Source organism: Anthonomus grandis, chromosome 17, assembly GCF_022605725.1.
Source record: "Anthonomus grandis grandis chromosome 17, icAntGran1.3, whole genome shotgun sequence".
Taxonomy (NCBI): Eukaryota; Metazoa; Arthropoda; class Insecta; order Coleoptera; family Curculionidae; genus Anthonomus; species Anthonomus grandis.
This window is the reverse complement of record NC_065562.1, coordinates 10,184,464-10,472,821: the sequence shown is the minus strand read 5'-3', so window position 1 is coordinate 10,472,821 and position 288,358 is coordinate 10,184,464. Positions and strand designations below refer to the sequence as shown.

The window sequence follows — 288,358 nt, the reverse complement described above, 5'->3', positions numbered from 1 at the left end:
AAGCTGCTATTTTTTGAAATTAAACCCTAGCAAAAGCATATTAGTTAGATACAATCTTCTTAAAAATAAAGGAAGTTCTACAGTTATTTAATTATTTAATGTTTTAATATTTCAATTGCTGTGCCATTTAAAAACTCAACAAAATATCTTAGGCATTTTTTTTCTACTATTTCGATATAAGGTAAATGCGTCTCTGCTATGGATGGGTAAAATTGACGACCGTATTCCAATATTGAACTGACATATGCTTTACAAAACATAAGGGCATTGAGGTCTGCTCCGCATTTATTGCAGGTAACTACCCTTATTAGCTTAAGAGTATTTTTAGTTTTTTTAACAAGATACTAAATATGATCTTACCAAAGAAGGTTCTTATCCAATAGAACTCCCAAATACTTTATTGTATTTCTATAAGGATTAGTTGAATGTCCATTTATTTTGATAAGATTGGGTAACGTAGTTTCTTTGCTGCGGGTAAAAGTACATATCTGAAAAAAAATATCCATAAAAGTCCGTAAAATGATTTTAAATTGCTTCTTTACGTACCGTATTGGTCAGATCGAAATGCTAGCCAATTTTAATAAATGCCTTAATTTTTAAATATAGGTTAATTTAAAAAAAAAATTATTTCCTAAACCCTAAAATCTCAATTATCATAAAACCTATTAAAGATTCAGGGATTCTTGAGAAGGCAAATTAAATAAGGTTATATATATATATTTATATAAATTTATTATAACTTTTTAAATATTATAAAACAATAACCTATACTTAATTAACATATTTTGATAATTGTTTACTATAATTTTACATACATGTTAAGAATTATTAAATTTATGAGCTATTGACGAAAAATGTTGTTTTTAATTTTCATTTAATTCGTTATCAAAAAAACCCCTAATTATGAGTCAATAAATGCTAAATTGTTTACACCAAAACACTTTAATGATTTTTGAATTATATAGACGTCATCTAACATAGTTAATTTATTTAGTCTAAATTATTAATTTATAATATACATTTTTTTGATTTAGTTGAGATATACATAATTTGTAGTTTATAATTTTATAACAATAATAATTCCTATTATTTTCGGAGAATTCAAGAAAAAAAAATTTGCCAAAAATTATTTTAAGATTAGTAAAGATTTTAAAATTTTAAGTTCAAAAAACAAATCTAGGTTCGTTTATTTTAGATTTGTAAATAAATGGAATTTATTAAACATTTAACTTAAAATAAATTAAGCTGCAAGTATATTGTGAGAAGTAATTTAAAAAAATACAATTTGTTTTCGTTAATACTTTTAATATTGCCGTTTATGTGCAACTCTCTATTATAGTAGTATTAAGTACTGTAGGTTTAATAACGCATAATTTAACTGGTTATGATATACATGTTTTTCAGAATTGTTAAGTTTCATTAACATTAAAAATCGAGATATTATGGACATATTTTTTTGTAAAGCCTTATTGTCAAGGTTATATGTCATTAAAAAATCGCACATAATTTTTTTAATAATTGATGTAAAAAGAACTATAACGCCATTAAATTTTACATTAATCGTCATTAGCACTGAGATAAAGAAACCAAAAATGTAAAACCGTGAAAATAAAACTGTAGCACTAAATATATATAATTTTTATAAAATATCTGTGTGTTTCTAATAATATAGTTTTAACAAATAAAAAATATATAAGTAAAGAAAATATATTTACAAAATATTGATTTTACAACGAATAATTATTTCATCTCTGCCTGTTTTATTTCTTCCTTTTCCCTCTCGTCTTTCATTCTTTCAGCTTCTTCTTGCAACTTCCTTTTTTTTCGTGGGGCCAAAATGTATGTTCTAACGTAAAAATCACTAAACAGCACAATCATGAACAGGTTTTGAGGAACAAACAGAAACAGTATTCCTTTGGGGTAGTCGCAATCTACCCATAAAAGCTGAACGTACATGTAAAATAAGAAGACAAACTGAAACTAAAATAAAATATATATTAATTAAAAAATACACGAGATTATTTGGAATTAAGATGTTTTAAGGAGGCAGGAAAGACCAAATTACCAGAGACAATATTTATTTCGATTTTAATTAGATTTTCCTAAATAGATGGTAAATTCATTTATATATTTATTGGCAGATTATGCAAGGATATTATTTTAAAAAAAAGTGTTAAAAGTGCTAGATTTGCCTTAAATAATAAACATTTTACAAATTGAAGGTATATTTAAAATTGAATTTCAAATGAAGCTGTTATTTAAAAGTAGAGACTTCTAAGATTTTTGGTATACTCCAAAGTATTAAAACATAATTTTAACTAGCTATTAATACGTGAGTACTATAAAAAATTAAATCTTTTATAACTCTTATTTATTAATTAACGGATAATATAAAATGCAAACAAATTAAATGATATAGATTCATAATTACAATCTATTTATTTTACTTATCATATGTATTGGTACTTTTTTATTGAAGAAAATAGAAATATCTAGAAATATAAAAAATAAATAAATAAGTCGTTTTGGATCAACTTTTAATGACAATCCGGATTTCACCTAAATCATAGCATTTCTACAACTCACTGATGATCTCGCACTATGTGGGTATAACCCTTTCGACCCCAATGGGACAAATAAATCCCAACATACATTTCATAACATCTGCTGGGCGCTATCTGTCCCGTTTTAAATGGAAATAGTCATTAGCGGGTATTTTAAGGTTTTAACAATTTTTCGACAGGCAGCGACACTCTTTTTGGAGGTCATTCTGATTGTAAACGCCGAAAAGCGAGCACGTTGTTGGTTTTTGACACTGTTTTTTTACAAATTTGATAGTTTTTGTGTGGTTTTTGAAACAATCTGTTTAGGTAAGTTCAGCATATATAATAGCAAAGTATTTTGATGGTTTTTTTGTTTTGGTTTTTTCGTTTTGGGTGTAATATTTGGCTATGGGATATATGTGTCCCAGAGGGTTTTCTGATAGGGTGATTTATATCCCAATGGTATTTTACAGTATGTCAAGAAAGGAGTTGACTAGGGCAGAGCTTCAACATCTTGCTGACAATTTAGAAAATTTGTGATCCAGAGAAGAGGTGCAATTCCCATATGAAGACGCTTCCTAGGAAGAAGACCCATTCCATAATAGTGAAGAGTCCGATGAGTTGTATTAGCCCTCGGATACTTCTGACGAAGATAGTGGCGACATTGAAAGTGATGCAAATGAGAACCTAACCCAACTCAACGACGGCGTTATTTCTGCTGAAAATTCGGATCAAGAGGCTGAAACTCCTGTTACAACTGGTAATATAATTTCGTCATTACCTACAAATACCTATGTCCCAAGACTTAGCATTCCAAATGAAAGTCAACGTATCATACATCCTTCAATTGCTGCAAATGCCTCCTAGCTGTACATATTCACTAAAAGTTGTCCTCGAAGTTTATTTACTTTTATTGCTGAGTCTACAGCGAGCTCAGTAACCAGCGAATCAAAATTTACAAAGAAAATAAAAAAAGCAGGCGACTTTCACTGATGCAGAGGAGATTATAATTACTATTGGCTGCACATTAGTTATGTGTTTCAATAAGGTGCCATTACTGGTCATCGCATCCATCTTTGAGAAATAGGGCCATCAAATCGGCCATATCCAAAAACAGGTGTTTGTTTTTACTATCCAAGCTTTATTTCAATAATCCAGTCAAACCAGAAGGGGCCAGTAAGATTTACTATGTACAAGAGTTTCTATCTTGCTTCAAATATACGTTTCAGAAATATCAATCCGACAGTACAAGTCAAAGTATTGACGAGAGCATGGTGGGCTTCAAAGGAAGATCTTCACTGAAACAATATATGCCACAAAAACCTGTGAAAAGAGGCATAAAATTATGGTCTAGATGTGATGCCAAAACAGGATATACATACGATGCAAATGTATAATGCGGCGAGAACGACGTTAAAAGGAGCGGAACTTTGGGCGAAACTGTTTTAAAAAAATTATGTGAAAATATACAAAATCCAAACATAGTTCTGGCCTTTGATCGATTTTTTACATCAGTCTTTTTGATGGATTCCCTCCAATACCCAGCTGTGGGAACAGCCATTATTACAAGAAAAGACATGACAAAAAAATTCATCGAAAAACGAAAAATGTCTAGGGGTGAATGCGAGTTTTTATCAAATTAAACAAACTCTATTGCGATTAAATGGCAAGATACAAAGCAGGTTATTCTTTTGAGTAACTGCCATACCCCTGATATGACCTGTGTCAAGAGAAAAGACAAGACTGGGCAGAGAGTTGACGTACCATGTCTCACTGCTATTGCATACTACAATGAAATCATGGGTGGTGTGGATCTGGCTGATCAAATGAGTGGTGTGAATGACTTTGGAAGAAAATCATGCAAATGGTGGAAAAAAGAATTTTATCGACTTTTGATGATTGCTGTTGTTAACAGCTGGGTAAAATATAATGACTTACCTTGTACCCAAAAAAAGATACCGTTACTGGAATTTTTATTTACCTATCAGAAGACCTAATCGAAGAAGGACAACAGCAAACTTTGAAGAAACAGTTGTGGAAGGCCATCAAAGAGATCAAAAGTAATGAAAAATATGGGCGATCGCCTTCCAATAGAAACATCGAAACGGCAAGGATGTGCTCGTTGTGCTCTTCAGAAAAAAAAACGTAGAACCACTACTATTTGGGCAATGTGCGATGTAGGGTTGTGCAAGCATTATTTTGCGCTTTATCATTCGTCCTAAAATACTTACCTTCGCGGGTTGTGTTTTTGTGAATGAAAAAAATAAAAATTTTGAAATACAAAAATGTATTTTTTTGGCCCCTAGGGATATTTATAAACCACCTAAAAATCCCGCTGGGATATATTTGTCCCACAATTTTTGCTCTCGCTGTATATATTTTTTGTATGTTTTTTGAAACTTAGTCTAATAATAGGTTAGAGAAGGTAAGTATAAACTATCAATAGTTCTTAATTATATTAAGAACCTTTTTAACACAGATTGGAGAGAGAACCAGATATATCTATCGCTTATTTACTTTGTATGATCATTAAAGGAATATAAGCTCAGATTAATATCAAAGCTTTCTAGGATTATGGATTTTTTCAAACCAGTTAAAGCAAGTTAAAAATTTAATGAGAAAAACCTAACATCTGTTGGTTGGTTACTGATAAACTAACTAAAATGGTTATCGTAATTACTGTTATTTTTCTTAAATTTGTCTAATATAAAAACTATTTTTGTGATGATATAAATTCATCAAAAGCCCTTAAAATAGGCAAAATAGTTTTTAAGAAGCAAAAACCCATTTATTTTTAAAATTTTTAGCATTTATTACTAAGTTTGCTTCATTTAAGCTTCAGAAAGACACCTTTTTGTATAAGATATACAAAAATGTCAGCTAAAACTGATGGTATTTACCTACCTTTGGAAGGAAATATTATTAATAATTGATATTAATTAAATTAAACGTGAGGATTTTGTGTCAAATATCCTAAAAAGTCTTCGAAATCTTGATAACAATAACATAATGCATGCTTTAGACTTCATTTATGAACAATTACCATTGCTAACAACTGCAAGGGCAAGATATAGAGATTCAAGTAGTACAATCTTTTTATGTTAGATTCTCTGTACTGTCAGTCCACCTTTATTTTTCTTCATCCTCAAACTATAATCAGTAATAATAATAAATATCTGAACGATCCGCATAAAGATGAAAAACATATGTTTTTAAGTTATGCTCAAAATGTATTTAGTTTGTTGAAGGATCATGACAGAGATTTGTGACACTGCTTTTTGATAAAATCCACATCAACCATTTACGCACTTTAATAAGCAGAATAATATTGTTGGTACAGCAGTTAATAATAATAACATTCTAACTTCTTTATTTAGCATTCAGCATGCTTTTTTAGCATTTGCCTTCATTATTTTAACTATCGGTTCTAGCTTTAAGAAAGTAGTTCACATAGCCCCTGTTTCAAAAATTAATTAAGAAATCCCCTATAATTTTATTAAAACCATTAAAGAAAATTTAGAGGAAATAGGTAATGCAGTTTTTTGCACAATAAGTGACAATAATACTGTTAACGGGAAAGGAATTTTTTAACAAAAGATTAACTTAGTATTGTTTAACCTCACCTGGTTTATAATGAATTTTATCTATTAAAAACTGTTTCTTTATTCAAATTAATTTTTAATATTAAATAAACATAAACTAGAATATGATATCCTAGCTATTCCTTACACCTATACTTGGGTTACCAAACAGATGGAGTGGTCATGTGATCGTTCTGCGCCGGAGGTGTGGCCTAGAGTCTCGATAATGTTCATGACTTGGGGTTTTATTTAATTTTATTAGTCGAGCGGCTTTAGATCGTTTTGGTTGAATTTTCTGCTATTCGAATATTTGAATCTTCGCAATATTGAAAAGTTGAGCTTGTGTTTATTTTTTTGTTAACAAATATTGGCTGACGCGCCACGTACACCCCCATTGTCATCCCCCAAGAAAAGAGTACGAAAACATTTGACCATTACTGAAAAGCAAGTGATTATGAACATATATAAAGATATACATATATAATAAAAGATAAAAGCTACTTAAGTAATTCTAAAAACCAGATTATGATCATAAAATTATATTTTATAATGGCCGGGTTCATCAGAAAAAAGCGCTCCCTAAGCGCTCGATTGTTGCTCAGGTATGATAATGTTTATTGGTCCTTACTATTATAGGCAAAACTGATGAACCTGGCCAATTACACCCTAAATGTTTGACCTGGCACGATTACTTAAAATGATTACCTATCACTTTTCGGTAAACCCCAACATATTAACATAACTTTGCATAACAAAATACTTAAAAAGGATTATTATATCATTACCTGGCACAATCACAAAATCGGTTTGGACCAATTTTAAAGGCGATCGTATTATATTTAAAAAAAACCTGCTTACAAAGCAAAGCTGTATGGTAAAATAATTGAAAATAAGTAGACATAATTCTCCTCGTCTAAATCTGCCAAGGTTGCATCTATGGGCAGTCCTATATTTCGCGCACATCATTTACTCCATCTATTCGGTAATCCGACTATAAGAGCATTATTTCCTTTACCTTGAGAGTGGACAAATGTCAAGCTTTCATTAAAGATCTTTAATTCTATTGTAGACGAAGCTTCAGGAAACTTTGGTACTCTTATACTACATTCTTAAGATACTGCTATTTATGTAATCATTATATCCATATAGTGGAAAATATTAAATGTAAAAGCCTCATTCAAAGGCAAACAACCTTGAATATTGAAAGGCTAGAACTAGCATTGCCGTAGAAATATGGAGTCTGTTTGCTTGCAACATCTCTGATGCAATGATGCCAAATGCTTATGTAGAAATGGCCAAAAAAAAACACAATTTATAATATCGTCAAAATTTGTCACTTATTTTGACAGGCGCAAAATAATACTATTCCTCTTTATTAAAATATAAAAAGATACTCTAAAAAGAAATTAGCATTCAAAGTTAAATTAATGTAAAAAACGTATAATAGGGAAAAAGGCAACAACATCGCAACGCCGTTCGTTCGCATTGTTGATTCCACCGACACAAGTAATCTTTACCAGTGACGTCGTCAAAAAATATTTACGTGATAAGTATTTATCATTTATAGATTAAGCTTTAAATTATAAACAATATTACCCTATATGAACTCTTTATGCGTTTTTTAACGTACTTCATTAGAGTAAAGGTTATCTAATAAAAAACAGTTTTATGAAAATTAAAAATTTTATAATTATTATAGATTTCTGAATAAGTTATTATTATTCTACGTTTATGATGACGGTTATCCCTTGATCTGATGTTATGACAATATCGGTATTTACAAAGATCGACTTAAATCGCTTTTTCCCACGGTGCGGCACCATCGGCACAAGTTTTTACAATATTAACAGTTCACAAAAACACTGAAATAACTTTTTTCTTTATCAGCCAAAAACGATGTGAATGTTACAAAGAATGTCATTTGTCAAGATGACTATTTGCAAGATGACATTAGCTTTTGCCTGCGGTGTTGCCTTTTCTCTTTTGAAAATGCGTGTAAACTTGACAACAGAGAATCAATGAATATGTTTGTAAACAAAATACCGTCTTTGCCCCTGTGCACATGGTCAAACAAAGTTGTTGTTTACTAATTCTAGCCTTTCAATGTTCTAACGCAATACATTTCAAGAACCTACTATAAGGAAACCAGTGACAAACTTCGAGTTAGGTCCTAAGATTGAGTTCTTAAAAAAATGGCGAGTTTGGTTTAATCCTTCAACCAGCAATTTTTTAAAGACTTGCACCCAACATACTCGAATTGCTTCAACTTATATCCTTCATGGGTTGCTTGAAATAACCGACTACTGTTTTGATAAGCTGGGATATGTTCTCTTAGTAACATTGTTAACAGACCTCCTTAAAGACAGAATTGGTAGATACAGGCAAACGCCAAGCGACCATTATCATGTCTGCAAATCAGTTATATGAGACAGAACAGAGGTTTAGAACACAAACCATATTAACATTTCAGTCTCGCAGCTTTAGCCCTATTTTGGTTTCAAGTTTTAGGAATTACCTGATTATGACCCATATAAAAATTGATCTCTTTATCGAAACTAAAAGTGCATTGCCTCAAATTGTAATAAATGATAATCAGTTTCAGAACATCAAAAGACGTGTTACCGCTAATTACCTATTTACGTAACTATTGCGGCTAAATAACGTTAGAAAACTAAAATGTGACAGCTGTAAACAAATATTGGTATATGTCAAGCAATTATTTATAAAGGTCTCTTATACCCCCCAAGATCAGGTTAAATATGTTATATCTGTGACTTACATAATCTTTAATAAGTTGATAAATGAATTTAATGACATATTTCTAGCAACAATTAATAAAAGATGTTGAATTAATCTTACTTTATTGTATTGAACAAAAATATGTCTCGAATTTCGATAAATACGTCAATCACAAGGGAGAGGACGTTTTAAAAATTACCCAATGAACAATTATTTGAATGAACAATTATTTGAATAGTTGAACAATTATTGCGCTTAAAGGCAAAACCCAATAAAAAGTCGATACCTTAATAAGGTAGACCTTTTCCCTTGTAATTCTTTATTTTATTAAATATAAATAAATATCCTGAATTTTGGCGCAGGGGTAGCCGAGTAGGAAGCCTGCATTTAATAATATATCTGATAGATATTGGACCAAAACTCAAATATAACTTTTTAGATAGGTCAAGAGGTCTATAATATTACTCATGTTCTTTAAAAAAAAAATAATTAGCGATAGTTTCTAATAATATAGGTCTCTCTACCACCATATACTAAAAAAGCTGAATAGCCCAAATGCGTGACGTCACACACCAAACGCTAATGCCTTATTATTCTTATTGGCTACATAGTCTAGCGAATAAATGCAAATATCTTAGCTTCATTATTGACTCTTAGTTGAGGTTTACCTTTTATGTCTCTTTTCTTACGCCATTGGTAACCTTCATCTATGATATATCCCAACGAAAGTGTTAGATACTGACTTAAAACTCTCTAATTTAGCCTATGCTGAAATTGTGATAAGAACATTCAAAATATGTTCCTGAGTTTTGCTTAAGATGTGCAAAAATTTGATCACATCCTAATACACCTAACGCGTATCTTCCTTACTTAAGAACATGATCAACCATAAACAAACTTTCTTTTCAAATGTTTGGAAAATATTCAAACAGGATAGTCATAGATGAGAAGCGTAGAAATAAGTAGTTTTTTTATATTTTTGATATAAACATAAATATGCATATCATGGTTTGATCACTATTAACAGTTTTTCATAAAAACATATTTTACTAATATGTTTAAATAATTTTTGTTAAAATCCACCCTTAATTATTTTAAATTTAGTTTGAAATTGGGATCTTTATAGCCTTGGTAACACACAGGATAAGTGTCAAAATGTCTGCTTTGGATATAGAAATCCAATTATATTTAGGGTTGAAAACTTGTTAGCTTTAAATGTTATTATATTCCTTAACCCTTTCAAATTATCTAATTCTTGTTTATGACTTATATGTATTCTTTTTGTAAAATATTACATATAACATGAAATTTCTATTTTGAATAAGTTAAATTTTTACCGTAGGACTGTTCATCTGAAAATATGATGGGCGTCAAAAAGCAAAACGCATTTTCAGAAATATTCTCTTTTTTTTAGTATTATAAAAAATAGCAATTTGGGTTGATATTCTCTCCCTAAATGCAAATTATCGTTTTCAAATAATATTTTTTATTAATTTAAAGTAATTTTTAATTTTGTTTTTTATTACTTTTTTGAAAATCTTAGTAGAATTTAATATGAGAGGGATTGGTCGATAACTATCCAAGGCTAATTTATCTTCCGTTTTAAAAAATAGCTTAAAGACACTTTTTTTAGATTGTTCTGCAGAACTGCATCACTTATAAAGTATGTAAGAGGTGTAGCTATTGGCTGTGAAATATCTTTCACAATATCTACTTTTATTTTGTCATAATCTGGAGCTTTGCCCAGTTATAGAGACGATTTGTTTTATGTTGGTGTTAACATAAATGAGTAATTTACTGCTTTAGATATTATATTAATAAAATATGTTAGATTATTTATATTCTTACTTAAATAATATTCTTCTATATTCCTACCAACATAGGATATTGGAATCCAATTATTATTTTCAGGGTGACAATGCAAAAAATCAGAATGATGTTTATATGTTTGACCTTAATTTATTTTGAAATCCTATCCTAATTTTGTTTTTATTATTAGGAAGACATAGAACATTTCCCTTTTATTTAAAACAAGACGTCCCTATTTTGATAAATAATAAAATAATGGTAAGCAAATTCCTTTAATTTTTAAGTTATGGTTTATAATGCCCTGAAGTACATAAAATCACTGTCGAAACTTTGGCTTAATATAGGGATATTTAATTAAATTTTTAGTTAATAATTATTAATCCTCTATTTTTTGTTAATGTTTTTTTTTCTTTCTAAAATATTACACGAATTAATATTCGTATACTATAGAATATCATTTTTGATAAGTCATATTTTTATTTCAAAAAACTAATAAATATAAATTTTCCTAAAAAAATGATAAGCATCAAAAAATGTTCCTATATTAAATATTTTTCCGTTCTTAGCCATATTTAAAAACAATTAAATATTTAAAAAGTGTATGCGTTATTTTTTGTTATTTTAAATTAAAAGAATAGGCTTTCTTGAAATTTGTTTACAGATTTTCAGCATATTAGGCAAAAACCATATATTCATTTTAAATGGCCTTCTAACTATGAATTCACCGAATTTCATTAGATTTTCAATTTTTGACCTCTATTACTCATTACAACAATGATTAAGGAAGTTGACATTCGATGAACTTTCGTAATTCAAGGAACAACCTACGTTGTTTCACAATATATTATCATTAATCAAAAACATGTTTTGTACTAAAAAGCACAAGGAAAAAGTAATATTAGATTCAAATGGCTTGTTTGCAATAATATTCTGATAAATATAATATAATCTAATTTGCCTTCTAAAATATTCAATTATATTTATTTCATAAATGCAAAAAAATTAGGATGATCTCTACAGCATTAATTTCTTACGCAAAAGCTTATAAGGTTTACATGTTTCACCTTTACTTATTTTAAAATCCAATGAGTTTTTTGTATTTAATATTAGGCAGGCATTGTACACCATAATTTTCCAATGTTTAAATCAAAACTTCTATCTTTATGAATATTAAAAAAAATAAAAAAACGTTGGGCGCCAAAAAATAGTTTTTTTCTGCATTAATTTTAATTTTTCACTGTTAAATAATTTTTTGCTCTAAAGCTATTGTTCAGTGTTTAAGAGATGGTCCCGCTTACAATTAACAAAAAATTAAAAAAAATTACAACATCTTAAATTTGAGGTAATGAGGTATTAGATATTTATATTTTTTTTTCACATTTTTATAGTATATGTTCAAACTATAACAAATCATATGTTCCAAATGAACTTGACGAGCAACAAAACGTAAGAATCTCTATAAAATGCGTACTGAAACATGACGTGTCTTACCAGTTGCGCTTGGGTAATAAACTTCTTCAACCACAATATTTTTCCATATTTACTATCAAGGGCCGTTAATAAATAATAGCTATACAAAATAGTATGTACAATACAGTTGGCAAAGCCTAGAAAATACGAGTGGCCACCACCTACAAATTTTGCACCATACCACCCTGTCATAACCATACCGAAATGGTGGTAGGTATGCAAGAAACTAATATGGGTCTGTTTCTTCCTTAAAACAAAAAACACCTAAAAAAAATTTGCTTTAAAAATATTTTTTTTATTGTTAATTATACTTACTGTGTCAATGAGGTCAGCCATTTTTAAAAGATAATATATATAACAATATTGCAAAAATTGTCTTCCCCAGTAGCTTTCTGAGTAGTCTATAGGGTTACATGTCCAGCTTATAAAATGGATGGCTCTAAGGCACTAAAAATAAAAATTGGAGCAACATTTATAGAATATAGTTTTGCATGTTTGCTTATACTTACGTTTAAGACTATAAAAGAGTTAGCTAAAATTTGAATAATGTTGTAAATAATCATTATACGTTTTAGATTGTATGGCGGACGCTTCTCCATGAGTGCTGGACCCCATTTAAATACGAATTTATACCATAGAAAGAGCACTATTGCTGTTGGTATAGGGGATTGAAGAAGGAAATAATCGTTCGCTCTAGGATCTGTTATATATGATAGAAATAAATAATACGTATTGTGGCATATTTCAGTTTGCGTTTACCTGATTTTTCATTTAAAATATAAAAGTAGCCGTCATACATAGTCTTTAGTAGGTAAGCCATTTTGCACGTTTGCACTTACTAACGCCACTAAAACTATCAAAAGTCATTGATTATGTTGTAGACAATTATTTAACCTGCATTAAGTGAAAAGAAATTCAGAAGTCACTGTTTTCCTTTCTACATTAGTGCGCAAACAAAGGTTATAAAACACATACCTTTGGCTATTGCATGAGTTTTTTGTTAAATATGGAGTAGAGGTAAGCCATATAATAAAAAAAGGAATAATTTGCTAATAATCATTTAGTTAATAAATATCTTTCATCAAATTAGGTAAACTGATTTTTTTTTCAGATTTTTGGGTAAATTTATTTGGGTAATTTAAAAGGTAAATATCCTGAGACAATGGTTTTCTTAATATTTTGGTAGATTCTTCTTTTTGGCGCAACCTAGGATTTATTGCCTTTTCTTCAATATCTCATTGATTTTCCTTGGCAGAGTCCACGAAATCTTTTAAATTGGTACTCCGTACTCCTTACTATTGAAATTTGGTGAATCTACTGTTGGCTACTGTTGGCATTCTGAGATAAGGATAAATAGAGGCATGCGACATTTCTATCTCTAATTTGACTATCTTCTTTTGTACATGTCTTAATTGTTCTTCAACTGTTGCCTCATAGTGAGTCGATCAAGCTCTCTTGTAATTATCAAATAATTTATAGAAATTGTAAATATTGTTTTTTTTAATGTCGGCCATACTCCTTCTACTTTTCCCTGTGTCTAATATCGTATCTTTTTCCTCCTTTTTATGATTTAGCTTTTGTTCAATAAGTGTTCTTTCAGAGTCTCTATCCGGTATTTTTGTAACCTCGCATCATTTTTCTGATCAGTTTTTTGTATAATATTATTACGGTAAAAATTTAATTTATAGGCATATAGTTAACAAAGTGATATATCAAGCCACGTACTATTAGGTCAAAGAGTACAATTTCCTTTTAATTAACATACAATAAAGCATTTTGCGTAAGTTATTTTACGTCTATATTAATTTGAATAAAGTGTTGTCATTTTTCTATTTTATAGTTTAAAAAGATTAAAGTTAAACCAATTGTTCCTCAGTAAAATGTAGGTCATTATCTTTAATTTAAAACTAAAATGGTAGCATTCCTTTCAACTAATAATGGGGTCATCTATAAGAAGAAGTTCAACTAAGAGCGCCCAAGGCTTCATAAATAATTTAACGAAGCTATTAAAGATGCAATCTATGGTATTTCAATAGTATAGAATAAATTTAGAAAAAAAGTTATTATGAATAAAAAATTCTGTATGATAGGGGCATATTCAAATGTACAGGGTATATTTATATTTTAATATAAATATTATTATTTTTATTAAACTGAAGCTATAAAATACTCTGTATTTGATATAATTTTGTTTTAAACCAATATAATGAAAATGTATCCTTTTATTTTATTAAGTTTAACCGGCTAATGTCATTTTATCATGGCCTACTATAAAAATTTAAAAAAAATCAAAATATTAGGTTAGGAAAGGATACATTTTCATTGAATTGGTTTAAAAAAAAATATCAAATACATATTATTTTATAGCTTCAGTTTATACAAAATCAATTTATTTGAAAATTCCATTGATATATCTTTCACTCTTGCACTCATGGATTTCTTATGGGAACTACTAGAAGGAATAATTGGACATGCAAGTGCGATACCTCATTTTAAAGGCAATTAAAAATACTTTATAAAAATGAGAAAATCCTATATGGGGCCTATAAGAAAAAATAAAGTTAATGATGATTGAAGAAAAACGAAACGTCGGCTTAATTTTTTTTTTGCGTCATGTTGTAAGACATAAAAAATGGCAATAAATAACTGTTTTTAGTTTTCCGATGTCTCTTTAAATAAAGTCGGTAGAAGGTAAAAACGATTTGGTCAATTTTCGATTTTGTTCGGATAACTCGGGAAGTATCCGAAATTTTAAAATTATTTAAACGTCATTTTATTAAGCTCCAAATTGCGCAACTTTGCCTTTATTTAACCGACCCTGTAACTCTTAGGCCGGTCGCACACTGCACGCGTTTTCGTACGAAGTTTATTCGTGCGAATACGTACATACACGCCCGAACGATCCCAACCTTTCAAGTATTATGACAGCGCGCAGACTGGATCCGAATTAATCGTACGTATCCGTACGTCTGGTTCCGACGTCCGAAGTCAATCCAAACTTGTTGGGATTTTTCGTGCGTTTATTACATTAATTAAATAAAATATATAGACATGGATGTAGAAAAACTAATTAACTTGGTTTACAATCACAAATATTTGTGGGATCAGAAAGATTCAGTTATCACTTACGAGATCTTCAGCGCAATGCATGGCTAGAAATATCAACAGAAATGAAGTGAATTTATAAGTAAATTTATTAATACGGCTATTAATAATTAACAGATAAATTAACAGTTTTAATGATTAAGTTAATTATATTAGTTTAGTTATTTATATTATAATTATTTCTTTAAGTGTTACGAGCAAAATAATTTTTAAGCGCATCCCTGATGTTGTGGGCTCTCCTGCAGTCATGAATCTGTTTTTAATTTTATTTTGTGGCAGTGAAACCTTCCTTATTAATTATAACGTTATGAAGTAAACATATATATTTTATTATGGCATCAGCACAATCGGGATTGACTTCAATTGCTGTTAATAATAATCTCCATTTGCTACTCGGAATACCAAAGGCATACTCAACAACTTGCCTTGCATTTGTTAAGCATTTGTGAAATATTTCTTCTTCCGGTCCCAAATTTCTTTGGGGATAGGGACGCATGAGATATGTCTTTAACGGGTAAGCTTCATCACTAACTAAGAAGTGAGAGCGCCATTTTCCAATTGTCTTGAGAGATTTGAATGAGAGAATATTCCACCCTCACTCTCTTTGCCATAGGCTCCCACATCTATAGTAATAAATCTGTAGTTTGTATCTACAATAGCTTGCAATACAATTGAGAAAAATGATTTATAATTACGAAATATTCTGCCAGAGTGCGCTGGCGCGTTTATCCGTATATGTTTACCGTCAATGCTCCCAGAACAATTAGGAAACCTCCATTTTGTCCAAAAATCATCAGATATATTAACCATATTTTCATTTGATGGAAACTTCATATGAATTTCGGAAAGATTTCCCCAAATAACGTTACAAGTTTCATGTATAATACAACCAACAGTATTGTCTGAAATTCTAAATGAATATCCAAGAGTCTTGAAAGATGAACCTGTCGCTGGGTACCTGTAATAAAAGATAAATTTTATTTTATATTTCAGTTGATGAGCTAAAAAAGAAATGGCGAGGTCTACGAGTTACTTTTGGGAAGGAGCTCAAAAAAGTCAGCAACAAAAAATCTGGTCAAGCAATTACTTCAGATCCCGATTCCAAATGGCCATATTTTCAGCTTCTGCTATTCCTTCGAAGTACAATGTGTAAAAGGGAGCTTAAAAGTAGCGTGCCAGACACTTGTAACAGTTCTGATGGATAAAATAGTTCAAATACAAGTAGCAGTTATATGCTTTCGCCGTCCCCCGGTCAATCTTCGGAACCAAGTAGCGAACAAATTCCAAAGAAAACTTGAAATGTCCAATTAGAAAAAAAAAATTAAAACACGTCAAGCAGATGAAATCGATACAAGGCTATTACATATTGAAGAGGAAAAGTTAAAGAGCTTTCAAGAGACTGCAAATGATCCTAATGCCCAAGTTCTAATGAGCCTTCTGCCGTTTCTAAAAGATATCCTTAATTATCGCAAATTAATGGTAAGATCAAAATTGCAACAAGTTCTTATAGACGAACAAAATGCTGTACCTCCTTTGGTAGTGCTTGATCAATCTAGTGACTCGATCCAGTTTAATGTTGATCTCAGTATGTCACAAAGTAATTCAGCACAAGGACTATCGCAAGAATATGTTTGTCCACAATTTTCAACAGGTGCTCTCCCTCAGTATGCAATTTAATCCAAACACCAGTAATTAATATAATATGTAAGTTATGTTTTGAATAAAGAAGTACCAATAAAAGAACTATATTTTACTTTCTTACCTTAAAGTTACAATCAATCGTTCTTCAGGTGATATTGTGTCGCGAAATAGCGCGAAATCGCGCTGTATTTAGTCACCTTAGGTCTGATAATGTTCAAAATATATTCAAAAGTTTTTTTCTTCATACGTGTATAACCATGATACAGTAATTAGTCATAATATGATGAAATTCACCGAATTCCTCTCTTTTCAAATATATTTCACGCACCCACTCGGTTCTTCGATAGTGACGACGTCTCCGCAGTCTCCGAATTAGAAGAGAATTATCTTGCAGGTTTCATTACGCTACAAATTCCAAACAAAACAAATAAAAAGTAAGAGGGTTTAATGAATACAATGTCACCGAAACACTGCTTAGCCCCTATCTTATTTGACGGAGAAAAACGTATTCAGTGTGCGCACTTAATTCGTACGACTAGCATCGTAGGTTTACGTACGATACAAATTCGTATCCAATGTGCGACCGGCCTTACAGTTTTCGAGATTCCAATGGTCACCCTCGAATTTGGAACATCCTGTAAATTGCGTTTTAAATAAACATAATAAGTTTCCAATATCAGATAGAAAAAGTAAAATAGATTGAAAAAAAATGTATTTTTTCTATTCTTCTTCGGACAAATGAAAATTTTGCAATTGTAGCATTATAGTCCTCAAATCTAAAGGGGACTACACAAAGCCTCGGTCTTAAAGACCTCTAACACACACAGTGAGTGTGAACTGAAAACATGTTGTGTCGTTTATAGCCCACTACAGACAGCAACTTCTTTCAATCACAGTTCTTATTTTATATGATAGCCATAATTATATTGAATGAAACGGCTTTCATGTAAATAACTTCATGCGGAAATTGCTACTTTTCTAAAAAGTATACCTCAAGAAAAATGTATTTCCTTGGCAATAAACTCCTTCAGATTATATCTTAAGTACATAACATATTAATTTTTTTGGTGTGACTGTTAAGTTCATTTACTCTATTTATATACTTTCCATTTTGTTTTTCTGCCTCATTATATAAATTATTTCTTCCAGTCGGATTCTATCTAATGCTTTTTAAAGATCCAAATATCACACAACTATCGGTTTGGTATGCTCTATTGCCTTCTCCAATAGTTATCGTAAGATAAATATTGTGTAGGTACTTCACCTGTTGATCTTTATTCCTGGGTTCCATATTATGCCATCAGTAATGAGTTAAATAATTAGAAATAAATTGAAGCATTCTATCCATATCTCTGGTTTTTTGTGGCATTTGTTTTGTATAATTTCAACTCCTTTCTTTTTCTTCATCTTATTATATTCCATACTTTCCTTAGTCCTATATATGAAGTACTTATTTCTACTGAGCATCTCTCCCTGTATGTTTGTTTCTTGATTTCGTTACTTTGTCTTTAACTTTTCGATAAATTCAATACTCTTCTGTTATTTTACTACTGAACTATTGTATGTATTTCTCTCGTCTGTTTTGACTACACTGTTTTTTGTCCTGTTACTTCAAATAAATAAGAGATATTGCTGACGCTTTTATCTAAGCAACAAAACTTACTGTGAGCCACTCCAGCTAATTTTAACTCTTTAGGATAACGATAGAGCCAAAATTTCTGATTCTCTCTTTCCGATATACAGAAATTAGAGCCCAACAACGAATCCACCTAAGATAAACCGTACGATAAAACGGAACGTTTATTTCTTTAAAATTATGTGTTACGTTAATCTAAAAAAAAACCTTATAAATAAACATAAAGCACTTGTTAAGTTAAATACAGGTTGATCAAAGTCCTGTTAGGCCTACAATCAACAAATGAAAGCTTAAGTTGTATATCTTCCAATGGTACTTGACCCCGAAATCACCAAATCTAGGATCCTAGAAAGTACCCGATGATCGGATGGCTTATACATAAAATGATGCAGCGGTACCTGTTATACTCACATGTGCTTTGGTATGCTTTGTTAATGATTTTCTATACCTTAAGAACTTATTTTACAGTTAATAAATTTCGAAGATTTAATAGGTCCGAAATACGAGAGAATGGTATTTTAATTTTGGTGAACTAGGACAGAGAAATTATCTTTTTTTTTTAAATTAATTATCCTAGGAAATGGGTTGAGGATTAAATTTAAATAAAAGTACTATATGTTTAGACGTTTATTATCAATTAAAAATAGATAATTTATTTAGGTCTGATACTTTACAAGTAGAGCATTAATTTTTTTAAATCATTTACTTGCACATATTGACTAATGCTCACCGGATATTAGCCAATTATATTACATATGATGTTCTTTGAATATAAGATCAGTTAGTATAAAATCTATAAGGATTTATGAAAGGTGGACAAATAAATAATTAAAGGATATATTTTCTATTACGTTCATTAATTTCAAGGAACCTGCTAAAAATGGAAATAATATGAGATTTTTTCTGTGTTGATTTCTAAATTATATCCAAAATATTCTACGCTTTTAGATGTAAATAGCTCTGCGTGCGGAGCTATTTATATCTGTGCCAAAGTCTTAGACATGTGTAATATTCTAGCTTCTCTGACGGTTAAACGGTATCTTTGCGAAAATATTGACTTACAGAGGATATTGCCTTACCGAGATCTACAAATTTTATTAGGAGTCTTAAAAAAAATATTTTTTTTTGGGAGAAAAATCAAAAAAAAACCTTAAGAAATTGATTTTTTTAAGTTTTTTCTGTGTGAAATTTTTATAGTGTAAAATTAAAAAAAAAAATATTTAAAATAATTAAACCTGCGTTCTTTCCGAATAAAACGGCGTATTAAGTTTAAAGCCGAATGTACACGTATCAAGTAGCTTGAGCAAGTTACTAAAGCAAGTAACTAAAAAATTATGTATTTCTATTTAGTTGTGTCTACACGCATTTTAGTAATTTGGTTTAGTTCTCGTTTTTAAATATGGCGGCAACAGATATTCGTGCCTCTGTGAAGAAATGTGTTTTGGATATATGTGGTGAAATATCAGATATAATTAGTAACTAAATTAGCAAAAATCATGAAAAGCGTTGTTGGGTACGAAATTGGCTGGGTCGGAGAGAAACTCATGGTGCTTCTTCTACTTTGCTGAGAGAACTTGCGAATGAAGATCTTTTGGAATATAGAAATTGTATGAGGATGACCAAAGAACCATTTGAAAATTTGCTAAATAAAATTTCCTCTAAAATTACTAAAAGTGATACCATAATGAGGGCTGCTATTCCACCCAGGATAAAATTAGAGATCACATTCGCTTATTTAGTGGCAGAAAAAAGTTACAGAACTTTGCAGAGATTATTTCGTGTGTCAAGGCCTGCAATTTCCAACTTTATACCTGAGGTATGCGATGCCATTTATGAAGCTCTTCAGGAATATATAAAGGTAAGTGGACTTAAAAGCAAACAATAATTCTTTACAATTTTTAAATATGGTTATATTTTTACGTACATACAATATATGAGCAACTTAACTTATATGTTGGTGAACGCTTGGCTTATGATATCTGCTTGAAAATAATTTTCGGCGGCATTATATTCATAATGGATTAAGCCGTCACTTGTGGTGTTGTCATATTCATTCGAAGATTGTAGAGGTGGAGAGGTGTAAGATGGAACAGTAGTGTGGGTGGTTTCTGATAAAGAAGAATAATTATTATTAGCCCGCAAGTCATGAAAATTAAACTTGGTAAGAATAGACTGGATTTGTTCTTGTGCTTGTATTGCTGAAATCGGTTGTAGCGCCATCAGCTGCGCAGCCACACTCTGACCAAAAATTACATATCATTTACATTTGTGGCAGGCTCCTGTGTTATGTTTCGCTAATTTTTTTAAGGTCCTTAACAACTAAAGACACTTGCTTCAATTTTGATAATGACCTAAGTTTTTTTGCAGGGTTAGTCGCATTATTATTATTATTATTATTATTATTATTATTATTATCGATTGTAATATTTTTATTCTGTATACTTTAGATTCCTGCGTCTGAAGAAGAATGGAAAGTTATTTAAAAAGGATTTCGACAAAGATGGAATTTTCCAAATTGTTACGGTGCAATTGACGGAAAACATTTTGCCATCCATGCACCAGCACACTGTGGAAGTGAATTTTTTAATTATAAAGGCACTAACAGCATTGTGTTGGCTAGCTGTAGTAGACGATAATTATTGTTTCCGTTATATAAATGTTGGATGCTCTGGAAGGCAGTCAGACGGGGGAGTGTTCCAACAATCTTCTATGTTTCAAGCGCAAGAGAACGGTTTATTACCAGCGGGCGAATTCATCGTAGGTGATGATGCATTCCTGCTGAAGCAATATTTGATGAAACCTTTTTTAAAAGTGGTGCTTTCAAAAGAGCAGAAAGTGTTCAATTACCGCCTCTTACGTGCAAAAAGAATCGTTGAGAATGGTTTTGGGATTATGGTTAGTAGGTTTCGCATTTTTGAAAAGCCCATAGCATGTTTACCAGAAGCTGTTGACAAAATTATCAAAACTTGTTGCGCATTACATAACTATTTGAGGATTACTTCAAGCAATAATTACACTCCGAGTGGATCTTTAGATGAAGAAGACCTAGACAGAGGTCAAATGCGATTTGGTTCCTGAAGAGATCTTAATGTCAGATTTTCTCCAATGGAGAAAGTACACAGCAATCACTCTGCAAAATCTGCAAGGAATATGAGGGATCAACTGTGTCAGTATTTTATGGGTAAAGGTGCTGTACCATGGCAGGAGATAATGATTTTTTGAATTATTTAAATATGTGTTTAATGTGAATATACTTACGTTACCAAAATTATCTTGGGTAGGTCTCGTTATTTTCTTTCCAAACACGTAGAAACGCATCAATTTCCTTGAACCAATTTACACTGGGGACATATCTGCAAATCCTGCTCCTGACTTCATAGAATCTTTTTTCTTTATTTTCTCCTGTGAATAAGTTGATCTTAAGGCCGCTATTTATTTTTGATTTCTCCTGCTCCAAACCCTTCGATTCCCATAGTTCCCTCAATCTCTTTGAATGCTGCATCATGTGCTTGTTTATTTTTATAATTCGCAGACCTTATGTCCCAAAAACGTGGTCTATCACGATACTCGTGTACGAATTTTAATTTTCCAAATTTTTTCTCTTTTTTTTACTAAATCGCCTACTTGCGCAAGTACTAAATCCAGTGGTTTACATGCTGGAAGGAGCTAAATTTAGCTGCTTAATTTAGTAACCTGCTTTAGCTACTTTACACGTGTAAAGTCCGCATAACGCTATCATTTATACGGTGAGCACTGTTTAGTTTAAAATACCCTTTTTAAAATTTCAACTTCTAATAACTTTTTAGTGGTGCCACCTAGAACCAAATGGCTAATAAATGATTTGTAGCCTGTAATAAAAATAATGTTTTCCAATATCAACTGTATTTCTAAATAAAACTGTTTTTGAGTTATAAATTTTTTAACAATTTTTCACTTTGCAAATTAATTGTGCGTACCCTGTATGTCAAACATGAACCAAAACCAATCGAGCCAGAATACGCCATTAATTTTACTATTCATAAGATATAGATTGGTGTATGATTCTGAAAATTTTATTTCTATATAGTGATGACACCCTTAGGTGGTACTGAGACTTCTTTCGGGGTAAATTTTACAAGCAAATATTAAAAAACCTTACTAATAATTTTTGCAGCAAAAATTGATCGTAGGTCTCCGGTAATTTAAAAGCTATGAATAACTAAATGAGTACTGTACCAGGTGACAGAAAAAAGGGAACACTCAATAACTTTTTTAATTTTTAATGGCACAATAGGTATATTATTGCATTTTGTGATCAACCGATTTAAAAACTAACGATATTAAATTATACGAAATAAAAATCTACATTTCAAAATTGGTTGTTTTTAATAACGCGATATTTAAAAAAATAAAGTAAATGCCAAAAATACTGGTTTGGACATTTTAAATAGGCGTGTAAAAGATTTAAGTCACAAAATGCAATGAAATCTATTTTTCCGTGATTACTTGATTGAAAATTAAAACATTCAATAAATTCATGGCAGCCTATTTTAAAGATTAAAAATTGTATTTTTTATGAGTTTAAAACAAAAAGTAGCATTACTGTTCTCAGAATATTATTTTCTATTGAAATACGTAATAATATAGTCTCGTTTAAATTAAGAAAGTTAGTCACTTCTGGTTGAATAGGAAGTGATGGAAAACAGCTAAATATGTCAAAATATGCTCTTATAACAAATCCATTAATATACCAAATTTCATTTGTTTATCTTAAAAAGTAAAATAATTATTAAGTGTTCCCTTTTTCCTGTGCCACCCGGTATAATTTTTCATAATAATATATTTCCAATAAAACACCCACTCATGAAAAAAATAATTTAAACTCAATTTAAAATTAAGTGCAAGAATGTTAAAAAACAATTATGCATTAAGCGACGAACTTTGATACGTTTTTAGTCTAAAAGCACACAACGCTAAAATAAATACAAAAAAAATAGGGTCAAGCTTTTTAAAATTTCATTAATAGCTTAGGAACAATGATTCTCAGTAAATCATTTCAATATGTATAATAATTTAAATACTTTTAAAATTTTTTGATGGTTTTCGGTGAGTATTTTTGGGCGGTATTTGATTTTATAGACCAAGAGATTTACCAGTTTTTATACAAGAAAGGTACTTAACACTGCTTTTTTATTAAAAAAAAAACAAAGAAATTATTCGTTAATATTTCAGATACAATAGCTTTAAAACAGTCAAACTAAAATTCTAGTTCTTTGTAAATTTTTGACAAAAAACTATCTTAATGATTTCTTAAATGAAATAGTCTTTGCAACCATATGTTATAACACCAACTAATTTAGTCATCTCTGCACAAGAAATTTCGCGATCTTCTCCAAGATATAAATTAGTATTTTTTAAATAGCACTATACCTTGATAGAATAGAATTAGAAGCAGATGAAAAGTGAAATTGTATTACTCATTAGTTAAACACCATCATCATATGAAAAAGAATAATAATAACAATAAATAAGAGGTTTCTAGATAATATTTTACTTTCTTTTTTCAATTCTGGATAATTGAACAGGTCGGTCTAAACACAGGAACTACATTTGTTTCAACCTTCTGCAATATCCCATTGATAGTGATTCAATCTGCTAAGCTCTTTTAGTCAGATAAAGAAACCAGCTTCTAACGCCAGATTATTACATTTATGAATATGATCAAAACAACTAGTTAATAACAATTTCAAAACCTTTAGCTATGAAAAAGAGAAAAAGGTATTTTCACTCCATTAATCATAATTGTTAAGAATTCTTAAGCCTTTGAAGCTTAATTTTAACGTTTAAGATCTTGAAAAAGGGCAGTTTTTTAATTTTTTTCTATGAGTTACAGTAAAATCTTATATTTAATTTGTTAAATCATTAATAAAAAATACGTACCTACTCTTATTAATGTTGCAGAAAAGAATAAGATTCGCCTTCACCAAGGCGTCAGGAAAGTAAGTCTCGCCAAAGCATCAGGTTGAATATAACATTATATTGTTCAAAAGAAAATGATTGATTAAAAAATTGCCTATTTTTAGGATTATTTCAAGAATACTCCCTATACACGAAAAAAAATATATAATTTTAAACCCCTAAGATAATTACAAATATAATGCTTTTTACTATATAATGAAAAAAAATTGTCTTGGCATATCGGTGTTTTCGCCGATTAAAAAAATATTAAATATACCAAAATAGTTGTTTTTCTTAGGCACTAGTGTGTAAAAAGCGAAATTTTATTAACCCTAGGAAGCGTGTAGAGTGAGTGTTTTAGGCACGGTCGTAGAAAAATGCCTTTTTTGCCTAGGGAAAAATTTATTTTATTTATCTGAAAGTTGCTTTTTAAAATTTGTTAGTAATTGATTTACCACCAATATAACAAGGCACTAAATCATAATTTTTTTAAAAAATCAACATTTAGAAATGAAAAAGTTTTATTTTAAACACTAGCATATTTTGTGTTTATTATCCTACAAATAATAAGGAACTTAAAAAAAATATACGGCATTTTTTACGGCAACGAATTTATAGTGTTCCCATTATCCAGAGCCAACCAATATATATACATAATCATAGTTTCATTAAAATTGCGAAAAAATTCAGAGAAAGTTTCCTTGCTTAGAAATAATAAAGAAAGTCCCTATAAACCTATGTCCGCAAATGCTTAATTTCTAAGATGGGTGTTAAAGTTTTATTTTTGTTTTTTCTTAATAATGCAGATATTTAAACGAAAATCGGCATCTGGGGGTTTTTGGATATGGTAAATTCAAATTTAATGTTACGAGGGTTCTCACTTGTAAAGGGCGCACTTTTTTACAAAAAAATAAATTTATCTATCATTTTCACGTAAAAAAGATATCTGGGTCAAAGTTAGGCTACTAGTAGTTACGCTACGAGACAGCGTTTTCGAGATTTTTGGAATTTAAATAATAAATGCATTAGATTTTAACGTTTTAGATTCAAGATATCATCAGCTTTAATTATGGAATCTGGAGTTTTTATTCACCATTCAATGCTGTTTTAAAACCTCAAGATAAATGTCAATATTTTATTAAGTTTTATTTTATATTTTTTTGGAACAAAATATTTTATATCAAGTGAAAACAAAATTACGAAAAAAAAATCATGAACACAAACAAAAATCATGAAAACAAACAAAATCTGAACCCCTAACTGCAATACAGGCCTCTATTCTACGACGCATCGATTGGCCAACTTGTTCAAAAATTCCGGGTGTGTGTTTAATTATTTCACAGGATCCAATAATGCAATTTCGTAATTCTTCTACAGTATCTACTGAGGTTGTATAAACCAAATGTTTAAGGTGATCCCGAAGTAAAAAGTCCAAGGAATTTAGATCTGGAGATCTGGAAGGCTAAGGTTCAGTTCATCCTCGGCCTATCCAACGATTCGGATATACTGTGTTCAAATATTCACGTGCAACTATACTGAAATGAGGTGGGGCTCCATCGTGCATGAAGTACATTTGCAATCTTAACTGCAATGGAACATTCTCCAAAAATATAAGCAATTCGTGTTTAAGGAAATGACGATAAACTTCTGCAGTAAGCCTCAATGATAAAAAGAATGGTTTGCAACAATTCCGACCCATACGTTAAGAGAAAATTGATGTTGATGACGGCCTTTTAAATTGCATGTGGATTCTCATCCGCCCATAGGTGATTATTGTGAAAGTTCATTATGGCTTCTCTGGAAAAATTTGCTTCATCCGTGAATAATATTTGTCTTAAAAACTGGGGGTTTTCGCAAATTTTTTGTTGCATCCAACAGCAAAAATTTAGTCTTAACGGAAAATCAGTAGATAATAGTGCTTGTATCCGCTGGATATGATAAGAGTATAGAAAGTTATTCTTTAAAATTCTAAAAACCGTAGAAGGACTTAAATTTAAGTTTAAAGCAATCTTTCTAGTGCGTGTTGCAGGATTTGCCTTAATTTCATGAAGCACATTTTCTTCTACTCGTGGAGTTGCTGTTGTGCGTGGTCTCATGTTACCAGTAGTTTGTTGTTGAAAACTTCCAGTGTCACAAAGGCGTTGATGGAGACAGTCAAATATCGTATGATGCGGGATAATACGATTAGGATATTTCTCCTCATCCTCGCTTGGCTGTTTATGAATTGCCGGTGGCCAAACCCTAGACAAAATGCATATCGTACATCTTACTATTTGTGTAAACCATTGCAAAAAATTAATAATTTAAAAATTATTAAACCCGTTCGGTATAATAGATAAATGGGTACTAAATGTATGTACGTTACAGGCCTTTATATATATATATATATATATATTTTTAGTATTTCTGTTGCCTTAAGGAATTTGTTATACACAACATTCCTTTTACATTTATTATTTAATTTTTTTTAAGGAATTTCACACAATTAAAAAAATACAACTATTGTGGCTTTTTAAATGTAATGCATTCATTATGTTAAGTCTAAATATCTCCAAAAGAATGGTTTGTAGCGACTTTGACCAAGATACTTTTTTTCGTAAAAATAATAGATAATTCTACTTTTTTATTAAAAAAAATAATTTAAGCAACCATAAAAAAGATATGACACTTTTAAAGCATAAAAAACCGTGTATGTAGTGCCTTGTATAAGTGCGAACCCTCGTAACATTAATTTACCATATCAAAAAACCCCCAGATGCCAATTTTCGTTCAAATATCTGCATAACTACCAAAATTGTTAAGAAAAAACAAAAATAAAAATAAAACTGTAACACCCTATATCTAAGAAATTAAGCATTTGCAGGCATAGATTTATAGGGACTTTTTTTATTATTTTTAAACAAGGAAACTCCCTCTGAATTTTTTCGCAATATTAATGAAACCTGTATATATATGTATAACACTATAAATTCGTTCTTATTCATCTCAAGTTTAACGAGAAATTACCTACATTTTCGAATTTTAAATAGGATACCCAAAATGTTCTTATGTTATATTTCGATAGAAATTTAGAGTTTAATCTTGTTCTCAAATATTCTTGGGTCAATTTCCTTTTTAATTTGGGTAAGAGTTTCTTTTGTTGAACGAGTTTCTATTTTATTTGATGGTATGTCTAGTTTTAAATTCGTTCTTTTTAATATTTTATTTTTAATATTTGTTATTTGGGAGCATTTTTGTATTCCAAATTCCACACATATGTTGTCATTGAATTTTTTGTATAAATTGTAATTGACCTTCTTGTTCATTATCATCTTTGCTGTTAGTTTCCTGTTTGCCTAAGCTGAATGTGGCTAGTGCAAGTATAAAGTGTGGCGGTGCTAGCGTTTTTCTTTGGCATATTATGCATATGATTTTAATGTTATTGATGCTTTCAGAGACTGTGATTAAATGAAGGTTGATTTCCTATTGTAAAATTAATTTTTGATATCATCGTTTTTGATGGTCTATGTAATTCAAAAGATTTCGTTAGCCAGCTATGAGATAGAATAGCGAAAGCTTTTCAATAGTCTATCCAGGCAAAGGACAGGTTTTTACAGCATTTTGATCCTGCTAAAAATCGTTTTTTTTTTCATACAAATATGTATACAGTTTTATTGTCGTAATACTAGTCACAACTTTGTACATAACATTGTACTTTGTACATATAGGTAGGGTGTGTGATAAGCCTATAGTTGTTTAATATCTCTGGTTTCTTGCTTCTTGATATGACGTAGGTTTGTCCTCTTGCAAACCAGTCAGAGTTTTCCTTTGTTCTTCTGATCATTATTAATTTTATTATTAGTTAAAAATGTTACCTCTATCCTTGCATACATTATATATACCAAAAGTTATGGTTTTTTTTTAATAAATGCTTACTTGCAATATCTTCTCAAATAAGTTCTTTTATTCTTTGGATATATATATTGTTTTCTTTTGAACTGGATATACCATTTATTATTACTTTGATTTTTGTATTTTTTATTTAACTAGTTTACTCTTTTTAATTAGTATGTAATTATTGTTGTAAAAATTATTATAAAAATTTTATAGTATTTTAATATTTATACAGTGGCAAATACAAAAGATATAAATGTACTACGAATTCTATTTATAAATGAAGACCACAGGGGAAAAACCTGTTAAGTCAAGAAATTTGTGAAATCGAAATGATAGGTTAAAAGGTATATTATCTATATACATGGCCATACAGAGAAATAACGTGACCAGTCACCAGTTTTAACAAGAATAAATATTGGTGTACTAGGAAAGAACGTGTTAAGTCCACGCGGTACAATGAAAAAACGTGTTAAGTCACTTTTGTCGTTATCTTGCGCGTATATAAATTAGTCGTTTGGCAGTCGTTGTTTATATCTTCGGCAAGTAAGGTTAACGATACCCGCGTAAAAAAGGTTTTGTTTGTTATTGCTGTTAGTGAAAAACAATACAATGGACAATAATAATTTAAGTGATTGTGAAGATCATGAGACAAAGCCAGTAAGCACAAAAAAGAGAAAATGTACGGGTCGGGTAAGAGATGCTACCAAGTTAATGAGGCATCAGTTACATGTAACTGGTGATGCCTGTCAATGCCGACGATACAAATGTTTTAAAAAGATAACTGCAGATGAAAGAATGGACATTGTACGAAAGTTTAATCTAATAAAAAGTTGGAATGATCAGACAGCCTATTTAACAGGTCTAATTTCTCTTTGTCCAGTGGCTCAGCGCCGACCTCGATTACCGGAATATGAGAGTGTTCTGAGAACTTCAACGTTTTATTACAAGGTACGTATAGTTCGTGAGAATGTAGCAGTTGAAGAGCGAGTTTTGTTTCTCTACATGGTTTAATAAGACGTAGAATACAAACCATACAAAAGAGTCTCCAGATGAGTGGAACTGCACCTATTAATAAACGCGGCAGACATTTGAATAGAAAACACAAACTAAGCGTTGAAACTAAAAACAAAATTTTAGAACACATTAAAAGTTTCAAGGCTAGATCAAGCCACTACAGTCTTAATAAAACTAAGAGAATTAATTAAATTCTGCCGAGTTAAATGTGAAAAAAATTTATGATATGTTTAAAGAAAAATTTCCTTAAGTTAAGGCTAGTTACGAAACTTACTGTTCCATATTTTGCAGCAAGTTTAATATATCCTTTGGATATTCCCGTAATGATACTTGTAGCTTCTGCGACCAATTAAAAGTACAGATTGATGCATGCCAAGAGGAAAAGGGCATTAAGGATTTGATGTTTCAACAAAAACTACATCTAGCGAAAGCCAAGGTATTCTACGCACGTAAAAAGCAGGCCAGGTTGAGTAGTCGAACAACGGCAGACACAGAAGCAATATGCATGGATTTCGGAAGAAATTTGCCGGCAGTTATCATTATTTTCATTTATTGTACACAAACTCTCAAATTCTGAAGTATTCTTCTATGCTTATCCTGAGACAGTAGGAAAAAAGGGCGCAAACGAAGTCTGCTCATTTTTATTTGATTATATTACCTTGAAGTTACCTGCTGAAGTTAGAAATTTACAGATATCCTGTGATGCGTGCTCCGGACAGAATAAGAACTTTCCAGTGTTCAAAGTAAGATAAGGCAAAATTACCAAGGAACATCCTCGCTTAGTTTTTCATCGAGATACTTACAATGGTCTTTGGAACTCGTCAGTTATTGTACCTCCAAGAAAAAAGAGAATCACTGGTCCGCCGCTACCCGACGGTCAGTTTTACCACCCACCAGTCGCAACTTTTGGTTAGTAGGCTCGTTTTGATTTTTGCAACAATTTAATTATAAGTGATTTTTTTTATACAGATGATACACCTATCCCTTTGGAAAAATACAAGGACCTGCAGAAGTTAAAAAAATTATGCACCCCAGAGAGTTAGCTTTTTTATTCTAATTTAAAACACAAGTAGAGACAACTCCTTGGCTTGGTGAGTTATGGTTGACTGTCACTAAATTACATGCCTAATTAATACTTTGTTTTTTACAGCTTTTTTCAGTTCATCCCATAAGAAACGAACCCAGAAGAGAAATTTTATTTTTTTTCTATTATAACAACCATTCTTTTATAAATACCTACATATAAATAAAATAATACATTATACTTTATGTTTAATAAATAGATAACAGAGTATAAATAATTATTTAAGCAAAATTTAAATTGATCAATCGCCACTGACTTAGCAGTTTGTTTCTTTCATTGTATAAGTATATACAATGAAAGAACGTGCTAAGTCAGTGACATAACACCTTTTTCCCCGGTATTCGGAGTTGTTTGAAACTTTGACACATTGTGGTGAAGTACCAGTTTGATATTATATTACAAAATGTCATTGAGGACATAGAGCAAGGTCATAGCTTTAATATGATGGCAAATAAATAACCATTTTGCAAGCTGTGTAATTATCGTAGCGTTTTTAACCTTAAAATTCGTTTCCTGTCAAAAAATAGAAAAATGACTTGGCACGTTTTTCCCCTGTGGTCTTCAAATTTTAACTATTAGTGAGATTTTAATACGTAACAAGCATGTAACTTAATGGGCTACCCATATATAATTTTTTTTTTTATATAAGTACCTATATTGATACTATTAATAAAAAAAATGAAACGTCTGCCAATAATAATCTAAATTTGACATTTCGAATTTAATTTAATAATGAATTTAATTAAAAATTTACCAAAATGTTTAAATAATAAAAAAAAAGGTTTAACTAGGATACCTAAAATAAAATTAAATTTTTATACAGATTCTAGAAATACAACAAACCTTTAATTTCCTTAAGAGAAATTAAAAGAGGAAAACACTTGAAATACACATGATGTCAAAATTCATAAAAATTAATAACCTTTTTTAGGATACTATATATTATGGCATGATAAACTATTACTAAAAACACCCAACAACTGCTATACATCTTAGGCTGCACAGACTAGCTCCTAGACTACAAAGGTGGTTATTGTAGTGTCATCATATTTTCATGTTAAAGTTCAAACTTGTTGCATATTCATTGAACCCAAGTTTTAATTTCTGGCACTAAACCTTCTAATTAATTTTTTAACAATACGTCTATAGTGAAAACAGAGTTATTTGTATCTTTTTTTTTGGAAGTTTTTATATATTTTAAAAGACTAGATAATAGTATTTCAGATAAATATATAGTTATATAGTTTTGCAGCAGTAGTTACTTCAATTGAAGGAATGGCGTTATTACTTAAAAGGTTTTACGAGGGATACTTTTGGTTAATGAGTGAAGTAGCTGGTAAGTATACTTCTTGTTGAATATGCAAAATATATTATGTAGAACATTAGGGTAATCTTTTGCGACTTTTTTAAAATTTTCATTTGATCGGACAAAGTCTTTTTTTCAGAATTAAATCATTTTAGAAAGTGCGTATGTGCGTTGCAGTATAATTTTTCACAAAATTCTTAGCTTTCTGCTCAATTACAGGATGTATTTTTTTTATATTGCAGCATGCAATACTATTATACGCTTAGAACTAACTTTTAAGATTTTTATACTTTGCAGAGAAATTAAGTAATTTACTAATGTTTTTAAAATTTTGCGAAAAAATTAAAAACAACGAATTATTTCATAAATAATATTTAGGCTTAACATCTACTAAAGATAATATTTTATTTAATTTGTAAGCAAAAAAAGCTCAGCTATAATAATCTACACAACTATTAAGACGTTTCGATTCTTTGTGCATTATCATCAGGCTAAAATAAACACATCAAGATAGTCTAGGCGATAAAGGTATTAAAAGACAAATATCGTCGCCGTCATATGAAAAGTGCCCAAGTCCAAAAAGGTAAATTTTACAGGAGAGAAAAAAACGTTAATTTTATATTTTTGGCTATAAATCCTTTGATACTTTTATTGGGTGGTTTAGATTTTCTCCTGTAGTGTAGTAATAAATAATTTTTTTCTATTTTTAATGGTACTATCGGAGTTTCACATGTTATTTCGTCATTTTGATTGGAGTTAGGCAGCTTACACTATTTATTTTGTGTCCCTATCTTTATACTATTTTTATTGTACATTTTAATTGAAACTTGATTAGATTAAAAATTAAATAGTGTTTTTTTATAGTAAATGATATTTACATAAAAAATATAGTGAATAAAATTAAAAAAAAAACTGAAAAAGGAATACAAAAACACGACTTAAATTTATAAAATATTTATTTAACAAATAAAAACCCTATTTTCAGAAGATAAGTGGGTAGCTAATCCTAATACATATAAATACGCAGAAAAACTTAAATTATATTAGCTTTATTCGTGTTTAAGTGAGTCGTAAAATGAATGATAGTCTTGCTTTATTGTTACCTTTAATTCTTGAAAATGCTCAAACTTGGTCTTTTTTATTTTTAGCTTATTTTGGTATAAACTTAGAATATCTTCCATGGGGATACATTGTACATTATTTTGATTTATTCTGACCGGTAAGGTTTCAAAAGTATGAGTATGTCGCAGCTTAAATTCAATTGATTCTTTACGGCTATATTTTAATGCTCTGATATCGCGAACTTCGGGATCCCCTTTTTTATGACCAGGGCGGAGTTTGCTTTAGACCAGAGAAATCTTTAAAATAATCATGGTGCAAATATTGCACCTCGTAAGGTTTTGGTAATTTTCTCGCAGATTTTGCATAAAAAACATAGTCTGCAAGTATGTTTAAAATCCTAGCAGATAATTTTCCTTCAATAGATGAGTGCATAGAATCACACTCCATTTGTGTATGACCTTTCTCTTAATATTTCTGAATGATGCAGATATCATTCTGAACTGGAAGATTTAAAAGTGCATTAGTCAAAATAACGTTGCGATTCTGTGCACCGCACCCATCACTATAAAGAATTATGTTTTTTTTATTATTAGCATCAAGAAAAGGACAAACCTTTGTATTTAGAAAACTGCAAATAATTGAAGCAAAACAATTTGCTTTGATCTCATCTTCCCTTTCATGCCATATAAAGCAAAATCCGTCCTTTGAATGCAAGTCAAAAATAGTAAAGTTATGAACAATTAACTTTGTTCTATAATATAAAGCAGAAACATTTGACTTGAAACTGAGTAGCACTGATTGCAGATCCATTGTAAAAACTCTATCACACAATCCTTTGTCCTTTTCTTTTTCAGCGCGGGAAGAAGCCCTTTTTCATAATATGCAGGTTATAGTCAGAAGTGTTCTTTGTTTCATAACTTACACATACATCACACTGATCCTTCTTCGGAGAAAACAGGGATAATTTCATTTCCTCAAATATATATTCGAACAATGTCATACTGGCAGGCTGAATGTTCTTATTTTTACACCAAAAGTCCTTGTATGTAGTATAAAGCTCTGATTTGTTTTTCCATTGAGGTTGCAAATAAAATTTGTCACTTGATTTGCGACAATAATGTGACTCTAATTTGGGTAGTGATTCTAAAAATTGTTTAATTGACAATTTCTTCTCAATACTTCTTCTGAGAAGTTCAGTAGATTCTTCAGCATTTTTTTTTCGGTTTTGTATTATATGGCTGTCATTATTGTTCTTCTCTGGAGAGCACATATCTTTCCGAACCCAAAAAGTAATAGTTCTTAGAGATATTCCTAAGTATTACAGAACATGGTTTTACAAACTCTAACCGTGTCGTTACTTGGTTTTGTAATTAAAAAAATAACTGCAGAATGTGCTTCTTCGGCTTTCATTTTCATTTTTTTCTGTTTCTTGCTCTTTTCGTCTCTATTGCGGTTGTTCTTCCTAATACGTAAACTTGTTTTTCTCTCCACGAAAAATTCCAGAATTTTTTAAGTATGCCGTTTCGTTCCTCTTTTTTAATTTTATAGCATTCAAAGACATTTTGTCGCCCTTTTGAGCAGGTACAGCGATCTTTAATTTTTCTTCCACTTATTTACCACAAATTTATTGTCTTTTCACCCCAAATACTTTTCTCCCTTTTCTCTTTTCTTCTTGTTGCTATTATACTCCCACTCGTTACTGTTGCTGAGTCTGTTTGACCTACATTTTCGTTTTTTATTTGTTACATTGATGCTACTACCTTCACTTTCTGATATGACTTCATCATGTTGGAAATTTTCTTCGAGCCCAATTTCAGACTCAACCAATTCCTGATCTGAACTTTCAATATCTATATTTTCTTGTCCTTGATCCGATTGTAAACTTAAAATATTACTTTGATTATTGTTATTACCACTTGAAAATGCATTTTCAGAATGTTCCGCTCCTTGTTTTTCGATTACCGTTACGTTATTTAAGCAATCTATGTTTATAAGTGCATCCAAATCTTCGGTGGTATTAAGATTTATAAGTTTCGTAATAAAATCTTCATTAGATAGGTTGGGATCAATATTCTTATCATTTATGGCTACTTTAGCTTGAAAGCACTCATTTTCTAAATTCTTTATGGCAATGGATAGTTCGGCATTATCGTGATTTTTAGCATTTTAGCATATCAAACTCGACGTTTTCAGGCTCATCACTTATGCTACTAGAATTTTTGGCTTGACTTTCATTAAGAACTTTGCCTAAAATTTTAAAGCTTCTTGAAGTTCGATTCATTCTAAAAAAGATAAAAAAACTTATGAAATTCTAGATTTTAAAGCACAAAAAAAACTATACTATCTGTTATAGTCAGTCTTTAGTTAATACAGAGAAGTTGTGTACTAATTTATAAACACGGATAAGTCTCAGTATCGCTGCTAAAACAGTTAAATGATTTTGTGTTGAATTACTATTCTAAAATAGTTAAACCATAATTTTACAACCAAATATCCTTTCTTGTAATTTTAACCCAATTTTTAACAGCACCTACTAAATCACAATTTTAATTTTTATAGACAAGCTTAAAATCTTATCAATCATTAATATTAAGCCCAAAGCTTAAAAAGCAAATTAAATAATTAAGATACATGACTAGCAATAATTACAATGAAAATGATTTAAGTTTTAAGTTTGGGACTTTTACGATAAGAGCTATATTAATTTATTGTATGAAATATGCGTAACTCCAATTTAATTTAATATGAAAAATGTCTAACTCCTCGCAAAAGTATACAGCATAAAACTAATAAGTTAACATAAGATAAAACTGAATTTAAATATTATTTTACATTTTTGTACTTACCTAAATTCTGTAGGAAAACAGTTTAATAATTATTTCTTAAAATGATTAAGTAATTTAAAAACAAACTGCGGAAACAACAAACACTGCAATCCACACGTCGATATAGCACGAAACGCATGGACTTACGCAAAATTCAAACTAAAATAAAAACCGCTGGGCTTAGGCACATTTGATTTGCTGCTGTGGCGGCTCCATCTATGAATGAAAACTCAAACTAATTACACCAAATTGTAGTTAATAAAATAATTCATTAGATGACGCTCAAATCTCAATTTCTGGAAAGTGTGGACTTACGCAATTTTCATATGACGGTGACGATATATGGAAATTTGGAAATACAGGGTGTCCCGAAATTATATCGCAACATTTTACCAGTCACATCTTTGTCTAAAAATATAGCAAAAATTTATTCAGGAATCTTGAAAAATGAATCATTTTCATGTTACAGGGTGTTTTATAATTCCTATTGAAAATGGTTTTTTGTTATAATTTTTCGAAATTTTTATCGTATACTACTTTTATTGTTACTAACTGATTTAATAACATTTTATGGTACAATGTATACAGGGTCGTTTAAAATTAGTGGTCAGCAAAGATAGATAGATAGAAAAAGAATGTCATTTTTTCTGGTTTACTTTTTAAATATTTGGATAGTAAAATTAAAAAGAACCAACATTTTTACATAAAAAAGGTACTTTTGTCTTATTTCGTTAGACGCCTCCGGTTTCAACAAATTTTTGTTTGTTTTGTTTCGTATTTTCAGTTTTTTTTTAGCTGGTAAGTTAATTGTTTCAATTTTTCTTAAGGTTGCAAAATATCTTATTTATATGAATCTGATTGTTTCAAAAACGGACGCTCCTATCGAAATAATACAAAAGCACCTTTTTTATGTTAAAATGGTTCTTTTTCACTATCCACATAATTAAACCAGAAGTAACCAGAAGTGATGACATATTTACCTTTGCTGACCACTAATCAACCCTGTCTACATTTTAGCATAAAATGTTATGAAATCAGCTAGTAAGAATAACAGTAGTATACGATAAAATTCTTGAAAAATTAAGGTCAAAATATCGAAAATATTAACAAAAAACCATCTTCAATAGGAATTATAACACACCCTGTAACATGAAAACAATTCACTTTTCAAGATTCCTGTATATGAAGTTTTTGTGTTATTTTTAGACAAAGATGCAGCTGGTAAAATATTGCGATGTAATTTCGGGACACCCTGTATAATGATTACTTGGAAAATTCTAAAATTAAACACAGCTGAATTATTTTAGAAATATTACCAAATATCAGTTCATCAGAAATGTATGGTAGTGTGAGGATTAATAATGTATAACAATTGAAAGAACTAAAACCATTGACTAAAAATCATATTTGTTTAAAAACATATCAAAACTCGAGCAAAGTTGTAAACGTCAGTAAGTGTGCTTGTATGTCATTCACCCTTAGTAGTAGTCCTATAATTACAATTTTAATGGTGAACAACTTCAAAGAGTACCCCAGAGGAATCTAGGAGTAATTTTTGACCCTACTCTTTCATTTTCTAAACACATTTTATCAAAAGTAGAAAATGCCTAAAAAATTTCTGGATTTATTGTTAGAACCACCAAGGAGCTAAGTATTGAGCTCGATCTTTTTGATTGCCAATCTTGATATATGGATCCATTATTTGGTCTTCCAAGTACAATATCTGGGTGGCAATGGTTCAAGGCGTGCAGAGAATGTTTGTAAAGTGCATGTATTTTTGGAAATTTGATATATATCCCCAGAGAATCTGTGACACTGATCATTTGTTGCAGGTGTTTGATAGTCTCTGGGTAAGAGAAGAATTAGAATATTTTTGTGCACTCTTTTCAAAATACTAAAAAACAAAATAGATTGTCCTAATATTCTTAGTCAATTAAACTTTCCTTTAAACAAAATTAACACTCGGCATCCATTAGTATTTTATCTGGCTTATACATGAACCAACTTTTATAAAAAAATTTTAATTTATAAACTTTAATATTTCCACTTATATGCTTCTGACATTGATTCAACTACTTTGAATCAGTTTAAAAAAATAATACTAAATAAACTGAAACAGAACTGATTTGTAAATCAGTGATGTGTTGTATATTTGTTATTACATTTTATTAGTGTGGCTAATTTCTGCGTTATTATGCGCACTATGTATTTGCTCAGTTTTATCTGTCTTATTACTATTTATCTTAGTACTTTTTATAGTATATAAAGTAAGTTAGTTTTTGTAAGTGGCTTTGTAGCTGTTGAAATTTTCGCGCTTCTTGTAAGATTTGCAAGAGAGACGTGTTAATCTTTAGCATCCTTAGGTCAACATCAATATTGTGATTTCATAGTGACTAAAAGAGAGTAAACGTATTATATATAGGTAAAGGTTCTGTTTCTCTTGCTGTACCAGTCTGTCTTTCTCTCATATATTCAGTCTCACCTTCTCACAACCTTTAAAGTGCTAGAATTTACAGCTTCTGCAATGTCGCGGATTCTTATAGTACTCGGTATCATACCAAAAGCACTATGAATATTTATGCCTATTGACTATATTTGTGCGTATAATAAATGAAACAAATTCTCACGACTTTTTTTAGAAGAATTTAAACCATTTATTAATTATCGTGTACAAAAAATAAATTATAATTATATAATATTATATATTGAAAATTTAAAGGACAAGGAGTTTAATTATTTTATCAAGCTTAGATAAAATAATTAAACAGAAAGTATAAATCATAGAAATTAAAAGAGACATTGATATTATAAGTCTCTTTGCTGATTGCAGCCATTTCAATAGTCCTATGGGTAGAACATTAGCGGTAAAACTATTTTGTAATTTCAGTATCACAGCCAAAGTTCCAACGATAGGACTATAATGTTGCTGATTGAATTTATGTCAGTGGTACTTAAAAACAGTATTTTATAATAAAATATTTAAATATATTAGAAAGAATAAAGGTGTAAGGAAATAGAGAACTGTACCTATGCTGCGAGACTCCAAAAAATTCTCAATAAAGACTTATATCGGGAAATAGGCAAGTTACCTCTTTCGTAGCGCTCATTTAGTGCATATCTTCAAAAAAGCACGGAGCTACTGCTTGCTAAAGATGCACCAAATAATACTACTGTTCTCTTATAATACATATAAAGCATTTTTTTAAAATAAAATAATGAATATTCAGAGTTAAATTAATGCAAAGAAGTATGATAGAAAAAGGGGCAGCAACATCGCAACACTGTACGATCGCGTTATTGAATCTACCGACACAAAGGATCTTTACCAGTGACGTCGTCAAAAAATATTTACATGATAAATATTTATTAGTAATAGATTATGCTTTAAATATACTAACTCATTAGACGTTTTATTTAACGTACTTCATTAGAGTTAAAGTACCTATTTAATAAAAAGCGTTTATATGGATATTAAATATTTTATAATTATTATAGCTTTGTTAATAATTTATGCTTTAAGATACAAATTCTTAACACGTGAATATGCCATTTTCCTGCCACGACAACAGAAAAACAAAAAAAAAATAGAAATATATAGAATATAGAAATATATAATAATATAAAAAAAATAATAGAAAGTAGTTTGAATTTAAAAATATTAAAGACTTGTATATCACACACATTTTATATTTAAGTTGTTTTTAGTTCCATTTCTATGATTTGCTATTCCACGTTTATGATGACGATTCTTCCTCGATATGATGTTATGACACTCGGTATTTACTTGTGAAAAGATCGGCCTGAATCGCTTGTTCCATAGTGCGGCACAAATTTTTACTACAGTAACAGTTCACAAAAACACTTAAAGAAAAAACATAGAATTTCACAAATCATTGAGCTTTTGCTTCCAGTATTGCAATTTCAACATTTTTGAAGCGGTTTTAAGAATAAAAATATTTTTTATTTTTTTTTGGTTTTTATACTTTATATACTTTTTTATACATTTGCTACTTTTTATTTTTAATTCGCTCTATAAAATACTATAGATAGAATAGTAAGTAAATTTATTAATAGAAATTTTGCCTTATCAATTAAAAAATAATATTTGGGGAACATTAAAGATGCGATTATAATGACCATAATGAAAGTCTAGGTATAATATTATTGAACTATGGCCTAACATTAAAACTAGGGCTCTCCAAAATCCTCAAAGATTTATTGTCATAATCCCGGCTAATGCTAAACCTATATGAGATATCGTTAAATATGCAATAAATATTCTTATATCACTTTGATGCCTACATTATTGCCATAGTCGCAATTAAAGCAATTACAACAATTGCAATATTAATTTAAACCCAATATTAACGAAATTTTTGATTACTCGTAACATCCTGTAGCCACCTAATTTTTATATTACCCTAGCTAAAATTATTGAACTACTGGATAATTAAAAAATAAGAAGACATGTGCAAGTCAAATGCAGTTATTGCAGGAACATGTTTAATATTCATAAAGTCAAATCTTTTTTATAAAAATTATTACAAAATTTAATTATTTATCATAAGTTTACCTTGACCAAACATTTATTATTAAATGCAAGTGACGGTGCATCTTATGAATTATAAATGTTCAATATTTATCATATTGTGTGGCGATGTCAATAAACTTGAGTGGATTTTATTGCAAGTTGGATACAACTAATATTTTAATCATTCATTGTAAAGTTTTATTTCAGAACTCACTATACGGCACCTCTATGATGATTTAAGTTTTAAATGTTGCCACAATAAACAATAGGTATAGCAAAAAAGCTTATACAAGGGTCGTTCAATATATCCTTAGATATAAGAGATTCAGATAGACATAGCGCTCGTAGCGTCGAAGAGTATGATATGAATAGATTCTTATGAGTTAGCAGCACTATTAACCAAAATGTTATGCATGGCTATTATACCAGTTGAGCGAAAAAATCAAAGAAACACGTCCACGTTTGAAAATAAAAATAAATCCTCTTATATCATGACTGACCTTCTATATCAGTTTCTATGGCCAAAATTACAGAATTGAAACTTTTGAAACGTTTTTACCATATTTGGCCTCCAGTGGCTTTTTTCTGTTTGCGAATTAGGAAAAATAGCTTGCCCGACAACGATTTACTTCAAATGAGGAGGATATTAATGAAACGAATGCTGAATTTGTAGGACTCACAAAATCCTATTTTTTGAAAGACATGAAAAATTTAGAAAAATGTATATAGTTGAAAATTTAAAAACCAACAAAAAAAACGCTTTAAGTTAGACTTGTTGAACGACCTTCGTATATAAAAAGGCAAAGGTAAAAGCGCCACTTGCCGTTCCTTTTCGCCTCTGATGTTGACATTTTAAATTATTTATGATATTGGGACTTCGGGGAATAGTTTTAACCCTTCAGTGGGATCTAAAGAGCTACACCGCTTAAAAACAGGTTAACCGATGAAAATAATTTTAACAACAGATGCCAAAGGGTGTTACAGAATATGTTCCAGTTCGCTACTTGTTTTACCCTTTACCCGCTGAAGATAAAATATTGAATATGCAAATATATAAAAAATAATGATTATGCAGAACGACTGAGAAAGCGAATTTTGAATAATGTTAAAGGGTTATTACTTAAAACTGAATGAACCGATAATTTTAAAATATAAACCAATTACTCTATTGATCGGTTTAATTTTATTTTATAAAATGTAAATACAGGGTGTCTTAAATTTGACCCTCAACATGAAGATCTCAGAATCTATAAGAGATACGAAGATGGTTAAATTAGAACAAAGTTGAGAATTTTTCAGCTTAACAATATACCGTTTAAAAAAATTTAAAATTCCAAATTGTTCCGAATATATTGGAAAAATCTGAAATTTTTAAAAATCAATTTTATTTTTTTCTAAGTTTATTTCTTATCCGATTTTAAAATAATTAGCAGTTTTGTATTGTTACTTTTTTCGAACTTAATGATGATGTTTTTAGATTTTTAATACGACATTTCGTCTTTTGCCAATCTCCATCAACTCTGTTTTTTCTTATAAGCGCTATATTGAATTACATTTTTTAAATCTGTGCAAAATAAAATTTTTAAGTATATATAACAAGTAATATTTATTTTTTTGGAAACTCAAATTTTTGGAACAAACTAAATTTGCCGCAGCTGGCTGTGATAAACTGATAAGAAAATATATAAATTCTCATTAATATCATATGTATTAAATATTTGTATATTTTGTTGGTAATACAGAAGTACAGGGTGACAGGAATTTTAATAATAATTTATGCGATTATGGCTTCTACGAATGAAGACAAGTGAGAAAAAGTCTACAAAAGTTTCTGAACATATTATTACCTTTCATACAAGTATTCAGAGACAACTTAAAAAAAGCCATTTAAAATTAATTTATTTCAAAAACTGCATATTTCTTATAGAATTTTTTTACAAATTGTGGCATTTTTAAAAGGAATAATAAATACAGTTGTAGACAAAATAATCTCCACAAATTTTAGGAAATTATTATAAAAAAAATAATTATGCAATAAATATTTTACAAAAAGTTATCATTTTCAGTTTTTAAAGATTTTTAAATTTTTAAAATAAATGTTAACATTTTCCAGATTTTTCAAATATTCTTATAATATTCCAGGCATTTAAAATAAACCAACATTTTATTCTCGGACCTTGGACTTTTAATAACACGTCTTCCGAGTACTTGAAATAATTTTTCGTTTAATTTTAGCTTCTTATAGTCTTAAGTTTTTGTATTTTTTTTAGTTTAAAATTTTTAGAATATTTTTTTAATTTCCCAAATTTATCAAACAATTTTTTATAATTCCAAATATCTGATATAAGGCTTCTATTTATTCCAAGATTTCGGAGTCATTTTTCACGTCTTTTAGGCGTTTTATTTTAAACTTTAAATTTTTAGGGTAAATTATTAGCGTTTTTCATTTTGTTTCTTAATTTAAAAAATTTTCGTATTTTTAGACTTTTCTAATAAGCTTTCCAGGTGTACAAAGTAGATTTTTAATTATTCCCGGCATTAAGATAAAGATAAAAAAGTTTTGTTTCATTTCAGGCATTTAGCAGTTTTGTTATTTTCCAGATCCTTGGAGTGAATTTATGCCTTTCAGACATGCAGCGTTATTTTGTACGTTTTCCAGATAACTGGATCAAAGTAGACTTATATTTCTATTTTATTTTAGACATTTGATAGAAATTTTTATACCTTCCAGATATTTCAATATTTTTTTTATTATTTTCCAGTAATTTTGCCTAATTTTCTGTCTTCCAGGCACTTAACGTAATTTTCTAAAATAAAATGAAAAATGAATTTGATGTTATTACCCAGAAAGCTTATAAAACATAAAAATTTACTCTAAATACCTTGAAAAAATTAAAAACATTTAAGTACTCGGAAGACAAGAAAAAGTAAAATAAAAACTTTGAGTGCCTGGAAAAGCTAGAAAATTATGTCAAATGCTTGTAAATAATAAAAAATGATTCCGAAAAATTGTAAAACTTTAACAACATTTAAAATTTATGAAAAATTAATAAAATTTGCTAAAAGAATAAATAAAATTTATGCATAAGTGTGATTTACCCTAAATGTTTGGACAGGTATTTATATATATCGAATTTTGGATTATTGGAACTCTTAACGATGATTCTTATTAACAGTTTTAAGATCCGATTTTAAAGACTATTCGGATAATATAATTCCTTAAAAATTAATATAAAGTTTTTTTTTTTGAGTGAATAGATATGGTATTGCATTGCTAGTATTTCTGTTTTATATTTATAACTCGTTACATTTATTGATAGTTTAAATATTGCTTGCTCAGTTTATGCACAGCCTACTATGGTAAATTGTTTTTTTTTCAAAAATCCAGGTCTTTGAAATTTAAAAAATATTACTTATACATCATTAAATAAGAAATTTTACAAGAATTTTAAAAATGTGAAAACCAAATATGGCGCCTATTAAAAAAAAACAAAAATGATGATAATTGGCAAAAGACGAAACGTCATATTAAAAATCTAAAAACACCATCATATAGCACAAAAAGAGTGGCAATGCAAATGTGTATATTTTTATAAAATCGGATATAAAATAGGCTCAGAAAAAAAAATCAATTTTTAAAATTGTCAAGCTTAAAAATTCTCAACTTTGCCTTAATTCAACTAATTACGTATATCTTATAGTTTCCAAGATCCCTATGTTGAGGGTCAAATTCGAAAAATCCTGAATAGCGAACCCTATAGTGAATATTAGTGATAAATGTTGATAGTGAAGAAGAATAGAAAAAAAATAGAAACTTGACTCTAATTTCACTTGATTTTTACTCTAAAAAAATTGTTTAAAATAAATATGAGAAGCATGTTACAGCAAGTTTAGACCTAAAAATTACGCACTTAATATTTTAAGTACAATTTCATTATTGTTTAACAGTTATTGAAATTAATTCTATCTGTTTACACAGAATTCTCTGAGCCATTTGATAAAGTTATTCCTGATTTTCCTATTGTCAAACTTTGGTTAATGATTGCCTTAAGTTGACCATTGCTTGGTTGGATCAAGTGGTTTCTAATAAGAAATTATAAACTACAATATTTTCAGTCTGATTTAAATACCATTACAAGGTTCCTATTTAAAAATAATAATAAGCATAACTTAATTGGATAGGATTCTTGGATATTTATCATTTTAGATCATTTTATGCCAAAATTCTGAATATAAAACTTTATGTTATATTTATTTTTAAGTAATGTTTTTAAGAGCTACGAGAAGAAAAAAAATTGTGTTTTTATATCCTGTATATCAAACTGGCTTTTTATAATTTCATTAGAATTTAGACGTATATTAAAAAAATCCACAATCTTATTATCTGATAAAAATAATATATAAAAGGAAGCAAAAATGTAATATATAGCACAAATTTATAAAACAATATTATAATAATTAACTTTTTTATGTAAATTGGAGGTACTAAGGATTCAATTTTAAACATAATTTCACTCTTAATAAACATACAATCTAGTATTATGTTAATGGCCTATTTAAAGGGTTGTTTTATTTTTTTTAATTCTTAAAGCTTAAAGCATTGAATTGGTTATTCTTTTATCTAATAGCGTTCTTTATAGGGTGTTTTATTACATTCTTACACAAAAATGTTGACCATAAGTAAAAACGTCCCAATTCTGAGTTATATTACATATTTTTATTTACATATTTTAGTTATTAATATTTGTTTAAATTAGAATTTAGTAAAGTTACTCCTTTATTATTTTATGAGGCATCAGCTTATAGAAACAAAAGTTTGGCTTAGTTTTTATTTAAAATTATATTAGTAAGTATCAAATAGGAAAAAAATATTTTGGAAATTAAATTGGCATTTTAAGAAGATGGAATACCACTATATTTATATCTGCTATTCAGATTTTAGTAATTTTTTTCTGGAAAGCAGACTAAAGTTCTTCTTCCTAACTTATGTAATCTTATTTACGTATTTAATGCATTTAATTTGATGCCAATGCAATTAGAAATATTAAACAAACATTTACCAATTTACTTTTTTAAACGCCGACTCATATTTTAAAATAAAATACAACTATTAAATCGGTGTCTTAAAATTTGTTTTTTCACGAAAAGCCTTAAATAGCTAAATAGCTTACAAAGACTCGAACCATTTTATTTTAAAAAATGTATACAGTATTTTGACAATAAGTTAAAGCAGTTTTCTTTAAGGCATTGGTTCAATTAATATATTATTTGAATTTGCCCCTTGAAAATACCTATGCACTTTTAGCTAGCAGAAGGACTCTTGCTAGCATCTAGGTTCTGTCCCCTACGATCATTCTTTGGATCTACTTATCTACTGTTAATTCTCTACTTACATAAGTGGGGCTATTATTACGTGACTTTGAGTGGAGAAAACAAAAATTTAATTACAGTTGGATAGAATGCAATGTCTTTTATGTATCACAGGATCTCTTATAGTAGCCGACTAGGGCTTTGGTGACTTAACGTCCTTCGAGTTGTAAACATTGTCAAGCAATTTAGGACTAGAAAAACTGCGAACAGGCTAGTTGAACCACATATGCCACTGCTAGTCTGCCAATGCTAAAATTGCAATAAAAATAGGACTATGCGCTCCTTTGAATGAAATGTGACTATAATGTACCTGCCACAGTAGACTATAAAGGCTTCGGAAAAGTACAACTCTAATAGGCCTGCTTTAGTAAATTGAAGAATTATCTGGTGCACAAAAAACTTTAAAATTTACGACAGAGCATGCTTTTGTGGTGGGACACCTTCACACAGCCCTTGAAATCTGCTTTAAAAGCAGAGCCACCATTGAGGTTAATACGGCCGAAGAGAATGTACAACCTGTACTATATCGTATCAGACAATTACTATTTCCCCGAAAAGAGGCAAAATCTGATTAGTTAAATACTGCGTTTAAAAATTTAGTTGTGATATCTTGGAATGTTTAAAGAATTACGATGTCTTGCATTGATTGTCTATTAGGTAGGGACGTCATTAATTTTTTTTTAATTATATAACCAAATACAGTTTATTCTAACTTTTGTTTTTTAAAACAGATTTAATTACTGCAAGTCTTTTAATTAATATGACACTCTACTTGGTCATCGTATTCCTAATGTAAATGTCATCAAACATTCTGAAGTTTTTACATACGCTTCTTGTCCCTAATATCATCATACCAAGATTTACTCATATTTTAAAATTAAATTAGTAAATTTTTGATATGCAAATAAATGCAATTGAAAATATTTTGTTTTTGTGTATTCTTCGGATTTAAATTCTCTAAATATTTACCACGTAATAAAACTCTCTGTTTCCGTGACAAAGTTCACTCAAAAAATCATTGGTTACATCACAAAGTGCGGTCGCAAAGCTATACTTGGAATGAAAATCAGATTGTTCTATAGAAATTATAAAATTATTTATTAAAAATAAATTGGGGCTTAATTAGAGGTGTTTTAATTATATAATTATTTTTTATTAGTTTTCATTCAAATTCAATTTTGTTGACATCAAGTTATTTATATTGGGTCTTTTGTCACATGGTTTGTCAGCTCTTCATCAAAAGTGTGATTTTTAAGAATGTTGGTAATTTGCTCTTTACTTTATTTGACAGAAACCTTTATAGCATCCAACATTTTGCGTAGAGATTATTATTGCTCAATTCAGACACATTACATAGTGAAGAAACTGCGTAACAAACTTAGTCAAACAGAAGCAGTACCAAATAAATTATTCAATAAGCGGCAACTTTTAAAGTTTTCGGTAGTGGCCCTTCACACCATTTATAGATAAAGCAGTTTAGCCAGAACTTTTACAACTGTCTTTACCAGAGTTTGGCAATCTGATGGTAACAACCTTTGGGAACCACAAAATTTGCATTGAAATTAATTTAAAAAGTGAAGAAAACTTAGTAAATTAAGAACTTAAACAATAATTCTTGAACTACTATCTGCAAATTTCATTTTGGCTCTGCTTTATATATTCCTAAATTTTAACATTCTTATTTCCAGATCCCAGAGCTAATGACTATTTCCTCATGAGCTCTCCGATACCCACCATTCTTATAATAATACTCTGGTTCAAGTTCATACTGCACTGGGGTCCAGATTACATGAAGAATCGGCAACCTTTTGACCTCAAAAAAATTATGATTATTTATAACGTTATACAGGTTATTTTAAACGTTTATATTGTATACTATGTAAGTATAATTTATAATTTTATAACATCCCATTAATTAAGATTTACAGGTATATCTAGCAAGAAACGTGATCAACTGGCGGTGTGGGGAAATTGATTATTCCAACAGTTACTGGGGTCGGAAATTTCTTTCTATAGCTCATCTGTACTATATGTTAAAAATTTTGGACTTAATAGATACGGTACTAATTTTAGTTTATTATTTACACGCAAATCTAACATTTTTTTACAGGTATTCTTTGTTTTAAGAAAAAAAACTTCTCATATAAGCTTTCTCCATACCTACCACCATTTTGGTATGGTAATATTGGCGTGGGTGGGTACGAAGTTCGTTGGGGGTGGCCACTCTTACTTCCTTGGTATGGCTAATGCTATAGTCCATACTATTTTGTATTGTTATTATTTACTTACCTCGTATGATAGTCGATATGGAAAGCTTATTTGGCTTAAGAAGTTCATTACTCAAGCCCAATTGGTAAGTCGGAATATTTTTTTAGTTTTAAAAATTGTTTTTTTTTTTTTTGTTTTTAGTTACAGTTTGCCTTTTTAATTCTTTCCTACGGACAACTGCTATTTCAGAACGACTGTAAATATCCGAAAATCGTATCGTTTTTCTTTGTGCCCCAAAACATTTTTATGATTATTTTGTTTGGGGACTTTTATGTTAGGAACTATATTTTAGAGCCGAGACGGAAAAAACGTCAAGCTGCTGCCAAAGAGATGGAGATTAGAAAAAACTACAATAAAAGTAAGAAGCATTTTATTTTAGAAAATTAATTTTATGTTAAAAATATCTTTTTCAGGTTTTTAATCAATAAAATGGAGTAAAATTAACTAAAACATACTAATAAGAGTTTTGTAATGTTTTGAAACAAACAATTATAAAAAAGATAAGTCGCCAAAAGTAGAATAACTTTCCAATAAGTCATATTTTAGCAACAAATGGTTTATAATAGGCCATATTGGCTAGTATAGAATTAACATTCATTAGTACCGCTCAGAATGCAAAATATTTAAATTTTTTAGTAAAAATTGAATTGTTTGTATCCACTTTGCCTGTTAGCCAAAGACTTTTATTTAATTTTTATTGTGTAATATACAAGCCAATGTATTTCTAAAACTAATTTTATACAACAAAAATTATCTTTTCGTTAAAAATAGGACTTTATCACACAACTGAGAGGCCTTACCGGACTAATATTCAGCCTTTTTTTAGCTTATTTGCAGATGTTGATGTCAATTTTGCTTAAGCATATAATGATTTCGATTTTAGGATTTTTATTTTATTAGTCAGATAGTACTATTATTTTATACTTAAAAAAATATTTAATACATCTTATGAACAAAAATGTGATTTTGTATTATTTTGTCCAAAATGACATTTGCACAGATTGCTTAAATACTTATTTATAATTATATATTTCTTTTGCTCTTCTTGAAAGCTTTAGGCGACTATTATTATAGACATAATTTGGCTATTTTATTGACAATAAATGCGAATTTTTGCCCAAATAAATTTAGATCAAACTATTAACTTAAGAAAAAAAATATAAATAATAACCTAGCTACAAAAATTATGCCACTTGAGAATAGTGCCTTCACTTGGTTAAGACCAACATAAATTGTTGTATTGTAATGGCATTAATGCTTTAAATTAGAACTTTTCAGAAAAATATGAAGACTTATGTTTTTCTCATTAAAAGCTTTTTTCTTCACAAAATTATTTAATAAATTATCGTACTTCGATAGTTATAGTGCAATTTTTTATAACAGAAATGTTTCAAGTTAATTTAGCTCAGTAATGTATGTAATAACTTTTCTTGTCATCTGTTGGATCTGTATTTATTTTCTCCATATTTTTTAACAGTTTATTTGTCCTCATAAGATTTATTTTTCGACCCTATACATCCACGTAATTTTTTTATTTATTTGGCGCAGTTTGGTTGATAAATGATTTTATTTATTAAAAAATATATTTTTTGTTTATTTTTAAATGTATATGCCCCGTGGGCGTACAAAGTAAAAATTTTGCACTTCACGTTGATCATAACGACTGTAAATGCTGATATTAGTGTATTGCTAAATCACTCTTAATTCCTTTCAAATATGATGCACAAAATAGACCATTTATTGAAACCATCAAAAAACGACCATTTATTATTAGTTTTGTGAAAAGAATATGGTTAACTAATGCCGGTTAACTAATGCTGGTTAACTAACTTTCTCCAAAGAAATGAAAACTGTTTTATTAAGATGTGCAATTGATCCTTATGTTTTTTGGAAGTAAAATCTACATATACAAGATTATTATGGATCTAGATCTTACCATCTATGATGTAAAAGGAAAATATTGAATCGAAATGTTTTCCCAATTATTCCTTGGTGATATACAGGGTGTCCGGAAAAAGGAGGCCAATCCACCGGCCACATATAGGGTGGACCAAAATAATGCGACTTTCGTTATGCCATTTTTTAATTGGGCGCTCGGTATATAATATACAGGGCATAAAATGAGAAATATAAAATCGTTTTTTTGATGTATGTCGACTGTTTCCTAAGATATTAAATTAAAACTTGCTGTGAGGGGGTTTTTTGGAATGAGAAATAGAAATTCGTTCACGGATTTGTTATACCTTGCAGAAGGCGCCACCTGCAGTATATTGCATGTGTTAAAAATACACTTTTTTGTACCCCTGTATAATAAAGTTCTAGTAAAAAATTCTAAAAAATTCTCTAAATTTTTTTAATTCATGTTTGTATTTGGTGTGTTTTCTTACAACTTATAAAACCATAATGGCTCATAGACCAAGAAATGTACCCTTTTCCTTACCCTTTTTGGTTTTGATGTTTGGTAAGTTTTAAATATAATTGTAAACAGTAAATACCTGTGAATTCTCAACTAGGAAAATGTTACTCTAATGCTAGTTTAGCTGCTAGCACTATGCCCAGACATTCCCAAACCGATTTCATCCCAAAAGAAAATATTTTTTAAATCTGATTAACCGCCTAAAGGAGACTGGAAGTTTTATCGAAAGACTGTTCAATCAGGATAAGAGGAAGAAATTTTAAGAATTGTCGAAGAATCACCAAACATTAGTACTTTTAATATTGGGAAAACCGAGACACATAATATTTTACGGAGTCAACAACTTTACCCATTTCATCTTCAAAAAGTACAGGGTCTTTTCCCGACGATCCCGAGGAACGACTTGGTTTTTGTAGATGGTTATGTGAAATTAATAATAGAAATGTGGATTTTATAAAAGCGATTCTGTTTACTGACGAAGCCACGTTTACGAGAAACGGCATGACAAATATCTATAACGCACACATATATGCTGAAGAGAAACCTGGGGCCATAGTTGAGACCCATCATCAAGTAAATTTTAAAGCCAATGTGTGGGCAGGTATTATGGATAACTTTCTTTTAGTACCTGTTATTGTACCAGGTAATTTGACTGGTGATTCATTTCTGTTTCTACAATACTGCGCGATGTGCTTGATGATTTGCCTCTAAATTTAACACAAAATCTTTGGTTTCAACTCGACGGTGCTCTGGCTCATTTTACTATAAATGGGATATAGGAACTATTTACATCAAGTATTTCTTAATCGCTGGATTGGTCGGGGTCGAGATTCCCCTGTTCCGTGGCCACCCCCTTCGCCCGACCTTACTCCTTTGAATTTTTCAGTCTAGGGATGTATGAAAGACTTTCTGTATATGGTTCTGATTTTAAACGAGAATCATTTAAAGGAAAGAATTATTGCAGCTAAAGAGCATTTCAAGTTGAAACCAAATATTTTTCAAAGCCTTAGATTTTCTTTAATAAAGAGGGCTCGTATGCGTATACAAATGAGTGGAGGTCACGTAAAACAAATAATTTAGGGTCATTATTATATGATTTTTATTATAATAAGTAATTTAGTATTAATTTAGAAAAAATTATGTACGTTTATTTTGTTAACTTCTTAAAATGTATCTAGATTTTAAAATTAAGATATCTGATAAACGGATTCTCAGGCCGACATTTACTAAGAATACTTTTTTTACAAGAAAAGATTGGATAATTAGATTTTTTTACTAAAACTTTATTATACAGGGGTACAAAAAAGTTTTGGTATTTTTAACACATGCAATATACCGCAGGTGGCGCCCTCTGCAAGGTATAGCGAATCCGTGAACGGAATTCAATTTCTCGTTCCAAAAAACCCCCTCACACCAAGTTTTAATTTAATATCTTATGAAACACTCGGCTTACTTCAAAAAAAGTATTTTATATTTCTCATTTTGACGCCCTGTACATTGAATACCGAACGCCCAATTAAAAAATGGCATAACGAGAGTCGCATTATTTTGGTACGCCCTATATGTGGCCGGTAGATTGGCCTTTTTCCGGCCTTTTTCCGGACACCCTGTATATAAAATCAATTGTTAACTAAAATTTGCATAAGAAGATGAACACGTATTTTATTTATTTATAATAGAACCATGCAATAGTAAGTACATAGCTATACTAACAATCCATTTAGTTCTATTTTAATCCTTTGAGAGTTAACTATTACCTTTCTTTAAAAGCAATAGCTATGCTAGTTCCAACTGCAGATATATATGAACCATATAAACCAGCGTTCTTAGAAAATAGTATTATTTAGTATTTTTTTATGCATAACTTAAGTGGATATGATTCCTTGTATAATATAAGAATAGTTAATTAAGAGAGCTACTATCTAGAAATATACATTTAATTATTTAAGTAACTAATTACTTCTATATGAAGTAAAAAATGCAAGCCGATATGCTTAAAAAATCTAGAAAAAGCATTGGATACACACACTATGAGCAAATTTCTACTCTATCCAAAACTAATGTCTGTTTTTTTTATCTTTGTTGGCAGGCAACAAGTAGGCAAATAATGAAGTGACATCTTTTTCATGTTTAATAAGCCCATTAAAAAAAAAACCCTTATCTTTAGCCATTGAAAGAAGTTTCTGTTTTATAACTTTTTACTTCATACAACCATTGAATGAGATTCCCAATTATTAAAATTCCTACTCGATCTCTTTGCTACATCCCTAGCAATACAAGTCCTTATCTTGAATAGAAATTTCCCTTTTTAAAATTGTGCATTACGCTTTCCAAGTTTCATTTTTTAGAGTTTAGCAGAACTGAGAGTTTCGTGCTTGACGCTTTAAGCACTTAGCAGATATTGAAAACAGAAGGGAAGTTTGTTATGGGCTTTTGTTTAGGGGACATTTGTAGGTTACGAGTAAGGAGTGCTCGACTGGCTAAAAAAATTAAGGTTCTCGTTTTAATTAAAAACTGCTTTAAATTATTTGGATTTTAAGGTTCTGTTTTTTTTACTTATTAAATACTTATTGTAATTCAGCCCACACAATTGATTTTATGAGTTCGTGTCGTAGCTCATCCTTGCCTGATGGTTGTAAAATTTTGGTCAGGTGCCAAAATGAGGAACCACTCGTGGGTTTTACGATTTAATTTAAAAGGTAAAGCCTTGAGCAGTGTCGTGACCTTTATTTTTTTTTGTATAAGGATACACTAAAAAAATATATTATGTCATTTTATATTAAGAGAAATAATTAATTGATGTTTTTCCAATACTTTAAAATAATGCATAAGATAGTTGAAATTTAAAATACTTTAAAAAGAGAATAAAATATTTTATTTATTTTATGCTTAAAAATCTATTTTTTTTTCGTTATTTAAAAGAAAAACATTTTTTTTAATGATGAAAAAAAACGACTTATGCGACACTAAAAAATATTTTAAGCTGGGTTTATTCAAAATATAAAATTGTGATAATAAAAGAACATATAAATTTAGTACAGTCTCTTAAAAATTCAATTAAAAAATTGTTTGGTAGTATACGAGTACATAGCCTCGGACCGTATACAAGTTGTGTTTTGTATCTCTTTTTAATCGGTTTAAAAATCCATCAACATTCCTTATTCTCTACTAATTAAGCGTTACTTTTATAAATAGTACGAAGCCAAATGCTATATATTTCCAAGAACTTTTTAAATTGTATTGATCCACCTCTATTAATATCCTTTAATAGCTAAAGGGTAATTTTTAAAATAGTATAAATAGCGACTATACGAGGCCGGAGGTACGTATCAGAAAAAATTTCTTTTACTTAAATAAAAACCTTATGACATCATATTAATTACGCAATTATAACACAATTATTACGCATATGCATACTAAACAAAAAAAAACGTTAGACTACTAGAAGCAATTACTTACACCATTTATTTTGATTTAACATTTAAAAGTCGCGCCAATATTATACTAGAGCTACTAATCAATTGGTAAACCAGTGTTCTGCAACATTCGCAAATTTTCTGCGTCTGTCCCGAGATGTCGCGAGATATGTTCGCCGTTAGCTTAATCCTTGTCGCATCTTGTAGAAAACGGATGATTTCAATATGTCGAAAAACAGGTGGCAACTTTTAAGATTGTTACAGTAATATAAATGTGTAGGTAATAGTAATAGTAGATAAAATAATTGTGTAGTAATAGGATAGATAATAGTTAATAAATAATATCTTAAAATAGTAGTAAATTGTAGTAATAGTAATAGATAATAGTAGTGGTAATGTAGAACAGCCATCTTAGACGGGAATTTCTTAATGTCTTCGTTGTTTATCAATTATTTTTACTGATAAATTTGCAAAAAAATCACAGTGGGTATAACTTAAAAAATATATGGGAATGTAAATGGCCATGAGTATATTAATGGAAAATATCGCTTATGCGGAAGAGTTATAAAAACCTGCATTTTCCAGAAACGAAATTTGAAGTATTAAGAAAACTTTAAATATTTGATATTTATTTAAATAGTGGTCGTTCCTAAACCAAACGTAGTGCATTTACTCCGGTACAAAAAGTTATTCTTAACGCAAAAATCTTATTGTACTATATGGTCTCAAATATAAAAAAAATGTAACTCTATTTAATAAATTAAAATTTACTTTAATTCAATATATTTATTATATTTAGAGACGACTACATAAGATAATAGCCTGGTTGATTCAACTTAAAACTAAAAATATAATAACAGTTTAGCCCCAATATTAACACAATATTCGATAAGAAATGATTTGTTGCATATTTGATTGATATTGGGTACCCAACTGACCGTAACCTAAAAAAGACAGAAAGGGAAAATGTCAAAATATTATAAACTGTCAAAAAAAATTGGAAAAAACGTATAAACTAAAAAATATATTTACCATCCCAGTAATTATTTAGTACAATTTTAAAAATTGTAAATAATTATTCTACGAAGCCAAGGGCTATATATTTGCTAGAACATTTTAAATTGTGTTGATCCACGCTAATAATATCTTTTTATAGATGAAGGCTTATTTTAAACATTTAAGGTAATTTTTAAAATTGTATAAATAGCGCTTTATCCTCGTCGCATCTTTGGGTTTAGGAAAAGGATGATTTCAATATGTCGAAAAACAGGTGGTGTATTAGCAACTGTTACGATCGTTACAGTAATATCAATGTGTAGGTAGCAGCAGGGGTAGTGTAAGCTATGTTGGATGTACATTTTCTGATAATGTCGTTGTTAATTAATTATTTATACAATATTTATAACGAATTAAAAAATATATAGGAATGTAGCTAGTACATGAAAGAAAGAAAGAAGAAAGAAAATGTGCTATATTACGTAACACAACAAAATCTTGTGTACAAGCATCCTAAAAACTAAAAACTTCCAAATTCACTTTAAATTTCAAATTTCAAACAAGCATAACATCTAAAACACTTTACCATAAAATTTACGCACATTACCAAAATTAATTATAACAAAACAGAATGAAAAAAAACCTCTTTTTGATAAATTTGATTAAAAAATAAGTAAAGCTGTCAATAAAACAGAATTTAGAGAAATTAAATTATTTAATAGGAAACAAAACTAAAATACTAAATTGATGTCAGAGCACAGGTCAAAAGGTATCCAGATACAGGCATCCAGATACTGTAACTCTTTAGGTACGATTAGACAGATAGGATTCCAGCCATTGCAATGCCACACCTCTAAAGCCATAATTATCGAGCTTAGATAGCAGTATTCCATGATGTACAGAATCAAATGCCTTGCATAAATCGCAAAACACTGCCGCCGCGGACTCTCCAGAATTTAAGGATACATAAACACTCTTCAAAAAGCCGAAAACAGCGTCATGAGTTCCTTTTTCCCGTTTGAAATCCAAACTGATTTGCAGATAAAATGCAATTATGCTGCAAAAAAGACAAAATTCTGATTTTTGCAAGTTTTTCAACTATCTTGGAGAGGGTAGATAATATAGAAATTGGACGGAAATTACAAGGCTCACTCAAATCTCCACCCTTATAAAGAGGGATAACCACTGCCTCTTTCAAACATGCTGGAAAGATGCCATTATGAAAGGAATTGTTTATGGCAGAAGCTAAGGCTTTCAATGCTGAGTCAGGCAAAAGGAGTAGTAATTTTGATGATATTCCATCAGCTCCAGCTGATTTATGTTTTTTTAAGCTTTAATTGCATCTTTAACGCCAGTAAGGCTAACAGGATAAAAGAAAAAAGAATTTTGGACTGACACTTGTTGAATATAATGCAAAGGATCAATATTAGTATTCACATCCTTGAGCAATATATGAGAAATATTACAGTAATAATCATTTAAACTATTTGGTCTTACTTCTGGTTCTGAAACTTTCTTGTGAGAATGCCTGAATCATTTATAATTGACCAACATTCTCTCTACCGATTTGAGGACACATTCAAGCGGTCACTATAATATTTAACCTTTGCTGCTTTTATCGTCTTTCTGTATAGACTACGATATTTCTGATAATAAAGAATAATGTTTGCATTAGTTGTATACTTGCACAACTTAGCCAAAAAACGGAGGTTTTTAGCTGAAGTTCTGAGGCCTGCTGTGATCCATGGTTTTCTATTTTTCATTTTAAGCCTCTTTTTAGGAAAACACTGATTGATCTTGTTACATAGCACATGAAATAACATAGTAAACGGGTCAGGAGCCATTTCAACTGCACTCCAATTAACCAAAGCTGTAGTAGAAGAAAAAACATTAAAATTTCTCTGCTGAAAATTCTTCCTATATAATGAGATGAAGGAAATACAGTGTTGCATGGAATCCTAGCGAGAATGGCTTTATGGTCAGAAATACCAGTACTCTACATGACACATCATTTAAATTTGTACACAAATAATCAATAGTAGTTGCAGATGAGGATGTTATACGTGTGGGTGAAAGAACATGCATCTTCAAGTCATAAGATTCCAATATACTTAAAAGGGATGTATGATATGATGGCAAGCTTACATCAGTGAAGTTAATATTAAAGTCACCAGCCAATATAACTATGGAGTGTAGAGACAATTGGGATAATAGAGAATCAAGTTTGTCCAGGAACATACCAATATCTCCTGTGGGTGGTCTATAAACACAAAGAACATATAAATTAAATCGCTTACAAAAACAAAGGGAGAATTCAAAAACCTTCTCCAACAGAAAGCTATCATACCTATTAATTTTACAGAAAAAAGCTTCAATTGTTTGTTTAACTAAAATAGCTGTTCCTCCATGTATGGAGTACTGCCGACAAAAAATTGATATAGGAATATAATCAGATATTAAGAAACATTCGTTAGGCTTTAACCAGTGCTCAGTTAGTAATACAATATCAGGAAAATCACATGAATCAAGTAAAAGATGAAGCTCGTCCATTTTATTTCTGAGAGACTGTATATTTAAAATAAAACTACTGAAACTTTTCGCATGCTTATTTTCAATGTTATTTATAGAATGTGAGTGAGCTTCATCTTCTGTGTATTTATCTATAAAAAAAGAATCCCTATCACAGTCAGTATCTAGAAGTCCAGGTTGATTACTTGTTTTTATTGTGGACACATTTTTCGATGAAATGCTACTTTTGAAATGTTTTAAAATATGGGTATACAGTAATGATGCCAAATCTGATCCAAAGTTGCTGGCATGATTAGACTCTAAAATTCTATTTAGATTAATATTATTTGCGTGAAATATTCTATAGAGAGCCTTATTGCTATTATAAATGACATTATGGTTTGGATACATGTCAGGGTATCATCATCACTAAACTATTGCTATGTAAATGTATAACATTTTTTAAAATATCAAATGATGAGCAAATACCATTTAACATTTAAATCAACATATCATTTTCTCTAAATTCCTTAACCATAGATGATGCAGTACATGAGTACATTAATGGAAGATATCGTTCAATGCGAAGGAACAGAGATATCTCAAAAAACTACTTTTTTCAGAAATGAAATTTGAAATAATAAGAAACATTAAAGATTTGATATTTATTTAAATAATGGTCGTATGACAACTAAATGTGATACATTTCCTGCAGTAGGGAAAATTATTTTTAATGCAAAAACTTATAAACAAAATATATTATACCATATAGTTTTAAATAATAAGTTAATATAACTTTCTTTAACAACATTTATATGTCTTTTCGTATTGTTTGTTATTGGTTATAGAATCGCTATATAGCAATAACAATAATAATAATAATAATAATAATAATAATAATAATAATAATAATAATAATATTATTAATAATTATATTGTTATTAATACTAATAGAATTTCAAACAAATTAAAATATTAGAAGAAAAGCACTCGAAAGCATAACAAGCGAAAGCGAAAACATCAAATCGCAGATAGACATTTTGAACTTCCTTAACGCTTGAGAGTATATGCCAAAAGATTCAACTGATGCAAAGAAGCATACCAAAGGAGAATTTACAATAGAACCATCAGTCAAAGTCAACGAAATTTCTATTGGCCTCAGCATAAACCAAACCGACAGGTGTTATATCAAATACCCCACAACTCATGCAATCAAGGAGATTATGGGTTACAATTGCAATATGGGGAGATATAAGGGAGAATACATCCTAACACAAATCATTAGCCAATTGGACGATTAAAAATAAGATAAAATGAACATAAGATACCGATAATGACGTCCTACAAAGTCACCATTACAGAACTCGATCAGGTATTAACGTTTATCTTCAACTGGAAAGCTGCTAGTCCAGACAAGATTCAAAACTTTTGGTACAGAGAACTTACCAAATAAAACTAAAACTTTTAATTATTTTAACCAAACTAAAAGATGTCCCCACAAAATCCTGCAGCTTACCTATGTCAGGCATCACGTACGCAAGACCCGTCAAAATATAGATCCATCAGCTGCTTACCGACACCATGTAAGATATAAACGGTAATTTATGTAACAAAATATATAAACAAATGATATACCATTATCTCCTGGCAGAGGAGTAAAAGGGTGAAGGAAGAAAGTTTAAGGATGTAAGAAAAAACTGATCATAGATAATATAATAACAACCATATAATCAGAACTAAATAATACACTAACAACTTTTATACAGCTTTAATTGACTACCAAAAGGCATTTGATACTGTTGATCATTCTTGGCTTATATATTGCCCATCTATGTACAAAATAAATTCATGTATAATAGAGCTCTTAAAAGCAATAATGGAGCAGTGGGAAAACCAACTAACCATTTGAAAGAGAGACAATGCAGGAGCTAGAGTGATAATCATGAGCGGCATTTTTCAGCGTTCTGTATTGTCGTTAATCTCTTAAATTAATGAATGTATTGACCTCTGTCTCCTCATATACATGGATATTATTAAAGTATTTTCGCTAACACAAAACGGTCTAAAGAAACTAATAAGATGTATCGAAAACTTTTGTAATGACACAAAGATGAAGTGTTGACAAATGCAGAACTAACAGCATTTGGAATGGAAACTGATATGATATAGAAGGCCGTCAGTTGACAATAAAATCAGTCATGAAACACTCTCGCACATGCAAAAAGACGATTTAAAGAATTACCTTTGCTAAACTTTGCTCAGTCACTGGGAAGACAAGAATGTGATGTAGATAAATAAATCAAGAAGCTGAAAGAAAAACAGAAACAGCAAACATATAGCACTCTTAAAACTAAGCTTTCAGTAGTAAATACGGAGTTTTAATTACTACATACGCAATCACTGTCGCTTATAGCTTTGGAGAGGTACACTAGAGTTCTAAGACTAAAACAGAATAATAAAAGTTAGGAAAACATCATCTAAAAATTGATTTTATCATGAAGCTAAGTTAAAAGGGACATAGTGGACATGCGAATCAGGCAAAAGACCGCTCGAAAATATGCGTCAAATAAATACTTTCATGATCAGGCTACAGACTCCGTCCTACACTGGTAATTATTAACCTTGGCCGAATCAACACTGATAAAACAGTAATATAACAGGAGACTTACGCGGTCATTACTCCGACTTACTTGATAATACTAACCTTCCAATGCCTCTATAGGATGTCTTAATTGATATAAAATCTTTTTGGACACTGAAGTTTTCCTATACGCCATTTAGGATCAGGTTATTCTAACTTTATCATACTTAAACTACGTAATAAAAGATCAGAGCATAACAACTTAAACGGACAGGATAGTTCAGCATAATAGCCTCGATATTGTCTTGTTAAATAAAACCGAAAAACGAAATATTCCTAATAGACATGGTCGTCCCAGCTCCTGCTAACACGCTTAAAAAATAAGCAAAAAAAAAAAGAAACATACTTACCTTTATGCCAAAATCTCATAAGGATTTGGTGAGTAAAGAGAATACTTATTATATCACTTGTTATCGGCATAACCAGAGAAATCCCTAAAGAAATGAAGGATCGCTTGAAAAGTTTTAACCTTTCAAAAACACAGGATTTCAACGCAGGATGCTTAGAGTTAGCACCAACTGTGACAGTTCATAAGGAGATTTCTATTGATAAAAAGTTAATTGAAAATAAGAATAAGTTTAAGAATAGTTCCTTGGGGGACACCAGCCTCAAATATTTATAAATTGCTTATTGTGGTGTTAATTTTTGTATATTATGAGCGATCTAATTAGTAGATTGTGAAAATCCTCTCACTCCGTAATGCTTATAGATATTAAGAAGCTTTTTATGAGGTACTGTGTCGAATGCAATGTGTCGAAAGACTAATAGGACGGTAGTTCTCAAGTTTATTCGTAGGTCTTGATTTATGTGTTTTTATACACATGTTTTAAAATGAGATAAAATAATCTCAGTTTAAAATACCAAGTTAATAATGCCTGTTAGAGGCGATGTAATAGTAGTATGACATGCTTTTAATAGGTTAGCAGATACTCTATATTTTTCTAGTGAACAATTGCTTTTTAAATAGGAAGTATGGTTAATAATTTCAGCTTTTGCCACCGGGCTTAGAAACATCGAGTAATTTAGACTGATTGGTAGCTGAAAAGCATATATAAAAAAACTGAGCCTAGTTAGTGTATCAAAGTTATGCTCTGTATGCATATACAATAATCTAAGTTTTCCAAAATTTTTTTTATAACTGAGATACATGCCTCGAGAATCTTAGATCTGAATTGATGAAAAACCTAAAGTTATGCAAGTGTCTATTGGGCTCAACGGAAAGCCATTTAGAGTCAAACGCTAATAATTCCAAATAGTTTTTTTAGATTTAATAGACTACGTTAATTGAGTTTTATTTTAATTAAGGACGATTCTATGCACTGTGGAAACATTATGTATGCTTTGCAAATCAGTGTTTATATACTTATATGCTAAAGAAATATAAAGCTTGAAAGAGTAATAGATAGAAATTTAAAATGTTGCAGATAATGAGAAAAGTCTGCTGCATATATGTAAAAAATAGAAGAGGAGTGTGACCCAGCATACTGTTCTAAGGTATACTTCGACTGACTATTTTTACGGAGTTTAGGCTATTTTATACAATAATATTTTTTTTTATTAATCAGATAGATTTGAGGAATCGTAGAAAGACGATAATCTTTTAACTTAGTTAACAAGAATTGATCTATATTATCGAAAGCTTTACTTAAATCCAGAATAAGGCAAGTTTGGTTTACGTCCTCAGCCTTTAAAATATTATCAAATACCTGAAGAAGGGCTGTATTACTAGACTGTAATTCCTGCAAAAGCCAGATTGATAACCGGGTAAAATATTATTCCTACAAAAAAAAAATAAATAAGTTATTTAGCTATAACCTTTTTAAGAATTTTAAAGTGTACTAGTAGAATACTAATTAATCGAAAATCGTTTGGTTTTGAAGGAGTGGACTTTTTTGGTATTGAGACCATAAAAGGACGTTTTTAGTCAGGAAGTGTACCTGTATTAAGACAATGTTTAGTTAGAATGATAATATGACCTAGTAAAAGAAGCATCTTTAGATCCTTATCACATCCTATTGAGTTTGATTTAAAAGCAAATATCTTATCTACTACTTCTGAGACATGAAAAAAATTAAATAAATAGTTGTCATGAAAGTTTTGTTGTTATAATATACAGGGTGTAAATAAATAGATGCGAAAAAATTTAGAGGCTGATATTTGGCTAAATTTTAAGAAAAAAACTCTTTATGAACGTATGTCCTAAAAGTCCTTACTTTTGGGTACCGGGTAGTAAAAATTGAAGAAAAATATATGGTTTTTTACAATACCTATGAAACCTCTGTAGATATTTAAGTAATGTTTGGTATGCATTTTCCATGCATCAAAAGGCATTGTCGGAGGCTCACTAATTTTTTTTTAATTTATATCAGTGAAGTTCGTGTTAAGGTTTAAAGTATTAAAATTTAAAGGATTATTGGTTGATTGTCAGTTCTTGCCTCCTTTAAAGTAGAAACTTTTTTATCCAATTTTTATACATTTTATCAAAATGGCAAATTATTCAAATGCAGAAATGACCGATATGCATTTTGTTTATGATCTTGCTAATGAAAATTCATTGCAAGCATCCAGAATGTATGTTGAAATGTACCCTCAACGAATCATACATTATTTGCATGCCTTCATCAAAGACTATGAGAAACTGGAACTTTTGAACCAAGAAAGCATGATTGTGGTCGTCAACGCGATATGAGAACATCGGAATTGAAAGAAGCAGTACTTAATTTAATTGAACAACCTGACATCAGTACTAATAAAATTGGTCTGCAGCTACATGTCAATGATATGACGGTATGGACTATTTTAAAGGATCAGTTATTATATCCATATCATATACAACGAATCCAGATTTTCCTAGGCATCTTGCATTTTCTCGTTGGATGTTAGAAGTCATTGAGCAAAACTCTCAGTTTTTAAACCAGATTCTGTTTACCGACGAAACTAATTTTTCCAGAGAGGCAATCATTAACTACCATAATAACCACATTTGGACAGATGAAAACCCCCATGCACAGCAATTTTCTTTAAATGTATGGGTTGGAATCATTGGAGACCACCTTATTGACCCACATTTTCTACTACAGAGATTGAATGCGAAAACACTGTTTTCTCCAAGACATACCTTTAGGAGTTCTTGAGGGGGTACCCCTAGATGTTAGAAGAATAATGTTGTTTATGCCCGATGGAGCTCCTGCCCATCTTAGTTTATTAGCACGTCGTTATTTAAACGAAACATATCCAAATCGTTGGATAGGCTGACGCGGTCCTCATTTTGTTATATCTCGGTCATCCGATATGAATCCACTAGATTTTACCACACCGGGTCATTTAAAAACTTTGGTGTACAAGATTCCTGTACTGGATATTGATGACTCGAGAAATCGAATCATTAATTCTTGTGTCGTAATTCAAAATTCTCCTGGAATTTTTATCGGATTCGTAGACGAATGCGGCGACGTATAGACTCTTGCATAATGGCAGAGGGTGGTCATTTTCAAATTTTTTTTATAATTATTTAATTTCTGTTTCTTTCATTTGGTTTAAAATAAAACTTAGAATCCCATCTAAATAATAATAATAAACACGTAATTCATTAAGATAGATGAATTTTATTTTTTTTATCGAATACGCAACCTCGGACAAAAGAAAATTAAGAGATCAAATTTACTCAGAAATAAACCAGGAATTACAAAAAAAAATAAAAAAAAAAGTGGTGTGCCATATTTTTCATCAAAAATATTTAATTTAAACCTTACACGAACGTCACTGGTACAAATAAAAAAAATAGTGATCCTCAGAAAATGCCTTTTGATGCATAGAAAGTGTATACCAAATTTTATTAAAATATCTACAGGGGTTTTTTGGATATTAAAAAAAAAAAACTTATATTTTTCTTCAATCTTTACCACCTAGTATCTAAAATGTATCACCTAGTATCTAAAACGCCTTTTAGGACATACGTTCATATAAAGTTTTTTTCTTAAAATTTACCGAAAAATCAGCCTCTGAATTTTTTTGCATCTATTTATTTACACCCTGTACATTAACAAAAGTAGTGTTAATATAAAAAATTTGCGAAATTGACATAATAAAAAATCACGTTTTTAAAATGAGGCAGAGATGTTGTTTCCTAGCGTCATCTACTAATACTAGTTAACAAAAATAAACTACTTAAAGAACATAAAAAAAACACATACTTTCCACACTATATACATATACAAGTCTTTTATAATTGTTTTTTAAAATTTAAGTTATATATCAAAATGCAATTTTTTCTTTCAATTACTTAAAGTAAGGTTTTTCTGAACTGATCTCCTTTAATTATTAAAATCGTTATATCTATGAATCAATACTTTTATAGGTATTATAATATGTAATGTATTTTATTTCAGTATTATAAAACTCAAATACAGGATGCAGGCAAAAATTACAGAAGTGTAAAATTATTAGCGAAACAACAAATAAAAATAATGAAAAAGGGGTGATAACAATTAAAGATAAACCGGCAATATTGTAAAAAATAAAGAACAAACCTCTAATCTTTTTAATAACTTCTTTTCAAAAATTGGAGAAACAATGGCAAATAACATTATTTCAAAAAATCAATGCAATAACAATAATATAGATAAAACTCTCTTTTTAGGACCAGTAAATAAAAAAGAACTTATAATGCACATTAACTCCTTAAAAACTGATTCATCTCCTGGCGAGGATGGTATAACTGTTAGACTAATTAAAACAATTCATGTATATATTTTAGATCCTTTAGCACATATAATTAACTTAACCTTTAAGACATCTAAGATCCCTATAGAGTGGAAAATGCTATAATAATTCCAATTTTTAAAAACGGCGATCCATATCAAATGACAAACTACAGGCCCATATCTCTACTAAGTAACTTTTCAAAAATATGGGAAAAATGTGTCAAGACTCGCCTAATTTCATTTTTTGAATCATAAAATATAATTTTTAATGCACAATTTGGTTTTAGATCTAATAAAAGCACCGATGATGCAATATTTTTTTGATTTAAAAAAATTATGTCAGATATGCAAGAAAATAAGAAATGTGTTACAGTATTTATGGACTTTACAAAGGCTTTCGATACAGTCTCCCACACCTTGCTGTTAAATAAATTAGAAAATGTTGAAGTAAGGGGTCAAGCTCTAAAGCTTTTTAGATTCTACTTGGAAAATCGAGTGCAAAGAGTGCGATGTAATGATATCCTAAGTAGTAATATGGTTCTAAATACTGGAGTTCCTCAAGGGACAGTCCTGGGTCCAATTTTATTCTTGATCTATAATAATGTTTTGGGAAAATTACTACAAGATAGTTCGGTAATTTGTTATGCCGATAATACTGCAGTCACATTCCCAGACAACAGCTGGGATGGTGTATACTCGAAAGCAGAGCAAGGCCTTTATGTAATTCAAAACTGGATAAATAAAAACAAAATCACCCTTAATATAACAAAGACCAAATTTATAGCTTTCTCTTTGGCAACTAGTGATCAACCTAGAAAAAGTAATATTAAAATTCACAACCCAACTTGTAATTTATTAAATAAAAACTGTCCTTGTCCTTGCATACAAAAAATTAGTAAAATTAAATACCTAGGTTTATACATTGACCAGCATCTACGCTGGAATGAACATGCTTTTGAAACGTCTAAAAAACTTAGAAAACTTTATTATAAATTTTATCAGCTTAATATTTTAGATAAGAAAACACTAAAAATAGTATATACTTCACTAGTAGAATCAATTTTAAGATATTGCTTAGTAATTTGGGGTGGTCTGAATGATAATGCCATGCAAATGTTAAAAGTATGCCAAAATAAAATACTTAAGATTATCCTAAGCAAAAGCAATCAATATCCAACAATCAACCTTTATTCGGAATTAAATGTACTAAATTTAAGAGGATTGTTTGTGAGTGCATGTCTTTGTTACTACAGAAAGGTTAAAGATATTTTTAGGGAACTAGACCATCAGTATTATACTCGTTCTAAAACAAACAAGGATTTGCAATCGCACTTTTTCAGCAAATCACACTTGCAAAGAAATATGCTGTTTCTACTTCCCAAATTTCTTAAGCCTCTGCCCACAGGCCTAAGGTCTAAAGTCGAAGAAAATAGGCATAGAAAAGGTTTAAATTTTGAGATAAAAAACTTCGTCATTTACCTTTACGAACACTTTAAAAGATTAATGTAAAAAAAAAGAACGAAACGTAGTAGATAAATGTGTATTACACTATAAAAATAATATTAGAAGAACGGAAAGACTCTTCTTCCAATGCTTCTCTTGTTTCTGCTGCTTCATTCCGAGTTGTTTTGTCTCCTTGTCTCCTCTCTTGCGCTTCTCTTTATAGGAATTATTTCTTTTGTATATAGATGGAATTAACTATTTAGGGCATATTAGCATGTATTATATAGATTATTTTAATGTTATGATATGGTTTCATTTTAATTATTTATACTTAATAGCAGAAAACTGCCACACAGGTCGAGGGATAGGAAATTTCGATACAGGCCAAGCTAACGGTCTAGTGAAATGTTCCATTCCGTGATAGACGCTACAATAATATTAAGGTAATTTTGTTAATGGGATATTGTACCAATATAGACTATTGTATTGCTGTCTATTTGCTATTGAGTGATAGCAAATAGACAGCAATACAATATTTTATATTGTATTGCTGCTATTGCAATATATATTTTGTAAATTTGAATTAATATATTGTAATAGGTATAAAGTCGGAATCTTTTAAAATTAATTAGAGTACTCTCTATAATAATCAAATTACCTTTAATTCTGAAAATTTGAAATCTTATAAAAAAGTAAATAAATATATCATTCGCTGAAGATTTAATAGTTTGGTTTGTTATACGTAAGCCAGAAGAAAAATTCTTACATAAAATGCCTGAAGTTATTAATATATTTTTTTCATTATATGATTCTACTAATTTAGTACTACTAATATAAATAAAAATTCTTTTGGTCTTCAACAAGAGAGTCATATAAGCAATTTCATTTATTTCTCGCACTTTACAAAATTGTTATTAAAGCTAATAGGTTTTAAGCTTATGCCTAGGGGGCGTGAGTTGAGTAAACGTCTCTGAAATTGAAATTTAATTTTCAAAGTTAATTTTCCTATAAAGGTTACCTTCCATCTACCTAATTTAATATTGTCTGTTTTATTTACAAAGGATAAAATTCTAATTATTTTATACTCAAACAGGGAATTTTAGGCTTAGATAGAGATAATAAAAATTAGTAAAATATATTATGACCTAATTATAACCTGACGTACCTTAACGTAACTACCAGTGATAAAAAAAAAAAAAAAATAGAAAGCAATATTTTTTACTGAGGTTATATAAATATAAGATATAAGATATTTAATTTTCAACTGGAAATAAATTCTAAATAAAATGTCTAGTCTCTAATCGAATGCTTCTGCTTATATTATTAAACTTTGTTGTCCTGTTATTGTTCTCTTTTCAACTCACCTTTTTATTAATTGAATCATGCGTGCTACATTTCCTGATAAGTGAAAAATATCGGTTGTAAATTGAGTATTTAGCAAATATGTGACCTATGTGTGTTTTTGAAAATCCTCGAGATATTAATTAATTCTCCAATTTCAGCATGTTTAAAAGAATTTTCATATTACACAACTTATCTCTGGAAAAGGGTACAGTACATCTACGATCTTATTTAAAGTCACGGATGACATTTTCCAGGCTGCTGATCGATGTGAAATTACGCCTCTAAGACAATAGTAAAGCAGTTTATACACTTTTTTTTTAAAAATTATATCTTAGGTAGATTTCAATTTGTTTAATTAGAAGGCTGTCAATTGCATTGTGAAGTTTTGAACAAGGTTGTGCCTCATAATGATCTCTCCTTCATCCTCTACTTTTCATAATATACTTTAGAGATGAACTCTTTAAATATAAAATGCTCGTTTCGAATATTTGCCGATAATACTAAGCTCTATATTTGATAAAAACAACACGCAAATGGGACTATTGAGCGACCAACAAATTGTTGTTGTTACCAACTACTCAGAAAATAGTGGAGTAAAATTAAATAGAACCTAATCGGCAATTATATATTTTGGTCCAATATATTGTGGGCGGCACAGAATTTGATAATATGGGTTTCTAGTTGAGTGTTAATAGTTAAGGAGTGTTAATATCTTGGGCAGTTAATGAATTCGGACCTTAGATTGTACCGTTAAGTGTCCAAAGTAGTTCACATCTGCCTTAGTGCGCATATCTAAGTTTAAAATCTTTAACTCACAACCGTGCTACACGTCATAGAACTCTTTTAAATATGCTACTAAGCATCGCACATGGCTGTTTCAGTGTTGTTTTTTACATTTAGCTTAAAAAATTTAAAATACTTTGATTTATAATAAACTGGAAAACCTTTATGTAAGAAATTTCATAGTCAAACTGAAAACATTCTTACTGCGCAAATATAGTAATGTTGTATAAGAGTACTCAGGTTTGTTTTTAATACATATCGCCATCTATTAAATTATCTATGCAGTTAGTTATGTTCCAAATAGCGTACGACACTGGATACAAAAATAGAAATATACATTATCTACACACCTGTTTTAGAAATGGTCGAGAAGTGTTTGCATGGGTTGGCGATCTAATTATTGGTGCTTGATAATTAGTATTTTGTGAGGTACCTGCGAACATTACAGGTTAGTACATGTTATTGTATGTTTTCTTAAAATATTGTTGTTGTTTGTGTGGCTAAAATTTAGCAAGAAGTAGGTTAATAATGAAGATATGAAGCAAAATCTAAAATTATCAACATATGCACAAGAGTACGCAGTGCGTACTCTTATAAGTAATAAAGCTCTAGTGAATATAGCATAGAAATCAAAGTTTTTTTTTTCAGATTAACATATTTAAAATATGAGCCGTTACAAAAGAAAAAGTGAGCCGAAGCTAATGTTCACCGAAGGCAAAAAATTGCAGATGGTTTAAGTAAAAAAAGTATAGCCAGGGAAATGGGAATAAATGAAGCAACACTAAGAAAATGGTTAAAAGCAGGAATGATCCCTAGCTCCTTAGAACGATTCAAAAATTGATATACCTTTAGATATGGAGGCTGATTTAACCCAACAAGTAAGGGACCTGGATTTTATGGGATTACCGAGAAAGATTTGAAAATAGCGGCTTATAAGTTTGCTGAAGCTAACAAACTTTAGCACAGGTTCAGCAATATTAAAAAAATGGCAGGTGAATCGTGGGTAAAAGGGTTTTGTCAAAGACACAAAATAGTACTTCGGCAGCCAGAAAAATGTTCAATGGGTCGAATAATGGGTTTCAATAAAAGCCAGGTACATCGGTTTTTTACAAAACTTAAGACTCTTATATCACTCACTCTATTATCTTAATAGAGTGAGATATGACTATTTTTTTAAAACACAATACATCAAAATATTTTTAAAAATCATTTAGGGTTAATCAAATTATATCTAAAAATTAAAATTAAATCGGAACAATCGTTAACGCTATTAGTTATTATATTTTCTTAATTCTGGTTGTGTTCAAACCGTAAAAAACATCATTTTGCTATCTTATATATGCGAAATAGTAAATTTAAATTATATTCGAATAATAGATAATAGTAATGGAGTGAGATATAATTATTTTTTTAAAAAACAATTCATAAGAAAAATTTTAAAAATAATTTACAGTACATCAAATGGACTTCAAAAATTAAATTGGAATCAAATCGGACAATGCTATAATGATTAATTGTTCTACTTTCTTAACCCTGGTTATGTCCAAAACTTAAAAAGGATCATTTGGATCATCTTGTATAACCTAAATATTAATTTTAAATTATATTTGAATAATTAATAACCGTAATAGAGTGAGATATGACTATTTTTTTTAAACACAATACTTTAAAATATTTTTAAAAATTATTTAGAGTTAATCAAATTATGTCTAAAAATTAAATTAAAATTAAATCGGAACAATCGTTAACGCTATTAGTTATTTTATTTTTTTAATTCTGCTTATGAAAAAAGAAACTACCTACCAAATTCAATATACAACGTGGACGAAACAGGAGTATCCAGAGTACCTAATAAATTACCCAAGGTTTTATCCAGCAAAGGCAAAAAACTGGTCGGAAAAGTAGTTAGTGCAGATCGGAGACAACTCGTTACAGCGGTATGTTGTTTTAGCGTTACGGGGACATATATTCCTCCGGCTATGATATTTCCCAGAAAAAGGATGAAAAATGAGCTCTTTTTAAATACACCTACTGGTACCTGCCAAATGATATCGCACTCTGGGTTTATAAACAAAGAATTATTTTGTCAGTGGTTGCGGCATTTCAAGAGCTACAGCAAACTTAGTGCCGAAAATCAAGTACTGTTGATCCTCGACAACCATTCCTCTCACTGTGATCTAGATGCAATAAATTTCTGCAGGGATAACTATATTGATTTACTCTCCCTGTCACCTCATGCAAGCCACAGGATGCAACCACTGGATGTTGGTTTCTTTGGCCCATTAAAGTGTGCTTACAGTAGAGAGTATGATAAGTGGATGGTAAGTAGCTCTGGAAGGGTAATAACGCAGATGCAAGTTGCCGGACTATTAACCTAAGCTTACACCAGCGCCAGCGTCGCCAATATTGGAAAATCAAAAAACTCATTTAGAGCACCGGAATATATCCCTATAATTCGGATCAGTTTAACGATGGTGATCTTGCCCCTTCCTGTGTGACAGACGCACCTTTTAATACTCCAGACGCACCCACTAAAACAACAGCCGCACCCATTAATACGACAGACGCACCCAATTATACAGAGAATGGCCAGCTCAATGATGAAGTTGTAGTGGAAATAGATGATCCCGAACCTTCCACGAGTATTCCGATAGATGCAACACCTCCATCGTTGGATTTTGCCAGAATTGATATAGTCTGTGAAGACGGGGTACTTATATCAAAGATTTCGTCTACTTTTAAGGAAGAGGCTTTAAATCGGTCGATCCCAGCTTCAGAAATTTTACCTATGCCGCAAATACAAGAAAAACCAAATCGCTCTAGATCAAGATCACATAAATCCGAAATACTCTCTAGTACTCCATTCAAGAATGAACTTTAAGAACTTGCTGGAATTAAGAAAAGAAAAGAAGAAAAAAAAATGAAAGCAGCAAAGAGAAAACTAGTTGTTACTGGCTCAAAAAACAAAAAAGTTAAAAAAGAAAATTAATAAAGGTTGCCCAGGATGTGGAGAATTGTACTCAGAATCTTTTGAAGATGATGATTAGACTATGTGTTGGTGGCATGAATCTTGCACCACATATGTAATGGGAGACTTTGCTTGTTTTAATTGGCACAGTGACGACTTTAAGCAGATACTACGTTTTTCATTTTCCTGTGCGTACTAAGTGCGTACTCTTATACAACATTACCCTATACAGTGCATTCACAAGTAGAAACTATTGCGTCAACATAAATTTTTTTTATGGCATCACCCTGTAATCATAACACTTTACAATTTTACGATATATTCTAAATAATGCTTGTATAGCATACTATATGCCTGAAGTCAGCGGTTTGTCAAAGTTGACGTAATAGACTAATAAAACATAAAAAAATAAGAATTTTTTTTTTTTTTTTTTTTTTTTTTTTTTATTTATTCATACATCAATACATAATAATATAAATTACATGAATGTAGGAATGTAGGAATATACTCATAGGCACCTAGGTAACTTAAAACCTGAATGAGCCTGTTAACAAGATTTTTTATATTACAAAATATCAATAAATCCATCTGATGCTAATTTATATTCACTTAAAACCTAAACTACATATTCGGTTACTTAAACCTAACCTATATAAATTCCAATTTATAATTTTAACTGCTGTTAAATAGTTCTTTAACTTTTTTATTATTTGTATAAATATAATGTCTGCAAGATTTCTAAAATTTTTTTTTATTCGCTATTTTTCTTATATCTTTTGGAACTAAATTAAATATTTTTGGTGCAAAATAATTTATAAAACGCTTATTTAAATTTGTATTACTTTTGGGAGTTTTTAAGTGTTCATTCATCTTATTGCGAGTATTAAAGGTATGTGTTACAGCAATATTCAGTTCAGGATTTTTATGAACAAAGCAACAAACTTCCAAAACATAAAGTGATCGGACATCAAAAATATCACATGAGTACAATAAATTGGTTGAATATAGTTTATTTTTCCCAAATATGATTTTTAAAATATAATTTTGTACCACATTTAAGGGTTTCAAAGAAGTTTGGTACAGTCCACCCCATGCAACAATACCGTATCTAATCAATGACTCAACCAATGCCCTATAAACTGCAACCAACAATTTCCGGCTTAAGATTTGTTTTAGAATGTAAAATTTGTGTAAGAGTTTTCGAATATTTTTGGTTAGATTTAAAATGTGGTGATTCCATTTTAGATGCTTATCAATAGTAACACCCAAATATTTAGTGAAGTAAACTTCTTTAATAATATTATCCTGTTGTGTATTGTTTTCTATATCAAGAGAATTAAATGATGGGCGGTTTGCTTCAGTTAATGAAAATGCAATATAGTGAGTTTTTCATATGTTAAGTGATAATTTAAAAGTGTCTAGCCAGTTTTTTATCTTACGTATTCCGATTATTGCACTGTCTTTCACATTTTCCCATGTTGTTCCAGAGAAAATTATTGCCGTATCATCTGCGTATGATATAACAGCACCATCTTTAATTTTTAATTCTGTTAGTGAGTTAATATATGTAATGAACAGTAAAGGTCCTAACACGGTTCCCTGAGGTATTCCTATTTTTATTTCTAATGGTTCACTTAATGTATCCTCAATTTTTAAATATTGCTGCCTTCCAGTTAAATAACTTTGAAAAACCTCCAATACTGGGCCCCTAACTCCGTTTAAAGATAAAACATCCAAGAGAAGATCATAGGGCACAGTATCAAAGGCCTTTGCCAAATCCAGGAATACTGTAATACATTTCTTGTTCTTTTCCAGTTTATCTGTTATTTGTTTAGTAAGTTGATATAGGGCATCTGTTGTACTTGACCCACTAAGAAAACCGTATTGTCGTTTCGATATTAAGTTTTTACTTTGCAAAAATGTCATTAACCTATCTTTCAGGCACTTCTCAAAAACTTTAGCAAAATTATTTATTACACTGATTGGTCGATAATTATTTATATTACTTTTTTCTCCGGATTTAAAAATAGGTGACACAATTGATATTTTAAATTGTTCAGGGACTTTTCCCGTAGTGAATATTAAATTAATAATATGGGCGAGGGGGCGAACTAAAAATAAATGTGTCTTTTTTATTAAAGAAGAGGTAAAGTTATCTATCCCTGGAGAGCTATTGTTCTTAAGATTGTTAATCTGTTTAATTATATCATTATTATCAACTGGACTTAAATAAAATGAATTCAACAAGGCTGTATTTACATCTATTTCATTCTGGCTAGTTTTAATTTTGTTATACATTTCCAGTCCAATGTTAGTAAAGTAATTGTTACAATAATCGGCCAAACTCTTGATATTCGTAAAGGGGATGTTAGTTTTATTATTTACAATGGGAAGTATGTTTTTTTTAATTTTTGACTGACCATTAGTCGCTTCTGTTATTAATTTGTAAACTCTTTTAAGATTACTGCCAGCATTTTCAATTTCCGTTTTATAATATGTGTGTTTAGTTTTATTTATTAGTTTATTTAGGTTATTTCTATAATTTTTGTAAATCAGATTATCATTTTCATTAAAAGTTTGCAAAAGTAGTTTTTTCATTTTGTCTCTTTTCTTTATACTGGTTATTATACCATTGGTTATCCAAGGTTTACGTTTTTCATATTCTTTTATGTGAATCGTCTTTGTGTAACTGGCCTGGTCGCGATAGGTTACTAAAATTTTATAAAAACTATCTGTTGCTCTGGCTGAATCCGTTTCAGATAGGACAGTGTTCCAGTTTTCTTCTTGTAAAAGATTATAGAAAATTTGTTCATTTAGTCTATTTATTTTTTTAATTATATGTTTATTTTTATTGCAATTAAAATTTTTTTTAGATATGTTTAACATAACGGGATAGTGATCTGTCACATCAGCATGTAGTAAATATGAGTTGACCTGCATCGTATTATTATTTTTTTTGTTAAAGAAAATGTGATCAAGACATGTACTTGTTTCTGGGGTAATTCTTGTCGGAGAGTTTACACATGATAAAAAGCCGAAATGATTTAAAAGGGAAAGATATGAGTTTACGCAGTCATCATCCTTGTTTAAAATATTTATGTTAATATCACCCAAAAAAATATTAAATTCACTTTTTTTACATTCTTGTAAATAAATTCCAAGGTCATTCAAAAAAAGGCGTTTATCTGTATTAGGGGTTCTGTAAGTGCAAATCACGCTGATAGTAGTGGCATCTTTTTTTAGATTGATCTGACTCAGTGTAACATTTGAATTTTTAAGTAAAACGTGATTAATATCAAAAGTTATATCGGATTTTACAAAAATGACAACACCATCATTTCTATTATATTTTGCTCCATTATAAAACATCTTATAGCCGTCAATATTATATTGATTGTCATAACTTTCAAAAGATTCTCCCAAAACAATTATATCGCTAAAATTTAACTCATAAGCTTGCAAGTATGCTACTAGTTCATTAAAATTCTTATGTATAGATCTAATATTAAAATGTAAAATATTAAAAAAAATATTATTGAGATTAATTTTACTTGTAATTGATTCACTGTCGACAGTCTCCTGATGCAATACATTATCCAGAACTTCTAGGTTTTGTAATAGTACTATTTCAGGTTGTTCACATACCATTAAGATTACCCATGATAATCTATTTTCGTTCGCAGAAGATTCAACTGGTACTGATAAGATGGACATTCTGGGTTGTTTGCTTCATGAATTGTGTTGTAATTACTTTTGTATTTCATGTTTGCTGAAATGCAGTTGACGCATTTTTTTTGTAATTTCGGACATTCAGATACATCATGTTTGTTGGAGCAAAATTCACATACAGCTTCATTAGGACAATTTTCAATTTTGTGGTAAAATTGTTGACACTTAAAACATCGCTGTATACTCAAATCCTCGTATACTGGATACCTTTGCCAACCAAAGAAAATTTTCTTTTCATATATCAGTTTACTAAATAAAATGGGGTCACATTCACCAAAAACTATGGATTTACCTTCATGTCATTTCTAGCTTTTTTATTATATGTTATTTTAAGTTTATTTTGCTCGGTAATAAAATTGTTTTGCTTTCTTATAGAGTTCTCTATCTCCTTTTCGCTAAGATTGGTGGTACATCCTATTATTTTGAACCTCGGTAGCCTTAATTTTGTTACTTGTACTTCATAGTTCTTTAATTTGGATTCTGCTTCTTTTTTTAGAATGTCAACATGTTCCTTATTGCAGCATTGAATAAGAATACTACTATCTTTTATTTTTTTAGTATTTTTTACGGCAATTCGAAGATCTTTTGGAACTATAGCTTCCTTTATATCCTTTTCAGTTTTTTCGGCAGTTTGTTTTTGCTTTGGTTTAATAATGATTCCGGGAAGATTTATGTTTATTTTTGGTGATTTTTTTATTTCAGTTTGTGCTATTTGACTATATGATGATGTTGTTATTGGTATACGTGATGATTCGGACTCCGTTAGTTTTTGTTTAAGTAACGTTATTATTTCATCTTTGGATTCAATAATTTTTATTTTGTCTTCTATTGAGTTTTGAAGTAGAGTGTGCGTCTCGAATTGTAGACATTTTTCACAATAAAATCTCAATATTCGATGTTCTTTTAATTCTAGAATCGAAGTTTCAGCCTGTGATAGATGACTGCATTGTTTACAGTATTTTTTCTTGCATATATCACATGAAAAAAGGGGGTTCCTTCTTCCGCCCACCTCCAGGCAAACAGTGCACTCCATCTTACTGCTATTTGTAATATCTCAAATAACCAAATTCGCTAATTGTACAAATCATAGTACAATTCTGTTTCCTGCACAGCCTCGACAACGTATGTATCTGGCCACGTTAGAATCGCAGTTTTTTTCCTGCGGAATTCAGTGACTTAGTCCAGCAACACCAGATAAATTATTGTTTATTATAAAGCTTTTTATGTTTTTAGCTACGGTATGCCTTCAATGAACAACTAATCCGTCACTTCTCTTAAAACACTTCATTCAATATCCAGTAACACCAATCAAAAATACTTAAGTTTAGTTTGACCACTAAAATTTTAGTGTTTTACGGAGCACAACATTTTACGTGTTTACTGTACCGAAGTCGCTGGGTACTTTTTTGATTAATTTTTTGATTAATTTATACAATATTCCTTGCAAGTGATGCTCAGTTTGATGCACATTTGAATTCACTTGCGGATCGATTTGTCTAGTTTTTTGTCGAATTTTTTGCTTTAAATCATCAACATTATTTAATCTATTTACATAAATCATGAAAAATGTTGAAATAGCCCCATAAAAAAATGTAATGGGGTTATATCCGTTGACCTTGGTGCCCACTTAATCGTCCAATCCATCTGTTAGGAAAAGTTGCATCCAGAAGTTGTCAAACGGCGATGACAAAGTGAGGAGATGCCCCGCCTTGTTGAAACCATATCTTGTTACTAGGTATGTCATATGTCAGCTTCTTGTGAATCAGGGAATAAAACAATTAAAATAGGCATAAGTTCAAACTGTTCAAACTGTAGAAAGTCCAAGAAGTACTATTGTTGTGTATGCCATCGGTCTCTAAAACCAACTATTATGAGTATTTCATTTGATTCTTGCTGACATTTATTAAAAAATGATGCGTAAAACGACAAATTATTTGACAATTTTATTATACTCACAAATGCATGACAAATCGTTATCAAATAGGTTCTAAACTAAATTTAAAAAAAACGAAAGAGGAAAAGAAAAACGTAAAAAAAAACTAACTTTCACCCCTAGACATAATGTTAAATAAACCGATAATTTTATGTAACAATTTAGTAATACGTCATCATAAGCCAGCCTAAGATAAAATACCATACTTTAATTCACTAGATGCTTAACTCTCCACCTAATATCCTCTCCTTCTTAAAACCATTTTGGCGGATCATCGGCTTACTCCACAGTTATTAGCATTTAAGGTCCTTTAAAAGCTGCATTAAAAAGCGCTGTAAACATGACGCCTTACAAAGTAAAAGTAGTAAAAGTTTAAGGGTTAGATAAGCAAATTTAAGTACTAGTTCTTAAAGAAAAGTGCATAGAGTAAAGATAAAATATGCTTTTGTTTGGGGTTATATCCTTTTAACAGGCAAGCTTTATTAGATATAAAACTATAGATCTGTCTTAAATGATTATAATAGAAAGAGAGTAATTACGTTATTTAGAAGAGCAGTAATCACTTTACTAATTTTTTTTTAATAACTTTTTTAGAAATATTAATTTTTTACATGAAAAGTAGTTCTTGTAGATAGTTATTTCTGTCGTCTCTTTTCTTTAGTTTTAAGTTAGAATTTTTGTTTTATAAATACTATAAAACTGCGTTTAGATTGTACGGAAGATTGGTTATCACTTGGATAATGCATTCCAGGAAGATGTGTAAGATAAACTACCTTTGCTTTTTTTCTCTGATTCTATGTGGGTGTTAAGGAGAGGAATAGTGCGTTGGTCTTTGACTCAGTTAGGATCTTTTAAAGCATAGTTTCTTTAAGGATATTTGCTTAGCTTGTGAGTATTTAACGCTTAAGCTTTAACTCCTTTAAGTCCGCTTTAACTCTCAGAAGATTTTTTTTTGATAATTTGAGGACAGCAGTTCCTGAGTGTGAACCTGTATTAAAATATAAGATTAGATCTCCCGTGCAATATAAGAACCTAGTAAGTCGATTTTCTAGTAAACTAAACTTTTTTCACCATTCAACTCATTTTAAGATGACGTATCTATCAATATTTTAATAATTCAAAAAAGTTGATTATTAAGAAAGTGATAAGATTTACTACTTTAAAATATCTGGCAACATAATGCAAAAATTTTAAATTTACTAAGCACAAATCTAGCATGTTCATTTTACCAAGAAAGAGACTATTAATTCGTACTAATGTACTATTAATGAATCATTCGCCTTTGCATTAAAAAAACCTAGTATGTCTACTTACTACCAAATTTTAATTTAGATGGCAAAATAAGCAACATACAATTTTTTTAATACTAATTTACAAAAATAAAATAGTATGTCGACTTACTAATAAATTAAAGGCCAATCAGGCCATTATATTTAGTCTAGTTTAGTTTAAAATCGCAGTCGTATGATGGTTCAAAAAGTGCAAATAGGATGTAAAAGGTAAGAAATTTAAAATTATTCGATCAGCATACGGTACGAGTGCTACGAATTTATTAAATACTAATAAATTAAATTCAATTAGAACTAATCCCACTGTCTCAATTCTTTAGGGGAGACTGGGGTCAATTGTAACACGGGTCAATTGAAACAGTAATCAAAACTTTCTTTCGCTACAAGATAGAAACAAATTGCGCGCGTAATATAGACCATAATATCGGCAACCATTTTCTGGCAGTACGCCGCGGGCCATTAAACAAAGTATACGTACCTAGTGCGAGATTTTGTGTTTTCACGTATCCAAAATAAGTATTTGCTATATTTCTTATGCATGTGTAAATGAGTCTGTATGTGTATTTGGTTAGTTTGTGGGTTTTCATTAGTTAGGCCATTAACTTAGCTTTATTTTACTTTGATTTAAATTTGAAATTCATTTTGTTTGTAGTAAATATGGTGTCATTTATTTAAAAAAGTGGTTTGGGGTCAGTTGTAACGGGGACGTTTGTAACGTTTCAACTGACCCCTCCGTTCATTTCTAAAATGAAATAAATTGTATTTGAGTCTGTAGTCTGTTTAGTTTGTTTGTCAGCTTTCATTAGTTAGGACATTAATCTAGTAAATTAATTAATTTATTTCATTTCAGATACCCCGTAAAAGAGTCCCTAAAACTGATCGTTCAAGTCGAGATATATCTTTATATGAATCTGCATATGCAGAGCTCAAAAATGGAAGTTCTCTACGCTTAGCTGCCGACTAATTTGGGATCTCTCATGTGTCTTTGTTGAAATACAAGCGAAAGAAAGAAGCTGCGGGGAATCCTGACCGTCAACCACCTGTTACAATGGGCTATAAACCTGCAAATAAAGTTTTTAATGAACTTCAAGAAACCATAAAAAAAGCTGCAGACATTTATCAAGGTCTGTCAACCAAAGATATTCGGAGACTTGCGTTAGAATTAACCATTAAAAATGATATAGATAAACCGGACACTTGGATTAAAAACGGCCTGGCAGGAGAAGACTGGTTTTCCGGTTTTATGTCAAGACACCGTGACTTATCAATAAGAGCACCACAAGCAACCAGCTTCAATTGTGCAAATGTTTCCGTATTTTTTAATAATCTTGCTAAAGTTTTAGATCGAGACAAATTTGAAGCAAAGGATATTTACAACGTAGACGAAATATGTGTGACAACAGTCCAGAAACCAAATCGAATTGTAGCAAAAAGAGGCATGAAACAAGTGGGTGCAATTACCTCAGAAGAACGTGGTATACTCGTAACAGTTACGGTGGCAATAAACGCACTAGGCAATTCGATTCCACCCATGTTTATTTTTCCTCGACTGCGGTTTCAGGATCATTTTATTCGTGATGGTCCACCAGGATGTATTGGGGCTGGAAACGGGTCAGGATGGATGCAAGAAAAAGAGTTCGTCTTGTTCTTAAAACACTTTCAAAAGCACACAAAATCTTCACAAGCTAATAAGGTTTTACTCACACTGGATAACCACTCATCCCATATTAGTATAGAAGCTCTAGGCTATTGTAAAACTCATGGAATAGTATTGCTTTCTTTCCCACCCCACTGCTCGCATAAATGTCAGTTTTCGGTCCTCTTAAGAAAGCAATAAACCCTGCTTGTGATGGTTGGATTTGTAGTCACCCTGGTAAACCGATGTCTATATATGATTTACCCGGAATTGTCGCAACATCATTGCCCTTAGTTCTTACACAAAGCAATATCCAAGCCGGATTTAAGTGTACAGGGATATATTCTTTTAACAGAGATATTTTTACGGAGACAGATTTCTCGCCATCTTTTGTCACAGATAGGTTGCTTCCCATCGAACCTTCAGTTTCACCTGCTTTAGATCCAGGCAACAATCTGAATCGGACAAACCGAACCTCCAAAGGATCATCCTAGTTCAAATCCAGGAAACTATCTGACTGTACCAGCCTTAGAAGATGAGTTTTAAAACTCAACGCCATCAACTTCTCGGGGCCTAAAAAATTGTGAAATTTCTGAAAACATCCAAAATAACACGTTTTCACCAGAAGTTGTTAGGCCTTTCGGAAAAGCTTCACCAAGAAAAATAAACCAAAGAGGAAAGAAAAAGAGGAAGTCAACCGTGTACACCGATACACCGGAAAAGGAGGAAATAGAGAGAGAAGCTAATAAGAAAACACAAAAGGTCAAACGGAATCTAGAAACCGAAAAGAAGGGTCCAAAGAAAATCCCAAAAAAAGCACCCGTGAGAGCAAGAAAGAAGTCATCTGAAAATTCCACCAATGACGAAGTGAATGTTTTTGTTTGGTGTGTGTTGAACCATTTAATAAAAGTAAGCCAGGTGAACAGTGGATCCGATGTACTAACTGCAAAATGTGGTCGCATGAAGCATACACACCACAAGAGCTCACATATTATGTTTGCCATAACTGCCAAAGTGACTGACCAAAAATTAAAAGTGTTACACATCTATATTATAAGAACCACCAGTTGTTGCTTTTTGTTTTTAAACTTTTTCCTAAGTTTTATTTTATGTTCTTACGTTTCTGTTTAATGTTCCTCCTCATAAGCAGAATTTTAGCTTCTGTTATTTTTTTATTGTTATTATGAGGCATTTTTTACAGCTTCTATATGATTTTGAGTCTTTTTTGAATAATAAAAGAAAATAAAAAGAAATGTGTTTTTTATTTAATCTATATTGCTTTTGTTACAACTATCCCCATAATGTGTTGTTGATTAATTGCGCTGGGTTCAAATAAAAAATTAAATTAAAAAGTTAGTTAACTCACGATGAAAAAAAAGGTAATTTAGTGGACTGTAAACACTTAATGAAATTAACTAAAAAACTTGGAAAACGCTGTTGTGAGACCTTACCTTCTATTATCGGTGGCCGAGATTTGCGAATTATCTACACTTTCACGCTAGCGATTTTTCGGTGTTGAGTCGCGACTCTAAACTGTTTGACGATTAGAGCTCGAATAAATCGCGCACTGTTTAAGGCCTCAAAACGAGGAGTTGAAATTCAACAAAAAAAATAAATTATTTAAACAAATGAAATACTTCCTTAACAAGGTGAGTCAACCAAAGGCATTAAATTTAACTAAAGAAAAATACCGAGTGATAAAAGAACATGAATTAATATGAACTAAATAAACTAAACGAAAATTAAATGAAAACTTAACATGTGTTTCAATTGTCATTTGAAACATTATGCTCCACCACTTATTTTTATTTGCATATTTTTTTTCGCTTATCTATAGTCAAATTTAACTACTAGGTCAAGTATGTCAAGTTCCCAGCTATATGTTACCTATTTTTTGATCATATAGTATTTATGTAGCCAGAAAAAAAATATTTCTACAAATTGGTTCAATTGACCCCAGTCTCCCCTAAGTCAAATACTTTTAGGAAACTGCCTTTAACTCCACCTACACCCGAAGATGACTCTGAACTTGATCCTGACTATGATGCCGAAAAAGAGAAAAAAATTTCGATTTTTTAAGCTTGATAAGTTAATTGACAAAAATGATGTGTTAATGGATGAGTTACGCCAAAGTTACAATGGGGGAAAGTTATATCCCAAATTAGATCAGTGGGAATATGGGAGTTGTTGAGGTTATACAATTAATGCAAAATGCCGAATTACGCCGGGTGTATTTTTTAGTGCTAAATTGCACCAACTTATTGTAATTTTTTCTTTAATATTAGGTCCTACACAAGTTCAGTGTGCACATTTCACAACAGAAATTGAGGTACCAAAATATATTGAAAACGGAGAAGAAATTCTCGATAAAGAAAACATAAACGACATAAAAGACTTAATTACTACTATTGTGAAACCAATTGATGAGTCAAACGTTAGGAGCGTTGTCGAATCTAAACCAAAACCGCATAAAAAAATCATCAAAAAGGCTAATAATCTACATGTAGAAAAAAGTGCTCGGAAAGAATCTCTGAAGAGAAACGAATTACAATATTTAAATATTTTAATAAGCTTGACTTTGGAGAAAGACGCCTATTTTTGGAAAAGTACCTACAAAAAGAAAATATAAAGTTCTACAGAAAAGAAGCGCAGTCGCACAAAGGATGTATAGTTAAATATAGCCTGCCTTTTTCAGAAGATAATGAATTAGGCATAGAATCAAATATGGATTTTTTGTCTAATAAGGTACGTAAAACAATATTTTTACATACATTGGGGCACAAAACAGATTTTATAATAACAGAATATCTAAAAAATTTTGATGAACATTTTCAAAATATAACTGATAAACGGGGACAGAAACGAGCAAAAGAATGAAAGAAATATCGCAGGAAAATTATTCTTTAATTAAAGCCCACATTGATTCTTTTCACCTAGCAGTATCGTACTATAATTTATCTCACGTACCTATAAAAAAAAACCTTCCTACGGATTTAAGCATTGGAGATGCAAAATGGAAATTCTTGTGCAACCAAGTACATCCATGGAAATAGAAACAATTGGCAGTATTTATAATAATATTTTTATCCTCGATTTTACCTTAGTTTGTAAATAGACGTTATTATTTGTTTTCTTGTTATTTAAATGTAAATATTTCTGAAACAGTTGAGTTTTGAGATAAGGTGTGTTATACGAAACTTGCTTGGAATTTTGCATATATTTCATAAATGCAATAAAAATATAGAATTCCATTTAAAAAAAATACCGATGACGTCATATCTTTTTTTGTTCCACCCTGTATACAAAAATTTATGTCAAATAATGCGCAACTTAAAATAAAAATCGACGGGTCCGAGCGTTTTCTCAAAAAATCATGTCTAATTTTTATCGAATTTATGCGGAACTTTAGGCGGTCACTGTATTTGCTACCAGAGTGCTTCTTCAGGTTCATGGTGAGATATTTAGTAGTCATTAGGTCAAACAATATATGTTTATTCCTTAAATAAAAAGTACATTATTGATAATGGATAAATACGGCTTAGTTTCTTCATGTTTTCCTCTAGTGCCCTGCGAACAAAAATTATACAAATATTAAGAGGGGCTCATACTATTGCTTTGTATAAGGTTAGCTCAGCCCTATCAGGTTCTTCCTAAACACTTCATGGCATTAATACCCTGAAAACTAAAAGTAAAATGCAAAAAATACATATTTTTTGCGTAAACTCCAAAAACAAATTAACTTACTAGTTTCAAAAGTACATGCAATATACGTTTATTGCTTCTAAAATTTAAATTTTACAGGCACTTTAACTGGACGATCGGAATTTTACTGTTCGCTGTTACAGCTGACTCCAAAATGCAATTGGGATCGATTGGGGATTTTTTACTACTTCAATATGGTCCATTTAGATTAATTAATACTGACAGAAAAAATGCGGGAAAAAATCTATTTAAAAAACCAATTACCAATTTGTGCAGGGTGCTTTAAATTAAGTGCGTATTATTATTAACTTTTTGTTCTTATAGATAGAAGGATGTTTAAATTTTCAAAGTTAACCAATTTTCTTTTGCACTTTATATATTACTATATCATTTCGGTTTGTACGATAAAATATTAATATTAATAATTATAATAAATTAAACATGACATAAATTAAAAAAAAAAATCATTAATCTAGATATATATACAGGGGAATGTTTAATTTCATATTTGTCAACTTAAGTGAAATAAAAGTCCAGTTTAACTTAAAATGGTCAACGTTTTGCAAAATATATTTGCTTCCTCAGGGCGCCTAAAATACAGGATTTTTTATTGAGGCACACTTACAAATTGATAACTTTGATATAAGAAAAGTTTTTTACATATAATTTGGATAAAAAAAAATTGAAAAACAAACCACAATATGTACATATATAAATTTTTTTGTGCCTAAATTTACCCGCATAATTACCAAGTCATTTGCATAAGCTATTGTAAAATGACAGCCATTTTTTAGGTGGAAAATAGTTCTATTTCATCCAGAACCATGTTTCACAGTAAAGGTGATTTGGTAAATTTGATATCCTGCAAACTTAAATATATATATTTTTTTTGAATCCCCTCTGTCAACGATTCTGAGATGTTCCTTATTTTAACCAAGCAGCTGATCTTTTAGAAGGTTGTTTTGTACGCAATCCTTGATATCAATGAATATTTCCACTCACTTTACCACTAAGTTGGAAGCTAAGTGTGTTGATCTCCCAGTAGTGTATTGTGTGTGGACCAAGTGAGATGGTTTTCAAGACTTATCTATATTTCGCACAGCTTTTTCAGATTTCAGTATAAAGAAAACTATCAATCTATCTCCATCCTATGTAATTTTTCCAAATTACTTGAAAGGGTTTTGATCATATTAATTATTAAATATTGATAAACAAATTGATATGTATGATACTTTCAGAGATTCATATAAATACTTATCATTGCTGGTTAAACACACCTGATATTTGAGGGGTTCCCCAAGTTGTTTTTGAAGGTGGTAGACAATGGTGCAGGGAAAAATATCTTGTCGGCATTGTCTTATTTATTTAATGTAACACGACGTTTCGGTTGGTAAGTATCTCCAACCGTTATTTTGTTATCAAGTGTAAACTTATTAAACAACAGTTTACACTTAATAACGGTTAACATAGTCCTATAAGCAAGCGGTTTTGAGAATGGTATAGTCAAGTCTTCTTGATGCCGCTAATTTTATTGGCTTTTTCTTTTATCAGCTTTTTACGTTATAATATAATTTTGATGAAATAATTTTGACGGTTTATTTCGTAAAAATTAAAATGACTAAATAAAGTATTTAGTAGGTAGTTTCTTTCTTACATGCTGATACTACCATTAACTTGATTGATGACTGATCCAGCGGTGTTAAATCAGGAAATCTAGATGGCCATTCAATAGCACCTCATCCACCAATCCAAGGATCTGGAAAAATGAGATCAAGATACCTGTCAAAATTAACACTAAAATTTGAAAAAGCACTATCCTACTTAAACCATACCTGGTCATAGGGTATATCTGAATCGACCGCATTTGGAAAAATTACGGCTAAAAAGGGAATCAACTCGAACGACAAAAAGAACAAATATTATACGGCTGTAGAGTTGCTAGCTGTTGTAAATGCGATGAAGCACTTCTACAAGTTCCTCTATGAGAGAAAGTTCTTGCGGCGAATTGACCATGTAGCTTTAAAATGGCTCCTTTAGTTTAAAAATCTAAAGGGTCAAGTTGCAAGATCGATAGAGATGGATACAGGAGTTTGACTTCAACATTGAACATTGAGCAGGGAGAATCCGTGGAAATGCAGATACTCTATCAAGAACACCCTGTTTAGAGGACTTTGATGCGTCAGTGCAATGTGGGAAGTCCCGTTGAAAGAATTGCTATTGGCGTTGCTGGTCCGTTTCCCGAATCAGAAGCAGGTAATAAGGGTATCGACTAATTCAGCAAATGGGTTGAGGCATACTCTCTATCAATTCAATCGAATGTAGGACGCATATGATGTCAATGACAAAGACCAGAGGTACAACAACGATAACCTGGTTTGGGTTTACGCCCGAAAGAGATGGAAGGATTTGTCACCGTATCCATCACAGCTTCAAACATGTTGGGATGGATGCAAAAGCCATTAACGATGTTCTTAATATCTCATCAACGATACTCTTAATGACCAAAAGAGTCGGCACGGGGTGACCGGTGAAGTGCAGCAAAATCTGTTCAGTGCTTCAGTTGAGTATGCTCTGGCACATTAATGTGTGGCTTAAAATTTACAAATACGTGGAGAAATAACTAAAGTTTTCTATAGACAGTTTGGAAAAATTCAAATGTTGCGTAAATCTTTTCCTAGAATTAGGCAAGTACTCAAGATAACCGTTGAAGAGACCTGTAAAAAGATCTTCTACCTGGTTACCAGAGAGGCATTACATCAGAAGCCAACCTATAAACCAATAAAAAGATTGGAATTTTTATAAAAAGTCTAGTTGCAAGAGAGGAACTTTCTGCCGATATCGACATCCATCATTTTTGGAATAATTTCGGAACGAAATGAGCTTAGGAGAGGGCAGTGTAATGATATTGTATAAGCCGAGAAACAGCCTGTTCTCCGTCATTTCGGACTGACAGAAGTGACACATCGCACGACGTCTCGAAAGTTAGCGAGAATCTTCCGAAACAGTGGTCTGCTGAGTATATAAGGAGCAGCATCGCCGATGGTAGTCAGTTGTCAAATCAGTGCAGTAAAGTTCGAAATATTGGCGCGAAATTTAAATAACACAAAAAAGTAGTAAATAAATAAGATGAAAATCAATATTTCGAGTAGTAGTAAGTGTTCGTGTTTCGAGTGTGTAAATAATATAGTTGACTGTTTTTCTGATTGTTTTAATTATCACCTAAGAAACGGATAAAAGCGCCACAATATATTCACACTATACATCAATAAAACTACTGTTACAATACTGTTTTTGTATGTACGTATCCTGTTTTTTTTTTTTTACCTACTAACCTTGAAGTACTATCAATGTAGAACACGAAACAAGCATTAGCTATTTCCGGCACAGCTTTCCAGCACTCCGGGATGTTTTATTCAGATTTTCTGCGGCGAAACAAAAAGGCTTTTCAGCTCGCCCGTTAAACGGGGCGCGTATTGCATTTTTATGAGAAACTTTTGTGCCGAGCACGTCTCTATTTTTTGACGGACTGAGGTGTGGGTGTGTGTGTGCGCTCAACCCCTATAAACTTTTGCAAAATTGCCAAACTTTTACAATAATTTTTATTTTCGCTTCCGGAAGTTTGATAAAGGAAAATATATGAAGTTTTAGTATAAAGTCTACAACATCAATGAGTTATATGCTAATAAAAGTAATAAAAGTTTTTAACTCTTTGACAAACTGGTTTGGCCAGCCTTCATTGCAGTGGTTTTTGCTAGCTATTCTGGACTTACTGACTACTCTGTTGATCCCCTAATCTAATATCTAAAAACAACTTACCAAGGCACCTTAGTATATAAGAATTATCTGAAAAAGATCCTGCTGGTAAAAGGTCTTTGTGAATTCAAAGCTGACCTGATTGCTATCTCAAACATTCTATCATATTTTGCAATAGCGAGATAATAAGGCGTGGTAACTCAAAAATGTACCACCTGTATTTTTAACGAGATAATTAAAATCTCTGTTAAAATCATCGCTTATTGTCAACAAGATAATAGACTGTGGAAAGTTGTTAATGCATATCGAACCGTAACATTTTTCAGCCGCTGAATTTTTAGCGACTGTTTTGTTCCGTGAAAATTTCCAAAGGAGCTGCTTTCAGGTGCCCTTTTCACTCTGAATCGCTTACATGGGGGATACTTAATGCATTTTTATTTTGCCAGAAGATATGTATGATAGGGATGTACTTTAAATATCGATATTGTAGCATAAGGGCTCATAGTAAAATGTTGAGAGGATTAATTTTTTTCTCATGGTATTACAGTACCCAGGAGCTTGCTTAGATTAAGACCCGTCATTTTATAGAGACATTTTATAATTTTTATAATAGGCCGAGTAATAGAGATAAGCTTAGGAATTTAGAGAGAATATCCAAAGTAGCAATAAAAAAAAGCAAGGAAAGAGGAAAATGATAGTATCCTAGAGTTTTGAAGAATTCGATAAGAAGCATTTTAAATGCAATTAAGAAGCAAGGAAACTAAACAAAAATATACTTTTTTGACAAATATAATATAAACGATAGGCTAAAATGTCCAAACTACCGAATAGAGAATAATCTGTCATGTATTAAATATAAAAGATTTGTGACAGACTAGTCAGTTTTTAAATATTGCCCGATCCGTAGATGTGTTCTCGGTTCACCAAGCAGTTAAAGACTGTCGTCCTTATTCCTTATTGGTTCTCTCTAGGGACTGTAAGTGCGGCCTACATCTGGTGGTTTTTTTCCACCCACCTGGTCATTTTACAGTCGGCTGCGCTACCTAGCTCCACGTCCTCGTGGAAGTCGGAATATCCTATAATCAAAAAAATTCTCACAATATAAATTTTACTAGGGCTTTTTTTTTCAAAAATTAGAAGTCACAAAAAAAAACAATTTGTCTAGGTAATAAGTAATAAATTCAAATAAATATTAATATTCGACAGCAGCTTCCCAGGAACTGGTATCTTTGATCTAACCTATTGGAATCTTTTAAAAATATTTGACAAACAAAATATTTAATAATTTTATACAACTTGCAATAAGTACATCAGGTCATTTTCCAAATGTAACATTTAAATTAATCAATTTGCAACTATACTCTTGGATAATGACTTTGACTCTATGGGATCCCTCTTTTTTTTCTTATAAAAACAATACTTTACCTGACGATGACAAACTATTGGTTGTTGTCATCAAGTTCGGTATTCGAATCCGAACTAACTTCAACGTTATAGACCTTAATTTTGTCAAGGGATACGATTCCCTTGTACCTCCTCTGCGAATAAAAAAAACCTTTTACATCTTCAACCACATAACAATCGTGGTCTAACATTTTTACTATTTTATATGGTCCGCTATATTTTGGAAGCAATTTACGACTTTTGCCTTCATTAGCCACTATATTGGTACGTAGTAATATTTGTTGATCAACATTATACATCTTTCCTGCACAGCGTCGTGCATTATATATTTTTTTACATTTCTTTTGTTTGTCGGTAATAGCGATTTCTACCTTTTCTCGATTTTTCGTTAACTCATTATAATGCGTGGACTCTAAGAATACTTAATTAGCCAGAAAAGAATTGGCTACTCCTCTCGGAGAATATCCAAAAAGCAATTCATATGGCGATTTTGTTGTGGTTGAATTCGTCGTCGAATTCAAGCCCTAACGAACTTTAGATACCATCTCATCCCATCTTTACAGACAAGATAGTATAGTGCGATTATACCGTTCGACTTGACCATTCGCCCTTGGTGGTGCTGTTGCATTTAGAATATTCTTTATATTAAGCTCTTTACAAAAACCGTTAAATTCTTTTCTCGTGAAACAAAAACCTCGATCGGTTATAATTCTTCCTGGCACGCCAACATTTTCTAAAACACTATCAACAAAATTTATAAGTGGGCGCACTCTAGTTGAAGGAATTTGGTAAATGCTTCAACTAGAACAATTAAATACATATTTTTATTTTTTTTTTATTTTACAAATGGTCGATATGAAGGGTATTGAACGGCTCCTGGATTTTTTCTATTGGATAAAGAAATCCAGCTTGTTTACCTCCAGGTTGTTTGTTATACAAAAACAACAAGAAATAAACTTTTTTACATATCATCTTATGCCAGGAAACCAATAAAGTTTGGCCACAGCTAATAGCGTTTTGTATTCCGCCAACTGTCCATTACCGTCATGAAAATGTAGAAGTATTTGTCTTCTTGCAGCTTTAGGAACAAACCATTTTTCTCCTTTTAAAGTTATTTTGTAAATTCGATTATTTTTAATACAATAATTCTTCCGAATATCCTGAATAGTCTTCCTTATCACTTAGTGTTCTATTAAGCACGTCAAATATAAATTTACACCATTCGTCGGTCAACTGTGCATGTAATATCCAATCGTTATCGTTAACGTTTACTGCTGAAACATTAATATCTGCTGAAGTTGAACGCATAGATTCGACTGGATTTCTACTAAAAGCATCTGCATGTCCCATTTTTGTCTCGGGTCTATATTCAACGGTAAACGTAAATTCTTGGATACTTAACCACCATCTGCCAATTCATGGGATTAAATCCATCTTACTTAACGTTGACCTGATGGCACTGCAGTCTGTCATAACTTTAAACTCTACTTCAATTAGATATATTCGAAAATGTTTTAATGAGTCGACAATGGCCATTGTTTCTAACTCATATGAGTGGTACATTTGTTCCTGTTTACTGGTTTGTCGAGAATAGTAAAGGACCGGCTTAATAGAATTAAGTTGCTGCTGCATCAAAATTCCTGCTATGCCCCATTTTGAAGCGTTCGTGTGTACCTCAGTCTTTAGTAAGGAATCGTATAGAGACAGTAGGGGCCTAGAAACTAGCTTTTCTTTAAGGGAATCGAATGCTCTACGTTGTTCAAGTCCCCAAGAAAATTTAACATCTTCTTTCGTGAGTAAAGTCAAAGGTCTTGCGATCGTAGCAAAGTTCCTAATATATTTTCGGAAATAGCTTGATGACCCTAAGAACTGCCTTACAGAATAAAGATCGGTCGGAGTTGGAAAGAAGCACACAGCTTCAGTTTTCTTAATTCCTGGTTGAACACCATTTCGATATATTTCATGTCCAAGATATTTATAACATTTCGGTAGACGTAAAGTGAGCCCAGCGTCTTGCAAATTTATCAGAACGTCTCTTAAGTTATTGATACCTACTTGAAAATCTTTGGAAGGAAGTAATACGTCATTTATATACGCTAGAGCCTTGCCATATCGTAGATTTCCTAAAACTTTATTGACCGTTCTTTGAAATATACAAACGGCACCCTCATAAGCTCATAGTGGCCATCTGGAGTCGTAAAGGCAGTTTTTGGAATCGATGATTCTTCCATTGGTATTTGATGATAGCCACTGGCAAGATCCAGACTTGTAAAGAACGTACAGTCCTTTAGTTGTTCCATAAAATCATCCACACGGGGCAATGGAGATTTATCCTTAACAGTTTTTGCATTTAATGCTTAGTAATCCACGTACATGCGCATTTCACCATTCTTCTTTTTCACAAGAAGGATTGGGCTCGAATATGGGAAATCAGATTTCCGCACTATTTCATCAGTAATTAAATTTTCTACAATACCTCTTAGGTTCATTGTAAGATAAGCGGTATGGTTTCTAGTCTTTATACAAAAAAGTATAGAATCTCAGGTTTTTCGCTTAAAGCCTTTTTTGGAAACAGCAAAATAATTACTAACCATAAATTTAAATTTATTGATGAAATGCACAATTATGTTCTTTTATCTAATATCCTTGTGTAGAATGAAATAGTATAATTTATATAAAATTAAACGTCCCCCTGTATGCATACCTAAATCGATGTTTTTTATTAAGCTGTTATTAAGGGTGATTTTATTTTGAACTAAAAGCACTGCATTAAGATTGCTCAGATCTATCTGGTAACTGACTTTTAGATGTAAGTATGGTACAGACTTATATTAAAAAATTTTGTAAAAAAAAGAAAGAGAATTTATAGGTCTCCTTGTGTATATATTTTACATAGCTGCTTCTTTCATCTTATGAGATATATAATATTCTTTATTTGATTTTTTCTAATTACAGAAAATAAAATATTCTTTGTAAGTAAATCCATTTAAGGTCTGTAATAGTTATTTAAATATATTATAATTAATAAAGGCACTAAAATGATAAATTAAGTCTAAAAATACTGTTTTACTTTGTTTTGTGACCTGAGGAAGGTGGACTGTGTCGTATTGCCTTATTCTATATAAGGCAACATTACAATTTTTCCTAAATTATCGAAGAAGGGTCATTAGCTGATAAAGTATTAAATATTGATATTTCTCAATGATCTATCCTGAGGACAATATTTTTTTAATTCATATTAATGATTTGCCGAAAATGTAGCTAAGTGCATTTCCTTTGCTAACGATACAACAATTTCCTTGTCAAGTAGTACAAAAGAGGCTATTTAGAAGGTACTTACAATCGAATGCTGATCTTTGGTTTTTATTGAACAGAGCATACTTAAATAGAAGCATAACATACAAACTCATCGTGTCCTTTAGTTGAGGTAGTAAATGTGAATAGTACGGAGCTAAGTTTTGTATGCCTCAAATGAAAATCCAAGCTGAGGAGGAATGTTCATATTAAGCGCCTAAGAAAAAAACTTATATATAATTTCAAAAATTTAAAAGTATTGCGGGTGAGCACACTTGAAAATCGGCATATTATGGCCCTTTCACTATAAGATGTCTTATAGCATCCTTGTATAAGAAGAAGAAGCAGCTTGTGCTAATAGTTTTTGCACATAAAAATTTACCTTTTCGTGTATGATCTTTATTAGTAATTCCGTGACTTTGTAATTCCGTGATTTAATTCAACAGTCAACTAAGTCAGCAACTGGAAGGCAAAACAAACGCCAATTACCTAAATTTGTTCTGTTTTTATTTTTTCACGATATGAGCTCAACAGTCAAGTAAGTCAGTAACCTTGACTAATAACTTCTACCTTAATTAACAAAATACCTCAAAATTGTAGTTTTGTATTACGAGTAGCTCCATTTTATAAAAATTAAAATTCTTGAAATGTTAAATTCAAAATAATAATTGGTTTATTGAGAAATATCATAGCACAATATGAATAAATAAAATCTTCGGCTTATATGATGGCTAAAATTATTAATAAACATAGATCCGTAATTACTTCCTGATCGATTCGGTTAAAAGACCATTAAATCAACTTAGAGAGTTTAAGTGCACTTTTCTAAGATGCATAATTTAAGAATAAATTCCAATAATTCAGTGGTGCTTTATATTGGTAAAAACAAGTCTGAACTGAATAAGAAAATAAATTTAATTATTTACGGTAAATTACTGCTTACCTTCATTGAAGCTAAGGACATAAGTTTTGTGCTCAATACAGAACCGTGATTTATTATGTGAGGGAACAGGGAATATTATAGACAAGTTTAATTAAAACTTTCTGGTCCACATTAATAGTTATATATTTATTTAAGTTTTCAAGTAGTTGGATTTTTGCTAATTATTAACCCAATTATTACGATGGACCTACAGTATGGTACATGCCTGGGTTAAGAAGTAAAAGGGGTATGTCTTAGTGTATTCATATAATAATTATATACAGTGTGTGTTAGCCAAATGGAATAAATTAGCTAATAAATAGATGGGAGCGTGTTGGAAAAAACGGTCGAACACTTCGATTGATTTTTATAGTTGCGCATTTTTTTTTTCATAAAAACTTTTCATACAGGGTGTATCAGATAACGGTGGTCAAGACCAACTTGCTTAGTTTAAACATAACATCCTGTATGTTAATTAATTTTTAGATTCCTCAGATCATTTTAGACATATTTTGTATGCAATGTCCTACATCTATCTTTGACTGTTTCGGAAATATTAAGTAAAATTCAAAAAATAATATTTAGAAAAGAAAGTTATTTATTTTTCAAGATTCTCTACATTTTACTTAATACTTCTTGCCCATTTAGGTCTTGGTAATGATAAAGCAAGCAAAAACTATATCAGCATTTTATTGATATGAGAACAAAAAAACTAAAAATTGTTTTTTACTTTGGTTTAAAATGCTAGACTTAATGTTGACTCATGTTGCATGATAGAAGTAGTCGTCAGTACTATAGTCGTTTGAATTTTATTAACTACAAGCCAGAAAAATGGTTCATTTAAGAGAAATGCACAAAATAACAATTCTACAAATTTGCCGCCTTTAACCCAAGGGACAATTAGTAAAATAGAAAAGCAATTCCGCGAGCTGAGCTATGTTAGGCAGGTAAAAAAAAGTAGCTGCCAATGCAATAAGTGAGGATACCAAATTAGCTGTTATGCTTGGGTTTGAGGAACACCTACATACATCTACTCGGAAAGCAGCCCCAGTACTTGATATTAGCTATTCATCAGTTATTAGAATAATGAAAGAAAACAAAATGCATCCCTATAAAATTATACCCACCCATGTAGACAATTTTAATAGGAGAATGTATTTTTTGTGAACAAATGAAGGCAATGTTAGACAGCAATGTGATCCAACTAGAACATGTTATGTTTTCTGATGAGTGCACCTTTATTCTTCATGGTGCCAATCGTCAAAATTGCCGCTATTGGTCCAGGGTAAAGCCTCGCTGGACGAGACAAGACAATACTCAATACCCTGAAAAGGTTAACGTGTGGGCAGGAATTGTTGAAGATCAGATCATAGGTCCCTTTTTTATTGAGGGCAATTTGAATTGCGATAATTATTTAGAATTGCTTCAAAATAATGTAGTGCCAACGTTGGCCAACTTGTATCCTGATCCATGAAACCCACAAGTTCCAGCGAATATGATATGAATTCAACAAGATGGAGCACCACCCCACTACCAAATAAATGGTCGGCAGTACCTCAACCAAATATTTCCAAATCGGTGGATAGGGAGGCGAGGATCGATGGAATGGCCTGCAGGGTCTCCCGATCTGACGCCATTAGACTTTTTAACTAAACCCACTGACTTAGCTGACTTACGAACACGAATAACCCTGGCAATTAGATCGATCACACCTGAGATGTTGAGTAACGTTAAAAGAAATTTCTATTTACGGGTAGGGTGTTGCCAAGATGTTCGTGGCGACCATTTTGAATATCTCCTACATTGACATTATTGTTTAGATTTGTATTATGTATAAGTTTTTGAATATGTTGTAACAATTTTTAGCAAATAAATAATTTTCTTTTCTAAATAATATTTTTTGAATTTTACTTAATATTTCCGAAACAGTCAAAGATAGGTATAGGACATTGTATACAAAATATGTCTAAAATGATTTGAGCAATCTAAAAATTAATTAACATACAAGGTGTTATGTTTAAACTAAGCAAGTTGGTATTGGCCGCCGTTATCTGATACATCCTGTATAAAAAGTTTGTATGAAAAAAGATGCGCAACTATAAAAACCAATCGACGTATTCGAGCGTTTTTTCCAACACGCTCTCGTCTATTTATTAGCTAATTTATTCCATTTGGGTGACACACACTGTATAATTAAGGAACAAGGATTTTTTTTTGGATGAAGAAACAAGGTGAATTACTATTTCTTGTATATTATTTTTCAGCTTAACTTTTTGCAGCAAATGTTAATAAAAGCTTCAACCTTTTAGCAGATTAACAATATGGATGTCAAGCAAATTTTTCTACAAAAGACTAAATTGAATGTTTAACATCATATATTTACAGAAAATTTACCAAGTAGTTGGCCCAATGCTTTGCTCATTGACATGACACTATTGGTCTTCTGAAAATGCATGATGTTGGTACTATTTCATCATTTGCCTTCATATAGTTATCTTGTATGAAAGCACTCTGTGGCAAGGGGTAAAGGAGCTAAAAATAAACTAAGTTAAATTCAAAAATGATTTGATGAAATGTCTTTAACTATATATTGCAAAAAAGCATTTAGCTTAACGCGGCAATATTCAACCAACTTTCAAATAATTCGAATTAAATTATCTGAAGGATAAGTACATATTTAGGAAGCAAACTCTATGAAATACTTTGGCGTGGAAATTAAGTTGAATCATCATAAAAACATCTTACTGAAAAAAGTAAGAAAGCTTCTCTTTTTTTTCAAAAGTATTTTAAATGAATAGAAGTTAAGTAACGATTTGTTATATAGTTATGCATTGGTTTAATCCCATATATAATATTGAATAATTGGTTATAGTCTAATAGATGGCCACAAAATATTGGTTACATCGCGAACTAATATCAAATATTAAAAGCTAATCGATTCTAGTCTTATCCCAAACAGCAAACTTGCCACGTTAAATATTGTACGTCCTCCTACATTTAGTATGTGTTATAGGTAATCTTAAATGTTTTTAAAATTATTTTAATTTGACTGATTATGGTTTATACGTTGAAAGCGTTCTGCTAAGCTAATATTAAATAATTTGCTCTGAATATATCTTGTTTGATGCATCGATTTTAACAAAACTAAGTCACACCTCGTCCGCTGATGTTCATGTTATTTTTGATAGATATGTCATTCCGTCTATCAAAGATCTCGATTGGCAAAATGAATACAACATTTCATTTGCCATTTGTGGTCCTTTACAGCAACGTCTGATTCATTTTGTGGGCAGCCTAAAGAATTTTCGTTTCAAAAAATCATTTGTTATATTCTTAGCAAATCATTGGGAGAGCAACGAGATGGATCCAGTAGTACAAGATAAGAAAATATTTATCACGGTAAATAATAAATGCTTCTCATTTATTGCATCTAATAATCGTGTAATAAAAACTTCAGAAGCGAATTTCTAATGTTAGCATGAAAAGGCCGATACTAGAATAATGTTTCATATTGTCCAATTGCCGGAAAAAACTCCATAGTCATTGTATAATCCCTGGACACCCACGTTCTTGTGATTATTTTAAAAAATGTTCCTCGGTTTAAAAAAGTTTCTCATCTGCAGTTTTGGCCTGCATCTCTGAAAACGCCAAGAAGATCAAACCTGTGTGAATTTGCTCTATATTAGGAAAATCATTGTCCTTATCATTGCCAGCGTTTCGCGCCTTTATAGACAGCGATTCTACCGCTTCATTTCTCAATAAAGGTAAACTAAGACCTTTTAAAATTTTTGAAGGTATCATTTCTTTTTAAACATTTTTGATGAAAAGAAAATTAATCATAATAAAGAGTCATTAGTATCATTGGTATCATCAAGAGTCATTGTACGTAATAAGGAGTTCTTCCCTAAGAAATTTCTAGACTGGCAAATTGCAAATGTGTAATTAGCGCCTGTTTTGAAATTAAAAAAAAAATATTCAGGGTGTTCTTTAAAGACGCGCTAATATTTAAGGGGGTTAATTCCAGACCCATTTTAAAAAAAATAGTTCTTATGAACATAAGTTCTAAACGTCTAAACTTTTGAGAAACAGGGTTTTAAAGTTTTCAAAAAAAATCAGTTTTTTAATAATATTGTAGACATTTTTATAAAATTTATTACATGTATTCTATGCATCAAGGCGCATTTTTTTATGTGCAAAAAAATATTTTTTCTCTGCCAGTGGCGTCCCTACAGATCTTCCATTGAATATTTTTAGTAATAAAAATACAACGCTACTACTTTTTATTAAAATAAAAATTATTTTTAAAATCCTCAATCACTTTTTAGCAATTTTTTTTTTGGTTTTTTTTCGTCCGATCCATGGTTTTTGCTTAAAAAAATAAAAACAATTTTAGTTCCCAAAAAATCTGATGCGGTGTGAAAATGTTTGTTCGTCGATTGCAAGCAAATTAAGGGATCAGATTTATTACAAGAACGTATGAAGAGTTCAAAAATTTAAATAATTTATGAAATACTCATGTTTTTAATGCGCTTAAAAAGTAAATGGGAGTAAAAAAGTGCCGTAACGTGTCTTTATTTAATGCAAATAAAGTCTCCTATGCATGTTTCCTATTAAGTAAAATTGTTTTTCTTTATTTAAGCAAAAACCAAGCATCGGACCAAAAAAAAATCAACATTTCAAATTTGTTAAAAAGTGATAAAGAATTTTAAAAATTTTATTTTAAGAAAAAGCAGTAGCGAAGTATTTTTTTCACTAAAAATATTCAATAGATAACCTATAGGGACGCCACTGGCGGAGAATATTTTTTTTTTGCACATCAAAAAATGCGTCTTGATGCATGGAATATATGTACCAAATTTCATCAAAATGTCTATTATATTATTTAAGTTATTTAAGAAAACTTTAACACGCTGTATTTCAAAAGTTAAGACATTTAGGACATATGTTCATAGGAACTTTTTTTCTTAAAATGGATCCAAGGATCACCCTCTTAAGGTCTTTATGGAACACCCTGTATATGGAATAGATTAAGGTAAAAAGTGTTGGAAATCTTTAAAGCAGAAAATTATGCGAACAGCACATGTCCATTTTATGTAGCTTTTTGCCACATAACCAAAATCGTAATGAAATAGATGACAGAGATGTAAGCGGGAATGAATGACTGCAATAAATATTTTTTCTAAAAGAGACAATGTTTGTACAATATACCAGTATTAATATAACAATGTGTTCCAAAAAAAGCATTTTTTGTTGTACAAAAGTTGATCGCATTTGCACTTTTTGAAAACCAAAATTAATTGCCGTAAAGTGCTTTTAGAACGAGGCTCAATTTTAAAATTTACTTGGAATTAGAGTCTTAATTAGTGACTATGTTCCAATTAGTGAAAATTTTTCACTTACCTCAAATAAATTCAAAATATAACCATCACGAAATAGGCTTAAAAGGTCAATAATTGGGACATTTATCTCAACTTCTAACATGTTTTTGTAAAGCAATTTTTTATTAGTTGTGAGCAATCATCATTATTGAGAAGTTAGTAGGGGAAGTCAGGGGAAGTCTTCTCTCCACAAATAAAATGATAATCTTAAAATAGATACTTATTTGATCATTATATTATATGAAGTAAAAACAATATAATCAACGCTATTTTCAATACATGCAGTAGATGTATGAATTTTTACCAATGGTATCAGACTTCATATTTTATAAACTCATTCATATTAATAAACAACATATTTTAGTTTCGTTGTAAAATAAAATGATTTTCGCATTTGACCGGTAGTCTTGAAATAGTAAGTATTAACATATTATATCCTCAACTTCTGCTTGCCTCTTTTTTAATGGCTCTGGGTTACGAAAAGAACATGGGAAAATTATAAGGAAGGTGGAAGAAAAACGAAATTGCATATGAAAAACTACGTCACATTTAACGAGTCAGATAACAAATTTAACTACAATGAAGACAAGTTCTTTCCTCTTCTACAGAATTTTACTTAAAGTAAAATACTTCAATCAGCATTAACAAAATATATAACATCGAATAAGTTTATGTCAAAATCAAATACATGAGATAAGGAGAGTTGGAAATGCGTCCGTCATCTGTCCGTCCTTGTTTTTCTTTAGGGCAAGCGCATTCTACGGAGTGGATGATAAAATCGCGGCAAGCTTAATTTATCACCGGCGATTTATATCATTTGCTGTTAAAAAGTATCAGTAAAAAAGTATCCGTACGTAATACAATAAATTTTTGTTTAAATGCATTCCTTAAGAAATTACTTGCCGAGGGTTTGGACTGTGTTAAGGAGAGATGAGTCATAAGATTCGGATTTGTGATGTGTTTTGCTTTCATGTTCATGATAATTTATCCCGGTACGCGATGTATCCTGGTACAATCAATTTTTAAGTATCCAATAATTAATTACACTGCCTCGGTCAACATTTAACCCGGCAAGTTTGATGTTTAGCATAAGACTACGTGAGAATCGACTAGTTCTTAACAATTCATATCAGTAGGCTATGTAACGAAAATGTTGCAGCCGTCTCTCCTACTATTAGGGAGAAACATACAATCATTTTTGTTTAGCCTCTAGAGATTGTTTAAAAAATGATTGTTGCAAAAAGTTGGTTATTTCTAGCAATGAACTTTATAAACTCAGTAATGTATTTTATATTAGATAATTGTAAGCTGCAAAGATCTTAACTTATTCTTGGGAAACAACCTGTTACAGGTTTAATCTCCAACAGTTATAAATTGTTTTGCTTAACTAATTCACTTTAAATACAAACACAGAAATATTAAACAATTAACTGATGATTTTTTTCTTGCCAGGATAAAGTAAATTTCAACCATAGTTTCATTAAATAATTTATTTAAAAATCATATATAAATATATATATCAAAAGCAGAAGCACAAAATAAACAATATATATATATATATATATATATATATATATATATATATATATATATATATATATATATATATATATATTCTTATTGTTACTGCTTTCACCTCACTTGCTATTCCACGTGTCGCCACATCAAGTCGCTTGGATTATCACCTCCGGAACTTACATTCTTTCCAATCGGCTACACCTAATACCTATTGCTCTTCACTACCTGCCAGACTTTCTGGAGATCTCCTAACTGGTTGAGCTGCTAGCGGAGAGACTCAGAATTTCAGGTACTGATTTATCAGCTCACCGTAATTGATGATTATTTTCTTGGAATTGATATGTAGAAAGGGTAACAAATTTTAAATTGAATTTAGCAAATTTGTTTATCTAGACACCATCACTGATTTGATTTGAAATTGGGAACTGAGTATATACGTATATGCGAGGTATTATCAGATGTACAATTAAATAAGTATCAAGTGCTAATTTCACTTTATTTCCTCTCATAGTCTTAAATTTCATAATTATAAATTAAGTATTACTGTATTTTTTTAAATTGAGGTTATAGGTTAAATTAGTTGTTAATTATGACATTGATTTATTCTTCGATACTAAAGCTGGGTTTACCGATATAAAGCTGCGTTTTCTTTGCGTGCCCTAATAAAGGCTAATAATATTAACCCTAAAACCCACATTTAGGCATTGTGCGAGAAACAGTGCAATTAACCCAACAACACCCCTTTCTGAGATGTATTTTTTTTTACTTGGTCTATGTTCATAATTTTAAGGACATCATCGATTCCTAGAAGGTTCTTACAGGTCAGAAAATAATCAATTTGAAGTTTTGAACTCTTAAAGAAAACATATAACCCATAAATTGCCATGAAACTGTCAGGCTCTTAGGTCTTAAGCCCGTTTTCACATCCTCTGTTGATGAAAGATGCATTTATTGAACACCTTTACACCCACTAAGTAAAATAAGCTGGTAAAAAGATTGCACGGTCAATGTTTAGTGATACAGTCGATCTCAGTTGTTGTAGGAGTCAGGTTGGGTCACTGTCCCCGAGAAGTAGTGTGTGAGTCGAGTCGCGAGTCGCAGTCGCGATCGAAGTAAGAAGTTGCTCACGAGTTACCCCTATTCCCTTTACTCGTTAAACCGTAACATTAGGTATCTCTCTCTCCAGACTCTTGATGGCCAAATACTAGTCCAAGAGTTGCAGTACACAGTCGAGTTGAGTTACTGTCTCAGTCAAGTTAAGGTACTGTTGTCGAGAAGTAGTGTGTGAGTCGAGTCGCGAGTCGTAGTCGCGATCGGAGTGAGAAGTTGCTCACAGAAGTTTTCCCTATTATCCCTATTACCCCTAATACCCAAGACGGGTTTTTCTCTTTCTCTCTCTCTCTCTCTCTCTCTCTCTTTACACCTTTAGTTACCTAGGAAGGTCCGTGAGTACCCTTATACTCTAAACCTAGTTAAAACTACCTGTATTATTGTCGCTAGTTATGAGTTCGGTCGTTGTGTGTTGATACAATAGGTTAAAGTAATTAACCCATTGTAATTAGAGTATAGGCACCATTGTTAGTAGTTAGTAAGAAGTGAGTGAAGTTACCTGCCTGCTAAGAAGCAAAGTGAGTGTAAATAAGTTAAAATTAAGTATACAAAAAGACAGCAAAGACAATACATAGTTTACAACTGCTTTGATAAATAACTGTTCCATTTTCCTGTCTTCGGATCTAATAAATGAGCATATTTTGTATTGTAGAAGTTTTGTTTCATTTATTGAGTTAATTGGTTCAGCGCCATATAAGCTGGTCCTTCGATAAATATACGAAATTAACAAGTACAGTCCACTAGTACTCTCCAGTGGCACAATTAAACAATTGTGTCCCCCTCTATTTGGGCAAGAAGCCCGGCAGCAGTTCACCCCCGAATATTTATCAACATGAAAATAGAAATAAATTTACGATTATAAATTATCACTTACCTTGCCCAGAAATAATATGTTGATAAATATTATTTTAACGATATATATTACAAAATATATAATAAAATTAATGCTTGATAGTTTCCTACTAATTCACAATAAAAAATCAATTCTGAAAATTTAGATAGATTTATCCCATCTTTAATTGTCTTATTTTCCATATTTAAATATCCAGAACTAGTTGTAGGCTCTGTTGATAAAATCACATTACTTCATTTTAAAGCGATATTATCAATATGGCACAATAAATCAAAAATAAACTAGACCAAATAAATTAGGACGATATCAGTAATTAATATGTGCATCATATTCATAAAAGTTATGCACAATAAGTAAAAACTTTTCTTTATTTAAATTCTTCAAAACAATCATATATTAACATTTTTACAGTAGTGTTTACACCAACTTCTAAAAAAACGGATGTTTTATGGTACAACAATAAAAATGGCTTTAAATCTCACAATAAACTTGCCAATGAGCGATGCTAATAATTATATCCAATAAAATTTATGTAATAATCAAATTGCATAAATTATATAATCTTAAAATCAAACTCGATAATCGTACGTAACGCTCACTTACCTTTCACCTTTGATTTTTAAACCAAAATAAACATAATTTGTAATTAAGTTTGCAAAAAAATTAAATTTATCAAGAAAGTACTATTGCCAAATATGCTTAAATTCACTGCAATTCATTAAAATTTTGCACATTTGATCGAAAAAAAAACCACCTGACCTGGCAACGTGGCCACGCATCTCCATGCAAAGGCGCCAGGACAATTTCGGCGAAAACTTACGCTTCGAAGGATCAAACTGTGCAACCATGGTGCTTTCTCACTCTCACTCGCATTTATACATAAGGAAAAAGGATAAGTGAATACCGTGGAGAAGGGAGAGAGAAATAGCGGGGCATGTCGTAGATCGACATCAATGTATCAGCCCGGCATGGCCAACTGGGATTTCTCGCTTACTACGGTTCATCCGATTTGCCCTGTCGGTCGCGAGCGAAGCGCTTATTTGAGTGGGAAATACGAAATTTTTGAAATTCCATACCGGCCATCTGAAAGTTCTTCTTTTGAAATTTTATCGAAGGGTTTTCTGAGAAAACTATGTGATATTTCGTTTAGTTTTTCAGTGAAAGAAATACGAGAAAACTTTTTTTAATTGGAAATTTGTCGTGGTTGTTTCGTCGAATTAAAAATGTAAGTTTGATTTATTTTTCTTGTTGCCATTTTGTTATGCTTTTTTTATTAAATTTCATTTTTAATTAAGAACTTTTTTCTTTCGAATTTTTAAGTGATTCAAGTGGTTCAATAATACTTAATATTTTTTATTTAAACAAAATTATATACTAAATTTTTTCCTTAATATATAAATATAAAATATGGGGTATTCAATTTTCAACTAGAAATAAATTATACCAAATCAAATTACTATTATTGACTATTACAGCTGCATGTTAATTCCTTATATGCATAACTTAAATGGACTTAATTATATTTTTTATAAGTTTTTTATATCCCTATGAGTCTCGTTAAGGCTTAATCATTCCTATGAAAATTTAAGCTTTTGATCTAAAACTTGAACACTTAATTTAATTTTTAGCAAAAAATATGCAATTTACGGTATTTAGGTTGAAGGAGGGCTAATATTTTTTATAGTGTTATTTTAGTGTAATTTTTATCCAATATTAATAAAATTTGATTCTTTTTACATTAAAAAAGTATACCTAATTTAAGTCTAGAGGAAGCATCGTTTATGAGAAAATTGACTTTAAAAATTAAAGTACATTTGACATGTATTTACCAAAATTGTTTTAATTTTTTAAACTAAAGTAGGTAGTTGCCTCTTATATTTGTATTTTATTTAGTTTTGTCATAAGTGCCTCTTTTAAGTGAAATTTAGGATCCTTTCTTATAATAAAATATTAAGTTTTATCTAAATTTTGGATATTATTTATGTACTTGCTTAATCTAATTATAAATGCAATTTTTATGTTTTTTATTAAATTTTCACTGAGGTTTCTTTTTTTTATTTAAATTATAGACATGAAATTAATTTTTCAATATACATAAATTGATGCATAACTTAAGTAGATTTAATTCTATTTTTATTATGACTTACTTATATGTATAAAACAAAGGTTGCTAGTTACTTGTATTATCTAATATGAGATTGTGAAATATTCTTTAGAACAAATAATTTTACAACTACAAAATATATCATTTTTGGCTTTTGTTAAGAAATAAAGCAGGCCACATTTAGCTTTTTGGCTACAATAAAATTTATTTTTTTTAGCAAAAATTTAATTAATTATTATAAAAAATTCTTGGTTCTTTTAAAATAGGTGTTTACATACAAATTTGCATAAAAATACGACAAAAAGGTTTTGTCGACATGGATCTGAAAATGCTTTCCTAGGGACAAGTGTCTTGTTAAATAGATATTAATTAAGTGCAGCATTAGGCACACGGGAAATTAATAATTTTAAGCTTTGTGTATTTATAATCTTGTTGCAAACCTCAACTTTTTACAAACAGTAAAAAAGTGACAATACGATTGGATCAAACAGTACAAAACTATAACAAATATATTATGTTATGCCTGTCAATCTGTTGAAAAACATGCTCCTAAAATTTCATTTTTAAAAACTATAAGCATTTTCGAGTATTTTGTATTTTTTCTTAAATAATTTAGGAAATTCCAAATATTTACATGTTTTTTTTGAAATGTACCCACCCATATTACTGAATTCCTTTAATTGGAAAATTGTCGTGGTTATTTTGTCGAATTAAAAATGTAAGTTTTAATTATTTTTCTTGTTGCTATTTTGTTTGGCTTTTTAAAATAAGTTTTATTTTTATTTAAGAATTTTTTGTCTTTTTGAATTTTTAAGTGATTCCAGTGGTCTTAGAAAGCCTTCCTATAAATTAAACTACTTAATATTTTTTATTTAAACAAATTATATACTAATTTTTTTCCTAAATATATGGATATAAGTCATAAGGTATTTAGTTTTTGACTACAAATAAATAATACCAAATAAAATGTATTATAGACTATTACAGCGGCATGCAAATTCCCTATACTATGCATAACTTAAAAGGACTTAATGATATTTTTTATAAATTTTTGTTGAGGGTTAATTATTCCTAAGAATATTTAGGCCTGGGATCTAAATCTTACATATTTAACTCAATTTTTAGCCAAAATTAAATTATATAAATTTTAGATTTATTTTTCAAGCTGAATTGGATTTAAATCTTAAAAATTCTAAATTTAAACTTAAGGTATTTCGGTTAAAGGAGGTCTTATTTATTTCTAAATTCACTTTAAAAATTTAAGTATGTTTGACATGTATTTACCAAAATTGTTATAGTTTTTAGACTAATGCGTAGGTCGAATAGCTTAAGTAGGTGGCTCTTATATTAGGTTGACTTAATTGAATTTTGTCGTAAATGCTTCTAGAAACTAAAATTTAGAATACTTTTTTTAAATAGAATATAATATTGATGTACATAATTTATTAATTAAAAAATGCAATTTTTATTTTTCTCATAGAATTTTTATTATTGTCTTTTTTTAATTAAATTAAGTTCATTTAAAATAGCAGAATCTAAAATTTATAGTTTTCAGGTAAAAACGATTTCCATAAAATGAATTTCTCATTATTCATTTTTACTGCCTATACTATGCATAACTTAGGTGGACTTAATTATATTATAACTTTTTGCTTTTGTATACAACAAAAGTAATCAGGTACTTGTATTATTCAATATGTGATTGTTAAATATTATTTAGAATAATTAATATTCAAACTAGCAAGTATTTAAATTTTAGCTTTTGCTAAGAAATCAAGCGCAGTGCACATTTAGTTTTTTTAGTTATATTATAATTAAATTATTTTTGGTAAAATTTAAACTAATATTTTCAAAAAGTTTTACAGATATCACATACAATTTTAGATAAAACTTACAAAAAGCTTTTATTAACATGGATCTGAAAATGCTTTCCAAGACAGTTATGCTCCTTTGAATAGACTACCCTAAATCTGTTATTTTATTAATAATAAATCATTAAGTAATTAATAATTATTTAATGCACCTTTTAAATTTAAAACTAAAAGTAAATTTCCAAATATAAAAAGGAAAAATAATAATAAATTTAAGAAAAAATGTAAACCTTTTTAAAGACTTACATGTCAAAAAAATAAATAAATATAAGCAATAGAATCAACAAATGAGTTTTATTTTTTAAAGAGTTTAAATAGAAATATTCAGGAATTTAAATTAAATACTAATAAAATAAGTTTTTCTATAAGCAGAACAATTAATATCATATGAAATATATATGACTAAAGAAAATTTGAAGAAAGCGTACAATCAAAAATTATTAATTTAATATGCACAGAGAATGTTCCAGGTAAAATCTTTATTGCGCGTAATATATAATTATTTACAATTTTAGCATAATTTAATACTAAAATACGTCTTTGGACCTAAACTGCATTACAATCCCTCTATATGAATGCAGGAACATTTCAATATATTGACAAATTATTATATAAGAATTTTTGGCGCCCAACATTATTACGCCTCTTATTATAAATTTGCATATATTTATTTACCACGCTTTACCAACAGTCTGGTTATCATATTTTGAACATTCAAGATAAATTGATTTTTCTTGGATGAATTTATTAAAAAAATAAATTGGTTATTAGAATACAAAATTCGGTTATTCAAATTTGGTTCCCTTTACATTAAAAGAAGTATTATAAATTTAAGTCTATAGGGAGCATCAAGAGAAAATTAACTTTCAAAATTTAAAGTACATTTGGCATGTAAATATGCAATAGGATATTTAAAAGTTTTATATATACTTTACGTAATATTTACGTATATACATATTTAAAGAATTAAAAATCCAATTTAACTTTTTTTCAATCGACTGCATTATTAGTATGTCTTTTTAAAATCCTAAATAAGTAAAATTAAAATATAGAATTGGAATGTTAAATTTATATATTATATATAAATTTTATTACATTTTATACATTCTTAAACATATTTAAATTTTGACTTTTGCTAAATATGATTTCTAAAATGGATTTCTTCAAACATTTATATACCTGAAACACATAGTAAATGCAAAATTTGTTATAAGAAATAAATTTGTTTATTATAAATAAGCCATTTGTCTTTTTCTAAACAATAATAAAAATAGTATTTTTACCATATATACAATGATATTTCATGATTTTTGTTATTAATTTACAATATAAAGTCCATTCCTAGGAGCCACCAGATTAGTCCGTCTGGTAAATTCTCTTTTCTTCTACCTTATTTAAAGTTTTACCTCCTAATTAGGTTTTCTTTTTTTTCTCACCTTAATTTTAATTCCCAAAACCAGTAGTAGACTAATAAAATCATAATACTTTATTTTAAAGCAATATTGTTGATCCAGCACAATAAATCATAAATAAAGTTGGAGACTAGATAAATAAAAACGATAACAGTAATTAATAGGCCCCTAATTTCTTTAATATTTTATTTTATTATAAATTTGTATCTAATAATATTATAATTTGGTGGTTTATACATTTTAAAAAGGTATCTTAATATAAATCTACAAAAAACATGGTTTCTAAGAAAATTTACTTATATTTGGGACGTATTTACCAAAATTTAATTTTTAAAACTATTGCTTAAATAAAATTTAATTTTAAAGTCGGTTTAATTGTAAATGCATTTTTATTGTGGCATCTTTTTTTGCTTAAATTAAGGTAAATTAAAATATGAAACTTGAATAAAAAATTTATAGTGTTCAAATATCAACAAATTATATGTATTAAAATTCTTATTATAGATTATTACAGCTTATGCTATGCCTAACTTAAGTGGACTTAATTATATTTTTAATATAACTTTTTTTTCTGTGTATATAGCAAAAGTTACAACAAGTTACTTGTATAATTCAATATGAGACTATTAAAGTTATTTATAACAATTAATATTGAAGCTAGAAAGTATTTAAATTTTGGCTTTTGCCAAGAAATGAAGCAGGTACATTTGGTTTTTTGGTCACAATAAAATTTAATTAGTGTAGCTCCTTTTTAAATAGACTACTCTAAATTAAGATTTTAAGAATTTTTTATAACCAAACATAATTAAATATTATTACTTGATTTTTGAATTATATATTCAAAAGTCTAAAATCAAATCAGGGGTTGCCTATACAAAAGGGGCTAAAGCTTTGAATAGTTTTACTTCTATTATCTATATTTTACTTTTTACATAAAGAAGATATTTGTGGTTGAGGTCGATAGGAAGCCACATTGACAAGAAAATTAGGTTGGAAAAAATAAAGAAAATATATTTTATTTGTATTTTGTCAACAGTGTTTTATAAGGATTAGGACTTAATTTTCAAAGTAAAATTTCTCATTATTTTCGTCTTTTCCCTTCCACTTAAAACCAAGAAAAGCTTTTTTTTGTATGAAAGTCTAATTAAAAGAGGATTGAGCTAAAGTCGGACCATAAGTCCTTTATCTTTCATTATGGTAATATAGATCGTAGCCTAATTTGGCATAACTTTTATGTATAAATTATTATTATTTTAGGCACAGAGTAAACGCTAAAAACGTATTAAAAAACACATTCATCTATTAGCAATAAGTTATTTTTATTTTCATAGGAATTATTAAAAAATAGTGTGTTTACCACATACGGGATCTTCCAACTATGTTTACAGGCGATTTTTTTGCGCTTGTGTATGTGATATAAAAAAAGTCTTAAAAGCAAAGTTTACATTGTCAATTGTAATTCTGAAGAGGAACCAACGTGTATATCTGATACATTCTCTTTTCTTTTACCTTATCTAAAATTTTACTTTCTACCGTAGTTTTCGTTATTTTTCTTACCTTAATTTCCAGATCCTGTTGTGAAGTTTACTGATAAAACCACAATACATTATTTCAAAGCAATATTGGTAATCCAGTGTAATATCTGTAATTATTCTGTGCAATATATTCATTAAAGTTATGCATAATAGCTGAAAAAACTTTTTTTTTAGTTGTTTTTCTTTTTTTCATTTTATTCATTTCAACTTTACTCTTTTTCCTCTTAGTAGTTTTGAATTTAAAAGTTTAGGAAAAATTCTATTTGTTAAAAAGAGCAAAAGCCTTTCATCTACAAAAAATGTCCTTTATTGTAAATAGCTAAAACATACAAATCATTAGATGTGAAATAATCAATTACTTAATTTTATAAGTTTAAATAATAGAAACAAATAAATAAATACCCTAATAAATATAAATCGAATAAGATTGCAAATCTAGAAATGAAAAATATATAAAATTTATGTAAATTAATAATTTCAATTTAAATTTTTTAAATTTAAAATATGTCACAAAAAAAATAAACGTAAGCAATCAGTGAATAGTCTCCATTTATTCAAGGATTTAAATAGAAATATTTAATTATTTATCCGTAAGCGGAAAAATTAAAATCAAATAAAATCTATATGGTTAATCTTACTTATACTACCTAAGCGTTGCTACAATCCCTCTATATAAATATAGGCACAATTAATAATAATACTAAAAAAATATTTAAAAAAACTTTTGGCGCCCAATATTATTACGCTCCTATTGTAAATTTGCATATATTTATTACATTGGACAAAGGTTCACTAGTTATCACTTTTCAAACTTTCAGGATAAATAGATTAATTATTTTTCTATATAAATTTATTAAAAATATATATATTGGGATTACGATACGATATATATAGCGTTATACTTCCTTATTAAAGTATTCCATTGAAATTCTTTACGGACTTTTCCAAAAAAATAATTTCCATGTTCCATGTTTTCCATTCTTTAATAGAGAATTGTTTTGAAGCTTATGCGTAGGGGGCGTAGGTTGAGTAAGCGGCTCTGAAATTGAAATTTAATTTTCAAAGTTAATTTTCCTATAAAGGTTACCTTCTATCTACCTAATTTAATATTACCTGTTTTGTGTACAAAAGATAAAATTTGAATTATTTTGTACTAAAAAAGGAATTTTAGGCTTAGATGAAGATAATAAAAATAAGTAAGATATATTATGACCTAATTATAACGTAACGTACCTCGACGTAACTACTAGTGATAAAAAAGAAATAAAAATAGAAAACAATATTTTTTACTGAGGTTATATAAAAATGAAATATAAGGTATTCAATTTTCAACTAGAAATAAATTATACCAAATCAAATTTATTATAGACTATTAGAACTGCTAATTCCCTATACTATGCATAACTTAAATTAAATTAATTATATTTTTATAACTTTTTGGTATCCGCATGATTTATGTTGAGACTACGAAATGTTATTAGAAATATTTACGTCTAGGCTCTTAATCTAGCATAAATAATTCAATTTTTCTTCACAATCAAATAATATATTTTTTTTAAGCTAAATTTGATTCTAATCTTAAAATTCTGAACTTTATACTTTTTAATTTTATTATAATTTTCATCCAATATTTGTAAAATATACTTTTTTCAGTAATAAAAAAGGATTTTCTTAATTTAAGTGTATAGGAAGCATGGTTTATTAGAAAATTGACTTTAAAAATTAACTTGTATTGATATTATATTGGTATTGATATTGTTTTGTAATCTTGCTTGATATGCATTTACCAAAAATGTTTCAGTTTTCTAAACTAATACGTAGGTGGAATAGCTTATGTATGTGTCTCTTTGATTAGAATTAAATTTTAAAGCCAGTTTTGTTATACATGCATCTTTTTGTCTAATTAAATTTGAAATACTTTTTTGTTAATAGGACAAGTACAAAAAAAGGTTGTATTTAAATTTTGCATAATATTTTTATACATTTTTACCGAATTAAAGTTTTATTTTTTTATTGGATTAAATCATTGTTTTATCTTTTTTTAATCTAAATAAAATTAAAACATGGATTTTTGTGGTTTTAAATTATTTACCACTTACTATGCATAACTTCAGTGGACGTGATTATATTTATATTATAACTTTTTGTTTGTATACAGCAAAAGTAACCAGTTACTTGTATTATTTATTATGAAATTTATTAATTATTATTTAGAGTAATTAATATTTAAACTAGCGAGTATTTAAATTTTGGGTTTTGCTTAGGAATTAACCCTAGTGCACTAAAATTTAAAATATTAAATTTAAAAAGGCGTAACTTAAATCTTATAACTTACTGTATTTCGCAATTACTTTATTTTTAAAATAATTGTAAAATTTATTCATTTAGTAAGCACACACAATGTTCCAGGCAAATCTTTATTGTCTGCAAATACAATTTTAGTATAATTTAATACTAAAATACTCTTTTGGACCTAAACTTCATTACAATCCTTTTATATGAATGCAGGAATATGTAAAAATTATTTTAATAAACTTTTTGGCGCCCAATATTATCATACTTTCTATTGCAAATTTGCATATATTTATTTACCACGCTTTACCAAGTCGCTTGTTTCCACTTTTTAGAACTTTCAATAAACATACATACTTTTTTTTTCAATGGATTTATTAAAAAATAAATAAATTTTATATATTATACTTGCACTAAAATTCCTTATAGATTTTCCACCAAAATATAATTTTCATGTAATTTAATATTACAGCAATGTTTTTAAGCTTTTCCGTAGAAAGGGGGCGTAGGTTGGGTAAGCGTCTCTGAAATTGGAATTTAATTTTCAAAGTCAACTTTCTCATAAAGGTTACCTTCTATCTACTTAAATTAATATTGCTCGTTTCATGCACAAAATATTAAATTTTATATATTTTGTACTAAAAAAATAAATTTAAGGTTAGATAGAGATTAATAAATTGAACCATGACTTAATATTTAGTCATGTTTGGCTTTAAAACTGTAAGTAATTAACCACTTTATGACTGAACTAGTGATAAAAAAAAGAATTATCTTTTCTACTGAGGTTATCTTAATAAGACTTTAATTACCTTAAAAAATGCGATGTTGTACTTTTTAGGCATTAGGGCTATCAAATTCCACATAATATTAGGCAGTTAATCCATTGGTTTTTATTATTAGTTATATCTAGACAGTTAAGTATATTGATTATTTCAGACAATTATTAATTTTTATTTTTTTACAGGCATCTAAGGCATAAATTCTATTTATTTCTTTTTTCAGGCCTTTATTTTGTTTTATAATCCAGGCATATTTTTAGTAGAGCTACTTAATTATTTTTGCAGAAAATTAAAAACTTTTCCGAATAATATGCATGTTATTTCTTGAGAATATTCTACGTATGTTATAATCTGAAGCACTTCAAAGTGAGTAGTCACTTTGAAGATCAAACATTACTTTTAGAACTAATTCCATAGGAAATCTGACATTTTAAAATTTTTACCTAGAAGAGTTTACACTGTAAATAAGCATTAGAACGCACAGGTCTTCTAACAGCATGCATGCACAAATATTGAGACTAGTTGCTGAGGTACAACCCTTGGATCTCATTGCATAAAAAGTCTGATTAGATCTATAGAGATGTATAGAGCATAGATTTCTGAGAATCACTAAAGTAGCTTTTCACATAAGCCCAATAACTATTAAGGTTTTGTCTGAATTTTGCATAATTTGTATGTACTTGGTGCTTAATTAAATATTAATATTGCAAGAAGCAATTTATTTTAGAAATATATTTAGCCAAATCGCAGATAGACAAGATACTCAGATACCGCAGATACCCAAGCATCTATTCAAAAAACCTTAAGAGCTTTAAAAAAATTGTTTAAGCAGTCAAGCTATCAATCTTTCTTAAATTTCATCCAGGGTCGTAGAATATTGCTGTCTAAACTCGACAGAGTTTATTTATATACTAACATTTTTATATACAGTCTAAAATAAATATTCAGGGTGTGCTCACTCTCAATTTAATTCATCTCTCCTGATGATTGAAGTTAGGCAGTGATGAAAAAATAAGATAAATTACACGTATTCACAATAAGGGCAAAAAGACATATGCTCTAAGGATCCATGTATTTTAGTAACTGATCTGGCATATATACTAGATATAAATGAGAAACTACTTGAACAAATAGTGGAAGAAGAATAAGGAGGATCTGAAGCAGATTAACAACAACTTTTTAATTATCTAGAGAAATAATTAGTAACAAGTAATGATGAAATGCATCTCTGCGGACCTGACTAAAGCATACGACATGATAATAATGAGAAACTAGGGTAAAAAAGTATGGGTATTATCAAAAATCTTCATGAACATAACAGTTATCGAATCTATTAAGCAACAGCAGTTAGTAGTTAGGAATTACAGTTATTAGCAGTTAAATTATACTTCTGATAGTTTTGAAAAGTGCAGCTATAAATTTGTACTTCGCCTTAAACTTCAATAATTTCTACCTTTTCCATGATTTATTTTGTTTTTATTTCCAGGATATTTAGCCAGGGATTTAATTGAAATTTAGTACAGTAAATTCATATATTTTTATTAGTTTAAAGCAGTACACTTGGGAATTAACTTTTGTTGTTTTTACAGGTAGTTTATCCATAAATTTCGGATAATTTTGTATTATTAATATATCCCTTAGCAAAACAAATATGTTTGTAAAATATCAAAACATTTTATTTTTTTATTAGCATTTACTTTTTTCCAAGTTTTCTCATAAATAAACCCTTAAGACTTTATATAACAGGCAGTTGAGCCATTGATTTGTATTAATTATTACATTCCTTACCTATTAGTAATAATCACTCTGTTATATCATCAAAGAAAATATTTTGCGTTCAAATGAACTGCTTATAATTTAATAATAACTCAAAATGCTCCAAGTAAACCCGTTATAGTGCCACAAAATACAATTTCTGCATAACTTAATTTTGAAATAATGCTTTTAGTCCTAAAGTGCATTACGGTTCCTTTATAGAAAGGCAGTAAAATTTGGAATTAAATATTGCGAAAATATTCGTAAAACCAAGGATGCTCTTTGGCGCCCAACATATTTATATTAATTTGTTAAATTTATATTGTGATTTATTAAATGAAAGCTCTATTTTTAATAATTTGGGAATCAGACGAGTATATAATTATGAATAGTCATTGCCATCTAAAGTTTTTTAAAAGATATTTACTAAATTCATGTATATAATATTCCTATAATTTACTGTTTCTAATACAGGGTGTCTGAGACAAAACAGTCTACCCTGAAAATCTTGAAAAATAAATTGTTTATCCAAAAAACGGCCGAATATGTCAAATTTAATATTGAGGGAGACACTTCGTTCTCAAGAAATAAAATGAAATAAATGTGGATAAGATAATAGACTTTATTTTAAATGAAAAAGAATAAAAAGTATCTAACACCTATTTTAATAAATGTTGACAAAGATCTCCGTTGACCTCCATATAAAAATACCATTGTTGTTCAAAACGTCTGCGCATATTAGCGAACATTTCGGGCATCATTAACTGACATTCGTTAACAATTTTATTTCAACAATCTTTAAGAGAGTCAGGTGAGACTTACAGGAGAGACGTTAGGTTTTCAGATGACACCATATAAAAAATCAAAAGAAGTTAAATCGGGAGATCTAACCGGTCATTCTATGGTATCTTTCCGACCAGTTTTTCTAGAAAGTTATTATCGTGTTAAAGTAACTCAGTTTTTCTGGAATTGATGACGTTTTAAGTAAATTTCACTATTAAGATTTTATTAACAAAAATGGTCTAACAATAGGATTCGCAGGATACCAGCCTATGAATTAGGTCAAATAAATGAGGATTGGTGTCGCTCCAGGATTGACAGTTGTGTCTAGTGACTTCACCATGTAAGTACAAGGAATTTTCGTCCGAGAAACAGAAATTGTACAGCAAATAACTCTCATGATTTAACATCTCACTAGAGACTGATAAAATTGTACACGACGATCAAAATCATCTTCATTAACTCATATACTAGTTTGATTTTCTAGGCATGATATTTGTTTAATTTTAAAATTTTGTGAACGGTACATTTAGATACGCCAAATGCGGTAACAATATTTCGAGCAAATGTGTTAAGTTCCATCTCAACATGACTGCAATTTCTACCACTTCATTTCTCACTAGATGCTGACCCCTTTTCTTGAAACTGCCTCATTAAATTAATTAATTTTGTTTATTTCTATGTTCTATAAATTTTTCTGTAGGACTTACGATTTAGCCAGAAAATCAGGAAAAATAGTCAGGGAGTTAGAAGTAGGAACTTGCATATTTTAAAGCAGTTAAAAGCGATAAAAAGTTGGGTATCTCTTAAGTCCAGATTTTTGAAAATTAACGGGCGTTTCGTCAAATATATTGCCTTCTTTAAGGCACTATAATACAATATGATTTTCTTAATTGTATAATTAAACCGTTAGTTGAGTAATTAATTATGAACGCATCCATTTGTTATGAAACCTGATTGTTTTACGACTGCATGAGCGGCAGTTTTTTTTTTTGAATAATTCCAAAAATATTGATTTTATATCCTTATTACAAAGTTTGAGATTTCTTTTTAAAAAATTTTCTGTCAGGATGAAATTCTTATGAAATATTTTAGTTTTTTTTTTGAAAATTGACATGAATCGCATCATCTTTTGTAGTTAGTATAAAAAAATCACGTATTTTGAAAAATATCAAAATTTTTTCCAGGCAGTTGAATTTATCTCACGTTTCTAATAGAGAATACAAAAAGCAAATTTGAATCAACAAAATTACTCTTTTTGACAATATATTCAACATTTTAGTTTGGATTTGATTGCTGTTTGCCTTAATCGTTGAACGATAAAAATTGGATTTCTCGAAAATTTGCTTTGGTGCCGAATTCAATGGCAGAATGCCTCTGATCACCTCATTATTAAAACTGGTTTTCAGATTTTGCAACTTAAGATGTCTATATAGTAAAAGGTCTGTCGTTTTTAGTCACTGTCAAAAAAATTACGACTTTTGAAGAAATCGGACAATATTGATTTTACAATTTTTTTCACAAATTTGTTTATTTTTTTTTCAATTTTAATTTGTTTCTTAATAAATGGTTTCTGTTTTTTTTTTAATTGATATTAATCTTATATATTTTTTTGTAGTCAGTTTGAAAAACAGACAATCTTTTCATTCACAATTTTCAAACTTTTTGATTTTGCATTCTTTTTGCAAAAAAATATTTTGCTTATAATTTATACGGCATTATTTAACGCTTTTGTTAAAATAATAATAAAAATAATAAGTATTTACTTAGCATCAAAGCTACAAAAAAAATACACAACAATTATAAAAAGTATAAAGACCTCTTAGATATGAGAATAAACTTAAAGTTCTGAATTGTTTGTAAGGAGAATACTAATATCTAAAACTAAATCTATACTAATAGAGAAAGTTAAAAATTGATTAAAACTGTATAAATAAAATTTACCTAAGACACATAATGTAAAGATAACTCTTGAACTGTGTTAAATTATCACAGGTTTTAATGATCACGGGTAATTTATTAAATTCTATTAAGCCTCTGTAAAAGGCAGAGTTGAGCAACTGATTTGTGTTACATCTGTCTCGATTGTGCGGTTTCTAATACCATACATATGAACTTGAACTAAGAGATGTTATTTAAACATAAAATAATTAAAAAGACACTAAACATAATTCCTTGGTTGACAGACAGCATATGTCTTTAACTTTATTTTTCGGAATATATTTTTTTTCTTGATTACAAATAACACCCGAATAATTAAAAGAAAATTTATGCAGACAACAAAATTGCAATATTTAAACTTTTGAAGAATGTGAGCTCTTTTCTTTAGAACGCACTGATAAAATAGAAAAAATTAAAATAGGGCTATGTAGAGAACAAAATTATTTTTAATTCAAGGTATCACTTGACCCCTCTTCCCTATAAAGAAAATTAATATGGGAGCTCTGAGGGGTAAAGAGATGACGTCAGAAAAACTCCCTCAAAATTAAATTTGATGTGTTTGTCCTTTTTTGGTGAAATAATTTATTTTTCCAGGGTGGACTGTTTTGTCTTGAACATCCTGTATATAGTGCACTTAATTCCAAAATACTCATACATAAACATGCAACAGAATTTCATAGGCAAAGCATTAAACCAAAGAGAGAACGACAATACTTCATCAATTTCTCACTTCCGTTAGCTGCTGGGAGAGTAAATGCAACTTAACACACGTCTCAACCATCTCTATCCGGCGACGCTATTTTACTGCATGTCTTTTGCAATTTGAATTTTTTTTTGTAAAAGATTCATAGATAATAAATGTAGAATGGGTATATGGTGTTTTGTACTCTCCAAACCATTAGGCATTAATGCATTACATAATTAAATTTAAACTTTAACTTTCTCCCCATTAGGTATACAGTTTTGCTCCTGGAAGGTAAACTGTAGAGATTTTAATTTTCGTTTTTTATTGAAAAAAAAAATCTGAATAAAAACAAAGGCTGCATAGATTTTTTAAGCTTAAAGGCTCTTTTTGATGCCAGATTAACTATAGTTTAAATATTATGAACATTTTGAAAGGGCGATGAAGTACATAAAAAAGAAATACAGAAAAAATAAACTATCACATCTGATAAATTTTCTCCAATTTTGAATTATCTTATAAAACAAACTTCATTAGAGTTTTTCATAAACCACATTTCATTAACTTACTCGAAACATAGGCATTTCTATTGCCGGCCGTTCTCGATCCGCTCACGGCTTAATAACATAATGTAAATAATCAGAAGAGATGACTGGCAGATCTACCCATCAGTTTAAGTATATATAAAAGTGCAAAAAAGGCCTTAAGCTTTATCGGAACGGGACGGAATCTCATCGCTTGAACGGCTGCATCTCTCGCATTTTTTTCCATTCGTCCAATGATAATAAAATTCCTGCGTAATTACTGACTGTACGGTGCTTCTGCTGCTGATGATGATAATGGCTCGCATTCCAGCAGGTTCAATGGACCAAATGATGAGATATACTGTGCGTACAGGCTATCGCTGGAATATTCGCCTAAAAAATGTTCGGTTTTATGGATTTTTTTTTATTACGTATGGTGTTTTATTAGGAAAGTTAAAAAGAGGTGGCCTTTTCTAAGAAATCCCTTTATACTTAAGATAAAAGGTTATTTAGAAAGTACGTCTATTTTTTCCTACTTGCATTAATGACTTTTGAGTCACAACATTCATTACCTTAGGGCCTCCTATTTAAATATTCGTTTATTTATTTATTTACTATGTTTTAAAAATAAACAAGCACAAGTAACCACTTTATGCAAAGGTTATTGTTAAGTCACGTATAAAATTTCATTTAAATTTTACTTTTTTTGTACCGCGCGACAACATTGTACTGATGTGAGGAGAGCTCCAAGACGGCAAATGGTAGAGGAAGACGTACATTATTATTATTAGAACATGTCTGTCAGCAAGCGAAGTAATTATATAATCGTTCAACGTAAACGTTTAGTACCCTAATAAAATTATCAAAAACAAATCAATGTATATCATTTAACAGTCAACATCATATTTAAGTTGTGTGAGAGGACAGGTGGTCCTTCGAAATCCAGTGAATTAAAACCCCTCCAACAGCTATAATACTATACAAAAAAAAGAATTAGAAACATACGTAAAAATAAAAATTTGATGTAAAAAATCATTAGAATCGCAGTATATAATAATCTCTCACCACTGACGGAATATACAGATTGGCGAATGGATAACTACACATATATTTGATCCCAGAAGAACTTGGTTTTGTAGCAACTCAAGGAATTCTTTGGCATTCAAAGTACCATCAATGAAAAATAGCCCAATAATATGGTGGCCCAAAATACCAGCCCAAATATTCAACTTTTAAGTAATTAACCATGCAATGGAAAAGCTGACTCATCTGAAAATAAAATATTTTCTAAGAAATTTTCATTTGCCTTGTCCAGCAAGGTTTCACAAAATGTCATACTTCGCCACTGGTCTTCAGGAAACCCCTTCTGAATTTTGGAATATTTAAAATATTTGTATCTATGTTTTTTCCAAATACTCAGTTACAGTTTTATGGTGCATACCTAGGATTCTCTTCTTTCTTTATACTTTTACTCGATCATGTTGAATCCAACACAAAAGCACTACAAACCATTTCTTCCCACCGTTCTATCTCCTGGACTCGTTCAATAGATGGTTCTTGAGCTTTGATGTGACAATTTCTACATTCTTGAAAACAGGTCGAACAAGATGTTTCAAAATTTGACACGACATGTAAAATAGTTTTAGCACAAGGAATTGGTTTATTTTTAAAATTTACTAAGAATAAATCCCTGCATTGTTTTGCTGAACTGCCTTCATAAATTCATTAAATCAATTAAACTGTTCCGAAAGGGCTATGAAAGGCCATAATAATAAATATTTAAAAAAATTAAAATAGCGCTTTAAGACTCAACAGTGCATTATGCAATGACACAGCAAAATGAGGTCTGGTGATTGTGCTGTGCCAAAAATAGCAAACCAGAAATTTAGCGAGAACCGATGTTGACATTTGTAATGCCTATGTGTAGTTTTCTATTCGCCAACCTGTATATAAAGAGAGGAATTTCTTGGGGTGACTAGTTGACCCCATTCTGGGCATGAATCCTCTGTCCACAATGCTTAATAGTACAGCAAAGGGACTTGTCATTAGAGCTAACAAAGAAAACTACTAGACTGGTGGAAACTTATAAGTTTAAACTTATTTGCTAAAAGATCTAATTAATGCAACTTGCACTTTCTCGAACGACATTCGGATGGCCATGCACATTAAAAGTGTCAAAGTTACTAAGAGTAATGTTGCGCTATAAATTAATATATCCCTATTTGTTTTCGTCCAAGCTACGAACAACGAAGAAACTTACCAATATCGGGGATATTAACAAATCAAACTGCTCCAAGACAAACAGGACAAAACGAGAAGCGCGGATTAGTACCTTAAACTAGTACAGTTTTAAAAAGAATAGAGTTAAAGACAGGGAATTGCAACAATAAATTAAAATAAACAATCGAAACGCATTGTATCAATAAACACTTACGCTGTGCCTGCCCTGATTTATAGCTTTGTAATACTAAAGTGGACCAACACCGAGATTGAGAAAGTACTCGCACAATTAAGACCAAGCACAAGATATACAGCCCTATAGACTTAACTATACGGACAACTTTACCTAGAACAGAAGGTGGACGATCACTGCCTGACCTAATAGATCTGCACTCTTGGCAGCTAATGGAATTGAGAAAGTTCTTCAACAGGAAACCGCAAATATTAGATGTTCACAGGATGTTTTATTCTAATAAGTGACAAATCGTATAACCCTTCAATCTCTCCGATGATAATAGGTTGAAAATGTTCCCTGACGCTGATATGAATTATCAATGGACCCAAACGCAGATATATGAATGATAATACATCGATTTGAACCAACCAAATATAGACAAAGAAGCATTCAATAGATGGTTGTAGTATGAAGTAATGCCTAAAATAAGAGGATTTTTGAAGAGTCCATTGAATCTGACAAGAGCAGAAAATGCAACGAAATGATCTGAGACCATTAAAAATGTACCAGCTAGCTGTACTTCGCTAAGGCTGAATACCTGTAGTGACATAAATAGGTGTGCAATATTTAACACCAAAAGTTCAGTGTACTTATAAATACGGATTACTTAACCTACTACAAATACCACTTAACACAGTTCTTAAAAATAATTCCTTTGAAATGTACTACGATCAGGCAATTATCACCGATAGACGGGTGTCGAGTAATCGACCTAATATAGTACTGGTAAACAAGGAAACAAAAACACCATATTTGATAGATGTTGCCATATCTAACAACAAAAACATGCTGCATCAACTAGAAAAGAAGACCAAATACGCGAAGCTGGCCATCGAGATGCTACAAATAAGGCAGCTGGATAAGCTGGATCATGTAATACCGATAATCGGATTATCAACTGGATTGATACTGAAAACCTTGAAACAGAACCTTAAAGCACTAGGCCAGTATTACAACACCTTATTGGACGCCAGTTCTGCTTAGCACCTACCAACTAGTTAATAAATTTCTACAGGACAATCTGTAACACCGGCGAAAAGTACTAGTCTACTCCTTTTGATGCATGCATCCGGGATAGAGATACTACAAATGTCCGGGATACTTGTGTTTAGAGACTAAAGGTCAATTCTGAATAAAAATAACATTAATAACTTTACATCTAGCACAACCACAAGGCTTCAAAAGAACGAATAACATTGCCACGTGAACATAGAAGCAGAGGAATCTTTGATATCGTTTAAAAACAATTTCTGATAAAGTTCTCTTACAAAAACAGTTTACAAACACATTCTGTAATACACCTCTTAACCCCCGTGATAAAAACTGCTTACGTACGTACTACTTACATATCTCGGAGCAGTACCTTATCGACATTTGAAGTTTATGTCGTAGTTAGTTATTATTATATATGTATTTAGTTAACACCACCTTATTTGCCTTTTTAGTGTTAAGAAAACACTTATTTACATTAAACTAAATCTCAATGCTTCTCTGCACTCTGATAACCTCTGGTAGTTTGTTAAGTAAAAATTGAGACAGCCAACGCCATTAAGCCAATCATAAATTTGGCTGGATTAATATTGTTGGAAGTAGACATTGAACTAATTAATTGTTATACTGGAGTCAGTTCTGATATCTTTTTTCCTATTTATTTTTCAGTTGATAGTTTGCTAATTTTCATTATATTGTTAGAAGACGTACCTGTTTTATATATCTCTGTCCCGTCTCTGCATGTCCACACAGTCTACTACATTCGTTAGGAAATCGAAGATGTTCCCTTAAGGCTATCAAAGAATTAATTAAGAAGTTAATTAATTTGGTTTTTGTGGTAAGGTCTAACCATTAAAGTCTTTTCAAGATACGATGGGAAAAATGCGGTTTGAATGATATCCATGAACATCCAAAAATTTGTTATAATAAATTTATTGATGCTACAATTATTTTTTTTATTATGGACAACTATTTGATATGATCTTGATTTGAGGTACCTGTCTGAGTGTACCTCTTTGCCAACCTTAATAGTGAACTCAATCTTCTTTCTCAACTGATATATACTTAGAACATTGAAAGGCTTTTCAATGTTCTAAGGATATATACATATGCCAGTCATAGTAGATATAAAACCTGCAATAATGAACAGGTAATAATGTCATTTCTTCTAGTAGCTTTGGTCACTGTTTGCAATATATCCCAAAGTTGCAGCGAACGATTCTTATTAATAATAAAATAGATATTAAAATTAGCATTAGATCTAGACCACACTTTAGCTAGTTTAAATTCATGAATTTTTAAGTACTCTGCTTCTCCACTATTCAACCAATACTTTGTTTTATATTTGTCAGCTGTCAGGGACTAAATAATAAGATGCAGGACTTCTCAGGAGCAGTTTTCTTTCGATAGACCTCTTTTGTTTCCTCGTTCATCATTGGTTGGTGCTGCAGCTAACTGTAAAGGAGAAACAGTTTGCCAATGGTCAAAAATCAGAATGTTAGAGGGATTTTTTGATCTCCTCCCTTAATGAATGGAAATATTAAGAGTGTCTTTTAACAATGTCGAAAAAGAATATATTATGTGAATGAACTATGTTATAATATCAGACTGCGACAGTCTTTGAAAAGACTAAATGCAGACAATGATAACACCTATTTAGGGATTCTGCTATTAAATTGTCAGGAACAATATGTTTTTCGAGTGCAACTTTTCACGTATTTTTATTTGATAAATTTATTTTTTTTTACTTTTTGCTGTAATCGAATTTAATATACTTGGTTTTGTTTAAGAATTGAAGATTTACTTATTAAAAGGAAATTATCTTTAAGTCAGATTAATTTCCTTGGTCCTCGCTAGAAGGCGCTATTAAAAAAATTTCCTTTTTTTTTCAAAACATTTCTCTGGTAATATCACTGATTTTATATATAATTTTACTTAAGTAAAATTAGTTTAAAGTATTTTTCTCTAATAATTAATTCTTCCTTATTGTTTCAGCCACTAACCATTAATTTTATTACCAAACAATAAAAAAACATATGCACGATTTTGAATAAATCAGTAATATGATGACGATAATAATACCCTTCAAGCTCCTTTATTAAATTCAATATTGTTTGATAATTCGTCCGCTTAATAAATTGGTCATCACTATGAAAACGCCGAAGCACATTTATTTATTTAATATGCAATAAACTTCCATTAATGACACTCGAGCATGCCAAGTCTAATTTTTTTATAATTGTTGTTGTGTAAACGGCGAAAGAAAGTGTTTCTCATTTTGCAAGCTAATTTAAACATCTTTTTTTTGATAAAGGAAGACACACACCAATTTTATCGTCTGGTAAACTGTCTAATTGCCTACAGTATACAATTTAAAATGGACTTTTATCTTTATTGGAAGTTTTAAAAAATATTTAAATTTATCTTATTTTCAAATAATTCTTTAGATAAAAAGAAGAAAAACAGTCATATCGGAACATTATTAAAATTTTTAATGAGCAATCAAAGATCCTTCTAAGAAAGGCCCTTTTTTCCATAATAATAATACAAAGTAAATATTGCCCTTTCTGCCCTTCCGTTTTGTTATCAATTCCTCGTGGAGAAAGAATATTAAATTTTCAGTCGGTTTGCGATAAAATCTTATATTTACTTAGAGCTTAAACTTTTTCATAGAATATAAAATTTTTCCATATTAAATTTTTCGCTTTGATAAAGCATGTTCCGTCCATATCATGCTGGACATTTTAAATATTAAATTAAGAAATCTAGAAGTATTATGGTTTTAAAAATTAACAAAGGCGAAATGTCTTGATTTCTGGCAAGTCTAAAGCTTATTAGTTAAAATGAATTAAAAATTATCTGTTCGATAGGAGCTGTTGAGATAATTTTCAATTAAAATATTCATCTAGGCAAACTATTTTCATTAAATATTTTTAATAAAAATATTTTATGAATATTTTAAAAAATGGTAGATTTTTGTCCATTTTTAGGCTTCTGGGATTATTTTTAATTTTGTTCAGGTTTTTAAAATAATTGTTAATTTCTAACAGTAATTTGATTTATTTTAGCAAATCTCATACTTCAAATTTCTGAATAGAAATCAATTTATATTTTATTGAATTTACGTAAATTTTTAGTTGCTCTTAGTATCTTAAATATTTCTTTACCTTATTTTAGTATTTACGTAGTTTTTGCTAAACTTGTAGAAGCATTTTGCATATCATATACATAGGTATTTGACTTTTATTTAATTATTCTTTATTTTCTTTATTTCAAATTCCATTCAACATCTTAAGTATTTTTTTATTTGCCCTCTAGGAGTTTTAATGACTTTTTAAGTTTCTTAGGATTTGGTGCCATCTTTAATTTCTTATATACAAGGTGTTACAAAATAAGATGCTGGTCCTTAAGTATGTTAATCCTCAAGTGATTTTAAAAAGAAAAGTTTAAATAAAGCCCTTAACTTTTGAGCCACAGGGTATTAAAATCTTAAGAAAAAAATCGTTTTTTTATCATAAGTTTATAAACATACAAGATATGCTTATGAAATTTAGCACACACCCTCTGAGCATCAACGACCATTTTTTGATGTAGGAGATTCTTTTAAAGTTTAACCAGTGGCGTCCGTACAGAAGCAAAGATTTAATTTTTTTTATGTATTATGTACCCTACTACTTTTTCGTAAAATAAAAACTATTTTTATAATCCCCATTCATTTTAAGGCCATTTTTTTATTCTTGATTTTTTTTTTCATTCAAAATGCGATTACCGTAAAAAAAAACGTTTTTATGCATGGTCAATTTATTAGTAAAAAAAATTATTTAATTTATATACATATTTAAAAACATCATATGCACATTATTTTAGGATTACCGTATAACAACTTTAATATTTTAAAAGTTTACTGGTACTTTATACTTATTCTGTACCACTATACATTTTTTACCAATTTTTTTACCAAACTATTTCCTGGTTTTGTTTTTCAGAAAGTTTGTTTTTAAAATTTTATTATGGACAATTGACGTTGATTTTTATCTGCTGCTTGAATATTTAATTTTTTTTTACGTTTTTGTAGGCTACTGGAAAAATTTTCTGTAAATACTTTTTATGCCCTTTAAGGATTTATTTCTATTACCGTTGACGTTTTCAATCTTTTCGCGTTTTAGATGATTCCAATTTTTTTTAGGTTTTTATCTTTTTAGTTCTTATTCCAAACATTTATTAAAAATTTAATATTTTCTGAGGATTCAACATTAAATGTTTCATGTAATTTTTTTTATTTCGCTCAGGTTTCTGAAAATTCTTACAGGCATTTATTTATACATTTTTTATGTCCTGTACTGTAATTTAGTTTAACTAAAAATTATGTTTATTTTTATTTTTTTCACGTTAATATCTAGTTTCTTTTAGATTTTTAAATAATTTTTGACGTTTTCCAGCTTTGTGCTAGTATTTTCAAGCTCTTTTTTAATCTGTGGAAACTTTTCTTATGTCATACAGGTATTTGACGTAATTTTTTACATTTTTTATTGGAATTATTCTAACTTAAAATTATTCTTTATTTCATTCCAGATTCTATATATTTTACGTATTTTTTTATTTTCCCCTGTAGGAATTTAACTATTGTTGCAAGTTTTTTATACTTTGGAACAAATTTTATTTAACAAAATTTATGCTAGGCATTATGCAAAAAGCCTCGATTTTTTTATTTGTTTTTTTTTTAATTTAAAACGTCTTGTTTTTCAGGTTTCTGGAATTTTATAATGTTAAATCATTCATTGTCTTTTAGGCTTTGGTGTAATTTTTTATAACTTGTATTTATATTTTATTTAGTTTCTATAATTATTTTCTTGTTAGCTTTTAGGAACTGTAGTTTTAAATTTTATTTCAGGCATCTCAAGTGAATTTTATTTGCTTCTTGGTTATTCAAATATTTTTCATCTTATTCAGGCTACTGGTATATTTTTTATTTCTTTAAATTAATTTTTTATGTCTTCCCAGAATGCGAAATATCTAACAACATCTTCGATAATTTTGGAGACAAGTTTCATTTTATCTAGATTCCTGGAATAATTTTTTTATTTTTCATAATCACCTTTTAAAAACTTGCTTTTTTTGAGTTCCTCTATAGGCATTACATTTAATTTTTATTTCTTTTTAATGTTTCTTAAACTATTGGCACATTTTCTAATTTCTTCCATGACTTGTACTACTATTTTATGTCTTTTAGGGATTCAAAATATATTTTCCAAATTTTCGATGGTTTTAGGGGAATTTCTTATTTTTTAGGTATCTGTGCGGTTATTTATGATTTAAACAATAATTTGTTATCCTATTCTAAACCTTTGATAAAAATTTTATGTGTTCCAAAAATTTACCATAATTCTTTATGACGTTTAGATATTTTAAGTATTCTTTCTATTTATTTTTGGGATTTTAATATTTGTTCATATTTTCCAAGCCTATATGGTATAATATTTTATTTCGTTAAGGTTTCTGGATCTTTTTTTAATTTCTTACAGGCATTTAATATACATAATATTATTGTATGTCTTAAATTGAAGTTTCTTGAATGAAACTATTTTGTTATTTTATCCATTTAACGACAATTTAGAGTTTCATTTGGTATATTAGATACTCTAATATATTTGTTGATATAATTTTAAATTTTTTCTAGAATTGCGGAAGCATTTCTTATATAATGTACGTATTTGACGTAACTTTTTATGTTTTTTAGGCTTTGGTGCTAGTTTTTATTTCTTTATATTTATATTTTGTTCAGTTTTTAAAATTATTTTCTTATTATATCTTTTAGAAACTGCATTTTTAAAAATTTTATTTTACAATTTTTGCGTAATTTTTAATTTACCAGGGGCAATTTTTATATATGTTTTTCAGGCTACTGAAAGGTTGCGAAATATCTTTGATGATTTTGGAGTGAATTTTCTCTAGTTTTTTACAATTATTTTTTATTTCTCATAGACTTTTTTAAAACTGGCATTTTTTTTATCTCTCACTTAATTTTTAATGCGTTTCTGATTTTAAGTTTGTTATCTTTTTCAGGCTATTGGAAATATTTTTAATTTCTATTATTAATAATTCTTTTTGCGTTTATTTTTAGTTTAAGAAAAGTATTTTTTTTTAATATTGGCCATTTGAAGACGACACATCTTAATTTTCCTTAAATGCTTACCAGTCGGCTTAGTAAATGTTCGAAATACTGACTCTGAAACGTGTACGGACATTTTGAAATATAATATGTAAGGTGAGTTAAAAGGCATTCATCAATTTTCTGCTGCCCCAGATCTTCCAGTGATGGCTGGGTGACACAAATCTTAGTTTTTAAGTGGTCCGATAAAAATAAATCGAACGGGGTTAGATCAGGAGAACTCTGAGGCCATTCAATACTTGCTCTTTTCTGATTTATTAGCCCTTTTTGGCCTTTTGCTACTGTTTTAAGTCTTCCAAGGATTCTAAATATTGTTATTTTTGTCAAATACTTTACCAATTTTTCTACTTTTATCAGAGTTTACCTTTTATTTTCCATTAAGCACTAATACATTGCATAATAGACACTTTGAGATTACGATTCTATGTGGGTTCTACACTGATGTATGTAAAACTTACATCAGATAAATGTTTTACAAATGCCTGAATTTTTGTGAAATATTTTCCGATATATTGGTACAAGTAATATAATTACCTATATCAAAATCAGGCACCTACTATCGTCGTACTAAAAAACAACGACTTAGCTAACGAGTAGCAGACCGCACTAAATTTGTGCGTGCGCGTTGTCATATTTCGCCTTTAAGCACGTCTCTATGTATAATTATTGATTCCCCAACCTGTATATTAAATATTAAATTCGGTATTATTGTTAATTTATTAACAATAATCAAAATATTGTTAATTAATAATTAATAATTATAATATTAATATTAATAATTAATAATTGTTAATTTATTAACAATATGTAAAATGAAAATCCTGCAGTCTCCCTCCACTTATTTATTAAACATGATTAATTTTTTTTAAATTTCCGACAATTTTTGGACAAAGTGGTGTTCGTCATTAGGGGCAAAATGTTTAAAATTGGTATCAGTTATACGCTCCAGGGTTTGATTCCATGTCAAAAACACCCTATTAATTATTATTATTTTTTTTTTACTTTTTTATTTTAAGTTTTAGGTTTAGAGTTTAGTAGGTTTTTGGCATACTATTCAGTCCTTGTCAATGTAATGTAAATAAATAAAATTAAAAATAATAAAAATTAAAAAAAAACAATAATAATAAATAGAGGGTTTTTCAAGTGGAATCAAACCCTGGGACGTATAATTGACACCAATTTAAAATATTTCATCCTCTAATGATGGACACCACTGTGTCCGTATTTATCCCGAAACATATCGGCAGGTTTTAAAAAACTCAATTGTGTTAAATAAATAAGGAGTGGGAGATTGCAGGATTTTCATTTTACCTTAATCTACGACTCCACTGCAAGTATCGACTATTTCTTCACTAATAATCTATATGTGAAATATGAGCAATCAATGGTTAAACTTTAACAGTAGAGTTAAAATGAAGCTGTTTTTTGAATGCAAATGCTACCTTCAAACAGATGTAAGGCTAGAGAAAAAAGAAAAACGTTATAATTGGATCCCTTAAGTAGAATTTTAAACCAGAATTAATATACCAAAAAGTACGATTAATATTATGGCCATATTATAGACGTGTGCTTCAAACAGAGATGGCATTTAGCAACTTAATTGCTGAAAATAAAAAAACTAAAATACCATACGTTTTGGGTACGGCCCTTAAGTTAATCTCACAGAGCTGCAAGTTTTGAATTATCTGAAAAAATAAAAAAATTAAGAAACTGGTGGATTTGGCATGTACTATCTTTTTTCTATACTATCAGGCCCTCTGTATAAGATATACAATTTATTATTACATTATACAATATATTATTAGTTAGCATAAATCTGTCTCATTTTCACATCAGGTGATAAAAGCTTTGCCAGTAATAACCAATTTTTCAAAGGTTTTTGAAATATAATAGCCTTCTTTGCCAGGTCAAACATCTAATATCCGAATATGATGATGGCTTCTTTCATTTTAGATCGACTAGTATGAATTTATTGACAGTTCACTTTAGCTATTAGGCCATCAGCTGCAAGCAAAAAATGGATGTAATGTATACGATTTTTCCTAAAGCATTTGATAGGATGGACCATGCTATTCTTGCTCAAAAATTCCACAAACTGGGCTTTCAGAATAAACTTGTCTAGTGATGCTCCTCAAGGTAGCAATCTTGTAAAAGTGCAATTTTTTCGCTACTTATTGTGATTGTTATGTATTATAAAAAAAATTGGTTTTTTGTCGAGGAAATTATGAGCAATAAGAAATTTAAAACAATATAATAATAATAAGTTAAGAAATTTTTAGTCCTTAGAATTCTACAAAAATCTCTATTTATTAGGCCAGTAAATGAGGGGTTTATAAAGTTTATAATAATAACTTGGAGAAAAAGTGAAAAATTGGTTAAAAAATTAAGGTTTTAGTCATTTATCACAATTAAAAGTCATTAGCGTAAAAATAAACTTCTAATAAAAGAAAATGGTGTGTACGTTTTTTTAATTGTCATAAAAATGTATGCATATTGTTTGAAAACCAAATTAAAGCTTACCCATTTACGGTTTATTTTATTAAGCCAACATTAATTATAGGCTTTTGTTCTCCCTGTTTACTGGCCTATATTAAAAGAAAATTCTAAAGGTATAATTATTTTAAGTGTTGAATATAAAGAGACAAACAAATCACACAGAAATCGGTATTCAAAGGGCCTACACGCACTTATACAATACTAATGGCGTTCGTGTTGCTCGCAGCTATCTATCTGACTGGAAATTAGGGTTAAAACGTGGCACATCAAAGGGCTGAAAAGGGCTCCGCGTATAATTAAGGGCTGCTAATTCAGTTAGATCAATATCGGTATGTTCGTGGAATAACTAGGGAACATTGGTATGGAAATTGCCATTTTCCTATTATAGAGAAAAACTGGAAGTGGGGAGCATATACAGGGTGTTTTTTTTTAAATATCGTGATAAAATTGAGGGACGAATCCTATGATGAAATTAATCAAATACGTTTGTCATAATGTTCTTAGATTTTGAATTACAGGGTGGTAAAATTGCAAAAAAAGTTTTTTAAATAGTTTATTAAATATTGTTCTGAAAATTTGATACCCAGTTTCTATGCACCCAGAACTTAAACTTAGAATTTTTGAAAAAGAGACTTGTGCGCCACTGGTTTTTTGATTAAAAATATCAAAAAGCCTAACAAATAAAGCGTACTTTAAAATCTAAAACGTTTAGGGCAACTTTCTGGCAACATTAAGGAAACACCCTGTATATATCAGTTGAACAGTTGAAATTTAATTCGTGTTTGGAATAAATAAGGTATGAGGGACACAATAATAAAAGCAAAACAATTTCCCGATTCCATTTTAAGGGCCGTTGAGGTGGAATGATAGGATTCCCACGGTAAAGGACCGGTAGTCATGGGAACGCCCTTTGATCGTTTTCGAATTTTGCGCTTCGTGTATTATTGGTGTATTACTGTTTCTGGGATTAATCAAGCGAAAATATTGGTTTGTTGGACTTTAGAGTAAATATGCCATACACAAAATTAAAAAAAAAAAAGAATAAATAAAAATAGCGTAGCATTAAACTGGGGAATTTTGTTCAGTTTAGCTGAATTTGGTGGTCCTCCATAAGAAACTCTATGATCTTTATTAAACTTAATATGAAGCTAGGTAATAAAGACACATGTTATAAATGTTTGGGATTTTAAACACGTTAGTATATTCTGTCACGCGTAAAATAAGTGGTTGACACTATTGTCAACCACTTATTTTACGCTATTAAAGCATCTTGATTTCGTGATGTGCGCGCACTCTCTCGGCGTTGGCACGCAACATCTTCAGTCAGTTGTGTTGTTAATAATTATTATACAGAGTGTATATAAATAGATGCGAAAAAATTCAGGGGCTGATTCTTGAGTATCTTTTAAGAAAAAAACTTTATATGAACATATGTCCTAAGAGTTCTAACTTTGACATGATTTTTTACAATACTTGTGAAACCCCTGTAGATGTTTTAGCAATATTTGGTTTGCATTTTCTATGCATCAAAAGGGCATTTTCTGTGGCTTAAGGTTAATATTTTTGATGAAAAATATGGTACACCACTTTTTACTTAACCTTTTAACCTTTTTTGTTTTTTACTTAACCTTTCAAATAATGTATTAACCTATTAATCTGTATTAACCTGTTAAATGTCTGCTGATGATTGTTGGTTCATCGTCACTTCTTGCCTCCTTTAAAATAGGAACTTTTTTGTGCAATTTTGATCCATTTCATCAAAATGGCAAATTATTCAAATGTAGAAATGACTCTCAATGAAAATAAAATATATAAATACTGAACGGCAAATGAGAACATTATTCACAAGCAGATGAAAAAAAGCTTAGCCAGGAATATTTAGAAAGAATCAGAGAAAACCTTAAGACTGAGCTGATGGTTAAAAATAAGCTGTCCGCCATTAAAACACTAGCAGTTGCTGAAGTGCAATACAACTTTGGAACATTTTATATAATAAATGTGGTGCCTTCACTGGGACTTAGTAAGTTTTAAACATCAAAATAAAATCCTGTTTTCTAACCTACAAATTCTTAGTTTAATATAAATAATGGTCCTATTTTGACAGCTTTTAAAAAGAGAAATTCTTTGGGTGTATTCGAAGGTGAAGATGGAAGAGGAAAAAAAGCTTCTGTTAATAAAACTTCCGATTCTGACATAGATATTGTAAAGGCCCACATTGAAAGTTTTCCAACAATGGAAAGTCATTATAATCGAAAATCTTTAAAACGACTCTATTTACATCGTAAGCTATCAATCTCAAAGATGTACGACCTATACCGGGCCTACTTTTTAAAGAATAATTTTAAATCAGTTTCTTCCCATGCATATAGAAAAATTTTTTGCACATCTTATAATATTTCTTTTTTTAAGCCAAAAAAAGATCAGTACGCAACTTGTAATCGGTATCAAAATTCTAACATTCAAGACCGCTGTAACTTGGAAGATATATACCAAAATCATATTACTCGGAAAAACGAAGCAGCCCGATCAAAAGAAACTGATAAAGCTGCTTTGGAAGACAATTCTGCATTTATCATGGTTACGTTCGATTTACAATCTGTGTTACAGATTCCATCTTCCGATGTTTCACCGATGTATTACAGCCGAAAAATTAATATGTATAATTAATATATGTATAATAATTAATTTATATATAAAAATATTAATATGTATAATTATAATCTTAACTATTTATAAAGCTCCAGAACCACACAGAGCATACTGCTTTGCATGGACTGAACTACATGGAAAGCAAGGTAGCTGTGAAATTGGAACATTACTGTATAATTGATTTATAGGCTTAAAGCCGGAAGTGAAACACATAACCTTATATTCGGATACATACGGTGGACAAAACCGAAACCAGAATATTGCTGCTCTGTTTCTTTATATTGTTCAAACAACTGCGGTTGATATCATCGAGCATAAACTCTTAGAAAGTGGCCACAGCTACATGGAGGTTAATTCCATGCACAGTGCCATTGAAAAAGAGAAAAAATATCAACCAGTTTATGTAGTCCATGACTGGATAAGTATTTTTAAACGAGCTAGATCCAAACGTAACCGAAATAAATTTGGAGATCCATTCATCACCAAAGAGTCTAAGTTTAATGAATTTCTTAATTTACTGGATTTATCCAAGACGTTATTTAAAAATAGACAACTAATTGTAATAATGATAAAGTAAACTGGTTGAAAGTAAAGTGCTTCAGATTTCAGAAAATACAGCCTGGTATTCTTGAATACCACTATGATTATTTTGGTGAATATTATAAAAGCATTAATATTGAAAGAAAATCGAGAGCCACTCAAAAAATTGACTATAGTACCTTGAAAATAAGCAAGTTGTACAAAACTATACTGCCAATATCCGTTAAAAAAAAAAGACCTTTTAAAGTTATGGTTGGTATAAATTGCTGCCAATAAGCACAACATTGGAGGATGTGATTCCTGAACCTGGATATTCTGACTCAGACGGGGAGACGTTTTAGTTCTTAGTTACATTATGTTTAACAAAATTTATTATTAGGTTTTGTATTTTTTTAATAAAAAAAGGCATATTACCAAAAAAAGTTTACTATTTTTTCAACATCAAGTTTATTTATAAAAATTAACTCATTAAGTCAGTAATTTGACAATATTTCACATAAAATGAAAACTCACTAAGTCACATTTTATATTTTTCTTTCCAATTATTGATTAACAAAATACTACTTCTTCATTATTATTTTACTGTTAGTTTTGAAATAACACACAAAACCATATTTTATTGCCAGAAACTAAAAACTACAAAATGATTTTTTCCCAAAACCATCTTAACCATCGGCATTAGTAAACAATTGATTTTTCCAGAAACTATCATTTTTGACTTAATGAGTTTTTGCAGCAAGCCAACGATATAGAAGTCAGCGAAGAGGTTGCAACTCGAGGACTAAAACGATATCTAGAACTAAAATAACATGACAAATGTTCTGACACAGTAAAACAGAATTAACAGATAGAAGGGAAAGAGAATACATGGACAGATTCTAAAAGAATCAGAAAAAAACTGTTAACGAAGCAGATACATGGATGTGACTGAAATATAGAGAACTGACAGTGGAGACGGAGGCACTTATCACTGCATATCAAGAAATATCAAGAATAAGTGACCAAAACAATATTAAGGCAAAAATCCTAAAAACAGATACAGATTAAATAGTTAAACTGTACCTGACAGAATATAGTCTGATATTCATCATGTTTTCACATCTTGCTCAATCCTTGGCAAGGATGTTTAATTTGAATGTCACAAGTTGCCGCCCACCTGCACTGGAATATATGTAATAAGAAGGGCATTAAAGTAATCGAAAAAGTATATGACCATAACCTGATCCTACAGTAGATAATAATAACAGACGAAAAACAATGAAAAACACAAAGTCACGGCCTCATAATATTTACTTAAAGCTACACGTGTTTTGCTCTATTCAGAGCATCATCAGGCCTAAAACAATAATAATTAGTCTTGAAAGAAAAAAAGAGAGGACATTAAAAAGACTAAAACCTTAAAAAGCCACTAACGTTGGCAAAACAGTAAATAAACATACATTTAAGGTTAGAATGACTATACAGTTATTTAGAACCAAAAAATAAAAAATAAAAAATTGTAATTTATCACACCTATTGGGAATCGAACCCGCGACAACAAGCTTACAAGCCAGAGACTATAACCTATGGGCTACCGGAACACTGAGGAGAAGTTCAAAACATTTGTTGTTAAGCCAAGGCATTCTAACACAATATTAAACTTATTTCAGTTGGAAGAGATTATGTAAATATAAAATTGATTAAATAAGATTATTAAAAATAAGGTTGGGTTCAAAATTAAATACGTCGTTAACACAGACAAGAACAGGACTCTTCTTGGCTTTAGTAATTTCCATCCTCTCCAGAAGGTCAAGCTTTTTCCCTTTAGGGCATTCATGAAGTATTTCAGCTCCGACCTCTGGAGAAAAGTGATGTGTGGAAGCTAACAGGTGATTCGCAAACGCTGACTTTGTATCACGGACGTCTGTATTTTTAAATTTCTCAAACAACGCTACATGTTCTTTAACGCGTGTAGAAATTTTTCTTCCAGATTGGCCAATATATACAGTATCACAATCCCCACATTTCAAAGAGTAAACCCCTGATTTCGAAAAGACATTTGCCTTATCTATCACGCTTACTAACTGTTTTTTTAAATTATTCGCGGTTTTGAAAGCGATTTTGATATTAGAGGTCTTAAAAAATTTAGCTAAATTTAATGAAATTGAGCCGAAAAAGGACAAAGATCTAAAGGACTTTTTGTCGTCTTTCGCATGAAGAAGGTTGTAAGTCAACCTATATTTATTTAAGAACTTAAAGTATAATTTGTTAATTAAGTAAAGTGGGAATCCATTATTAAAAGCAATATGTTTTAAAATATTAAGCTCTTTAGCAAACGCTTCCTTTGACAGGGCGATGTTAAAAAGTCTGTAAAAGAAAGAATTGAAGGAGGCAAATTTGTATGGATAGGGAGAAATAGACGCATATTGAATGACATTATCAGTAGTTGTGGGTTTACGATATATTTCAAATATTAGTTTATTATTGAGTCTTTCTATAAGGAGGTCTAGGAATGGCAGTTTACCATTTTGTTCTTCCTCAATGGTCAAATGGTTCTTTCCTCAAAGAAATCTTTGGGTGCAAAGAATTCACAAAACGAAGAAAATTTGTCAAATCTTCTTTTTGGCCATTCCGGACAATGAAAATATCGTCAACGTACCTCTTATATTCAATGAGAAACTCCCCAAACCTACCCTTAACAATCCTTTCTTCTAGGTTGCTCATAAAAATTTCACTTAACAGTGGGGAAATTAATTCAATCTAATTATTATTGTTTTAGGCCTGATGATGCTCTGAATAGAGCGAAACACGTGTAGCTTTAAGTAAATGTTATGAGACCGTGACTTTGTGTTTTTCATTATTTTTCGTGTGTTGTATACGTCGGTCTCTTTGTGAAAAATGGATGAGATTTTTTTAAATAAGATAATAATAAGATCACATTAATATGGAACCAGAATATACACATTAGGGTGGAGTGAAAACGGCATCGAAGAAAAAAATTCCTTAAATCAGTTGACCTATATGTGGAAAAGTTGCCTAGTATAATGATCTATTCTAGAAAAAATAAGTGGCTTAAAATATTGCCATCTTCTACTGCCCATTTGACCTTGAAATTTCATTAGTTAAAGAAAATATTTTTTATAGCTATATTTTTTATAGTGATGCAGCTCTTCGCTTATTTTTATCAAAAATCTGTTATTTTTGATGGAAATAACCCATAACTCACCGCATGGAGGTAGCTGCATATCGACTTCCACCATCCTCCCACCCTTATTTGTACTTTTGTGATTAATTTTCATTAAAAACTTTAAAAAAGGTATTGACTTTTTGACTTGAATACTGGCAAACTAGCTCTAGAAGTAATTCGTGTCCTTATAAATCCATCCCTTGCTGTATTTCCACATACAGCAACTGACGTTTTTTTTTTTAATCAAACCTATTTCCTGAAACCAATTTCCTGTTGGTTTGCTGTTTTCCTACACTTCAATAATCTTCTGAGACCTAATTCTCTCACTGTTTTGCGACTTCATCCAACATAGCCAATAAGAGATTTTCAGGATGACCAAAATAGCCGTTCCTTTGAATTACTAGGTCTATGATTTTTATTAAAACTTCTGGTAAAAATCTTGATTTTTCAATCATACCAAATAGATGCTTGATCCCATGACGACATGATGGTTGGATTTTGATTGTAAACCATGTGGTGGCATACACTTTCATATATATTTATATATTCTGTTAGAATACTTAGATTTTGTGATGGTTTCTCTGTGGAGACATATAATTGTAAAATCCGGTTTGTGGTCGTTAGCCATCTGGAATGAGCCGTTTTACCTGGATTCCTTTTCGACAAGTTCAAAGAGATGTTACCTTTTGAAATGGCATTACAAATTTCATATAGGTATTGTTGGTCGGTGCTAAGTTGATTAGCACTAATTTCAGGCAAAGTAATTTGTATCCTTTTAAAATTTGTAGGTTGTAAGGTTTCACATTTTTCTAATTGCTTTCCTATCTCGCCTCAAAATCCTTTTGGGCCAGTGGTTTTTCCGTCCAAATGTTGCAGCAATTGTCTTAAAGGTAGTTCGTTTGCGTGCAATAGGCAAACAAACCATTGTAGGGATCGATTCAGCGAGAGCTCAAGCTGTCTAATAATTCCATTCTTATTACCAGTATTTACTGCTGTACCATCACAACCTATAGCCCACAAATTAGAAACATCAAAATTATGCTCCAAAAATTCTAGAATGCTTCTCTTTATACTTTGCGAATTGCCAGATGCAGGTGTCAAATGACCAATGTATTTGGATCCTGTTTCTGAAACTAGAACTATATGCTCCTCAATCTTCGTTTTCTTGGACGAAATTCCTTCTTCATTAGTTTGAACTAACGTTTGGTCTTTTCTTCCATCGAAATATATTTCATATACGAATTCAGAACCTTCTTCTTTATCTTTTCTCTTGAGCTCAAATCAAGATTTTGCCCTTTCTCTTCGAATTTTACTGCGGTCGACAATTTTTGATGAATCCTCTTTAGTAATTATTCCCATATCTTTTAACTATCTTACTTTAACTAATCTTTATTTGCCTCGTTGGCACTTAGCCGGCGCAACGCGGTGTCAAAGAACATGTAGTATTGTTTCAAGGTCGTTATATTGAGTTTCTGTTTGGTTCTGGGAATGTTTTGTAATACCTTCTTTACGTAAATATCCAGTAATAATTACTAATAAGATATTATTAAAAATAATAAAAAATTATATATATATTTTTTTTACTATTGGGAAAATTCTAATTTTCAAAGCTGTTTGGGCAGTAGAAGTTTTAGGTCGATTGAACTGAGATTTTTTTTGGTGAATACTGGTAGTAAAAGGCAACTTTTCTACACATAGGCTTTAGGGAATTATGAAAAAAAAAATTTCGCTCCAGCCTAATACACATACTAATCAATCAGGGAAGGCTATAAAACCAGTTATTGTCTTGATAGCTGATTCCTTATCATATGATTATAAAGTGACAGTGAAAGAGGCTGAAATACAAGAACCTAGAGATAGAACTAAAAAAAACATGGGGCATGAAAACAAGAGTTATTCAGGTGCTGGTAGCAGCAACAAGGCTCATTTCACAGTACACTCACACAACTATCAAAAAAATATCGGAAAAGCATTATCTGAATCATCATTATCACTGAAATTACAAAAAACTGTCCTACTGAAAACCGGCCATATTGTTCAAAAAAGGTTAAAATAATGTCAATTAATGGAGAGATATTAGAATGGAGAATATTAATGCTTTCCAATCCTAACAAAACAAGCGTATTTTGATCGGCATAACAGTGCTGCCAAACATCTGCACTGGAATTTCTATTAGGAATACAAAATCAAAGTTTAAGAAATCGACACACTAGAAGTTACCATCATTTGGGATAAAAAAGTTCATACAGACAGATGCACTCGATGGTGCCATAGATTAAGAAAATATTAATAAAAATGGATTGTTTTTAAATAATAATAAAAGTGGAATCCGAAAATATTAATAATAATAAATTGAAAATTTTAATTTTGCCATTTTTTTAAATTGACATGAAGTAATCCCTAAAAACGACTTAATGCTAAAAAACTCGACTTTTTATTTAATCAAAACAAATTGTACAAAAATAAATTCAAGATTTTTAAGAAAAAATATATTTGAATTTTATGTGTAGCTTAAAATTTTGTTTTAAAGTTTTTTTGTAATTAATTTTTTTTCTTTAAAGCATGCCTATTTTTTCTTAAATTATACATTTTTAATTATTTTTCTCAGCCAATTCAAGAAAATATATTTTTTCCCAAACTTCCATGCCTTATCTGATAAATACTATCATTTTTATTAATAATCTTCTTACATTATGTCTAAGATCAAACGAATCTATAGATACAAGTCATTGCATGCAATTGCATTGCAAGAAAAAATATAAAATTCTTATGTATTCACCAAAACTCTCATTAAAGCATTTATTTTTGAACATTTTCTTTATTTCAAAAAAAAAATACCTCCTTTTAATATTTGCTATAAGCATATATACTTAGAAATCCGGACTCCTAATTAACTTAATTATTATAATTGCTTTTTTTATACAATTGAAGAGAAGCCAATTAGGTTTTATTCTAAACGTTGTTTGCTAATATTTATGGTATCTTCCGTAATTATAACTACAAAATATTATGATATAAACAAATATTATAAAAAATAACCCGGTACCCGAAATTCACTAGCTGACTAATAAATTGTCAATGTATTGAACAAAACCAATTTATCGAGTCGATCGAGCACACTTCCTACTCGAAATTCGAAATAACCTTCATTAAAATATAGAAATTCGAATATTATTATTAATTTCGTGTTAAAACTGTTATGAAACTAATTTGGTAATATGAACATCGGGGCGTAATATATCGGTTTTTATAGATATTAAAATAGCACCAGCGTCATTAGGTTTTTTGTAATCCCAGTTGTTGCAGAAATCATTGTTATTATAAATGTTAATATTTCTCATAATTTTATTGTTTTCATTGTTGTTTTACCAATGAAATGTTTTTTTAATTAATATAAAAATAAGTCAATACGATGTTATTGTTAATAGTAATTTACAAGGTGTTTTATAATATATGAAAAGGCTCAAAGGAAATGATGCTTTTCCTTAAGTTTAAAATTATAATGATTCTCTAGCAAAGCTAGAAAAAAAGGCTCTACGAATGTAGAATTTTAAATTTTGCAAGATGTTATAATAGAACCAAATTGTCCGATCAACAAGTCGCTTTCCTAGTTTCTAGAAAATGAGTTACGTTGTTGCTATCCACAAGTCTGGTGATACTTGATATGTAACAAATTAGCTGCCTATACGTATTATGAACATAATCCCTAAAATTTTTGAGAACCAAGTTACAAATTCATTACTTTCTTATTCGGTTTAGAAATTATTCAGGAGTTTCAAGCCAAATTCACGAACCACACTTATTTATGGAAAGACTGACTCCATCAAGGCTTTTGACAGGCTCAGACAATAAAATATTAATTAACAAACTTGCTGGAAGCAAATTTTCCAGGTTAACAATCTAACATCTTTTAACATTTTGTGTTTTACATATACGTTCTTTTATATTTTAGACCTAATAATGCTCCGTGAGTCCAGTTTAAACGTCATTAATTAAAATACGTGATAGAGAATTTATAAAGAAATAGACATTTTTTATAAATTTTTTTTCGAAAAAGTTTAATAACAGTAAATAACCCAATAACATGCGAAATTTAATTAAAATTGAGCTAGTCGTTTAAAAGTTATGATATATAAACAAATAATTCTTCTTAACTATAACACCCAGTATTTTTGTTATTAAATATTTCTGAGAAAAAATTTACAATAAAGGTCTATTTCCTTTTAAATTCTCTATCACGTATTAAAATTAATGACGTTTAAACTGGACCACCCTGTCTAAAACATGTCAAGACCATATGTCTGAAAATATGACTTAGAGTGATGTTTAGTTTTCGTCTATATCAATTTACTTTTGTTTAATTGCTTTTTCCGTTCGTATTTGTTCGAATAGTTCGTATTTGTACCTTTTCGGCTAAAGATACTTTAATTCATGCTTTAAAACATGATTGTTAGATGCCGCTGAAGTGAAAACGGGGGTAAATCATGAAATATTGCTAAGTAAACTTATTGGTCTTGGCATTACTGTCACCGGTATGAAGGTTAAATGTAGCAGGGCGGAATAGTCTGCCACTCAAGATGGCCGATTAATTCCGATTGACTAGTTTTTGACGTACATCAAATATGACAATAGTTACGTTAATAACATTTTAACTGTCGTATTTGATGACTGTCTTTTTTAAGTTCTCTTTGGATGGAAAACAAGCCAAGCCTCAAGATATTCTTCCAATTTAAAATTTAAGCTGATAAGCGTTTTGTTAATTTTAAAATAAAATTCTATTCAAATATATCTCTTACCACTTTTCAGTTAACGCGTCAATTTCCTTAATTCTGCAAATTACTTCAAATTGAAATATCGTGTAATAGATCAGGCTTAAATTTCCCGCCACACGCTACCCAAGATGGTTGCCCGCGTCTTTGTCAACAACGTCAATGAAGTTGTCAACAGAATTTCTGCCTGTTCATTAGGCAACACGCATTTCTCTATACTTGTATTCTGTGATTACTGTTAAGGTGGCTGACGAGTTAACTCATTATTAGATCCCAAATGATCCTTATAACCATTTATAAGTTTACATTTTCTAAAGCCTTTTATACGTTTATATTTTTCAGGCCTGATGATGCTTCATTACGAGCGAAACACACGTTACTTTATTGGTTTTATTATATCTGTATATTCGAAACCGATAGTTGGCATTTACTTTTTGCTTATATTAAATTAGTTTGAAAAGTTTAAGTTTTCGAGATTCTTTAGATAAAATTTATAATTTAAAGCATGCCTGTTAGGTGGCACTACGGTATAGAAGTGAAAATGGGACATATTATTTGTTTGAATGGTTGACGTTTCCAGATTCAGTGACCTTAGTTCATGTTTTGCAGCAAGACTGGTAGATGGCGTCCTAGGAATTCCGAGAGAAGAGCGAAAATAAATATTATACAGTGTAAACTGATTATGGATTATGGATTGAAACTATTCTTCTATAAGAATGCACGTGTTTTGCATTAGTTGTAAAAGGAAAAGTTTCCACAACAATAACTTCGTAACGGAAATAAGGGTGATATGTACGTACGAGGAATGATCGTAAAGTAAGGGCCGTTTGGTCACAGGAAAATATAGACTTATATGAAAAAATTGCGAACTTTGGTACTTTTAGTTAGGTACAAACCCACTTTACTTCTCTACATGATCGTCGTTTGCTTCTAAACATTTCTTGTACCACTGCACCAGCTTCTTCCTCTCTGCACAGAAGCTCTTCATCTGAGAGTTGGCAAGTCCGTTCTTGAGTTCCTCTTTTAAATTGTTGTCCAACAGCAGCCACTGTTTTAAATGCAAGAAGAAGAAAAAGTTGTCGCTGGGTTTGAGGTCAGGACTGTATGCTGGGTAGTCAAACAGTTTTCAATGAAAATCTTGAATTTTTCTCTTGGAATTTTCTTGGGCAGCAGTGTGAGGTCGTGCATTATCGTGAAGAAGGATTACGCCATATGATCGTTTTTCCGCGTTATCTATTTTAGATCGCACGTCTTAGTTTACTGAGCGTTGCACACTACAAATCAGCTGCTATTGTTGTCCTACGTTCATAAAATCCACTAAAAGTACACTCTTTATATCACCAACAAAGGGTGGCCATCAATTTTCGACCTGTGTACGGAGTTTGCTTAAACTTTTTCAGTTTTGGTGAATATCAGTGTCGCCACTACATCGATTGCTGTTTTGTTTTTGAATTTATGTACGATACCGGTACGTATCGTTTGTAATGGCTTAAAAACTGCCGTCCACTAAACTGTTTGCTCTTTGTGATGGTTGGTGAGCATTCTCGGTACCCACCTTGCACACAATTTGTAGTATTCAAGGTTTTCCGTCACAATATTGCAAAGAGTCCTACGTCCAAGTTGAGAAAATGGTTCAGCCAGGCCATTGGTCGTCAATCGACGGTCACATCGCAGTTTTTAGTCAAATTGGTCAATTTTATCGGTATCCTGCCATATTGCTTTTCGTAATGGACATTTGTTTATCCGTTTTTAAAATCGCAGCACCATTGTCTAACTTTTACTTCATTCATAACTGCGTGCCCATAAACTAGGAATAACTCCCGATAAATATCAGGAGTCCACGATACTTTTACCCATAAGAATCGTATGGCAGATCGAACTTCACGGGTGATGGTATCAACAATTGTCGCAGACATGGTTGCTTACATACATGGCAAACAAAATATCCGCGACACAAAACATATGCTGGCATAGATTCGCAGTGCACCAGTTCATAGCCCTGCATGAGTAAAACTGTGTTCTAAAACTCCAATATTTAGGTATAACCAAACTGCCCTTACTTTATAAATACACCTCGTATATGACTAAAGTAATAAAGGCTGATACTTTCTAAGCGAAAGAAGGAAAAAGAAAAGTTTTGCAAGCCTTGTATATGCGCAGATGATTGTCTTAAGTCGTCTCAGTAAAATATAATTACTAGGAAGAAGGGATCTGTGAGAAAACTAGGGAGAACTTATCTGAGAACTCGTTCGTTACTCTGCATATAAATAATATAAGGAAGTAAATTCATACTACATTTTAGGAATTAATTAAAAATCATAGAGTTACTTGTTGAGGCTATATATCCACCTTTGGAAAGTGAGTTTTATTTAAGTTGTCAATATAGGCTAAGTTATTTGCAATTTGTGAGTTTGAAAACATATTTTAATACAATTATCGAGGTGTTGTAGTTTGTAGAGTAGGTCAAGATATTTCAAATGTTGTTGGACTTTTATGACATTTATCAATTTCTATATTTTCAAAACAAATAAATCTTGGTTTTCATGTATTAAATTTAAAGCTAGACATTTAAAGTTTATAATAATTACATTTAGCCTTCAATGCTCTTTTTTTCTTAATGACAACTAATAACTAAATTAGCACACTATTTCTGTAATAAAAGCCAAGCAAACATGTACACAAAATTAAATTCGCTAAATTTTCATTATTTACTTTGTAAACAGTCGAAATTTTAAACCAAATCATAGGGAGATCTGATTTGTTTTGTTATTTACGGCCTACTATTAATCAAAAATTGATTTTAATTTCCAGTAGGCCTATCTCATACCATTTAAATCATTTTAAAGTTGATTTTATAGAGTAAAGCACGTCACTTTAATGGTTTAAAAATAAATTGTTATGCAAGACACTCTGTAATTAAATTTCCGCCTTTTTATTTCCCTTGATGATCATTTTCATACGATATTGGGTCTTTTGTAAATGAATATAATATTCTCAAAAAAACATTGTTCATCAAAGCGCAGTTCCGGCACAAATAGTGTTTTTTTATTAGAAAGGGTTCTCATCTACTACTAATGATTTTTAATACTAAGAACTGTTATTAAATTTGTGATTTAAAAACCTATATCTACAGTATGTCAACTTTAAGGTGTTATATCTCTTAAACATTTTTATCATTTTTCAGGGAATGTGCACTTATGACAAGTTTGGTTATTAGCTATTTGGCCAAAATGATTTTAGTTCATCAATTGGCAAACTAATAGCGCTAGTAATATGTTTCTTAGTGATTTCGTAAGAATGGCATCTTTATCGTGAATCTTCTTGTCTCTCATATCTCATCTCTTTCAAATAATAATGCAATAAATTATTGGTACCAATACATTCAATGTAACTTGATATGTGACATAAAAATTGAATACTGATAACTTCCTATAAGCAATGTACGAAAATTTTTCTGAAGTTAAGGAAGAGACAAAGCAATATATCCTACAGCAGAAACCTCACTAATGCGCTAACTAATATTGTGCTATCCAGGTGGCTGATCACAATGCCAAAACAAGATTATCAATCGATCCAATCAAGATTATCAAGTTTATTCAATCAATGATAGGAACCTACTAAGCATGCGCAGATCATTCAATTGCACTAAATAGACTTATGTGCCACAACATGGTTCTCTTAAACACACATCACTAAATGTGTATTTAACAGATACTAAATACTACATATGTTGACTTCACTTTGTTCGCTTCTAGTGATAATACCAGTATCGAGTTTTTATGTACCCTAAATATATATATAAGTTTATATTTACTTCTTTTGGTTTAATACTTTTCATATTTTTAGTGAAATGCATAGCTCATCACCTGCCATAAGATTTGAGGAAAAATTCTCCAATTATTGGAATTATTTTGTGATATGTAGCACTCTCTTTGATATTTAAAGCAAAATGCAACTGTGGTAAAAAGAAACACAATTTGTAGACAAAATATTATAATAAAAAATATTGCTTTAGGCACAGTTATTTGGCAAAAAATACACACAAAATAAACACAACTAAAAATTCTTATACAGATTATAACAGTTTTATATATATGTAATATAAAACATATATCATTACCTAAGAAAGTTATTTAACTCTGAAACGTTGAGTAAAGCTCGCTTTCCTTGCTGCATTAAAACTTTAATGCCCATAATAACTTTGTTGTTCCTATAAAATAGCTCGTCCATCTTTTTAAGCCACTGTTGCCCCTATATTGGATACGTTTATAATTTGACCAGGAAAATACTTTCCTTTAAATTATACGATGACATACCTAACCTTTGACTTTTTTACTTTTTGAGGTTATAAAGTATTTTTTTCAAGAAAGTAGTTCCCGTTTATCTTGGCCATTGGAAAAATGTTCACCCAATATCCATTAAAATTATGCAATTGTACATTTATCGTAACAAAAAAAAAACATAATAAAAAAGTCTCGAGAGAATAAACTTTTTACAGTAAAGCAAGGAAATATATTGCGTTTTCCTATAGGCTTACTTTAGTTAAAAAAATCTTTTACATATTTTTTCGGCAACATAAAGCTTGCGGAAAATCACCTTTTTATCTGACCAGAGAGTCAACTCTAATATAAGAATTGATTTTTTTGCTACCAGCTTTGTTGTTTTGACCTAGAAGAATCACTATTGTAATATGTAATTTAAATCGTTTTATCTCTTGCAGTGACTTGGAAAATTTCAATATTTATTATAAATGGCAATGTCATCAAGTAGCTGCACTTTAGGATATATAATTTGTAATATATATTTAAAAGTTATATAATATATACCGATTTTATACTGTACTATATACACTATATAGCGTATAGTAGCGTATATTACAGTGTATAGTATAGTATAGTACACTTTACTACTATCTGTATTTACAAATATACAAATAGTAGTAAGGTGGGAAAATGTTAGCCAGTTTTGCTGAGTATCGTCATCGTCATCGTCCATATGCATTGGCAGTAAACTTGGGACAACATTTAAGGGTATATAAACATATTAGTCTTTATTATTATACCATAGAATAAGATGAAGATCTATTATATAACTCTACTGGAAAAAATTAAAGAAATATAAGAGTTTCTTGAGACTGCTTTTTAACTTTCATTGAAAAAATTACAAATATCCCTGAATTTATAGTTTCTTTAATAAAGCTTTTAAAAATCACGTTTAAGAAAAAGACAGTTTCAGATAAATTAAGTAATAAGTTCACTTTAGAACTTAGCGGAATTTATAAAAATCAAGGTATTAAAAGGTTTTTTTTGTTCGATATACAGTGTCAAAAGGAAAAACAGTTTTACGTAACTTCTTACATAACTCCACTTCTAGTCCTCAGATTGTCTTATTTTTTTTAATATATTTCAGTTTTGATAAAAAAAATGTATGTACCATTAGAAGTTTCATTTTCTTTATTTCGATAAGACTTAAATATGATTTACGGTTTAGGTCCTAATATTCCTTGACAATCCAACAATGACAGTTTGACCTACAAGTTTTGTCAGAAACAAGAAACCTCAATATAAGTATCTTAACTGTTGCATATTAATTTATAAAATTTATGATTTTACCCACGCATCATCTGCACATCTTTAGCGTACCAACAATCCAAAATTGTTTAGTTTTTGGCCTACTTAATAATGTAACTTTTTGATATCCATTAGAATCGAATTTTTGACTCTTTGCAGATGATGCTGATTGATGACAAATCACCCTTTCGCTTGATCATTATTTTTATTCACGTTCCATCTCCTCGTCGAAGGTTGAAAATCATCAAAACAATTTTCACTTCACTAAGAGCTATTCTAAGCAATTTATTTAATAATAATCCTAATCAATTTCTTAAGTTCTTGAGCTGTAATGATCTTTTTTCTTCCTTTTCCTTTGATTTTTTACACCCGATGAAAAGAAAAACGAATTATGTAATGAAACAAACGCCAAATTGTAAGAATAGCATAAATTATTAGTGTATTCTTTTTGCATACCTACTAAAGTGTAATTTATAGATTTTTGAAACATAGAATAATGAATGACAATATTTTTCAACAATGTCAAGCAATCCACTTATTACTGATCTTCAATTTCAATTAGAATCGAACTTATAAGTCCTTGCAGATGATAACGATTGACGATCACTTCTTTTCACTTAATTCATTTTTTTACGTAACATCTCCTTGTCGTAGGTTGGAAATCGTCAAGGCAATTTTCACTTTATTGACATCTGTTCAAAGCAATTAATTTGGTGTTGATCTAAACCAAATTTCTACGATTTTAAGCCAAGATATTCTTCTCCCTTCTTTTTTATTTAATTTTTTCCTTCATATTTTGAACCTTATTTGAATTCTCAGACGTAATTCAATATTAAAGGCTTTGTCAGTAAATTTTTCCTAGTGTCAATGCAATGACAGGTCTGATTGAACATTGATACCACTAGTTTTATAAAATTTTGTAAATTATCTAAATATCCTATAAATATTGTTTAAACAACTTGACTCGGAGAAGTAGTATAAATAAAGCTACTAAGCTCCTAAGTTTTTTCAAATATCTTTAAAGGATTTTAATAATATCTCGGCTTTTAACTTCCATAAATTTTCTTATATGAACAAGTGTTTAAGTTTTTAGATATTTATGATATGATTGTATTTATTTTTATTTATTTAAATCATACTTTTCCGCGTAATTTTACATAATCCAAATGTACCTCAACCTATAAATTAATTAATTCTATTCTTGCTACTAACGCTAATTTCTTAGTGGTTAGAACTTTATCTTTTACATTTCCCAAAAGACCTTTTAATTTAGCAGCGCTTTGATAGACCATTTCCAGACCCAAGTCTTTAGATACTCTATCAAAGCGTCTTATTGAAAAGGGATTAAATTAAGTTTGCAATAAAGGCTTTTATGCTAATATCTATTTAAAATATATTAGGGTTTTTGGATTTGCACAACGAATGAACAACTAATGAACGAATGAACAACTCGTATCTATGGAATGTAAAGTAACTAAAAGTAAAGTAAATAGAAGGTAAATATCTATATACTTAATATTTTTATTCACTTTTGTCAAAAATATCGTTCACATATTTATCTCAAATTCTTTAAAAAGAAACTACATATTTTATTACCGAGTGTGTAAATTTATATTGCCTGTTCTTGTGTATTTGTAAATAAAATTGCCTACTTATAAAATTTATTTAATATGTTTAAAAAAATTTTCTAAGGTTCATTTTTTATTCAAGAAAGTCTAATATTTTATAAAAACTTATCCCTTTTGTAATCCTATCCAGGATTATGATAGGGATAAGTATGGTAATATAATATCTTAATAATAAAAATATATTTATAAGTAAAGAAGCATAATTTTTAAGTCACTTTTTGTCATGGTTTTAATACAGTATTTATACCAAAACTTTAAAAATTTAATACTAAAATTTAAGAATTAATTTTTTTTTTACTGAACCTAACTATTAAATTATTACAAATTAATAATAATAATTATTTATTTAAAACATTGTCAGACCTGCATCTATTATATTAAATGCCAAACAAAAATAAAAACAAAATGTAAAAAAGGTATAAAATTATTTAAGTTACAATAACATATTATTAAACTCAATAACTGAATTAATTAATTTATCATGTAAAAAACAGTTATGGTAGTATCTCCAAATAGGTTTTATTCTATAGAATATTTCACTTCATAATTATGGTATTTATTGAAAATACATATAAAAAATATCCTGGTTACAATATATTTTTACATTTTTATTTAAATTAACAATCGAGTTGATTTGATGCACAATTTTAAAGCGTAAAGCAAAAACAAAAAATAATTATTGTCTGCTGTACTTTTGTTTATTGAATTTGATACATAAAATGGACGTAATTTTAGCAATTTTAGTCTGATATTTTTTTGTGTGTTTAGAATCTGCTATTTACTTGACATTATTAATAAAATTACTCTGAATTAGAGTTTTAAAAATAAACAAACATCCAACCTAACTAGTAAAATAAATTATTATTAAAAATAAAAACATTAAAACGCAAGTATTTTTAACTTTGTGTTTTTTTTTGTGACGAATGTATCGTAAATTTAAGGTAAGGTACCATTTTAAAAATATTTTGTGAATAAATATGATTGCTTTTAGCGCTTTGCTTATTACATATTAATTTTTTTTAAACAAATTGTTAGATCGGTAAACAAAACGCATTAAGTTAATTACTCTTACTTATAATTAAATTATTTGCTAATAATATTTTTTTTAATTCTCCAATTAGTACAATCTGATTAATACAGTAATAAATTTTAATACAACCATATTAAGAAATCGCTTTTACAAACATGTTTAATTTAATAAAATCTTAGAATTTATAACTTATCTAGAAAAAAGTTACCATCATAAGTACTCATAATGACCACGGAAAATAGCTAGGAGGGACTTTTAGGAATTTACTAAATATTGCAAATGTTTCTGGTTTACAAAATTGAAAAATTGTTTATCAAAATAACTAATAAAGTAGTTTCTTAATTGCAATAATATTATTCATCAAAAAGACAGTTATTGCAAATTATTAACAAAATAGGACCAAAGTCCAATTAAGTTAAGTCCAAAATCTATTTCTTCATTTGATATTATACAGAAATTAGATTTTTAGGTCTTATTAGCATAGCATATTAATAAAATTTACATCATTTATATCTCTAAAAAGCATATTATCTAAAAGAATGTGAAAAATATTGACAAAAATTTTTTACCTTTTTCCTTGCCTATTTATAGAACAAATAAACTAAATAATTGCATCCTAGGTTTATCAATGATGTTATAAAAAATTAAATAAATATCCTAAATTTATAAACATATTTATTCTAATTTCGAAAACTTTTTAGATGTTTTAGTGGCTTATAAATCTTATAAGCAGTGTGGTCAAATTAAGATGAGTTTTATCTGGATATTATTTTGTTACTGTTATAACCTTATTACTACTAATGGTAACGTTACAAATAAAAATTTCTCTGTTTAAAAGATTTAGACCACTTAATAGTCCTAACTTTTATAATCCTGGTTTATACTGAAACAATTATAGTTAATCAAAACAAAATTACGTCCTTTGCACAAATATTATTTATTAAAAAGACATTTAATGCAAGTTACTAACAAAATAGGAGCAAAATCTATATAGGTTATGCACAAAGTCATTAAAATTATAACATATAAAGCAAAACCTAAAATACATATAAGCAGTATTTTCAAAAGCCAATTTTCTTAAATAAAAAGCTTTGAGCTTTAGTATTGATTTATAAAGATGTTAAAGTTATTCCCTTAGTTACATTAATTTTAATTAGAAGCATATTTTGCCTAGATTGATAACAAAATTGGAGCAATACCCAATTAAGTTATGCATTAAAGGGAAGATTTATTTATTAAATTTGTAATTTAATAAATTCTTTAATATGCTTTTATTGGACAGCCTGTATACATTCAAATATAAACTGAGATAATTATAATAAGCCTCTCCAATTTATACATATACACTACCGCTCAAAACTGTTTGCCCATCATGTATTCTTTTTAATATTTTAAATTAGATACAAAAATCTTATCTTTATACCTATATTTAGATTGTAGCTCTTTTGTAAATTGCACATATGCTTAAATAGCATACCTATCAACTATGGTTCATTGAAAAACACTGAGTATTTAAAAATAGTCTTGCAAATAACAAACAATATAGTGAAAATATGCACTTCTTCTAAAAAACTAATCTGTTTACAGCTAGTTTCCGATGAAATTTGAAACATTTAAAGGTGTTTAGTCTTCAAGAATTGATTTTGTGTAACATTGGTAAATAATTTCGCTTGCTTATTGACGATTGTCATCGTTTCTTTGCTGGTTTTTCAACGTTCTTTAAAATGGCTAAAACAAAAGGGTTATCGGTAGAAACAAAAGGTATAATCATTGGACTTCATAAGGCTGGAAAGACTAACCGTCAAATTTCGACGGATTTGGGAATTCCAAGGCGGACTGTCGATTATAATGTTAGAAAATTTACCAGAGAAGGGACTATTAGCAACAAACCTCGATTGGAAAGGACAAAGGCAACAAGTTCAAAGGAGGATTTAAATATTATAATTACAAGCAAACGCAATAGACGCCTTACAGACCCTAAAATCACAGCAGAAATCAACAGAGAGCGTAAAAAAGCGGTCAGTGTTTCGACAGTAAAACGGCGACTTTATAATGATGGTCTTAAAGGACGTTTAGCTGTGTCAAAACCGCTACTGAAGGATATTAATAAGAAGAAAAGACTTGAGTGGGCCCAATCACATAAAGAATGAACCATTGATGACTGGACTAAAGTTCTCTGAAGTGACGAGTCGAAATTCGAGGTTTTTGGAACGAAGAGGCGAGTTTTTGTTCGCCGTTATGCCAATGAAAGGGTCGCTGAGAACTGTACGGTGGCCTCAGTTAAACACGGTGGTGGTTTAGTGATGGTGTGGGGTTGTTTCGGAGTATCTGCAGTGGGCGATCTAATTAGAATAGAGGGAATTCTTCGAAAAGAGTTACAAAACAATTTTGTTTGTAACTGTGAAAAAGTGACAATTTACTTCCTTCTGGTACTCGAATAGTTGGCGAAAACTTCATCTTTCAACATGACAATGACCCCAAGCACACGTCGAAATTGTGCAAGCAATATTTAGGTTAATTACAAAGGCAACATCTTCTGAAAGTTATGGTATGGCCCCCATAATCACCAGACCTCAATTCTATCGAATTACTGTGGGATGAACTGGATAGACAGGTGCGAAAATCATAACCCACATGAAAAGAAGTCTTGTGGAGGATCATCCAAGAAGAGTGACACAAGATACCTCAGAAAACTTTGAACAAATTAATTAGAAGACTACCGAAACTCTGTGAAGCTGTTATTAAAAATCGAGGCAGACATGTAGATGAATCCAAAATATAATTTTCTTAAATTTAATTAATTAAAAATTGTATTGTTTGTATTTATTTTGTTATAAATAAACCGTTTCATAAGAATAACTGATGGGTTTATTATTTTTAGTTATAACTTTAAAACAGTCATATGTGGGCAAATACTTTTAAGCGGTAGTGTATAGGATTTATTGTCCATATTTTAACTATTTTTTTTTAGTCTCGTCCTTGTGAAACAAACGAGACCGTTCGTAAGGCTGTAGCTCTTTTATTAGCAAAGATCTGACTAATTAGTTTGATATAAAAAATATATCTTATATGTTACCTCCATATGAATTTAGGTAGTAAATAATTTAAAGTCCAAAAATATTTCTTTCAGAAAATCTGATCGCTACAGTGACGAACTTGGACAAAAAGCGCTATTACAGTAATTTCAAAGGTAATTAAATAATAAAAGCCTATGCTAACTGCTATAAGCTATCCAGAGAAAACTCACTACCCATATCTCTGATGGAAAATAACGAGGATGATCTCTCAAGAATTCAGTAAATATTGCGAATGTGGTATAATTTTAATTCATCATTTGGATAATATTCAACAAACATATTACAAGCAATGGAATCTACTGCTTATAAGCTTAATAAGCCTTTAAACGTGCTTAATTATTTTGATCTACGAAGTTATATAGACCTATTGGAAACAGGCCTTTATATTTTCATTTTGTTTACAAGGTTACAGTGTTCTCTTACCACTATGAATAATAAGATCACAAAAGTATAAACTTAGTAAGATATCCAGATAAAACAAACCTTTATTGCTCATCATTTTGATAGAGAATAACAAGGATGATTTATTCTTAAGGATCTCAGTCAAACTCAAGCAAGATTTAGGTTTATGACTTTAGCAACATTATAATTAAAATATAGTTTAATGGGCCTTCAATTTCGTTAACTAAGGTCTGACTATTCATTTATCACAATATAGCTTAGAGCATCCGACTTAAGTCACGTTAATATCAAATTTATATAGAATCATCTAGATAGTAGCTGCATAAGTAATTTGAGAAATATAATATGCAATCAGAAATACATAGAAGTTCAAACGTCTACAGAGATCTTATTGAACAGGATTACAATATAATATGATAATGAACTTGTAAGATAATTCCAGAATTATTCAAATTGCTGTACTACATCATTCTCTCAAATGTGTTTAGCTGCTTAGAAATGATTGATTTGAGAATGTTGTATATAATACATTTTAATGAACATTTAATAAAATTTTCAACAATTTGTATGAACTAGTTTATATGTAATGCTAATTATGATCTATACTTAAACAATTGCTTGGTGCATAACTTAATTCATGCATCATAAAAACTAGACGCTACTACAGCACAAAATCTAAAAAATAGTGTAAATTTAATGGCAATTCATAGCAGATGTCCAAAGCAAATTTCCTTTTGTACCTTATATGTACATACATAATATTTGATTGTTTCTTAAGTAATATCGAAATATATTCACAAAAATAATAAAAGTGAAAAAGCTTGTCAGATCTAAGAAATTCCTCTCATTACCTATTCTTACGATAGAAAATACCTAGGATAACCTTTTAAAAACTCAGTTAATACTGCCAATATTTTAGTGTGGGTTCATTTTTAAAATTTCATATTATATCATAGCTTAACTATTTTGATTTATATGATTTTAAGAATTCTTTAAAAAAGACTTTTGATTTTTTAAGTCATTTTTGGTCGTAAAATTACTCTTAGTAGTAATAACAATATAATAGCCAAAAAATTTATGAGATATCTAAAAAAAATAGTGCTAGTTAGTATGATTGCAAAACATAACGCCTAAATAAGATTTATAAGCCACTAAAGGATCTAAAAAGTGTCCTGAATGTCCTAATAATAGAGGTTTATAACTTTAATATATTTAAGAGATCAAGGGACAAATTAAATAATTTTTCTTCAGATTTTTCTACTTCATTAAAAAAATATTCTCCTTTAGTTAGAAATCTCACATGATATTGTAATATGCTAATATGATCTAAAAATCTAATCTTTGTTTAATATAAAATAAAAAAAGACTCGTTAATTTATGTCCAAAAAAAGCGAAATAAAATTTTGCCAAATAATAATTCGCTTAATTTATACTACTGTTAGATACTTATAGTATTATTAAAGTCTAAATTAAATTTTTCTAGATTATCTAGATTATCTAAATTAAATTTTTCTTGGATGTAATTATTTAATGATTTCTAATTATTTAAGCATGAGGCACCAAAGTATAAAACTAAAATGATTTTAGCAATTTAGGGGTTCACTTGTCATTTACTACAATATATAGTATGCAAAATGGATTTTGTTCACATATAAATTTTGTGGTATTATTCGGGATATTATAATAAGTTTTATAAGTTTTATTACCGTAGTTTATAAAATATTAATGAATCAGATATGTGAAGTACTTCAAAATATTTTTCCAATTTACATAAATCTAATAAAAGTATTGAAAATTAACAAACTAGAAGCAAAGTCCAATTAAGTTATGCACTAAATCTTAGTGCGCTACTACTACGTAAAACTTAAAAAAACTAAGGCAAAAAAATGCAGTATTTTAAATCCCAAATTTTCTGAAAAGCGTGTATATACTTCTAATAAAAAACTGTCAACGGTGTTTAAATTACTTATTAAAGTTATACTCTTATTTGCATAAATATTACTTGTCAAAATGACATTTATTGCAAAATATTAAGAAAATAGGAACAATATTTAATAAAGCTAAGTAAGCATTACCACTATAACTAAAATAAAGCAGAACCCAAAAAACCGATGTAAACTTTTTTTATCGGTATTTTTTAAACCCAACACTTTGTGTATGGTTTGAGTAAAAAGCTGTAAACTTTTAAAGTGTTAAATGTAAAAGTTATTGCCCCAATTACATTAGTATTAATCAAAAAGATAATTATTAACAAAAGTGGAATAAGACTCAATTAAGTTATGCAAAAAATCAAAATATGATTTTTTAAAAGTAATCAGGTTTGAAAATATAATTATATTATTTTCGGTTCAATTAATTCATTAGCATGTAATTATTGGACGGCCTATATACATTCAAATATAAACTGGTATTATTATAATAAACTTCTACAATTTATATTGAAGGGTAGATTATCTAAAATGTTACTTCCATACCGGAATTAAGTAGTAAATAACCGAGGCTGGAAAAGGTCATAAACTCGCTACTATCTGGGGAAATTGACCGAGAGGATCGTAATTTACAACTGCAAATATAACTTTTGCCTTTACAGGAAGGAAATTTCCGCTTAATATCGAAACAGATATTACTTGCTTTCGAATATTACTTTTTTTTTTGAGATTAGAACATAAAAAACTTTTATACATTTTCCTAAATGAATTAACTTCTACCGGCTAAGCTTTAATCATGTCGCTTTTCATTTTGCTTTCTGGATCATTAATTTTTTAATTTTCTATGAGGATTTTTGCAGCTTTACTTTTGTACCGTCGATTCGGCGAACCCGAATCTGTTTCTCTTTCTTTCTTTTGCAGCCGTCGCTGTAATTACTGTTAATAAATGATCCCTCGGATGGGCGCTTTTCACTTCGAATTTTTCGTCTGTTGAATGGAATTTTAGTAAAAGAGGGGCGAAGATAAGGCTTGATGAATATGAGTTTATCCAAAAAAAGAATGTATATGGAGTAATGCGTTTTTAATGCAATTTTATTCCTTTTTTGCTATTTTTAGTTGTAGTATAATTTTTAATATCTTGGAGGTAAACATAAAGAAGAAAAGCTCAATTAAGTTTCTATATTACAATATATCACAGAACATATATGTCTAAATTATTTTTTGTTGGATCCAATACTTGCACGCCTTAGAATTAAGATACTTCTTGAGTAATAATGAAATATTTAATATTTTTACTTATTTTTAAGATTTTTTCATAAGAGCAATTTTTTTATGTCTTGGATATACTTTTATTAGTAGGCAAGTATTTTTTTGTTTTTTAACTAAAACACATAAAATTTACATTACTATGACATACCAAACAATATATAATTTATATAGTTAAACGGAAACAATGTTCAATTAAGTTATGCACTAAATAATAATGAAAACTGTGCCTAAAACTAACAAACTAGCGTTTACGAAACACAATATTAATTCAGAGAATGAACATTAATGAATAAATATTTTTTATAACAATTTATTTTAAAATTTTGTTGTTATGATGCCAATGTTATATGTTCTACAGACAATTTAAAATCAATATTCTTTTTAGAAATGGGAAGAAGTAAATAAAAAAGTAAGTATGTCAATAGATTAAAATTTTTAATAAAATAAATTAAATATTTTTAATAAAAAGGGAGGAAAACCAAAAATAAATGTTAAAGTACTAAAGTTATACTAAAAAAAATTAAAAACTTTATAAAACAGAACTAATATTTTTAAAGGATAGAATTTTTTGTTTATCTTTATTATAACATAATTTTTATTATTTATATTAAGTAGTTATAAATATAGAGTTTAAACTTTCCAAAGGCAGATTCCTTTAACAAAAATTTTATCACATTTTTTGAACTTTATATTTATTTTAATTAATCTAAAAAATAGTTACATTATTTAAACTTTTATTAACATTAAAATTGTATCATGAATAAATAGAAAAATTTGTGTGTGTGGAAGATTTAATCCAGATAGGGTAATGTATAGTATAACAAAATTTTTTCTACCCTATTTTTTAGACCAAGAGAAAGAATTCAGGGATCTTGGCAAAAGGAAGGCGTATTCTTGAGAAACATAACTTTTAAGAAAATAAATGGTCTGCAAAATATAGTATTTTATGAACATTTTTTAATTAAACAGGCACTGCTCATGATCAACTAACGCTATTCTATGTAATATTCAAGAGCAATTTTGGTATATAAGGAACATGTTTTTTTTTCATCGACATTAGTAGTTTTATATAGTTTACAATTGGTTAAAATCACCTTTCAATAGTTCAATCTACAAAATTTAAAAACGTTTTAGAAAAGTCGACAATATATCTTCATACAGACAGACGTTCGATCACTCGGCATAAAAGAGGTAACAAGGTGACAAAAACAATAATAATAACATAGATGTATGGCGTATTATGAGCAATTGCCAATAGGAAGCATGAGGTAACCTCATGGGCTAAAGATTTTTTAGAATTTGTGACTGACTTGACGTCTGTCAGACAGACAAATAGATGTTTCCTCTAGATTACTTAAATATAGGAATTTATTATATACTTATTTTTTAGTACTGTGCTATTTCTACGTCATCAACCTCCACTATTACTGCGATCTATATTTTAGAAATCGCTGCGCCAAATAAGGACCTGATACTTCTTCCGTACCACTTTTTCAAGTGCTTAAGCCAAGATGTTCATCTCGGTACTCGCCATCTTTTAATTTTTTCCCTATTATTAGTTAAATGAAAGAGTACCTTTCGCCCCTTACCATGTACGAAGTATTCCAGTTTTTGTAGCTTCACTGACTTTAAGAACTCGGTCGTTGTATTTAAACACAGCAAGATATCATCATTCCGTAATCTTCAGTCTAGAAAGTCCTGAGTATTTGACGATAATCCCACATTTCAAAGACTTCAATCTCTTTGCAATTCCGATCCAATAGTGTCAATCCCTCTTATTCATAAAGCAAGATGGGAACTATGTAGTATTTGGCCTGGTGTAGTTTTACATTTAAATTTAGTTAGGCAACATCTGAGGTATCCATTGTGTCTTTAATTTAACTAACAATTTTAATAAATTGCTCCCTGACTATCATAAATTTGGTCTTCTAACTATCCTGGTTAATTCTTATTAGTAACGATTACAGATCCTCAAAAAAACTGCTCAATAACACTGTATCATTAGTGTAGCGGTTAATTATTGGTACACCATTTACGTAAATTCCCTTTTTGTTTTTAGAGCTTCGGACAAACTAAATTCAGGGGCGATATTAAACAATAATGGGAAAAGCATGCAGCTCTGTCTGATTCTTCTCGGAATTTCTATATCATCCAATAAATGGTTCTACCTGAACAGAAACTCATTGAGTCCAATATAGATTAACGATTATTCTTTCTTATCATGCTACATCAGCCCAATGTTTTGAAGGTTTTGTATACTTTTAAAATGTTGTACTTTATCAAAAGCTTTCTCATAACCCACACAACGTAGGTAAGAGAGCATCTCTTGTTACAAAACTATTTCTAAAGCCGAACTGTGTATCTTAGATAGTTTTTTTATAGCTTTTATACAATTATGTTGTAAATGTCTTTTAAAAATAGTCATAGTCTTACTACATTTCTCATAAAGCTTATAGAGCGATACTCTGAGCAGTGACATTAGCTTTTTTGATAGCGTGACAAAAGTGGACTTCAACGAGTCCTATGGTATACCTTAGACGTATATCTATTACTATGTGTTAAACAAATCAGGTGACACTCTTCTCTCTTTTTGAATGACAGATAGCCTGTATGATTTTTCTTTTAAAGTATTTAGACCATTTCGCTATTCCAGAACTCGCCTCTTTAAACCAGATTTGCAATTTCTTCTTTATAGCTGTTTTGACGATGTTATTTTTTCTAATTAAATTCTAATATGGAGGTTTCCTATTCATGCCTAGTGTTTTTTTGATTTTCTTATGTGGTTAAATGAGTATACCATTAAGCGATTTTAGCTTTGCGATTCTGCATTTTATTTGAATTTTATAGTGGATTCAACTTATGTTCTCTGCGTTGGTCAATTAGGTTCAAAATAAAGTCTGTCATCAATTCCTGTTTCTTTTATCTATAAAGGATAATAGAAAATATTGATTCGTAATATGTGCAACAATCTGCCTAAGATGCAGCCATGTATTATTTGTATTTCCAGAGTTGTTAGCTTATACTAGCTTTTATTTTAGTTGTTCTAAGATCGTTGTTCTTATAACCAGATATCTGAGTTTCGTTAGATCATAGTTGGGTACAATTCTTCAAGAAACCTTTAGTTGAGCAACCATAAGACTGTGATCTAAAAAGATATCAGCTTAGGTGTAAATTTGTATGTGGGGTAATTTAAAACAGGTGTTCATTACTACTAATTCATTATATTATCAACATTTAACGAGGCAATCGCTCATTACGAATACCCAGCCCGGTGTCGACAACCATTGCTTTTGCTCTATACCAACAGATCTTGATATCAAAACTGTCCATGATTTTATATATCCCATTTAACCCATTCTGTAACTCATGGTAAAGTACTTTTTGACTTATTATCATCTACAACTGCAATAAAGCGATTCTATACATAATTGATAGAAATTCCATGACCTATTTTTTCAATATATTAAAAGGAATTAACAGACTCAATGATTCCATGTCAACAGTAGGAGTCATTATTACCGCTGTAATTAATACATTGTAAGAGTGTGTCAGTTGTTGTTTGTCCCGATCCTGACTAGCAAAATGTCAATTTACAATTTTGTAATTTGTTGAGTAGCGTTTGTCAGTTTTCCTGCTTGAAAAAGAAAAAGGATTCTCATATTCCACGTTGCAATCTTGACGAGTGTCGTGTGAATTCTTAGCAACATTCATTTTTTCTTTATGTTCGATATTACAGAATTTTGTGTCAAAGTTGTCCGATCTTTGAACCTCTACAATAGCATTTATCTTGAGCATCAGCTCGGTGGTGAATGATTTGATTGGAAAAATTAAACTATTATTATATTTGTTTACCTATCAAACAAATAAAAAATTATAAAAATCCATGAAATCTTTATTTATAAAACGCACAGAGCTGCGGTTTGTACTGATATTTTTACGTCGTTGTCTGTTATGAAGATAGCTGTAAAATTTCTTATTAATTATTGAGGATAATTAAATGATTTTATTGAAAAAACTAAAAAACGTTAAAAAGGTATAAGATCTGGGGTTAGAAAATCTGAAGTCATGCTTTTTCTAATAATTTTTTTATATCAGTGGCCTTTATTGTGGTCCTACAACGACAATATTATGAAATTACTTGTGAAAATTCATTAATTGACAAAATTAAATTATTGTTACAGTGGATTTAAAAATAAAACTACCAAAAACTTATATAATATTAATTAACACAAGTGTTAATAAATTACATTCAAAAGAGAGTTTGAAAGATTGTTAAATCTAGCTTTAGTTAGACGCTGTAATTGGAGAATCATACTTATTTTCCCAAATATCAGAGTTTTACATGAATAACTGATTAAAAAGGTACGTAATAGAAATAATTATCAAAAGAGGACTAAAAACCAATTAAGTTATGCATTAAATCATAGAAACTATTCCAACTAAAGCACAAAACCAACAAAAATTTGGCATGAACTAAAACGCAAATGACTGCAGTATTTGAAAAATTAAATATTATTTGAAACTTGGAAATAATATTATATCCTTAGCTTCTGGCTGCAACACTAGATTTACCAAGTTGTTAATGACAAAGTAAGATTTTTCAGGGTTTTTATTCGTAGTTATTCAGACTTTAAATAAACGCTACATTGATAAAGCTTATTGGCAATGATGCTTACTTTGTATTTATTAAAATGCATCATCAGATATAACCACAAATTCAACTATAAATGTAAAAGCATTACTAATTTAATGTTCTTTAATTTGAAAGGCGCATTAAAGAAATAATAATATTGATCTACAATATTAATTATATAATAATTGATACTAATTAATTTAAAGCAATTTATTTTAATAGAGTCATTTACCTACATTACGGAACGTCAAAAATTAAATAATATACTTGTGACAGGAGTTTAATTTTATGGGTTTTCTTGCTTTGGATGACACAAAAAAAATTAATTAAAATATTCTAAATTACCTTCAGAACGCCAATAAGACTTATGTTTTTTTTATTTAGTCTATCATTAGTCCTAATAAAGAGTTTGAATTTTTTAAATGTTGTTTTTAAACTGACAACGACTCCCTTAATATTTTACTATGTACGTAGTCAAGGTTTAGGCGAAGATAAAGTACAGTATAGTAAAAAGTATATTTATCAGATTTGGCCAATAATCACCAATGGCAGGAAATAAATAACTTAGTTGTTTCTGTGCTTTTGTTACTCAATTATTCAAAGGTATTTGACTATCTTATTATCAACGAATGACTAATTGAAAAAATTCGTCCATTTCGCTTAACGCAATATGATTGTAAATAGACGAAAAAATACAAAGTCGCAGTCTCAAAAGCCTTCACAACAGGTACCTTGAGGCTGCAACTCTGTGTTAATTCGCCTATTTAAAAGAAAAAACAATTACTAGTCAAACTAATATTTTATAGAATTTTTCATAATCTAGTGCGATGGTTTGATTACTGGTGAGAACCAGTGGGTAAGGATAGGCATCGATGGGTATAGTTGACTAACTTACTCAACATAGTGGAGTGTGACCGGAGGGCTCAATTTTAACTTGCCTAAAAATTCAATTTTCAATTCAGTTTTAATTTCCTAGTATCTGTAGACTAAGGACTGCCAAGTCTACTTATCACTTTTTCTTCTATTTGAGTCTCCATCCGTTATCATTGTCGATCGTAATTTAGAAAAAGTAAGTGCCTGATCTAAGAAAAATCTACTACTGTTGATAAATCCCGAAAAAACGGTTGCTCTACTGGTGGATTTAAAAAGACAATAAAACAAGACCATTACTACTGACAGGTTATATTTAGAAAGTACCCCTGTTCATTTTAAAATGTCGTCTACAAGCCCTGCTTTTTTTAAGCGGATAAATACACATTTTTTATTCAATATTGGGCATGTCTTAGGAGAAGGGACTTATTATGAAATATGCATTTGATTTGTGTTTCATAATATATTATACTCTCATACATTCCTTATCTGCTTAATAAATTACACTTTGCATACTCTAACATCGCTTCTAAGAGGAGCTGCCGCATATATAATTTTGTAACGATCTTAGGGGACGTTCCCATATGACGTCATTACGACTGGAGATGGGGAAGGTCAAGCAATCGTTTACAGATGATAACGAGGGGGGAGGAAAGTGTAGAATTGTTGATGTCAACATTTTCAATTTAAAAAATCTTTTTTTTTTACTAGGCTGCCTATTTGAAGGTTAGATTTTCCTCTTCGACCCCTACGGAACCTACCTAGACTATTGTCGTTTTTAGATAGAGACAACATAAGTAAAGACTTGTATGACGCGACATCTTTGGAGGCACGTGGAAGGTTAGCGAATCTTTCGAAATAATGTCTTCCTAGCATAATATAAGAAGCTTGCCGCTAGGAGACCAGTTCAATTCACAATGATAGCGCTAATTTTAAATCGTACATTGTGGGTTTTAACCAGCCATAACTATTTTTTTTTTAATTTTGGGTATACGTGCAACAAAATACATATTTATATCAGGAGCGATTTTAAGGGTTTTTCGATATAAAATCAGTAAAGAAAAAATATTTCCTTATTGGCTGCAAGGCTGTAAAATATTTATCTTGTCAGTATTTTTAATATATCTTAAGGCTTTTACCAGTAAATGAAGATTTTCAATTTCTATGTTTATTTATTTCAGCCGCGATAGATTTATTTTTTATAACTAACAAATTAGTTTTTTCTTTATTAGCCTTAAAGTAATAAAATATCTATATGAGGAGAAATTTTAAAGAACTAATGACGCGGATCGATTTTTTTCCCATTTAGTGACATTTATCCCATGTCAGTACTTTAATTTTAAGATTTGCATTCATTAAACAAACAAATCTCTATAGGGATTCTGTAATAATTTCACGAATCGACGAGGGATTAATTGAGTTCTGCTAAAAGCATGTACTTGAAAAAGGACTCTAAGCTAGAAAATTTAGTTTGGTAATTAAAAAAGGTCCTTCTTTGGTATTTTTATTTTGATTATTTCTAGTTTTTTTGCTTTAAAATAATAAGTTCAAAATTCAATTTTTTATTTAAATTGAAGAACTTAACATTTCCCACTCAATAGATCTTTAAGATGAACTTTGGAAAATAATAAGAAAAATTATATCAATTTTTAAAATCTTTTCATATAAATACTTGAAAAAAAGATGAAAAGCTTTCCATTGAAACCTTTTAAACTAACACTAAAAAATTATTTATATACCTTTTCATGGTATAAGTAGCCTGTCAACAAGATAAACACATATTAAATTGTCGAAACGTCACAGTTTATAAATTTATTAACCAAAAACCTAAAATTACTCTGTTTGGTTTTGTGCATTTATTAATTGAAATGTGGTCAAATAAGCTCGCACATTGTTCATAAGTATGTCAACTTATTCTGCTTTTTTTATTTCTATTTACATATTCGTATATGCTTCAAAATCAAAAACTTCAAAAGGCTATCCTGTTAATATTTAAAAGTTCATGATTTTATTTATTATCGTCGTTCTTTAATCTTAAGTTTATTTTAGTTTTTCCTTATTACCTATTTTACCTATATTATTAACAACCTTTTTACTAATGATTTCGATTTGATTTCTCGATCTTTAGAGCATCTTCAGTTACATGCAAATTATGTGTTATTTAAGGTTTTACTTAATTAAATATTGTAAAAATGATATACAGGATGTCCCGATTTACAGTGTTCAACTTTAACAGCGCATTCTTCATTCTGAATAAGCCTTAATTCTATATATATAGAAAAAAGACAGAGTATTCTGTTTTCAAAAAAACAGGATATAAGGGTTTTAATTTTTTCAACAAATTTTTTTTTCTTCGACATAACTTGTTTATTACTTCAAATATTTTTATAAAATTTGCTGCCTTGGAGTAACAAAAGTTTTAAATTTTCTACCAGTGTTCGTATGACATTTTTTAAATTAAATATTCTAGTAGGAAAAATGTTACGCCACTGCCTTTTCTTAAAACAAAAATAATTTCTAAATTCTTCTTTTAGTTTCTAGTAAATTTGATTCTCTACCTTTTGATCCTACAATGCAAGGTTTTTCAGTAAAAAAATTAAAACCATATGTGTTCTCTAAGTAAATAAAAATACTAATAACAATAATAAACGACTTTTAATAATTATTTCAAAAATTATAATAACGAAAATTTTAATAAATTATTTATCATAAAAGTATATTTGTGTGCTTTTGATAGCCGAACTTTACCACATTTTGCTAATCTCACCTAACCGTAATAAATTCCTCAAAATTTGATAAATTATGACTATTAACGCATTTCTGTAAAAGCTCTCTACATAAAAAAAGTCATATAACATAAATATTCTTTTTATTAGGTACCCACCATTTTTCCAACTCTTGACTATATATTGCTGTTCAAAAATAATAAAAAAAGAAAGACTAAAATGTCATTAATTCAGAAAAGGATGATAAGCCTAAACTCTTTACACCTTAGTTCAACGGGAAACCAAGATGTCTCTTGATAACTCTGGATTAAGTTCTAGAAATCAAGCAAGATCCCTAGGTAAACTTTCGATTCCTGTAAATACTTCCAATGGTCAGAATTCAGTCATTAAGTAGCTGTTTTTCGATAGTGAACTCTCTTTATTTCATTAAGACAAGGATGAGATAAGCTAACACCTTTACGCCTAGTCTACAGACGTAGAACCAAGGTTGACTTTTCCAAGTTCTTTGGCTTTTGGTAACTATTAGTAGGGCTCTAGAAATTCATCAAAATTCTTAAGTTTACTTCCAGTTCTGTCAGTAGTTCCAATCGACGAAATCTATCCAATCAGTTGTTTTTCGAAAGCGAACCCTGAGTTTCCTAGATTACCTTTCAGGATCTCATCCACGCCAACGAATATTCGCTTTAATTAAACATTTCTTCAAAAAATCTAAATTTCCTTTGGGAAAGTTCTTTATCCTCTTCAGTCCATACGTCCAGCCCGCTGTACATTTTTCAAAACATATTAGTATGGGCTCACGACGACCTAACGTGATTTGGAGCCTGCCGTGCAGCGGACTGGACGTGCATACATACGCCAAAAAATATTTGGTTAAAAATATTTGGCAACGTTGGATTTTTTTTAGATTTGTTTTGACGGAACAGGTGTTGTGTTATAAGTCATGGCGTCGTATTAGAAACTAGGTAATATTTGCATTATTTTCGATTGTTTTGACAAAATACTGATTAAAATCAAATAAATTGACTACTATTTAGTAAATCAACAAATATACGTACAGAAAATGTAACGTCGCTCTACAAAGTGTTCGGTTTTGATTTTGTGCAGTATTTTGGACGTCGGGACTGTATTTGGTTCAAGTTTTTACTTTTTACCCAAAAATTTTAAATTTTATTGTTGTTATTATTTCGTCTTTTTTTTAAGGTGGTATGCAACCACTGACGGATAAAGATCTTGAAGAGATTCTAAATGACAGTTACTTCTACTTGAGCGATGATGATGAGGAAATCACCGCCGAAAACAGTGAATCAATTGAGGCAAATGATAATGAAGACGACGAGCCGGCGCTGGCAGACGAAGATTCGGTTTCTGATACCATTGAAGGGGAGTCTGATGACGATAATGTTCCCTTATCCAGAATAAGAGAGCAGGTTCTCCAGGAGCAAACAAAAAATAAAACCGCAGAAGTAAAATGGAAAAGAAATGTTTTTGAAAGTCGAGAAGATGTCTACCTTGATCCGGAATGGCAGTTACAAGATAATCATGAGTATTGGACACCCCTGAACTATTTTTATGACTACTTTCCAGATTATTTTTGGGAAAATTTATCGGAACAAAGTAATATTAGTGCCATGCAAGCAAATGAAAAAAATCCACTAAAGTCAACAGCCAAAGAATATCGAATATTGACTGGAATACATATTTTAATGGGCATTTTTGGACTTCCATGGCTGCGGTTGTATTTTATGAAGGGAATTGAAATATCTTGCAGTACTCAGCTACCTAGAGACCGTATTTTTAAATTAAGAAATTTTTTACATGTTGTTAATAATCTTAGTGTTTCAAATGAGGTAAAGCAGTCAAATCGGCTATGGAAAGTTCAACCTATCATCGATGCGATTCGTAAAAAGTGTATTACTTTACCAAGGAGTAAAGAATTTTGCATCGACGAGCAGTTGATCCCCTTCACAGACACTACTGCTCTCCGACAGTACGTTAAAAACAAGCCAAATCCAGTAGGACTCAAAAATTTTGTTTTAGCTATACCTTCCAGACTGGTTTTAGATTTTATGATTTATCAAGGTGCAAAAACTTGGCCAGATGGTTCTCCGGATCAAAATTCGGGAATAGGTGGATCGGTTGTAAAGAAGCTTTCAGAAGATTTGTCGCCAGGGCACATAATTTATTTTGATCGTTACTTTACTTCAGTCAAGCTACTGGATCATTTATCACCAAAAGGAATTTTGGGAACAGGGACAATTATGAACAACAGAATTCCGCGAGATCTTAGGAGCAAAATAAAAAAATAATAAAGAGCTTTTCTCGAATGGTCGTGGTTTCTTTGATGAGTCTGTGCGATGGATGGACAATAGACCAGTAACAATGGCATCAATATCTTCTGGCTCTGCGCCAGTAACAGAAGTACGCCGATGGGACAAGAAAAATAATAAGTAGGTACCTTCTTGTTTCATGTCCAAACTCTGTCACTAGTTACAACCATTCTATGGGAGGAGTGGACATGTGTGATAGACTAATATCTTACTATCGCATTTGTATGCGAACAAAAAAATGGCCGGTAAGAGTTTTCTGGCATTTTGTGGACTTGGCAATTACAAATTCGTGGGTTGAATACCGCCAAGACTGCTTCGCTCAGGGAGATAGAAAAAACTCTATCATGGATTTACTTGAATTTAAACTGTATATCGGGAAATCCCTTGCCCTTGGGGCACAAGCAAAAGGTTTTCAAGATCCAACTTCTTCATTAGATGAAGAAACAAGTCAACCTGCTAAAAAATGCAAGAAGTCGGAGATGCCACCAAGAGATGTCAGGACCACTAGTAATAAACATCTACCAATATGCAGTGTTAATAACAAAAATTCCTATATGCGCTACCGTAATCAAGGCTGTACAAAGAACACAAGATTTTTTTGTGTGAAATGTAAGCTTTATTTATGCATTTCTCCAGAAAGGCAATGTTTTTTTGAGTTTCATAATTAGAGACTTAAGTCCACTTGTCCAAAATACTGAATATGTCATATTTTTTTCTGTAGTAATTTTTTTTTGCTTTTTTTAAATCCTAATAAACCTATTTTATTAAAAGTTTCACAAAAAAAGTAAAACAACTCCTTGTGACTGAAGAGGTTATTTAACTGAAGACTATCTGAAACTCTTTAAACCAAGTTTAAGACGTAAAACCAACATAATTTATTGCCATTTCCAAGTTCTTTGGCTTCTGATAACTATAGATAAACCATCAGGATCCTATTGTGAATTTCTTATTCATGTCAGTACCTCAGAATCTTTTTACGCTTCATAGCTTGGTTAAGGATATGAAATCAATAGGACAATGACACTTCATTGGCTTTTACTTAATTCTCTTTAATCCCTGGGAACTTAGGCCTTTGAAAAAAGGCGGACTTTTCAACATATCCAAGACATTTAGGAAATCTTTACAATTCAGCTCGTTTCAGTAAAATTATACTATTAATCATTTCAATATTCAAACATTTGCTTTGGTGCAGTCATTTAATGGATGTAAGTCATCAACGAATCCAATTTTTGACAGTAAATTATGAGTTTCTGTCTCAGGATCATAAATACAATGCATATCATCTCCAGTTAATGAAGAATATAAAATTAAAAATCACGTACGGACACCACTGATATAGATTCAAAAATTTTTTAGATCAAAAAACTGACTTTGTTACCTTATAGACGTGCCCAAATTTCATAAAAACCTTTTATGTAATAAAAAAGTTAGGACTCAAATGTTTTTTTTTAAACTTTAACATTTAACGTTTTTAACACATGTTCAAAAACGAATCATTTCTCGATATATGCTTACAAAGAAAATAAAGGCTTATTTTGAACATCGAATGCATTGATAAAGCTTGGACATTCCAATGCAGGTTAGCCTGTATTCTACCTGCTCCATATATATTCGTAAAATAAAAACATGTTTTACCTTATCTAAATCATCCAATCAAATCTAAATTAGTATATCAATATAAAATAACCTACAGTATACGGTACAGATTGTTTTACTTTAATCTAAGAAAAATAATATAAAAAAGGTGTCATGAGACCAAGAGGGTTAAATAATGAAATCAACCACAGCAATATTTGAACGATGTTTCAAGGTTTATGTGATGTTTTTATATGAAACCCCTTATTTTATTAAATTAGCTTTAAAAGTACGTAAAACTGTATGAACAATGTATGTTTCAAGGTTTAATTCGCGAAAATGCATATCTAAAAGTTTATGGAAATGCCCAAATAAATATTAAATTGGATTTTGATCTTTTAAAATAAGGTTAACATACTTAGAAAAAAATAAGAAACAAAGGTAGGTTTATTCTAGGTAGTAGTCAAAAAATAACTAAATTACTATCAGGGACAAAAATTGACTTTTTACAGTTTTAGGTATAGAGATTTTTACACCTTCCGTAATAAGTATATTAATATCATATTACAGATAACTTATATTTATATGATATTAAATATAACTTATATTTAATATTTGAGTTATATTTAATTTGTGATAATATTAGGTTCAGTGCATTACTGCTCTACTTAGGGAAATATTTTTAGCATTTCTTAATTAAAAATTAATATACATCAAATTAATTTAAATTGATACATAATGCATAAGTTAATTCAATATTCCTAAAGTGGCGGGCATTTATTTTTAGTAGCCTTTATAAAATAAATAATTTTTGCTGAATCCTTCACTATTTTTTTACATATATATCATATACATCATCATATTCAAATAGTGGTATTTAAAAGTTGACTTAAATTTAATTATTTGTTTAGTTTTTGGTATGTTTTTATATTAATTTTAATTTAACTTTGTTTCACTTCATTTTAAAGACTCTGGATATTTTTTGCCTTTGAAACATAATTGAAATTAAGTTAAAGCCTTCTAAGTTTGTAAAAAATTGCACTTAATCGTTTTAAATTTTAATTAGAAACTTTTATGTATAAATCTAGAATTAAAAACAAACCGTAGTTTAGATTTATTAAATTATAAAAATAATGAGGAAAGAAAAGTGCTTCATGTAAATCAAAATTTTTTATTGATTTTTTTTCTTTAAGAAATTTTTAAATAACTTGTCAAAGTTAAAAAAAAATTAACAACAATATTAAACTTAATCTTTCAATTTTGTTGAATTTCTAATATTATTTTTCAGAAAGAAAAAAATTAAAATATTTACTTACATACAGCTATATTAAATAATTCTAAATTCCTTATTAAAAAAAAATCCTATTAAAAAAATTAGCTAGAACTTAAATAAAAAAATAAATAACTATTAAAAGCTCACAAAAACACAAAGAGAAATGCGATTTAATATGATGTTTCTTTTATTTTTAATGTATTATTTGTAGGTGTAATTATAAATTAAATATAATTCTGAATTAGCATATTTAATTTTTTTTTCTTTTATTTGTTTTAAAAAGTTAAATGCTTTAAGTCTTTAATTACGTGTATACCAGATAGCATCACGTTTACGACGCGACTACAGCGCACCCTTCGCAGCCATTGGAACTATTTGAAGTATACATTTGAATAATCGATATTGCAGGTATTTACAATACCGACTTAGTCATGTCAATAAAAACGCGGGATATTGAAATTCAGTGTAAGGCTGAAGATTTAAATTTAAAGTGTGCAGGTACTACTACACATATATGACTAATATATCTCCTTAATTATTAGAGATAAGAAAACGGTTATAATTAGGGAAAATATGTGCATATTAAAAATTAACGAGTTTTTAAATCTTTCTGATCATATGACAAGGAAGTACAATTTTCTTCATTTTTATTAATTAACAATAATAAATATTTTATAACAAAGAATATTATATATTATGCTAGAAATTCGCATTTATCTAAGTATTAACTTACTTGTTGGTATATTTTTATTATTAATTTTAACTTAGTATATTTTAAATTTAAAATTTGGCATTGGAACAATATTAGAATTTTTATGAATAAATCTATATCACATCGTAATTATTATAAGAAAGAAAAGTTTTGATTTTTTCTTTTTTCTTGGGGTTTTCAAATAGTTTGTCAAATTTAAAAAAATAAAAGATAAATTTAAAAACAATAGAAAACCTAACTGTTTGATTTTTTTTTAATTTCTAATAATATTTTTTAGAAAAATAAATAGCTATAATTTAAAAATAAAAAAAGTAAAGGTATTGATAGCTCATAAAGACACAAACAGAAATGTTATTAAAAATAGATAATACAATTTTTTTTTTAATTTTTAATTTATTATTTGTAGGGTTAATTATAAATTAAAAATATTTTTGAATCAGCATATTAAATTTTTTCTTTTATTGGTTTTAAAGTTGAATGATTTTAAGTCATTAATTAATTACATGTATACCAGATAGCATCACGTTTACGGCGCGACTACAGCGCACCCTTTGCAGCCATTGGAACTATTTGAGGTATACATTTGATAATCGAGGTATTTACAATACCGACTGAGTCATGTCAATAAAAACGCGGGATATTCAAATTCAATATAGGGCGGGAGATTTAAGTTTAAGGCGTGCAGATACTACATATTTATAATCAATAAATCTCCTAAATTATTAGAGATAAGAAAACTGTTATATTTAAGGAAAATATGTGCATATTAGAAATTAACGAGTTTTTAAATCTTTCTGACCACATGAAAAAGTAATACAATTTTTCATACTCACTTACATTATCATATTTCTCTTTAAATTAAGTTAAAAGAGTGACGACATTGATAGGTATGACTGTAAATTATAATATATATAAACAACGTTAATATCAGCTGTTCTAGTGAAATCTTTTTGACCAGATAAAATAAAAATACAATTTCCGCATTTTTGTTAATGCTGCATTATCAAATTTCTCTTTAAATGAAGTTACTAGCAAGTAAAATGTAATATTAAAGCTTAAATTAAAAAAAAAAGGTTATTTAGAAAATTGCAAAATGGGGAAAATGTAATGAAAAACAAACAAAACAAAAAGTTCGAGCAAAAGAGTGACCACATTGACAGGTATGACTGTAATTACGACAACATCAATATCAGCTGTTCCAGCGTCGATAGCGCCGCCCTTTCTAGCCATTTAAACTACTAGGTGTCAAGTGTCAAAAATAAGGTGTCCAAAGTTTAATATTAATTATTAAGTTTAAAGTATCTTAAATTTTAAGAAATTAAATTGTCTAATCTATCATCCATGTGCATAACTGTAATAACTAGTTTTTTGCTTTTAATTTTGTATGTCCTTAGTCTAAAATCGAATGATATCTTACGAAAAAATTAATAAAAAATATAATTTATTGTTATTTGAATAAAAAATTTAAAAACAATATTTATTTTAAGAAAAAGCAGTGGCATACGTTATATTTTTTTAAAAGTATCTAGAAAATTATTAGAACTTAAATTTAATTTTTTTTTGTATCTAAGATTGTAAATTATAAATTGAAATTAATAATTACAATAGAAGAAATTTGAGAACAAAAAATGTTATATATTATGCTAGAAATGCGCATCTATCTAACTAATCACCCCTTAATCCCCAACACACAAAGAAATTCCAAGTCAACAAACAATAGGCCTGCAAGTGAAACTTCATTCATGCCTCTCGACGTCTTAATAATTAATGAGGATGCTAATTGCGTCCGTTTTTAATTAATTACCCAAGTGTTACATTCATCGTGTGGCTAATTAGGGAAGTAAGAAAAAACATTATGCAATTTCACGTTTCACTTGTGCAGCTTTTTAATCTTTCGGGTCAAAAATGCTTAAATAATCAATCAATCAATTCACGTTTCTTTTAACGAAAAAATGAACGTTCCGATCATTTAGTGAACAATTATTATTTCGCGTTTACCCTAACCCGACATTTTTCTTTTCCCGTTTGAGAACGTCAAAATGGCGGGCGCACGGCAAGTGATTAATGACGTCATTCGTTAATTAAAATCTCCATCTTAACTGGCTAACTTTACGCAACATAATTTATCTTAGTTTTGTCTAGATTCTAAATTGTCGGCGCAACCGACGGTGGAAAATGGAAAAGTTTCTGGTGAAGTTTTTGTTTTTAGTTGTTTGGTTAGTAAAGCAAGAATTAACAGCAAGAAGTTTTGAATAGGATGGATAAAGACAACTGTTGGGAAAAAGTTAAACATTATTTTGCGTTTAAAAGCTGCGGTTTTAATTAAAAAATCCGTTGGCCTTAAATTCAACTAAAGCTAGTGAAATTTTCCCTTTCATACTAATTTTTTTTTAAATAGTAAAACCAAGCTACTTTTTTAACTTAAATTCAGGAATAAAAAGCTTAAGCAATCTGCTTAAGTAGAGATTTTGGGAACATTCGTTGCATAACCCATCAATTCTCTCACAGTAGTACTTCTAACTAGAATATAAATAAATTAGGCCTTTATTGTATACTCGGCGAAGGGCAGCAAATGCTGTTAACTTAACCGAGTACATATAAAATTATATTATTATTAAAACTACTATCAAAAAAGCAAATAAAACATACAGAAAAATAATTGACTAACTTAATATACAAAATAACAAACGAAAGTTGAGACTTAAAAAAAGAAAAAAAACTCACCTAGCGCATGACCGACTTGCTTTAACAATACAAATACTTAAAAAAAAATGATATTCTACAATAATAGCAATATAAATAAAACAAAAGAAGAAGAACTGTCCAAAAACAAATAAATTGATGAAATAAAATTGAAACTAAAATTGTTCCTAAGTTAAACACAGTCACTAAGTATTCTATTTTATTATTGACTTTCAACCAATACTGTTTTTAATAGTGTTGCCACCCTCGACCCTAACGAATTCGGTAAAAAGCTTCGTAAAAAATCGGTAGATTTAGCTAAATTTTATAAATGTAATTGAGAACGTATTATATTATATTAGGCCGTGTTGTCGTCTCTCTACTTAAAAAAATCACAGAAGCTCACATAAAAAAACATGAGTTTTTTCAAACATGTTTTAATATATAATTTATTATGGTTAGTTTTAAGTTGTTCTTAATGTTAAGTCATCCTTAAATAGGTAGGGTGCAAGTGGCCATATTAATCTTATTTAAATAAATAATTAAGCTGGGTATATTAAAAAAAACTTTTTATTAGCTGGTTTATTAGACTGTACAAATTAAAGTTACCTTTATTTTTTAATTCATTAAATGAGTAAGGAAAGAACACATAGATACCATAAGTGAAATAATCTTATACAAAATTGATATAAAAAAATAAGCTTTTAATTTAATCCTTGTAGGAGTTTTTTTCTTTTAAATTGAAATTTGTCATTTTTGAAATAAGGTTATTTTTAATAGAGGTATAGCATAAATCTTTGTCAATAAATTGTTTGGTATATAGCAGACCAGAAATCGTTTCAAGGCGATTCCACTGCTTTATTTTTAATAAATTATACTTTCTCACAATTTGCAGAAGAATGAGGCAAACATAAAAGATTTGCTACAAAATTGGAAAGTGTTTTAAATACCTAAACATCATCTCCTGATTTGATTTCCTTAACAGATTGCCAAAATGACTCGACATTACTACTAAAGCTTTGTATTTCTTTAGTGTTTCTAACCAATCTCCACTCTCCATCTAAATTTTGGAAATTTCTTTCATCAATTAAATGAGGAAAAGATAAAGCAACACCAACAATGGATGGTATGATACCTTCCTTAATTTTTACATTTCAACAATTTGAAGTTTTTGAGAAATGTTGTTCCTTAAAGGAAATCTTAGGGTTATTTGGCTATAGGCTTTTATAAAAAAATCCAGGCAACGTGGTCTAAAATCTTTGATTTCGATGGGCGGTAAATTAGAATTTAATATAGTTGCTCTCACGAAGGGTCCAAAGTACATATTTTCTAAAGGTTGAAAATTTCGTGGATTTTTACAATAGATATCTTCTATTTGGATTTTAATTATATATTCTCTTTGAAGGAAGCAATCAAAAGAGGTTTGAAGCACATTAGTTATTTTTTTATACAAAAAACACGTAATTTAGGAGATTCTGACTGCATTTCACAATTAAGTTGGATAAAATAAGGCGAGACATAGTCCAAAAATTAAAAATATAACTTATTTTTTGGATGCTGTAATTTTTGTAAAATATTTTTAGCTAATAAAATGTCATTTTTATTGCTGACAACATCAATAAAGTAAAATTTTAATGGATTATACTGCTCTAGGATTCTTTTAAAAACTCTTTCGAGGGACAACCAACGAGTCTGAGATGGGTGAAGTAACTTATGAATTTTAACATTACAGAAATTTTGAAATTCTTTAAATTTCAATTTTTGCTTTGGACTGCTTTAAAAATAATTATGAATATTTCTTGCCAAATCTTCTATATACATCGGGAGCTTATGGCAAGCATAAGATGCACAAAGATGAAATAAATAGCATATGTACTTCATAGTAAATAACCCTGGAACATCATTTTGCAAAAACGCCATTACAGAATTATAGGCACCAAACATAACATTACCTCCATCTGAAGCAAATCCAATTAAATTTTGCTTATATAGAATGTTATATTTCTTCAAATTTTCTACCAATAAATTGTAAAAGCCTTGTGCGGTAGAATCTTCAATTTTCATTAATTTGAAAAAATATCTTTAATTGAATTTTCTTTAACAAACCAAATAATAACGCAAAGATGTTTTTGGGTAGATAAATCTGTAGATTCGTCTATAATTAAAGCAAACTTTTGGCTCCTTAGTACATCGAAAATATTTTTAAATTCCTCATCGCCGATAACATTATTGATTACAGCGGTAGTTTTGGTACGTGCACAAGCTAAACCCTTTGCTATTTTAGAATACGGAAATGCTGCAAGACACAATTGAGGCAAATGATCCATAACCATTATTGAAAGATTATGCTCAGCTACAAATGCAGATAATCTGATTTCAGCTAAAAAAAAATTTAGCTTATAAACATATTTAAAATTAATTAAAAAGTACCCTCTTTAATATTTCGATCTGTGGCAAGTTTACCCGAAGTATCAAGGCAAAATTATCCAATAGATGGTTGGCTGCTTAATACTTTTATTTTATCCAAATGAAATTTAGCTGATCCATGCTTCCAAAAGGCGTCTTTTCCACTGGATATATTTATATCTTTATCGCAGCTCCGACATTTCGCATACTCCGCTCCCTTTCGACTTTTTACAATCCAGCTCTTAAATTCAGGGACTTGTTCCCACTCCTCTTTGTATTTTTGTGAATATTTTCTTTTCTTTGGTACTGGAGGAGTTATCCTTGACGGCCCGGCAGTATATCTGTCATCACTAAATGATAAGTCCATGGTGAAAATATCTACACAAAAAAACGTTTTTGACGGGGCAATCAAGAAATTTAGAATTTGTAAAAAACGAGATGTAAAAAATTACATTTGTTTAAGTAACAAATGCAGTTTTTCAAACCCAACTTTTGCTACTTTAAAAACACTACCTACCTGTAATAAGAAAAACTTATAGCACTATAATACTCGCACAAAAGTTTCTATAAAACAAAAAGAAGTCTGTAATATTAAAATCAAATAAACAACGTGAAACAGCACTAATAATCCTCACTTTATAAAATAGAACAAAATAACCTTATTATAATATCGAATTAACAACGTGAAATCGTGTTATTCGTAATTTACGGTACAAAAACCAGACCAAGGACCACGAAAATTTTCCTCTTTGTGTTCTGTGATTTACGGGAATTTTTTCAGTTGTCGTTTCACGATTTCGGGGATTCACCCCATAGCCAATCTCTTGCCGATCCTCATATAATAGCGTACTATTTAATACGACTGAGTATCGTAAAAGCTAAGAGATGGCGCCATATTATTTAGACATTATGCTTTAAAATTTCTTTTTTTAATCGAGGACCTTACAAAAAAAATATTTTGGATGGTGAGGTGCATTATGGCAATACATAACAATTAAAAAAAATATATTTAAGGCAGAAACAATGGTTCTTTTTTACTTCAAACATTATCTCTGTTTAAAGTAAAAAATCAGTAGAAAACTATGGTAATTCGGTATATCGTAAAGTAAGAGGCTAAATCGGTGGCAACACAAGTATTTAATCTGTTTTTGAAGCTTTGAAAAGACTTGTTGACATAGTCACTAATATTATATGTATTTATTAGTTTTGATGCACATAAAGAAAATGACCTTTAAAAAATTGCAGTGCTGTGACGGGGTAGATCAAATTTTAAAATCGTGCGTGTTACTCGGTTATGTCTAGAGATTGTTGTTTTAAGTTTACTACCTAAGTAGTCTGGATAATTGTTTTTTAAAGGTTTAAACAAGAAACAACAATAAAGAAAAGTTTTTCTCTATTTTGCACATTGAGCCAGCTTAATTCTTTCAGCTTGCAAGTAACATGATCCCGTCTTCTTAACCCATAAACAAAGCGAATGCAAGAAGTTTGTATTTTTTGCAGTTTGGACCTACTGGGAACATCAAGACATGGTCCATGAACAAAATAAGAATAATTACAATGCGATAAGACGAGAGCTTCACGAAGTTGCTTCTTTAGAGTAACACTTAAGAGAGCCTTACTTTTGTACAAGTTTCTCAGAGACATATATGCTCTTTAAACTACTTTGGATACCTGCGTTTTAAATCTTAAATTTGTGTCAAAAACAATACCTAAGTATTTATGTTTTTTTTTTAAATTCGAAATGTTTTCACCATCTATCATGGATCACAGTTCATACGACTCCATGATGCCAAGGGGATAATATAGACTCAATGATTCCATAGATTCCAAAACATTTTCCTTGGTAAACAGTGTATTAATTTGTGTATCGTCACAGTATTGAGCCATACGACAGTTTCGAATTTTATTTTTTAGGTCATTTATATAAAGTATGAAAAGTTCCAAAGGTCCAAAGGCCTATACCAAATACTTCGCGCGAATTTGGTATATTGATAGAATAGATATAGGAGCATCTTTTGATATATTCTATTGCTTTCCATCTTTTCCGGTTTAACAGGAAGAGACACTAGCTTTCTTAATTTAAATGGGACACTTGGTATATTATTACGTATTTCAATAGAAAATGATATTCAGAAAACAATGATACTCTATTTGCTACTTTTTATTTTATACTCATCGAAAAAATTCCTATTAATGTGCTATTTAAAAAAATAAAGTAAATGCCAAAATTAATAGTTTGTTTTAACTAGGCTTGTAAATGATTTAAGATATAAAATGCAATGAAAACTATTTTTTCGTGATTACTTGATTAAAAATTTAAACTTTCAACGCATTCATAGCACCCTATTTTAAAATTTAAACAAATGTTTTTTTCTATGACTATAAAAGAAAAAGTAGCAAATAGGGTATCATTGTTTGCAAAATATTATTTTCTATCGAAATACGTAATAATATACCAAGTGTCCTATTTAAAATAAGAAAGTTAGTGTCTTTCTGTTAAACCGGAAGTGATGGTTAACAATAAAATATGTCAAAAGATGCTCTTAGAACTATTCTATCGATGTACCAAATTTCATTTGTTTATGTTGAAAAATAAAAAAGTTATTAAGTGTTCCCCTTTTCCTGTGTCACATCTAAATTTAGGGTAGTCTATTTAAAAAGGAGCTACACTCCTCCTTTGGAAAGCATCTTTAGATATATATTGATAGAAACTATATAATTGTTACTAGAATTTTTTTTATTTGATACTCCCACGTTACGCTCAATATGGAAAAAAATACCAGATCATTCAGAAGTTAAGATATTACAATTTTTAATCACCTTATAGGGGAATTTAAAATAACACTTTGCTTAGACATCTTGTATTTTCATATAAAAGCCCATAAATTCATAAATTATGGATTGTTTAGAATCTCTCAATACTCAATACTCAAATCCTCAAAATCAAAATCTCTGATATAACTTCTATTTGGGTTTAAAATATATTCCTTTTTCAATGAGACACTTTGGATATAATAAATTATGTTTTTACAATGGTTTTTTTATATCGTGTAAAAACTAATTCAGTTTACATATAAAATACACAAATTCTTCTAATTTAATAATGATACTACTAACTATTCAGTTCATGTGACCCTGGCCGACTGTTTTAGTAACCAATGACCCAGAGAAAAATGGTAATCAAACCTGAGGTTTTTCCCTTGAATACGGGAAAAAATACAATTATTATATTGTTTTTTCAAGAAATGTCATTGCGTATTATATTATACAGAAAATATTTGCATTGCACGACATATTTTGATATATAGTCATACGTGTACTATGAAAATGTCAAAGTTTACTTAAAAATATAAATAAAGCGCAGGTCGTACAAATCGGAACCGTTACGTAAAACGTAATACGATTAAATGATTTTTTTCCTGAAAATTTAGTAACAATTCAAAACACAATAAGGTAATAACAATAATTAGTAAACAATGGTCGGTAGCTTTCATTTATTTTATATAGTTGCCTACTTTTCTGTATAAATTAATTAATTCTTTAATATCTTACGCTCGGCTTCCTATATACGTCTGCCGGAAAAATGCATACTTTGCCATTATAGTTATTTGAAGAAATTATTAGTAATTGCAAAAAATATTATGTAATAAGAAAATTTGTAAAATAAAAATAAATCGATTTATTTAGGTTAAACTTAATAGCATATTACAAGAAAGTATATTGCAAATTAGGAATGTAATCACTTAATAAAATCAAGTAACAAAAAAATATATAGAGTGTTAATTTAAAAATATTTCAATGCAAATATCTCTGAAACTAAAAAAGTTAGAAAAGCGCAATGCCAAAATTAGCATCACCCCTTTTATGATACCTTAAATAAGGTATAGTAGTAGTATCATAGAGGTCTTTTAGAGTAGTATTCACCTGCATAAGAATTTTTCTTAAATTTTATACACGGTTCTATTTTGGGCGAAACAAAAATAATAATATATTTTAAATAAAATAATAATATTTTAAAAGTTTCCTCTTGGAACAAATGCACACTTTACAATAAATCTGTTGCTAAAGATAGTAAGTAGAAGTACTCTACGCTAAACAGGTTTTTCTTGTTTATTCTCATTAAAAACCCCAATTTAACATAAAAAAACTCTTTTGGAATAAAAGAATATTCCCAGTGTTACATGGGAGTATGTGCAAATTAGAGAATTCTGTGTGAATTCAACAACTATATTAAAGAATTAAATTTAACTAAACATAAATTTGAATAATTTAAATTAACTAATAATAACAAAACTAATTATTTAATTAATCAGCTATTACTTCAAAATTAGTGCACTCAAACTAGAATCAATTAACATATGTAAAATGATAAAAAAAATAACAATTATGAATTAATCAGTTACAGACAATTCCGATAAAACATAAATAAATAAATTAAATATAAAATTATTATAATTATATAAATTTTGATCCATGTAAACTAAAAATTAGAAAAGTGAATTTATTTTTAAACTTTTTATTGTAAATCTATTATTTGTTATTATATTTAAAACACACAATATAATTAAATGCTTTTTACAACAATTTGCACCTACTTCATGGCATTTCATTACTCTATTTTTAATTTTTTTTAGTCTTGAAATAACATATCCTCTCAAAACTTTATTTTATTTAATTCTATTTGTTAAATTTTTAATCCGATTTTTATCGAAAAATTTTCCGACTTTACTACAATGCAAGTGCTTCGGTATGAATTAATTAATATAATCAAATTTACTATTAATTTTTTATAGTTGGTTTAATTTTTATTTAGGATTTCTTTGACATTTGAATCACCTTCAAAAGAGTTTTTTCAATATAACTCCCTTATTTTCATAAATAAAGCATAAAAATAAAAGCGTTATTCCTTCAAATAAATTAATTAAATGTAATTCTTTTTCACATACTACGAATTAAAATGTTAATGGCATTCGGATTTTCTACCGATAATATAATTGGATAGTGTATGCTTTCTTACAAAATATTCCTCGAATTCAATCACACATTGTCTAAGAACCTACGCGAGTTGAATGTTTTCGTAATTTCTGCGTTCTTACGTTCATAATAATGATGCTGTAGCATGAATGACTTGAGAATGAATAAAATGCCAACACTTTTATTAGATTCAGTTTCTTTATACTACTTAAAAAAATATTTTAATTATATAAAATATTGACGATTAAATGTTTCAAATAACTTTTAATTTAAAAGGCAAAAGCATGTCTGCAAAACAAATAAAACAACATAATATTCAAGGAATAAAATAAAAAAAGTAATTGCAAAAATTAAAAATAGTGCAATTTTAACATAAAGAAATACGTATTTCAGTGGAAAGAATAATTAAAATTATTTATTATTTTTAATATTATAATATTACATGAGCAAGATCAAGTTTAAAGGTTCTTTCCTTACCTGCTTCAAGTTATTTATACTTCTGATGGATAGAGAAAAGTTCTGGTGAAGGAACATTAGCAATCTGGCATAAGCATACATAGTGGTGGTCCTACATATATATATATATATATATATATATATATATATATATATATATATATATATATAAGAACTGAGTTGACACCATTACAGCCATAGTCTGCTAAGGCTATTCTTAAAAACGGACAGTGAACTACTACATAAATCAATGTTATGAGCGTTTAAGACACTCAGAGATCTATCGATAGGAGAATGACGACCATATTCAGTTCTGTGCATACGAACATGATAAAGGTCAAAATTGCGTAGAGTTCTATTTGGAACATTGAGACCAACTTTAGAAAGAAGGTCAGGAGCATTAATCATGCCAATAACCAGCTTAAAGACAAAATAAAGATCAGCGTTCACACGCCTTTTGGCCAATATATCCAGGTTAAGTCTTACTCTCATGTCCTCACGATGGTACTCATCAAAGCCTATGCCCATTCTAAATGCAGCACACCGTAAAAATCCATCTTGCACTCTCTCAATCATATCTATTGAATTCTGATATAGAGGAGACCACACTACTGAAGAGAATTCAAGATTAGATCTAACCAGTGAGACATAAATGAGTCTATAGGCTTGCAGAGAGAGATGTGAACTATACCTCTTTACAGCAACTAACACTCTTAGTCCCTTTAAAGTTATTTTAGAGATGTAATGAACAAATTTCAGATGCTTATCGAACCACACGCCCAAATCCTTGACTACATTCACATACTGCAAGGACTTACCAAGGATACCTTATGTAGAATTGAATCTGTTCGAACCTCTATAAAATGATATGTAGCAACACTTGGAAGTATTGAGCCTCAATCCGTTCATCACTGACCACTGACACAAAGCATCAGGGTCTTCCTGAAGTTTGGCTATATCATTCACCTGCTTAATCTGCATGTAGAGCTTCAGGTCATCAGCAAACATACTTACAAAACTATGATTGATCACATTAACAATTTCATTCATAAATAGATTGAATAGCAGAGGGGCACAGTGAGATCCCTGAGGAACCCCTGAGACTACATTAATAGGTGCAGAAGTACAGCCATGAACCTTTACAATCTGAGTTCTTCCTATCAGAAAACTTTTAAGCCATTTTAAGAGGGAGTCATGAAAACCAGCACCTTCCAACTTGGCCAGCAAGAGACCAAAATTCACCCTGTCGAAGGCCTTGGAGAAGATGGTATAGACCACATCAGTCTGAACCCCACTCTCCAAAGGCCCCGACAGATCACACTCGTATTGAACCAAACTGCCGGTTGTGGATTTCCCAGAAGAGAATCCTGACTGTTTTCACTAATGATTCCTTTGCATTGCCATGTTAGCTGACCGCAGATCAAACTATCAAACAATTTGGCCAATGAGTTTTGAATACATACTCCACGATAATTGGCAATATTCCCCCTATTGCCAGCCTTAAATATCGGTATGATGAAATTGTGCTTCCAAGCTTCTGGGAAGGTAGAGTCCTGTAAAGACATATTAAAGATCATTGGAGAGACCTACTAATTGTATAAATACAGTTCTTTAAAAAGACATTAGGTATATTACCTGTCCCACAGATAAACTTGTTAGGTAATTTCTGGATATTAGAAAATACCTCCGAGAGAATGAAGCGTCCAACAATATTATTCTGGGAACCAAATTCAAGAGAATCAGAAATGGGATAAGTAGAGTTGTCGTAAACTGTAGCAAAAAACTTTGCAAACAAATCAGTAATTGCTTCCCTAGACTCTGCCATTTCCTGGCCCAAAAACATCGAATTTGGAAATGCATTGCTCTTTCTTTTATCCAAAAATAAAGACTATCATCCACCACTGACGTCTCCACTTTACAAATATATTCACTAAAGCAACGATCGTGTTCTACTTTACATCGAGATCTAAGGGTCGAAAAAAGAGCATAAGAGTCAGGTCTACTCCCAAGTAGACGTATATTTCCTGTGTGCAGCCTTCTTTTTACAAATTAAGTCTTTAAGTAAATAAAGGACTAAACCATTTAGGAAAAGTGAAGACCTTTGTCTCTTTTTAGAAACATACAAATCAAGGCAATCCTGTAAAATATCATTTAACTTACCCGCAGCACCATCAACATTCAACCCATCAAAATTCATACTCCAATCAATAGCCCCCAAATGAAAGTTAATAGCCCTAAAGTCGGCATTCCGAAAATCGAAATAAAATTCATCAAGCATCAAGCAAGATGTGTCAGTTTGAATATTAATATGAAAAGAAACGAATTATAGCTAAAATCTTGCATAATTAAATATATTTAAGTAATGCTATTTAAAAGCATAATGCGTTATAATAAATAATGCATATTTAAATAATGCTCAGAAATCCAAAAAAAAGTGTCGACTGTCAAGCATAGGTCTCCCTCAATCTTTTCCATCTGTCTCTATTTTGTACATCCTCATCAGTCTAGCTGGTAAGAAAGTAACCTCTACTGTAGAAAGCTTCTTGCCTTAATCTTTATTGTTGTATTTAATTTGTTTGTTTCTTGTTCGGGTAGTTTTACGCTAATCATTGGCTTTGGTAAATATAAAAATATTAAGTTTATGTAGCGATGGTCTATTTGATATTCAGTGAATGCTTTTAGCAATTTTTTTTGATTTATGCTATCGAAGGCTTGTCACATTCTTTACCACTAGTATATAGTTGGTTGGTGCCATACTCTGACCTAACTCCAGCTTATTTTCTAGAAGTAAAGCCTAGCCTCCAGTCTCTTTAAAATAATTTGTGTGCTATTAGAACTTCTATATTATTATATGTGATAGCTGATATTTTGTCAGATCTGTTATATCTCCCTCTTTGTGTAATAAAAGAATTACTGTATTGTTCCAGCGCGATTGGGTCAAAGTCTACTAACTACTGCATCGTCCGAGATTTGTGATTTTTCATATTTGAAAGTGTCGTCTTTACTTCGAATGTTGTTTTTCCTGGCATTTCACCACTGCCACTAACCTCTGTCCATACGGACTTCTCAAAGGCTTTTGACAGAGTCAATCATGATTTGGAATCAATCCTGGATTTCGAAGAAGGGGATGGACCTTTATGGAATGGCCGGCTAGGTGGCCTGATTTGACGCCACTTGATTATTTTTTACAGACGTATTTAACAACTCAAGTTTAGGCTACGTTAGCAGAAACCCTGGAAGACGCCAAAGGATCATAAATGAGTGTCATATAATAACATCTAAAGTTCTAGAAAATGTCAAAATTCCTTTTGAGTAAAACTTTTATTTTTGTATGCGGGGATCACTTAATTGACTGAAGCACTTTATTTTACTTTAGATTTTACTAGATACTTTTTTTTCTTTTATTTGTCTACTTTTCACTGGCCGTAGAAAGTTATTTCTTATTTTTTTTAAATTTATTATAAATCGGGATCAAATAATCTTTTTAGAATTTTAACAAGCTGTCATTATTGAAAAAAGACCTCAGTCATTTTAACGTATTTAGTAATATTATAAAAAACATTAATATTAGGTGACATTTTTGCGAACAGGTTGTTATTTTTGGCGATTCTAGCAACTATACTAATTAAGTTAATGTTTAGGGTTATGCTTAAAATGCTTGTGTTTTTGCTATTTTCAGAATTTTAAAAGGCTCTTAAAATATACAGAGAAATGATAGCAGCCACTTCAAACTTAGCAGTTGTACTCAGAATTAAAAGACCTTTAAAATAAGGTATTACACGACCCTTCTTCTTATTTAAGATTATGGAGGTGATCCTACCCCCCTGGGCGGTTACTGGCATGATGGTAGCTTGCTCATTAAAAATTATCCCCCTTGAATATAAAATCAAGGTGTTCGAGGTTTTTGAAAAAAAAAATGTTTTTTAATTAAACCATTTTTTTTCCAAGAGAATAATTTTCAGCACTAAGATTTGTATTAATAAAAATGTTCCAATAATGTGATTTTAAAATTTTGTGTACGGTTCTTTTAGATACGCCAGACGTGGTAACAATATTTTGCGCAGATGTATTAGGTTTTATCTCAACATGACCCAACACTGCAATTTCTACCACTTCATTTCTCACTAGATGCTGAACTTAATTATTTTCTGTTTTGGACTGATCCCTTTTCTTAAAACTTCCTTATCAAATCCATTAATTTTATTTATTTCTATGTTCTATACATTTTTCTGTAGGAACTTGATTCTAGGCATTTTAAAGCACTTAAAATGTACCCGATATACGAGCTTAATTGATGAAAATACAGATTTTTTTGAAAATGAACGGACGTTTTGTCAAATATATTGTCTTCTTTAGGGCACTATAATACAATATAATTTTTTCTATTATGTAATTAAACCGTTAGTTGAGTAATTAATTATGAATGGATACATTTTTTATGAAACCTGATCATTTTACGACTGCATGAGCGGCAAGTTTTTTTGAACAATCCTAAAAATTTTGATTTTGTATTATTCTCATAAAGTTTTAGATTTCATTTTAACAATTTGCTCACAGTATAAAATTCTTATAAAATAGTTTAGTTTTTTTTTTTTAATTGACATGAATCGCATCATTTTTTTTAGTCAGTATAAAAAATTACGTTTTTTGAAAAACATCAAAAAATTTTCTAGGGAGTTAAACTTATCTTACATTTATAATAGAGAATATAAAAAGCAATTTGAATAAACAAAATGGTTCTTTTTGACAATATTTTCAACATTCTAGTTTAAATTTTAATACTGCTTGCCATTCCGTCATTGAATTCGGCACTTTTTTATACGATCTTAATCGTTTAAAGATAATCATTGGATTTCTCGAACATTTGCTTTGGTGCTAAATTCACTAAAGTCACGATTTTTGAAAAATATCATAAATGTCGATTTTGCATTTTATTTGACAAAATTTTGGCTTTTTCTTTGGAAATTTTTAATTGTTGCCTGGTCATAAATTTATGAAATATTTTGCACTTTTTTTGAAAATTGACAAGAATCCTATAATTTATTGAAAGAAGTATCAAAACAATCACATTTTTGAAGAAATTTTTTTTCACAAATTTCTATTGTTAATTAAAATTTTTGTCTGGACAAAAGTTCATGGTTTTTATTTTTCTTAATTGACATTAATCTTATATTATTTTATAATCAGTGTGAAAAATAAACATTTTTTGCAAAATTCCAAAAAATTTAAACTTTTTAATTATGCAAAAACCACCTTTTTTGGAAAAGCCCAAAAATTTTCACAAATTTTATTTAAGTATATACGGCATAATTTGACACTTTTGTCAAAATAATAATAATAATAATATTAATATTAAGAAGCATTTATTTATCATTAAGGCTACAAAAAAAGAAACATGCAATATTTCGAAAACTAAACATGTATCCAGAAAATGTTTTATGTGAAGTTTGAATGGTTTCCAGGGGGCCATAAAATGAGGTCATTGGTTTCATCTTGAGTGGACGTCTTCAAGGTCAAATGAAGGTCTACTTCACTTTTTTGCATAAAAACCTCGATTTTTTTTAATAGTATCTGATTTAACGTTAAAGAATAAGTAACTTTCATCTGACACTTTTTTACATGCGACCTCTCTTTTTCAAGATAATAACTCTTGATTCTTTTATGAATTTTTATCTTGACAATGACATTAGAAACCGGAATAGCTTTGGTTCAGCAATTCTTCAATATTGTTGTGACAAGGCATTGTTGATCAATGATCAATGCAAGTTGTTATGATGCGAAAATTTTCTATAGTAAACAGATCTCACGTGTTTATCCCAGGTATTTCAGGCGATTGTAAACAAATACTGTAAACAATAAATAAAGTAAATGAGAGATTATTTTGATTAACAGTATTCGTTCAGTTATGAAGTATTTGGCTATTTTGTTGAGTGACTATGGAATGCCTAGCAATAAATGAAAAAGTTGAAATGGTCCTTATCTATGGTGAATCTGAACAGAATATTAATAGAGCCATTAAACTATATACTATGTGACATCCTTCGGCGACTTCCATTGCGAGCATCATTTTATCATGTAGTGAACCACTTTATAGAAGATGGAAGTGTGAAAATGATAAATCGATCACGAAAGGGAAGCATTACCAGTCAAAATAATAAAATTGCCATCTTAGCTGCAGTTGCCTATAATCCTGGAGTCAGCTCACGATCAATTTCTTCTGCTTCTGGAATCTCCAAAACAAGTGTTCTGAGAATTTTGAAACGCCACAAGTTTCATCCGTATCACTTGTCGTAACATCAAGAGCTTCACGGGAATGATTTCCAAAATCGAGTGTTCAAATCGAGTGGGCCCATTCACAAAACAGTGAATGGGCCCAAAATCAGTTGCATGAAAATAACAATTTCTTTCTGTGCGTCTTATTCACCGGTGAAGCTTCATTTACAAACCAAGTTAATCGTCATAACATGCATTATTGGCAATTGAAAATCCCAGGTGGTTTCGAGCGATAGAACATCAACGGCCATGGTCTGTAAATGTCTGGTGTGGCATAATCAATGATAAAGTCATAGGACCTTATTTTACTGATGGTGTCCTTACAGGCCAAAAATACCGTAATTTTTTTCTGGAGATTCTACCAGTATTTTTGGAAGATGTGTGTTTTGAAATGAGACTAAATATATGGTACCAGCATGACGGTTGTCCTGCACATTATTCACGCGTTACGCGCCAAGTGTTGGATCGTGACTTCAATGAATGTTGGATAGGTCGCGGTGGAGCAGTCTGGCTGCCACGATCATCTGATTTGACGCCCTTAGATTTGTTTCTGTAGGGTTATTTGAAGGAGATCCACCAACGACTGCCGAAAATATGAAGCTGCGAATCACGGAGGTTTGCGGGCAGATAACTCCGCAGATGCTGCACTCTGTTCATCGATTGTTTAGAAAGCAAGTCGAAAAATGTATAGAAGTGGAAGCTCAACACTTTAAACATTTATTGAAATAATTTTCTGACTTTTTTTGTTTCAGTTTCTTTATTTGAACTTTGTACGTTTTATTTTCAAGTTTTCGATTCTGATAATAATAAAATTTTATCATAAGATACTTTCACTCTTTTTAATAAATCATCAGATACTATCTACAAGGGCAAATGTCATTTTTCAAGAAAAAAAATCAAGGAAAAAAATCGTAAAAGAATCAAGAATTAATATCTTGAAAAGGAGAGGTCGCATGTAAAAAAGTGTCAGACGACAGTGACGTTATTTTTTAACGCTTAATCAGACACTAATAAAAAAAGTAGAGGTTTCTATGCAAAAAAGTGAAGTTGACCTTCATTTGACCTTAAAGGCGTCCACACAAGGTCAAACCAATGACGTCATTTTATGGCCCCCTGAAAACCATTCAAACTTCACAAAAAACATTTCCTGGTTACAAGTTTAGTTTTCGAGATATTGCGATGTCTCAAGTTAAATGGACCATCCTGTATATACCTATACTAACGAAAAAATTTAAAAATTGATTAAAACTGTATAAATAAAATTAACGTAAGATACATAGTGTAAAGAGAAAATAAGACACCGACACTGACACATTAAAATTAGATAAAACGAACAAAACTTTAACAACCCATCCAAAATAAATTTGCTCAAAAGCCTCTTGAACGATGTTAAATTATCACAGGTCCTCATGATCACATGCAATCATAGAATAAGCAAAATTCTACATAAAAGCTGCTTTATGTATGTAAAACTTCAAATATCACAAATATTAGAGACTTTACGAGACTATACTCTTATTTTTTGTCCGCCTCTCAATTTCGTTATGTTCCAATTTTTCAATGCATCTTTGTTTACCCTATCGGCTCCAGATAACTTCACTCATACTGAAATAATTGATTAATGCAAATATTTTGCAATAGATGTACAAAAAACTTCTCTTTACTGTTTTATCTACATTAAAAATCTATTAGAAAATTGTCGACTAAAGTGATATAAAATTAACATTATACACGAGATTACTAGTATACACGATAATTGAGAAGCTTGTAAGCTAGATCATTCTACAATGGACACAGAATTAATTTTTCCTTAGTTCATAAACTTGGGACTTAAAACACATACATGTTAAATATATCAAAATTACTAAGTATTATGCAGAACACAATTAAATATTAGATTTATTCATATATCTAACATATAAATATTAAATGTATGAATAAACAACAATAGAACTAAAATAGAAGACATTTCTATATCCTCTAAACTATTTTTATCCAAACTATAGTAGCGCAGTGAAATGCTAAATCTGTCGTGACCTGTATTTGCCAATGTGTCCAATATCCAGTAACACTGATATCGACTTCTTTTTATATACGGCCAACAACAAACCCCAATTTATCTGGCGCTTTTCTTTTTCAGAAAGATGGATGAAAATGCGGTAGAAAACCGGATTTTCCGAATCGCCTTGTTTGTGGCCATCAATTTCCTGCTCTATAGTTCTCCCGCTGAGTCCGGTAAGTAGGAAAATTCCTTTTTTGTCTGCTTTTTTTTGTCAACAAAGGCGAGTTGAAGATTTAAAAATTATACATTTCGCAATAAGTCATCCTTTATATACCGGCTGGTTAAAGGCGGCTTACGAAACGTTTAATATAATGTACAGTAAAATGCATAATATGTATGCCACTTGTTCGAAGAAAATGATGTGTTATTTAACGCACTTGGACGATTACTTGTATTGCTAAATATTTGGTTTATCGTTTAGTTGGGTTTTGCAAGAGGCATAAAAGAAATTTCTGATTTATTTAAGGTTTGACTAATAAGCAATTATTTACGAACCTTTTTAAGATAAACATAAGGTGTATTGTCTTTATAAGCACCACTTTAAGAAAAAATTGAAAGGTTCTCAATTTGAAAGTAAATACTGTTATTAGTAACAATCTGACTAAAAGATTACATCTCTACATATCTGATTGTATTTGATCTAAAGATGGTTTGATTGTTGATATAACATAAACAATATGAGATGAGATGCTTCTATTTGTAAAAACATATCACCTTATGCTTGTCTACTAGGTTAATTTCACATATTCAATGCCTGAAAATTTTTCCTATTAGCAGAAAGTGAAGAACACTGTAAAATGTCTTGAATAGGTCAATATACAGGGTGATTTTCAACCTATGCGCATAAACTTGAGAAATGATAGCTGATGAGTAATAATGAGTAATAATGAAAAAAAAATGTAGTAAAATATTTTTTGTTTTGGAGATCCATATTTTTTTAAATAAAGAACGTGTATTATGTGAATGTGTTTAATTTAAACTAATTTAAAGTAACTGTTCGAAGTTGTTTTCATTATTTTCGATACAGGTTTGAGCTCGTCGAATCCATGAAGACGTACATGCACGGGCCAAACCAGGCTGTAGGCGAATTGCGCCACTGGCAGACTTTATGCGATGTCGTAGCTCTTGCTCAGTATCAACTTACGTTTACATACACCATTGTTTTCATATGACCCCACAAATAACAGTCTAATGGATTAAGGTCAGGCGAGCGAGGAGGCCACCCAACTGAACCATCACGGCCTATCCATCGTTCGGGAAACACACGATCTAAATGTTGTCGCACTGGTCGTGAAAAATGTGGTGGAGCACCATCATGAAGAAACCACATGTTCAGCCTAACGTTGAGATTCACATTTTCAAGGAGCACTGGTAAATTGTTGGGCAAAAATTCTAAATACCGAGCGCCAGTCAAACGATTTTCCAGAATAAAAGGTCCGATGAGCATCCCGTTCAGAATTCCAGAAATCCCATGCATTTACAGAAAAACGTTGTTGAAAGTATGTTCTCCGTGTAATATGCAGATTTTCCAAAGCCCAGAAATGAGTGTTATGAAAGTTGAAAATTTCATTTCACGTAAAATTTGCCTCATCCGTAACTAAAATGTTCATGGTAAAGTTTGGGCTTAACTGCTGGTGATGTAACAACCACTCACAAAAGTGTACTCGAAGCGGCAAATCTCTTGGAAGTAGGGCTTGTACCCTTTGCACATGAAACGGGTACAGAAAATCGTGCCTTTAAATTTGCCAACTTGCAGATTGCGATATTCCAAATCGCGCAATCTTTTGATAACTTCTAAAATATCCTCCTCTAGATTGAGAATGTGCCTAGGTCTAATAGGTCCTCCATCTTGTCCAGGCCGCGGCCGCAAATTGCCAGTTTCTCTACCCCGCTGAATAACACGTAGACCCGAGACGTGGGGCTTCGTCTCGGGTGATATCTTCGGGGAAATCTTGGGGCATACAGATCAGCTGCTGCCACTGCATTCTGATGCGTTTCTCCAAAATCAAAACCATGTCGATAAGTTCTTCGTTTGTAAAAATGTGCGCCATTACATTTGACGCTTTTATTTTGTTCGTGTGAAAATAACGATCAAAAACGATCACAGCCACCAACAAACTAAGTACTGCTAAAGATTCCGAACAACAAATTCCAAACATTATGACTTGTTTACTATCAGTTATTAATAAACAAAATAAGTTCATCTGATACACGTTCTGTTGACATTTGTTTAACTTTATTTCGGAAACCAAAAATATTTTACTACCTTTTTTTTCATTATTACTCATTATTGATCTTCATCTACCATTTCCCAAGTTTATGCGCATAGGTTGAAAATCACCCTGTATATTGAATATACTTGCCATCCGTGCTCTATTGTAGTTATTTAATAGTTCTAGTAAATCGCATGGTTTCTAGCTGCGTTTATTAGTTATGACTAAGTTAAAAATCTTGGAATGACTGACACTATTCAGATTTCTTCTAATTTTGAATTGCTTCTCTACCTTTGGAATTAAAAGTCGAAAAAGATGGGAAACATCCTATTTGCTCGGCAATTACCTTACTGCTATTTCTTGAAAGTATTTTTTGGTCTTCGGTGTTGTTGAGATCCGCCTTGTTATTCATATAGTCGATGCTTGCTGATACTAATGGAAGATGTGGGATTGTTGAACTTATAGTGTATGTGTATCTAGTTCATGTAAGTTTTTTATAAACTACAATTACTATGGCTTATTACTGTTAACAGGAAAATCCAGAAAGGGCTCGTAAAAACTCGTTCAGACCATTTTCGCAGTTATCCTAATATATAAGTATCTTCCACATATTAAGGTCATATCTTCGACTTATATAAAGTTATTATATTAATGTTGACTTATATATAGTTAAACTGATTGCATGTTCCTCAAACTTTTAAACTTTCTTCTAATCTTTAAAAATTCTTATTAATGTAAAATAAATAAGTTCAAGTCAAAACAAAGTATCTTTTTGTGGTTTATCTAAAAAAATGTGATATCATGACGTAAGCTCAAACAAGCTCATTATAGAAACTACTTTGTGATATCTAATATTTAATCCTATCACTCTTATGTTTTCTTTCCTGCTAAGTCTTAGTCTCTCACAATTGTGTCCAAGGCTTAAGTGTGCTCGGATTTGCTTAGCGCATTAGTTTCTAGTAGTTTTCATGTTTGTATTTAATTCCTGTTATTAAGCGATCATTGCATCGATATCTTGGAGCTCAATTTTTTTCTTTTTGGGCTCCTAGTCGCATGCGTATTGTTGAAGACTAAAACTGTTGATGGAAACTTTAAACCAAACATCAGTATTTTGGAAAGAGACTATGACTATGTCAATGACTTTTAATTAACTCTAATTCTCATTGTTGTTAGTTTTACAGTGTATGTGTAGGTCCTAAAGCCTGATGATGCCCTGCCTATACAGGGCTAAACACGTGTAGCCAATAAAAATTTGCTTATGAGACCAAATATACATCTAATCCTTATAACTCAAATTGTCTGAATTCGAGCCTGAACTAACTAATAACTTAGTATTATTTTATTTCTGGTTAAGTTTTAATCTGTGTAAACCAGATGTTAAGTTTCTTAAACAGTGCAAATGCTATTTCGTATTTCCAAGATAAGCAATTCATATTTTGACCGGAAGATTGATTTCTGTAAAGTTAAAAACAAAGTATTTTATAAATAAATTGACCTATATATTTCTCAAGTAAACTAACTTTGAGTCTAAAAGTAGAAAAAAGCCTTTAATTAAAAACCTTAACAAGTAAAAAATTTCTAAAGATTAACAAGTTGGCAAATAATATTAAAAATCAATATTCTCGTTTCTTAAATAAGGATAGGGGTCAAAATCATAGTCAAAAATAGGAGCAATATGCAACCCTTGTGGAACCCTTGAAGAAGATATCTCATCTCATACGATAAACTACAAGATTTTAATCCATTCTAGGTAAATTCTATATTTTCAAAGGTCTAAAACAATTCTTATCAGCAAAGAGTAAAAGACACTATCAAACGCCTTAAATAGGTCATTACATATTAAGTCCCCTTATCGACTGTAGACAATAGTTAGTAGTTACTAGTAAATCGTGGAGTTTATAGCTACCGAACTTTCTTAAGAAACTATATTGAAATAGAGAATAAAAGCTGTGTAAATTGCCCGGTATTCTCCCGGTATTGACTTAAAAAGCTGCTGACAGTCAAAAAATTAAAACTTCCATTTATTTAAAAAATTATATTAAAACACTGCTAACGCAAACTCTAAAAGTGTTTTCTTCTGTTTTTTGTCTTTAAGATCCCTATCTCTGTTGCACTTGATGTTCTTGGATACTTTGGTAGATGCATGCACGATTATTGGACATGTACTGGAGATATTGTCCAGCATTTGTTGAACGGAATTTCTGGTTCTTGGTTATGATTTTTTATAAGAATATTCAGAAAAAGTTAGTTTGAATATCTCTTGAAAATATTGTTAATTTAGTGCAAAAAGTCGTTTATTATTTTTTGCTTTTATCCCAAATAATCCACATACATCTCGTATCTAATACTGGGGCCTATATTGAGTTACGCTAATTTCAAGTACCTAAAACTAAGTTCTTTATCTTAAGCATAAAAGATACATTTCATTTAAAAGTAGAAGTTACGAAAATATTAAATTCCCTCTAATTCGATTTGAATTTAAAAAAACTATACCATTGCTGCGTTTGGCAGGGAAAATGATTACAAAAAGTTCCAGTTGTATCATGTCACACCAAAACTAAAATCAGAGTTCTGAATAAAATATTTCTATTCCCCTGGACCCATTTTATAATAATTGATATTCTTTATCCTGCCTGTATTCACCTAATCCAATGGTCTACATCCCTCAGCAGGAGTAGACTGGACGAGCTAGTATTATACATTGTGGAGAAGAATATGAGATATAGGGTAGAATCAAAAAGTAATAGGACTGATCTCATTTAATTTTTTTATTGAACTAATTGGTATAATTCCTTAGTAGCTTTAAAATAGCCCTCTTGTGCTTAGAAGTAACGCATTCGATGTGTTTCCCACTGCACATACGCTTTTTAGATGTTGCTTTCCGGATACGGAATTCTTAAGCAATTCTTCCACAGTCTCTTGGATGTCTTCTATAGAGTTCTATTGGTTGCAGTTTAGCCGAAAAAAGAGGAGAAATCCAAACTTTGTACTTGATAAGAAATTCCATTATTCCGAGAATACTGTAGAGCGGCTCATAGAATCCTCCCCGTAGGCGTCTTTAAGCATACCAAGAGGTACATTCCTCCGTCGCAGTTTTCACTAATTTCACATGGAATTTAATAGCGTAAGGCTGCTTAAGATTTTTTCAATCTTGAGTCGCAACAACACTTCTTAAGAGAGGTTGACGGAAGTTGACGTGTTGACTCTCTAAATGTTCTCAGCTGAGTGAAAAGCATATGGTCTCTTTTTAACGTTCCTCCACTTATTCTACGCCTAAGTTTTCAGACCACTATCCCTCACACTACTTTTTGATATATATATAATAACTAAAATGCAAAGACGAGTCCTGAAAAAGCCACATTAGTTCTCACTTTGAAAAGAAGCATAACCGAAGAACTTATATAAAATATGGTAACACATCAAAGTAAGTCTTTAGGCCTTATCCCTACAAAAACACAAATCTTTAATTAAAAGCTTTCTTGATACTTTACGTATGTTGTCGGTTTGATGGTTAATAAAAGGCTAATTGCATCCGACAAAAGAAGAAGTTATTCTTTTCATCAGTCTTCGAGCTTTTTAATCGACCATTAACCTCATTTTAAACATTAGTTTGAGTTTTTGGAAAAGTCATGTCTTACATTATTTACTTTTTTTTTTCAATCTTCCATCGCTTCTTCATTTCTTATGGTGTGTATCAGTGACTGCATATCATGTATCTAATGTTTCGCAACTTTGACATTTTCTTTCTTCTGATTCGTTTTCTTCCCCCAATCTTGTTCGCGATTATCAATTGTTTAACTCGGTATCTTTCACTTCGCATGATATGTCCAAGATATGCTGCTTTTCTCTTCGTAATGATTTCAAAAAGTTCTCGTTTCTTGTTGACGCGTCTAAGAACTTTGTCAGTTTTGCCATCCAGAGTATCAACACATCTCAAAGACCTCCAGATATTTACCTTTACTGATATTAAATTAAAAATCATCATAATATCTTTTGCTGATACACTCTGTATGTTGTAAGTGACCATCCCGCAAAATCATCTTAAGTTATAATAATTACAATACAAAAAGTCTATTGGAACTGATTAAGATGCACTTTTAACACTTTTTTTAATTTTCAAAAAAATACTGCTGTAAAATATAAATAGTTAACACTCTGCAGATCTTTACCCAAAGTCTTAAACATATGTTTACCAGAAATGTAAACTGTAAGTGGATTAAATACGATTTAACTCAAACAAAGCAGGGTGTTGACACAGAATCGATAAATTGGGTTCAACAAATGCGAAAAAACAACAAATAAAAAAAAGAGATGGATTTCCATAATAGAAGGCTCGGTTGAGCGACGAAGCGTGCTTCCTATATTTCACATTCAATGCGGAATTAGGATTGCCCGATTATTGAAAATAGATAGCTACGAATTATTGCTGAAAACGGTAAGTTTTAAGGTTATAAATTTAGGGATGTTTTGTGTGATTAATTGATAGGTATTCACTTTTGATTTGTTTCTTGCTGTATTTTAGGATTTCTCAGGTCAGTGATTCAAGCAAGATTTCAACGCTGTTAAATCTGAATAACAATTTAGTGCTTTCACTCTAAAGTTACTTACTTTTTAATGACCTGGATTAAATTAAGAGTTGCTCCAAGTATTTCTATGGTAATATTGAGTTACTTTTAGGCTTTTATTAATCAGTTTTCCTTAAGGCATATCAGCACCATTCATCTTCAATTTATCAGCTACAAACCACTTATTATAAATTTTCGTTATATTTCAATAAAGTTCTAGCAACGCTTATTGATAACTACAAATGCAAACTCCCCTAGAAAGTTTTTTAAACTTTCTTAGAAGTTTTACCATTTTAAAATTTAAGTTTGGCTTTATTTTATAACCGGGAATAATTTACGTTGTTGGCGCCCTAAAAATTTATAAAAATATGTTTTACGGTACCTCGACAAGCAGGTAATTCGTAATATAAATTACAAAGTCAATTTTAAATAAATTTTATATAATAATACAAATTCAGATTAAAGTTATATATTATTTTACAAATATTACAAGAAAGCGATTTTATCGTCACTATTTATATCGTCACTATTTTATAGTCACTATTTATTTTGCTTCTATTGTCATTTTTTTTATCATAAAAGCTAATGGAGATACGCTTATCATAGTTTTCGTTATAGCAGCAGTTAGTGCGGCTTGTCAGTCTCGTTTACCATTTTTATATCCAAGGATGAAAGAAGCCAGGCCAACCTGAGGATTGAATAACTCAATTCCAGCTCTAACTTTGGGAACTTATCGATTTTTTAAAATTTTCACCACAATAAAATACAATCAAGAAACTGGGTGCAAGGAGAACTTTTATTGCATACAGATTTTAGAAAATCTGCATGTTCTTTCTACCCTTTTTATGATTATTATTACTATTGAGGAGATCTATAAAAAGACTTTCTAGATAAACTGAAGCCTTTCGAAGATTTGGTAACACAAAAACCTTTACTTTTTCTAGGGATTTACAGCAAGGCGTACTTAAAAACAATAGTCTAGTCTATGATTTTTGAATGTCTAATTTGCATCTCAATTAATATATTTTCCATGTTTCTTCCCATAGTTTATATTTCTATATCGTCAGCATGCTCTTGAATGTAGATGTAATTTTCCTAGAAATACGTCTACTGCCATATCTTACAAGGTAATAGAGAATAAATTCAAATAAGGTTTTGCCATAAGCTATTTATATTAAAGGCAGCAAAGCGGTCTTCTGTTGCTTGCTGTTTCTACCGCCAATTATTAAGGTAGTAATATGCAAGATTTTTCTAGTTGATAAGAGCTAGTCTAGTTTTAATGTAGTAGTTTTCTTTGAGGAAAAGTCTCAATAAGATATTGATATTTATTACGATAATTTAATTTGTATTATGATTTCTGCCTGTGAGTATTCGCAGATGTCCAGAGTTTGCTGCAAGTAATAGTTCAATAAAAACATTAAAATCATGTTCAAGATTTCATAGATCCTTGGCTCCGTGTCATAGATTGGTGTATTTTAGTAATTAAATGCAAATATTTATGTGACTTAGTTTTTTTCTTCTTATTAAGCTATCTTATTAACAATTACTATAACATCCCAAAGCCTGAGTAATTTTGCATTTGAAGAGGACACACAAGGGAAACTACCTGTAACTGAGGAATCAAATAATGAATCCAATGTGGAAAATACCATTTTGACACCTTTCCTGGTAAATGAAAATACACCTATAGACATTATTAATCTTGATTTGTCATTCTTCAAAGAACCTTTACTCGATTTTGACCTGATTGAAGGAATTTTTTTTTAGTGTCCAAATTGGTGCGGCTGATCGATATGAATTTGGTTTTCCTGATGTTCCAATCTCGGCTGTACTTGTCGCTCGCATTTCTTATACCATCCAGCAATATCTGTATGTCTCGTAATCTGAAGATGTTGTACATATTAAAGAGAGTTTGTAAAAGATATAGCTCTGCCTCACTCGTCGCATGGTCTTTAGCTCCTTGGTAGTTGATCTTTGACTTTGATTTGCGCATTTCTGTTCACACTTCTGAATTAGGGCAGCATTCGCAGATTTAAACAAGGTTCGGTTAAAAACGTTCTATACCTACAAAATATTTTTTTCCTATAACTACTGTCTTTTATTGAACAACATTTAGTTAGTAACGGGCAGTTATTAAAGTCTCAATATTGAAATAAATTAAAATTCATTGGGCAGCCACGAGACATGTGGTCAGTCACTGAAACAGTGAGATATTTGAGCAATTAAACAGTCTAGAGCAGAATATTACAGAGGAAACTGTAGACATATTTAAGTTTTGCATAGGTGATTACCGGCAGTCCCTGATCATATTTTGCGGTTTCTTACTCCAATATCACTCCTTATTACTAATGAGATTTAGGGCGTCTTATCTTTAAAGATATCAGCAGACTTATATTTTGCTATGCTGCCTGGATTTTAGGATTTATCGGTAGCTTCGCGGCAATTGAAGTTTTTAGGAAGGCAGTCTGCTTTTTCACCTTTATTTGAGAAGCTAGGTATCCAGACGACCCTGGATCTGCAAACGTTTCTTCTCAGTTTTCCCAGGACCTTCATACACTTAGTTGAGATCTTGGTTATAATAGCGTAAATTTAAAATACGAGTTGTATTCAAAAAGTTAGAGTCCCTAGTCTGGCGTTTCTCCCAGACGCCAAGTGGCCTTAAACTGAAAATACCTTTAGTTTGGGTTCTACTGATAAGAGTGAGATTTGTTTGATGGACAAGAATACTTTTTCAACAGTTCTCGACAATCATATAGTGCGTTTATCTATTTTTTAACTGCAAAAGCTGCTTAATCAGCAATCAGATTCATATTGAATTGTTGACTATTTATAGTAAAGATTGTATGACTGTGCAGATGATATGAAGATGGGACACAGATGTTCTCAAGAAAGAGCGCCATTACGGACGATGCGATTGCAGATGTTGGCGACGCACTATTTATGATATATTATAAATGATACCTCCTGAATATCAAACTCGCCTCAATTCAATCCATACAATATTGTCAGAAAAGCTTGGTTATAATATGTCTGTACAAGATGGGTCTTACGTCTGCTTTTCCATAACCACAAACAACAGCGCCTTCAGCCAAAAGTTTCTTAAAACGCTTGAGAAAGAAGGCAATGATCTTTACTAACGCACTCTGACAGAAGATGAAACATGGATTCACCATACAAACTCCAAATAGAAGCATCAAAGCATGGTTAAAAAGAAACTTGAAGAAAGTACTCTGAATTAGCAAATATTTGGGATGAGCCATTCTGCCAAAAAAACACCAACCTTACTTTAGAAATTCTATTAGGAAATTTTCGACCACCCACCTTACTTTCCAGACCTCGCACCAATTGACTATTTCCTTTTTTCAAACTTAATAAGAAGGTTGAGTGGCTGGCACTTTGCTTCAAATGACGAAATCCAAAAAGTTGTTTAACCAAGGATCCAAAAACAAGGTACATCATTTTTAAGGAAAATGTATTTAAGCATGCACATAAATACAAAAAATGTATTGTAATGTAAGTCCAAGGCATTCAGACTTTTTTTTTCAACACAGGAAAACTTACTTTTAAACACTTCGTAGGTCTTTCGGTATTGATTAAAGATGTTTCATCGTTTACCTTCATGAAATGGCAGAACAATATGTTATTTTAAACGCAAATAGCTCAATGGATGTCCTATGTATTCAAGACACACATACAGTATCTAGTATTGATGTGGAAATTTAGTATATTTGGTGGTTTGTTAATATTTTCTTTTAAAATATTGATTATTAATTTGTCAACTGATTGACAGCTGTTCTACTGTAAGACCTTCACAGTTTATATTGTGTTTGTACAAATGCTTATAGCCCTTTAAAGTGACGTTCCTACCAACTACAATTTAAGTACAAATTACTCTCACTCAGTTGCTATTGGGTACCAGAGCATCCCATAATTCTTTGGTGCCCCTATGTTTTGATTTATTTAGATGCTATTTACTATTTTATTTGTCATAGTTTAGGTTCACTTACGTAAGTGTTAAATTAATTAACGATTTTTAAAGTAAAAATAATAACGATAAACGTAGGTTATGCTTATTCAATTTAAATAAAAACGAGAGCCAATATCCATGGACAGCAGCCCTTTTTTCTCAAGCGAAAATACTTGTCATATATGTAATTTATCTGAGACCACTTTCTCTAAATCGTAGAAATCGATTCGCGTTTTTGCTGGAGTTCATTTGGGTGGAAGCAAGTTTTCGTTTAAGATATATTATCCATAATACCCAGTTCCATAATGACAATTTACTTATCTCTTAATTTTTTAGCCTGTTTTGAAATTATTTTTAAATAAAAAAAAAATTAAATTTTGTGTTAAATCTTTATATTTGATTTTAATTTAATTTTATATTTGAGATAAAAAAGATGCCGTTATTCTATACAAAACAATTTCTGAACCCAAAACACAATAATATAAAATTGCATTGTTAGCGCACATCCTGGTTTGCGAATATTGTTACGAATTCAGTTTAAATTAGTAAAATAACAGCCAGAATATTAACAAAAGCTTATTCGACCAATTTTCTGGTGCACAACCGTTGGAAATCGGCCAATGTTGTTTTGGATAAACGTGTGCAAGTTTAATGCCACACATCCGAACTGGCTAATTAGCCCTGGGATAGATGTGCGAGGTTTGTTTATCGATAATTTTGAGATTAGGGATGATTTAGGAGGGATTTTGCGGGTTAAGCCGTGTCCAAATTATCATTAAATGGTTTCAGGTTGGCCTTATCATTTATAAATGGCATTTATTTGTCATTAGTAAAAGTTGAAATATTAATTTCAAATTAATTGATAATATTAGATTTTAATTTGTGTTCTCGATTTCAAAGTTCCCTTATTTTGTTCCCTTAAGGTTGCGCTTATCAGCATCTTAAAATTATTTGTATAACTGCATAATTGGCATAGAAAGTGCTTTGAATAGCAGTTTAAACCACAACCATCTTCCTTAGGGAACATCTTGTCAAGTGCCTAAATCCATGGGATATGAAAAATGTATTTAAGGATATTCTCTAACTTCACTGTTCTTAAAAAAATCTTTTTGTGGAAATACCGCTCTGGGAGATCGACCCTTATCAAATACATAAAAACATTGAGGGAAAACCTGACTATAGGTAATTATGTTATTCGGCACATAATTGTTTACTCATAAACACTTATTCTTCTTATGAGTTCTTACCGACCGAAGTCATAAAATGCATTTTGCATATCACAACAACAATATTATAATTAATTTTCATAAGCAAAACATGACAACTATAACCTCATCATATCTATGTGCGGTTCCTTTTGATCTGTTTCTATTCTTCTTTCCTTCTTGTGTAAAATATATGCACTGAAATGAATATTAAATTCTGGTCTCTCATCAAATATATACTATTAAAAAAAAATAATATAAAAAAAAAAAAAATGTATAAAAAAAAACCGATACACATGCAAGTACATAGATTACTTGTACATGTGCTGTACAACTCGTGTTCCTAAATAAACTATTTTCTAAAAAACGTTATATTATATATTTACAATAAGGTCCATACCAAAATCAAAAGGGACAATATGTGCATTTTACAATGAACTAGCGAGTGGCTATGAAGCTGGGCAAAAAGAAAAACAAAAAAAAACAAAAGAATCCAAAGACGAGCGAGAACGGTATAGGGGCGAGCACGAAGGGTAGATAACAGGCGAGTAAGAATTTAATTTTAATGTAAATATTTGCAATTAGCAAGATCAGGTGTGCAGAACATTAATTAATATAGAAAAATACCATTTTATAAAATACGGTCACATTAGGTTACCATAATTTGCGTGTTTAAGAGATATTTTTTTAGGTTTATAATAAATTTTTTAGGCGAACATTCCTTTATATAAATAGGTAGTTCATTACACATCCGAATGCCCATATATAAAAAAGATTTTTTAAAGGTTGCTGTTCTATGTAAAGGAATTCTAAGCAAATGGGGATTTCTTGTATTATAAGGAATATCTTGATTAAAAAATAAATTTCTTAAATTTGCAGGCTGTCTGGTTTTCATTTTTTCATAAATTAAATTAAACATATGGACTTTCTTTCTATTGCTCATATTCAGAATTAAATTAGAATTTAAATATGGAGTTATGCGGTTTTTAGAGGCAATATTAAATGAATATCTCATGCAACCATTCTGAAGTTTTTGTATTTTGTTCGATAAGTATTTAGTTAAAGAATCGCCGTATACAATATCCCCATAGTCAAGTAATGAAAGAACTAGTGTATCACACAGCCAATATTTTATTTTTGAAGGCAATATTTTCTTATACTGATAAAGGCCCTTTAATCTGATGTAGGCGGCTTGAAGTTTGACTTTAATATGGGAAGTAAAGTTAAGATTTGAATCAATAACTACACCTAAATTACGTTTTTCAGTTACAACTGGAACAGACTCGCCTTTAACAACTACTTTAAATCTGTTTGAAACCTCTTGCAGCTGACTCTTATTATGTGTTACAAACATTACACACGATTTTGATGCGTTAAGTTTTAAGTTATGATTCTCAGTAAACACGGCCAAGCTCTGTAGATCAGTATTTATTTTATTTTGCGCCTCATGCAGACCTGGAGTATCAAAAGCAATATATACCTGGGAATCGTCAGCATACTGTTGAAGTTTTGAATTTTGAAGACACTTTTCCATATCAGCCACATAGAGAGAAAACAGCAACGGTCCTAATATGGATCCTTGTGGAACATCCATGGTAAGAGGCAAGAAGTTGGAGAACTCATAATTTGACTTTTTGATTACCCGAACGCAGTGAGACCGACCCTCAAGATAAGATTGGAAAAATATAATGGCATTTGTAGACAACCCAAAATAGTGTAATTTAGCTAATAGTAATTTATGATCAATGGTGTCGAATGCCTTACTAAAATCAAGTAGGGTTAAGCAAGTTATCTGTTTTTTGTCTTCTTTAATTCTAATATCATTAATAAGGCTTATAAGACTTGTTGTAGTACTAAAAGATTTTCGAAATCCCGACTGACAATCAGGAATTATTTTAATTTTATATAAATATTTAGAGAGTTCATTATAAATGTGACGTTCTAATATTTTTGATATAACTGGTAAAATGCTTATTGGTCTTATGTCTTTAAATTCTTCAGGGGAGTAAATTTTAGGTAAAGGAATAAGAATAGCTTGTTTCCATTCACTAGGATAAATTTTCTGCAAAATACAACTATTAATAATATTAACTAAAGCCTCTAAACAATATGGAATAATACTATTAATCAATATCTATAAGCATCTTGTTGTAATGCCAACTAATTAATTAAGAGATTTTAATTTTCCTGATATATTTTTCATTAGGAATAATTAAATCCTCCCATACCCTTAAATTGAGAAAAATAATCTCTAAATCCAAATATACAGACTAAGTAGACCATATATTCATTAATTCGAGATCAAATAAATTTAGCTTTGTGCCAGATGGCCTTTGACTCTTGTCGTTTATATTTGGCTTTGTGCTTTAGAGAATAAAAGCTCGCGGTCCACCATTATTCCAGTTTCCAGGAAAAGTCGGTCGGTAAAGTAGGAAATTTCGATGTAAAAGTCCAATTAAATTACGTCGTTTTTTGACCTATTTCAGAGACACAACACTTGACCGTGCGTAATTTGTAACTATATACTATTTACGCTTAGATAAAGATAAAACTTGAAATTTGGTTAAGCCGATCCATTTTGAATTAAAAGATATTATACAGAGAGTCCCATTTACAACGTGAAAGAAGATTACACTTTCAACCAATTTATTCAGTTTCCCATCAACATCTGTAAAAACAACATGCAAAATTACTACTAAAATTATTGTGTTTAAATCTTACAAAACAACTTTATTGTCTACTCGTCTAATTTGCTTGATTTTCTTAAGCACGAGCGGCCATTTTAACACAAAAAAAGAACAATTACACCCATTTAAAAATCAGCTGCAACTTGACATTGCATTGTGTTACGTTTAAGTAGCTGCTAAAAAAAACGGCTATGAAGCGAACAATAAAAAGGTTTTATACGAAAAAAAAATGAAAGACAAACGGTTTTATTGCAAAAGGAATAAAGAGTTTTTTTATGAAATTCCTGCCAAGGTTAGTTGTTGGTTATTGTTTTGTTCAACCCGTATGAGTAAACCGATTGGGAAAAAATATAGCTGGGTTCAATGTCAGATACGAGGCGAAGTGAGTAGAAACAATTATAGTGTCTTAGGGTTATACTACAAAATATACATACCAGGTGCTGCGTTTGATGTATTACAGTTAGAGGAAAATCGCGAAAAATAAGCCAAGTAAGTAGCGTAACTATTATTTGTTTGTGTATGTTATTACAGTGTGTATATTAAGGTGGGAAAAGACTAAGCATGTTGAGCAACAGCTGAACAACTGTTGAGCAAGAGTTGATCAACTGTGGGCAAACAAACGTCGATGATTGTTGGAAAACATATCGGCAAACCTGGTTGCTGAAAAGTTAGTTCAGTCGAGCCAAAATGTGCGACGAAAAATTTATGAAAATTAAAAAATCGCGTAACTGCAGAAAGCGACGGTGGTGGCAAAGAAGTATATTCGCAAACAGAAAACGGAAGTTTTTACCAGAACTAAGAATGGAAGATCAAATGCTGTTTAAAAACTTTACTCGAGTTAATGCAACCGCATTTGAAAGTCTCATCGTTATGATTGGACCTAAAATTGCAAAAAAACTAGAAACTTTCGGGAAGCCATATGCGTGAAAATAAGATTAATGATAACTTTAAGGTTTTTAGCCACTGGAGATTCATATGTCAGTCTAATGTATCTATTTCAAATTTCCAAACAGCTAATTGGTACTATAGTTCCTGAAACTTGCGAAGCCCTTATAGAAGCATTGGCAGATCATATTCAGGTAAGAAAAGAAATCAAATTCTTTTTTCCTTATTTAATGAAATAAAAACATATACGAACGTAATATAGTTTTTATGAAATGTCCGTAGAGTTATCCGCTTGGGATCCAATTAGGGCGTCAATAAAGCTATGTTCATTTGGACTATCTTGATCAGAAGGATGTTGAATGGCTTGTTGATGTATAATAAGGAGATGGAGCTGGTGCGTAAGAGAGCGAACTTGAGACAGGTGATACAGTTGGTAGTGGCAAATTCGTTGTTCTTGGAGTAAACTGCCCGTGTGAATGATAAAGTATTCGAAACAAATTTGGGCGCTTTCCCGAGGTTTTTTTTCCTACTGGAACCAACTGCCTTACGGTGTCTCGTTGTGACGGTTCTGATTCTATTCCAATATTATGAGGATCCGAAAGGTTTAACTGCTTTCCAGAACTGTTCTTTCTTATTGTTGCCAACTGCTTCACTGTGTCATGAGGTGTTTCTACTTGCTGTAATTGAAGAATACTTGAGGAACCTTCAGTAAGGATGGTTTCTAATGAATCCTCGTATTGCGTGTTTTCCAAGTCCTGAAACAAAGTATACATGCCTATAGTATGGGTATAATAATAATAGGCAGAGTACATATTTAGATGTTGGGAGGTCAAAATTTCCGATGACTATGAAAACTTATGTAATTTTCCTCAATGCTTAGGAGCCATTGACGGTAAACACGGCGTACTACAATGCCCCTTTAGAAGTGGAAGCGAATATTATAATTACAAGGGCACTTTCAGTATTGTCCTTATGGCAGTAGTAGATGCAAAGTATTGATTTTTATACGTAAACGTGGGATGTCAAGGACGAATTTCAGATGGTGGTGTTTTTAAAAATACACTTTTCGCGAGAAAACTAAACGATGGGACTTTAAATTTACCAGCTGAAAAACTCCTGCCAGGACAACAGGACGGAACAACAACTTTTGTATTTGTTTGCGATGATGCGTTTCCTCTACAAGAAAACCTGATGAAACCATTTCCCAGCGAACATTTGCAGGAGACGTTCCAACGCTCATTTAATTACAGATTATCGCGAGCAAGACGAGTATTGGAAAATGCTTTTGGCGTTATGTCGTCTGTATTTCGAGTTTTGCGAAAGCCCTTGCTTTTGCAACCTACTACTGCTGAAATAATTATTCTTACATGTTGCTACTTACATAATTTTTTAGAAAATACTAAAACAATCATGGGCTGTTATGCTCCCCCTAGAACCTATGACATTGAAGATGTTTCAACGGGCATTTTGGTTCATGGATCTTGGCGAAATGAACCAGAACCTTCATCTACATTTATGAAGTTAAATAGAATTGGTAGAAAATCAACCAGAGTAGCACAGGAAGTTCGAGAACATTAAATGTTTATATCCAAACCAACGGGACACGTATAATTTATTTGTTCCTTGGCCAGATTTTGTGACGCTTTTTGCACATTCCCGTCTAAACTGGGTTTGCAGAACTTTCCATTTCCTCTCAATTTCTTCTCGGGATAGTTCTAGAACGGTCGCTATAATATTAAATGCACCAGTTCGTTTATTTTTGAATGTTCCCTTATAAGCTCTATCAAATTTAGAACTTGGTCTTCTGACCAATCGTGCGACATTTTCAAATGGATTGAACGTTACTCTGCCGATGTACCGCTCTCGAACGCCTGAATTAAACTAAATACATATTGACAAGTTTGCGCACGTATACACCGGCGAAACTGTTGACGCACTGTTGGTCAACCTTTCCTTTGATATACCGCCTCGGGAGCGAACATCATGCAACAGTTTGTCAACAGTTGCGCAACTGTTGACAAACTGTTGCATGTTCAGTTTTGGCAGTAATTATAACCAATATCCAAAAGTCATTATTACTTTTTTCTTTCTTACATAAGAAATACTATATAAAGAACGATGAATTATTCATACAAACGACTCACTTTAAAATTTCTATATTTCTTGATATCGTTCTTATGACAGTTAACTCCTTTCTTATTACCTCCGCATACTTCCTAGAATAAAACAAGAGACATTTTAACCCGCAACAACAAGCAACAGACGGCATTGTGTGCAAAATATGTCTCCTTGATAAATCTTAACACCCTGGCAAAGTACGAATTTATGAGTTTCCCGAAATTCCGTAACATTTATTACGGTTTATTTATGAGTTCCCGCATCCATGTTTTGTATTTCCCCTTTATTTTAGACGCGACATTTCAGCCGAGATAGTTGGTGCAGTCGCATATTTCATCGCGTTGCTAAATTGAATTTTAGAGTTGAATTTTGAGTGATCTCAATTTCATTTCTGATTTTTAAATATGGCTCTTTTTTTTTGCAGGTGTGGTAAAGCGGTCGATTCGTATGGTGAGAGAGGTATATCCACCCGATGTCGAGCCAGAAAACCTGGAACAAAACCAACCACAAGGTAAGATTAATTATTATTATAATTAGGTAATTAAACTGTGATGTACTGAAATTCATTGACCTTTATTTCGTTGTAGTATAAATTTGATTGAGCTTGTATTAGAAGTCATATAAATTTCACATCAAAAAATAAAAATGGGAAAATTGATGATCCCTTAAGAATTTAGTCTCAAGATTGTGAATATCATACTTAATCGAATGCTTTTGAAATATCCAATACGACAGCTTCTATATGTTTGCACCTGTTAAAGTCTTATTTGTTCTAGAGCCTTAAGTTATAGTAAAGTGTGTCTTTGAAACACATACTGCAGTGTTTCTAGTATTTCCAGGTTCCATGTATAGTATATCCAATGTGTAAAGTAACTCTGCGCTAGTCAGATTTTAATTTTACTTAAAGACATAAATTTGCTTTTAATATATTTATAGACTAAATAAAAATAAAGCAGCTCAGCTTCCTTCCTTATTTTGAGTATTAATTCAGTAGTATACATTATAGATGCTTATACCAGAGAGAAGTAATCAATATTCCACATGAATAGGAACGTTTATTCCCCGTTACCGTTACCCGAGTCAGTTAAGGATTTTGTAGAATATATTGAATTAAAGAAAGAATTTGATTAAGACCATGAAAGAAGATTTATTGAATTTAAGAGCAGATCTTAGAATAAAGCAAGAAGAGCAAGACTCACATTTCGAAAGGATCTTAAAAAGAAACAAAAAGAACTAATGATCCACTTTGAAATAACAGTTAAAGACCCAAAGCCACAAAATTTCGCCCGCAAAAAAACCCTCCTAGCTAAAATTAAATTTCCGTAATTTAATGTATTTTTTATTAGGATTTTACTGAATTAAGAAAAAAAGATCAACGTTGATTAAAGAGCTTTCTTACGTTATGATTTTTTTTGAATTTCCCTTAATAAAACACTCTGTATTGTTTTCTATTTTATTTGAAAAATCACTAATTGTACAATATATTCCATTCTGAATCGAGTGATTAGTAGGAAATTTATCTTTTTTATGTTGACGTTATTTCCCATAAGTCGGCAGTACATTCCAACTATGCCCAGAAGCCTTTGTAGGTCATTCATAATGTCCGCTATCAGGACTTTATTGTTGATCCATATGCCGTTTACCTTAATGCCTAATTTATTGATCTTTAAGAGCGTTTTGGAAGATATTTTCCGAGTAAATGTTAACCCTGCATTACCCGCGGGTCCAAAATAGCACCATTACTCGCAAGTGAGCACTATGCTCACTTATACTTTTCACGGCATATTTTGCCTAAAAAATATATCATTGGGCAAAATAAATAAAATTTGGTTACTAACAAAATATTTTATTTTCAAAATTAAAAGAATTTTGGTACATAAAATGCAACAAAAAATTAACACAAAGTTGAAATGCTCGGGCAAAAATGTTTAGGCTAATTAAACCTGAACTAACAGATTTGAGTCAGATTTTACACATTTCGTGCAATAAGTAATAGTATGTTCTTTACAAATTGCTCTTAGGCACTTAGCACATTTCGAACTGGTCTTGCGGTTTTTCTTGCTTGGACAGTAAGAACATTTCGGTCTGGATTGAGGTACCTCCGGTTCTGTTATATCTAGTTTTTCTGTCAAAGGTAGGTTTAAATATTGTTCAATTTGCAAGCTAAGAAGATATGGCAATGTTTGTGTTACACGTCGCATCATATGAGGTTTTACAAGCTGTTCTGCCAAACATTTCAGATATATTCGCCTTGGGTCTTTTGTATCCAGACTGTTGGATCTAAATATGATAAACCCGTTTATACCTGCAATATTGATGACTGAAAAAAATACTGTCATAGGCCACCTGCAAGTGATTCTGGATACAGAATAAATGCATTTTAACTGATCTACTGTATCAACTCCTGATTTATTTCTGTTATATTCAGTTATAACTTCTGGTTTAAATGCATCACCTGATTCAGGATCAATTGTATAATTTTCATGAAATGTAGATAACAGCAAGACATTTTTATTTACCTTCGGCACATAGGACACTAATAAACAATCTCTTCCAAAAGCAAACATACTGCTACATATCTTTCTCTCTTTAGTTGCAACAAAGATTTGCGGAATTTCACGCTTGTTTTTGCGTATCGTTCCAACCAAAGTTAATCTTATATTTTATAGGAGGTCTAGAGCTAAAGGAACTGACGTAAGCCAGTTATCACATGTTATATTGCGCCCCGAGTTTGCTATGGGCTCACACAAACGATGTACTACACTGGCTGGGCTGTTGTCAATCATAAATGGACCCTCTGATTGCTTCCCAGCATAAATTTCCATTTTTATTGTGTAAAATAAACGGCCAATCTGCCAATGCAAAAACTTTAATTCCGTACTTGTTGGGCTTGCTTGGTATATATTGCTGAAAGCTACAACGTCCACGGAACCCTTCCAACATTTCGTCAATCGTGCAGTTTTCCCCTGGAGTGTAACAAGCCTGGCATCTTTCTTGAAACTTTTCAAATATATCTCTTATTGGTGTCGATTTTTCTGTTCTAGTGGAAATATCATCAAAACGTAACAGGCGAAGTAATAAATAAAAGCGATTTTTGGAGATTACCAGCCTAAAGAATTCAGGAGCTGTTGCATCAGTAGCCCAGAGGTCATTCAGATTCGTATGTCTCGATTTTAAAATGCCTGCCATGCACGAGATACCAAAAACAGCTTTAATTTCTTCAGCATCTGTATCCACAGCATCCCTCGGACGGGAAAAATTCTCACGGATACTAGATAGATAAATATTTGTACATCGGACAATTTCGTCATTAATTTGATCCGTTATAAATAAATTCCAAGTTTCAAACGGCGTTAGCGCACTTTTCGCTTCGGGTTTTACTCCCGGTAAATGCGTTATTATATTATGGCGTATAGCACGATTAGTTTTAGGCTTTCTGTTAACTTTCCAATTTGTTTTTCTGTACCTATATAATTTGGGCCATCTTCAGACCAATGCGTAGAAGACACAGAATCGTCCGCGGATAACTCAGAGTCAGTATTAAAGTCCAAATTATTTTCGACACAGTCTTCGTCACTCTCTAAATCCTTTAGTCGTTCTTCTGGAACTCCGTGTTCTCTAGCAAGTAGCTCTTCTTGCTCCAGCTCTTCAAAAATTTTTAAAAGTCTTGCTTCTTCTTTAGCATCCATGTTTAACTCGCCCACCTAGAAAACGATAAAAAACACAACATTACTCCGCAAAAACACAAAATAAACTAGTTCGTTCTTACAGAAATATCTGACAAAACTGACTAACACCGATACTCGCAGGTAAGCAATTCGCTCACTTTCCGACATGCACGCACTAAGGATTTGTGTAGTAGAACTAAACCATAGAGTTATTAAAAGTATGAGAGGGTTCAATCCCATAGTGACAAGTCGGCACCATCTTTACCCTAAACTCGATTGCAGCGTACGGTTGCGGTCTAACCGAACTAAAATAATTGACATTTGTCACAGTCGGTAAAATAGTCTACTGTAATACCGATCCATCATAGAAATGAAAGGCAGGCTATTCAAAATTTTAGAATGGCGCGAAATTTAAAATTATTGACCCATTAAATCAATTTTTAACAGCGTAATCTCGATCACAAACTCTAAAAAATTATGAAATAGCAAGTGTCTCAATTTAATTTTTGAAGAGGCTAAGAGTGATAATGTTTGTAATTTAAGTTTATTATATACATTTTTTAATTGAACTCGTTAGTGTTTTGACATTAAATTCATCAAATTTGCTTTTAAGCTGTTAAGTTAATGCATTTAGGCCCTTCAAAAAAATAAATTGTTAATTGCACTTTTTCATTAATTTTTAGAGAATGTGAAAGAGATTTTACAGCCCAATACGCTATCAAAAAAAGATTTAATGGGTCAATTATGTAAGACAATATTTTAGAGATTAAGTGTAATATATTTAGTCCTATTTTGAGAATTAAATGCTCGATACTAACAATGTTAATTTCACTGTTCGATCAACAAATTAACAAGGGTAGAGGTAGAATTTAAGTCAATTGTAAAGTAAGTTTATAATTTATTGTCTTAAAAGGGATCCTGATACAATTTGTTTTTGTGCTGCTTTAGCACAACACTGTCCATGGTATGTATTTTGCTTTTTACATTTTACATTTTGAGGATATGATACAAAAATTACAATTTATCAAATTTATAAATTAATTATTTATAGACATAAGAACTATATTTCTCAAAAATATGCCCTAAAAATTTAACATTTACTACCTACTTTTTTATACAGAGGGTCCCCAAAAATGTTAGGGGTATAGTAATATATAAAAACTAACCCTGTAATTAAAATATTCTTTATGGAGAGTATGATATTAAAAATTAGTTGACACTGATGTATACCCTAAATTCTAGATGTCATCGGTCCTTTTTCTTAAATATTCAAAGAGAATCCCTGGTTCTTACTCCCATCTTATCGAGGTGAGGTACCTCCTTGAGTAGTGACCTGGTAGAATGGAAGTTGTTTCACTTATTGTGCTTTTGGTACTTCCTAGCAGCAAAACACTGATGATACCTTTCGTCAGACCTAGTAAAAAAAGTTTAAAAAAACTATGTTAAAAAAACTACTATATACAATATATATAAAATGTTTTGAATTGATCAGGAAGTTTTAAAAGAATTTTGTATTCATATTAATTGGTATCTAAAAAAGTTTTGATTAAAAAAAATATATTTGAATTAAGTATATATTATGTAACTGCCAGACTAAATATTATTTTAATTTATAGCTAAAAGATAGAGCCAATAATTAAACATATTATGGGCAAATAATGATAATTTTACAATGAAGACAAATGACTATATATTATTTGCAATTGGGAGAGCACACTTTCTTAAATGAGTATGTATAAAACTAGTAAATAAAATATCATCAAAATGGTCTTGACATAAATAACACCTTGTCGAGGTTGGGCTTAAACCAAGTGTTTTAAACCATTCGGACCTCCTAATAATGTCACTTTCAGGAAATTTAAAGAAAATTTTATTTTTGTATGAATCTTCAATAGGACAATAGTATGTATTAGAACAAGTAGGTGCCTTGCATTTAAAAATTAATTTTCCTGGTGATGACATTATTAGGGCAGTTTTAAAATGGTAAACAACAATTTTAGGTGATGTTGTAGGTCACCTAAAATGGTGGTGAAAACTATTTGATAAAACAAATTACACTCACCCCATCCTAGGGATCTGAAACCACACAATAAAACAACAAAAAAGCTTCTACCTATATGATGAAATTACACTTTAATGACTTTAAGCCACATTTTTGCCTATTTTTTGTTGAGAAAAAAACAAAAGAACACACCTAATGGACGCCCAAATAAAAAGGAATAAGCAATGGCGACGATCGATGATGCGAAGGTGGGTGATGGCAAGGAAAGAAAGAAAATCGATAATCTAATGACAATTATGACAGAAGTTGGCCCTCGATGCCGTCTAACCGAACTAAATTTCTTAGATTAAGTTTCAAAACTTGATGATCAGATTAGGCTACCTTTCAAACACTCTTTTAGTATTCATTTCTCTATGAACTAAACGCGTCGCAGCGTCCAAACCACTTACATATAATTAGTACCTAATACTACTGGTGGGGATTAGGTGGACGGACGGGTCGATAAGTGCAAGACTTTTATTGCAGTGCAGTGCCGAAAACAACGAAAAGGTGAGCGCCGCGCTCACCCTGCGAGTAACGCAGGGTTAAACAGACATGGGAAGAGTATACAACCCTCTTACATCTTTAAGAATTTTCTGTACCTTAGCAACTTGGTTATCAAATCTAACTGCAGCTCATTGGTTCCAGTACAGGTCTTCAATACACCGTGTCGCTTTTTAATCTATGTCAGGTCGTTTATAATTTGAATGAGTTTATGTTGTTGCATTCTATCAATTGTCTTTTTGTAGCCTATAAAACACATATTTCTTCTACATCTTTTCTCTGACCGTAACAGTTCTGAAGCAACACGGGATTGCGACTAGTGCCTCTTCCGTACCGAGACTTCTTTATAGTATGACTCATTAAGCTGATCAAGTTCTGTTGTTTTTTTTTGAAGTGGGATAAAAAGAGATGTGAGTTATTTGTTTGTAAATTTGTTTAAAAAAATTTTTAGCCTCTTAAGGTTTTTATTGCCTAGTAGTTTACCTGAATACGTTAAAACCCAAGCATAAATACTAGTTTTGTCGCTTGTCTGATCTTTACCAAATAGGAGATTTACCAATAATGTGGTATCCTTAAAGAATAAATATACAGTGCAGTGCCTACAGATAACTATTAACAAATGCGATACTCGGATTGATCTATTATCATTATATTGATCACCCTCGACAGATTCAGATTAATTTATGGATAGCTTAAGTTACATAATAAAAACAATTGCATTTGATCCTAGGAAGATGTTTATCTTTATTTGTTATTATAAATTTTAATGTCATACAATATGTATACTATGAGGTAAGCGTATAGTATGTATGAGGTATGATTTAGCCAAAAACTTAAACTTTAACTAAATGAAACTTATCTAGAGGAAGCAAACCAGGCCCAATTGATATATAAAAGGCAACCTGAAACAAGCCATTGATAGCTTCGGACTCTCTGTAGTAGTTTCTCATGCCAGTAAATCTGGGTAAATAATTTATAAATTGCGTTATTATTGATCTTAGACTTCCAAGTACCTCATGGCTTGAAAATAAAGTTATCCTAAATAAGACAACTTATTACTGCAGATAGTGACCTCAAGGAGCGTCCTAAGAAGCATCGGTAAAGGGCCAGTAGATCTTTACCTGTTTATTCAAAAACTGATGTACGGATAAAGTCCTGATTAAAGTCCGACGATAAAGCAGGAAAGTATAATCAATGCTACAAGAAAAATAGGTCAAACTCATTCAACTGACTCAAAAATAGCGATGTTACTTCCAGTAGTAAGGCAACCCAATTATAATGTATATGTATGTATAAGTATAACTATATGTATTATATAATTACTTATAAAATATTCATCTGTTTTGTCTCTTGTACCTCATTTGCAAATGACCTTACAATACTATACGAAAAGAATCTGATCATTCAAATTAGGCTAATTTTTGGTTGTATGCATTGAGTTTGCCCTGCAATTTAGATCCAACTATTCGGAAAAAAAAGAGCAGGAAATGGGTTTGGCATTTGTAAGGACATTAAAGTGCCTTATGTTGATTTAAATCATATTTTATCTGAATTCCTGGCATAGATTTTTATTCTTAAGTGTCTCATGTATTGTTAAAGTGTAAAAATATTATAACGCCTTATCACTCGAATGTTCAAAGTGTACATATATTAACTTTTCGTAATCTTTTATCTGTTACCAGAGAAATCTGTATTCTCTGAAACCAAAAAAAAATAAAAATCACCTGCCTGTAGAAACTAGACAATTAACCCACTATTATTTGCTTTTCAGAAGAAGAGTTAAGAACCTTTTGTTGCCATGCATTCTATACGACTGATGGTTATTTTAATTTAAATTTCAATTAAGGTCAACGATAATTAGTATGTATTTAATTTAAATTTTAGTTGTATGGGATATTTTATTGTTATATCGCTATTGTTATATATAAACATATTTTCGCTTAAATTCAATCATACTTGCTTGTCCTACAGAATTGGAATAGTAATTTTGAATCCATTAGTCTAAAAGTCTATTGGTTTTGTTGAAGAATTTGCAGTTTTCATCTTCATATTCTAAGTTCTTCTTTTTCAAGCAATTTATAAAAATCTATACTGAAGTTATATAGTACTTTATAAGTATCCTTGTTTTATACATAATATAAGTCTACTTGAACAAGAAAACGAATAATAGTAAATATTAGAAGGATGATATTAAATAAACGTAATTCCTGCTCCTGCTCATTCTAATCTTGGAATACATATTATGAACGTTAACACTTTGACGTCGGGTTTTTTTGTTCATGTTTGGTGGAAATTTTTGCTTGCTCAACTATTTAAAAATTGTTTAAGAGGTTTTTAATCTTAAAATATTTTGTTTGTATATGGGTTACAATGAGGTGTGTTTACTGTAATGACACTAGGCAGTTAAACCAAATTGGTAAAAAATACATTTTCATTTCTATAAAAATAATTTGTTTATAAATATTTCATTTGGTATGATATTGACGAAAACAATTTTTCTTGTCCGAGAGGCACAGGGCAACGTCTCACCTAAAACAATAACAACAAAAACTATTAATGTTAATTTATTCGCAATACTCAACAGCTATGTTGTACATATGTTCTGCCTTAGTACCACAAAAGCCACATCTTGCTGGCTTGCCGAAGTACCGAATTTTTTAGGGTATAGTAAATCTTGTTCAGCTCCCACGAGTTTTATACCTGCCGAAAGTACTTGATTAAAATACTTGACTTTCGATCGACCTTATAAAGAGTTTTAATCATATCCGTCTTATCTACGTATCCCATATGCAAATAATACCTTATTATTAGTTTAGGACAAGTAACGGTCTGGGTGGAGCCATCTTTTTTTTTTGCGGGAAGCCCATTCATTTTTGCATTAATCTAGATAATTAGGTAAAAAATGCACTGGTCTATTATCCATACCTTGTAAAAATATCAATCCATTAGTATTAACCCTTCAATCGACTTCACCCTTTTTTAACTGCTTATTATTTAGTAGATCATATCATAGTGATGACTTTATATTAGAATTAGAAGTTGTGAATGCTTATCAGTTTGAAATGGATGTATATAATCGCATATTGATGACGTAAACTGAAAAATTTCTAATTCGGAGAGGGTGATTAATACCATAACTTGAGAAAAAATATGGAGAAACTGTTTTGATGCCCATAAAAAACTGTAAAATATATTGTCAAGAAATTCTTCTAGCAAGGACGTTATCTATTCAGAAGGAAACTACTGTTTTGGTTTAAATGAAAAACTTGAAAGAATATTATTAACACTTGAAACAAGAAGAGGACATTGGCGTATGCTTTAAAGTAGTTGAAGTCATGATAAATGCTGATGGAATTGGCCATTCAACCAGACCAATAAAGCAAAGGCTAATGTCATCTTGATTCTTGTCTTATTATAGATTTCTTAAAACAAACCTATTAAGAAATCTATAACAATTACTTTTTATTATATAGGAACCTTTACTCTAGTGAAGTACGTTAACAAATCGCATAAAGAGTTCATAAACGGTAATATTGCTTATAATTTAAAACATAATCTATTATTTATGAATATTTATCATGTAAATATTTTTTGACGACGCCACTGGCAAAGATTTCTTATTTTGATGAAATCAACAATGCGATCGAGCGGCGTTGCAATATTGTTGCCTTTTTCTCTAATATACATTATCTGCATTCTTTTAACTTTGAAAATTGACTTTCTTATAGAGCATCCTATCATATTTTATGAAAAAAATCCTTCATATTTTACTAAAGAGGAAAAGCAGTATTGTTTTGTGCTTGTCAAAATAAGTGACAAGTTTTTATGACATTATAAAGTGTTTTTATGCCATTTCTTCACAAGCATTTGGCATCATTACATCAGAGATGTATAGTGCAAGCAAACAAATTGATGATTAAATAAATAAGGTCGCATGGAGATATAGAACCATCTCAGAGTAATTGGAGATCTTTACTTGTAGTAGAAAAAAGGAATAAATCTACAAGATTTTGTGTGGACTATCGACGACTAAATTACCAAAAAAGGCAGTTATTCTCTATCAGGAATTGACTGATCTAAAGAGTAGCTACTGGTAGGTAAAAATGCATCCAAAAGATAAGGAAAAGACTGCATTCTCGACTGGAATAGGACTTTGGCAGTTTACAGTCGTACTCTTTAAACTCTGTAGTGTATATTCAAAAGGTTTATGGAAACTGTGTTGAACTGAAATGAATTTTTTGAATTGAACTGAAAAAAACTGAATGACGTAATTTTTTCAGGATCTCTCTATACCCTCCGGCCAAGGAAAATTATTAAAAGATTTAATCGCACTTTTAAAACCTATTCGAGGATTATGATAAATTCTATGCAAACGAACTGGGATACATGCATGCAAGCATCCTTATATGCAAACATGGGAAATATCCTTCTTCTATCTACGAGTCTACTGGAAAAAACTCGGCAGAAGTTGTCTTCGGTGATAAAGTTTGTTTACCAGTAGACATTAATACTGGAAGAACCGACAAGGCTGAAACCCTTGAGTAGTACGTCGATCATCTGCAAGAGTGTTTGCAAATGATCCATAAAGAGGCACGAGATAAACTTTATCTAGAAAGTAACAAAATAAATTCACTTTATAACATAAAGGCAAATTCTACTGTTTTTAATCCCGGGAACAGAGTCTGGTCACCAAAGTTCTAGAAGGATTACGAAGGTTCATTTCATGTAGTCACCAGAATCAACGACGTAGTGTACAGCATCCAGTGACGCCTGACGACAAAGATGAAAATTGTAAATATCGTCCATCTAGCGCCTTATCATAAATCAGGCTCCTGGAGGTTTTGATTGATTGGAACGATCAAACTTAAGAAGAAAGCAATGTTATGACAATTCAAATACGAATTCTCATCTTTTCTTAGTTTTTGCACTATTTTGCTTTTATTTGGTAATTCTTTTCTAGAATTAATATACTTTCTTACTTTGACTATCAGTATTCTCTTAAAATTATTGGTCTTCAGCAGCAAAAATAATGCAGAAAATTCTAAGCATTTCCAAATTGTTACAATGTTTCATTTTAATCATTTTTGTTGTTTACCTTGGAAACAATTAATGACAGTCAACGTGATTCAGGTGAAAGTTTTGACGTTCCTGACATAAAAGTGTATTTTTGGAGTAAATGTGTTTCACTACACGTAATATCCTGCCAAAAAAAACTGGGACAGCAAAATCTCTTAAAGCTCTTGGTCTATTAGAATAATATATTTTGATGTTGTCAAAGTTAATTAAATTTTATGACAGCCGCGTTAACAAAATCATTCTTTTAAAATGCCTGCATTATCTCCTCAACAAAAAGCGATAATTATTATATATTCGTCTGATGGATGGAATTCCTAGAAGAAGAATTGGGTATTAGTAAAAATACCAATTCCTTAGCTAAGGCAAAAATTGCAGAATATGGAGCTATTGTTCTGGTCGACCAAAAATTTCAAACAATTTTCAAGATAGAAAGTTAGTTGGCTTTCTAAACAATCCGTTTGAAACAGCAATAAAGGCGAATGAAGACACGCATTTTCCTGGTTCTACTAATACAGCTCATAGTAGGAAAAGAAATTCGGATATCAAAAGTTACTGTGCAACAAATAAAATATTCTTGACTGAAGCAAACAAACAGAGAAGATTAGAATTTGCCCATCAATATGCACATTAAAACAACATATGGGAAACGGTAATATTTTCGGATGAAAAACCCTTTTAATCGTGCAATAGTGGTAAAATCTGCATTTACAGGCCTTCTAATACCAGATATGATGAAAGATATATACATAAGACTAATCAAGGTAGATATTTTAGTATAAACGTTTAGGCCTGGATTAGTTTTAGAGGACCAGGCGTTTGTCAAATAGTGTAGAGACTTAATGCCTTAGGATATTGCAATATCCTGAACAATGTTATGATGCCATCGGTTGGTATAGTCTATGGGCAAGGCTTTATCTTCCAACATGATAATGCTTCTATACAAACAGCCCCTATAGTTCAAAACTATCTAGTCGAAAGACCAATTTATGTTTTACCGTGGCCCTCGAAAGGCCCTGATATCAACCCAATTAAAAACGTTTGGGGTAAAATGGCAAAATATATGTGTAAATATATGTGTAAATATAGTTTTGGTTTATTTATAAAATGTGTTCCAAATAAACATAAATATCGAAAAATAAAAATATTTTGTATTAATACTATTATTTAAATATGTAGTTATTAAGACTCCGAAAATTCATAATGCGTAAATATGCGTACCATACTCAAGGAATGCGATTTACTACAATAGACTAGGAGACAATTCCCTAAAAGACAATTTCGGCACGATGGTACATGTTTACAATATAAATACACCAAATTAAAAGGTTGCAAAAAAGTCACAACAAAATAAAAAAAGTGTTACAACTGCAAATCAAACCACGAAAAAGTTTGAACAAACAACATCAACTAACTCAACCCTAGTGTAAGAACTTTCAATAAAATTGAGTTCTTCATAAAAAAAAATGAAATTGATAAAGATTCATAAACTTTTTTGCACTAATAAAACTACAAACATAGCGTTACTGTCAGATGCTACGCCAAACGTGTTCTAATAAAGACAAAACAACGTTAGTATATGGCATCTTAAATGCATGTCACGCCTTCCAGAAACGATGGGGGTCGGTATAACGAGACATTTCCTGAGGGACGTCGGCGGGCGACGTGACGCGACGTCCTACAGAGGATTTTGGATAGCGCCTGATAAAATCTACCCAGGCAGGTTGACGTAGGTACGGGTTAAGTTGAGATAATGTTATTAAAGGTAGGATTGGGTTTTGTAAGTTAAACTTTTGGATGCCATTACCATAATGATATTATCCTATGGTTCACTTGCCTTTATTATTAGCAGCTAGGGGAGAAGGCTCCATGAAATTATCTTTAATATCTAGTATTTACTCTGGCTTAGTATATTCAGTTAATTAGAATGGAACATTTGGTTAATTGAACTGCCTCTCAATTAAATTGCATAATTCTCCTAGCGGAGACAGACACACATAATCTTAAGTAGGTCCGCCTGGCTGGGGCTTAAACAGGCTTAAAATATGATCTTGTACTATTACGATTGTACTTATTTCGAAAAGATTATTTTTAGATTATTTTTTAAGCCAACTAGGATTGGTTTCACCGACTTTAAAATCAAGAAATATAGAACTCATCCTAAAAGCGATTTTAGCCTAATTACTATAGCTTAACGTCCTTTCTTTAATTAGCCTATGAGAAGAGCAAATCGACTATTAAGGCATTGCACAAAACAGTTCAAGATATCAAAAAGCCTTTGGAATCTAAGGAAATAGCCCAGGGTGTATTTATGGACATTAAGGAGGCCTTGATACTCTCTAATAGAGGAGCTGATCTGGAAATAGTATGATGGGTCAGCTGTATGCTGAATCAAAGATCTATTAGCGCCTCATTTGCATCCACGAATCTCAATGTCACTGTAGTTAAGGGATGCCTACAGGGCAAGGTACTATTTCCCTTTTTATGGTCTATATTGGTGGATTTCCTCCTTAGGGCACAAGACCATCGTCTACGCGGATGATAATGCCCTAAATACGATATGTGAATGGTGCACTAAGAAGGGACTATCTATTATCCCGGCGAAGAAGTCCATTGTACCATTTACCAGAAAAAGAGTAATAAACAGCCCCAGTCTTTCGATGAGCCGCATCGAGATCGTTTCCAGGAAGAGGGTAAATCTGAGTCTCGTCATGGATTGAAACTTCACTTGGACCTCGAATCAGTACTGGGAAAGGGCATGAAGAACCTTTGAACAGCAAGGCAACTACCTAATAGTTTTTTAATAGCCCCAAATGACCTATTTGATATATCCAGATAGTGAGACCCAACATACTGTGCCCTATACAGTATAGTGGAGAAAAATCGAGCAGAAGACAGCAATGCTGAAACTGTGTGCACTAAAAAGACTCGCATGCGTCACAGAGGCTATGAAATCGACCCTATCGCTGGGCATGAAGGCTCTTTTCATCTTAACACCGCTCAATATCGCTCTACAAGAGGAGGCAGCAATCTCCATCTACAAAAAAAACTAACAGTTATCTCTTTTGCATCCTTACTAATCATCTGGCAATCCTAAGAGGAATCTAAGATATACTTGGATTTCTGAGTGAGATGGGTGACCATATGGACCCGGTATACTGTTTAGATAGGAAATAATAAAAGTATCCTTTTTTCTACAAGGGAAAAATACCACAGGAGGCTCATTGACCTGGCGACTCGTAATTAGATCACTTAGGGCCATGTACCAGGACATAGGGATACGCCGGGAGTGAGATGGCAGACATCTAAGTATTAAAAAGGGGCTGAGAGAAACGTTATTCGATCCAATTCATTTTTAAGTTCAACAAAGGTAGAACGCGTTCATCTCTTAACAAATGCGCATATAATAAATGCCATAAAGGAAAAGTTTAAAGGTAAAGCATACCTATTAAAACTGTTTGATGATCAATCTAAGACCTCGAAAACCGGTCTTGGAAGTGTACTTAAAAATATTAGGATCAAAAATACTATTTGCCTTGGAGACTATAAAACCGGGTAAATCTGCTGGTTCTGATCAGATACCTATAAAGCTTATCAAACTTTTTGATTATAATGTAATTGACATTCTTCTGAATCTCTGCCACCATATTTATGCTAAGGAAGAAATTCCTAAACAGTTGTTATCACCCACTATCTAAGAGAATGCTCAGATTACAGGATCATCGCAGTTATGCGCCATATCTTAAAGCTGTTCTTAAAGGTCATTCACAAAGAATTTACAGAAGACACATAAGAGGACACAGCGAAAAAAAGACATGATAAATAGAAAATTTGAATTTCGCAAAGGTCCTTTTTAAGATCAACTTTCTTTTTCAATACTGTATCATTCAATATAAACAAAAAACTGGCAAACACTATGTTAGAGAATATGTATATATCTAGGAACTTGGATGGATCAATCAGGTGACCAAACAAGAGAAATATTAACGAGGATAGAGATAAAAATTAGGATAAGGATATTGCGCCTTTACATTTTCTCTATTTTTTTGTATGGAGTTGAAGCATGAACGGTCAACAAACACCACATAGACATGCCTTTGAAATGAGGTGCTAACATAGAATATGACGTATTCCCTGGACCAATAAAAATACTAATTCCGAAGTACTGAACCGGATGCAGAAGAAGTGCGGAAACATTAATACCATAAAAAAAGCTTCAATATCAGATACTCAGATAGAGATGGAGGACAGAAATACGCACTTCTTCAGCCAATGGTCTAGGGAAAGATTAGTGAAAGACCGAGTATTGGCAGACGCGAATTAAGGAGAAAATTGCAAAATGGTCCAGGATAACGCGAGATTGGAATGACATCGATAGGTTGGTTCACTGCAAAAAGTTCCTGAGCTTCCACGCTGAAAGGGCAAATCTAGCTCCAAGACTCGACAGAATTCCCGAACAGGGCCGAAGGTTTTCAGACAAAAGAGAACATTAAATCAATAATAAGAAATTGGTCTTAGCTCCCGCTTTCGTTATTAAGAAAGCTTTCGAAAAAGCAATATACTTGTGATTTACAGGTTAGGAATACGTCAACTTCCTTGGTCAATTTGATCAGATCTGCCTTGCAGAGGGGATCACGTGTTTCACTCAAGGAGACTATTAGGCGGAAATCGGAGTGAGTGGTCTTTTAAGACGCCTCGAGCAGGATGTATTTTGCCAAGCGTTCAATGATCCCTTTCTGGACATTTGGATATGCCAGTTAAACCAAACGCGCAATTTCAGCTTCAAATTCTTGCCAGAACTTCTACTTCTTCTGGCACCGATTTAATAACTGCATATAAAAATTTTGACGTCTAATGTTTTTACGATTCTCTATAAAATATCTCAAAAAAAGCAAGTTAGTTATAGGTCATAGTGTATAAAAAAATTAGATATTTAATAAACAAATTTCATGAAAGGGAAAAATACAGGGTGTTCTATTAAAAAAAACGAGTTGTTGCATATTTTATTTCAGTAAATTGCTAAATTAATATTAGACACTGCAAATAAAAACCCTGTAAGTAAAAAAAAAGTAACTAGACTAAACACAGCAATTGCTATAAGAATTTTAATGAAATATTAAGACACTATAAAATCCTATAAATACGAATTATGTCGCAACGCCCTAATGAAATTTAAAAAATAAAGTATCAGTGTAAAGCTATTGTTGTTCTCAAAAGCATAACGCCATGAAACAAAGGGTGTTCCATTTAAAAAAACTACATACTCTGTATATGTCTAGTCCTGTATATATTACCAAGTTAGCGGAAAAGGACTTTCCCGTACTGCCTCTGAATAGATCGAGGCAATACCATTTGGCTGAATGTATCCTATAAATCAGATATACCTAGTAGGCAAGAATAAAAAATAACTGAAGTGCAATTCCAGCATCGAAAGGACTTGTAAATGCGATAGGCAAATGGTACTAGAATGGCTTGCACAGGACTCTCGCACGCGTGTACTAAATCTATATATATAGACACGGGAGAAGCTTTCATATTGGACAATCATGCAAATGCCTTTTGAACGGAGTAATTCGTTATTTTAGAATAGCAATATGGGCAAAGTAATGAAAAAAACAAAAAGGAAATATTCATATGCTGTCACACCCAATCGGCCTTTAAGAACCATCTTATCGCTAGAAACTAGAGCAAAGCTCGTAGAAGAGTTCAGGGATATGTAAAATCGCTAGGAGAGCGAACTATGTAGAAGGAAATCATTTCGAATATGCTGGGTCGCAAAACACGGTAAAGTGGAGGAAAGTGAAAAGGCGGATGAGTTCGCCAGACTCCGATTACCTCTTCAACCCACATGGTCGGAACTTTTCTTTAAAATGAGTTAGAGGCATCTCATCCTAAATGAAAAAGCTAGAAAAAAACTACGCTAAATTGGATAAGAAATAGCAAGTGCAGACATGTTAAATCCTTAGAACATTAAAAGACTAAAATCAGTAAACACAAACTTTGTTTAAGTTTAACATGTCCTTTTAAGAGCAAGAAGGTGTTACAAAAATATTTACCGATTCTCTGTTCTTTCCTTTTTGATTGAAACAGGAAAAAGGTCTGATTTGAGTGTTTTTGTGAAGTTTTATAATGGTAAAAACTTTTTGACGACGTCACTGGTAAAGATTCCTTGTGTCGGTAGCATAAACAATGCGATCGAGCGGCGTTGCGATGTTGTTGCCGTTTTCTTTAATATACGTTATCTACATTCAATATTGTAGTTATATTCATTTCACTTTAAATATTGACTTTTTTATAAAGTATCGTATCATACTTTACTAAAAAAAATGGTTCTAATTTTATTGAAGGGGAACAGTAATATTGTTTTGTGCCTGTCAAAATAAGTGATAAATAATACAATCTCAACACAGCCTTTGAACTTTTGTTTTAGAAAATTCTAGCTCATCTAGGATATCCTCAGAATAATTTTTTTAATAGCAGTGCTTTTCATACTTGTGTTTCATTCAAATCAGTATATAAATGGAACTTGAGATTCTCAGGTTTTTTAGATATCAGTTTTTATCGTTTCTTGCAAAGGCGCATGATTTATTTAAGGGATTTGCTCTAAATTTTCATCACTTGGTACTAAAATACGCTAATGATTAGATTGGTTTGATTACTTTAATAAAAAAAAATTTACATATCCATATCTCGATCTAATGCGAAAAAGATACTCTATAAAATATAGAATACTGACGAATCAATTGATTAATATGTTGCTGTCATGATTAAATCCTTTGTGAGAATGCCAACACCAATGGATGAGAACAATCTAACATTCTTCCTATTTATGAGGAAAGATTGATTCTTTAACCTGAAAATTGAATAGAACAAGAACATTAAAATAAAAATTAAAAGAGACTAGATTCAATATTGAATGCTATATACCTCTATAGAAAATTTGAGGTGAGTGGATTTAGTATTAAACGATATGTACCTTCTTAGTCTGGAGATCTTTCTTTAGAGCTTGATCTGGAATCATTCTACTAGAAAATCGAAGCATTTAGTACTTAAAGAGATGTGTGTTCTCCCTGCAAGTTCTTCGAGTAGTAAGGAAAAAGCTTCCCGTTGTTTCTTTAAGTATGGCCAACCAAATCACTTAGCCAAATAATGTACATCTGGTATTTTCAAATGTCTTTCATGTAAAAACATTGGTTTTTACATAAAAGGGGTACGCGAAACTTGAGGAGAGGTCAGTTTTAGGTTAAGGCCTGTCTTCGAATGTTAAACCGACCCTTGTTGATAATACCTGTGATTTATAATGTGAATAGTGATTTGAAGCAGTAGCATGTTTTAGATTACATTTTGTCTTATGCGGATCCTGGTGAATGTCCGTATTGGGATTTAGTACCCGTATTGAGTTAGTATATTGGAATAAATTTTCTTTACTGTAAAGACTGGAGTAAGAAGAATTTTTGTTGGTTCAGTATTAGCACTTATTAGGATCACAAATGTTTTCAAGGTATTTGAGTTGTATTTAGTTTTTAAATTAAGATATCAAAATTTGATTGGGCTTGATTTTTTGAAGGTATTGTATCGGACATATGCCATGGAGACTGGTTTTTCACCTAGTCCTGAAATTCGTTCCGCAAATTAATCACATCCATGGTTACTACTAAAAAAAAGCAACATCTCAATGTTATAGTGTCTGGTTATTTTAATAAAATTAGACAAATTTAGCTGCACTGCAATTCAACATAATCACTACAAATAGTCCCTCCAATAAGCCAAAGTAACACCCTGTTTCTTCTTAAAAACAAAAACGTTAACTTTATATCAAAAACTTCAAACAATCGATAAGTTAGATAAAATTCTTTAGGATGGTACTGTTGAGCCTTACCAAATAATAAGCAAAGATTTTGTGTTGATTTTAGGACGGTAATAATGTATCTGAACGTGATACTTATCATATACCATATATTATCTCTACTCTAACTTGATAGTGCGCGATATATGTCATCTTAGAGGAAAATAGTAAACAGTATTCGGCTTTTATTATTCCTGAGCGTGGTCTTTTTCAATTTGCTCGTTTACCTTTTCGACTTCATAATTCCAGCCACATTTCAGACATTAATGGATACCTTGACACGATGTAGTTTTAATAACCCCCGACATGAGACATGTTTTGTTAATATCTACTCCGATTCTAGATTGCTTTAATTTTGGTAAGGCACTTATTTTGCAGTGAGAAATATAAATGTGCATCAGGTATTATAAGCGGTAGATACTGGAATTTAAGATAACTTAAACTTGAATAAAATTTAAAAATGATTTTCTTTATTTTAATTAGTTAAGCCGTAGATAACACCCTTGCTATTTATTAATATACTTGCTTGGTCATATTTTTAATCCAAGATTTATTTGCCACCCCACTGTGGATAAACCCAGTTTTATAGGATACTCTTATTCCAATTTTATAAAACCTCCACAAACATTTTCAACGATTTTAAACCGCTATTCCATTGACGATATCCAATAAAGAAACTTCAACAACATCTCAAAACATATTACAAACTCCTAAATAGAAACTCATTCTGGCCCTCGAAATCGAAAATGAGTTCTTCGATTGCAACATCCAGCTTCCAAGTCAAGCATCCAATAATTCAGACGGACGTAATTTGATCAGTTTCCGTCGCTGCTTCTCTGGCCGTCGATAAAGCCGTAGCTGATTACGTAGCTAAAGCAACGACGGTGATTGAGTCTGGAGGTTCGGCAACCGCAAAAGAGGCGAAGCTCAGCTACTATATTTGAGTAATAAAAGGGCTAATAAGAGGGTGTATAGATCGTTAGAATGGTCTGCAAATATTGGATCTTTTATGGCAAAATAAATTTGTAATGTATAGTTTTTTATTGGGTAGTATTGAGGGAAAGCTGGAGAAAATATACAAGAGAGAAAGTTTATATAAGTAGTTGCAAAATAAAAGGGTTGATTTTAAATATTTTAGCTTGAGCAGTACATTAATATTGACAGCCCTAGTAGGTGTGTACATCAGGGTGGGTCGAAAAATAGCTTTTTTCAAAAATTTTGGAATTTCGTTTTGGAGTAGTGCGCAAAAGTTGCCTTTTGTTATTCCAAGATGCGATAACCCAGATGTGCGATAACCCACATCCTAAATGTTCATTTCTGACAAAAGTAAACATTCAAAGCAAAGTTTTTCATAATCTGTCCGCTTTTAATGGCAAATTATAAAACTTACGTAATACATTATTGTTATTATTATTATTATTATTATTATTATTATTATTATTATTATTATTATAATTATTATTATTATTGTTATTATTAGGTATTAAGTTACTGGGCTGAATACTGTCCTGTATATTATTTTATGTGCACCTGACCAAAGTTTACTAAATAAAATACTACTATAATAAAATAATAAAATACGTATTTTATTCAGTAAACTTTGACCTGACCCAGGAAGCCAGTTGCCAGGCGCGGGTGAATTACGCGACTCAGTCAGTTGTTTTGAATGTTTCGGGACGGCACGGCCGGCGTCCTATATTTGTATCGGTTGTCGCGTCTATGATTTTGAATAAGAAGTTCAAAAATTCATCAAGTCATGAGTTTCTCAAAAACGTGGTATACAAGACGAGATGCCGAGTGTCCTTTAGTTGGATCAGCGGCAGATTTCAAAGGCAATATTCTACCTATGCAAGAAGATGCTCTGAGGTGCTTTTTATGGATAAGGTATACCCTAAAACCGCCAGATTGTGGAAAAGAGCCAACAGTTTCAAAAATTTCAAGCATACTGGTTGACAAGATCATAAGTTTATGGGAAAAAGCGTCAATTCCTACAGTCAAACGTAAACGTGTGTTGAAACTTATTAAAACGCAGCTTGATAAATATTCAAAGATTTTGTGGTACCCCAAAGTCAGGAGACATGAAAACTATGTTCTAAAAGTTGAAGCGTATAAAGCAGAGAACAAGAAACTCTTCGACATAAGTGCCTGCAAGTGCGAAAAATTTGAGAAGTGTTCTTGTAGCAAAGAAAAAAATGTAAGATTCATATTACTGAATTTTACGAGATTACTCATCTAACAGCTAATTATTTTTACACGTACCTCTAAAAGAACGCGCATTTCTCGCAGATCAGAGAGGTTTCAGACAAATGTTCATAGGACGTGTCGAAGCAAAAGAAACAAAGAAAGTAGTGAATAAGCTTAGAAGAATTGAAAAGATGCAAGAAAGGGAAAACTCGCATAATAGTTTTTGTCCTGAAAAGGGATCAAAGACGTCATCGGATATATTAGCTAATATGTCAAATTCTTTTGTCGGCAATATCGATACAGCTAGTCAAATACCTTCTACTTCTAAAGACTCTATAAATGAAAGACTAACTCCTAAATAAAATACGCTTAAACTACCTACGCTTGCTAAAGTGTGTGACAGATCTGCAGCAGCAGTAGCTACAGCTGTTTTACAAGAGGTTGGATTAGTAACAAGAGAAAGTTTAGTGCAAATAATAGACAAAAATAAGTTAATAAGAGCTAGAGAAAATATAAGAAATACAATTGTCGATTCGATAAAGTATCAACCTATAAATGCAATTTATTTTGATGGTCGAAAAAACAAAACAATGACTACTGAAGGAAAAGATGACTTCATAGATTAACGTTACTTGAAGAACATATTACTTTGCTACAAGAACCAGGTTCAGTGTTTCTAGGTCATGCAATGCCTTCTTCTGGATCAGCGAAAGACTTACTTAGAAGTATAGTTGACTTTTTACAAGAAAATAACTATGACCTGAAAGGATTACTAGCAGTGGGGTGTGATGGCACCGTAGTTAACACAGGATCAAAAAATTGGGTCATCACTCAACTTAAAATAAAGTTAGGACGTCCTTTACAACGATTTATCTGCCAGCTTCATGCTAATGAGCTACCGTTGACATCTTTTTCAGCATATTGATGGCCACACAACCGGTCCTAGTGCATTTTCAGGTCCTCTAGGCAAACTTATAGTTCACTGTGAAAATTTGCCAGTTATTCAATATGAAATTATCGACTGCAAATTACCCCAAATAGAATTTTGCGAATTAAGTACCGATCAAAGATATCTATCTTAGAACATTGAAAGGCTAGAAGTAGCATGCCGTGGAACTATGGGCAGGTTTGTTTGCTTGCAACATCTCTGATGCAATGATGCCAAATGCTTATAGAGAAATGGCAAGAATCACTTTATAATATTATAAAAATTTTCAGTTGTTTCCGAAGACTCAAAACAATACTACTGCTCCCCTTTAATAAAATATCAAGCATTTTTTTAAAAATAAATTTGATAAGATACTCTATATCGAAGTCAATATAAGTTAAATAAATTAAAACAAAGTACGAAGCAACGAGAAAACGGTAATGGCACCGCAACGCCGCTCGATCGCATTGTTGATGCCACCGATACAAGCACTCTACCAGTGACGTCGTCAACAAATATTTACCTGATAAATTTTTATTAATTATTATAGAGTTTGAGTATAAGTAATATTACCATTTACGAGCTATTTATGTGTTTTTTAACGGACTTCGTTAGAGGAAGATCCTAATAAAAGGCAGCATTTTTGTCAAAGCATTTTTATGGAAATTAAATATTTTATTAATATAATATTATAGATTTCTTAATAAATCATGTTTTAAGACACAATTTTGCATAACTTTATTGTTATTGAGTTACTTATTATATTGGGTATTACGTCACTTATAGCAAAAATCAATTTAGACATTTTTATCTCACACGCTCAACAATTGAAAAGAAGAAGAAAATAGACTTATTCACGTATTTAAAAGAAGTATAAACTTAAATCTGGAACGATATATAAACCTAATATAATATTCGTCACAACAATACAGATTTTACTTACTATTGTTATTGTTATATTGGACAAAACTCAGTTTTACATCATCTTACTTTATATCACATAATATATACTTCTATGATGCTGACTTTTTATTGCTTCAGCGGAAAGAGTTAAAACTACAAGGATGTTCAAATTGTGAAGGAGTTGCAGGTTTTTTATAGGTTATAAGATTTTTATTATGAGTATTTAGCCTGTACAATGGTTTTGAGACATTTAACAGTGACCTATATAATACCTAATACCAATTATTATATCATATTAATTTATACTAAAAAACAAAGCTTACCTAAGAATAAAGACTATGTACAATAGATTACATTAGATAGTTTATTAGTAGTAATACAAACAAGTACTTTTACAAGTCAAATAAAATATGTAGTATGTTGGGCTTTTTCGAAAATCATGTTATTATTTCTTAAGTATTTTAATAATGACTTGAGAAATCTAATTCAATTTCTTTGGCGCAAATTTGTTTGTTGCAATCTTCGAATTAAAATTTTTTGTTCTTTATTTTTTTCCATAATTTAGTGAATCATTAGTGCTTAGGTCCTCAGGATATCATTTTGATTTTACCCTAGAATAATATACATATAAATATAGTATTACCAAAATTAAAAAAAAAAATTAAAAAAAATTATTATGATAATCCAATTGATCAATAAAATATATGTTATTATAAAGATTTTTTGTAATATCATACATTTGATTAATTGCATTTAATTAAACAAATATAACACAATAAAATACTATATCACTTGTAAATAAGATATATAGAATAGGATGATACATGGCATAAAACTAGTAGTCTATTTTGAGTGTATTTTTACCTTTTCCTTGGCAGAGTCAGGAAATGTGTAGCAGTTAAACAAAAACAGCTTGGATGAGAAATAGTAATTGTTGACCTAGACCCCACGATAGCTATTAATCTCAGATGCAGTTATTGTTGTTGATGAATAATCAGATCTGTAATTATACAAAATTTGGAGTATCAAGAATATTAATCTATTTTAATTATCCATACTTATCTATATTAGCTTCACTGTTTGTACTATATACCATTTTAGAAGCTAAAGAAGTTTTTGCACTCTTCAGGAAAACTACCCCTGCAGCTTTGAAGGGTAAATCACTTGGTAAATTAACTGAATTATCGGCTGCTGTATTTTTAACCAATGCATCAGAAATCCTAGTAAAAAAATACACACAAAATTACACACATACCTACCTAATTTAATAAGTATTAGGTATAAATAAAGCTTATATGAGTAACACTAATACTTTTTGTGACGATTTTTTTATACTAGAAAAATATATTTAAAAAAAAATTACGGTTGAGGTAGAGCTGATTTTTTTAATAAAGTCTGGCTACTGATAATATTATCTTCCTTATGTAAGAAATCACTTCTAAGGATGTGATCTGAACAAACAAATATGTTCTTTTTAATTATGTTGATTTCCATTAATGAAATCCATTGTTCCCTTTGGGCATATATTAGGCAATCTATAATAAGTATTTGATATTTAATTAAAAAGCAAAAAAAATTACAGTAATAAATTAATATGTGGTGCCAATTACTATATGTATTATTGTAAGTTGCAATATGGTAAAACAAACAAAAAATTATCGACCAAATTTTAGGGAAAGACAAAATTAACTTTATACATAGATATCTAAATAAATTTCAAAATGCTTTAAAGGCAATAAAAAATTAGTAATTTCATATATCTACCTAATGTATATATTAAAAAAACATAACTATATAGATAGGTACATTTAAAAATATAAATATTTTGGTATTTTATGCACACTTTCACATTCAAGTTTTTATTAGGTTTATATCTATAAGATCCCCTATTCTACGTTTATGATGATGGTAACCCTATGATGTGATGTTATGAAAGTATCGGTACTTACTTGTGCAAAGATCGGCTTGAATCACCTTTTTATCATGATGCGGCACAAACGACACAAGTTTTTGCCATCCTAGCAATTTAAAAAAACACTAAAATGTGGCCTTTTTCGTTTTTAAACCAAAAATTTATGAAAATACACGAATCCCGAAAATAATCAAAGAGGCCGTTTGACAGATGACACTACGCGTATGGCTCAGGCGCTTAAGCTCCGGTGTTGTCGCTTCAAATATTTTAGAAGCAGTTTTAGGGATAAGAATGTTAATAATTTTGTTTTTTTTTTGCTTAAGGATATTATATTTATTCTTAAAATAGGTTAATTGTAGTATTTATACTTTTTATTTTAAATTTTCCTATAAAATACAACACAAATAAGTTAAATTAACGTTATAATGGTTGTTAAAATATAGCTAAAAATTTCCTCCGTTGGAAATTTGCGTCGACTTGACAACAGAGAATCGGCAAATATGTTTGTAAACAAAACACCCCTCTTGCCCCTGTGCACATGTTGGACTCAAACAAAGTTGTTGTTTACTAATTCTAGCCTTTCAATGTTCTAAGATAACTATACAAAATTTGCCTGGCAATATCCTCTGGTCAATGTTCGACAGACTTAGCGAATCAGAATCCAGGTAAGGTCAGTCATTCCCGATGGCTTACTTTGGCAAATCGCTTATTGCGACTGTATATTTTTATCAAAAAGCCTAGTTCAAATTTGAAAGAATTGGCAACTTTTATTCTAAGAGTTTATGCTCCGATATGATTTTCAATTAAACAGTGCAAATGGGGCAAAACATGTTTGGCAGTCCATATAGCTGAGTCGATAATTAAGGAGCGATTTGCGAGCGATTAATGATTCAGTTATACAATGTAATGCATATTTTGCACACCCTGAAAACATATTGTTATGTATGCTAAATGACTCTCATCCCCACATCCCAGAACTTGCCATGCGACGTATTTTAAATGCTAAGAAAAGGGAAAATCCAGATGTAATTCGTCCTTTTATAATTCCAAAACTAAATTTTGATGCAGAAGACTATACTAATCTGATAGACTGGCACAACAATGACACCCCCATTACTTCATGATTTAAAACAAGATGTATTACAAAATATTATAAGAGGAACCCCGGATAAATGTATTGAAGTTTCATCTTACCCTTGTCACAACCAAGCGGTTGAAAGATGTGTAGAATTGGTAATGAAAGCTTCGTTATCAGTGGTTGGCCCTAAAAAGCGAGATGGATTTATAAAAGCAAGGTTAGATTCTCGAAAATTAATGCCACAATTTGAGAGCAAAAAGGACTTTTCACAATAACTATATCCGTTAAACATTTCATTACGTTTGTTTTTAGAATTTTTTATTTGCTTTTCTTATTGATAATTGTCTAGTCTATATTGGCTAGCTAATGTTTATAGTAGGAAATGTAATGTAAAACAAAAATTAAAATATAATGTACACTGTGCATTATATTTGATTTTTGTTGCAAAGCAGGCTATCTATCTTTTCCTTTTAAGGAGTGATATATATATGACCTCAAATAAAATTAATTTTGTTTCAGATGAAATACTGAACAACTAAAAACTTACTAAATAAAAACAAATCCTATTTTTATGACGTTAATCCGAAATTATACAGCAAAAGGGTTAAAAACAAAAGCACACCGGCGACTATTGTTGAAATACAGGGTGAGTTTTTTAAAGTGTTACAATGCGATATGTCAAAAGCGGCTGCAAATTTTTTTTTGACATTTTGGTGACATTTCAAGTATACCGGGGGGCACTTTTTGTGATATTTTTGACATTTGTCCCTTCACCCTCCTAAGAGGGGGGGAGGGTCACTTCTTTATTTTAAATGGAATGACGTGTTTTTTTATTCTTAAATACGAAACTACATAAAATATGAAGTTTGTTTACAAAAAATTTTTAAAATTGCTCTGCTGGTTACGGAATTATGATCAAAAATGTTTTGATTAAATTTAAAAATAATTCGAAAACTACAATAAAAATAAATTATTTCCTACTTTTTAACTATTTATCGTCTATGTATTATGCCTAAGGAGCTATTCGAAGTGACCGCCTTCGATTTCCAAACACTTTCTTATCCTTTCTTGACATGAGTTTCGTCCCCTCTGTAACATTGCTGGTGTCACTAATGAACAAGCCAAACGAATCCTGTTCTTCATGTCCTCTGGAGTTGTAGATGCACTAGCCATTACTTTGTCTTTTATAAATCCCTATAAAAAAAAGTCAAGGGGGGTCAAATCTGGCGAACGAGCAGGCCAGTTGACAGGACCACCTCGACCAATCCACCTGTTTTCAAAAATCTCATTTAAATAAGTACGAGCCTGTATGGCATAATGGGGTGGAGCTCCGTCCTGCTGAAACCATACGTTAGGATTTAAATTTTGGTTTAGTAGACGAGGTAACTGATTTCTTAAAAAATCTGTGTAGACCTGTCCATTTAAATGACCTTGGAAAAAATGCGGACCAATAACTCTATCCTTGAAAATACCACACCATACGTTCACAGACCAGGGATGCTGATTTGGTACAGTTCTCATCCAGTGAGGATTATTTGCTGCCCAGTAATGCATGTTGTGCCTGTTTACCTTTTAGAAAAACAATTAACCAAAACTTGAATATGTTCTAATTTAAATAAGTTAAATCTTACCTGCCCGCAATTATTAAAAGAAGCCTCATCAGAAAAAATAACGTTTCTCAAAAAATGGTTATTTTTACGCATTTTTGTTGAAATCTAAGTGCAAAAATTAATGCGATTCTCAAAATCATGTCCGTAAAGCTCTTGATGAAGTGTAATGTGGTAAGGATGAAACTTGTACCGGTGCAGAATTGTTATAATTGATGATTGACTAATTCCAGCATCTAAAGCAAGCCACCTGGTACTGATTTGAGGATCAATAGCTACTGCTCCTAATACAGCAACTGCCTTATTTTCATCTGTTTGCGTTTTAATCCGATTTCGTCGTTTACTTTTTAGACTACCAGTCATACGACTTCTGGTCTCCAGTCTCTTAAAGGCCATATGAGATTTTGGAATATCCGGAAACCTCTCGGCCCACACTACTGCAGCCTCCCTATAATTTTTTCTGCACTCCCCCAAAATTAACAACATATCTACTTCTACACTGAAATTCGCTTCCATTTTTTTCTTTTTAAACACAATTTACTTGTTAATAACACGTCAAAATTTTTATGTGACACTGCTTGTTATGTTGCCATGGAAATCCCACTGTTACTAGGATTTTCATTTCCATCCATACTAGTAAAATAAACAGTAGGATTTCCATGGCAACCGGCTGTTATTATGGTAAAATATTCGAATTATTTTTAAATTTAATCAAAACATTTTTGATCATAAATCCGTAACCAGCAGAGCAATTTCAAAAAATTTTTGTAAACAGACTTCATATTTTATGTAGATTCGTATTTAAAAATAAAAAACACGTCATTCCATTTAAAATAAGAAAGTGACCCTCCCCCCCTCTTAGGGGGGTGAAGGGACAAATGTCAAAAATATCACAAAAAGTGCCCCCCGGTATACTTGAAATGTCACCAAAATGTCAAAAAAAAATTTGCAGCCGTTTTTGACATATCGCATTGTAACACTTTAAAAAACTCACCCTGTATATCGAACTAGGTATCCATAAATTCTTAGCCAGATTCCTGAAGATGGTAAGCAAATTTTCGTTATACAGTTACTCCCCAAAGTATTTGGACAACAAGTATTTTCAATAATATTCTTACATTATAATTATAATAAATAAAATCTGCAACCTAATAATAATTATAAATATTTCTTAATGACTATCGAATATAATTATTGCGATATATTTAGTTTAAAAAAGATGTACATAGTCAAACAGTATTGCAAGATACAAAATTAATAAAATATACAATCTTAAAAGTATTTGGACAGTGTATAAATTGTTTAAATGTAAGAAAAAATCAGTATGCATCTTTGTTTACATTTAAGGCAACATGTCGAGTAGACTACCTAAAAATGCTTTTATTTCCAAAACTATCAAGTTTTTTAAATGATTTTTTTTAATCCTTTTTTTTATAAAATGTCGGTTTAAACCTAATTTAACTTCTACTTCAAAATACAATATTTCAAAAACTAAGGTGACTGTGTCGAAAATTTTATTACTTTTAGAACATTCTTTATTTTTCTATTTACTAAAATAAAATTTTAATACTATTTTTGTTATAATACTTAAACCAGGAAAGTCGTAAAAACTGCATTTCATCTTTCACACGCCTGCAAAAATTTAAATATTTAAATTTTTAAGATCCTCCGGAGTGGCAGAAATATTCTTCGTATGCCTTCATTGTAAAAGGTAAGAAAAATAAACACTTGGCAATATTGGTGCAAATATATTCATAATATAATATATAAAAATAAAGTTTGACTGATATTACAAAAACACATAAATAACTATCAAAAAAATGTACACAAACTACTAGGAAAAACATAAGGAGGCATTAAGAAAATAACACAACATTTGCCAAATATGCTCGCCTAAACTCAATATGTTGTTTTATAGGCAATGTGAAAAACATTCGTCATCAAGCTTCATTATTGGTCCATATTTCTTCTCAATGGAGATACATTTTTGCCAACCAATTTCTCTTATCGTCTGCATATATCAAACATTTTGAGTATCCTTACAAAAAAAAAACTGGAGAAACAAATTCCTGCCCTATATTTTATTTAAGGGTTTGCATCCTAAGATATTCTTGAATTGCAATATTACAATGAAATTGTATCTTTCTTTTGATAAAATCATAGCATTAAAAAAATAGTAATATTTTCATAAATAAATAAAAGATTCCAACATGTAAAATAAAGAAGGATTCAAAGTATTCTCAATAATGTATGTCAGATGGTGCAGTTGTCAGGTAAGAAGACTTCATTAGACTTTAAGACAATGGATGCCATAAAAATGTAATTTTTATAATTCTAATTTATTTTTTAAGTCTGTCTTTCTTTTGGGGTATTTCCTTATTAGATAGTTACATTTACAATTTATATAATCTTATATATTGTAAGGATATCGTTCAAATGAAAAGCGACAGCAGATATTTTATTTAAGGGTAAGGCATAAAACCTTATCGGATTGCCCTACTTTTTTGTAACTGGAGCTGACACTCTTTGTTGACGAAGCAATATGAAGACGTACTCGTATAGCTCAAAAAAGGTGAGGAGTAAAAGCATATACTGATCATTTCTTTGATATAAATCAAATAAATTATTTGTTTTGTTTTCCTGTTGTTGGAAACAACACGTTTCACTATGGAATTGTTTGCTGCTGCCAATACTATCAAAATGTTAGTTGTCAGCTATGCTATTTTCAAATAAATAATAATAATAAAAATCTTTGAACCCGTAAAGATAAAATTTAAAAAATAAATAAAGAATAATAATATTAGGAGGAAGTGTATAGGTCTTTGAAAATAATTGCAAACTGATAGCAAAAAGAGATCATGCAAAAAATTGGAAATAAGAAATTAAATAAGTAGTGAGTAAAACTTCCCATAACATATAAAAAATTTTGCTTTTTTTATTTAATTTTTACAGCTTTCATTGGTTCTTTACGTCAATTATTTAATTTAGTTTGTATGTTGTGTTATTTAGTAGCCAAGATTTAAATTTTTATTTATTCATTAAATATACCTAATTCTTAAACAATGGAATATAATGGAATTTAATGGAAGTGCCAGGAAATGACTTCCCATAGTTTCAACTACCGAGGCAGATCAAAAAATGACTTATATTACTTCAAAATTGCCTGAAATGCCTGGAAAGTTGACTTTACCTAATTAGAACTTAAGTGACGATTCCAGGCAGTCCAAACTTCCTTCAGGCAATACCCTGGAAAAAATTCATGCTTTCAAATGTATCATCTATACCACTTGTAAAACAAAGTATCTTTTTCATTTAAATTAAAATTCGTTTAAAATACGAGCTACTAGAATTATTTCAATTGGCAAACATACGTACATACACATATAGAATTGTCGGAAAAAATATGTCGAAACGGGAAAGTAAATGTTCAGTTAAACCACTTTTTTGTATAGATTGTGTTACATATGTTTTACGATTGTTTAGATAGATAGCCTTACTGGCAGGATTTTTATACTAGAGACCTTTTTATTCATTCTATATGTCATAAAACCAAAGTTGTTTTCAGTAGTACTCACTTTTAGTAAACTGGACCATTACTAGTACCTCATTACACAATGGGACGTGGGTAAAAAAGATTGAAATAGAACCCCTTTTTTTATTTTTTTTATGGTAAACACAAGCACAAGAGGAAAGTCCTATGTCACTCTTGGAGTGGTGCTTGCGCAAAGATATTTGTGGGCATTTATCTTGAATCGCTGTAGGTTGTATGCGTCGGGAAATATGTGAGGTGGAAGCCCGTTCCACAAAGAAGATGTTCTCCAGATGAATGAATCCCGATACAGCGACGTCCTTGGGGTAGGCAGGTGGACTCGATGTTGATGAGCCGCAACTGCTAGGCGCGTCCTTCTTGCCTTAATTTTTATCTTCAATTTAACATATATTTTGGGTACATAGATGTTGGAAGAGAATTAGTTAAATCAGGTCCTAAGCATAAATAGTTGAAAAAATAACAAAAATATGTAGTGTGGTCTATCTGATGTGGAGTACTCTTTCGAACTTTTAAAGCTCCACATATATCAATTAGAATTAGAAGATTTCTCATCTTCTACATTATAAATCATGATATCCTTGAATTGAATTGTCGAAATGAATACAGGATAACAGAGCTCGATCAGGGCTTTGTGCTGGGATTCCACATACCAGTAGGGCATACTCGCTGGGGGAGCACGCCACTGTCTTCCAGGCCGAAGTATTCGCTGTACTAAAATGCAGATAGAAAATCCTAAGCTGCGGACACCGCAATACAGTCGTATCAATATGCTCGGAGAGCAGAGCTGCCATTAAGGCTATCATGGCCGCAAAGGTAAGCTCCAAGCTTGTACTAGAGTGCATAAAAGTCCTGAAAAAACTGGTACAGGTTGGATGCAGGGTCCAGCTCGTCTGGATACCTGGCAACGCAGGCCATGCAGGTAATGAGGAAGCGGACTCTCTTGCCAGACTGGGATCCGCGAATGTGCCAATGGGGCCGGAACCCATAGTTGGTATCGCCAAATGCGTTGCGGTCGCGTTAATGAAGGGTCTGCTGGATAAGTGGACCCACCGAAGATGGACTGAGTCCCCTGGTATGAGACAGGTCAAAGCGCACATAGGTGGGCCCTCTGCCTGTCGCACCAAAAATTTACTACGCCTAAAAAGACGCGAAATTCGGCTAGTGACCGGTCTTTTAACCGGTCACTGGCACTTAAGAAGCCATCTCCATACTATCGGTATTGCGGACAACATGGAATGCCGATGGTGCTGTGAGGAGGATGAAACCGTTGACCATGTAGTCGGGGGTGCCCAGCACTCACGCGCGCCAGATTCAAGTACTTGAGTAACACTTTCAGTGTATCGAGTGACTTTAAGTCCTTCAGACCAGAGAGCCTTATCGGTTTCTCTAAGGCCGTTGGGCTCTGGTAACCCCCGGTGGGGCATGACGGGTCCATCAGGAGACCTATATGCACCACTGTCTTGGCAGCCCACTATTTCGACAATTTATGACACCCTTATTTCAGCTAAAATAGAAGAAATCTCAAATACCATGTTTGTAGTAGAAAATTTGAATTTCTTATGACTAACTCGAGCCTAAACATTAAAAGACTTGCTCTTATCTATATGATTAATTATAATATTCTTGAGCAGCGCTCGCCTCCATTTGAACTAAAATAGATCACCTGTAATACCAGACTCCTTGGAAATACAATTATTATACTTTAATACAAGAAATGTTGTCATAGCTGGTATGCAAGTATTAAAAGATCTTCTTTCTTCTACCTTATAAATCATAATTATCCAATTCTAAGCAGCTCTATCGTCAATTTTAAAATCAAAATAGAAGAGACCTCCAATATCGGAATCTTTGCAAATGCAATCAACCATCATATATTCAGATGTCAATAACAAAAATTAACGCAATTTCCAACAAAAGTTTTATGTAATTTTTCTGTACTTTAAAATTAGTATTATACAACTTAAATAAATTGCAGACGTACTCAATTGACTCAAACCTTATTTCACTCTTCATGTAAAAGACATCCTACTTATAAAATCGATAATATAAAGGAATCCCTTGAAGGAAAACAATATTTCCGATATCCGAAAATGAATATAACCCAACTTTGATAATTTCCGATATCGATTGAATGCGCCTTTTCGCCTAATGGCATAGAAAAATGTAATATCCGGTCAAATACTCTGGAAATAAAACGTTGCAAAAGATAGAAGTTAAATAAAATATTTTTGTTTCAGTATGCATCGTGGGCGACGTAGTTTATGGGGTAGACGAGACTGTTCCGGCCGAGCAACCCTGTTTGAAGTGCCGATGCCAGCCGCCAGGGGTCCAGTGCGAAACTGTTCAGTGTGCCAAGAAGCCTGGATGCAAGGCCATTCATAGACCGAATAAATGTTGTCCGGATTATCAGTGTGGTAAGTTAGGTTTACGAGAATTTCTGTAACGAGTGTGGAATAAGCAAAATTTTACACAAGTAAAGATGTTTGTTGCCCCAGCCATTAGTTGAAGTTAACGGCTCTACGAGTGTAGATTTTTTAATTCCACGCATGTTTTAGACTATACCTTTGCTACGAATATTGATTTAGTTTAAAGTCGACATTTTTAAATTCACATTTGTTTGATATGTTTACCTGTCTAGGTCCCTTAGTTCAGGTTTTAAATTATGACTGCTAGATGGTATTACAGTATAAAAGTGAAAACGCGATACATTCACGAACTTAATAAATATACCTGGACTGCCAATTCAACGAAAAGTAAATGACCACTACTAGCGGTCGCCATTTTGCGTGATTGTGTCCTTTCGATGTTGGTCACTCTGACAAATTTTAGTTGTGCCAATTGTAGGGAAACAAAACAATTGAAGTTTTTGAGAGGTTATGTTTACAAAAATACAAAATAGACAGTTACATATAGGTAAGGACTTAAGATAGTTGTATATATTATTCTATCATAAACAACACAGACAGACAATTCACAATAATTCGGTTTTGAGAAACAGTGAACCAGGTATTTGGTTATTAAATAAAGATGGTGATACATTATTCACGTACTAAATAAGGAGAAAGGTACATCGCCTGTTTCAGACGATATCTCCAGCGTCGTTTACAAATCGCCAAAAACTAGGCAATCCGCTATACACACACGTCAAACGTCAGTGTCGTTAACTTCATTACCGTGATTCAATATATTTTTTGTTGGCAACACTAAAAATGTTCAGAGTGACCAACATCAAAAGGACATAACCACTATAAAAATGGCGACCCCCAGGCAATGGTCATTTTTGGGTATCGTGGCCATATGCATTAGTAGTTTAGGTATATTTATTAAATTCGTGGATACATTATGTTATTTTTAAATGGGTTAATTTTTAGATTCAGTGATCTTTATTCATATTTGAAAGTATGACTCTTAGATGGCGCCAACATAACAACCATAACGTTTTTTTGCGTAAAAAGCTCAAATTGAACCCTTGAAGCTTAAATTATGAAGGGTGTTTCAACAAGAACACAAGATTTGAATTCCGCGCCATGCATGACAGTTATCATTTCACATGAATATGACGTGACAGATCAAAAGTTGATAGATAAGGGCTTGTAAACATGGAGCATTACATGGTAAAACAACGCTTACTGTTTGTGAAAATGATAAAAGTTCAATTGCCACTATTCACAAAGTGCGTTTAATATTTGGTCAAAATATTGTTTCTAATTCATTTACTGTGAAAAGAATAATCAAAAAATTCCAAAGTACTGATTTGATTAGTGATATAAAACAGAACAAAACATCATGGCACTTCGCGAGAGTGTGACAGAAAGGCCAGAGACGTCAATTCGTCATCGCGCACAAGAATTGGATATTTCAATAGCCACTCTTCAGCGAATTCTCACTTACTCGACAACTTCTGCCAACACACCATGAACAGTGAAGAGAATTCACCAATTGGATCCTTGAACAACTTGCTGATCTTGCAAACAAAATTATTTTCATTGATGAGGACGATTTTCACCTCGATGGCTTCGTTAATAACCAAACTGTCGCATTTAAGGCTTAGAAAATCCACGAATGATTTATTAGAAAGCAATGCATCCACAAAGTGTCACTATATGGTATGCAATAATGTCTGGAGGAATATTTGGACCGTGTTTCCGAATATTTTGACCGTGAATCGCGAACATTATCATGCTATGAAAACAAAGTTTATTGTGCCATATGTCACCCATAAAACATTGACGATCTTGCACGAGTATGCTCCTGGTGGTGTCATTTTCTGATTTGGTGACCAAAACTGGCCTGCACGCTCTTGCGATTTAACGTTTTTAGACTTCTAGCTGTGGGATTATCTAAAACTACAAGTTTATTCCAATAAGTCTGCAACTATCGAAGCATCGAAAGCTGAAATTAGACGCTGCATCAATGACATATCACTGAAATTCTGCGCTCTTACTGAAACACCCTTTGTTTCAAGTGACGTGTAATTAAGAGAACATTTAATAACTTATGTGTTTGCCCTTGCCACATTTCACATTCTCGATAAGGTTCTTTTAAAGCATTCAGAAGCTGTATTATGAAATCTTCTGAGAACACCTGATATCTTAAATTTCTTACTTTGATACGGTACATCAAATTATTTTAAACATAATCAGATTCCCGGTTCTAAATTGATTCTTAGGAAAAATAAAAGATTTGAACCAAAATTTAAAAAAGAAAACTAACAATCTCAGCGATACAGAAGTAGATCTACGATTTTGTATGCAAGAGCCCTGTTAACCTATTAGATCCCACAGTACCTTTTAGTCAAAAAAAAAAAAAAAAATACACGTCATTGTGATAATATCTATATTCTTAACAAAACGATATATAAAACCTATATTTTAATTCTAAAGATAACTTAGATATAGATATGTACTCAAATGAGTACAATGGTAACTTGGCAGACAAAACAACTTTTTTATTTTACAAAAGAAAACTTATTTTAATGAGAGTGATACATTATAAAACAGGTTCGTTCCAAACAAAGTGTTACTTGACATTTTATGCAAGCCCATCTAGCTCTTTGATGACATACAATGCACCTTAATTGCTTTTCTAGTTTGCGTGGGAAGTGACCACCTTCGTGTTGTCTAATCGTTTGAAGAACTTAAGCAGCAGGTCTCTGTTTCACAAACCGTGATTTGCCAAAGCAATTCAAGTAATGCAACACAATTTGTCTTTGGAATCCAAGCAAATCCATTTTCTCTGTTGAGGCTAATTGATGTATTTATATTGCTAATTATTATATTATATTGTATTTATATTGATGTATTTATATTGATGTATTTATATTGCTTGTATTTATATTGCTATTTATATTGCTAATTGATGTAATTGCTGACTGCCTAATCGTGTAGATCGACGCCTCCCATATGTTGGTTGTAAGTTTGAAATAAAAATGGCTGAGGAACATCAATTTTTTCTTTTGCAGCAGTTGACCAACGTTTGACTCTGGACAATGGTTCAAATTTGTCATAATGTATTGCTAAAGTTACAACGCTATTATCCTTCCACCTTACAAATAAAACATGAGAATCACTATCATACCTATATTCATAAAAACGTTCCCATTTCTGAAATAGTTTGTTGTTCATCAGTAGACATTTTTTGGTCCTATTTTCCCTAACAGTGCCTGTGGCCCTCTGGCCTTAGTCTGTTTAAGTGTTAAGTTAAAGTGTTTTTAGAAGGTCAAGACTAGTAAAGTAGTTGTCAAAGAACACAGTACGGTCCGAAGGGACTGCAATGTTTTCTAGAGAGAGGTCTAATATTTGAAGCTAAAGCGGGATTTGACGATTTGGCACCGCAATATGTATCAAAGGAATAACAATATCCTGTGGAGCTGGTCAACATCCAGTCCTTATAACCAAAACGGGTCGGCTTGCCTTTTATAAATTGTTTTGAGGGATGGTGCCCAAAATATTTCACAATAGCTTCATCTATTGAGAGCTCCTCGTAAAAGATGCCCCATTGCAAAAAATTTTGATTTGGAAGATCTACCAAAGAGCGCAATTTTGCTAGCTTGTCATTCCCGTCCGAATTATTATTATTGGCCAAATGAATATATCTCTTTATATCTTGAAAACGATTTCTAGACATGGAATTTGCTATAAAGGGCACGCCAACGTCTTCATCAAGGCTGCAATAGAGACGTTCAAGGGAAAGCTTGTGATATCCAGTAAATAACAAAATTGCAAAGAACAGTTTTATGTCGGCTCTAGAAACGAAAAAGGCATGATTATTTTTTTGAGAGGAATATAAGTTTGTTTCATGGACAATATGGTCTACAATCTTGTCATCAAATATTTTTTCAAAGATTTCAATTAAAGTACAATCCTGTAAGTCGCTTTTGACTATTTCTAACCGATCAGCGGCCCCAGGCGTTGATGGTAAATATATATCAATAATATTTTCAGTCCATCTGGGTTCACTGGATTTTTATTTTTTTCGCAACGATTGACCAGCATCTTCTAGTTTGATAGCTGCAGAGCCTTTTAGTAAATTTTGGCGCAAAACAGATAACGGCATATCCATTTCTTCATCACTAGTATCTTCATTCTCATCCACATAGTGTACCTCAATTTAACCTGGGATATCCCTAGGAAACTGGCTTACTTCATTCTCTTCAATCAAATCATCATCTATATCCTCTTCGTCAGTCTGACTGTCAGGATCAGGTGATATTATAATGATATCAGCTGGAACGTTCTTATTTGTGGAACAGATATCTTCTAGGGCAGCTCCAAGCCTTTGATACCTTTTACCATAAAAATTTAAGATGGGAATTGGCACATAGGCATCGTCATCAAAATCCATTTTTTGTTATCAGTTCTAGCAATAAAAAAAATAATGTTAGGCGACAGAGCCAAAGACATATTTTCTATGTTTTTTTGTAAACAATTTATTAGACCATATTTTATCACATATAAATTTTTTTACTTTAGAAAAATTAGGACCCAAAACATTTTTCCTAAAATAGACACTGAGTGCCCACTGTACTCAAATAAGTACATTAAGGTTCGGGGGGCCATTTTGTGACAACAGAATTGTAATATTACTGGCTTACAAAAACAAATACGTTTTATGATCCCCTAAGACCATTATAATCAACAATGAAACCTAGTGATTTATCAAATGGTACCAAAAAACAATAACTTACGTTGGGCAGTCACAGGATTTTAACACTAGTTGGACACTGACTATCGAAATCAACAACAACAAAATTCTGCATCGCGATAACCACATTTTTAAATGTCTACATGAAATTATCCTGGTTTACAGATCCCTATATTTCACGAAAATTTCAAAATTCAAAAATAGATGTCAGCACTAGGTCTTTTTGTTCACTGTACTCATATGAGTACAATGGGAACGAATGGGTTAAGGAAGATTGTCAGTTCTAGACATCGTCCTGAATAAGTAGAGAGGGTTATTTAAACCAGGGCCATCAGAGTTGATCTTGATTGAGAGTTTGTTGACTTAAGAGAGTTGACTTGAGAGCCATCAAAATTTAGGAAAACCTTAAGTCGGATTTAAAAAATACGCTGAGTTGCGTATGCGTGCCGAAGCCCCGTCCCCTATAGGTTTATATTTTAATTTGTAGTAGCGAAGAGGATGTTTACTTGAACTCTACGCATCCAATCTTATCTGCTTCTGCTTCAATAACGGATGGAGCAATAGGAGTTGACAATTAACACACATGAAACATGCACCTTCGACCCTTCTTAGGTGGAGAAACTACAACCTCTCATGATCCACTCATGCCAAATACCTTGTTGACATCTTCGACACCAAACTCATGGTCTCGCCTCACCAAAATCTAAGCTGCATTTATCGTTTAATGCTCTAATTATGATGAGTCTCAAAAGGCGTAGTTGAAGGGGACACTTTGCAGAGTAATCGAAAGTAAATTTCTCTTTTTGGATGTTCTGCACTAAACATTTCTAATTTTTTTTCAAATGGCTAACAACTCTCCAGCTTTCAAGACGTAGACTAAACAGCCTTAACACATAGATATCAATGGAATACAGTTGGTTAATTAGTAAGTCTTCGTAATACTTTGCAGCAGTACTTCCAACGGAGTTGTTCTATGCCACATTTCATTTCGTAAGAAATCGCAGAAAGAAAAACACACCTTTTTTGATTCTACCTATGGGTCCATGACGGTCAAAGACAAGGCAGACGTCAAAGAGGTGTAAAAGGTTTTTCGAAATTTGCTACTAAATTGGAAACAGCTCTTCCTATTTTTTAATGGAATACATTGGCATAGAAGGTACTCGAGTATTACAAGTAGCGGCAGTGACGAAAGTGTTTGTGTAATATTGCTATATCATACATTCTTAGTTGGTGCTTTCAAAAACACTATGATTGGCCAATTTGATTGTATGATTTGCTACTCCTTTAAGGCTAATTGTGATGCAAAAGGCTATAGGAATTACTTTTTTAGATATTTTTGTGACTGATGCTCTTGAATATAAAACCAATAAGTCGCATATTGATATAGTCGACTTATGTCAGTCCCGTCAGTCAGATATTCGTTGATCACAGAATGAAAGCTGAATGTTGTTGGTAAAACTAACCTATCTAAAAGAAACTTATTATTGAATTTAATGAAAGAAATAATTTTTTGAATGAATGATACAACTGGAGTAAGAATTTGCTAGTTGTAAATCAGCCACCTCCAATAGCAGTACTATCTGCAATTCTTAAACACAGATAGACAGAAAGCAAAAAAATACTAATTTTATGACTTTTACTACTTAAAATCTAGAGAACAATCAAATAATTTGGCACTCGTTGTTATTTTAATCTAGTATAAGATTTAAGTAATAATAACGGATGCACGACTGGCAAAAAAAAGATAATCAATACATATCTTAATAGGTCTGCCTCCTAAATTCATCAGAAAGTTACTGAGTTCTCAGGTCTGCTCCAAAACAATTATCTTTATAAATGATTTTTTGCGGAAAGTTAATATTAGCTTTGACTGCGCTGTGAATGGTACCAGCAGATTTAAACAGTGACTATCTGTTACTTGATGGTAATCTGTTGAGAAAAGACTTATCATTAAAGTTATCTGTAGTTTATATTACGGTGCAGTAAACACTTTACGTACGTAAATTAAGTAGAGCAATTTTGGTTAACTCTTTACGTTTGCTGGATTGAGCCTGTAATACTTTAATATTTTTTTACTTAATAGCAGTTCATACTTTAAAAGATCCGTCTACAATTAGGTAGTATTACAATTAGGTACCACAGCATCCCATATTTTGACATGCTTGACATGCGCTTTTATTATTCACCATTAATCTTTATTATTCATGTTTATGTTTTTATTTATCCGTATGCAATTTGTTATTTCGTTCATTACTTTTAACTTAAATTAATTGCAGTGAAGTGTACAATTAATAAAATAGTTTTGTGGATATCACAAATAACATTAATGTAGTTTGTGCACACATACATTGGTTCGTGTATTTGTTGGACTCTCGCATCTGGGTTAGTGTAATTTGTTTATATGTCAATAATTGTTTTATTAATTAGGATTTCTTGCCTATTAGAAAAAGTTTATATTAATGTGAAACGCCAATACTAATATTGTTCTATGATCAGCACGTGCAAACAATCTTTGGGAATATAGTGGGTAGAAGTTCGACACTGTACTTTTGTGGTACAGTAAACAGGTTTTTTTGGAATGGCTACCTAGATCACTTCACGAAAGCATTTCTTTAAATGGAATAGTTCCGATTTTCCTAATAAAAATCTAATCATCAAAAAGGGAAAACCTGAATATCTATAGAACAGATTCTTACTGTCTTATTTATAAGTTTTTAAAATAATATCCATATTTTAATCAATATTTTTATGTTAAAGACGGCTATTTAATAAAGATTCTAAAAATTAAATTTAACTTTAAGCCGAACTTTGAACCGTGTAACCTTAACTGCATTTTAAATCCTCATTTATCCACAAACCGTTCTACTCCGAACTTTAATATTTTAACGGTTCGTGTCTAAGTTTTTACTTAAAAGCGCCTTAAGGCCTTCGTTAGGGCTAATTATGGCTTAGCGTGTACCGCTTGCCAGTTTATTTTTAAGCTTAAAATTTGCGTAAAAACTGAACTTTGTTCTGAAGTTAATATAGTTTTTGCGGCTCACTTAATTTCTCATCCCAGCTTTATCAATTTTCTAACGTTTCGTAAACTTTATTAAAACTCTTATTTTGTTTCTTATGAATATTTATTTTCTGCTTCTAACAATATGATCAATTAGGACAAAAACATTGTACATCTTGCTTTTATGTTTACTCCTTGTAGTGCCTTGATTTAGTTTTACACTATTTGGATCTGGTATAATAAGGGTTCGGTCGAATTTGTGCTGGAACATAAGACCTAAAAAATATTAGTTAAAGTGGTTAACCATTTATGTTACTCTAGTTAATTAAGCTATAAACAGGGTGGTCCAGTTTAGTTGTCACTAATTTTAATACGTGATAGAGAATTTAAAAAGAAATTGACTTTCATTATAAAATTTTGGTCAGAAATGTTTAATAACAAAGATACAGGGTGTTAAGGTTAAGAATAATTAATTGTTTATTTATCATAACTTTTGAACTACCAGCTCAATTTTAATTAAATTTCGCATTCAGATTAATGTAGTGAAATATCAATTACTGATGATGCCAATTTTTAAAAAAATTGCCAGTGGCGTAACATACGGAAGGACTTGTTCCTTTTGCAAAACAATTTATTAACCAAAAAAATTGAAATTTTTCAAATGTTATATTTCTTGATCTTTTGAGCACAAATGCGGTGAGTACTTGTAGATCTATCTTTCCTAACACAACAACTCCACAAATTTCCATTAGAGAAGCCGTAAACAAATAACATATCCCGATATTCATTCTTTAAGAAAAAGGCAGGTTTTCCTTCTTTTGTAAATGGCAATGAATCCGCAAAAGAAGAAAATTCACAAACCATGTTTTACTTGATTTTAAAACAAAAGCATAGATATTTACGATTTGACAAGAACTGCCATTAAGTTTTCACTTTGACTTAAAGTAGTTAAATAAGTAATTTGATTTAACCCTTAACCACCGTAGTGCTACACCTAGAACGTCTTTACCGTAGTGCGGTCTCAATGACCGCGTCGATTTAAACAATCATAAATATAAAATATGAAATGAGAACAGAATAAGTACAGGCTAATGAGAATTAGTGTACCCTAAATTAAAACTCAGACTAATAATTTGGTAAAAATATCTTATTTTTACATTTACAACTGACAAAAAGCAAAATAAATCCCATATTTGACGCAACTGAAACATATATTTCAAAAATAAACATTTTTACCGACAAACATTTTTCATTTTACAAAAATGCAGTTGAATTTTAAAAGAAGGATAACAACAACATTAAAAAACAAAAAAAAAATAAATCCTTATCCATAAGAAATAGAAAATTGCAAGGTACAAATTAGTCAAAGTTTAAATTTATATATTTTGCAAATTTTTGAGGCACATTCCAAACAAGTGGGCTTGTGACATAACTTACATAAATAAAATGTTTTTCTCTTAAATTTTGGTGGATAGGTGTAACATGTTTTGCGTTTTTCGAGTCTGTCTAAATCAATTTCGTCCTCACGATCATTTTCTGGTAGACGTAAAATTTGCTTGATTGTGCCTCGAAGATCGCACTTGAACTTGGTGTTTTCAACGCGTCTGCGAAGATGAAGTCTCACTAATTAATCTGCAAGTATTTTCAAAAAATCTGCTTTTTCTTGTCTTACATTATTTTTGAATGATTGATGAACGCCACTAATGTCAAGCAGCCGAAAAAAAAAACGCCATGGGCCATCTTTGAGTGCGATGACCAGTTGAATGCTTAGCGCATTTTTCATCAAGTGAGTCGATGCCTGATTTTGTTGAATTGTAAAAAACTATCATCTCAGGCTTACTAGTAGACTCGTCAAGTTGTTGCGAATGGTGCATGGAAGATATCAGAAGCACCGCCTTGTTTTTTTTTTGGAACATGTGAAACCAACGTAACGTTTTTTGTAAAACCATATAACGCTGAACCAACTTCTTTATTTTTGTGTGGTAAAAAAGATGGAGGGATCTCTCTCTTGTTTTTTTTTAGAGTTCCGACGTATGTAAGTCCCTTTTGCCGTAGATATTCTGCCAACTCCAGAGATGAAAACCAGTTGTCCGCAGTGATGTTGCGATTTGTGTTTTGTATAAGCCGTGTAAGCCTTATGATAGATAGTGATGGTACAGAAAACTTTTGTTCCTCTTGTGAAAGACCTATAGCATCAGAATTCTTGCCACAGTATAGGTAGCCATTGTAAAAGTAGTGATTTCTAGCATCTGCTAAGCACATCAATTTCAAACCATACTTGCACAGCTTGTTGGGCATGAACATTTTGTATTTGCATCTCCCTCTAAATGATATAAGCATTTCGTCAATGGTCATATTGGCACCAGGAGAGTAAAATCGTTGACAGTTCGGTAAAAAAATTTTGAAAACTTCAGATATTTGTGCTAATGGATCTGTTTTAGGTCTCTCGATTCTGTCGGCTGGATTATCAAAGCGCAAAGCTACTAATGAAGTTGCAAATCTATTTTTGCTCATTACACATCGAAATATTTCACGTCCTATCCCATCTATAGTAAATATTATGTGCAGCAGATGGTCGCAATCCTGGTATTTGCATTATAATGTTGTGTTTCTCAGTTCTAGACCGAGAAAAAAAGCTTTGGGACGACCACTTTTTTTCAATCGGTTTTTTCCGTAAAAAGACACTTCCTGGTTTTCATCAGGATTACCGTCGCATGGCAGCTCACCAATATCTTCCGCTTCAATTTCTGAATCTGTGTCATGTTCACTTTCTTCGCAATAATTTTCGTCTACACTGTCTTCGTCACTAAAGTTGATGTCATCATCCTCCTCCTCGTACCAATTTAAAAGTGTCGACTCAAAATCTGGGTTTCCAAAACGTGTTCTGGATGTTGATGGAATATTACTCATATTTACCTGTAATTGAAATCAAAACTAGTGATAAAATCTCAATAAACAATCCAAAAAACATAAAAAGTCCGAAATATAAATACTTACGTAATCACCGTTTTTCTTACAAAAAAAACACCTGTCATCACGAACTTTCATCGACAAACTGAACACGCGGCGCGGCGGCTTGAAGGTACTTGCCTATTAACTTATTGCAGTTAAGTGGGGATAAGATATATAGGATCAAAAATGCGTTGCGGTCAGGGAGACCTCACTACGGTAGTTAAGGGTACGCGCTTAAAAAATTAATGCCTAGTTTCACAAACATTGAATATCGGGACATGTTATTTATTTACGGTGTCGCAAATGGAAACTCGCGGGAGGCAGCAAGGCAATATGCGCTTCGTTTTCCTAATAGACGGCAACACCATAGAAGTACGTTTGCAGAAGTGTTCAGACGCTGTGGGGAAACTTTCGAGGTTTGCGGATTAGAGAAGGTGGTCAAAATGGTCAACGCTGGAGACAAGAACCTGCGATTATGAGAGCTGTTATAGAATATAGATCTAGAAGTACTCACCGCATTGATGCTGCATTAAGATGAGTTCTTAAAAAAAATAATTTACATCCGTTTCATTTGAAAAAAGTCCTCGGATTTGTTTCCAGTGGATGGTGAGGTGAGGCTTCAATTCTGTAGGTGGTATTTGAATAAGTTGCAAGAGTGGGGAACAGATCAAATATTTTGGACAGATGAAGCAACATTTACAAGAGCAGGACTAATGAATTTAAGAAATAACCATATATGGCATACAGAAAATCCAATCCTCATGCGACTGTTCAGCATGAGATAAGGGTCAACGTATGGAGAGGATTAATGAGAGGTCGCCTTTTCGGGCCTGTAATACTTGCTGATCGGCTCAATTCCAATGAGTTTTCAAATTTGTTAAATAATAACCTTGTTGACTTTCTGGAAGAAATCCCCTTAGCCGCTAGACAGGAACTTTGGTTTCAAATGGACGGATGCCCACCCCATAATGGCAGAATTGTGCAAAATTCCTTGAATCAATGCTTTGGGGAGAAATAGATCGGAAGATACGGTCCGGTAAGATGGCCGCCCAGAAGCCCTGACCTTACGCCCCTTGACTTTTATGCCTGGGGCACATAAAAATCTAATGTTTATAGTATTAACATTAATAGTCGAGACGTACTAATTAATCGAATTAGTGTGTGTTGCAACGAAATGCGACAAAAACGCGTTGAACTTGAACGGGTTGTTGATAGCGACAGGAGAAGATGCATCAAATGTATTGAGCAAAAGTGAAGACATTTTGAACAATTGTTATAATTTTAGGTTTGTTTAATGAAATTTTGATTTTTTCATTTTGGTCAATCAAGAAAAATAAAGCTTGAATATTTTCAATTCTTGTGGTTTTCTTTCTTTTGCCCATGATATTGCTGTGAAAATAAATAGCTATCACAAAATTAAGTATATCATTGGAAAGCATATTAAATGCAATAGTTTTTGCTGAAAAAAAAAACATGGCCCTATTTATATAACACCCGGTATAAAAAAATACTCAAAAACTTAAATATACCCATCTTATAGCAAATTTAATTTTCTTTCAGACGGAACATCTAAATTTTATGTGGTGGTAAGAATAACGGAGATATTCTTGTTTATATAAAAAAAAAACAAAGAAATTTGATAAAATAAAAAAATGTTAAATACCAGAGGAACTAACAACTTTTCGAAAAAATGTTATACGACTTTTTTATTGCAAATGACTTGTTTAATCACCTCTTAAAGTTTGGCGGTTTTTATAGTAGACACCTTGTATATATTAAGTGCAACATTAATTTTCCTGAGTGGCTTAAGTAGGCTACATGCTGATCTAGTGTTTGTAACCTTATCTACAATAATATTAATAAAATCCATAAAGATCACTTGATAATTTAAAGAGTGGAAAAAAAAATTATGTTGATCACCAAATAAATATCTTCTGAAATGTAAGTAGCAATATTCTAATAAAAGCCTTGACAGCAGCACAGCAGTTAAATAGTATGAACTTCGATTGTCAGATGTATTTTAAATAATAAAACCGAGTAGTCTGAGTGCTTTAGAAATTATAGCGTCGATGTCACTAACAAAAGAAAGCGTCGACTTCATTATAACCTGAATATCTCAACAATAGAGACATCTTGGTTGTATGAAACATGGGATAGTGATGTCAAAAGAACTTGATTAACGCTTAGTAATATTTAATCAAATGGAATTACCCTTACACACCTCATTAAGTATGGTCAGGTGAGATTAAAGCTTAAGGAAGTGCTTAAGAAACTCATCTGCAAGGTATCCGAAAGGCAGAGAATACAAAACATTGAGATATCTCATAGAAGTAGGTGGCCATCCATACCAGGGTTGACCCTTGGACAGTTTTAAATTTCCTTAGTAAAACTTTGTGATTCACTTTATCGAATGCTTTCAAAACGTCTGTATAAATAAAATAAATTTTCTCACCCTTATCCAATACATCTTATATATAATTAAAAAAATTTTAAAGACAAAACAAACTTTTAAAGTAGAAAAAGAAAACATTTCCTGAAATCATGCTAAATTATAAAAAAATTTCGAGGACCCATATCTCTTATTAATTTTGGACAGATCTGACTGAAGCTTAAGGTAGAGCTCAGGAGAGTCAATTGCAAGTCATGTCCAAGAAACAAAAATTATTAAATTTAAAACACAGAAAAATATTATTGATATGGTACATAAGATGCAAGATAGGACCGTTGCATGTCTAGAGAAGATGGTGGAAATGTTTTTAGACCATTAGTCTAAAATCACTAATAGAATTAGATGATCAGCTACTTCAACTGAGAGCCTTGAAAAGTTTTCAGTTTTCTTAGCAAGTCTGTATTAATTGAAGGAAATTTTCCAGCGTTATCCAAAACTTCCTATATATTGTATAGCTTGGTCGAGTTAGAGGTTATAAATTAAAATGCTAGCATCATCTTTATAACGACGTTTAATCAATCAATAAAAATGATTAAATTAACCTGGCTTCATTACAACAACATGAACTGTCTAACCAACACAAAAGACGAGATAATAAACGGTAATACTACTGTCAATGCATTCTCTTAGACAACACACTTAGTTAGAGCTAGCTTCAATGTAAGTTTTATTAGTTTCAACCCCTTTGAGCGAAAAATGTTGTCCCATAAACTTAACATTCTCTTTTTACGGATTTTTCTTTTAAACGGAATTTTCTTTTTATTAAACTTTATATTGACAGCTTTTCCTAATACATACTTTAGGTTTTCGTTATGTTCCGCCTCAGTGGTACCTGTTACCAGGAAATCTTCAAAATAGTGAGTCCCACACCTGGATGTGACTAAGTAAGTGCTCTCTTTGTATAGTTCAAGTTAAGTTATATGTTCAAGTCTTTCGGATCCAGACACAGACAAAGTTCACCATGTGATTTTTTTTACCTATAACCAGAGGGCGTACCCACTCTGACGGTTTATCAGCTTTTTCTATAATTGACACAAGATCATATAACTTTTTTTTCAATGGTTCTAACAAAATATGAGGCACTCGTTTATTAGTATTTATTTTTCGGTTTTATATCTAGCTTCAAATGAAAAACTGTTCAATAAGTCAAAACCATCATCTCTAATCAGTTATAGAAAACAAACAATATGTTTTTCTCCTCCTTGCTATCTAATCCAGTGGTCTTTGCAAACAACTTAAATTTTTGGGAAAATCTCGTCCAGTTTTCAAAAATATTTCCATCTAGCGCAAGCGGCTCTAAAGGCCTAAAATAGTTTTCCATCTTACTTTTTTGTCACATAAGCAGCACACAAGTAAGCAATATGCCAAACAAAATCAAGTCAAAAACTAAAGTATTTAGCACTCCCGGCACAACATATTTTGTAGGTTCACTAGCAACCTGAAACCATGTATAACTTCGTCAAGTTGTTAGCTATAAAATAAAACACTAGCATTATCTTTGTCACTACGCCTAATTATTCAATAAAAATGATTAATTAACCCGGACATTACAACACGAACTGTCTAACCAACACGAGACACGAGGTAATAAATGATAATACTACTGTCAGTGCATTCTCTTAGGCAACACACATAACATTATGTGTGGGGTGGGTCACATAACAACTAAGATTCCTATAATATAATTACTTGAATCATACCATATTATATATATATAACTAACAATTTTAATTATGTTAATTTTTTAAATACGAAACTACATTCGATCTCTTCTTGCTTTCAAAGTGGGCAAACAAAAAAATTTGCTGAAATCATATAATGAACTATAAAATAATTTTTTTTTAGCAATACTAGATTTATAGGCTGGGTACCAAAGGAATGTTCTCCAAATGCCAAAAAACCACTATTCCAATAAAGACCTGACTAGAAAAGAGTACAGCAAGAGTACTTTTACAATCAGAGGTGTTTTACTTACTAAAACCGGGCAATCTGAATACTCTAGAACGCCAAAGAAGGTGAAAATATTCCTAGACCCTTGTTACCTTAAATCGCTCATAGAATTAATGAAGTGGCCAGTCTACTTAGCAGAAATAGCTACCATTTTTCTTAATAAGACCGTCATTCACTGTATCGAATGCCTTGGTATAGTCTGTATATATGAGTGCTGTTACCCTTATCAAAGACATCTTACATACGATAAATAAGCAACCAACAATGAAAGTACTTTAGAATCTGTAATGTCAATGGAATTGACAAGAGAAAGTTCTAATTCCATCATAATCCCAACATCTCGGTTAGATAAAACCTGGTATAGTGCTGTTAAAAACTATTAAATGACTCTTAGTAATATTTGAATCCGTGGCATTAACCTCATACCTCTCAATAATTTTGGCTGAATTTTAAGGTAGACATCAAGAGAGTCAACTGTTGCATGATTGATTCCAGGGGCGTTGGAAACATTCTTAAAGCCTTAGTGCCTGAAATTGCTTATTCAATCAACTTGCCAGCCGTACCAATACTACTCATTGATGAATTTAAAGTTTCCTTAGCAAGACTCACTTTATCTTTAACAAGATTAACTTTATCCAATACTTCTAACCCTTAGAAAAGTATGTATAAATCGGTCGAAATTTCTTAACAGCACCTCACAGAGATATCCCCGTTATTAACTCATTACTATTGATACTTTGCTAATCCAAACTGTTCATTTATTACTAACAAACCTAATTTTAATCTTAAATAACAACTACTATTTCCTTAAACAATTTTAGAACGGAGCTCCTAACTTGCCTATTTATTGATATATTAGCCAAATAATCACTCTTAGAAATGGGTGTGACATCATGCGCCATCCAGAAATCTGGAAAGATACCTATTATTAAGGATTTCTTAAATGTAATATGAATTACACGTAAAAAGGGATAGGAATGTGACTAAATGATGACTTACCAAACGGTTTATTCTTAACTAAGCAGCAAAATTCAAAAGGCAATAGCATATATTCAATTTTTAAAAATCACTTACCTTTAGTTTTTGACATTAAAGCCTTAAAGTACAGTGAGCTTTTGGTAGTTGTAATACCCCCTTTCCAATCATAATATCCCAGATCATGTTTATCAGGATGAATTGGCACATTTTTCGTAAAGAAACTATGCCAGTCTTTATGAAACAGACTGTGTGAGTAATCGATGTATCCAGATATTTCATAACCCAGTTTTGTAGTTATGCTAAAACGATTTAATTTAATTTAATTAACATTAATTTGTTTCGTGATTACCTTAAATAAATTATAGTGGACAAAAGTCCTATCCTGTTGGGACGTTCTCTGATAGCCAAAGCCACTTGAGCAGGATCTCCACCGCGGAAATTCGTACTAACCATCTTATTAAATTCTATTCCAGTTAGGTAGTCTACGCATCTTTTTCGCTTTTTAGCGAATTCTGTCCTATTGTAAGTTGAGCTGTTTCTTTTAAATCCATATTCTGCAATCTAATTGAGGAATTTTTGTAAAATGTGGTTGGAAAATTAAATAATGACTAAAAGCCAAGTATTTTTTAGGCAACGTTTACTCTTAAAGAAAACAGTTTTTAAATCGTTTTGCCACGATTCTTTATGACTTGCAATCACTCTATGATCTTTTGATCAACGACTAAAGGAAACATTGTATTCCTGTGGTCTTGTTTCGAATTTTAATTATAAAGATTATTTTAATAACAGGCTCTGCAAATTGTGAATTTTATCACTCAAATAATATGCATAATTTCATTGGAAAATTTTTGAAAGTATCCAATGTTCCAAAAACCGACGCACTGCGTTTTGTCTTATAGGGAAATGAGGATAAAATTCATTGCTTTAAGACTATATCTAATTATCTATTTTAATTTTAAAATGACTTTTATCGTCACTTATACACTTTAGTCAAGAACTACACTCGCCGGCACAAAATTCCGCCACCCTGAAATATTGGCCAAGTTTGATGTTTTATAAATTTTTTATTTTTTATCAGATTTTCACGATTTTGCCATCAGTTTTTAGATACATTTGTTGTGATTTTTTAAAATCATTTTGTGAAGTAGCATTTTTCGATTAGGCTATATTATAAACGAGTAAAACATATAAAACGAGCCAATATTTCAGGGTGGCGGAATTTTGTGCCGGCGAGTATAAAAAGCATTAAATTTTAAGAATGGATAAATGTACACGTTATACAGGGTGAAATACAAAGTGTAAGTATTTAATTTTAATATGCTGTCCTGTATATTGTAAAACTGGTATTAAAAATATGTATAGTGGTATTAAAAGCACAAAATTAATAATGAAATATATATGGTAACATTATACAGGCTGAAATACATAATATACGTATTTTATTTAAATACCTATGCCATTTTATATAATGCTAAACTGGTGTAAAATATTTTTAAATGAATTAAACACACAAAAGTTAAAATTATAGGTGTATGTAAACATTATGTAGGGTGAAATACAATATTTAAATATCTTAATTATGCTTTTTTATATTTGCAAATAATGTAAAATATTTATAATTATTTATAATAGGAAAAATACTATAGTACTAACAATGTGGGTATTTAGGTAAAAAATCTAGCACACTCCTGAATTTTTTCATATTTGACCAAATACTTAGTTTAGTTTTGGAAAAAACTTAATAACAAAAATTAGATTCTCAAACTCAAAAAATCGGTTTTTAAAAAACTTTTATTTTAATAGAACGCGCTTGAGCAAAAGGACATACGTTATTACCAACAAGATGACATGTGAGGTTTTTTGAGTCTAACTCAAAATTCTACTCAACTAACTCAAAAAACTACTCTTATTTGCGAAATGTGAAACCAAAATTAAAAAACTGTCCTGACTTAAGTATAATATATTAAAAAAGATTATATAGGAAATATTGAAAAAGAAATGTTGAAAATAAAAAGATATTTTTTTAAATGAAATATTAGAAAAACAATTAAAATAAAATTACAGGTATTATTCATCTAACGGCGATTCTAAAAATTCATTTTCATCCAAATATTGCTCTATTTCCGTCTCCAAAATTAGCTCAGGTCGGCTAATTTTGGGTCAGAAGCAATTAACAGCGCTCTTATTAAATCTGAATTCTTAAGGTTTCTTTAGTATATGAAGATATAAATATTTGTAAAATAATTTTGCTTTTTCTATATTATTTTTTTATTTGGTATTAAAATGCATAATTATATTAATACTTTTTCAAACTTTATCAGTGGTTTTATAATTAATTTATTAAAAATATTGGCAATATCAGAGGCGCTCCATAAGTATTTTTTTAAATTATTTTCATAATACACAGGGTGTTTCAAAGTGCAGAAATATATCAAAGTTATGTTTTTTAAATGGAACACCCTCTATATTATTCGATTTTTAGGTTCTAAGCAAAAATTAAAGAAGTTTGACGTATCATACGTTATATTTGGTTAAATTGTTTAAAAAAAACAGAGTTGAAAAATTTTCATTTATTTAAATAATTCTATTTGCAATTAATAAAGTTTTTGGAAAAATACAAAAAAAACGCAAAATTCCGCAAAAATGCGATATATACCTTTAGATTGTAAACATTTTGAAGAGTTAATAAAAAAAAATTACAAAACAATTTTTCACAGTTTTTTTGTAATCCTTAGATAAAAAGAATTTAAAAAAGTTGCCAGTTTTTATCATTTTAAAATGTTGTTTAATGTTCCACTAATAACTAAAGTCGAAATTATACCCATTTGCAATGACGTAATTTTTGTTTATCTTTGTTTAGCATATTCCAAACAGCGGCGACAACAAACTTTTGAAAAAAATTGGTGTCTGATGATTATTCATCTTTTATATACTAGGTTATGTGAAATATCCGTCACTGTCAATCAAAAATATTGGTTTGTCAACTTGTTCTTGAAAGTTATTTCGAAAAGTGTTAGATAATGCCTAAAAAAAGATATAATAGGTATAATGAACAATCGCAGCTTATAATTTTAAATATATTGGCTTTTTTTCAACAAGTCCGAAACGGAATTGCACTTCAAATTGAGAATGTGATACAGCGAGCCGCAGATGCAACAAAATTGAGCACAACAACTATCGCAAATATAAAGAAGAATAGGATAAAATCAGATCAGGATTACGCCCAATATATCTTCCAAGCAAGACAGCAAAAAACAAAATTACAACATATTTGAAACTTAGAATTCGGGACACAATTTATTCTATGTACGCCAGAAAAGAATATGTAATATTGGCAACAATAAGAGAAAAGTTCAGGGAAGAAATTGGATATTTTGAGTTTTCCATTGACTCCTTAAGAAGATGGATCAATAGTATAGGCTTTAAGTGGAAAAAATCAAATAACAGAAAATATTTGATGGACTTGCCAAATATTGTTCATAAAAGAATCAATTTTTTAAGGGAGTATATCAAAAATAGAAATGTAGGTCCGGAAGGTTTTACTCCAGTTTTCATTGACGAGACGTGGATTTTTAGCAAGGGATAATTTCGTAGTAACTGGCAAGATGACACCAAGCACACGGATTCAAGGAAAAACAGTGAAGGTAAAAATTATCTGGTTATCTTTTTAGATTTTTTTTTGAATAAAAACTATTGCCCTTGTAAGGGCCCTCTAACTTCATAATTTCATCTGTTTCATATAATTTCTCTCTAAGACAATATGAGGGAATTTAACTTCATACAATACTCGTATGTGCATCGAACATTACTTATTAATTATATTAAATTTATGTTCTGGAAGAATGATTTCTAAAAGAAGAAAATTGAATTATCGTTTATTTTTAAGGTCATCGTTATATCGTGGTCCACGCTGGAACCAAAGATGGCTTTATCAAGGGTGCAAATTTAATATTCAAGAGTGGATTAAAGACGGAAGATTATCATGACAATATGAACAGGAAAAACTTCGAAAACTGGTTTAAAACTCAGCTGGTTCCAAATCTTCCTCCAAAGTAATTTATAATCATGGATAATGCAAGTTACCATGTTGTTTTAATTAGAAGAAATCCCGAGAAAATCTTGGACAAAGCAGAGACTGACCGAATGGTTGAAGAAAAAGGATATTGGCTTTCCAAAAAAAGCCATGAAAGATAAAATATGGAGTATTGCACGCAGAAACTGGCCTAGTGAAAAAAAGTACTTCCTTGATGAATATGTTAAACCTTTAGGACACAAAATTTTGCGACTGCCACCAATATCATTGCCAGTTTAATGCAATTGAAATAGTATGGTCGGAATGTAAACGAAAATATGATCAATATATTTCCAATTTTAAGGGGTCACCTTCAGAAGTTCTGACTACATGGGAAAGGGTAATAAACGAAATTTCTATAGATCATTGGCAAAAATATGTTTTTCATACAGAAAAGGTAATTGAAAAGGCTTGGAATGCAATACAAGTGTGTGATGCCTACGACATTCTGCCACTTGTGATTACGACTGACGAACACGACGATGACGAAGACAATATCTCTTATTTCAGTTCTGACTCTGACAATACTGACGAGATTGATTAAGCTTTTTTTGTTCTAGCAAATTTTATTTTATGATCGTCGTTTAAGTATTCAATCATATCGTTGCAATTTCAATAACTTGGTAATGCAATATGGCGTGTTTTTTTTGAGTTTTTATGTTTTATTTTTTGGAATGGTATTTTCATTTTAATGTGTTAACATATTCCTTCAAGCAGCATTTCTTTTCATGAACAAGTAAATTAAATTGTCAGTATTTAAATTTTTCCCAGTGAGTTAAAATAATTTTATACCATTATTCACAATTTTTGTAAGCTCGGTTTTGTTACGTCTAATGCTCGTGCCGAATTCTACTTTTCAAATATGTTGTAGATTTGGTTTTTGCGGTCTTTTGCTTGGAAAATATATGAGCAGCGTAATCCTGATCTGATTTTATCCCATTCTTCTTTATATTTGCGATCGTTGTTGTACTCAATTTTGTTGCATCTGCGGCTCGCTCTATCACATTCTCAATTTAAAGTGCAATTCCGTTTCGGACTTGTTGTTTATGTCCCATTATTTATGATTAATTATAATAATATTTGTTAATTGTTAAGTTTGTTAATAATACAATAAATACTACAAGATTTTTTTAATTTTTTTGGGAATGAAAGTATACACGAATATAAAAATATAATAATATGCTGCTAAAATAAATCATTTGTTAATTTCTGAACGTATAAAAATACATAGCAGACTATTAATTTCTGAAGGCGATGGTAAAGTTTCTAACCTAATATTGATTGGCAAAAATATCTACGCCATACGTTTTTTCTCACCTGGATGACGTAACTACAATTGGGTATAATTTCGACTTTAAAAAAAACACTTTAAAAGAACAATTACTAACAAATAAAAAAATAATCCAAAACTTTAAAGCCTTAATATAAACAAAAATATTTTTCTTTTTTTCGTATTTTTTTCTTGTGGAATAAATAAATAAAAAAAAATAAAAAATACTTTAATCATCCTTTATAGGTATTTCCCTAAATGTAACGCTATAAAACTTTTAAAAAATCTGTACTGTAAATTTTGAATTTTATCCATTGTACAAAACACTGTGCGACGTTGATAATTATCATACTATTTATTTTTTTCTCCATATTAATTCAACTTGAAAGGAAAACCCTGCTTGCCAATTGTCAGTTGGATTTTAAGTCTAAGAGAAGCAGAAAATTTTGAAACAATTACGTCAGTTTTGGATGACTGTAAACAGTGAACCAGTGTAGCTTACTTTTTGGATCTATGTAAGGCTTTTGATTGTATTTTTATGAGATTTTCAATATAAATTGTTTGGTTAGTGCTTATTATCGGACACTGTAAGTATACTTAAATATAATCTTGAAAAACAAGCTACAAATTATGATTCTTAACTTAAAAATCTATTGAAGAATTTTTTCTTTTTTGGTATACGGAAATGATTTTCCTATGAGTAACCATAAATCTATAGTTTGGACGACACGTATAACAAAAAAGTAGTAAGTTACTGGATACGTCTGGAATAAAAGAATTGCAGTTATAATTAAGGGCAAAGCTATGGTTTCATGTAAGCAACTTATCTTTAAACACAAAAAAATTTTTTTTTAAAGATATATAATATAATATAAAATTAATAGATGTTTAACCAAATTACTATTAATAACAGGGTTAGTATTTGTGGATATATTAATCAACATAACAGTATTATGTGAAGACTAGCTTTCTGCAATTTTCTGATTAATAAATATTAAATTTGTTAGATTGCTGATAGAGCTATTGTTTGAAAAACGCATATAATTTAATTAAGAAGTAAGAAACCCAAATATCATGAATATGCTTTATTCACATATTCCTTCACACAATTTCTTTAATGCTTCCAAAGAAATTATTATTTCAATAAACTACTTGCCTCAAGTCTATAAATATTAAGAAGTTTGTGGAACGTTATCATCTCTGCTATCAGGGAAGTTATTGATCTTGCGATAATGTTACAAAGAAAAAATCTTAGTCATATCCACGAAAACCAATTTACAAGGAACGAAAACAGAGGAACAATCTTGGCAATCAGTATAATTTATTTCTCAATTAAACTTATAGATGCAATTTACATCGATTTTGCAAAGGCTTTTCATAAAAGAACTTTTAAAGTTTTTGAGAGCTTACTTGTAAGTATGCAGCAAAAATCAGTAGTTCAGTATCTATTTCGTATCCTGTAACAACTGGAGTAATTTTTTATCATTTTTTATTACAGTGAAGCCAAATTACTTCTTAACTTAGATTGTTTGGAGAAAGAACGATTCGTGATTGATTAGTTACTGATTTGCCTTAAATAATAATATAAGTCAGTACAGATTTTTACATTAGTGAGCTTTAATTTATGTACACCATCATTCTATTGTATTATACTCCCATTCATTAGGTAAATAGTCAACTAGTTTATTTACACACTTTACGACAAACACACCTCACTCACGACCACTAGAAATATTTATTTTTACTGTATTTATTTAAAACTATTTAAATCTCGTGCCAATATTCCGAATTTGACACTGAACTGACATCTGGTTATTATTGGCGATGTGGCTTCTTATATACTCGAAAGAACGCTGTTCCTTAAGATTCCTGCTTAACCTTCGAGATGCCGTGCGTAGTACCAGTTGTGTCATTTCACGATGATGGAGAATCAGCTGGATTCTTGGTGTTTACAATATTGTTACAATAATCTCTATCAAATAATATGCATAGTTCGATTGTAAAATTTTTGAAAGTATCTAATATTCCACGAAACGATGTTTATAATGATTATATCATTTAATTTTTTCTGCATATTAATTATTGCATTTGAAAGACAGAAACTTGCTCGCCAATTGTCAGTTGGATCTTAGGTTTAAGAGAAACACAAAATTTGGAATTAATTAAGTAAGTTTTGGATGACTAAAAAAAGAACCAGTGAAGCCCACTTTTTAGATTAAAGCAAGGCTTTTGATTTTGTGTTTATAAGATCCCTAATGGAAAATTGTTTTGTTAGAATTTATCATCGGACACTTTTAGTATGGTCAAATATAATCTTGAAACACAAACTACAAATTATTATTCTCAAGTTAAAGGTCAATTGAAGGATCTTTTCTCTTTTTGGTATATGGAAATTATTTTCCTATGAGTAACCATAAGTCAATTTATAGACGACACATATAACAAAAATATTAACAAGTTGCTGGATACGTTTGGAATGAAATAATTGAAGTTATAATCCAAAGCAAAGCTATAGTTTCATATAAGCAAGTTATCTTTAAATAAAAAGATAACAGAATATTTTTTTTATAGATATATAGATGTATACTTAAACCGTACTAATATTAATACCAGGGTTAGTGTTTTGTGGATATATTGATTAAAGAAAAAACAACGAAGAATACTAAGTTTTGCACTAATGTTGCAAATCTCAGTTAGTTCTTCATCAGATGTCAATCTTTAAAAATCAAGTTACTTTCTTCATATCGCTTTACTCTAAAAGAAATGATTCCTTAGTAAAAAGTCAAAAAATTCCCTATGAAGAATGTAATAATTTTTTAATTAACAAGCTTTAACAACCTATGGATTTGAGAGCTCATTTCCTAACATGCTAAGGGTTGTATCTAGCGAAAATGTCATGACCTTAATAAAACAAGAAATCCAAGAGCTTTTAATTATACTAAAAACACAGCAGAGAATACCCGAAAGGACAAGAAACCAGGAATATCTATATAGAACAGTTGAAGCTTGGAGAAATTATTTTTTATTGCAAAGGGTAGTAATTTTCTCTTTACACCTAGTAATCCTTAGCAACTTGTAAATATTTTTTAGAAAGGGTGAATTTGACTGGATCTTTAATAAATACTTAAAATAAGTCTACATATTCGCCAAGTGTTTATAAAACCTAATAAATGCTCTATGAATATGAATATTTATTGCAACATTTACTTTAAAATACGTTTCAGTGATATTTAGAAACCCTTCACTATGTAAAAATAAAAGTCAAAGTCAAGTTTCAAATGTCCATGGTCAGAATCATATTATGTCAAGATTTTGTACTCATAGATATGTCAAAAAGTGTTCAAGCTAACTTTCGGTAGTTTCCTGATTAATAAAATATGAAATTTGTCAAATTGGTGATGGAGCTATTATTTGAAAAACGCATTTAAATTTATTTAAAAATAAGATGCCAAATATCTTTTTATATTTACACATTCTTTCACACAATCCCTTAAATACTTCTAAAGAAATCATTCCATTAAGGTTCTGAATATTCTACGGAGTTATTTCCATCCAGGATCCTGGAATAATAGTCCTAATAAATAAAGTCAAATATAATTTTAATATATTTCACTTTGTCGATTAGGACTAGTCAGTACATTATGTGGAGATGACTGAAATTATTATAATTCAAATAATAATTTCAGTCATCTCCGCATAGTAAACATTACAGGGAACTAAAACAGTTAAGCAATCTAGGCTACCAATATAATTTGTCTCTTGAATCTTCAACCTTATAGGCGCAATATAAACCGATTTTGCAAAGGCTTTTGATAAGCTGAATTTTAAAGTTCTTTTAGCCAAATTGAGTGCTTTTGGTTAATTATTCAGGGAGCCTTCTGCTTTAATCACAGAGCTTACATATCAGTTTTTATGATAGTGCAGCTATATAACTTCTTAACTTAGATAGTCTAATGAAAAGATTATTACTAGCTTTATTAAGAGCTATTACAGATTTTTACACCACTTCTCTAAGCTCTAATTTATGTACATCATCATTTTATAAATTATAGAAAGCATTCTACTGTAAATGGAACTCTTAGACTGTTAAATACACAGTTAGGATTTAGATATTTTTAAACCCATTCTCAATTCAAAATAATTTTATCTAGTGTTCTTTTCCAATTTTAATGTTGTATCATACACTAGATTAGATCTGATTTTATGTTGGCAATACTTCATACCACCTTTTTAAAACTTCATTTTGCACTTTAGTCTGAATTTGAGGTAAACTTTTGTTTATCCCAATAATAGTGGTGTCATCTGCATGAATAGTAAGTAATTCCGAGATTTGCAAAAAAACTAAGTCAATCATGTTTAAAAACCTAAGACAGCAAAAACCCTAAAATCAGATTTAAACAGTAAGGCAACCTACGGTGTAGCCATCTTCACTCACATCTCCACCTCCTCCAATGAAAAAAATCCCAGTTTGTCGTCAATTGGGCAGAAGTAGACACTAAGTTATTCTAGTGATAAAAAAAGTTGCACTCGATACTGTTATCATCTCAAGACCTCTGGAGCAGCTTTCTGAGATTTAAATCATTCCAATACCTCATATTCTCAATTTTGACAAATTCCTTGAGGTCAAAATGTTTCCTACCTCATCAAAGAAAACAAAGAAGTCTTGGACATCGCAGTTGGTTCATTTTAACTCAAATTGCATTAAACATGAACTTTTGATTTCCTTGTTTTTAAGCATTTCACCTTTTATCTTTTAAGCCCGTAAGAAAGGAACCAATGCTCACTTAAAAACCGCCTCTTATAAACAGAATTCTTATATTACATGGATTCTTGCATTTCCATTGACCTTTGTCTGATCGAATGCTGCATCATATTATAGGTATTAAGCTGGGCAATAATTTGATATACGGGCTCACTAGAACGCTGTTGTTTCTTTTTGTAGTCAAGATGAACAGAAAGTTTTCGTGGACTGAATCGGATATAAAGCAAATGAAGGCGAAGATCGACTAGCAAGTGTGGTCCTTATATAGTCCAGGTAGTCTAAACCAGAATCACCTTTAGATACGAACATTCAAAACTTGCAATCGATACTAAAGCAAAACCCAAATTATATTTAGACAAATTACTAGGTTCTAATCATGCAAAAGCGTTCATACTTTACAAAGAACGGAGCAACAGACATCATTAGCCGACAAAGCACGAATCTCCAATGAGAGTGTATCTATACTGGTTATGTTTGGAGAAAGAAAAATAATGGCACACATATGATATCTGACCATGCATCCAATGCAAATTAATTAACGAATTGAATTTATCGTGCCTCTGAAGACCAAAATCCTACAAAATCGTTGCTTTGGTAATTTTACTGAACAGCAACACAATAAATAGGGAATCGTTAATAATTGATAATATTTATATTTTATTTCTAAACTAAAGTAATCATCAAATTAATTTTTAAAAATAGCAACGTAAAAGCACGAATTTTTCCTTTTTTAGTTAACTTACCTGTCTACATGTCTCTCTATCAGGCAAATAGCAAATATCTTTTTCATCGTATAATGAATCCAAGTAGTCTTCATAAGTATCGAATTTTACAAGAGCCAAGTCTTCTTTTGGTGGCTTCTGTTGTTCCCGTATACTATTGTAATTCATTGTCAATTTGTTAGCTTAAACAGGCAATTTGTTCGCATCAAAAAACAAATACCCCCCTCCCCATAAAAGTATTAACAAGGACTTAAAATTACATTCGTGCAGTGACTAATGACGTTATCCGGACAATAGTTAAACGCCAAACTTTGAGCTTAAAGTAAGTTCCAAATTATGATTGAGTTAGCGTTCGAGCGCTTTTGAGCTAATGCAGTAAAGCCGGACACTAATAAACTTGACGCTAGCAGCTAGCTATTGGCCTTTCTTAACTTTTAGGAGTTGGGTTAATTGGTTTAAAAATGAAAGGCAGAAGTTGGATTTTTCATGAAATTTTTGTCGACTTATTGTTGATTAGTCATTATTAAGCCTCCTTTATGTGATCATTATCCATCGGTTTTGCGGGCTACCCACAATACCCATGATAAGTTATATTGCCACTAAGGAGTAGTCTAGACACCACGTCTTCTGATGTACACGGGAGATTTTACGTTGCTGGGCAAACTTCAAGTATTGCCTGGATATTTGAATCTAGTGCACGTGAGTGCTCCGCACTTCTCGAAGAACGTGGTTTACAGTTTCTTCCTTTCTATCACTAGCACTTGTCTGCAATACATAGGTTATGTTGTAAGTGTCCAGTAAAAATAATTGTCACTACTACCTGGTTGTATTTCGAGTGTCTCTTCGAGCACAGTAATTGTCTGCTGAAATAGTGCCTTTGTCTGTCCCATGCCAGGAGGCATATTGATAGAAACAGGTAGTCGAACTGACATTATCTTTGTTTTCGTACAACACGACGGTTCGGTCGGTAAGTATCTTCGACCGTTATCAAGTGTAAACTAAAGCAATTTCCTATTCTGCAGGATATGATTGATGGGATGAATGAGGCGTGAATTCTGATGAGGCGTGAAGAGAGCGTCTGCTAGAAGAGGTCTCCATATGCTGGGAACATCCACACTGGGTTGGCTGTAGACGCCCTGGTTTTGCGTTACGTAGGCAGCTTCCAGAAATTTTCATTTTCGCCAGTGTGATTTTTGTTTCAGACCAGTAAATGTTATGGCCGTTTGTTCAATCTATTTTAGCAATGCCTGATCTGGCTACTACTCCAATGGTCGTCCATTTGCGATGTTCCTTGGTCCTAACTGCCAAAGGTCATGAGTCCTCACACTCTGGTAGATGTAGTTTTTCGTGTCTGGTGTAGATTTTGACTTTGTTTTGGAAACAGAACTTCTTATTGTATAGCCAGATCTAAAGGCGGTTTTTAGATTTGTTTATTTGTTGAAAACTTTTTTCTTACTGCTGCTGTGAGAATAAACCTTATATGTAGTTGTGATTTAAGTACGCTAAATAATTAATTAGTGATCAGAAATAGTAAGTGATTGTAAGTTAATAAAAGAATATTAATATTAAACCCACGGGAAATCCGTAACAATTGGTACCCAGAAAAGAGATAAAAAAAGGGCATTTTGCAACACAAAATATTAGGAAAGCAGAAGTTAAAGGAGATCGGGGATCGAATTTTTAAATTTTTATAGTAAATACGAGAACATGAACGAACATGAATTAAATGATCAATGAAGAGCGATGATGACAGGAAAAACAAGAAAAGGAAGAGCGGTGACAACAGGGAAAACAAGAACAACAGAAAATAGGAAATGAGATGGATGACATAAGTGACTGTGTAAACAACTTACAGTCCGTAATTACCCGGATAAAAAGGCAACTATCGGTGACATTGAGCTCTCATAGCATCTCACAAAAGAGAAAGCCTCTGACGTTTGATGGCCAGACTTCTTGGGCATATGGTATCGCCAAAAGTAATACGAACTGTACCGGAAAAAATTGAAAGCATAAAGGACTGGCCGCCACCTCGTGATAAACATGACTTAAGAAGCTTTTTTGGACTCACGCTACCGAAGTTTTTTTAGACACATACTACCGAAGGTTTGGTCAATGGATTTGCCAATGTTGCATAGGTTGACATAACATAAATCCACTTTTTAATGGAACACGAAGTGTGATCTTGGTTTTCTAAGGTTACAAGTTGCTTTATGTTCCAGTTCTATATTAGGATATCCACAACAACAAGAAAAATTTATTTTGGATACAGACGCAAGCAATATTAGTATTGAAGCTGTTCTATCAAAAGTCCAGGACGGTGTGAAACGAATCATCGAGTATTTTAACAGAGTGTTGTCAAAGCCAGTCACGAGGAAAGTGCTTCTAGATATTATCAGAGCGGTAGATTATTTCCACAAATACGTATGTATTTTGGCAGAAGCGTTTGATTATATAGACTATGCAGCTCTAAAATGGTTGCTGCAGATGAAGCAACCAGAAGAACAAGTCGCAAGATGGTTAGAGAAGTTGAAGCAGTACAACTTAAACATTAAATATCGATCGGGTAAACTACAGAACAACGTAGACGCTTTATCCAGGAGACCTTGCCAGCCACAAACATTGTGTGCCAAAGTAGAAGAACAGAAGAAAGAAATATTAAATTTAAGGTTAGTGAAGTATGGAGTACTGCTGAGTTAATAAAAGAACAACGCGAAGTTTCGGACGTTTCGGATAGAAGGTTAACATTTAACATTATTTTAACACTATGGGCGCAGTAAAAGCCACTAATCGTCGACGACGGGTTGTTAATAAGAGCATGGAAGAGCCCCGTTGGACAAGTTATTAGGAAACAGTTAGTGACCTCAATGAAGAAAGTTACCCAGGCCCTGAAGGAGATGCAAAGAGATGCAAGTGGAACTTATTTGGAAGTAAATAAGACTCTGGATAAAATCCGGGACAGGTTCTACTGGGTTAACTACTGTAAAGATATAAAATCATGGTGCCGAAAATGTGCAGCTAGTCAAGGCCCTAACACAAGATCCAGGGGTAGGATGAAGAAGTATAATGCAAGGCTGCCATTTGAAAGAATCGCTGGTCCTTTTCCGGAAACCAACAAGGGAAATAAGAACACACTGTTGGCCATGGATAATTTTAGTAAACAGCCGGAAGTCTTTGCTCTTCCCAACCAAGAAGCTGTGACAGTATCTGCAGTTTTAGTGAACAATATCTTCAGCAGATTGGGGGTCTCTCTAGAGCTGCATTCTGATCAAGGACGGAATTTTGAATCCAAGCTGTTTCAGAAACTTTGTGAACTGCTTGGGATTCACCAAACACGGACATCAGCATTACATCCGAAATCCGATCGTGAAGAGATTCAACAAGACAATCAAAGGAAATCTTTCCAATGAGGTGGTTGAACATCAAAAGGATTGAGATCTCTACTTCCCCATGTTTTTGTTGGCCTACAGATCTGCAGTTCATGATACGACCGCATTGACGCCAGGCCAGGTCTTGTTCGGGAGAGATTTTCGTTTACTTGATGTTTGGTTTTTCAAGCAACCAGGAATTCAAAATGAAACTGCACGTTGTTCACGAGTTGATCGACTAAAAAAGACTAAGGAAGGATTGTAAGGACCCGTATGACGACCCGATACAACCTTTAAGCAAACTGTTCAGGATTTTAGCAAGGTGACAAAGTTTGTCTTTGAAACCCTCAAAGAAAGAATGGAAAATCCAACAAAGCCCTAAAGAAGAATGAAGGTAGTTCATTTGCATAAGCTGAAGTTATATGTAGGTCAGGCTAATCGAAATAATCAGATTTAAGAGGAGGGCAATGTTACAAAGTTGCTTTACTATTTATTGGATGGTTGCTTTTACTTCTAGAACCAGGTGGTGGGAAAGGGGGAGCCGAGATGCAGTAAGCTTTTCTGGTAGTTGAGGTACATGGATGTGATCTAGAGAAATCATCAAGAAATGTGCTTTCATTCAAAGTTAACATTGCAATAAATATATTGATAATACCAGCTCAACCTACTTTAACGTTCGAGTCGTCTGAAAGTAGCATTACTGCACTGAAAACGACATAAGTCGGAAAACGGTATGTGACAAATGCATTTTCCTATAAATTTTCCGGTAAATCTAGTTTCTGTGTTTTTTTATTACGTATGAAATGTGATTACCTGCGTGACTTTTAGGTTCTATTAAATCACCGACACCGTTAAAAACAGAATTATTGTTTACTGAAAAGCAGTTTGGTTTCAGTAAATAAAGCGGATTTAATAGTACTTTAAGGCTTTTATGGTAGATCACAGCAAGAAAATCTTGTTTGGTAGTTGATCTACAGTCATGTGCATCATTACCAAGGTTGAAAGAAAAAGACTTGGAAAGTTAAAATAGGACTAATAGTGTAGGAGTTATTGTCATTTAAAGTTTTCTTCACGTCAGCAAAGCTTTTATACATCAGGGTTCAGTGGCAATAATGTGGGATATCAGTACAAATGTTCTGTAAATGTTGGTTTCTTTTGCTCTTGAGTGAACAGTTGGGATGCATTTTAGCGAAAACTGTAAATAATTTGTGCAAGATGCTTGTTTTTGCTGTCGAATGCCGATTCTTATTATTTCAACAAATCTGTATATACTCAAATAATAATAAGCATGGATTAATTTACTAAACTTTTTAATCTTTTCGTCCATCTATTACCTTTAGAGACGTCCGTTATGCCGATCATCTCCGGTCTTTGGTATTCTTTGAACCAATTAAACCTACTAGTGGTGCAAGTCTGCAATAAGCAAAATTCTAAACGAGTAGAAAGGCTTGTTCCAACAGCTCTGCCTGATATTTCTACTACTATCAATTTAGTTTTGTTTTGAATTATTTTTCAATTCATATTGACCTAAACGGCTTACCTTTTCAGCTACAGATACCTTATTCATGTATTACAGCACAGCTATTAGATGGCGCTCAAGGTATTTATTTCGAAATAAGTAAAGGAATGAATATTTTTATAGCAATTATGGAATAAAGCTTTTCTTTTATTAACAAATATATTAAAGTACATATATACATTATTATAGTCGTATAAGAAGTATATTGCCAAGCCAAGATGATATATTAGGTTTTTAGTCCTCACGGTCTAGGAATGTCTTCTTAGACTCATTTTTAAATAAAAGTCATAATAATTAACGATTAATAATTGATAAATAAAACATATTAATTCATTTTCAGAATGTGAACATAACGGAAAAATCTATGCAAATGGTCAAAAATTGGAAACCAATCCAGGAGGTGAATGTAAAGTATGTTACTGCAGAGGTGGAGAGGTGCAATGCGCAGAAGTCTCTTGCTATATCAGAAACGATTGCGATGGTAAACGGGTACCTGGCACCTGTTGTCCCAAATACGACCACTGTCCTCCTATCGGTAAGAAAATCCCAATGTTCCATAATTGTATCCTAATAGACCTTTTTTTAGATTCCTACTTGGATAGTGGTAGATCTTCTTCACCAGCCACGGAGCTACCAACACCAAAACCAGCCGAAGCAAACAACACTGATTCACCCGTGTTTTCTACTATGAGCAGTGTTCCTGAAGATAGCAATAAGGTACCTGATACCAGTGATATCGGTACGGTAGCACCAGTTTTTGAAGAGATTTTCAAGAATGATGATGGGCCCAGAATAACTATTCAAGAAATCATTCCTGAAAGAAAGGAAATTCCCATCACGGCTCCACCAAAAATATATATTTCTGAACCACAAGGCACCCTTCTAATAGAAGAATCTTTGCCTACGAATGATTCTAATGATCTAAGCACTGATTCTGAGCCCGATTCAAGCGAAGTAAGTAAATAATTTTTTGCTGTGCATAATTTATTTATTTATTCATACTTTTTCCTAGGTCTCAGAGGTATTTCAGCACCCTCCACCAGTACTAAGAATCGGAGACAAGTTATTGTTTCTCAAGCAAGGTGAAATAATACCAGAAAAAGATATCACTACTCCCGATACGGTTATCACAATAATTGGCGCTGAAGGATTACAACGTGGTGGGGAGGAAGAGAGCTTAGAAGTTCATGAAGTTAAACTTGAAGATGTGTCACAAAATGCAAGTAGCGATCCTAGTATAGAACATAATAAAGAAACCAAAGAGGATCATTCAGGAGACACTAATGACTTAGAACTTAAGCCAGCCGAAAGTACGCACATTTTAAGTTTAGTAAAGCGTAAAGATAAAATCGTTACTACTACTACCACAGATGTCACTACCTCAGCTATAACAGAAAATATTGAAGCTGAAACAACTGTCAGAGCAACAATTGATGAACCCAAATTAATCGAACAAAATAAACCTCAAGTTACTTTTATCTCTACAGAACCCGAAACAAAACCTTCTACTGAAGCTCAGATGAAAAATACCGAACCCTTGCAGGAACAAAATCCCGCTTATCCTCCTATACCGGATATTATGCCTGCAGTAGGTGACGCATCGCAAAAATTTGATATTGAGCTAGAGAATGAGAGTAATACTTCTGCAGTTGAAGGTAAAATTTTGCCCGAAGTCCTTGGCTTTTTAAGTAATAAAACCAGAAACGAGACAACTGAGCACTCTGACTGGCTTAAGCTGCGAAAAAATGAAACCCTAATAGATTTTAAACAAGCCACCCTTCCTGAGGAGCTTCTAAATGAAAAATCCCCAATTGATGAAGAGGATAGTGCTACTGAAGTAATAACTACTCCCGAGACAACTTCCGAAATGCATGATAGCTTGTTTTTACTTAAGGAGGTCATTGCTAATGATCCTGATATTGGTAAGGTTGCTGAGGCAACCACAGTAGAGCCTAAGCCAAAAGAAAATGATCCAGGAAAGGTTTTGGAAGGACCCCAACTGATTGCTGAAGTGAAAATTAACAATGATGAATTAGAAAGGGTTACTATAGAGCATAGGAAGTTCGATGAAGTAACTACATTGTCAACCGAAGCTGGTACAACTGTGGCAACCAAATCCATTGAAAGCTTAGAAGTAGAAAGTGGAGAACAAACCACTCCAAGAACCAACCATTCATCCATACTTTCAGCTGAAAATGCTAGCGTTGAAAATGAAAATAAAGAGTTAGAAGTCAGCGATATGACTCAGCAACAACCAAAGGAAAACAGCGTTGAATTGGGTAGTGTTGAACTATCAGAAAACGGTTCTAAGCAGATTAATAAGGAAGTGGAGATGTTGCCTGTGACGACAATGGGAACCACTAAGCAAGACGTAGAATTAATTAATGTTCTAAGTACACCAAAACCAACGAGTTTAGGAAAAGTAGAGAGCAGTACTTATGAACTGTTACCAACCCCTGAGGAAGCTAAATTAAAGAAACTCATAAAAAGGGCAATAAAGGCCGAAGATGACGTTTTTAAAGATTTAGAAAAAGAGCTTAATGAGGATTTAAATACGCCTCATAAAAGCTCAAGGCAAGAAAAGGAAGAAGCTGATAAAATTTTCAAGGAACTGCTTAACGAGACTAAAGGTACTGGAAGAAATGTAAACAAGCCCAGAAGCAAAGAAGAAGATAATATTGAAAATATAAGTCAGGCGTTAGCGGGGGTTGCTCTGAAAGGCAAACTCCCAGACTCCAATGTATTTAGACTTATTGGTGACTTGCTGAAGGGTCAACAAAAATAATTACTGAGAATTAGCCTGGAATTATTTATGATTATGGGCATTTGGTTGCCTCTCGAAAGCTTTAGAGCGATTTGCCAATATAACTGTGAAATATTTATAGCGTTAAGTGATCCAGTATTTATCTTTTAGATATATAAAGTGGTAGTCATCACATTTTTTATCGAATCATCATATCATCAAGATAATGAGTTTAATATGGTTCGATTAGGGAAATGTAGTATTTACTTAAAACGTGTATTTACAAATCTTTTTTGTGATAATTTAAAAACTTCCCAGTAATACTCCCTTTATTATAAGTAGTAGGTTAATGTTATTGTTAAGTAGTGATCTTAGAGTAAGTTTATTTAAAGATACTATTAATTAAACTTTTATGTTAATGCACGTTACTCTAGAATTAAGATGCTCACGACGTAATTTTAGGAATGGACCTGTATATGTAGATAGAGCTGGTTAATAATTACATTGCTAGGTCGCTTTAGTCATGATCCCGTATGATTTTTATTTGTATTTTTAAATGAGTTAATAAAATGAGAGTAAAATAGATAAGATAATGATTTGAGGATAATTTGTAAAAAAAATAGAAGAGACTTTTAGACTTTAAGTTTAATTATTAAATTATAAATAATATATTATAAAACTTTGTTACTGTTTTAGGTAAATTAAACTTTTAAGTCCCGGTATAATAAATATAATAAACCTAATTTATTATAAAGATTAGATATGTATTTTTATTTTGTACCAAGGACTTCTACCAATAGAAAGAACCATATATTTCACGAACATGAAAGTAATATGATAACTATTAGGAATTCGAATATATTTGGTACATTCACTAAATGTTAATTGTGATACACAGTTACCTTTTCTATGTTAAGATCTGAGAATCATAGACCACGACACTTAAGAAAAAGTGCATCATCCAATAGGACCTCTCATTAAACTTGACCTCTATAGTTCAAATAAATTAGTTGGACTATGGTCCAATTATATTACATGCCTCGACTAGTAAATAGGGTACATATTGTAGTATCGTTTATACTGCTTCGAACACACACTATCAAAAAAAAAGTCTGTAAATACCTTTCCGCCGGCACCTGAACTGGTCCTGTCAACCGATGTCATTCCTTTATAGTGTGTCGAACGCACAAGTCGGTACGGTTCGCCTTTTTGAAATTAGTGAAATTTACGCGTGGTTTTCGCGCGTTAAATATAGCATTATGCCAAAAGTGAAAGTGAGTGTATCTAAAAGAGCCGAGATTAGGAAATTGGAAAAACGTTTGAAAAGGATGGTTGAATCATGTCGTGAACATGATTCCGATGATTCACGTCAGGAGCGTGTGCATAGAAAGAAAGACCGTGAGTCTAAAAAATCACGTTATAAACGTAGGAGGATATCTGTAAGTTCTTCTGATAGTTCAGAATTGAGCTCTCGCAGTACATCCCCAGTGCCCATAAAGAGATTTCGGCGAATTATTTCCTCAGACGAGGAGTCAAGTAGCCCGAATGCGATGGAAAATATTGACGATCATCCTCCCTCTGTTACCTTGGGAGATGACATTCTATCATTATTAGGTCCCAATCTAGCTCAGTCCGATAACAGGAGCCCTAAGATTCAACAAGACCTAGCAGACAGATGGATGGCAATCCTTAAACAAGGTTTATCAACAGAGGACCGAGATTCTTTAATCTCAGCATACCCTATTCCTGAGAATTGTGATAAATTGAACTCACCTAGGCTCAATGAGGTGGTCCAAGCGGCATTCTCGGAATCAGCAATACGAAGAGACATACGTCTAGCTCTTTTACGGACTCAAGTAGGAGCGGTATCTCCGCCTTGGGGCTAGTTCTGTCTGATTTGCTTCAACTAAATGAGGGGGAGGCCAACAGGATAAATATAAAGAGGCTGAGCGATGCTGGCCGTTTATTGGGTGATCTTTTTCATTCAGAGTCGAATTCTCGTAGAGAGCTCGCATCTATGGTGCTTAGGATAATAAGGAGTTAAAAGATACTCTGAATAAGACTGTTATAACGGAATGGCTCTTTGTTGATGACTTAGAGGATAAAATAAAGGCATTGAAAAATATGCAGAGATCCGGCCAGGAACTTAAAATCCAGAAACCCAATCCGTTGAAAAAAATTTAAACTCGAAACGTCTGTCCATAACTTCAGTCGGGACGCGCCAGGGCAGACAACAGGTACAGCAGTCCCGGAGCCGAGACAGCAGAACCTGGAAACAGCAGGACTTCCGTCGCCGACAGTACTCCGACAAGAGGAACCAACCATCGACTTCCAGGAGACGAGACATGAGAATTTAAGGTCTTGAGAGCCTCAGATGAGTGAAACCGCTGGGCGACTAAGACATTTTTATGAACATTGGAAACTTATTACATCTGACAAACGGGTTTTGTCATATATTAAAGGGATGAAAATACCCTTTTATAAGATACCTCGCCAAAAGAATATACCCAATGAACCAAACTGGTCTTTCAGGGAAAAAGTTCAATTAGAAAATTGTTTATGGGATCTTTTAAAAAACGGTGCCATAGAGAAGGTTAAGAAATGTAAGGGACAATTTATATCAAATATTTTTTTGATACCCAAAAGTGACGGGTCCTCCAGGTTTATAATAAACCTGAAATCGCTTAACAAATATATTAAAAATGAACACTTTAAATTAGGAGAATATAAAACTGTTATGAAACTTATTAAAAAAGATTGCTTTATGGCCACCTTAGACTTAAAAGATGCCTATTTTTTAGTTTCCATTAACAAAGTTCATAGGAAATATTTAAGGTTTTTCTTTAAGGGAGTTTTATGTCAGTTTAACTGTTTGCCTTTTGGTTTGAATTGTGCGCCTAGAATATTCACGAAACTTATGAAACCAGTTCTGTCATATTTAAGAAACAAGGGCTTAATCTCAAACTTATATCTGGACGATTTCTGGCTTATGGGAAATACCTTTTTGGAATGTTATAATAATGTGCTAGTAACATGTAATACTCTTCAAAAGTTAGGGTTTATTATTAACTTTAAGAAAAGCTCTCTGGATCCTAGACAATATTGTACTTATTTAGGTTTTAAGTACGACTCTAAAGAGTTTACCGTTTCCCTACCAGATGAAAAAATTTCTCGACTGATTAAACTAACTGATAAGTGCCTGCAGAAAACTTATTGCAAAATTAGATATTTTTCTACCCTTATTGGATCCATTGTTTCATGTTGTCCGGTGATTCCTTACGGTTTGTTATACACGAACTCTTCGAACGCGAAAAATGGAAAGCACTGAATAAATGCAGGGGCGATTTCCATTCTAAAATGAAAATTCCATCCACCCTATTATCTGGTGATTTTTTAAATTATTATCTGGTGACTTCTAAAAATCACTCACAAGACCTCCCAATTATGTCATAGAAATGTTTTCGGATGCCTCCCGAACAGGGTGGGGTATTTTTTGCAATGAACAAAGAGCACATGGTTACTGGTCGGTAGAGGAAAAACGTTATCACATAAACCACTTATTTTTAAGAAGGTTGTTGCATTTGGGAAACCAGACATAGATTTATTTGCAAGCCGGATTAACTCGAAATGTGAGAATTTTATATCATGGCAGGTAGACCCGGAGAGTTCTGGTGTTGACGCGTTCACGTTAAAATGGAGTAACTTGAATTTTTACGCATTCCCTCCTTTTTCCTTGTTGATTAAGGTGTTACAAAAGATCGTGAATGATGAGGCAGAAGGTATAGTAATCGCACCCTTCTGGATGACCCAGCCATGGTATCCTTTATTCACCTCCTTGTTAATCCGGGATGCTGTTCTTTTTAAACCAAGTACCAATTTAGTTTTATTTCCCGATAGATCGCGGCACCCTCTCTACCAGCAACTTTCCCTGGTAGCAGGGCGCTTATCAGGCAAGCGCTTCAAAGAGGCAAAGTCCCAGAGGAAGCTCTAGACATATGTATGGCATCCGTCACGAGTTCAACGCTGCAGCAGTACAACACCGGGCTAAAACAATGGTGGAATTTTTGCCAAAAACAAAAGATTGACGTCTTCTCAGTGTCCACTGAACACTTAGTCAAATTTTTATCAGTTTGTTTTAATAAGGGTTACTCGTTTGGGACGTTGAACTCGTATAGAGCGGCAATCTCGCAAATAGCTAGTTATGATTTTTCTAATGACTTTAGGCTTAAAAGATTTTTTAAGGGTATTTATGGACTCCGGCCGAATTTACCTAAATATGAATCTACCTGGGACCCTTCAGTCGTTCTAAATTATTTAGAGAAACAAACCAATGAAAAAATAAATTTGCAAAATTAAACTCAGAAGGTCCTTTTACTCCTAGCAACGGGACAACGTTTACAATCCATAACTAGCATAGAACATTGTAATATTACAGAATCTTCTGAAGGTTTAAACATTAAAATACCAAAAAGATTAAAAACATCTGGCCGAAATAAATGCCAACCAAATATTTCTATCTCATTCTTTAAAAATAATAAACAAATATGTGTCGCAAGCACATTGAAATTATACTTACAGAAAACGCGGGGTCTAAGAAACGCTGAGACAAACCATCTGTTTTTAACTCACAAAAAGCCGTTCAAAAATTCTTCATCGCAAACATTATCTCGATGGGTTAAAGATATTCTCGAGAAGAGCGGCATTGACACAAAAGTGTTCACCGCGCATAGTACCAGGCACGCCTCTACATCAGCGGCAGCTCGGAGGAGTGTAGCGATAGACGTAATTAGACGTTCGGCCGGATGGTCAGAAAAGTCAGGTACCTTTGCAAGATTTTATCAGAGACCATTTCATGATGATAACTTTTGTGGAATGGTCTTAGGTGATTAACATTCTGTTTATGTAATTTAGATTTCTATTTTGTTTTGTCACTTATTTTGTGTATTTACCTCTAGAGGTATATGTTTGATATTTTTGTTAATATCTATTAAAAAGTAGGTAATAAAACCTATGTTGTTTGAAAACATGGTTAATTTATTTCATTTAATTAAGTTCATTTAGTTAAGTTCATTTAGGTTAATTTAGTTCATTATAGATTTGGGTAGGTATCCTTTATTTGGCATAATATCGCAAATCTGTTGCATGTTTTGGCTTTAAATATCTACAATATGTACCCTATTTACGAGTCGAGGCATGTAATATAATTAGTAGATCAAACGAACTTATCTAAGTGATATTCGATCTAAATTATATTCATCCCTCGACGAAGTAAATAGGCTCCCGCCCGCCCTTACCAAACTTGGTAGTTCCCCTAACATACAACATTATGCGACTTTGTAGAGAATGACATCGGTTGACAGGACCAGTTCAGGTGCCGGCGGAAAGGTATTTACAGCCTTTTTTTTGATAGTGTGTGTTCGAAGCAGTATAAACGATACTACAATATGTACCCTATTTAATTCGTCGAGGGATGAATATAATATAGATCGAACATCACTTAGGTAAGTTCTTTTGATCTACTAATTAAATTAGTCTTAAAAATCAATGTAACTTTAGAAAGAAAATTGCTCTTATATAAAGATAATATTGTTTTGGTCTATGATAAGACAATGTCGTCGTCAGACTTTTGATTTAGTGGACTGTATTAGGTTTTTAAGATAGATTGAGATTTAATATAGTTCTTCGTTTTTCAATAAATGTTTGAACGCACATTAGTGATGCATAATGGCTTACCTTGCTTCGTTGAAGTCACGCTTGGTAGCGCTACCAGTTCGTCGTTCCTTTCGTATCAGGCACTCACACTTTAGGTAGAGTTTAATTTAATTCGTTAAATATATTACTGCTTGAAAATCACCGGCGGTCAATATGTATGAAGCCAAGTTTACATTGGTATAGTTAGTTGTACCAGTTACTTGTACAAGCATATCCAGGATAATTCACATTCGCTAGTGGACAAGCTAGTAGGTGTTTATACATAAAAGTAATTATTCGCTAACCAGTTCCCAACGTGCAGTAGATGAGATGACTACTTTTCATTGCCGGCGTCATGCTTTGGGCTTTTCAAAATTAGTAATTAAAAACCGCGTTAAAAGAATAATGTTGTAAATATCGAGCATTTTAATTGAAGAAACTATTAGTTTGATTGAAGAAGAAGAATGTCGTCTGAAAAGGATATGGGTTCGAAGGTGGATAGATAGAAAAGGTACAAGAGGTGCATCCGCTCTTCTTTTAAAAGAACTTCGTATGAAAGATCCTGAAGAATATAGATTATGCCTTCGGTTGACACCGAGTAAATTTAATGACTTGCTGAATATAGTTCTGCCTAGAATTCAAAGAAACGATACACTTTTAAGAGACGCTTTACCAGCACATGTTAAATTAGAAGTTACTCTTAATTTTTTGGCAACTGGAAATAGTTATAGAACCCTTCAACATTTTTTTCGAGTTCCAAAGACGTCAATATCGAAGTTTGTGCCAGAAGTTTGCGACGCAATTTATGATGCACTGAATAAGTATATAAAGGTAGGTTAAACATAATTTTTTTCTTTTCTTCTTAATTTTTTATAAATGTATGTAGATATTTAAACATAGAAACATATGAAATTAATGAACACATTATTACGTGAGTAAAATGAAATCAAGAATACAGAACGAAAGTGTACAACTTAAAGTTCGTTTCGACCTTTTTTTTTTAATATTCGAGACGGAATAATTAATATTTTCAAAGGTTACATTTTCAAATTGCAAATTATTATTTGTTGATGTGGTAGACGATAATGATACATTCTGTTCTGAAGTTGATTACAATAGTTGGTATCCAGAAGCCGAGAATGATTGCTGTTGTTGGTCAAGAGGTGCCGGTGGTAAATCGTAAATTGTTGGAGATAATAAAGGTGGTTGCTATACAGGAGATGACAGAGGTGAACGCTGTTTAGAAGACGGTGCCGGCATCGACGGTAGTTGGTATCCAACTACCGTCGATGAAAAATATGGAGATTGCGGCGACTGCAACGGTGGTTGGGTTGAATAGTTTGAACCCCAATAGGTTTTACCAGAAGAATAGGAAGATAGAAACACCGTCCACACCGAGTCGACACTGTCGATCGACTATGTCTATCGACGTTGTCGACTTAGTATGTACGTTGCAATCGACGATGTCGATCGACGAATTTTGTCGACTAATTTTGTCGATCGACATGTCGATTTGTTTTCCATCGCTTGTCGGTAAACATGAAAGAGCAGTCGATCGACTTTAGTGTGTGGACGTGTTTTCGACGTTTGACATTCGACAAAGTATTAAAGTAGGAGTAGGTACTCAGTGACGTCTTGCCTTGTTGACATCGTGGCCGTGTATTTTCGTTGAAGAAATGGAATGGGAACAAGCTAAAGTCATAGCCTTTATTGAGGCATACAAACTAAGAACAAATCTATGGGATTCTAAAACCAAAAACTATAAAAACAGGAAGTTCTTAGATGCACTTTTTCTAAGAAAGTTGTGCAAGTAACGTTACCTTGCAGGCGGTTTGAGGTTCCAATAGTAATGGTTTGCGAAATATTCTAAATACATTAGATAGTAAGCCAAACACATTTTCTGATATTCTTCGAGCTCTGCTGAGGCGATAATTAAATACTCTTTCACTAGAACCTTTAGGGTGACTTCCTGCATATGGTTTCATTATGTTGTTGACAAAGGAAATGCGTCGTCTGTAACAAAAACATATGGGCTTTCTAGATCACTATTTGTGAGTTGATTTTCTCCAGGTAAATGCAGTGTATTGTCCTTTAGAAGCTTATTAAACGTAGTACTACTAAACACGCCTCCATCGGAAATGCGCCCTTGGCATCCAACATTAGCATAAATAAAATTGTAGTTTGCGTCAACTACGGGGAACAAAACAATACTAAAAAATCCGTTGTAATTGAAGAATTCACTGCCGCTGTTTATTGGAGCCTGCAACGATATGTGTTTTCCATCCATAGCTCCGGCGCAGTTTGGAAAGTTCCAACGATTGTAATAGTCCTCGGCAACGGCTTTTCATTCTGCTTCGTTTTTTTTTGGCATCTGAAATAAAAAATAAATATATTTTATTTTTAAACTACAAACTAGCAATAGGACCAACAGAAGTAAAATAAAAAATCTTTCTATTACAGGTTTCATCAGGGGTGGGTGCAGTGGAAGATGCCAACGATGTGGATAATACTGCTGATGAGCATGAGAATACTCAAGATGCTATTTTAAATACTGGAGAAGTCAACTCTGAAGACTCTACGAGGAGTAACGTAAATACCGATAATGTTGAAAAAGCAAAGGAAACTTTAACTACAAAAAAACAGTTTAAGTCGCCAGCCACGTATCTTCAAGAAAAAGGAAATGCGATAACCCAATGGTCAATGAAGCCTACGAGATAATGACGCAAACATTAGCGACAAAACAATCAAAGGATGGCAAAAGTGGCTGTGACATTGCGAAATTTGCCCACTACATATGCTCAAGCTACAGTGCAACACAAAATAAGCACACTTCTGTTTAAAGCAAAATTGGGAAACTACAATTATCCCGTAGCACAACAACCACAGCAGCAGTATTTTTCTCAGGCTCAGCAATAACACTATTATCCTCAATCTCAGCATTCTCAGCAACAGCAATATTTTCCCAATACAGCAAATTCAGGTGGCTTACTGATGACCTCACCGATGCTTTCCACGGAATCATATTCCTCATGCTCTCCTTTTAGGAATCCCCCTACTTCGGCACAATCAACTACTGCCCTTACAACTGATGAAGATAAAGCTGCAGATCGTTTCATCACCCAACTGCAATCTCCAGGAAGTCATACCTTATAAGCCCGGTCATAAGTATAGATATGCGCACAACTATTCTCATTTAGGGTTTAAATATTTATTTTTGTTTTAGCTATAGTTTATTTTTCATATTTAGGATATGAAATATGAAAAATATTTCAGGAGGACAAATTGAAAATTTTAGGGGATAGTATGTATCCCTGCATTATACCACGTAAAATTTATGTCTCCTCTATTGTGCCTCTGTCTCCTTGATGTAAACCATCTGATTACAGTAAAAATTTCTGATGATATTGAGGTCCTTCCCATCCAAACCAGTTTTTTGCAGCAATTCGATCATTCTTGTATGCCGCACTTGATCAACTGCCTTCTTATGATTTACAAAACATGTGTATATATTATATTCACATGTCTTGTAAAATTATGTGTATGTATGTTCACATCGCTGCCTTGCCGGAAGAACACCTGAAACGAAAATAGAGCCTCACTAGTCCCTACAGCATTTAAAGCCAATTTTGGTATCAGATATACCTGTTCCTCATATGATTTAAATATTTTACTGTGAATTATCTTCAGGAATATATTGATCAGTAGATGGCTCATAAAGCTTATTATTCGAAACTCGCTAGATTTTCTAGCATTAAACTTTTTGGAGGTTTAGATTTCAGCCATTCTGTTGATATAATCTCAGTATCATAGATCACATTGAACACTTTTGTAAGCCACTTAAGATTGTTCCCTTTGATTGACTTTAATATGTGTGCTGGAATTCTATAGGGACCTAAAGCCTTTTGATCTTTAGCATTTTTCGAGGCTGCACTGGTTGGCCTAAGATTGGAAAACCATTTGTTTTAGTGGCAGCGTTCTCAAGTCATCAAACAGTTGTTCAATGTACTCTTTCAAAGATTTCTGACTTCTTTACTATAACTCGTCCGTGGTTATCCTTAAGTACATTAAGTGCTTCTGTCATTTTCTCTACCTTCTTGTGCAGATTAAAGTTATCAAATTTCACTTGCCATATATTTTTACATTTTTTTTCTTGTCTGACTGTTCTTATTTTTGCCTTTATTTCTCTCTGTATGTTTATATATTCTGTTGTTTTATTTTTTAACAACCTCCTTCTATTCATCAATTCCAAGATTTCATCCGTCATCCAAGATTTATTTATCTTTTAAAGGTGTAAAGTACTTTTCTTTGACTTTATGTATACTTTCTTGAAGCATTTTAAGGTTTTATTCCACACATTTATTATTTTCTTGCTCTTCAGTTTCTATCAAAAGCTCACTTTTTCCCAAATTATTTTTGACTGTCTTTTAGTCTTCTGAAATCGTATCTTCCTACATGTTTTTTATTACTTTTTTCAGTCTGATTTCCATTCTTCCTATTTACGGGTGTACATCTGGTCCTAGTTAGGTTTTTATGTTTCTGATGCTGTTTCTAAATCTCTTATTAATGAGTACGAAGTCTTTTTGATTCCTAGTTTTCCGTCACTCGATTTCTGCATGTACAGTCTTTTAAGATGGTGTTAAAAGAATGTACTGGTTACAATTAGAGCATGTTCCATTGCAAATATACTCAGAGTATCACCACGCTCAGTTCTTTCGCCTAGTCTAAAGTCTCCTATGCTCTCTTCAGTTCCTCGTTTTCCAAGATTGGCATTAAAGGTGTTGGAGTATAACAGTTACTTAAAGTAAATACACTCAGTAGGAATCGCACTGCAAAAATCGAAAATTGCATTGTAAGTTTATGTTGTTGACGAACCGTCAAAAGTGGTTTTTATTGTTACGAAACGTCAAAAGTTAAGTTATTGTGGCCACTAATGCCGTGTTATTAATTGACAGCGGACCAAAAAGCGAAGGTCAACGAAAGCTTTTAGCAACATTTAACTTTTCTGTAGAGGCAATTTTACTATTAAAATATTCCGTTTTGACTACGAATTTATCCGTCAAATATAACAGTAGTTTTTGGCAAAGATAAAATCACCACTATGCAAGGAAAGGTAGGACCTGCTGCATTCCAGAGAAGGAATTATTAAGATCATCAGCCGTCAGCAACTTATTAGCTGAATTAAGCGAAACTTCTCAACCATGGCAGAACCAAAAAGTTTTGACCAGGTGGTAGATAAAGCTATGGAAGTCGAAAAGTAAGATTCCATAGAATTAATGGCTTAAGGATAAAAAGAAGCAACCATAAAAACCACAACTGCACGAAGACGCAGAATTAGTTAAAATAGCAGAAAAACGAGGAGCGTGAAGCCAACTAGGAGGGACAAACAGTTCCGCCAGGACCAACTTCAGCTCCGACAAATCCTCTTGTAGAGGGCAGCTCTCAAAGCATAATCAAAACCTCGACAAGCAGGCAACACCCGAGTCATGGCCTAAGGAAAAAAGGGGATGCAAGGGGAAAAGGTGAAGCCAATCTTCCTACCCACGGCTCTTGCCACTGTCAGGGAACAACCCACCCAGGAGAGCCATCAAACCAACTCTCCATCTCTCTTTAGGAGGGCCATTTTCTAAAGAGAGACACCCAGTAAAGACATACACGAGGGATAAATGACCCATCCAGTTCAAGGACCAGGCAAAACAAGTCGGAAGGTGACCGAAGGGGAGAAGAATCGCCCGAGGCTGTGCCTCATCTCTGAGTTGAGGGGGATTTAGACCGAACTCCTGACAAGCTATTTCTGGCCACATGAAAGACGAGCCTTCAAAGACTAGGTTCTAGGCTTCTGTCAACCATTGACAGAGGGGGGGTCACACCTTCATCGCGGGAAGGTCATGTCATGCCCCATGATTAGTGGTGATAGAGTAGTTAGAGTCTTTATTCTGAGGACACCGGAGCGGCCAAACTATGTCAGCCAGAGAATGTCACGGAGATTTTTGATGTACAAAACAGGGCATTAAGCGTCCCCATCTGGCAGCATCTGAGGACAGAAGGGCAGACTGGAAGGTTTAACTTTCACCTCATGGTGAACAGGGAAGTTGTTGGTACGGAGTAAATTACATCAATCTCCAACATAGTCGAGATGCCACCGCTGAATTGGCAAGCATCATAACTGGTAAGACTGGAAAAAATGCTGTCATTTGCTGATAGGATTAAAAGCTGGAGTGCATTACAGGACGTAACTATGTCCGACCATAGGATGATCTGATTCGAAATCGCTTCAGATCAGATCATCCTAGTAGGAAAGAGAAAGGGCTCCTCAAGTGAAATTCGGGAGCCACCGACTGCATCAGCTTTAAAGAGGACCTAGCTGAGTCTATGGGTACTCTAGGAAAGCTATCTCCTCCGAAGAGGAATTAGATACAGAGGTCGTGAGGTTAAACAGTACAATTCTTGAGGAAATTCTCTTAGAAGAGTTAAAGTAAGTGATTGTCCCTGTGGAATGGCATTCTAAACTGTCTTAAAAAAGACGTAACAATGTCGCACCACCAGGGGGAAAACTCAAGAGAATTATGATGTATATTTGACAGCAAATCAGACTGCAGTCTTCTACAGGTACTGGGCTCTGACAGGAAAACTGAGATAGGATGCTTAAAGAAAGGACCTCAGACAAAGAATCAAGCTTTTTCTTAAAACTCACTTTTCTGGAAAAGAAAATGTTGTCTATTGTGGCCAGGAACCAGAGCTGAAGTCGGATTGGAATCTTGCCAGAAAAACAGTAAGAAACTAAGCCATAGTTTGGGAAGTGGGCGAGAATTGACGGAATTATAGCCATGATGTTGCAGGTAGGCCTCGAACCTACACTTCTAATTTAAAGAGAGTTCTTGAGGCCAGCACTGCAATGGGCCTAATTTTGATTAGCATAGAGGGCAGCAGATGTGGTCTTTATCCCCAAACCAGGCAAGAAACACTACCTCTAACTAAAGGGTAGGAAGTCTGACTTCATTTTCTTAAGGACTATAGAAAGGCTTACAGACAGGTATATAACAGAGAAAATTTAGATGAACAACAGATTTGCATCTTTATAGAAATCAGCCTGCCTACATGAAATGGAAATCGACCAAAACTTCATGGTTTTCACTCTGTAGTAAAGATCTCAGTAAAAAAGATTTTTTCCAGGAACTTAATAATTGAACCTGAAAAAACATGAAGGAGAGGTTGTAGAATGATAAAAGGATGTAGACTAGCCAAGAAGATGATATCAGACATGATACCTGTTATGACAGCTCTATAGCAAGGCGACTGCGAACAAAGTTCCGACAGGGTATCAAAGACACGACCACATAAACAGTCTCTACACCTTCTTGGTATAAAAGAAAGTCTGCTCGCCTGAATTACGGTACAATGGAAGAAATTTTATTATACATATAAGTAATCTGCGACAGGTAAAGTAGCCTGAAAAAAAAATTTTTGGAGCAACGATAATCCAACAGGAAGATCTTAAAGACTTAGAGCGTGACAAAGTGCAAGTCCATATATTGGAAGTGAAAGCGCAAGGATGGTTTTGATGTTGGTGAAAAGGAACTATTTACACTTACTTGCCGAGATATAGCTTCCCCACCCTTACTTCTACTACTAGTTCTGCACTGTGACTTTAAAAAGTCTTCCAGCATATCATATTTTTTACAGGAGGATTATTATTGAATCATGTGTCCACTTCTTTCTTTTCATAGCCTCATACCTGATTTAACAGTTAATTTGTTTAACAATGTTACTGTTTTCAGTGCAGTCTCCGACAAATCTGAAATTGACTTTGGGGAAACTGATTATCGCTTAAAAAATTCGTCTAAACAAATTACTATTTTTATAGTATCTCTTTCTTCGATTTATACAGCGTGATTAACTCCTTTGATATAAATCAGACCAGGATGAGATCTTAAACTATTAAAGCGTCTAAATCTATTAATAAGTATCCTAAAATACTGATATTTTTTATGTTCAAATCTCAGCTGCAATAGATTTTCAGAGCTCAGATGAATTAAAATACAAATCTTTTTCCAGACCTTAAGGACGATATATGCCTTATATTTTATCACCAATTCAAGCACTCCGGACCAGTCCCAAACTGGTTCAAGAGTACAGGGATACGCTAGGCATGTTAAATAGGAGGAGGAACAACGTCCAGGTGCGTTGGGTTCCAAGACACAAAGAAGTACTGGAATTACCCTTCAACCATCTTGTCCCCAGTTCAATTATCACCAGTGTCTGATCATCTCTTTTACCTATTAGCCCCGAGTCCTACCTTGGACTAAGTAAGAGATATTTTTCATATCCTAGGTAACTGAGCATGGGACAAGACTAGAGAAAATTAGAGTAGGAACAGCAGTTATTGACATAAAGCAAAGGAATTGAGACCTGACTGGAGTCAGAACGTGTTACTAAAGACTTAGCCATCTGCATATCTTAGGCGCGTTGTCCAGTCCGATGTGCCATAGTTGTGC

The 288,358-nt window shown here is 31.1% G+C and overlaps 4 protein-coding genes and 1 long non-coding RNA gene across 7 annotated transcripts; 3 read left to right on the top strand and 2 right to left on the bottom strand.

The window, feature by feature from the left end:
* Positions 1-1,691: 1,691 nt before the first annotated feature.
* On the bottom strand, positions 1,692-13,046 carry LOC126746383 (elongation of very long chain fatty acids protein AAEL008004-like). Its single transcript, XM_050454615.1, has 5 exons — positions 12,902-13,046; positions 12,652-12,842; positions 12,458-12,589; positions 12,164-12,406; positions 1,692-1,980 (listed from the first exon to the last, which is right to left on the bottom strand). Exons 1-5 carry the CDS (start codon positions 12,960-12,962, stop codon positions 1,741-1,743), a joined length of 867 nt encoding a protein of 288 aa, XP_050310572.1. The 5' UTR covers positions 12,963-13,046; the 3' UTR covers positions 1,692-1,740.
* A 15,767-nt stretch (positions 13,047-28,813) lies between these two features.
* Positions 28,814-30,582, top strand: LOC126746252 (uncharacterized). The gene is made up of 3 exons (XR_007663839.1): positions 28,814-30,260; positions 30,321-30,442; positions 30,502-30,582. It is a non-coding gene; the product is annotated as an uncharacterized LOC126746252 (long non-coding RNA).
* Positions 30,583-31,544: 962 nt separating this feature from the next.
* LOC126746241 (elongation of very long chain fatty acids protein-like) lies at positions 31,545-48,756 on the top strand. The gene is made up of 6 exons (XM_050454398.1): positions 31,545-31,771; positions 47,218-47,408; positions 47,458-47,589; positions 47,640-47,882; positions 47,939-48,155; positions 48,211-48,756. The coding sequence occupies exons 1-6, from the start codon at positions 31,711-31,713 to the stop codon at positions 48,216-48,218; spliced, it is 852 nt and encodes a 283-aa protein (XP_050310355.1). The 5' UTR covers positions 31,545-31,710; the 3' UTR covers positions 48,219-48,756.
* Positions 48,757-102,520: 53,764 nt separating this feature from the next.
* On the top strand, positions 102,521-274,934 carry LOC126746201 (uncharacterized). Of its 3 annotated transcripts, XM_050454354.1 has the most exons (8): positions 102,521-102,761; positions 151,804-151,863; positions 188,397-188,491; positions 206,383-206,469; positions 239,490-239,666; positions 271,773-271,967; positions 272,019-272,386; positions 272,445-274,934. In XM_050454354.1, exons 3-8 carry the CDS (start codon positions 188,401-188,403, stop codon positions 274,215-274,217), a joined length of 2,691 nt encoding a protein of 896 aa, XP_050310311.1. In that variant the 5' UTR covers positions 102,521-102,761; positions 151,804-151,863; positions 188,397-188,400; the 3' UTR covers positions 274,218-274,934. The 3 variants fall into 3 exon arrangements, with proteins under 3 accessions (XP_050310311.1, XP_050310310.1, XP_050310312.1); XM_050454353.1 differs by lacking the exon at positions 151,804-151,863; XM_050454355.1 differs by lacking the exons at positions 102,521-102,761; positions 151,804-151,863 and adding an exon at positions 104,351-104,358.
* On the bottom strand, positions 247,496-266,844 carry LOC126746202 (cilia- and flagella-associated protein 299-like). The gene is made up of 4 exons (XM_050454356.1): positions 266,570-266,844; positions 256,072-256,283; positions 255,819-256,021; positions 247,496-247,669 (listed from the first exon to the last, which is right to left on the bottom strand). Exons 1-4 carry the CDS (start codon positions 266,714-266,716, stop codon positions 247,518-247,520), a joined length of 714 nt encoding a protein of 237 aa, XP_050310313.1. The 5' UTR covers positions 266,717-266,844; the 3' UTR covers positions 247,496-247,517.
* Positions 274,935-288,358: the final 13,424 nt, after the last annotated feature.

Bases quoted from the DNA above. Each gene is read 5' to 3' on its own strand.
- LOC126746241 (XM_050454398.1), top strand. From the start codon at position 31,711: ATGGCGTTATTACTTAAAAGGTTTTACGAGGGATACTTTTGGTTAATG. The intron at 31,772-47,217 runs GTAAGTATACTT...TCTTATTTCCAG, and splicing joins GTTAATGAGTGAAGTAGCTG to ATCCCAGAGCTAATGACTAT. The intron at 47,409-47,457 runs GTAAGTATAATT...TAAGATTTACAG, and splicing joins ACGTTTATATTGTATACTAT to GTATATCTAGCAAGAAACGT.
- LOC126746201 (XM_050454353.1), top strand. From the start codon at position 188,401: ATGGATGAAAATGCGGTAGAAAACCGGATTTTCCGAATCGCCTTGTTT. The intron at 188,492-206,382 runs GTAAGTAGGAAA...TTTTTTTTGCAG, and splicing joins TAGTTCTCCCGCTGAGTCCG to GTGTGGTAAAGCGGTCGATT. The intron at 206,470-239,489 runs GTAAGATTAATT...TTTTTGTTTCAG, and splicing joins GGAACAAAACCAACCACAAG to TATGCATCGTGGGCGACGTA.
- LOC126746383 (XM_050454615.1), bottom strand. From the start codon at position 12,962: ATGGCTTACCTACTAAAGACTATGTATGACGGCTACTTTTATATTTTA. The intron at 12,843-12,901 runs GTAAACGCAAAC...CATATATAACAG, and splicing joins TATTTTAAATGAAAAATCAG to ATCCTAGAGCGAACGATTAT. The intron at 1,981-12,163 runs GTAAGACACGTC...ATTTTATTTTAG, and splicing joins TTATTACCCAAGCGCAACTG to TTTCAGTTTGTCTTCTTATT.
- LOC126746202 (XM_050454356.1), bottom strand. From the start codon at position 266,716: ATGAATTACAATAGTATACGGGAACAACAGAAGCCACCAAAAGAAGAC. The intron at 256,022-256,071 runs GTAATCACGAAA...AAATCGTTTTAG, and splicing joins TCCACTATAATTTATTTAAG to CATAACTACAAAACTGGGTT. The intron at 247,670-255,818 runs GTAAGTGATTTT...AATATTTTTTAG, and splicing joins TTTAATGTCAAAAACTAAAG to GTCTTATGTTCCAGCACAAA.